The 234,540-nt window shown below is 40.8% G+C and overlaps 1 protein-coding gene and 1 non-coding gene across 2 annotated transcripts; both read left to right on the top strand.

The window, feature by feature from the left end:
* The first annotated feature begins 41,149 nt into the window (after positions 1-41,149).
* GAREM1 (GRB2 associated regulator of MAPK1 subtype 1) lies at positions 41,150-204,696 on the top strand. Its single transcript, XM_064481520.1, has 6 exons — positions 41,150-41,355; positions 101,489-101,629; positions 175,556-175,686; positions 187,278-188,450; positions 202,054-202,220; positions 203,584-204,696. The coding sequence occupies exons 1-6, from the start codon at positions 41,235-41,237 to the stop codon at positions 204,491-204,493; spliced, it is 2,643 nt and encodes an 880-aa protein (XP_064337590.1). The 5' UTR covers positions 41,150-41,234; the 3' UTR covers positions 204,494-204,696.
* On the top strand, positions 109,373-109,445 carry TRNAV-CAC (transfer RNA valine (anticodon CAC)). Its single transcript has one exon. It is a non-coding gene; the product is annotated as a tRNA-Val (tRNA).
* Positions 204,697-234,540: the final 29,844 nt, after the last annotated feature.

The following is a 234,540-nucleotide window of genomic DNA, read 5'->3' on the forward strand; positions in this document are numbered from 1 at the left end:
CTTCCTCAGCTCTTGCACATAACCCAATAATTTTTAAATGTTCACGTATCAAATTAGCTCTTTAGATTAAGCACATTATTGCTTATGAAAAAACCTCATAATCATTGTTCAGATTTTGCTTCATTTTCTTTTTTTTTAACATTTTTTATTGAGTTATAGTCATTTTACAGTGTTGTGTCAAATTCCAGTGTAGAGCACAATTTTTCAGTTATACATGAACATATGTATATTCATTGTCACATTTTTTTCTCTGTAAGAGATTTTGTTTCTTTAGTAAATATATAGAGATAAGTAAACAGTCGATTTTCCTTTTAATACTGTTTTATCAGAACAGTTAATTTTTAAAACCCATCTTCTCAAACCACACTTTAAAGTCAGGGTTAAAAATAACACAAAAGGAAAGCAAATTTACTTTTTAACTGATAAACTAAAATGAAACTGGACTCCTACAGCAACTAATAAAGCATGTCTTTTAACATTTGTAAATTCAGTAGATGTCACTTTAATACAATGTTGAAGTGTATATTGGTCCTCAGTTCATTAGTTTTAGTATGCCCTGTTAAAATATCTTACTTGCATTTTTGTATCTGCCAAGATGTCAGTTCTGACATGACTCTCTTCAGGCGAAATGTAGTTGGCCTTTCCTCATTTTTCGCTGACACAGAAAATGAACAATTTCTTAACATCATTTAGGATAATGCTATCTGAATCATAGCAAGTTCAAGTATAAATGAGGTGCACATGTTAAGTCATCTGCAGAAAGGTACAATTTTACAACTGGCTGAATTAGTTCAGGGCATGAAAAGTTAGCAGCCAGACTAAACAATTCCAGAAGCACATCTGACTGTAGAAAAATTTCCAAATACACAAAGACGACCAGCCTTTAATGTCCTCATTTCCACTTGCATATAACATTTGACTTTAATCTAATGTATATGCAAGTTGCTTCCTGAAATGTTAAGCATTAACTATAACGTACCCTTATCTAGAACACATTTGATGATCTGGGTTGGCCATTAAAATATTTAAATTGAGCGCTTAAGTACAGTTTAGAAAATTATATTCTCTACGTTTGAAATAACCATAAATAAAACTCTCTTTAAATTATTATGGAAGAATAATGCTAAGTGAAAAAAGCAGAATACAAAATTGAATCTACACTGTAATTGCAGCTATATTGAAATTGGTTGTGCAAGATTGAAGGAAAAAATGTGGAAAACATAAGTGACTGATTTGTCAGAGAGGTATATTGGAGGAGTGTCTTCTTAAAAATCCTATTCTTCTTATAAAATTGTACAATTTTCAAAAAGAATAAAATTATTTGAGGGAATAAGTTGTGTCCTCTTGGATGGAATGTTTGCTTATCATTGATGGTAATTTAAATTATCAAGACATAGGAGAGATAGCGTGAGTGTTAGAGAAACAGCTGCAATCTTCTTTCCTACAAAGAAATTTATTTTCAAAGCCCATGGTGTTACTGTAGATGTATTAATGCACATACTTCACACAGGCATTATTATTGCCATTCATCACTGATACTACAATTATCAAAAATACTAGTCTTTCAACCAGAAATAATCAGGGAATCATAATAAAGACAAATGAACTAAATTACTGATGAAGTTGAAAGTTGCAGTATTTTGATTAAACAGCCAGCAGGAATTGTCAGACTAATTAACTCAGGGTCAAGCTACTGCTGAACCAAGTGCCAGAACTATCAAAATCCAATACAGGCTATGCCCCGTTACTTCACTAAGACTACGTATTTGTACTTAAGAGTAATGATCTGATATGTTAAGAAAGTTCAGCTCAGTAAAATAACTGCTGTTGCAAACTATTTGTGCCAGGGCTGTTGTCAGCAAATCAGTCAAGTTCTGATAGTCAAGCTGGATCTTCTCAATTCTGAAAGCTAGAAATGCGTAGCATCTTTATAGGAACGTACAAATGGGCTTGGGAAGGGTCGATAGCTAATGTTCACATCCCTGACCATAGTGATAGAAGGTGAGAAGCTGGGATAACCTGGTGCCTCAGGAGTACCAGAGCATCCCTTCAGGAACTCGAGATGAAGCTGACAGAATATTAGCAGCGGTGCAGGGAGGAGGAGAATGGCCCCTGAAGAGGCACTGGCCGAAGGACTGAGCTCTTCTTCCCCAATTCATCCCTTATAAACTCTAACATGCATCCATAAAATTAAGATGATGAATACTAAAACCATTCTGGTCTAATTTGTCTCTTTCGTTTCTTGATTTCCTTCATTGCTTCCATTCCCTGTACTAAAATGTTAGTCCATCATACAGACATTTAGAGAGCTTAAAGTTACCAGCCCAGTTTGCTAGGTTTTAGTACAATGTCTTAACCTCTTAGAAACAGATATTAACTGCCCACATCCACCTCTCCGAAGAACTAACAAACAACTAAAGTAGATTTACTTACTTCAGTTTAAGTGAAAGATAGGATTAACTAGCAAATCAGATCAATATAACACACATTGTGTGTGTGTGTGTATATATATATATATGTGTGTATATATGGAATATTACTCAGCCATAAAAAAGAATGAAATAATGCCATTTGCAGCAACATGGATGGACTCAGATATTATCATATTAAGTGAAGTAAGTCAAATACTCTTTTTTTTATTGAAGTGTAGTTGACTTACAATGTTGTATTAGAAAAGTGATTCAGTTATCTATATATATTCTTTTTCAGGTTCTTTTCCATTACAGGTTATTATAAGATACTGAATATAGTTCCCTGTGCTATAGAATAGGTCCTTGTTGTTCACCTATTTTATACGTAGTAGTGTGTATCTGTTAATCCTATACTCCTAACTAATCCCCCACTTTGGTAACTATAAGTTTGTTTTCTATGTCTGTATGTCTATTTGTCTATAAGTTCATTTGTATCTTTCTTTTAGATTCCACATATAAGTGATATCATATAATATTGGTCTTTCTCTGTCTGACTTACTTCCCTAGCTTCACTTACTTTCATTCCCTCAAGGGTCCTCACTGGCCTCCCACCTCCAGGTTTTCCCTTTCCAGTGCTCCTTCTCGCCGATGCATTTTGTACTGCCTACCTCTCTGTGCCTTCATGCTTCCTCTATTCCCACTCTGCCCTCCCCTCCACCTCTCTGCATCAATTGACATGAATTCCTTTGTTACTCAGGGAGGGAAAAATTCATTTTTGAAGCCATCCTCAATCCCCTGAATCTCAATTTGGTAGCCCAAATGTTTGTTCTCAGAGTATTGATGTATGCCACTATTAGTCTCACCATCATATTAAATTGAAAATATCTGTTTAAAAGAAGTAGGTCTCCTCTTCTGGACTCTGAGGTATTTGAGGGCAAACACATCCTATTAATTTTTTATCCCTTATACTGCTCCTGGCACAAAGAATGCACACGATAAATGTTTAGCTGTGTTAACTGACAACATTATTGTAAAGGGACTTCAACATATGTTCACTGTTTCAACTGCTTGACACACATTTATCAAGTACCTACCAAGGGCTAGGTATGTGAAAAGCTACTCAACAGATCCCTTTATTCCCCACAGAAATGCCTTTTGCATGTAAAAATTTTGACCTTCACAAATTTTTAGCCCAAGACTATTTTATTGCAGTTAAAATAAGACTTAAAATATTCCCCTACAATCAGCTGTGCATTAGCCTGCACTAGCCTAATTAAAAAGCAAGAACTGTAACAGGAGACAGGAGATGGGCCATACAAAGATTGCAAAGAAATAAAAAGAACTAAGTCATACAATCAAGTGGAGACATTCTATATTACAGAGGTCAAGGGAAGATTGTCAAAGTGGGTTTTCCACTTGGGCCCTAGTTACAACACTGGAAATGTAGCATTTTTAAAACCACATGTAAATATCTCTTTCTCTTTACTTTATAAAGAAAAAAATCTTTTTAAGTAATGGAAAACAGAGTCCTTCATCAAGTTGTAGCCTTCAAATAAGCCAAGACCCCCAAAGTCTTACCACTGCACGTACCTTTGGTGGGTGTAAATAGGATCTCAGTACCTAAAACAGGCTTGTTCAAATGCTTATATGCAGAATGGTCCTGTGATTTTGTTACTTATAAAGCTGGTTGTTCTGGAGGATAAGAAGACTGAAGCCTACTTTTTAGTCAGATTAGAAAAAAACTGAGTGTCCCAGGACAAACACCTTCCTTTGCAGAAGAACCAGAGAATATGAAAGGGCTTAAAGCTTCATTTTAGGATTCAAAAATTAAATTAGTATTTATGATGAGAATCATGGCCATCATCTTTACATTTTAAAAAATTGACAGTACCCAGTGCAAAATAAGAGTTAAATTACTACAAGTTTAATTTTAGTCTTTCTATATTAAAAGGACAATCTAAGGGAATCTTGAAAAGGAAAGAGAGGTTCCCTCTTCCATACATTTGTTGTTATTCTATCCCTGAAAACCACAGCAAAAATCTTTAATCTACATATTACTATGAATATGCCAATCACCCTGCAGGTTGCACTGTTATGTGATATAGCTTTTCTTCATGCTGCATATTTGGAATATCACATTCCTTGGCATTTATCCCAGAGAAGTGAAAATTTATGTCATACACAAACCTGTACATGAATGTTCGTAGCAGTCTTACTTGTAATTTCTCAAAACTGAAAACAGTCAACATATCTCTCAGTAGGTGAATGGTTAAACAAATTGCAGTACATCCACACCATAGAATACTACACAGGGACTAAAAAAGGAATGTACTACTGATATACCCAACAACATGGATGGATCTCTTGAGTCAAAAAGTCAGGTCTCAAAAGGTCACCGACTGCCTGCTTCCATTCCTACAGCATTCTCAAAATGACAGAATTAAAAGGTGGGAAAGAGCTTTGTGGCTGCAGTGTTCAGGGATCATTGTGAGGGAGGGACCGGGAGGTGAGAAGGAGTATAAAGGGATAGCACGAGGGAGATCTCTGCGTTGATGGAACAGTTCTGTATTTGGATTGTGTGGTGGTTGCGTGACTCAGCATATGTGCTAAAAGGTGTCGAGCTACACACACACATTTTACCAATGTTGGTTTCCTTATTTTGTTGTTGTGCGATGGTTACCTAAAATATGGCCATCAGGAAAAACTGGAGGAAATTAGAAACTGGACCTCTCTGTACTATTTCTGCAATTTCCTGTGAATCAGTAATTTTTTTAATGGGGGGAAGTAGTTAAGTTTAGTTATTTATTTATTTTTAGAGGAGGTACTGGGGATTGAACGCAGGACCTTGTGTATGCTAAACATGCACTCTGCTGTGGAGCTATACTCTCCCCGCTATAATTATTTTAATATAAAAAGTTTTCTTTAAAACTTGAGTCAAAGATGCATGGTATGAACTTATGTTTAGTTTAATATAGATGTAGATGGTTACATATTTATAGATATGTGTATTGTCATAGGCTGAACTGACACCACACCCCAAACTCATACGTTGAAGTCTTTATCTCTAATACCTCAGAATGTGACTGTATTTTGAGACAGGGCTTTTCAAGACATAATTAAGGTAAGTGAGGTCATGTGTGTGGGGTCTAATCCAATATGGCCAATGTCCTTATAAGAAGAGGAGATTAGGACACAAATATACCCAGAAGGTAGACTATGTGAAGATACAGAGAGAAGAGAGCCATCTGCAAGCCAAGGAGAGAGGTCGCAGAAGAAACTAACCCTGCCAACCCCATGGTTTTGGATGTTCAGCCACCAGAGCCCTTAAGGGAAAATAAACTTCTGTCGTTTAAGGCACTTGGTCTGTGGTATTTTGTTATGGCAGCTCTAGCAAACTAATACCTGCATATGCACAGATTCAAGCATATACACAGTTATATATTTACATGTTCACACATATTTTCTTGTTCTGTCATCTGTGAAGACACAGAAACGATGACACCCCAGTAGTAATGAGTACATCTAGCACCCGGTGAAAAGAACCGTTCTTCAATAAAAAGAACCAAGCCACTTGGAGAAAAGGCTGCTTCCAGGACCGAGGCAGGTCCTTAACATTAATATACAAGATGATTCTGGAACGTCTTGTAACACTAGAAATTAAGGAAAGTGCAAACACACACATATACACACAGAGACAGACACACACACACACACACAATGATATGCCAAATGGGCACAGGAGCCAATGGAAAGAGCTCCAGATGTCCCAAGCCGGCGTAATTTGAGCAATAAAATAAAGTAGTAGGGGATTATAGTACAAAGTATAAAATTAAAATCTAAGAGTCCATACTGATGTAGATACAGTACCAGCTTTCCTGGTTCTCTAGCTTGCAGACAGCAGGTCGTGGGACTTCTCAGCCTCCATAATTGCATGAGCTAATTCCTATAATATATAAAAATGAAAGTTCTTCACACATAGAACTTTGCTGTGTGGCTGCTGAGATCCTTCCTTCCTTCCTTCCTTCCTTCCTTCCTTCCTTCCTTCCTTCCTTCCTTCCTTCCTTCTTCTTTCTTTAATAGCTTTTCTTAATCAGTAGGAAATTTACAAAGCTTAGATTTATTCAAATATAGGGAAAGATAGGTAAGATGTAGGGGTGGTTTAACACTTAATAATATATCATGATTATACACCTAGAGACCTTAAATCTGATATGATTCTACCCAGAAAGTTGCTTCAAGTGCTTGCAAAGGAGAAAACTATCTATATTCTAAGAAACTATGAGTAAGATGAATTGGAGTCAGAAGAGGTTAAAATTAGTAAAAACTAAACTCACAGAATTTTGCAATAATGCAGATGAAAAATCATCAGAACACCTAAAATATCTTGCTTGCTTTTGTATGTCTTTTTGTCTTTGACATTTACTGTATTATAATGACAGACCATATCTTCTAAATTTTCTTTTATCTCCTCATCTAAGTCTTGTCAAATCATTAAGATTTAGGGGTCTCTACAATAGGCAAATTATTGTGAATATTTATATGCAATAATACCCACTTAAACTAAACTTGATAAAGAGCACTTTCTTAAAAGAGAGTTAATTTGTATGTGGGGAAAGGATAAAAACTGTTCTGTGAGCTAAAGTATCATGTAACTAACTATCACATTGCAGGAAAACCAAACCATTACTTTTCTGTCTTCTCTGTCAGATTAGATTGTAAGCTTTTGACTGAAGGGCTAATGTCTCACACTGCTTTGTACCCACGTTCACACTTGGCCTGAGGTCTTACCTGGAGAGGGTTCTCCGTGCGCTGTTGTTGATTTTGCCTTACACAATAGTCATCATTTTCAAGGAGAAAATTCAAGAATGATGCTCTTAGTAACAACAACAACAAAATGGAGAGTATATGACTCAGCATTAAAGTGCTGGGGCCAGTTAATGCACCTTTGTTCTAAACAGTGGGATTTTTAATTGCCAATTAGAATAATTACCAACATTTAATAAAGACTGGTTACTATGGATGAGCCACTGTGTGTAAGTACTTTACATGCACGGTATTATCTCATTTAATCCTCCCAACAGGGCTTTACGTAGCTATTATCATTATCCTCATTTTCCAGACGAGGAAACAGGCTTACAGAAGTTAATTGTGAAATAATTAGTTAATTACACTTTATTAATGTCTTCTTTCCTGGTATTATAAAGCTTACAAGTTTATTTTAACTACAACTTCTATGTTCTTTTCTAAGAACTCAAAATGCCTTAAATTATCCAAGTTTGCCACTAAATATATATTGTTATTAAATTACTACTACTCCTCCTCGAAAAAATTAGATAGGATTTTTTCATTCAAAAGTAAAAATTAGTCAAGAACTATTAATTCAGTTGTCCTATTAAATACAATGCCATCATTTAATGCTTTAATAAACATGTATCTGTGTGTATCTTAAAACAAAATTTCTGCTTGTACAAAAGCATGATTAGTTTGAAACAAATGAACATGCTCTTCCTGATTTAGGTTATGGAGTTGTACAAACCTGAATAGTTATTTAATTGTATCTTCAATACGTTTATCAACCAAATAGTATTCACATCACGGATATGGATATCAAAGTGATGATTCTTTCCATACCAACGTGATGATACATCTGCACTCTGATCGTCTAGTTTATATTTGCCTTGCGGACAAAAAATACTCAGGATGCAGACAAGCAGGCAGCCCGGCCTCTGCAACCACCCTCAGTGGTGCCCCCTGAGGAATGTGAAAGAACAAGATACTGGCCCTAGGTAGTTCAAGTGTGTATCGAAGGAGTGAGTTCAATGAGCCCAGACCTTTGCACCTTCCCATGCATAGAAAAGTGCTAAATTCTTTAACTTGAAATGTCTGGTTTTCTTTAGTTAACAGTAATCTTGTAATGTTCTGACGACCTGGTCTTTGTTGTAAAGCTGCTACAGATCGGGCTCCTTTCCTGCCTCTTTGGAACAGGCCGTCCGAGTGATCTGGGAGGCTGTCATCCCGGGCTCGATGGGGTACGAATCCTCAGAAATGTCCACCAAATGAAACATAACTCTCAACTTTTAGGTTGTGTATTTATTTCAGTCAACAGTCTGAAACGTTATTTTTAAAGCCAAATATCCCTTCCTGGGGATTTAGTATCTAACAGTTGATAATTCCTTACTGTGTACTTGAGGCCCCTCAGGAAGACATACTGTGTAGACAGGAAACACATAATCTGAATAGGGTTGTAGATTTATGGACATAAAATAGAAGAAACAGGCATTTCCTGAAAAACCTCACATCTTCTAAAACTGTGCACTAAATATAACAATTTATATTTAAATTGGGAAAAAGTGGGATTAGGAGCAAAAAACCCAAAACTTTGTATTCAGAGAACTAATGGGATCAGTAGCAACCTTTTAAAAACATTACACAGTTGAAAAGACATACTAAATTTGTAACAAACAAAATGATGCTACAGGACACTACCTTAAGAAAAAGTGAGAGTAGCCTGATGGACGTGGGTATAAGGAAGGGTCGAGGCTGCAGTAAGTTGCAGAGACAAGGGTAAGTGGTGCAAAGTTCAGAGAGAATCCCTCTCAATAAGCACTTCCGAGACAGCGCAGGGCCAAGTGAGCAAGACGAAAACTTCGTGTGAAATTGCAAAACTGGGCTTCCCTATTGGTTTGCTGCTTTCAACTTTGTTATTTCATGTTTGGCTGCTGTTAATTGGGAATACAAAGCATTATGTGCCCAGCAAACCCATAAACCATGGCGACCTCAGTACTTTCCTGACACCATTTCCCTATTTATCCATCCCATATGAGCTAATTTGGCTAATTCTCTTTTCAGAAACACACATGATAGCAAAACAAACTGGACCTAAAGAGATTATCTTTGTTCCACTTCTATTCATCTCTAGACTAGGGAACAAATGATCCAGTATTGCAATTATTTAATAAATTTTAATCACTTTTAGATATTTAATTGAAGATTAAAACCTTATTATATGGAGTTATAGTTCGTTTCAGCCACAACATACTTTTCAATGTGAGGTCTGAAGGAACAAGATGGCCATTAGAGTATCTTATCTTGTCCTTGGGGTTTCTTGTGCTAAAATTCTTTCAGTGTCTGAAAAATATTCAGACACACAGATGTGTCCCCATTTTAACCCATAACTTCAAGTTTATCCAAGTAACTTTCGAACCCTAATTAAATTAGGTTTCTAACAAAAGGCTTTACCATTTTATTAGTCCTGTTATGTGCTGCGAAAGATAATTTTTATCCCACGTAAATTAAAATTTTACAAGAAACAAAAATAAAAGTGTTATATGGTTATTTTTAACTTTTTAATGTGTTTTCACACCTATTATTTTATGAGAAGCAACTACTCTCTAGAGAATCTGAAATACAAACCAGACTGAGTTCTGCTACAACTTCCTTTATAATTGGTCCTTGGCTCCTCAGGATAAAAATGATTTTTTCAATGCAAATGACTTTATTTGAATAATTCCATTCTCAGGCAAATTTTCTCACCTTCAAGTTACTTTAGGAGTCCACATCTAACCTTTACGAGATTCCTTGACCTTTTAAAGTTGTTTGTTTTTTAATGCCCCCAGACAGGTATACTTCTTTTCTACACTTTATTCTCTCCTTCTCTGGAAAGCCACTTCTCTGCTTCATTAAGCCTCCCTGTAATATCCAGAATTAAATCGCATACCTCATTTATTGTTGCGGTTGTGGATTGCTTTTTTTTGCTTTTTTTCATGCAGTGCTAGCAATGACTTTGAAAGGAATGACCGAAAGTTTTCATTATTCAATTTATTTTATTTTTTACTTCTAAATAATTGTGAAATAAGAAGTTGTTTAACCTAAAAAAGGAAGAAATCAAAGTGTTGGGGTAAGGAGGGGGCAATGATGGCTGTCTCCTAATAGTTGAAGGGCTTTGTCACATGAAGGAGGAAGATGCTTTTTTCTCAGGTTTTCCAAATAGAATCAGAACCTGATAGGATGTTATACAGAAGCACATTTCTAAGAGGCAGCAAATTACTCCCTCCCAGAAAAATACTTTACTTGGAGGATCCCTGAAATGAACAAGCTATTTCATTAAATGAGTTTATAAATCTGTACCGATATCAAGACTTCTGCGAGCCTTTGGCTGAAGACTGATTATAGCAAAACAGAACCTTGTGGAAGGTTAGAATGAAGCAGTGAGAATGAACAACCTGGATTCAAGTGCCAACTCTGCTGGAGACAATGGTATATTACGGTGGGCGAGATTTTTTTAGCTCTCTCTGCCTCAGTTTCCTCATCTATAAAATGGGAATGAAAATAGTGTCGGGGTTCCCTGACAACTTACATGCTTCATGTATTAGCTAAAAATATTGTTATTTTGTATGGTTTGCTTCTGTATTCTTTTAAATTCTTTGGAAATAAGAGAATAAAATTTAGGGTGGGCTATGATTCTGAAAACTCCCTCCTCCAGCTGTCCATACATGAAAATGCACAGGGTCCACAACGGCAGGGAACTTTTATTTGTTCACTGAAGATTCCCAAGCATTGTGAACCGCTAGCCTACAGCAGCTGCTCAATAAATATGTATTAAATAAATAAATAAAAATATCCAATTGTCTTACTTTTTGAAGAACAAATAAATGTATCTGGAATGATTATATCATGATAATTCCATTCAATCCTAAATGAAGGCCTTCTTTGTCATAAATAGGTCATTCGAAAAAATTCTCCAAAGTCAGGAAACATGTCTAATCTTTCTTTTTCTTATTTCTTTGAAATTCTGCACCAGAAATGATCCTTTAATAAGGCATCCATGACACTTTTCTGTTCTTGCTGTTTTAAACATCAAGATGATTAATTTGGTAGGGAGTGCAAATATTATGGGACACAAAACAGGTACAGAGCTGGCCCACACTAAAAAGGCTCGAGAATTTCTACTTAAATACAAAAGAGATTAGTCTATACTCTCAACCCTAAAAACCATGTGTCAGGTATCAAATGGTCAAGGAGTAACCTTTCTTTTTTAACATTTTTAATTGATTTATAATCATTTTACAATGTTGTGTCAAATTCCAGTGTAGAGCACAATTTTTCAGTTATACATGAACATATATATATTCATTGTCACATTTTTTTTCTCTGTGAGCTACCATAAGATCTTGTATATATTTCCCTGTGCAAGGAGTAATCTTTTTAAGTGCATTGATATTTTGGTAGATCCTGGCTTGGATCTAAGATGTGTGGTTTTCTACTGTGATTCCATGATTGAAATCTGTTCCAACTGAATTATGACTGTTCCCCAGATCCCTCTCAGGCCTCAAGTCACCCTACCCACTGTGCCAAAGGAATTATGCATTTCCAAGTAAAAATTACATAATTAGTTTGACACATCAGAAGTTAAATGTGTAAACTGTATGGTTTCTTCTATTGAATCTTTCAAAATTCAGATATACCACCACAAAATTAACATTTCACAGATGTCCGAACAATTATGTTAATAGAGTTTAACACTCAGATGTTTGTCCCTGAGCAAGGGTCAAGATGGGGGTTGGGGCAGCTTAAAAAATATCAGGAAACCATTCAAAAATATTTCTAATGCTTTGGCTAAATCCTGTGGTTTTCACTATTCAGGCATTATAGCATAATGGTTAAAGAACAGGCTTTTGGAATTTTAAAAAAGACGTAGGTTTACTTTTTCATTTACTATGACTTGGACCAATTATCTATGCTCTCTAGGTTTCAGTCTACTCATCTGTAAAAGGAAAATGTTAACCCCACCTTATAGAATTATTATGATAGTTAAATGAAACAATGTGTGTTCACAAAACATATTATTAATAATGGTACCAACCACTCATGACACTCATTAACGTATTCAAAAAATATTTAAGGAGGACCAAATATGTGCCAGGTACTGTTCTCCACCTTCGTGACAGTGACAGGGTATCCTCTGACTCTAGAAGGAAATAAACTTTTACATAAATGGCGCAATCAAGTATGCCAGGTTGTATGATGTAAGTCTAGAACGGGATCATTGAGAGGACAAAACTTTCATTCTATCCCAGGAGGCAGTGTCAGAAAGAGACTATTAGTCAGGGTCCCAGCAAGAGAAATGGTACACTCAAAGGCATAAATGGCAAGAGTTTACTGGAAGGACTGTTTACAGAGTTGTGTGTAGGATTAAGGGAGCCAACAGGGATAATGAAGCCCCTGAGGATGAACAAGAGTGGGAAGAAGTTAATACCCAGAGGCTGGAAGGGACGGGAAGGTTTGTTTCCTGATTCAAGTGAGAGCTGTAGCCATGGGAGCTATGGGGTTGTTTGGAAGAACAAAGCCATTGCCAAGACATAGCCCAGGAGATGGAAGCACGGGGAAGTGGAGGGGATAAACAGCCAGACTTCTCTGTCCTCCTGCCCTCCATTCTTTGCTGGTGCCTCTCATGGACCAACCTCAAGTACAAGCCAGTGCTCACGGGAGCATGATGATGAAGGAGCCTCCAACATCAGCCCCTGGGGCACAGAGCTGGGAGGGAAAGGGTGAGGAGCTGAGCTGGAGGGGCAGATGGAGACTGTCCTGCACACTGACACTTGATCTGAGCCTCAAAATGTTAGTAGGTGTGGCTCAGTTAACAGGGCACGTTAGTAGATAGCACAACAAAAACAAAACCACAGAGGTGTGAAAAATAAAACAAACATGTCATACTGATGGAACTGGAGTGTGGAGATGCAGGTCCGGAGATGGAGAAGTCAGATCATGGAGGACAAGGCATTTGGACCATACTCTTCATAAGCAATAACAGCCTGTGTCCCCAAATGACAAACAGAATCTACTGAGTGGTTGAGAACACATCTTATTAAGAAATAGATTCTGTGTCTATTTCCTTGTTTAAGACTCTTCCAAACCAAGGCTGCTAATACGAATCGCATATGTTATGGAGGACACTGTAACATTCCTAATTATTTTAGGGTAATGTATTTAGTTACACACTAAATTAACACTAACTGAAGTTGGAAGAGGTTCAGAAAGCAATTAAATATTGCTTGGAATAGAGTGGCAGAATGGGAAATGTTGTTCTCGCAATTCAGAATTCGTGTTGAATGACTGCGCTGAGTTAAACAGACATTTTTCTCCCTGAATTCCAGCAAGTAATTCAGCCTCCTTCATTTTTTCCAAATCACATGGAAATGAGAGAAAAGATGCTAATGTAAGTACATTTCCTTATTTAGATTTGCCCTTGCACTAGGTATTTAGACTAAAAGCCAAATTAATCTTATGGTGAAGCCTGCAAACTCTAAGTCACATATAATGAATCATCTGTTTTGCTTCTTTTCTCATCTTGTCCATGGAAATACCAGGGAGATACTCAGAAGCTTGTTCAAAGAGAAAATTGAAAAGTAATTATTAAAAAGTGCCCTTAAGCACAGTGCCTATTTTTTGGTCCTGTTTATATCTTTTGTGTAAAACAGAGAGAAAATACACTAATTCTCTTTGCATCCAAACACACATTTCATAAATTTTAAAACTTCTATTCAGAGTTTAAGGCCACAGAGCAGCATTTAGCCTTTCACTCCAGTTCCATTGGCTATTAAAACCTGACTTAAAGTTAAACTGATTTATGGATATTTCTATGAGTGTGTTATATGTTATAATTTAAGAGATTATCAAATTAAACTGACTACTTATTATTTTTTGGCCTGAGTCAGTTATAATTTTCTATCCAGTTTTAAGGTTTTAAAAACAACAGACCAGCTTAATTCAAAGGAAATATGTGATGCTATGAAAATTCTATTCGTTTAATGGATATATATTTTGGAATTGGGTAAAAGTAATTTTAAATTAATTTGCTGAATGTTAAAATAAGTGTGTGGTAATTTATTTACTCAGAGTTTTCTTGAGGGTTTGGCTGGAACCTGAGGAAAAATTAAGTTTCTATAGGTCTGTAATGACTGGAAGTTCAGAGGAAGATCTGCTCCCTCTTCGGAAGGAGACTTTCTACAGGGAAAAGAAGTAAAAATTAAAAATCAGAGGAAATAACTGCATCAGAGGGAGGAAGGGAAGATTTTACTCCAAAACGAGTATGATTTAGAAAAAGATCAGCTGCTCTGAAAACCCAAGAAAGAAGCAGACCATAGATGTTGAAGAACACATAGCTCATTTACTAAATATTAAAAGAGTTAAACCAACAGTCACAAAATCTTTATTATGTTTGAGACAAAAGGGATATTTCTATCCCATAAAGACTATTAAATCCATTGAGAGGCGTCAAATAAAGTCTCAAAACGATATGTTAAATTTTAAAACAAAGTTTGGACATAATGCTGTGAGAACACAGGAGTGTGCTGGGAGTGCTAGAAGGAAGTCTGCCAGGGAGCTGACACTTGAGCTGTCATGAAGGAGGAGTAGTTCACAAAGCAGAGGGTGAGTCAGCTATTGGTGCTTAAGAACCTCCCATGGGGGGATCTGTAAGTTCAGCGCGGCTGGAAGGCAGATCGCGTGGGGGAAAGTGGGGTCAGAACAGGCTGGAGAGTGGTGCTTACGTAGCAGGCCAAGGGATGTCAATGTCATTCCGTAGGTGACAGAGGGCCATGAGGGATTTCAGGGAGAGAAGGGGCTTGCTACAGTTCACCTCTCAGAAATACGACCTGGAGTAATACTGTGGCTTGATTAAAGGGGGTGAGCCAGGAAGCATCTCCATAAATTATACACAAGAATAATAAACAATATCATCTTGGGATAGTCACTATTAGCTGATCACTCTGGAGGAATAACTCTAAAGGTTTTTTTTTTTTTGTCTTATTTTAAAATTGAAGTTGATTAACAGTGTTGTGTTAGTTTCTGGTGTACAGCATAGTGATTCAGTTTTACACATATATTTATTTTACCAGTTTGGCTCTTGGAAAAAAATGTATAGTGGACTACCACACACTTAACCGAGGGGAAATTCCAGTTGTGTCTCTTGATATTGAATATACTGCTGAATGCATTCCTTTTAATATCCATCAAAGAGGAGAATCAGTTCAAATTGAACTGGGCTGGACAACAGATGGTGTTCACGGTCCTGTCCCACAGCTCTCCTGCTTTATCATGATAGGATCCAAGTGGACCTGGACCATCTGAACATTCCAGAGAATGTCACATTGGTCCATTATATTGTTGATATCATGTTAATGAGCAAGAATGGCCTGGTATGGTCGTTAACTATGTGTCAAGCTCACTGGGCTAAGGGATGTCCAGAAAGCTGGTAAAACTCTATTTCTGGGTGTGTCTGCGCCATTGTTTCTGTTAGATATTGGTATTTAAATTGATGAACTAAGTAAAGCTGATGGCTGTCCCATTGCTGGTGGGCATGATCTAATCTGCTGAGGGCTTGAATAGAATAAAAAGGCAAAGGAAGGGCAAACTCACTCTCTGTGCTTGAGCTGAGACACCCAGGACTCTGCATGTCTAGAGGTTCTGGTTCTCAAAGGGGATGTGTTCCACTAGGGCATATGTTAAGAGTCTCATTAAATTTAAAGCCACTGCTGGCACCTGGTCACTTTGGGATGCTTTGTGCCCGAAGTCCAGTAGGCACAAAAGTGGTTAACACACTGGGAAGGATAACTGACTCGAATCATCATAAGGATATAGGGTTGCTACTATATAATACTGGCAGAGAAGAATGTGTTTGCAACTCAAATGATCTTCTGTGGCAGTCGTCAGCTCAGCCTCAACAAGGGTTAGACAAAGTTGGTGAGCCTGAGAGCAGCCATGTTCCTGTCACCCCAACCTATGAAGCGTGTACTGGGGTGTCTGGAGAAAGATACTAGCTGACATCGACAGAATGAGTCATCTTGTTCATCTGATTATTGAGAGCCTCTTCCACAACGAATGGCCTCTGATGGGCATTTACACGGGACACAAATATCTTCATACTCCATCCATTCCAAGAAGCCAACCACATACCTCTCCTCACTTTCACATTGTGATCATATTCCAGGAGGGATCATTCCAAGTTCCTGAGTGTAAAAACTGCTCTTAAGTGAAGGCAGAATTACTTCTCAGGCCCTCTCTCCTCCCATGCAAAGTGGGCAGCCACACGCACAGCTCAAAGTTGAACACAGGGCTAGTGAGGTTGCGGAACAGCAGCCACCCACGTCTTCCTGGGGCCAGCATACCCAGCGGGTCCGCCCACAAACTGAGCCCACATCTTTTCTCTTCTGTTAACTCATCATAGAGAGAATTGAAGGAGAGAAGGAAAAGCAGGAGGAACAGGCATCGTGGGAGCCTGAGCCACTGTCTGCTCCAGCACTTTGTTGTGCTTGCTGGACTCCTTCAGTCTGGTTACATATAAACCAGGGGTTGGCAAACCACAGCCCGTGGGCCAGATCCAGCCCACTGCTTGTTTTGTAGCTTGCATTCTTTGCAGGCTAAGAATGGTTTTTACATTTTTGAAAGGTTGGGAAAAATCAAATTCAAAACAATATATCATGACACATAAAATGATGTAAAATTCAAATTTAAGCATCAAGAAATAGAGTTGAATTGGAACACAGCCATACTCATTCCCTTACATATTGCTTAGGGCCACTTTTGAGCTACTGCAGCTGAGCTGAATGGTTGCAACGGAAACCATATGGCTTACAAAGCCTAAAATATTTACTATCTGGCCCTTTATAGATAAATTTGCTGACCCCTGATATATACTACTTCCATTTTATAACGGAATGCACTGTGCACATCAATTTTATGGTTCGGTGAATCAGAAAGTACAAGTTTGGCAATTTGGATATCCTGTGGTCAAGAATTCAATCTGTTCCAAGACCAGCAGGCAGTTAGGATCTTCCTTTCTAATGAAAAGTTGTTGGCAGACTAGGACATAGTCTTATTCGAAAACTCTAGGGTGTCTGTTGTCATTTTCCTACTGGGGCTTGCCAGACATTGTACAGTATCTCCATCTTCCACTGACTGAAAGATCAGACCACTGGGTTTGCTTGGTCACGGGCTACCTGGAGCGGAGTGCCAGAACGGCAGCCTGCACTATTTCGGAGCAATTTCCTATTTCAGGTCCCACTAAACACTGCCAGCTTACGGAGTTGCCTAGTGAATGGGTTGGTACAGCATGCCTAATTGTGGTATATACTGCCTTAAAAAACCCAAAGAGGACCACGAAAGACAAGTGATAAAAGGTACAATAGCTTCTCTCTCACTTCAGAAGGGATGTCCCAACATGCTCAGACCACTGGCCCTCTAAATGTCACTGATATTACGGGGTCTTGAATTTTCACAGCGTTTTTCTCTCACTCTTTGGCAAGCACATGTCTTATCCCTTCCATAGGTGTTGATCCCTAAAAAACGTTCTGAACACCAAACTCCTACTCGGAGTGTGCTTCCTGGAGAACTCAACTTGTGACCCTCTGGGGCAAGGCTGAAATGTATACTGTGGTCCCTGCTATGTAAATGCAAGCTGTTTCTAATTTCATGCACTGAAGAAAATAGAAAAGAAGGTATTTTCATACCAGTGCCAGAGGATCTGTTGATTTGCTTCAGGAAAGATACCATACCTGGAACCACAGCGATGCTAGGTACCACCATGTGATTGAGTTTATAATAATTTGCTGTCATTCTCCATGGCCTTCTAGCTTTTGTCCCAGCTAACAGGTGACATATATGATTTGCAGTAGGAATCACAACCTCTGCATCTTTCAAGTCTATTAATGATAGCACTAATATCTGGAATTTTCTCAAAAGCCAATATTGCTTTAAGTTTACTAGCTTGAAAGGTCAATTCCAGGTTTTCCTCTATTCCTAACATAAAAGCCCTCACTCCATGGATCAGGGAATCAACATGGAGCTCCTGCCATTTATTAACTGTATATACTTCAGCTATATATTCTAAGATGAGAGGGGAACCACAGGATAGATCTACAGTACCACTGGACACACTATTAAACAAATTTGAGCCAAAACTCCATCTATCACTTAAATTCCATTAATTTCCATCTCACTGGAGGATCATGGCTGCATTTTGGGTCTCCAGTGATTAGTGATTAAGTTCAAATTTCTCAGGCTCACTCATGTCTGCCCAAATATTCCTATTTCTTGTCTGAAGATCTCATCTCTTCCCTACCATAAAATCTGAGTGTAAATTCTGTCATCATGGCCACAGGTCCCTCTGAGTAAGTCTCAGGAGAAGATTCACGATATATATGTATGTGTGGCCACATAGCAAGCTTCTTCTCATAAACTGGGTCCCTCTCAGATAATGAGTTCTGGGCGTATGAACTATCTTAGGTATAGGAAATTGGTAGCTGTTTGTCAAGACCTACAACAGTGACTCAGGGCAGATTTCTGACTCGCAGCCTTGGGATTTTCTGCCTGAGTATGTCAAGCAGCATCTGCCTATTTATTTCATTTCTAGGGACACTCCCTGATCTATTAGTCATTGTAACTAGTCCCTACAGTTCAAAACACTCTAAGTATTATTCTGTCCCTTTATTTTATTTCTGATAATTGTGCCTACCTTATCTCTGATGATTAAGCTCGACCATCTGGCCTCTCCTAACCCAGAGTCCCATTATTCCTAGTGATACCAGAGAACTCAGTTTGTGTAACCCCCCACTATCTCCTCTGGCCTGGGAGAACGGCCTCCACAGAGCAATTCAGAGATAGTGCTCCTCCTCAAAAATGCATTTCACAGTGACCCAGTGAAGGGTTCACCCCAGGGACGTGGCTAGGGAGCAGCGGATCCGTGTCAACATTCCCAGGTCCATGAGCCTTCAGACTCACTCCTTCCTCAACAGTATTCCAGAGAAGCTCTGACATTTTGACTTTGTTGTCTGTAGGGTATGGTTCAGCACAAACTTTAATAAACCAACCTAGACAATGATTATGCCACCTCTGGGTGCTCAGGACACGTTAAGGAAAAAAAAATCCTGGGTAAATAAATCTTTCTCTCTTGGTCCAGCATTTCTGTATATGTTCCGTAAGCGTCTGTTGATTAGAAAGTTTTTGTGTCTCTTCCAGTGAAGAGGCATTTTGCCTCTCCTTCCGTGTTATTTTAGAATCTAGCTCTCATTATGGGCTTAGAAGGAATGAGAAGAATTGGCATCAGTTTGTGAGTTTCCAGGTAATTTTAAGGACCAAAGTTTCCAGACCTGCCATGATGCTAATATGTCCCTACTCTTTGTTTCAAAGTTTTGTTTCTTACCCAATATTATAACTGTACCCTGGGCTTGGTCCTCAACAGTATCTGTCATGTAACTATAAGAAAGAGGCTGCTCTAAAGATGCCATGGGGGGATTTCTGTTTCTCCACACATATTCTTTATTGAATTTTCAAAGCTTTTAATTTCCCTTTTCCCCTACGTATGCTCTCCAGGGCCAGAAGAAGCCAAGTGACTCCACAATCTTTATACTCACGATTGTTGCTATAGCAACTATGTGCCACAGCCATTTACTGTCCTGCAGCCCTTATCTTCCACTAGTCTTCACCCTCTGCCACTACCACAATTGTAATAATTGGAAAATCATCAAGACACCACATCCTACTGATTATCCATATCCCATTTCTCCCTGGAAAAGTTTTTGTTCCTCCACTCCTCAAATTTTTAAGAAACCACTCCCAGAATCCTATTTTGAGGGTCCAGTTTCTTGGGTCAATTACGTAATAAAATTATAGTCAAAGTCCAGGCAGGAAACAGGTGGCATACACTAATTAGGATAATTCTAGGAGAATTTAATAAAGGAAAAATACACAAAGGTGAGGGGAAGATGGAGGAAAACTACAAGGGAAAACAGAACTTTGCCAGAAACTAAATGTAAGCTCTGGGCCCAAAAGCAAGAGGGGAGAGAGTAAGCTCCTGGGACTCAGGGTCATGCAGAGGGCCGCCTTGAGAGTAGCAGTGACATTATAAGCCCTTGTTCATTGGCTAATTGGAATATTTCCATTAAGGGACATTTTACTTCCTCAGGTATTTGGTTACTCTTAAGATGCAGTTTGCATAAAAAATAGCATAATGCTTGATTTTTTTTCTCTGTATTTACCGATTTTAAGAATATTAGACTGGTACCTTCTAAAGGTGACCATGAGTTTGTTCATGATGATTTACTTGATGTACGTCAATCCAGTTCAGATACTGATCTCAGACTGGCCAGGGAGAACCTACCCGGTTGGCTCCTGAGTCCTACTGAAACATTCCTGTTAGTCTTGGATTATGTCCTTGCTTTTTGGTATGACAAGATGTTCCAGGCTCATACTGTAAAATTCTTGCCCCCTAGACCTGTAATCACTTATTTCTTTAAGATACAATTCCTTCCTGTGGGAAGTTGTGCTCTAAGACCACAATCTGAGTGCTAAGGGTGCTGACTGCTGCTATGATTGCTACTGTTTCTCAGTCTTTTCAGAGGACAGAGTTAAAAAAACAAACAAAATGTATTTTTTTAAAGTTCCTATTGATAAGTCCTCTCAAAATCAAGACTATAGGGTTTTTACTTCACCTCTTTGATTTTACTTCTGTATTTCCTTTTCCTCACACCAAAAATCCAAGTAAACAAAGTAAGCCAGCATACTTCTGTGATTTTTCCCATGATATCCCATCAACAGAATAGCAAGAGCAATACTTCCCGGACACATTTAAAAGTATATGTTGAGGAATTCCAGAAATAACTTTTTGGGAAGCGTCTTCACTACGCTGAATATTCTGTCTAAGCAGGCTAATGCAAGAACATGATATAGGAGTTGTCAGACTGGATGTACCATAATTTATACCCAAAATGTGGCGACCCCAGAATAAGCAGGTTATATGTCGCTTAGGGGGGCCAAAGGCTTTAATCACATGTCTGTATGTGAAAATGTAAGTGCTAAGCAAGCAACTTGCAAATATTTTTAATAATAAATCCTTCCATTGAGAACTAACTATAATTTTTCTTTTCCAAATATATATTATTAATAAAACAAATCAGCTATATAATGTTTACGTCAAAAATACAAACATTGGTGTGATATTTCTTTTGTGTTCCTAATATATAATTCTAAACTACAAAGTTAAATTACTGCTAGAAAGGGCATTTTACTAAGTGGCAGGGGGAACATGACTGGCTGATCAGGCTGACGCAGGGAGAGCACTAACATGTCTCTTTATAGCTTACCCCAAACTTCAATGGTGAATATGATGTCAAAGGGGATGGTTATCAAGAGAAGAGGCAAGAACACTGCCCAAGCAGTCCCTGTCTGATGGGGTCCCCACAAGAGACAGGACTCCTTTCTACTAAAGGGATCTCTCTTCTACGATGAACAGTGAGGAGGCTAATGCAGAATTTACTTATTTTAATCCCAAGATTTGGATGAATTTTTCTATCATCTTGCAAGCTGATACCTGGTATGTATAGCCTACGAATTTCTTTTCCTGTCATTTAAGCCACTAGCTCGTGTCATTTTTTTTCCCAGTACTTTTTCCTACAGGACCAAAAGGTTCAGAAGTAATTTGCAAAGAAAAACATTCCCAGGCATGTGACTTACCTTGACAATATTTGTCTTCATTAGCCTCCTTGAAAGGCCATGTTTTCTTAACTTTATATCATGCTCTTTCCCCCACTCACTAAATTTGGTCTGAGTCTGTATTAAGGGCTACATTATTGTCTGCTCACTTCCAGAGAAACTGCTAAGCACTGAGAAAGAAAGCACTTAGCTGCTTTTAGTCATGATCAACAGTTTGCTCATAAGAGCCTAAAAGGATCAGACGAAGTGGAGGGGGAAGGATACAGAAAACCTCTAATAGATCACCACAGGACTTTAGAGTTTGTTTGTAATGGTGACTGACAGGTACGCTCATAACTGATGGTGCTGTAACTCTAGCTGGGGTGCAACTGTATGTATATTTAATGGACACTATCATTACGAAATTTATGTCACGTCCTGCTTTAATGCTCCTATAAACTGCTGCACAGGAATAGAAGGAAATGACATTTGTGTTCTCTCTAATCTCTGTCTGGGGCATTAGCCTCTGCCTGGGGAACGTCTCTACCCATTTGTCTCAGTATTGGTTTGGGAGTAGCACCGAGGTGGTATTAAACAAACAGGTATGAGCTAGGACATTTTAACCCACATAGACAAATCTAATTTATTGTCTTTGGATAATGTGCTTTTCTAATAATAATAGAAAAGGTAAAGGAGTAATAATAACAGTAGCGGCTATAAAAATAATAACCATCTAGCAGGTGGGCACTATCTTATTTAACCACTCGTGTAGGTATCTTCACCCTTGTTTCCCAGCTGAGGAAACGGTGGCCTGGGAAAATTGAGCAACCTGCCCAAGGTCACTCAGCTCGTAAGTAATTAGACGAAAGAGTCAAGTGCAGGCATATCAGGCCACAAAGACAACATATGGGAAGAAAATTCTTTATTGTCCTCATCATGTACATGAATGTTCACCATCAGCACTGAATTTGCTGTCAACTCTCTCATAGGTCATAAGCATTAACAGGGAGATTTGTAGCCCAAGCATCAACATCAAGGAATGCTCTGGACAACGGATGGGGTTGAGGGGGGTCATTCAGTATAATGAGGCATAATCCCTGTTTTTTAGGTGTTTGGACACTAAGAGGAGTACTCATTCTAGGAAGTGGACATGCCTCAAGTAAAAACAATGGTGTACATTCTGAAGTAAACAGTATGACCCTAAAATAAAAGACTCCAGTAGCAAATAAGTCATATTCTAATTTCAACATGATGTGTTTTCAGAGGCTGTGGGTGAGTGAAGTAAGACATATGTAGACTTCATTATGTGCTCACGTTGGTTCTGGGGGGTAAACTGGGGGTTAGTTCCAAATGCTTTACTTACTGAATCCCTGGCCTAGGATGACGGGCTTAACCTCTCTGCCCTTAGTTTTCTCATACATTAATATGGATTAATAAGACATACCTTGTAGGATTATTATGAAAACCGAAGGGAAAACGTCTTTAAATTTCCTTGGAATGGTCTAAAACATACTAGGCTTTCAACAAGTATTGGCACTTAATTTTTACTCTTTTAAAATCCAATTCAAGAAAGGCTTGCTAAGCATTCAATTATATGGTATGCAGTAACTGCAAAGCAGATTTAAAAAGTGAGTGAGAAATAATCCACCATCAGCTGGAAGGGGGACAGATGTGTAAGCAGCTACCTGCAACGTGACACTAAAAGTGCTATCTTAACAGAATGGACGAAATGGGGACACAAAGAAAGGAACGGTTCATTGTTTCTTCAGGATGTCAGAAATCTTCTGTGGAAATGGAAGAATTTCAAGCTATATTTGAATGTAGGGAAAGAAACGATATTGAATTTGCAAAGTTTTGAGTGTAGGCAAGGTTATGTAATATTGATCTGCATGACATCCATCCATCCATCTACTCATTCAAACATTCACTGAAAGCCTGCTGTGTGCCAGGTGCCATTACAACCTGCTGGGGTTATAAAAATGAGAAGGCATTGTTTTTCCTTCAAGGAACTCACAGTATAGTAATTGATAACAGATACTTTGCATCTTTATTCTGAAATTGCCTGTCATTTATTTTTTTGAAAAGTGTTAATAATACTTTATAATACTTAGACATACTTGTAAAAATGATCACTGAGGCCCGTAATTCAGATCGGTAATAAGGTACAATAGAAATTCTAGCACTGTTGCCATTTTTTCACAATACGTTACACCACAAAGGAAAAAAATGCTTTGTAAATTTCTATTATTGTTTTTTTTCTTTCACCCTCCACAAAGTTAAGATTTCAGTCCAGGTCAACTTCTGAGCTTCAACTGTATGCACTAAATATACAAACCTGCACAAGGTGCATCTGCCTTCAAAGAGTTTACATCTTGTCGAGGGTATGAAATCATCTCTCTGCAGAGATGATGGCAAAATTCCTCCCAAAGATTTATCATCTATGAAAACTTAGATGGAAGATAATAGAAAGCAAAGTAGAATTGATTAAATTGTTGTTTTAGACTACCTGCAGAATCATTTCTGTCCTAGTTTCTGCAGGCACACAAGAAAACCAAATTAAGTATTGGATTTATTGCCTGCTTTGGGCATCTTGACATGCTACTGTGTAAACTTACATCTCTGTTTCCTTGGAACTGTTGAACACAGGCATCTTGCATTTCTCACGGAGGAATTTTATACCAAAGAGACACAGGAGATTAAGGCAATAAACAAACTAGAGTGGCTTAAGTAGACCAGACATTCTTCCACCATAAGACAGCTCTCCTGTTTCTCAGATCAGATTTTTTTTTTGCAAATCCATTGTTTTAAGAGACATGCCTAAAACCAATGGCACAGAAACAGATAAATAAAACAGTAGAAGATATATTAGGCAAATAGCACCCAAAAGGAAGCTGTTGTAGGATATGAGTATCAGAGAAAATAGAGAGTAAGGCAAATAGAGATAAAGATGACAACATAGTAGAAAAAAGGAACCAGCCACCAAAAAGATATGGCAAGCATAAACCTTTATGAGCCTGACAACAAAACAAAACAACAAAACCAATGCAGTGGCAAGTAGAAATTGACAAATTCACTATCATAGGAGGCAATTTTAACAAATCTCTATCAGAAACAGACGTATCAAACAGGACAGAGAACATTTCAACAGTAAAATTAATAAATTAGCACAAATGGACGGGTATAACACTCTGCACTGAACACACAGAATACATATATACATCCTCATGTATATTTTCCAGTACACATGAAATATTTACATAAATTGATCATAAATGAGTCATAATAGAAGTTCAATAAATTTTGAAGAACTATCTACTAAACACATTTCCTCACACAAAGTTAGAAAGCAATAATTGGAAAAAAAACAAAAAGCTCCAAGTTTTAAATACATTCCTAATAAGTCATCAGTTAAAGAGGAATTCACAATAGAATCTACAAAATACTTAGACCCAAATGGTAACGAAGTGCTATATATCAAAACGTGTGGGGTAAAGTCAAAGTGGATCTTAGAGGGGAATTCAGGGCCTCTAGATAAATTTATTTTAAAAAAATGAAAGATTGAAAACAAGAAGTTAAGAAGAGTTAAACAAGAGTTAAAAAATCAGCTTGAGAGGTTAGAAAAAGAACAGAGTAAGCCTGAAGAGAGTGAAAGTAAAGCAAATTACAAATTAATAAAATAGAAAATTAAGAAAAAGTAAATCAACCAAGCCAAAAAACCCTAGTTCTCTCAAAACAACAACAGCAGCTAACAAATTCCTAACTCTCTAGGGAGATTATTAAGAATTCAAAACAACCTAAAATGTGTATCAATGGAGACTTACAGACTATTCATGCAATGAAATGTACAGGATGTAATAGTTAGAAAGAAGATTAGAGATTAATGACCAGCATGGATAAACCTTAAAAATATGTTTGGTCAAAAAAAGCAACTTGCAGAATATGCGTACATGTATCATTTATGCAAATGTCAAAATCACGCGAAGCAGGGCTATATTCTACTTATAGGCACACACACGTGTAGTAAAAATGTGGAAATGTTCATGGCGACAACAGAAACCAAAATCAAGGTAAAGGTCATCACAAGGGAAAGAGGGAACAAGGGAAATGGGATTGGGAATGGGGCCAGGGAGGGAGGCTTTTTCTGCATCTGCAACGTTTTTCTCTAAACACATCTGAAGTGAATAAAGCACAAAGCTACTATTTGCTTAAGCTGGGTGGTGGGTAGATGGGGAGTCGTTTTATTCTCCGTCTGTTTCTATGTGTTTGAAATAGTTCATGATGAAATTTTGAAAGTAAAACATCAGTTAAATTACTTAACCTTTTGTTTCTTTTTACTCTCCTATCTTTCTCCTCTCCTCTCCAGTCGTGACACAAAGGTCCCAGGTTTACCAGCTTATGTATCCATGGAGTTACACAAATATTAAAATATTCCACCCCTACTTGTACATCTGAAAAGCCTCAAATCCTCTTCAAGTTTCTCAAGAACTTTCCGGAAATATTTTGCCTCCTTATTCAAATCATTGCCACCAGCCTTTTGAGGGAGGCCTAGGCAGAACACCTAGCTCTATAGGTAGACCAGAAGGCCCCAAAACTACTTTAGGAAGAAAGGGACTTCAGATTATGATGAGTAAATGACCACCGGAGGTATCTTTCACTTCAACTACCAAAGCACCATCTCATTGATAATGAACTCTTTTTTTTTTTTCCTCTTTTAATCCACCCTACTCAAGGCAGGATGCAAGCAAATCCCCTGGGGTCATTGCCACTGATCCCGCTTCCACCCAGTCTGCTCTCTGACGCACACCTGCCCCACCGCCTTCAGTTCCCAGGCCCAACCCATGTCGAACTCAGCCTCGCAGATAAGTAAGGAAGGTAGAAGGTCCTCTTTCCCCATAGTTCACGTGAAACAAGGATTTCTTCCAAGTCAAGTGTGGAGTTTCAATCCAACTGGATGTGAGTCATCGAAAATATGACAAAAACCTACTACTAAACAATTCTTTGCAAATAGGCCAAATGAAACTTTCATATTTCTTGAAACAGTCATAAATTGTTGGTGTTGAGAATTAAAGTTATTTTACACTGTCTTTATAGACAAAGGTATTTAATGGCTATATTAATACACATAATGACAATAATTTTACTGTCTTCATTGCAGATGCCTTTCATTGCTTTCTTGAATCTTTGCTAAACATAAAATAAAGCAAAAAAATAAAAGTGCAGGCGCTATCCTTAAGCTACTATAAAAAGCTTTTTTAAAATTGAAGTATAATTGCTGTACAATATTATATACATCACAGGTGTACAATATATTGATTCACAATTTTTAAAGGTTATACTCCATTTATAGATATTATAAAATATTGGCTATATTCCCCATGTTGTACAATATATTGTGTAGCTTATTTTATACCTAATAGTTTGTACCTCTTACTGCCCTACCCATATATTGCCCCTCCCCTTTTCCCTCTCTCCACTGGCAACCCCTAGCTTGTTATTACCAATGAGATATCACCTCATACCTGTCAGAATGGTTATCATCAAAAAGGAAACAAATAACAAACATTGGCAAGAATATGGACAAAAAGGAACCCTCATACACACTGTTGTTGGGAATGTGTATTGGTTGCAGCCACTGTGCAAAACAGTAGGAAGCGCCTTAAAAAACTAAAAATAGAACTACCATATGATCCAGCAATTTCACTCCTGAGTATATATCAGAAAAAAAAAACCCAATAATTTGAAAAGATGCATGCACCCCAATTTTCTTAGCAGCATCATTTATTTACAATTGCCAAGATATGGAAGGAACCAAAGTGTCCAGCAACAGATGACTGGATAAAGAAGATGTGATATATATTATACATACACACACACACACACACACACACACAAGGGAAGACTACTCAGCCATATAGAAGAATAATTTTTTTGCTATTTGCAGCAACAAGAAGGACTTGGAGGGCATTATGCTACCTGAAATTAAGTCAGAGAAAGACAAGTATTGCATGGTACAACTTACATGTGGAACCTTAAAAAAAAACAACAACAAAATAGTGAACACAGCAAAATAGAGACGTGGACTCACAGATACAGAGAACAAACTAAAAAGCTTGCTTTTAGTCACTAGTTTAAGGCAATAGTGTGCAGTCTTTTTAGGCCACCAAAGGAGAAACAAAGGCACACGCAGAATGACTGTTAGGTACATTATCTGGATACAAAAGGACTACTTCGGCAGAATGGTGGCTGTTTGGCACATTACTTTATCAAACCCCAAACAAATTAGATTTCTGGAATTTCACCATGTTAAAAAAAAAGCTAGAAGAACAATTGTTTTTAAGATGACTTTTTACAGTAATCTGGGAAACTTAATGTTTTATAAACAAAATGTTAACCCAACCTCTCTCCGTAACATCCGGTGTTGTACAATGCAGCCCATGTTGTTGGACCAGTAAAAGTTTCCATTTGATACCAGCGGGACAATATGAAATGTCTGTACCTGAGTAATTCAAACGGAATATCTGTTGGCTTAAATTAGCTTCTATATATGTTTGAAGCAATATTCCCAGTGGTATATATTATAGATGGTTGGAATAAATACGGCAGGAGGTCTCGGAAACCAACAATGGACTTCTCAGGACACAGGGAAAACGCACGTCCCCGTATCCACTTTCATGACAAGAAAGGAAAACAACACTTATTAGCACAAATTTTATTTTACCTTATGGTTTTCCTTCCTTCTCTCGCTCCTTCCCTCGCTCCCTTCCACTCACAAACCCCCTCCTTCATCATCTTCCCTTGGGGTTTTCTGTTTATCCCTCCTTTACTGTTCCCATAGCCCCCAGGAACACAGTTCTTCCCCATTTCTGTAGTTCAGTCATCCCCAAGAGGCTCTTTTCTTGGCACCTGCAGCTCTCCATCACCTTTTCCCACATTCACCTTGCCTTCCCATTTTCCCATTTTCAGGTTTCTCTCTCAGTCCTACCCTATCTTTTACCTTCTCTGTCTCCTAATCAGAAAGGTAGTAGAGAACACATTGCCATCTTTACTTCCTGGGGAGCTTGAGATGGATTCACCCCAGAAGATGGGACTCCTATTTCCTTTGTCAATTTCCATTTTGTATGTTAACCATATAAATGTAAGCAAAGCAGAAAAACCCACAGTGGCCAACTGCACTCTTCTGTGCTTCATTAACCCTGAGAAAGGTGGTGTAAACTGCCCACTGAGGGGGTTCCCTGAAAATCAATGGCACCACCAAAACTCACACATGTATCAATGACACCCAAGAGCCTGTAGTTCACATAAAAGCAAATTAAATACACCAATGTATATCTTGGCATCAATGAGACTTACTCGTAAAAAGAACAGTATTAACTCTTTTTTCTGGATGGAGTTATGACTAACACGAAAAGGTCAACCGCTTTATTAAATGACTGCATCTTCCCTGTAGACGTGGGATTTACTTTTTGACATGGCATAAGCAACACCTAATTTAACAAAGTTCTGAAAGCACTAGGTATATTTCATTAGGATTTTATGTTTTTCATGAAACAATCCTTAAGAAAGTATTCTTGTTCTCTGCTTCTCCCTCCTTGGTTTGTTTGATCTGATCTGGTGACACTTTTTTAATGGCAGAACAACAGGACATAAGTTGATACACTCCCATTTGATTTAATGTCTTTGAGTACATACAAATAATGTTGGATGATTCTATACTAAAATAAAGTTTACAAAGCAACTTTCTAGACTCCGAAGCAATTTGGAAGTCAGTATTTTCTCCCACTATTAGAAATATAAAATGTTTAAATATTGAATAATGCATGCCCCAAAGAGTTTGATTACTCCCTTCTTGGGGAGTATTATTGTACTAAAAGATCCACCCTCAAACAAATACAAGGAGCAACTGAAAACTTTATTACCTTTCCTTACAGAGAGGAATGGATCATATAACCTAGACTAAATGAAACAGAAAAGCCCTTGGAAAAGACACATGGCACCGATACTTACACTGCCTAGCAATGGGATGGTATTTATTCCCTGAAAGATCTCCAAGGAGGAAAACCTGGCAATGTCTTTCCATACTCTATACAGAGATTGACCACTTTATGGTAGAATTCCTTCTTAAGCTTAATAGAAATCTTCAAATGTTATGCTATTACAAACACATTTCTGGGTTTAATATATGTGTGCATAAAACTCCTTTTCTGAGATTAGGTTAATTTATTTAGGGCAGTTTCTTCAAATTTAATTGGTGGGTAGGCATTTGAAGTCTCATTAAAAATAGCCAAGTGCATTTAAAAAAAGATTATACCAATTTACATTTCTATTCGCAAGATACGAAAAAGCCCATTTCATCATATCTTTGACATCCAAACTGCTCCTGATGTTTCAAAAAAAAATGCTTTGCATAGGAATAATCCACCAAGTTCCTAGCATTTAGGAGGGACTGGTGTTTTTGTCTTCCTTTCTTGAGATGTTTTGGAGAGTATAAAAACTGCTAGTATTGTTACCAAGGAGTCGTGGAGGGCTGAAGAGGGTGGTCTGCTTCCCAATTCTGCATCATTTGGATTGTGTGACCCTTCGTGAATTTCTATTTATTTAACAAATCTCTGTTTATCTATTACTATGTTCTAGGCTCTGTTTTAGACTCTGGAAGCAAAAATGATTAATACACATTGTTGCTCTCAGGGAGGTTACAGTCATAACTGAACTTTTTATCTAAATAGCAGAACTTAAAAAAGCAATTTGTATACTGGTCTATTGTAAATAATTCTAGAGAAAAGTCTTCTAAACTATCTCTGTTGTTAATGTTAGTTCTAAGTCATATTTCAACAAATATTTATCAGAACCTGTCATGTGCAAGGCATATGGGTACCTGGGAGATGGAAGGGGTACCTAAATACATGTGAGACATTAGGCATGCCTAGGGGCAGACAAATCTCCACGGGTCCCCAGGGTTTCTGCACATCTGTGAGCGGAGGTATTGACAGCTTTTGCTCTGGGCCGTCTTTTCAAGGATGTGTGCACATTGAACAGCCGTAGAAGGTAGAGATAACGTCTCCCTTTGGAGCAGAGGGCAGTTTCCTTGTGGGGAAAAGGTAGGTCAGGCTGGCTTGTTAAAGATTTGGTTTTCCGGTTGTCTGAGCCATCACACAAACTCACTGCGCAGGCAGCATCCACCTGGACCATTCTGAGCCACCCCATGGGACTCGGGGGACAAGGAGAACTGCTGTGAATGTGAAGTCCATGCTGCCTGATGAGCCAAGAGTAATAAATCCTTTGTCTCTGATCCAATAGTCTGCTGTGTTCTGCCAGCATCCATGACATTGTGGCAGGCTAATTTGTTAGCTCAAAAGCAGATAAAATCTTGATTGTGCCATCAAGAAATTTACTATTTAATAAGGAGTTTGAGAAAAGCACACAGATAACCATGATATATTATCACTGTGGTCACAGTTACCCAAAATTCTACAGAGAAGGGCAAAATTGTTTCTGACCAAGAGATGGCATCATGTAGGAAGTTAAAGGAAGGAACCTGTACGGGAAAAAGAAAATATTCAAAGAAAGATCACTCTATTCCTATTTCTCTGACCATTCTTTCTCAGTGTCTTCTGCTGGGCCCACCTCTGTTGTTGGAATCCCTCAAGGTTCTGTCATTGTCCCACTTCTCTTTGCCATCTCTGTCCTTTGGGAAATTTTATTCATTCCCATGGCTTCCACTACCAAATACGTATCCTTGTCCTTAATTTCTTTCCAAACTCCAGCTCCCTGCGTCCAACTGTCTACTTCACATCTGGATATTTTACAGGTGGCGCAGATTTAACACATCCAGAATTGAACCAATTCTCATCTTCCGACATATTCACGAGTCTCTCCCTTCCTGTAACCATTAAAGGAATCATCATTCCCAGGGCCTCAAGAAAGAGATCCACAAGGAATGCTCTATGCTAGGCAGGCATGTCGTCAGAGCAAAGAAAGTCAGTTTAACAGGATCAGTGTGAGGTGAATAATGTTGCTAGAGTCTGTCAAGTATTGAGACTGTCAGTAAAGACTGTCTTGATCTGGGCGTTGTCCTGTCTCTTCACAGTGACTTCGCTGTATCTCCACTCGACCTAGAACGGGTTGACTTGATAGTCTAATATTATTATTTCAATTTCAAAATTCTTGTTGGCTTCTCATCCTTGTTTTTGGACACGAACCATGTCCTACACATACTGGATTCTGTGCAGGTCTGGTTGGTGTCCAGGGGATTCATGATCATTTTTGGAGAGTTATTTTATCCCGCAGAGTGAATCAATAAACAGTTCTGAGGACTTTACCTCCTTAATAGATATCTTCTATCTGTTCACTTATTCTCCTCTCTAGAATACATTGTCCCGTTTCAACCCTTGATCACCTACCACCAGCTTCTCCGACTGCCTCCTCTTTGTCCTCTGTTTCTTTCTTTGAATCTATCGTTTATAATCTTTCCAAAACATCCTTTTCAAAAATTCAAACCTAACTAACAAATTCCTTGCTGAAGACCTGGAAGTAGCTTCCATAACTGACACCACAGATCACCTATTACAGGTCCTTTATGATAAAGTTCAGGTTCCTTCACAGGCAGACAAATCTCTCCTGTCTGAATCCTGTCTAACTCCCAGCCTCCTCTCAGCCACTCCAGAGCTCAAATCTCAAGATACAGCAAAACCAAACTGATTATAGTTCTTCCCACATAATAGGCTGCTTCTCGCCTCCATGCTGTTACTCAGACTGCTGCTCCTTTTCCCTGGGGATCACGTCTTTGTCCTCTCCCCGTGTCCCAGCGTGACTTGGCTGATTCGTTCTCTTGCATGCTTCTCTAGTTGGTCATCTCCTCCAAGAAGTCGCATCCAATTCCTTGCCAAGTAAGAGGCTCCCTTTGTAGTCTCAAAATACCATTACACATCTCTAACCTTTATCGCACTGGATTGTAATTACATTTATTTACTGTGTTTCTGGCTCTCTTACTAGATTAAGACGCTTGAGCACAAGCATTCATCTTTGCATCCCTATTGGCTTGAATAGTGCCTGGCAGGTAAGTGTTCAATAAATATTTATTGAATGAGTGGACAGATAGATGGATAGATAAATGAAGTGTGGGAGATGAGCTGTGAACATTTATATAGCAATTTAATCAAAGTACATTTAAAATTTTAATGAATGGAAAAGTGGACAGACTATAGTATGGTGCTGTTTTGAAAGGGCATTAGTTACCATAATAAACATATCAACAATAGGTTAGATCTGGCTGCTGTTCCAATAATTATTATAAATATTTTTTCTCCTTCTAAACTGCAATAAGTTAGACATATATGTAATAGATAAATTGGAATATAGTTAATATTTTCAAATTGACATATTTAGCCTTTTTTAAAAATGGTAAATACAAAGCATTTATACCTAGCACATATAAAGAGCAAAGTTTATATTACTATTACATATGTTTGTCCTTCTTCTCTTTCTCCTCCTGCTCTTTCTTTCTCTTCTCCTTTTTAGGGAGTTCATCCCCATTTATATCAATTCAAAAAAATATGACAAATGACTTGAATCCTTGGGAAAGACTGGACTGTGACTTGCAGGTGTTCAGGTATGACTCTGAAGCACGTGGTAAGGAAGGAAAATGACTACAGAGACTAGATGACATAGAATGACAAAATATTTGAAAATAGTAGGTAAGACTTTAAATTGTTGCTACAAATGCAATAGTGAAAAAAAGACATTTTAATCATCTGAGGTATAAAAATAAGGCAAGATAAATGTATTTCAAAACAGAATTTCGGTGAGAGTTTGGGAAGGAAAGCAGAGATTTCTTTTACAATTACAGAGTCAGAACAGGTACAGTGAGGAGACCTATCGTTAAGTCTGCACAATCATTTTAATGGTACCATCTCCCATCCACTATACTAGCTTGAACAGCTAGAGCCGAGTGGAACTCAATGGTCTCCCCACCACATGACTTCTGAGCGCCTATTCAAATGTAGTGTGATTTCAAGGGCAGATCAACTTAAGCTAGATATGTTTATCTCTCCATAGATTTAACGGTGAGGATGAAAAAAAAATTAAAGGTATTAATTTATCTATAATAATAAAGTCAAGAAATAGAAAAAATTACAAGCTCAGGAATTACAAATGTAGGTCTTGAACATAAGCACGAAAAGCATTATCTTCATAATTCATACATAAACATTCCCCTACTGCTTCTTATTTTGACATTCGGTGGCCTCTTACTGTACTGCACTATTTTTTTCTGGTAATTTTCTTGTTAAATTCGACCTCATGTCGTATTTAGTAATGGCTAACTATGCTCAATTTTTGTTACTTCTTAATACTTGTTTAAGTATTTTCAAAAGCTTTTGCTTAATTATGTAAAAAGAAAAGATAATGTGGATGCTTCAGTTTCCAAGCAGTGGAAGTAAAAATTCATACATTTTGGGGAAGTAAGTTGGCAATATGTATCAAAGCCCTTTAAAAAAGTTTATACTTTTCTAATACAGCAATTCTCCCTATAGGAATTTAAGGGAGGAAATCATGAATATGCCCAAAGATTTACCTATAAGAACAGTCATTAAGATGTTATTAATAATAGAAAAATTATAAGCAATAAAAATGTCGAATCATAAAGAGCTGGATAAACTATAGTATGTTCATATGTGGAATACTATACAGTCATTTCTAAAAAAACACAATTTGGAATACATAGCAACATGGTAGAATGAGTGGGAAAGGCAGGCTACAAAATTAGAGGCTGAACCAAAGATGAAGAGTCATACATTGTTAACTCAGGATGATGGGATTATAGGTCATTATTTTTCTTCATTTGATTTTCCATATTTTAAAAATTATATAAAATAGACATTTAAACACCAGTTGGGAAAGTTCTTAAATTTGTTTCTGAGGAGAGGGGGAAAGGCATAAACTCTTTAAGAAGTGGGTTTGAGAGTGGGTAGAAAATCTACTAGAGAAATTAAGTATGATCTAAGCAATTCTAAGTAAATTAAGGGGACACCCCAGCCTTCATAAGCCAAGACCTTGAATATGAGAGCAGTCATGGAAGAAAGATGCATTCAGTTTGGACCAGTGTAGCCGGGTGTCCAGAAGAGATGCCCAGCAGAAACACACTCTTTCTCTTTTCACTGCTTACTACAAAAGAGGGGTGGAAACATATGATGACCTTTCTTCAGCAGATTTGTCAGCAGGGAGCTAAAATCTCATTATCTTTCAAGGGAGAGACTTAGAAATGGAACTGCCTCTGACACTAAAACTCCTTTGAAGCTTTAAATCGTCAGAACACCACAACAAACTTGTATGTATCCTGTGAAGACTTTTGGCACCAAGAAATTTTTAATAATAACTATTATGTAAGCATCAATGAAAACAAAATGAAAGGTTTTCTACCTGTGCTTTGTGACATTAAATACGTTTATTAAGAAAATATAAATTATGTCATGAACCATATACTTTTCTAGGTAGAAAGAATCTTAGCTTATCTCCATAATTGATATAGGCAATTAAGCTTCTATTTCTTTAACTCATGTTAAATGTATGATTAAAAACAAGTTATTACTATATGCAAAATGAATAATTAGTGATTTGTTAGTAATTGTGTGTATTTTTTTTAGTAATTGTGCTTTATTTTAGTAAAGTACTTATTAAAATTACAGAATTGTATAGCTAAACTAGGAATCACCTAACTACTCCTTTGGAAAGCTTTGCACATAGTTTACAAAAGTACACAAGAGCCAGGACCACTATTCATTACCAGCAGCTTCTCAGACTAAAGTCATGTGCTTGCTTGGGAGGAAAAACACAATTTACAAAGAGCTATCTTCTTCATAAACCCAAACCTATAACCTGTAAAGTTACACACACACACACACACACACACACACACACCCCATGATGATCATTTTGGTAAATTCAATAATTAGATTATCATTTGCTTTTTATATTTTTGATTATTTTTGAATTTTAGAAGTTTCTACAACTTCAGCTATAATGTTCCCTGATCTGCTAAATTGCAAACAATTAATGCACAAAAAGAACTATTACTTAAAATGGTGATTTTTAACACCGTAGTTTGTGTTATGGACTGTGAAATAAAGTTAGTAGATCATTACTAATGTTAAAAAAATTAAACAGAAAAGAACGGATTAAAAGATCAAGATTCAATGTGCATTAGAAATATACAAAAAGTATTACTTTGGAAAATTTTTCTTTTGGAAAACTTTTCTTTTGATTACATATGTATGTGTATACAGGGTTGCAACATGATACGTATTTTTTAATGGGGATATGTTGTATATTATGACAAAAAAGCAAACGTGTCCTAAATCCAATTTGCAATTTGGGATATTTTTCCTTAATACGGATATTTTTCCATAATATTTCTATATTGACACTGTAATATATGTATTATTTGTTGATCTACGTAAGAAAGGCACATCTTATGTCAAAAGGAAGAAAGGAAGAGATGACAAAGTAAAACTCTGAATATGTTTTTAAATCCTTCCTAAAAGTACCTATATGGGATATGCTTCCTTATAGTCCTTCATTTATCCATTTATCCATCTCTTGATAGATAGATAGATAGATAAATAGGTAGATAGATAGATAGATGATAGAGTGACAGACAGATAAAGAAGTAGGTTGATTAATCTATCCATATAGAGAGAGCTCACTATGTGCCACATACTGGGGATGTAAATATAATAAAGCAAGCCCTTCTGCGGGTAAAGTCCTGGCAAAGGAGACCACAAATAAGCTAACAAACAACATGCTGACAGTCTTAGTAAGTGTTGTAACTGATGGTCTAGAGGTACAATTCTAGTTTGGTGACAAAATTGCAGAACTTGATTTCAATAAAATTTAAAATTTCAGATGAATGTAAAGAATTGGGGGCCAATCTAATAGTAACCACTGTTGTATGGAATCAGAACCTTAAAAATCTTGAAAATGTCTAGACCTGATGAATATTCACCATTCATAACCCAGAGAGGCAGTGTCCTATGAAATAATACAGAGTGAGAGCATGGCTCAGGCCACTGATTACTCAATCCAGCAAAGATTAAATGAGCACTTTCCAGGTGCCAGGCATGGGAGCAGGAGCTGGAGAAACAAAGGCAAGTAAGATCCATGTTCAGCGGCCACAGGTAATTGCGGTCTGGTAGGGAAAGCCAATGTGAAAGCAGACAATAAATCATAGTGCAATCAGCACAATTACAAGGGGTATTGCCAGGTATGATGGTGACACAGGGAGAGGAGGGGTCAGCTCTTCAGAGGTTTCACAGCATTTCACAGAAGAGAAAGACAGAAAGGCATTCCAAGCTGAGAAGCCCACCTCTTCAAGGGCCTGTATTAGCGCAGCACATTTGGGCAACTACACGAAGATACTACTACTAGATTCTAGGATGCCAGAAGGTAGTCAGTGAAAATCAGGCTGGAGAGGCAGATCCAGCCACATAAAGGAAGAGCCTTTTATCCACGCAGAGGGCTTTATACTTCATTCCATTGACAATGAGGATACAGATACTGTACACGGCTTCAGGCATAAAGTGATTCTTAAGTTAGCTCTGGTGACAGCATGGAAATTAGCTGAAAAGGAGACGAGCTTAGAGACCCAGAAAATCACCAGGGCTTATGAACTTTGATATCACACTTGACCGTTAGCATATTATGTGACCCAGGACATTCTGATAAGAGGAGAACCAACATGTAATATTTTTATCTTGGAAAGCTGATAATGCAGAGAATTCACGAGTTATGTGTGTGCAAACAGAAGTTTCACAGTCAGGAGGCTGTGAAGTGTCCCTCGTAGGAGTCCTGCAGTACTATGTGGCAGGTTCACTCCTGGGCTTACAGCATCATTAGGTCAGCGTATGGAGAGTCATCATGGCCACTGTGCAGACCTGCTGGGGAGCAGGCCTGGCTTACTGTGGACCAATAACCCCGCAGACTCAAGACTGGGCGAGTGAAGTCCCACAGCTTAGAGCAGGCATCTGGGTTTCCTGTCTGAGGAACGATGCTCTTTGCCCCTTGCCAGACATAGCTAGTCTTCCAAAATCGCATCATTTCCTCACAACTCCATGGACCTCTTTATCTCTTCCCTAATTCTGTCCCTTCAAAACCAGTACTTCTTTTAATAACCCATAGCGCTTCCTATGTGTCAGGCCCTGTTCTAAATGCTCAACATACATGATTACATTTTCATATTAACCCTCAGAAGTGAGAACGATTAGTATTATCTTAGTCTGACTGGGCTGCTATAACAGAATATTATAAACTAGGGGGATTATAAATAACAGAAATTTATTTCTCACAGTTCTGGAGGCTGGGAAGTCCAAGATCAAGACGCTGGCAGATTCGGTGTCCGGTGAGGGCCTGTTTTCTTGTTCATGACCTAATCATCTTCCAAAGGCACCACCTGGGAATTAGTTTTCAATAAGAATTGTGGGGGGAACATAAACATTCAGTCTATAGCAATTGTCCCCTTTTTTCAGAGGAGGAAACAGCAAGCTGCCCAAGATCTGAAATAGGAGCAGAGCTACCAATCAAACCCACATCATCTGAGGCTAGAGACAATATTTTTAATCACCACAAAATGCTGCCTCCCACAAATCTCAAATTAAAAAGGTGTTCACTAGAAACAAGAGACCAGCACACTGAATTTTGCTTTACAGAAGATTTTTCTTGGAGGTTCCTTTTTCACAAACTGCAAAGTCTTATGTAAGTTTTGCCCCTGTATCCAGTTGTTACGCTTTTATATACCTGGTTTGCATTGGCCCCCAAATCTTAAGAAACACACTTCCTCATACCATGTTTGGAAATGCAGTTCAGCCAGAACAAAAGATTACCCTTCTCAGTTGATTTTCTTTTTTCTGCAGTTTAACCAAAACTCTCTCTGTTTTACAAATGAGATCTTCCTCAAAGATCTTCTGCCAGGACAGGAGACTTATATAAGAATTTGTAGCTCATTAAAATTTCTTCCCTTTAATACTCAGATTAAAATGAAAACTTTTCTGTAAGGTCACCAATAAGAGCAAATCTAATTTAAGTTCTTTACTGGTTAAAAAAAAATGTACTGCTTAATCTTTTTACTTTTTTATCTTGTCTTTAGGTCATAAGTCACCAATTCTTTCGTGGGAGGGAAATACTTTTATTCCCTGAAGCTTTTAAAAGGATATAATAGTAGCAGAAAGTTATTTTTTTAAAAACCAATCTACTATATAAAGTTTCAGGACCTACTAATTGGTTGAAGGACCCCTGACTTATCTATTCTCAAATGTTTCTTTTATCATTTTTGGAGTCTGGGCTTTATTTCCGGAAATGACTGATTATTTGGATAGAAAAAAAAAAACAACTGGCAATTAGCTCCTTATAGTTTTTAAAAAGTCTTCTTTCTGTGAGCAAACTTAGAACTTTAAGGACTTGTGATTCTGAGTAGAATATACACTAAAATCTTTTCCATTTTTTCCCCCCAAGACTTCTCCAAAAACTTTACTGCAATGACACAAAGGTCAAAACTTTCAGCAAGAGCGTTGTGTAAGTTATCGCCGGTGCTTCAAAGTGAGAGGACACAGAAGTAGGAGCAGAAGAATCTCCGTGTTTTTCTTCGATTGCTATGGAGAGGGTTATTCACTGGCACAGACCTAAACCAGCCCATTGATAGGCAGCGGATGTTTTCAAGTCCCCTTGTGCAGGAGAAGCAGGTGCTTGTTCTGCCTTCTCATGCACTGAACACTGAATATGTGTGGGAAAATATAAAGTATTGACCTGTAACCCTTTCACCTAGCAACCATTCACCTCTGCTGGTGTACAGTAATGCTAAAAAAAAAAAAATCAGCACATAAAAAAGAGGTGCCTAAAGAAACAGAAATGCTCCAGCCACCTTTACATTCTGAGCTCCGTCTGCAGTGAGCAGGCCCTACTCAATACTCGGGGGGAAACAGACCGCCTGTCATGGAAAGCAGACTGTGGGGTTGAATCCCAGCCCGGTCTTCTACAAGTTGTGTAATCTTGCCAAACCACCAAACGTCATGGTAGGCATATCTAGAAATGGGGAATTATTCCAACCTTTAAAATTGGGAGAGAAATGAGTGAGGAGAGCATGCGACAACAGCTGGTCCCTGCCATCTCCCAGTAACCCTTGGCGTGTCTGTGGCTGCTGGTGGCCTCATCCCCCACAGTCTCCAGCAGCTTGTCCACACAATGACGGCACTAAACCGACGGTCACCCTCCCTTGTGTGGGTACTGATCATTCGTTACCTTTCTGCTTCTTGGTGCTTCGGCCTTTTTTATTCCGCCTAGCAGCCAACGTCTAGACTGGCGGACTAACTTCCAGCCGCGTTTTTCTAGAGTTGTAGGGCTGGCAGTTGGGGGTGCGGGGGCAAGCTAAGGAATGCTCCCCGCCTGCCTTTCCCCTTTTCGTCTGTCCGTGGCACTCTCAAGAGATGGGCACCGAATAGGTCTCTGCTGCGCCCTGTGGTGGCAACTCCAGTGCCAGGGTTGGGGGGTGGACGGGAGAGTGCCCGACACGACGGCTGAGAAAGAGCCTCGAGCTCGCTGCGTTCCTCCAGGGCGCCCTCCGGAGAGGCCCTGGGCAGCGAAGGAGTCCGGGCGGCGGTGGCGCCGGGCGAGGCTGCAGGGCGCCGGAGCGGTCGGACGGGGGAGCGAGAGCTAAAGCTTGCGGAGCGCGCCGAGCCGCCGGCGCCGCGGCCGGACCGTGGAGCCGACGCCGCGCCGAGACAGCCCGGCCGCTGGGGGCGGAGGCCGAGCGGGAGGCGGGGCGGGGCGAGGCGAGGCGGGGCGGGGCGGGGCGGGCGGCGCCGGGGAGGCGGGGGCGGGGGCGGTGTCTCCCGGAGCTGCGCAGGCGTTGCTCGCACCTTGTTGATTAGTCAGTGCTGGGAGCGCTGCTATGGCGTTTCTCAGACCCGCGGCTCCTCCTCACACGCTCGAGGCGGAGGGAAGGAGGGGTAAGAGGAGGAGGAGGCGAGCGGGCGGCCGCCGCAGCTGCAGACCCGGGGCCAGAGGAGGAGGCGGAGCGGGAGCCGCCGCAGCCACCCCGGCCGCCGCCGCCCGCCGCCGCGGGGCTGCTGCGAGTCCTGTCCGGGCTTGAGGGCGCGCGGGGCGCTCCAGCCATGCCCCGCAGCGGCAGCTGAGCCAGCCGCGGGCCCCCTCCCTCCCTCCGTCCCGGCCGCCGCGCCCCCCCCGTAGCTGCCCGCGGCCGGAGCGCCCGGCGCCCCCCGCGCGCCCCAGACCGCCAGCGCGAGCAGCGGCTGCCGCCGAGACGCGGGTGGTGCCGGCGGCGGCAGCGGCGGGAGCGCGGGGCCGGAGGAGGCGGGGAAGATGGACCCGGCGCCCTCGCTGGGCTGCAGCCTGAAGGATGTGAAGTGGAGCTCGGTGGCCGTTCCGCTCGACCTGCTGGTCAGCACTTACCGGCTGCCCCAGATCGCGCGGCTGGACAGCGGTGAGTCCCCGCCCGTGGACCGCAGTCTCAGCGCGGGTGTGCGCGCCTGTGCCCGGGAGGGTGGGACCGGGTGGGGAGTGGGCTGCCCGCCCCCCAGCGTTGGACTTGGCCCGAACGACTGCCGCAGCCCTGGCGCGTTGCTCTCAACTCCCCCCAGCAGCCGCTAGAGATGTGAAAATCAGAGCCCCTGCAGTATAATTAAAAAGGACGCAAAGAAAAAAAAAATCAACATAAGGGAAATCTCTGCAGATAGTAATCTTGGAGGCGAGCTGTCCCTCCCCACCCGCCTGCAAGAATTACTCAATCTGGGAAACCCTGATGAGTTATCTTAGGCAACTTTCTTACAGAATAATTGTGCTTTCGGTGGCATCTTTATTTTGGATGCTCTCCTCCCCCTCCCCCAGGAGAAGCAGCAGATTTTAGGGGGAAAGCTCCTGGGTGACCAACGAAAGGGATCACATTTCTCAGAGACCTTTTATTACAGCTTGTCTGTTTTGTTTAACTGAACTGAAAGTAACTTAGGGCTGTGTGTAGAAAATGTTTTCAGTAGAAGTGATGGTATGCTTAAGGTTAATTATTAGCTTAGCACATTTCTAGCCTGGAAAAAACTGAAGTCACCAAAACCTATATTGACTTGGAACCTGAGCTCAGAACTAAGAAATGTTTGTATTTCCTGAAATTGGACAAGCAGAAACCAGCCAAACATCTCCCAGCTGTTTGTTCTTCAGGGTGACATCTGCAAACAGATAGATGTGCATGCTGTCGAGCAAGTAGATACCTTTCAGTTTGAGAGTTGTCATGTATAAGGTGGCAATTTAGGTGTGTTTTGTCCCTTGTGTTTTCGTAACAACTTAAGTTGATTTTGGCTTCCTGCGATTTCAGACTGTACGCAGAAACAAATGTATTGCTCTGCTGTGAGGCTGCTGGAAGCACCTGGGCCCAGGCTGGCAGGCAGGCAGGCAGGCAGGCAGGCAGGCAGATAGAGCTGTGGCCACTCAGGCCAAGTCAGAAGAGCACTGAGCAGAAAGATGTCATCTCAAGTCACAAGGCCTTGGGTTACTCCTCCTTTTCTGGAGTCCAGGAGTGCGTAACATGAGATGTATAAATGTCCAAAGGCATTTTTGTTCTCTTTCTTATCTCTGGGGTGAGATTAGGCATTTGAAGTACTGATGTGAAAAATAAAGGCAGGAAAGTTCATGAAAGCTGGGAAACAGTCTTGCTGTGCTTACTAGCTTGTTTGATTGGTGGTGGTAGTGGTGGGCTTTGGGAATAAACTAGGAGTTTTAAAACTGGGAATGAAGTACACATGAATTCAGGGAGGGGCAGGTGTTGTGTTGAGGCATTTCTACTTAGAGTAGGGGTGTTTTAAATATGGATGTGTAGATCTGAATCAGAGAAAGAGTGTGTGTGTGTGTGTGTGTGTGTATGTGTGTGCAGTGTTTCGTTTACTGTGCAGAATTATGTGTAGTGGAATGTTATGAATCCTCACCTATTCCAACCTTCTCTCATCTCTGCACATGCCACTAAAACTTTTTAGCCAGGCAGCGAGCATGACGCATGAGGTGTGAAAGTCACCCAAAAGTTCCATTAAACTAAAAGTTTAAAGAGGCTGAATGTCAGTTGCAGACATAACTTTTAGCTTTATTATCCGCTCTCCTTTCTCCTCCATTCATAAAAAGGATCTGAATCAGCAGTGTACTCATCCCACACTTCTTTTTAAAATCAGGACGTGGGCAGCAAATCTTAACACTGTGTCCTTTCAAACTGTGGAATGGATTTTGATCACTCTGTGTCATTCCAATTCTTTATTGTAAATTTTCTCTTATTACTGCTTCAGAATCATAGTGGCATACACAAATTTGGAATCCTAGCCAAATACTGTTTTCTACCTTGCTTCTTTCACTTAATCCTATCTTATTAAAAAAAAAAAATTTAATAGCTGCATGATTTTCCATGGGATGATGGTTGTACCATGTATCTAGCCCTCTGCAGTGGACATCAGGCTGCTTATTTATTTGTTTATTTTGGGTTTTTTTGTTTGTTTGCTTACTATTTTTAAGTTGTAATAAAATGAATACTTTTGTACATAAATCTGTTTGTTTGGGTTAGGATATATTCCTTTCCTGCTAAATAAGCATGTGCATACTTTTTAAATCCTAGATATACATTGCCAGATTGCTTTAGAGACCAAAGGTTATACTCATTTATACGCAAATGAGAATTTTGGGAGTACCAGTTTCCCTACAGCCTTAAAATATTAAGTACCTTAAAAACAAGCAACCAAAAAAAAAAAAAAAAAACCTTTGCTATTTTGATGGAGGGGAAAGTGTTAGATTACCAGTTAAATTTGGATAGACCTTAAAAGAGTTGATCATAGATTCTGTGCTTATTTTTCACAGCAATGCTTGGAACACGTTAAGGACACACCACCCTATTTATAAATGCTATATGTGAAGTTTTCTCAGTTTTCGTGCAGTCCTCCTCCTGTGTGTGTCCTTTGCCGGTTTTAGTACTGCAGGTACATTTTACTCACGCACACCCTATACTTAAGCATGCAAGGTAGTCATTTGCCAAATCACTTGTTTTCAAAGAGGTTAGGAAGAAATTGAAAAACATGCCAATAGTTGACAGTATGCCAGGAGAAAACTATTGGCTAATTTTAAGCAATCATTAAAGACCATTAAACAACTAATTTCATAACTTGATTATTGAATGCCTACTATGTGCTGGTACATTTCTAGGTGCTTGATGTATATTGTCTTAAATCCTTAGCACCTCATTTTAAGGACTTTGGGAACCTGAGATTTAGAGAAATTGAGCGCCATACCTAGTAAATGGTGAACTGTGCTTTTCAGCCAACTTTCTGACTTTAAAGACAGACCTTTTATCTCAAACTGTACTACCTCCTCATTACTAAATGGGAGTAGGTTCAGAGTAGGTCTGACATCTGCTCTAAATAGCCCCATTGTCTCTCTGAGAGCTGGAGGACCGGAAAGTCAATATTTTTAAAACAGTGTAGACACCAAATTAAGTGCTGGCCTCATCCATCATATTTCAAAGACTTTCTGCTTCCCAAAGGAGTGGCCGAAAAGAGGTAAGGGGCAGAAGAGAAGAGAGTACAGAATCAGAGGAAGAAGGGAAAAAGTGGGGTCTGTGGGTTTGGGGTACGTAAGTGTGTCTGTTGAGATTACTCCTCAGGACACAGGCCGTACTTAACATACTAACTACGCAATAAGTAAAGAGCTTTCCAGTTCTTTGCATCATGCATGTCCCTCATGAAATAGCAGTCAGATAGACGCATTCAATATTCCATCCCCAGTGGTGACATTTGTCATCGTATGAGATAAATACAAAATTAGTGAGCCTTTCTGCCATTGCCTCATGAGTCTTTCTGGAGACTAAAAGAAAAGTACATCTAAGGTTCTCCTTAGGACTAAGATACATCTCATCAGCCGAGGTCTAACCCTAGTCCGCAGTGCAGTTAAGATCAGGTATGTAACCACATCGTCAATCTTCATAAACTGTTGGCTGTGGGAGCAGGTTGTGTTTATGACCAAGGAGAGGGTGGAGAGAGCGCTAATCCCTACCCCATCTCCAGCCCAGCCTCACTCAAAGCTGGGTAGATGGGGAAATTGTTCATCCTCTGTCTCTTCAGTGTTTTGTCTTGGAAGGGCTCGGAAGGGTTGTTCGAATGCAGTGTTCTTCCAACTTTTTGCTCTTGTAGCACCTAAAAGATTCTGTAAAAGCCTGCACCCTGAGCACTTTTTTAAGCTAACTGCTAATACGTTTCAACCTAACTTTAAATAGTTGCAAAGGGTATCATTTTTTCAGCATATTGTAAATACTGACTTTTTGAATTGTTACATCATTTTTTAAAAAAATTTATTTATTTATTTTAATTCCTTGAAGGGGTGAAGTAATTAAGTTTATTTATTTACTTAAGTTTTTTAGAGGAGATACTGGGGATTGAACCCAACACCCCATACATGCTAGGCATGCGCTCTGCCACTTGAGCTATACCCTCCCCGTTGTTACATCATTTAAAAAACTCTAGTAGGATCTATATTTGATTCCAGTGTCATTCATTTTTTAAAATGCATGAATAAGTTCTTAACAGTTAAAATTTTTGCACCTTTCCTTTTTCTCCTTAAATTCATATTTCCATTTCCCTTCCCCCACAGAATTCTGTCCCAGTGTAATATAGTTTTTGGTGTTTGTTTGATTCCCCTCTCTTCAGGAGAAGGAAGGATTTATTACTTGCAGCAAGTAAGAACACCGGAGATCTTTCCCAAAGCAGTGTCTCCCAATGTAATATAGTTTTGTGCTTGAAGGTGTCCACTGATCACTCTGTCATACTTTCTGTAACAAAAAACATAAATTGAAACCTAGTATTTTGTATTTCTTTTGGCCATAAGACTCTTTTTATTTAAAGATTTCAGGTTGTTTAAAACAAAGAACTGGAAATTACCTGTCTTAGAAAAGGAGTTACCCAAATGCTGGAGACTTACACCGCTCGACAGGCATCAGCATTTTTATTTGTTCCTTTGTTAGTCATCCTGCAATCTTTACACCCAAGGTAATGCAGATTAGAAAGATCTGGTGAAGGTGATGCAGACGCCTTGCTTTTGTAAAGTGGGAGAAGAACCTTCGTGAGGACAGTGTCTACTCCTCAGGGGATGGGTGTCCCTCCATCACAGTCATGGTCCCAGGCTGATCACTTTTTAGACAAGAAAATAATTGGAAGTTGTGGCTTTGGAAATTGACTCATTTATAGCTGTGGTGGTGAACCCCTTGAGAAATGTAGGCTTTGCTTCAAACATGTACCCCACTTCAAAGAATGCTGGTCTGGAGCAGTGAAAGATGAGTTTATGGTCCTGTTTGCTGAGAGGAAGAGGAAGACCAAGGCTGCATGAACCGCCCTGGAGAGAGAAATAAAGAAGGGAAGCCTTGGAGGCAGCTGGATAGATAGATGAGCAACAGCCCCTCCCCTCCAGCCCTGGGGAGGGATCGGAGCTGAATCGGAGCCCCAGGTGTGCTCAGACTGTGGGTGCTTTGGTACCTGTTTTCTGCTGAGGTGCTGCTCTGACTTCACCGTTTCAGTGCCTGGAGGGCTGACGGAGCAGAACTGGGGACACTGAGGTCGCAGTGAGGTTCCACGTGGCTGTTTGCAAATGTCAGAGGGGTTTCCAGATTCATGTTTTGTCTTTGAAATTAATCTGAGTTCCCCAAATCCCCTCCGTGACTGAGGCTACTTTAATATATGTATATTAAATATATATATTTATTACTTTTTTTCTAAAGTAACTTCATATAAGTCTTGTTCTAGGAAAATGTGCTGTGCTTATCTGTGGCTTTACTTCCCCTGGCACTCTAAATCTAAAGAGGGTACATATGCCCACGCGAGAGGGAGAGTAACGTAAAGGATGCTAGATTTGGAGCCTAGCAACCTCCCTTTACGTACATGTGTTGCCGTTTCATAGCCATGTGATCTTGGTCAGGTCTCTTAATCCCTTCGATGGCAGTTTTCTCATGCAGAAAAAAAAGTGTACATTATACTTGCCCTTGAATCTCATAGTTACTCATTAATTTGTTCAATAAGTAATATTTTTTAAGGTCCTACAATGCGTCAAGCCGTGTTGTAGGTGTTGGGACAGCAACACTTGACCAATCAGGCAAAAACCTCTGTATTCATGCAGCCTGTGTTCTTGTGTATCCACTTACTATGATAGTTAAATGCAATGATACATGTGAAATACATATACACTGCTAAGCAATATACATTTATAAGATTGGCACAAAGTGGAGGTTCAGATCAGTTGAAGGGGAGGCTTCAGAGTATATCATTTAGGCAACAGAAGTCCAGTGAATAATAAATAGATTTTATTATCCTTATACAGATAAAGAAACTGAGTGAAATGGTCTGGGTGACTTTAGTCCATTTCCTTCCTTGTATTCCGGGTAACTGACCTCATAATCCACAGATTATTAAAAGATGGTGTAAGGTCTTTATCAAACTAACTCACTCAAGATTGGATTTGGGAAAGATAGGAAGTTAGGGAATGAACTTTTAAGTTAATCCAGAATCACATGTGAGCTTGACCAAATGGTACCAAGACACTTGAATCTTTTTTTAGTATGTACTCATTGATGCTTTAATGGATGATAATTTTCGGAGCACCTTTAGTTATATAACTGTGAGCAGGAGAGGCGTGCCTAGTATGATGTTATACACAAGGTGGGCTGAGAAGAAAGCCTCTTGCATATTCCCTTGTATACTGTATACTTTTACTTTCCTCTGGTCTTCTCAGATTCTAGTTGGCCATGCCTAAAAATTATGAAACAAGAATAGGAGAGGACCTTGTGGAGGACGGTAGATGGTGATAAACATTCAGACCCACAAGACAAGATTTGGTCATGGCTCTTTGGATGCTCTTGCTTTTCAAGTAACATGGCAGTTTTGGAAGTCTTAAATGAGTATCCATATGACCAGTAAAAAAAAAAATCTCAAGATGCTCAGTTCATCAAAGGAAAACTGGTTTGAACCATTGTGATCGACTGCATCACAGTTTAAATAGAGAGGATTTTAGTTTCTTTACCTCATGTGGCCGCCTTACTGAAATAGCAAGTTCTAGTAGATCAGCTTGTAAACTCGTTTATTTTTGTTTGAGATTCCTGAGGTATCTGTCTTTTCACTTACTGAGCTACAGTTCTAGGAAGACTCGTAAACTCCCTCTCGTCTTCCGCAAGACTATCAATCTTAAGAACACCAGCTATTATATGCAACTTGAAAAATAACTTCTATTGCTGGTTTATGTATTATTTTGTCATACTTGACAAAATATAAAATACCTGCTAAGAAATTTTAAATCTGATGGGATTGATTCTTCTTTGAGATGACATTTCCACATGAAGATGCTCTCCCCACATCTCAACCCCCACCCCTATTCCCAGTTTCACAGGAATGCTGGAATTTCAGGTTAAAGGTATCTGAAATAATTTTTACTGTTTCCCAGCTTCTAGCACAATGCCTGGCACACAGGAGGCATTCAACAAGCTTTAATTAACGAATGAGCAAATCTCAGTATTAAAAATCTTAAGGTCCAAAATATCTTACTAAAGCTGTCTATCACCTCTGCAAGTCTGAAATAGAATTTCACTTTTGTTTCAATTGAAATAGACATTGTATTCTCAAATATATAAATTGGGACTAAGGTAGTAGGTCCTAAAATTAGGAGTGGGAGAAATAGAGACTAGTGGACCATCTTGATGAAATGATTCTTAGGATCATTAGTTATCAATGTTTAAAATAAATTATTTATAGACATTACAACTCATTTTTATTTTTGTTTTTGTTTTTAATAGAGGTACTGGGGATTGAACCCATGACCTCATATAATAACTGATTTTTAGATTTTTTTTACTTGCTTTTCTAGTTCTTTCATTCTGAAATTAAGATGCCTTCTTTACATATTACATGTAGCTATGTCGTTGAATTTTTAATCTTATATGACTAGAATGCCATAAATCTTTGGAGCTAGTCAACTCTTACTACCATAAAGAAAAGCCTGATTGGATAGCCAGCTTGCCATTTAACTGCCCATTGTCTCATCTTGTCAGGACACCGAGGATTTTACTTCTAAGCAAAGCAAGCCGCTTGGTGTAAATAGTGTTACAAAACTACAACTGCTAACTTGGTACAGTTGTCATCTTCCTAGAATAGCCCCAAGATTGACTTGACACCATAGTGTCTTAGTCCCAGACAATGGGTTTCCTTTTGTGCCATTGCAGGAGTATTACATAGTGGTAAAGGGAGAAGGAAGGAACAATGTTCCTGAGCCCTTTTCTAATTCCGTGGCTGAACTACTTTATACTCGGAGGGCAAGTCATTTTAACTGATTCTGCTAATTTTGTGAATATATATATTTTTATTGAAGTGTAGTCAGTTTACAATGCTGTGTCAATTTCCAGTGTACAGCATAATGCTTCAGTTATACATGAACATACATATATTTGCTTTCATATTCTTTTTCCCCATAAGTTACTACAAGATATCGAATGTAGTTCCCTGCACTATACAGCATAAACTTGTTTATCTATTTTATATTTATCAGTTAGTATCTGCAAATCTCTAACTCCCAGTTTATCCTCTCTCACCTGATTCTGCTAATTCTTAAACCTAAGTTGAAGTGTTTAAATACTATTTGAGCTTTGATGGCTTAAATGGTTGTTTAATAAATATCAAGTTACTGAGTTTAAAATGCAGTGTGACTTCTTATAGTTCTGGTGATGTTATTCAGGTTAACATTTAACATGTACAGTAAGTTATTGAAATTGGTCCTGGTTATAGCTTATAGAGGAATGTAATGGTGAGCAATGCTTCTGTGTGTATCCCTGTGAAGACTGAGAATAGTTTATGTTCTGTTATTTTTTTCCCACTCAGTACAGAAAAATTTCCTCAGTCAGGTTTTTGTTTTTGTGTTTGTTTTCCACGATGGCAGTTTTCTCAATGCTGGACTTTAAGATGTTAGAGATGAAAATTTGCTCTTGATAGTTCATATTAACATTTTTTTCCTCCCATCAGGAAACTAGATTCAAATGTCTGAAAGTAACATCAATCCGTTCAATAAAGGTTAATGAAATGCCAGAGGAAACCCACTTGAGTAACTCCAGGACATCATCCGTGCATACGCTATATTCTGATTGATACTCACTTTGAATTGCCACGCTTTTCCCTTAGCAGCAATGGGCAAGTAAGGGATGGCTGAATCAAAGAACGAACATCTATTCCATTGTCATTCCTGGTCCTCAGTAGCTTATGCCCTGAAATCTCCCATTTTGTTTCAGGTTAACATTTAAAGTAATGCACGACCCATTTTTACCTTGGACCACTGATACACAAAATCAAACACCAGACCTAAGTTCAAAACAATTTAATTAGTTATGCCTAGAAAGAGAGAGAGAGTGCTCTAGAAGGTTCAGATTACTTATTTAAAAATAAGTAACAGAAAGCTTTATTAAGATATTCTGCTGTTATTTTTTCTTGTTTATTTTAGTCCAGTCTGTGGTCTGTTAAGAGTTGGGGAGCCACTGGGAGTGTAGACAGGATCAAGAAAAAATTTTTCACAACCTCATCATGGCCAGGTACATCAGTTTAGGTTAATTTCAGTTGTACACAATAGGACCAAAAAAAAAAAATAGTGGCTTATACCCATGGAGATTTTTCTTTTTCATGTTAAAATAGCCTGAAGGAACATGGTCCAGGATGACAGGGCGAGTCCACAGAGTTAAGGACACCAGCTCTTCATGTCTTTCTGATCTCTCATCCTCAGCAGGTAGTTTTCACTTTATGGTTCTCAGTGGCTGCTGGAGCTCTACCCATCACGTCTGCATTCCAGACAGCAGGAAGGGCAAAAGGGTATGTCTTACCACCAGTCTTGAACTGCACTGCACTTATATCTCATTGGTCAGGACTTATATACTCCTATATGGGCAGGAAGCAAAGAACTGGAATCTTAACTGGGCACAAGGCCCAGGAATTTTTACTGTAGAATAGGGGAACATGGAATATTGGGAGCCACCTAGCAGCCTCTGCCACATGGATTTTTTGCTTTGATGCCTTTACTTTTTTTCTTCTGCCCAAAACGTACTAAAACAGTCATGCCTTGCCCCCTAATTCTTTAACATCTTGTTTGAGTTCTTCCTCAGCTAAGAAATGAGGAACTTCGTGCCCCAACTTCCTTTTCTCTCTTCATCCTGCTCTGTTTCTTTTGCCATAGAGGCTTGGTGGTTGTGTGTTTTTTAAACCTTACTGTTTTCTTCCCAGATATTATTATAGAGAATTTGGAAAATACAAACAGAAAATGACAGAAATGAATATCAGTGTTAATTCCAGAGGTTATATAACTTGTTATGTAATCATTATTAACATTTTCCTGTTATGCAGGTGTGGCATATAAATGGAGAATATATAGCACAGTGGGACCAACTATATATAAAACTTCTTTTAAAATTTTACATTATATCATGATGCTTTCTTTCAGTATTAGTATTCTTTGAAAATAAAATTGTCATGACTAAATGTGATTCTGTTATTACTAGTTAACCGTTATTTATTTGACCATTTTCTACTGGTTAGCCATTTAGTTGTTTTTTTAAAAAATATTTTTATTGTATTATTTAATTACTTTATTTTGGTGTGGGGGGAGGTAATTAGGTTTGTTTATTTTTGATGGAGGCACTGGGGATTGAACCCAGGACCTCATGCATGCTAAGCATGTGCTCTACCACTTAAGCTATACCCTCCTGCCCCTAGACATTTAGTTGTTTTGAGTGTCATGTTTTTGAGGACATCTTTAAACTTGTCAGTTTTCTACATCATTTCATTATTTTGGGTCCCTGGATATGAGATTAGTATGCAAATTTTATTATTTTTAGGTTGTTGATATGTATTTCTAAATTATATCCAGGAAAGTTTGTACCATTAGCAGTGAATGAGTAATATGATTGTGCATCATTGAATATCATAGATTTTTTTAGTCTTTGCTACTTTATATAAAATTGGTACTTTTCCTAATTTGTATTGCTTTGATGACTAATAGTTAGACATTCAATAATTTTATCATATTTGTGAATTTTATGAGTTCTGTGTTCAGTTTTTTGGTGGAGTTTTTTTTTTCAAAGCTCCTATAATAAAAATAAAATCCTAGTGTCCTTTATTCTTGGTTTTCTGCAGGATGTTTATATATAATTCCCAGGTTTCATGTGGGTTTAATCACTTTTTAAACTTCCTATTTTTTTTCTGCTAATGTTCATAAATAAATATGACCTCTATTTCTGAAATTGAGTAGCTGTGATTTACTTTTCTTCATCAAGCTGGATAGTGAATGATTTAAATGTTGACTGCTGCCTTGTGGCCAGTCCTCTGAAAGAAAAAGCCCCTTTCATTGTACAAAATTAAGTAATCTCATGAAAATCTTGGTAAAACCATGTTGTGTGTTCACAACTATAATTAAACATACAGTACTTGAGTTCAAGTCATGAAGAGTTCCCCACTGATATGTGATTGTTGGTAAATTCTTCTTCATTGCATGAAACTAAGCTGACAAACTAGGTTCATTGCTGTTTGGTTTTAAGGACTAAGAATAAATGGACAAGTTTATAAAAGTATTTCATTATTTTTGCATATAATCCATGGCAAACCCTGAAGTGCTGCATTTGGGGCAGTTAGAGTTTTCTACGCCATTTCCTATCCTCCCTCTTGTAAGAATTGTATTCCGGCAACTTGAGAGCCTCTTGAAGCTCAGAATCTGAGTGCAGATGTGAGAGAATAAATACTAGAGATTCACAGATAACTTCAATATGGGAGAGAAGCAAACATGATACTTTGAACGTCATTTCATTTCCTCTGTTGAATATCTGTGCAAACGTCGACTTCAATGTAACAGCTAAGCAGAAGGGAACCGGAGATAAGAGAAGGAAAGCCCATTTTAATTCTCTCTACATACAGGCAGTGATTGATGGGGGAATAAAATACATATCCTGTTGCCAACTTGGCACCTGAGGACTCTGTAAATAGTTGTAGGTGACAGTTCCTGAAAGTGCAGTGCAAGATGGCTTTAAGAGAATCTTTTAGTGTCAAAGAAGCAGCCTCAAATTAACTTTACAATGAATCAGGTAGGTTGGAAACTGTACTCGCCCCTCCCCCCAGTCTTTTTTTTTTTTTTTTCTTGAGTTGGGAAGGTGTCAGTCTGAGCGGGCTGTATACAGTTGAATACAGTAGCTGTCAGAGGGGTTTCATCCTAATAAGTGGAGACTAGAGGGGGAGGGGAGAGGGGAAGTTATAAATACTATTTATAGTCTATCTAGTCTTTTGAATTATCACAATGAAACAAAACTTCATTTCCCCAAATTAGAAACATCATGTATTCATTATTAAGAATGTGAATACAAAAAGAATAGGAAAATGAATGTATGTATATTCATGTACGACTGAAGCATTGTGCTGTACACCAGAAACTGACACAACATTGTAAACTGATTATACCTCAATTAAAAAAAAATTAAATTAAATTTAAGTTAAAGAATGTGAATACATAAAAATGTTTTAGAACTGAAGATAATCTGAAGTCCCACCACCCTGAGGTAATTTGGTGACTGTCCTTTTTCATGCATCCTTTATTCTTTCTCTTACACACACCTAGATGCTCATAATTTTACAGAAATGAAGCATTTTCACTCCCACTTTTTTTTCACTTTCTCCCTTCACATTGACCCCCATTCCTCCATTCCAACACTGCCTACCCACACAACCACTTCAATAATCCAGTAGATATTTCATATTCTCTCCATACTTATATAATCCTTTATCGACATTGGATGTACAGTCCTTTCTCAGTATCTGAGGTACTGGTTCTCAGTACCCTGCAGGTACCAAAATCCATAGATGCTCAAGTCCCTAATATAAAATGGTGTAGTACAGTAGCCTTCTGTATCTATGGATTCCGCATCCATGTATTCAACCAACCTTGATACAAAGACATATACTGAAACAGAATTCTGTCATTGCTTTCTAAAAATGGGATTATATGATACATACATGGATATTATATATACTTCTTGGCTCCTTGTTTATGTCATTCCTGGGAATCTTTCTAAATCATCTGGTATAAAACAGTTCATTCTTTTTAATAGCTATGTAATATTCCATGGTACAGATTTACTCATCCTTCTGTTGATTGATATTCAACTTGTTTCTAGTTATTGGCCTCTGTGAAGGTTTACTAAAGCTCCATGTACATATGTCATTCATTTGTTCATTGTTTCTATTACAAGTCTGTGGTTTCTATCACATATCTTTTATTACTTCTCTCCCATAACATTTGATGGCATTGTCTTCCTGATTCTCTTAATCTCAAATGCAAGGACCAAAATTGTCTTTTCAGAAGAAATGATTTAGGGAAAGTCCGTCTTCTATCCCAGTATGAGAGCCCAGTTCACAGAAGTGGAACTAATTAAACAGAAGTGCCAAAATGCTATCTAGAAAGTCAGTATCCATTCTCATTTCCCTCATTGATGTATGAGAATACCGTTTCTCCAAATCTGTGACAACCATTAGATATTATAACGTTTAAAAGAAATATTTTCCAGCCTAATGGATGCAAAATGAGCTCTTACTGCTATGTTAATTTGCATTTCCCTGAACATTAGTGATTTCGCACCCTTTTTATGTATCTGTTTATCATTTAGACTTGCTCTTCTACAAATTGAAAATACCTTTTGCTGGCTTTTCTGTTGTCAGCTTGTTCTTGCCAATTTCTGGATGCTGTTTGTATATTATAGAGATTTTTTTTCTTATTTGTATTTTATCTTGTCTGTTGACTTTGTTTATATTATGTGTATCCATTCAAGAGTTTAAATTTTTCACTTGGACAGATACGTCTCTTTTTCCTGTGTTTTGGCTCTTGGCTAAGAAAGATCTCCCTGACTCCTAGATTGTACATGCATTCTCTTAGATATTCTAAGAAGATTAAAGAAAAAAATTTTAAGTCTTTAGCCCATCTGGAATTAATTTTTGCACATGATGTAAGACTTTAATTTTCTTCTAGACTGCTACCGTGCCAACCCATTTATTCAGAAGTATGCTTACTAAATTAAACTGTCTTTGTCAAATTTATTTTTGTTCTTTAACAGTAGAAAAAAACACACTAAAGCCACACCTGTCTTTCAGGGATTACCTTGGGCTGTGATCTAAGAACATATATGGTTAATGAAATCCGAAAACAATCCTTTATTCCCCAAAGAAAAGGAGTAGTGGCTAGAGCTGTCCCTCACCTTGATTTACTCTTCTGTTCCAATTGCTGTGGGAGGCCTGAGATTTGTTTTTCTAAAGAAAATTTTAATTCATTTTAAAGCTAGTGCTACCCTGGTGAGTCTGGGAAATGATAGTAACTTGTTAAATGCCTTCTGGAAGCACAGTCCAGATGCTTTGCCAATAAGTTTTCTCCAGGGAAGAATTTGTTTTAAAATGATACTTTACTAAGCTGCTCTGTGAGTGAGTGAGTGAGTGAGTGTGTTTGTGTGTGTGTGTGTGTGTGTGTGTGTGTGTGTGTGTGTGTGCGCCCGCGTGCGTGCCTTTCAGAATGTCAGAAGCATTTGCAAGTTGCACTCAACTTTACCTAATTGAAAGTGTATTTACCCCATTATTTTTTGGACAGTTCCACACTATTCTTAATGTATATGTGTGTTTATTGCTTAAAAATCCCATAATGGCCCACATCTGTTCATTTTTAAAGGCTTAAATTTCTCTTAGTTTTCCTCCCTTCCCCCTCAAATCGTGGATGGCACTGTCTTCCTGATTCCCTTTAATTTCACACACAAGGAGCAAAATTAAATTTTTTTAGGAAAAACATAGGGAAATGTGGACCTGATATCTCTATGTCCAAGACTGTCTACCTAAAAAAAGGAGAAATATGTGAGAAGAGAACTCTTACAGAGATCATTCTTTGCGGCTTTTTCTCCTGTGTGACCTTTGTGCAGAACTACAACAAAAATCTCAGTCCTGCATTCCACGAGAAACTTTATGACGTTGGAGCAGGGGTATGTTTAAAAGTTTCATCACTTCTCGTTTTAGGAATGTCTTTCTAAGCCGTCTGAGAGCAGGGATCCTGTCTTCTCTTTTGATTGCACATTTCACGGGGTCTAGTAGGACCCCCAGATGTCTACCAGATGGATCAGAAATCTTGTCTGAATGACTTTGCCACAGAGCTCTCCAGATACTCCAACTTATCCCCAAAGTATTTGCAAGCTCTACCCTCAGGACACACACAGGTGTACACACACTGTTCTTCACCTTCTGACCTTTTACCAAGTTCTGGGTGTGGAAAGAAGTGATAAATACAGCAGCCACGCCTTCCTGCTTCAGCCCAAGGGTTTCAGAGTCTTTCCCAGTCTCCTGACTCCTCATTCTCTCAAGCCTAGAAGAGACTTACTGTAGGACTGTATGTCTTATTTTAGGACTTACTGAATTATTTACATACATTAGCCTCAGGAAAAGTAGGTGAAAAATATTCTGAGGCTGGGTGAAGCCAACTCAGCATTAAAGTTTTGCTGGTAGACCATTGATAATCTGGCTCTACTATTTAATCAGAAGCTGTTTAATTTGTCCTGGTATGTTATGAGAACACATTTCAAAAAAGAAAGAAATATATTTCACTGATTCTGAGGTACACGTTTGAATATCTGAGAAATCAGGATGCATCTTATTAATGATGTCTCATAGTTTCATCAGCAGTGTTTATTCTTTCTTGGCTGTTGTAAAGTAATGATTGCATTACAGGTGATGGCGCCCTAAATTATATGAACTATGGTAGTTTCACGGGGTTATCTTTCAGTTGGATAATTTAAAAGTGCAAAGTGTGCATGTAAAACAAGGACTTTCAGTGGATGTCCCAGTACGGGGTAGAAGATCATCTAAACTGACAATTAAGGAATATTCTCTGAACTACCCATTTCTAATTGAGAAAATATCAGGGTTACATTGAACACTTAACAGGTCAGGTGAGTTTCCCTGTTAGATATAACCGTGGCATAATTTTCCCTCACAACACATTTTCCAACTTAAAAAAAGAAAAACAACTTGATTTCTGTATCCCCCCAGTAGACTGACCTCTGTAGGGCAGAGACTGTCTTTCATGTTCCTCATTGTGTGTTTCCAGCACCCAGCAGTTTCCATACTGTGTCACCTTGGCAACAGGTAAGTGTTCAATAGAGCTTTGTTTAGTACTCTTCTTTGGCACAGTACACACACACTCACATCCACAGTGTAGTGGGTTGAGTGGTGGCTCCCCAGATGACGTGTCCGTGTCCACATCGCTGGAACCTGTTTGTTACCTTATTTGGAAAAGAAGGTTTTGCAGATGTAATTAACAGTTTTGAGGTGAGATTATCCTGGATTACCTGAGTGGGCTCTGAATCCACCGACAAGTATCATTGCGAGCAAAAGGCAGAGGGAGGTTTGAGACAGACAGAAGACGAGGGAGAGGTCCAAGTGATCGAGCCACAAGCCAAGCTTTACCTGAACCCGCCAGAAGCTGGAAGAGGCAGGGAACAGAATCTCCCCTAGGCTCTGCCAAGGAAGCACGGTCTTGCTGACAGCTTGATTTTAGACTTTTGGCCTCCAGAACTGTGAGAGAATAAATTTTTTGTTCTAAGCCACTCAATTTGTGGGAATTTATTACAGCAGCCAGAGGATACTACTACACACGTATGTACACATGCAGACATAAGGGTGCACGTACACATACACACACATTTTGCTAGCCTTTTGTTACAGCGGCAGATAATTTTTTAATGTTAAAAGTTGTAAATATAGAACCTCCTTTTCTGGATTTTTCACAGTAATAGAGTTTAGCCTGACGTACAAGATGGGGTAACTGGGATTGTGGAACGTGGTTCTCACAGTGCTGTTCACTGAACAGCTGTGGACCATGTGCCTTCATTGTCCCAAGTGCTGGGACCACGAAGGTGGAGAAATGCAGCCCTGATGCTCGAGCTCAGAGGCTCACTGGGTAGGCAGTTACTGAGAATTAACTGTCGTCATGTAATAAGCATGGAAATACTTCACCCCGGAGGTCAGAGCCCAGAGCTCTGGAGGCAAGTTTCGCAGAAAGAACGTTAATTGACCCCGGAGCTGGTCCTAGACGAGCGGGTAGGGTTGTGGTGGGTTTACAAGAGGGAGGGTGCTATTCCTGTCAGGTTAGGAACATCCTGAACCGAGGCCTTGCAGGGGGCGGTGGGAGGTGAGACCCGAGAGGCACTTGGAAGCAGAGCAGGAAGAGCTGTCACATGTCAAAGCTGGACCTTTATCCTGTGCTTAACTGGTGGCTCTCAGCCTTCCCGCGCCTCCTAGGACACACATAGCAGAGGGTGTTGCGACAGAGTCGGCTGCAGCAGAATCCACTCAGGCCCCACATTTTGGTGAACTTCACGAGCTACAGCAAGGTATCGCAGGCTACTTCCCCCAATTCTCAGACCAATAAGGAGTTTTTTCCTAATAACGTGTGAGCTACTCTCATCGGTAGCCGTCTCTGGAGGGGCTCGCTGTAGATCTTGGGCCACGTACACATCATTACCCAGCTGATGACACACGCCATCTCGTTCTGTCTCAGGAAAACCTGTTAGAGTTTGGGTGTGAGTCAGGTTTTCATAGAGGGACTTGAATCCACTCCAGCTTTTATTTTAAGAGAAAGTTATCTCACCAACTGAATAGTTCGCTGAATCCTAGTGTCGAGCAACTCATTCTACATCTGGCCGTGTCACCCTGTCACCCTTGCAGGTCGGCGTGTAGACGAAGGGCGCATCCGTGTTCCCGTGGCACCTGGCACAGTGCTGTGTACACAAGTGCCCCTCCGGCGTTTGTTAGCGTGAACAGTGGGAGCTTTCACTATGGGAAAGGCTCAGTCACTCAGATTTTAGAAGGATTGTTCTGGTGTCATTTTGGAAGGTCACTTAGAGCAGGAAAAATCTGGAGTTGTGGAATGACAATTTGGGGAAGCTGTAGGGATAACCAAGGAGGAAGATGGCCTCCAACCACAACTGGTTAAGTGGGGCTGTAAAGGAGGGGGTGACCCCTCAGGGATATTTTGAAGGTGAGATTTCCAGGGCTCATGATGGGATGCGTGGGAGATGAGGAAGAGAGATGCACTCCTGAGAGACTGCAGCTGCTGCTGTGGGTGCTGATGTCCCTGTCAGAGACGAGGACACAGAGGGAGGGGGAGGGCATAGCTGAGTGGTAGAGCGCGTGCCTGGCATGCACGAGGTCCTGGGTTCAATCCCCAGTACCCCCATTAAATAAATAAATAAGTAAATAAACTCAATTACCTGCCCCCCCAAAAAAAACCTTTAAAAAAAAAAAAGAAAATGTTAAAAAAAAACAAAACAAAACACAGATGGAGAAGCAGATCCCAGGCAGACTAGGTGAGGCCGTGGTAACAACTCCAAAATGCCAGTATTTGGAAAACAGCAGAGGCTTATTTCTTCCTTGTGCTCCATGTTCGTCGCCAGTTGGCTGAGGCTCAGCTCTGCGTCCTCATCCTCACTGCAGCCCGTGTTTGTACTTCCACACCTGCTGAGTGAGGCAGGAGAGAGAAGACAGCGCATCACACACGGACCCCTTAAAGCTTCTACTCAGAAGGGGTGCCCCACACGTCCCTGTTACTGTTCATGGCAAATCCACCGGCCACCCCCACCCGACTTCCAAGAGCGTGGAGATGTGCCGTCTTTCTGTAGTCAGGGAGTGTGACTCCAGTGACTTGTGCTAATCTGTGGATACGTTGCACTTGAGGTATTTACGTAAAGGAAATAACAGTTCAGAAGGAATTAGAAATCTTGGCTTGCATCTTGAGAGAGTTCAGGGCTAGAGAAATCATACTGGAAGATTTCGATGTAATGGTCATAAAACAGGCCACAGGAGGGACAGAACCTGGCTACTGATGGTGAAAGATCAAGGTTAATAAGTTTGTGGTTCCAAATATTGCCACCCCTAAGCTGCATTTTTTTTAACCAGTTTAACTTTTCAATAACTTTAAGTAACTGTTGGCATAGAGGTTGAATTAATCACTTAATTAAACAGAATTTCGCTTTCTCAGACTCCAAAGTCGCTGACTTGCATTTAGATTTTGCAGGAGGATTTCAGCCAATTTTCTGACCCAGCAGGGAGGAAAAAGTATTGCCAAGGATAGCCTCTAGAGTTTGCACTGAAGATCGGTTTTAAGTTGATTGATACTAAGATTGCTGAGTACTCAGAAAATTAGAATACTTTATAAAATTTTCTGATTGGTTGTGCCTCAGACAGAAGGTTATGGGCTTAATCTTGCTGTAATGTTATTCTTTTTATAGCTCCAGTTACTGGCAAAGGGAGGTAGTTAATAGCACTTTTCCCCATTGGCCAGGTAAATACATAAGGAGATATGCTTTTTCTTTTTTCCATTTTCTTAAAAGGGTCCTGTGCTCCTGTCTGCCTGACCTCCATTGAAGTCTACACCTAAGTTGCTCAACTTTTAAAACTTTTCAAGTAGACGTATGTAATTACCGCATATAAACTCTCCTCCCTTGAAGATGATGCACTTATCAGGAAAATGAAAAACAAACCTGGTTTGACGCATGTCACCATGATTTCTTTGAAGGGAATTCTGCGGAATTACAATCACGATGATGGTAAAAATGATGATTCTGGTCTTCACAGTTGGACAGGTATTCACTGAACTTCCACCTTTTGTTGACTGTATCATGAATGGTTACAAAATAAAAAAGCTAATAAACAACAAGGACCAACTGTAGAGCACAAGGAACTAGATTCAGTATCCTGTAATAACCTATAATGGAAAAGAATCTGAAAAAGTATATATGTGTATACAACTGAATCACTATACTGTACACCAGAAACTAACAACATTGTAAACCAATATAAATCTGTACTTTGATGAAGTAAATAGAAAAAAATTAAAAAGGAAGCTACACCTTTTTACCTTCTAGACACAGACGCAAAACTATTAAAAGCAACTGTTCTTTATTCCCCAAATAAGCAAAGCACTGGTGTTTACTCCTGGACGATAATGAATGTTTATTGAGAGTAATGATAGTGCTGGTTATTATTTGATACTTTATATACATTATTTCATTTAATTTTCACAGCAGCTCTTTGACTTAAGGCTGCTTACAAGGAACAAAAGGCTGAGAGAAAGGGAATCATTGCTCCAGGTCACACAGCTGGAAAGTCAGAAGCCAGCCCCGTTGGGTTCTAGAGCCCTGCCTCCCCTGCCTTGCCGGCTTCTCCCCAGTCTCGGGCCAACAGGAAGCTTTTTTTTCGCCACTCATATTGCACATTACAGAGTGAGAGACTCTTCTGTTGATCATCTTTACTAAAACTTGGACCACTAAGAGGCAGGGTACCAACGATAGGGCTGGTTGCTCTAATTGGAGTAAAGAGAACCACAGGGCCCCAGAGAACTGCTGGTAGAGGACGGAACTAAACTGGACCCTGGGAATTACCGACTGAGACAGGTTTTCTATTTCAAATGTTTGTTCTCTTTCTACTCCATCTCCCTCCAACAAGACAGACTCAGGGTAGAAGGTGACGTGGAAAAGCAAAATAAGAACTGCCTTCATTTTTCCTTCTTGGCATTTAAAATGCTTGTTCCTTAACTGCCTTCCATGGTCCATACTTACATATATATCTATTTCTGTACATGAGCCCACGTGTATAGTCAAGGCCTTCACTTACCTTGGGGTAAAACTTGATGAAACTCCAGCCTTTCCAGGGAGCCTCTGCTTCTGATACACATCTGTTGCCCAACGCAGGTTCGTGTGTCCAACACAGTGAGGCCAAACAATACCAAAACGTCAGAGTTTGGAACAGAGAAAGCTTTGTCGCAGGACCGAGTAAGGAGAATGAGCGGCTCACACCCAGAAAACCCCAGACTCCCCGAGGGGTTTCAGCTGAGCATCTTCATAGGCCCCATGATGGGGAGGTGTCCCAGGGTCTGTGGTCAGCTGGCACAATTCTCTGATTGGTTGATGGTGATCAATCCTTAGGCGCCAGAAGGTCCGCGGGCTAGGTGCTCATGAACATAAAGTAGTTAATGTCTTCCATTTGGTGGTGGTTTTAGCATCTAAAAAGCTCAGGAAATATGCATGGGGTACTATTATCTGGGTACTTCAGAGAGGGGCTACAGCAGAGACCCCTTTAGGGTCCTGCTCAGTTACAACTGCCCTCTTTTCTCAGATGCACCTCAGTCTTGAGAACAGGTGTTGGACAATAAGGGCAGGGATGTTTTGGACAGAGAGGTTAATTACAAGCTCAATGGAGAAACTTGGTTTCAGTCTCCAATCCTTTTTCATCCTTCCCCAGATCTTTCAGAGAATGGGACAGCTACTGCTCTGGCTACTTTCTGCTGAAAAGGGGCATAGTCCTACCTCGATCTGGGCGATGGACATCAAGTCGGAAATATTCCCGAGTTTGAAGTCCTGGATCCAAGTCTTGTATGATTAGGATCTCATTCACTGAGGACTTTAGGAGAATAAGCCTGAAAACCAGGCTAGATCTGGCACTTTGGGGGAGACTTGTAAGCAGGTAGCCAGTGGTCTGCCTTTATCTGAGTAGGTTTTAACTTTTGATGTGGTATTAGCATACATGTAATAGGAGCGCTTGACCATGACACGAATCTTTTTCTCCTAACACTTGATCTAAAGCAATTTTACTGTCTAAAAATTTACTAGTTAGAAGCAGAGACCTTGAGGTCATAAGGTTGCAGCTGCCATCCGCCAGCAGACACTGCTTTGAGAATGGCTGGTGGTGTCCCAAGTAGGACACAGAAAATTCAAGTTCTCAACAATACGGGAACATGGCTGAAATCACGTCCACAGTGGTCACCTAGTTTTGCCCTGGATGTCTGAACCACAGCTACTCTATTGAGACTTTCAAGTGCATTCCCCTCCTCAAGGCCAAAGCAGATGTACAATGCATGTCCAAAAGGCCTTAATACAGGCCACTTGGGTCAGTAAAGTTTAAGTTAAACTATGTATAAGCCAGAATGCCTTCCCCATACCTCAGTGTGGGCAGGTTTTCCCATCATCTCCCCTTTGGATTGCAAATCTTTTAATAGAAGGCATTGATAATCAAAATATCCATCCCTCGATGCTGGGGTGGTGGCTCCTGACGCAGGTTCAGATCATGGCCCCTTGGTGCTAGGCCTCCTTTATTTTGCCTAGTTATTCATGTTAGAGGAAAATTAATCAGATAACATGAACAGGCTCAGAGGTATGTTAATGAAGAAACACTTTATAGGCCATACATTTTCTCACTTATACCCAGTTGTCACACAAGCATTGTTCCTGTGCTTTTAGCAATAGACATAAAGCAAGAATTGTTATACATTATGAGTAGTTATACTCTGTGACAACTCTGTTAGAGATTTCTCTTTCTATCCTAAACACTGAGGGCAACAGTGTGGTTACAAGTAAAATAATAACTTTCAATATTGATAGGGAGACAAATGTTTTGTGAACAGCTCAATTGAAAAACATTGATTAAAAGCCAACAATATTCCAGACAAAATCAAAGAAACTACAGCCACATTCATCAGTCCACCCAGTCCCATGCAATCAGTCCCTTCTACCAACAAACAGTTCCATGAAATCAAGAGTTTTCATTAGACTTTTCAAATATTCTACCCAGCTCAGCAGCATGATCCAAAAAAACCCCTGCAATTGTCAAAAGTCCCCTCCATGAATCCTCTTGAGGATAAAGCAACCCTGCAGAGCATCAGCTTAACTGTCCGTGAATGACAAAAGACCCCAAAAAGGCAAAGCAAAAGATCCGACCACAATGTTCTTGACAAAGAAGCTTCATCAAGTTGTTGTGACATACAGCACCTCAAGATAAAAACCAGAACCACGACTGACAGCATTACACCAGGACACATCCAAACTTGAAGAACTTTACACAATTTCCAGAATGTCCACACCAGTGACATTTATCCATACTTTACAATCCAAGGAGGCTTATCACTCATGTGACAGTGCTTCCTGTGCCATTTAACATACCAACCAGTCCTAGTTAAATATTTTTCTGAGATGCCTCACGGGCCCTCTGAAGCACCCCAAAGTTAGCTGAAGTCAAAAGAACTTCTATTAAAGTTTGATAGGAAGTTGGTCAAAAATATAAAAAAGTTTCGCATAATCTGTTATCAGAAGCATTCTAAGTAAACGTGTTCTCTAACAGAGAGGAACCAAATCCAGTCCTGCACCAGGCTACTTTTAATAACAAAATTCATTTACCTAATTAAGGTTAATCTAATCTCAGCCCAATCGTGCACAGAACTCCTTTCTTAGAGCTCCCTTTCCATAAACTTTCTACAACTTGTATTCATATTTGTTTGTCCCTTATTTTTTTTCCCACCTAGAAACAACCAGCTCTAGGACCAAATCACTTTCTTTCCCTTAACAAATGCAATTCCTGTCCTCATACCCTTTTTCACTCAAAACGTATATCCTACTTTCCTGCTGTATACTGAAATGTTTCCTTCATTATTTTTAATAGTTTTAATTATGTATTTAAATTAGAATCCTCAACTCAGTTCTTAACCTCAGCTCTTGAAAATTTTAATTTCTAGTGAAAACCAAGAAGCAAGCCATCATGAACCCTCTTTTACATTAACATTCTGTAGATTGACAAACACAAACACCAACAGTAATATCTACATCATGTTTTCTACATGAAGATATCTCAATGTGGCATCAAGCATATTTAATAATAGCCCTCAACACCTTTAGGTTGTCACACGTAAGCCCCATTACTCAAAGACATCTCAACTGACCAGTGCAAGTACTCACACACACACACAAATGACAAACATGATCCTACAAATAAAAGATCAGACAAGGTGTAGCCCACAAATTCCACTTCCACTCCCAGAAGGAGGCCTCCAGAGTGGCCTGGGTCCTGAAAGAGAACGGACCCAGAGTGGTTCCCGGTGAGCCCAGAATGGCTCACTTCCCACAAGGGAAGGAGCCCAGGTGGAGTGGGTAGAATTTTCCCATCCTGTGCATGTGGGAGTGACTCACCCCAAAAGTGATACACACAGAAACACAAACAACAAATAAACTACAGTGGCAGAGAAGGCAATTGGAGGAGGAGATGTTAAAAATTCCAATTTCACTCCCAGACAGAAGCCTCCAAACAGATGGGCCCAGCTCTCGAAAGAGAATGGACCCAGAGTGGCTAGCAGTGAGCCCAGAGTGGCTCACTTCCCAGAAGGGAATGAGCCCAGAAGGAGCAGAGAGAATCCCCAGCCTGCACAAGCTGGAGCCACGTACCTCCAGGCGACACCGAATGTGGACCACAGCTTCAGTTGTTTCTTGGCTCCAAACAGTCTCCTTCCCTGGGTGGCCGATGCCTGTCAGGGAGAGTCCCTCCTGGTTCCCCCAGAGTGAAATGTGCTCCGGCAGCTCCCGGGGACCCAGGAAAAGGGCTGTCCCTGGCCAGCGTTGGCCTGCCGCAGGCACAGACTCCTAGGCTGGCAGTGCGAAAATTAATATCAAACGTAAGTTCACGTGCCTGACACAGAGGCCAAAAAATACCACAACATCAAGAGTTTGGAGCAGAGAAAGCTTTATTGCAGATCCGAGCAAGGAGAATGAGCAACTCACGCCCAGAAAACCCGGAACTCCCCCAAAGGGTTTCAGCTGAGCATTTTTAAAGGCCAAGTGAGGGAGGGGCGACCCAGGGTCTGATCAGCTGTGCACAATTCTCTGATTGGTTGATGGTGATAAACCCTTAGAAGGTCTAGGGGCTACATGCTCATGATCATCAAGTAGTTAATTTCTTCCACTTGGTGATGGTTTTAGCATCTGAAAAACGCAATAAATATGAATGAAGTACTATTATCTGGGTACTTCAGAGAGGAGCTAGAGCAGAGGTTACGTGGGAAGGGTCTGTCCCCTGGAAGGCGCCATAGGGTCCTACTCTTCACAAAGTCCACACTTGTAGTCAGATCCCTTTCCTTAACTGAGGAATAGTGTATTTTACGATTACAGTGTGACATAGCAAGTGCTTTGGAAACCAAGCAGAAGCAAGTAGGTTGGTGCCATCAGAAGTGACAAGAAAGAACACAAGAGATAGCATCAGGGCCTATGGTGACCGTTAGACTCCAGCACTAACAGATAATCTCCTCCCCACTACGTGCATCAGTCCTGGGAAGTATTTTGTGCATTGAGTAGAACAACTTCAGCAGCTATTCTCCCTTAACTTTTTGGAGATCTGATGAAAGCTGCAAATAGACATGCGTATACACAAAGTTTTCCACATAATTTCAAAGCGTTTGTTACCTTAGCACCTGTCACCTGAAGCCAAGGACTCAGAACGAATGTGTCCTGTCCCTGCACAGTTTGCGGACACTGCCCCACTCTGGGCAAATAGCCATGGAACGGAGAACAGTCATGATGGCGTTAAGAGTGGAAAGTCTGCCCCCCTCGTTGCAGTTTATTGGTGTATTTTAAAACCATCAATTGAGTAGACAACACTGGGATTTTATCCCGGTGGGAGAAAGGGAGGTGGCAGTGCCCTGGGGTGGGAAGTGGTAAAGAAGATTTCTCAGAAATGGAACTACGTACCATCACACAAATCGGATTTTGCTTTACTTGAGTTCCCCCACCGAAGAGCACTGAGTTTACCCAAGCAAACTGTGGCCTGGGACCAGGTCTGGCTTGGCTGCCTGTTTAGTGAATGAAGTTTCACCAGACAACAGCCACACCCTTTATTCACATGTTGTCTCTGGCTGCTTCTGCACTTGAAATTAGCAGAGTTGAGTCATCGGGCCACAGATGGTGTAGCCCACAAAGCCAGCAATTTTTACTTTCTGACACTTGGCAACCCTTGCCGTAAGCCTCCTGTTCTTACCCGGCTTCCTTTGACATCCGTGTCGTTTACTTACGTAGATGGAAGTAGAGATAGAAGTCTACAGAATCTGCAAAACTAACTCATGCAGACAGACCCGTCTCGTGTACACTCAGATTTAACAGTGGGTTTAATCACTGGTAGAGAACTCTGAAAACGGGCAAGAGAGATCTCCGAATAACTCTCTTTAGAAACGCAGTAGAGCGACTGTTGATTATTTGTATCCTTATCTCTTGCTGAAATGGCTTAATTTTCGTCCTAGGCTGGGTTCTCCAGTGCCTTCCCAGAGTATACTTAGTCAATACAAATTAAATTATTTAGTGTCACACCACATAGCATAGACGCAGGAAAGCAAAACCACCTCAGTAATCACACATAATGAATTTCAACAACATAGCATCTAAATTGCGTGTCTCTTGGATTACCCATAGTGCCTCTTTTCATTAGTGTCACTAAAAATTGCCTACAGAAATAAACATCGCAGTTGTGGAAACATGTCTTTGTTGGATAAAGCAAATGGAAAGAACAAACAAGAAGGCCCCTGCCCAGAAGAAATTTAAAACTTAGTACTTTATCTTTTAGTACTAGCATTATATAAATTTTTACATTATTCCAGTAGATTTGGATTGTTTGAGAAAGAGAACTGAATCTGTACCAATCTAGAGAGGTATTATTAATCGTTTATTGCTTTCCTGTAAAACAAATACGGCTTTCTAGACTTCACCACTGCACTGATGGAATATGATAAGAAAAGAAAAGGTTACATTAATGTGTTTGTTTCCTCTTTCTAAAACGCTTGCTTTTCTATAAAGCCAAAGAAAATTTTTTATGATATTAAAAGGACTGTATATCATAATACCAGTAGGGCTATGACTTAGAAACATATTTGGCTTATATAATAAGCTTTTAAATATGCAAAAGTGAATTTTGAAAATTGAGAATTAGTTGAATTGAGAATGTAGTTGAATACAACTAAGTTAGCTGATTCCTTATTAGAACTATAAATATTAAATTCCAACCAGAAAAAAAAAATTGTCTTAAATTTTATAATACGTATTCAGAGATTCTTTGGCTTAAAACGTGGAGGAGTAATTTGTGTAGTAAATGTAAATGAATTATCAGAAACCCACTCACAGCTTCCTACTGAATGTAAATTAGATGCTGATGGATGCTGTTAATCTGTATGAACCAGTTGTGACTGCTGTTTGTGCACGCTTCTAATAGGGGCAGCATACATAGTTTTTACAGCAGCAAAGTTGCATGTACTCAGTGCTCTGTGGGTCCAGTACAATCAGGGCCATTGATGGCTTGTGGCAGTTGAGCCCACTGGGATGATGTATATGGTAAACATCCCTTAATAAGATACGGATGCCCAGTTATCGTTGGGAGAATGTGCTTGGTCACACTCACCAGGGCTAGATTTTTCTGTTTTCATTCAACAGTTCACAGAGTTTCATCTTCCTAGTGTCTTGAAACTTTAACTCCCATGTGTCCTTACGTAGCTTATTTATAGGAATTGCAAGGGGATTTGGGAGAGTGTTGGTGGGAGCAGTAATAGTCGGGAAGTCTCATACAAGCCATACGGATGAGCGCGTGATTGTAGCAGTGTACAAAGTAGAGACGCAGCGCTGCTCCGTTCGTTGAATTCCTCCTGATTTTTGTGGGCTTTTCGGTTTGTTTGTTTCTTTTTATTTTTGCCTTTGAAACTGTTATTCTTTTGGTTCCCGGTCAGACATGGATCTCAACCCCAGTTCCCTCTCAACCCTGTGTGTGAATTTGGGAGATCAAGGAATTGAATTTATTTCCTATGTGGAAAATCCCAGTTCACCCAAGATAGTCCCAGTTTGCATCTCCTATCCCAGAATAATTATTAATCGTGCCCTCTTTCACTCTGAAGTGCCCTGGTTTGGACGATGAATTATATGGACATCCTATTTATAGCTGAAGTGAAGGTAATACCCCCACCCCCAGCCTTGTGGTGTGTGGTGATTATATGAAATAACGTGAAAATGAACAGCATGGTTCTTTTGGTTTACAAAAAATAAAATTTTTGTTACAGTAGGTAACCTTGGATTCTATAATAATGATGAACGATTTTATTCGTATATATCTTATACATACATAGATGGGGAAGTTGCTGTTTGAGAAATCGATAGAATATTTACGTGACTGTTTACTGTGCATCAGGAATCAACACTCTGCATTTAAAAGGAATAACTCGTACTGTATTTGTATCATCAGAGATGTCTACTGTGCAGCTCCGTGTATCATTGTTTCAGCGTCCCTGTCTGTTATTTCAATTAATTTGAAGGCGGTGGTACCCTTGTGGCAGAGCATCATTTAAAATTTAGAGCAATTCTTTTGATGAGCAACGTGCATTTTACCTCAGCGTTACGTTTCCTGGGATAACATGGTTTTGCAACTGAAATGATAATTTGCGAGAGTAATTTCTATCATGCTACTGTGATCTTACATTTCGTTGCTAGAAAAAAATGAATCTAGTTTAAGACCATATGATTTGATTCCGGGATTATTATATATGCTAATTCAATATTTGGGATTTACTGTAGGGGTTTTAAACTATTTTTAGAAAGTGGAAATAATTTGTTATGCTGTAGTAAAATGATTAATTGTGCATTAGAATCCTACAAAGCAAACTAAACATATTTATACATAGAACTTCGGCAATTTAAACTGAGAGTCTTTAGCTTCAGCCATTCAGCCTGACTTAGTCATCTTTCATTAGAAGATTTCTGGTTTGTATTCAAAAGCAAGAAATTATTCATGAATTCTAAATATTACCATATGCAATAATTTTGACAAGACTATACTGTTCCTTTTTCCTTCCTTCCTTCCTTCCTTTCCTTCCTTCCTTCCTTCCTTCCTTTTTTCTTCCTCTTTTCCTAATAATATGAGTGGTGCTTGGGGGAACATATACCTCCATCTGAAGAGGAGACTGCTGTTAGGCATGTCTGATGAACTATCTCACACATAGCCCATAGGTGACAAACTCTTTTCTGTTCCCAAAGGATGCTCAGAAAGATCTGTAACAGTTCTTCGGCCTTTATGTCTGTATGATCCTGAGTGAAAGCTACATCTTTTTTTAAAATTCTATAATTCACCCTTTTTACTGCTGAGTGTAGGTTTTCCCACCTGCATCCGTTAGTCTCTCTAGAGGATGACGCCCTTCTCCAGAATGAGGGGTAAGTGAGCAGGCGTGGGGTGCGGAGTGGAGGGACTAGGTGATGAGGTCAGGGGCTGGACGAGCTGAGCTTGAGTTGCTCAAGGGACATCAGCTGGAGATGTCGCCCAGGCCATTGCTTGCTCCCATCCCTGGGCACAGGTGTTCTGGGGCCACATACAGGCAATGGGTCCAGACTGATGGCTGGGAGGGGAGACAGAACACACTTCGAGGAGGACGTATTTCCTGTGCTAAACCTTGAAGGACAAGTAGGAATTAGCTAGTAAAAGAGGGCTGGTCTATTTTCCTTTACCTCTCAAACACCTCTTGCCCGATGTGACCTTCTGTTAATCTTTGACAGTTACACACTTTAAATGTCTGTTCTATAAGAACATATGCATTCAATATAGAATTTATTGAACTGGTCCACCTAGGAAAAGGAATATAGGGCATTTTCCCCTTGCTAGTGCTAGCTTAATTCATCACAGCCGGTTGGAAAGAATTGGGGTGGGACCTGGCATTCTTGGGTGGTTGAGGAGGGTCCCAGGGCAGCTTGGTTCATCTGCTTTTACTGTTTCCTTTTTGAAGCCAGAGAGGGCCTTCAGTCTTAGCCCAGGCCAAGCAGTTGACATACGTAGAAAGTAAGGCTCAGAGAGCCACTAGCATTTAACAAGCCTGGGGACATAAGCAGAGCAGGACTTGAGACCCCCTACCTCTGAGCCCCACGCTATTTGCACAGCCTTTTTAAAAACATTAACTAACAGCCTTATTAAGGAATAATTCACAAACCACCAAATTCACTCTTTTAAAGTGTACAAATCCATGGTCTTTGGTATATTCATGAAGTTGTCTAACTGTCACTACTATTTTTTTTGTGTATATATTTTTATTGAAGTATAGTCAGTTTACAATGTGTCAATTTCTTGTGTACAGCACAATGCTTCAGTCATATAGTGACATACATATATTCGTTTTCATACTCTTTTTAACCATAAGTTACTACAAGATACTGATATAGTTCCATGTGCTATACAGTATAAACTTGTAGTTTATTTTATATATAGTAGCTAGTATCTGCAAATCTCCATCTCCCAATTTATCCCTCCCCCTCCTTCCCCTGCCCACTCCAGAAACCATAAGTTTGTTTTCTATGTCTGTGAGTCTGTTCCTGTTTTGTAAATAAGTTCACTTGCCGTTTTTTGTTTCTTTTGGATTCCACATACAAATGATATCATATGATGTTTTTCTTTCTCTTCCTGGCTTATTTCACTTATAATGACATTGTCCTGGTCCATCCATGTTGCTGCAAATGGCATTTTATTTTTTATGGCTGAGTAGTATTCCATTGTATAAATATAATTTTTACTATCACCACTATTTTTATCGCCACCCAGAGAAACCTCGTACCCAGTAGCAGTCACTTCTCACCCCACCCTCTCCCAAGCTTCTGGGAACAACCAGTCTACTTTCTGTCTGTACAGCTTTGTCTGTCCTAGACATTTGTATACATGGAATCACACAGTATGTGGCCCTTTGTGTCTGGCTTCTTCACATAGCTTCATGTTTTGGAAGTTCATCCATGTTGTATCATGTGTCAGGACTGTAGTCCTTATTATGACTGAATAACAGTCCACTGTGTGGATCTGTCACTTTTATCCATTCATCAGTTGGTGGACATATAAATAAAACAGATAAACCACAAGGTCCTACTGCATAGCACAATATTCAATATCTTATAATAACCTATAATGGAAAAGAATATATATACGTACAATTAAATCACTATGCTGTATATTAGAAATTAATTACACAACACAACACAACATTGTAAATCAGCTGTACTTCAGTTAAGAAAAGAAACCATTGCTTAATCCAAGGGCACAAAGATTTACCCCTATCTGTTCTTGTTAGGGTTTTATAGTTTTAGCTCTTACATTTGGGTCTTTTGATCCATTTTTAGTTGATTTTTTCATAGATTACTTCTAAATGGTGGCTTATCTGTGTCTCCCAGCTGTTTTATCTTTAAAGTATTTCCGGTGTTTCAATCCACATGAAAAAATTATATGAAAAGTTTTAAGAAAAACACCAGTTTTCACTCTTCTGTGTCTTATGTTTAGTCATTTGGGGGAAATCTACTTACTGACATACAGTGATTAATTTCAACTTTTTTTAACCTAATACTATTGTGAGCTGAAGAAACACATGTTCTCTTTTACAGTAGCAAATACAAGCCAGTGTAGTACTGAAGACTCTTGCTCTGTTAACCTGAACAGTTGGTCTCTGTTCTAGAACAATATCTTCATTTTCTGAGAACATTTGTTTGGGATCTTTCAATGAAAGCATCTCTCTTCCCATCAGCCTCTTATCTGCACAATGAACAAAGCTACTGAGTAGAAGGCAAAAAAGCTTAAGACATGCAGGTGATTTGGAAACTGCCACATCCCATATGCTGTAAGTGCTAAAAATGTACTTCCATACCAAAAGTGGAGTTTGGGCAACTTCACGGTTTATTCTGCTCTTCCAATAATATGCTACAAAGTTTTCTTATAAAGTCATTTATTATTTTTATTTTTCATTAAAGCATGATTTTTTTTTTAGGTCTTTACTATGCTTAGTTCAGCATGCAGTGATAATGCTCTTTTTGTAAATACTATGTTTAAATTCAAGGGTGTTAATGTCACTTAAAATGTACCATATAATTCAAAGAGCTTCAACCACCCTGAAATATCATACATTGATTAAAAAGCTGAAAAGGAATTTTTATTCTGAATTCAGATAAATTGGTTTCTATTCTTTAGTTATTATTTTGATATACTTAGCTTTTCAGGTTTTTAAAAAAATCACTGTCATAAAGACCTTAGTTTCATACTTTACAGTGATGAATATAAAAACTGAAAATTATCTGTTAAATATTGTCATTGTTAGGATGTAAAGGGTACTGGGCATTATAGAAAACCATAAAATAGTTTACTTAGCAGTATTAAATAGAACAATAAAATTTCAGTACTGATTTTTATTTTTAAACAATAGATCAATAATGGTTTTCATGTAGCAGGTCAGTAATTTAGTTCAGTATTTGGCAAAGCCACTCGCAGCCGCTTCAGAGGGGTTTCTTCTGCAAAAAGAAATTAGTTTGCACCTGCCATGAAAGTGGACAGAAACAGGGTTCAGCCTCCTGGGGTTGCCCTCTGGGGCGAGTTTGTGAACTGCTTCCAGGGCTGTCACAGTGACCTTTGCAAGGAGCTTGGTAGGCTGCAGCGGGGACAGGAAGTTTGCTGTGTTTTGGAATGCAAGCAAAAATATTGGTACATTGTCTCTCGGGACGACTCTCCGAGCACTTTCCCTTCTGTGTGGGGTTGGGAGGGTGGGCTGCGTGTGGAGAGATTTGCCATATGGGTTGGCTTGTGTCCGAAGAAGGAACCCTTTCAGATTCGGATCTGATTACAGAGACGGAGAAATAAAACTGCAGTGGGGGCTGCTTTTGTTTCTGGAAATAAGGGAAGGCCTCTGTCTGTTGAAAAAATTGCCTGTGCCTGGGGGAGCAGTCATTCAATAGAGAACATGACCCAGAAGGAGTCCAGGTCAAGGTAACAGCTTTCCTCATCTGCTTCTTCCTTTTTTTTTTTTTGAAAAGCTGTATTTTCTTGATTGTCTATCATTGATTGAGTGTTTACTCTGTACCAAGTGGTGTGCTTTTCTCTAGTGGATTATTTAATCCTCACAGCAGCAGCACGGAGTTAAACTCTGTTATCCTCATCTTGCAAAGGATGGTAAATCAAGGTTGTCCGTGCAGTTGGGCTGCGGAGCCCAAATTCTTTTGTAAACTTCGGGAAGAATATTTTTTAATATTCTTAGTTGCAGTAGATACTGCTTTCCATGTATTTAAATACTTATTAACTGAGAACTTGCTTCTGCACCTCCAGTCTTCCTCAAAGGATCTTTTTCCCTTTCAAAGAATCCGTAGGAACTGGGGGCCCTAACCTTTCTTAAGTCTCTGAGGCAGCTTCTGCTAGTTATGATTACAGTTCTGTGTTTTATGGAATCTTACAAAATTATCCATTGTCAAAGGCACTATTATTTTATATATACATATGTGTGTGTATATATGTATATGTGTGTGTGTATATATATATATATATATATATATATATACATCTCTAAGAAAGGAAACGGATGCCAAATAAACTGTAACTGTGCTTTTTATCACCTAAAATTTTATTTTGTACTTTTTTCAAGTTGAATTATAGACAGTTCCAGTGTGTCAGTTTCTGGTATACAGCATAGTGTTTCAGTCATGTATTTTCTACTTGTTAAATAAGCTCTTTGAGACTTCCTTAGACATAGAGTTTCATTGTTGGGCCATGGAAACAAGAAAATATATGTGAAACAAATGAAGGTATTTCTCAGTCGTCTTTACATTCCGAGTGGAACTCCTCTGCATCGTGTTCCCACTCAGCCATAGATGTCCTTACTTTTCCACACAATGTGGTCCTCTGTGCGGTCAAGAGCATTGTTGAGACAGCACTTCCTAGAAATGCTCTACCATTTGTCTCCAGGGTTTTCTTCCAAACTGCAAGTTCTCACGGGTGTGCCCAGGACACGAGGATACATCACGGCCACCACTGAGCCAGCGTGACTGTAAGATGAAGCCTAATTTTGGAGACGCAATTATAGAATCAAAATACAATGTGGTCCTGCTAGAGGAAGAAACAAAATCAAAAGCCCAGATCTCTTAACTTCATCACCTTTAGTGGGGCTCATCTCTTTATCTCTTGACTGTTCTTGTGCAAATGATGAGTAATGATGACAAGAATACAGGCAATGTGCTATTTACAGTATTATGTGTGGCTGGTTGGTTAATTCACTCTGGACGGTTTGAACTAGGAGACAGCAACAGTTCTGGGATCTGAAGCTGAAATATGGCGTGGAGAGGTGCCAGAAGCCCACCGTAGTCACATGGAAGCTGTGTGAGCTTAAGCAAGTTACTTCTCCGCAGCCCCTTTTCTTCATCCAAAAAAATAAAAATAAAAGGATGATAGTTTCTACCTCAGAGTGTTTTGGTTTAATGAGTTAATTTCTATAAGGCCTTTAAAACATCGCCTTACATACTGGTAAGTGCTATTTATGTTAAGTAAATTAGTGAATAAACAAATAAATGACTGATATCATCAGGAGGTAGGGAGCAAGGTGTAAGCAGAGGCCAGCCAGTGGAGAGGAGAACGGAGCAGATGTGCAGAAACTGCACTGGGACCCATGCTGGCCCGGAGGACCTCCTTCCCTATTGGAGGAGCCTGACAGTGGAATCCCCTGGTCGGGGGGTGGGAGATGAGCTCCCATACATAGTACTTTCCCTGAGTGTAAATAAAGGTCATGGGGAGGGGGGCTGAGTGAGAGAAACAGCGAGAGAGAGAGAGAGAGAGAGAGAGAGAGAGAGAGAGAGAGAGAGAGAGAGAGAGAGAATGGAGGTTGACGGGTTGGTGGCTGATAGAGACAGTAGAAAGATGATCAGAAACAATGAATACCATGATTCTCTACCCAACATTGCCCTCACTCAATTGTCTCAACCACCCACCAGGAATAGTCTTACCAAAAATAGCCTCACCTTTTGGAGTTTAAAAAAATTATATGATTATTAAAGATAGCTTGGCCATTCTGTAACTTTGCAACTAAAGCATTTTAACTGCTTCCTCAGTATCTTTTGGTCCAGAAATGACCCAGGATAAGACCCAACCCACAGGTTGTAAACCTACTGAGCCCTCTTCAGTTGGAGAGGAGAAATTTTCTGAGACTTTCCTTTGAGACTTTTCAGCCTCATTCTCTCAGAAGTGAATTTACCTAAGCAATCAAAGTTTCTTCCTTTTACAAACAAAAAGGTTTTGCCCTTTGGGTTCTTGATGGACAAGCCAGTTCCATGCTTATCTGATGTCAGGTGGGGGCAGAACCAAGGCGCTTACTCTCACGTAATTCTGCCTTCTTCCTCCATGTTCTTTTGGGGGAAGAACTCAACTTCACTTCTTTACAACTCTTTCATGTTAAACAACAAAAGTTGTAACTGCAGGGGGAAGAAAGTTGGCTTTGGAATTCTGTCACCTGCCTTCCAGTGCCTGGCAAGCCTTCAAGCCTCAGTTTTGTTGTCTCTCAAATAGGGAGACTGGTGTATAGTTACTCCAGAGAGCTATTGCGAGAATCCGCTGCAATGTTGTAATGTAACCTCTTAGTTTTTCAAATAATAGTGCCAGCTCAATAAAGTCAATGAAACTTGGTCACAATTAGATATCCCACTTGTGTGTAAAGCAGAGGGGAGGATGGGACTAGGGATCAGTTGGGGCCCTTTTCCAAACAATATATACCCCCCAACCCCAACCCCAACCCCTCCAAGACTCCTTACTGAAATGAGCCACCCTTACTCCTGGCGGGGGGCAGGGAGGGGCAGAAGTCAAAGACATGGTGCTGCTTCTCTTTCCATCCTCTGACCCTGAGGCTCTGCTTGGGGGACACCATGCCCCCCAATTTGAGAAGCTTAACACTTATTTCGATGATAATTACTTTAAAGTCCTTTTTGGCAGCCGTATATGTATATGTATATGATTTTACGTGTGTGTGTGTGTGTGTATATATATATGTATATACACACACACACACCAGAGTCAGTTCCTGGTTTTCATATTTTGGTGTAATCTTTCCTGATAAGGATTTGACAAGCTTTAGTTCTTGACATACTTTTGTTCCAAGGTCCGGAAAAGATGGGGGGCCGTCTTATTTCTGACCCCCTCTTTCTCAGCGCTGTTGGTGGGACTGACAGCTCCCTGAGGGGGAAGAGTCAGTTTGATAAGGGATCCAGCTGCCTCTGGGGCAGGGGGGCCACGTGGGGGAGTGCTGGCTGTCATCATGGGAGTCAGGCACCCAGCCAAGGTGAGGAAAGTGTGAGGGCTTAGCGAGACCTTGTGGAAGGAAATTCATGGATTGAAGCCATAAATTCACGAGGCTGGTGGCCATCCCTAGGCTGCTAGCTTGCATGGGAGCCTAGGGTTAGACCAGAGCTAACAGACCTTCTCTGCCAGATGAAGCCGATTTCTTTTTGTCTCTTATTTAGTTGTATATTATAGGCCTTCTCCCTTCCTTATTTTTTGCTGTGAGTAGAAATGGCAGCTGAAGTTCATTCCTTTCCAAGTGATAAAGAAAGAATATAGAAATGGGGGTTGGGGGGCGCTGTACATGTTTAGTTGCTCACAGTTTTGGTGGGAGCAGTAGTTTGTTCAATAAATTGTTTTTATTCTAGGCTTTAAGAGTGCTGGGTTCTGGTTATTCTGAGCTATTGGACATTAGTTTGCCATTTTAAAGAGACCAATCCAATTGTTTTTGATGAAACATGAGGGTAATAAACACTACAAAACGTAAGCTCAGTAGTGGGAGAAGGAGGGTATAGCTCAGTGGTAGAGCACGTGCTTAGCATGCACGAGGTCCTGGATTCAATCCCCAGGACCCCCATTAAAAATAAATAAATAAACAAATCTAATTACCTCCCCAACCCCCAAAAAGGTGAGTTCAGTTTGCCTAGTTTAATGATGTGAAGAGCACAGGAACCAAATAGAAGCGCATTTCCAAAGAAGTTAAAACGGAAACATCGTGTAAAAACATCTGTTTGAACTTGTATTGGATTTTTGAGAAGGAAGTAGATACAGTGACTGAAGCTTTTGTCCCATTTTCTGGTGTTTGATAGCCCCCTAGTTTCTGTCTCATCTGTAGGTAAATTTGTCCCCATATCCGGAGATAGGATGGCCTTGACCTCAGGGACATTCGGCTTGGATCCTGTTTCAGGGTATGATCATCATCTGACGTTCATCATCCTCAATGCTCACTTTCTTCTTGACCTTGAATCGCTCTAGAAAGTCAGTTTCCACCAGCATCTCTGGTTGTGGAGTTTTAGACACCGAAGTGCTCGGGGTCACGTGTCGAAGGCTTGCAGACTGGAGTTGCTTTCTCCTCCTTCCTTTCCGTCTAGAACTCATGGCAGGCCGTTTTTAATCTCTCTACACATTTTCTCAAGCCCTTTCTCAAGTCCTCAGTGCCGTATGGCAGGACTCTGGAGCTAGAAGGAAGCCCTCAGATGGTCCCACCGTGTCCCCTTGGTAAGATGGAAGAGGGGGAGGCAAAGACTGAGGTTATGTACTTGTCTCCAGGTCGCTGGCTGAGTAATGGTCGAAGTGTAACTCAAGCCCGTGTCTCCCAGCGCTCTCTGGTGCTGTCTTAACCGTAACACGTTACTTTGGTTGGTTAAACTTGTTTGTTGCCTAGCTATCACTTTTGTCATTTTAATGATTCTGCATCATTATAATGGTTTAAAATCCACGTGTGAAGTGAAGAGCCATGTGATACAGTTACTTTCTCTCAACCCATATTTTAAGGGCTCCCTGTGTGCAGAGGGCAGAGTTGGGAGCTTATACGTGGCAGTTCTCAGTTAATTCCATGATAAACTTTAAAGTAGGTGAGGGAACTAGGATTTGAATCTGTTTCTCTGTCTTCAGAATCTCTGCCCTCTCAGTTTCTCACAATTACATATTCACCATAAATACCCCTCTCACACTTGAGGGTTTTTTTTCCATTTTCAATCAGATGATGTCTAATCAGAATAATGTTTTTTTCACTAAACTATGATCCTGCTTTGCTTTAATTTAGAAATAAAATTCAAGAGAAAAAAAACTCAGGAAGAACCCTTGGAATGAATAGGGTGATGCATGTGAACAGTCCTAATAATGAAGCTGTTTGAAGTTACAGAAATGACATCTAACTTTAGCAGCTCCATCAGCTCCATTAGTTGGATAAGAAAGGACTTTGATATTTGGCTACGAAAAGAGTCCTTGTTTTGACTCAAGCTGGATGTTCCAGCTGTTCATTTGAAGTGTTTCTTTTAGGTTAGAAAGATGTAGATAAATGTATGTCCTCTTATTGTAATAAGATTCTTGAGAATCTCTAGTTTTAAAACCCTGAAAGCTTTACGAACACACATCTAAATGAGTAGTAAACCAGAGCGGCAGCAGTTATGAGACTGTAAAGTTGTGCTGGTTCCATGTTCCGTGTTGTTCTGCTGTAGATTCTAGCAGTTAATATTTTATTTTAGTTATTACGTTTTTCAGCTCTAATGTTACCATTTGCTCCTTCTTTATACTTTCTCATTTGAGGGTGAGACTTTTTATCTATTTATTTCCTGAGTGTTCACTGTTACTTCTTAAACTGTAGTTTTAATAGCTGCTTCAAAGTCTTTGTCTCTGAAGTCCAGTATTTGAGTTGATGTCTTTCTTTTCCCTTCCAAGTTCATATTTTCATATTTTCATCTCAACTTGGAAGGGAAAAGACAGGGTTCTGGCCGTTTGTATGCCACATAATTTTGGTTTTGAAGTGGGACACATTGAGTGTTCTGCTATGGAACTCAAGGTCTTGAAGTCTCGTTTAAATTTTAAGCAGAAAATTGATTTTGGTTTTGCTTTGTGTTAGCAGGTATTGAACAGGTTAGGTTCAGGCTACAAGTTTCAGCTTGCATTTTGGGGCCGTGGTTCCCGTGTCAGTTCAGTTTGCACAGCCTTTGCAGTGCTAATTGGATCTGACTTCCTTGTGCCCCACCTCGTAGCCAGTCGGGGTCCGGGCATTGGTCTGTGCTGCAGTTCGTTCTCCAGGCATTTGGTGGGTTTTTGAAGGTCAGAACCACGTGCAGCTCGGATGTGAGCCCAGGAGTTCTGTCCAACTTTATGAAATTTCTTCTCTCTCGGGCTCCCTTCTCTTTGTGATCCTACTGGTATTTTCTGGCTCCTCAAGGCCCCTTTCCCAGGCCTCTAGCCAAGAAGTCAAAGCTCTAGTTTTTCCTCTCTGCCCTGTGCTTCCTGCAGTTGCATCTGTGTCAGGGTGATGTTGCCAGAGGACAGAGAGACAAAAAAGCAAGAGTGATTTGCCCATCTTCTTGGGACCACTTATCCCGATCAGAGAGGATTCCCCGCCTCAGTTTTAGGGACCTGCCCAGTTCCTGACACCGCTGCCACTGGACTGCTTGAAGACTCTGGTGTTTTGCTACGCTGGATTCTTATCCCTTTCCCTAGTCTGCCAGCTGCTTGCTTTTCAAAGTCCTCAGGTTCCTGCTCCACACATTCTGTCCAGGGCTTGCAGTTGCATTCACTGGAAAGACAGAGTGACATTCCTTACTCTATCTTATCTGGGATCCCAAAAGAACCTAGAAAGGCTGTGGCTCTCCTGAAGGTGCCAGCCAGGCTGAGGCCCCCTTGCTTTCAATGTATTTGCTTATTTGTTCAACCCTAGTGTGTATGTTGTGGGTGATGGGGATAGAGAGAGAAGAGAGGATTTCTGAACGGGCAGCCTGTGAGGAACAATTAGAGTACAGTGTTCGTGTACAGGTCTTTTATTCTTCAACATTACAGGATTGAGTCAAACACAGTTTTCAAAGCCACTAGGGTCCACATCTTCCATTCCATCAGCATGTTTATCTGCACCCTGCATTTGTGATAGTCAGATTCATTTGGTAAGACAACATTTTAAAGGTTGGATCTCACATTTTTAAGGTACCCTGAAATGCCAGCGTACTCTACCGTGGCTGTCTTTGGTCTGTGCTCTGGGTCTGAACACATGCAGAGTTGCGCTTCAACGTTAGTTGTTTCTTCCAGTTACCACTTGGAGTTCACTCAGCGACACTGTCGTCCATTCTCGTGGCGGTACTGCAGGACACACGGATATGTAGACGGTGTTCTAGGACTTGACTCGTGAGTCTGCCATGACAACTGACCTATTATGTGTTTGCTAACAGAAGAGGCCAAGGCTTCTTAGAACTGCCTCTGATATCCATCGTGTTTCAGAGTTCAAACAAAGGGACTGTGACCCGCTGTTGGAAACCAAATTATTACCATGTCATGTGCCTCTGTTTTCATGCTACTGGATTGTCTAGCACAGACCATGATTTCTGCTCTCGAATGTGTTCACCAATCTTTGTCATGTAGAAAGTGGCCAAGTATTTAGCTGTTTTTTGCTTTTTTCACATGTAATTTAGGCCAATAGCAATAAAGATGAAAGAATGTCATTCTTCCCCTGAACCAGGAAGGGGTAAGCTGGAATGGCCGTTCGTTCAGCATTAAATTTCACCTCTCATTGGATCAGTGCTTTTCCTTGAAGAAGTAAAGTGTCCTTTATCCTCATAGATTAACATGTTGTCAAGAACCCGGGCCGGAAACGCAGCCGACGAACTGAAGTGCTCTCTGGCTTCTGTCAGTTGAGATCACTTTTAGAACCTGGCAGTGCTGTGTTGTGAGACACAAAAATATCTTGGCAGCGCCAGAATTCAGAATGGCATGCAGCCTCTCCTTTTGAGGTGACCACGGCTACCTTTGCAGAAGGGATCTGTTTTGTTTGGAAAGGTGTAGGCTTGGTTATTGAGTGCTGGTAACAGTGATTCTGGGAGATGGCCATAATTATGCAGAATGGGGAAGTTGTTTTAGGAACTATTTATATTGGAGTCTCATGATAGAAATAATCCTTAGTGATAGGTTATTGGTGTCAGAGCCACTAAGATGATTTAGAATACCACTCGGGAGTTCTAAGAGGAGTAAATTTCTAATAGCTATTGTATAATGATAGTCTGAATTAACTTGTTACTGATATACGAAAAGCCTCACAGTGAATACAGATTTGAACTGCGACATCATTTCCCTTTATTCTTTGATGGAGATGACAAGTGTTAACATGGGCAATGGATTAGACAGCTCCAAAATTGACCTTGTCCTTGCTTCCCGTCAACTAATAAAAGGAAGTGATCACTGCAGTCTTCGTTTTTAGAGAGAGATCTTTTCAGGGAAAGGGACAGCACACAGAGAAACATAAAATTCATTCTGTAAATGCTTTTGAAAATGTAAACTTTTGCTAGAGCTTTGCAAATGATAAAGACAAACTCAAGCTGCTTATTTAGAAAAGAATACAGGAGTATCGTGAAATCCAAGGGCAAGAATGCAGCAAAGAATGAAGTGAGGAACTGCAAAGATGGCAAATGGTCTGATTGGCTTATCTGGGGTCATGTATCTAGCCTCGAGCCAGTCACCTGTGTCCCGGAAGTTGGGCGTGTAGTTCAAATGTTGCAACTGGGGTTCCTTCTCTGTGGGGAAAGAGTGACATTTAATGATGAAGGATTAAACTACAGAGAATCCCCCAAAGTGATCTATTACAATATCATATTTAAATTTGCCAGCTTATTATAATTAAAGCCTCTAATGATGTGTGGCCTTTAGGAAGGTTACACAGTTTATCAAACTTGCAAATATCGTAAGTTTTTCAACTATTTTCATTTACCAGCTGTCATGCTGTTCTAATAATTTTCCTCCAGGTGGCTGCTCTATCTCTTAAAGATCACCACATTTTTAATGGCATTATATATTTTTAAAGGGATGGCTTCCCTTACCCCTTACGTAATCCATCACCATTTTTAGAATGCTCTACAATATACTTTGCCTCCATATATAGTCATATTCTCTCATGCAATTTTTCTTAAATTGCACTGCACCCCTTTCCTTCCCTTTCTTCATGCTGTTGTATGTTGGAGCTTTTTTGAGACCTAAGAACTTTAACTTTCAAATTTAGAAACTATAGCTTTAATACATCAGTAAATGATGTGGCATTTTTGAAAGGTCACATTTTTTATGGTTGGAAGGAAAATAGGAAATATTTGTGAGTCATTTTAGTTGTCTCAGTGAGTTTAATGCCAGCTTTTCTTTCCAAGTTTAGATGCTTAATTTAAACCCAGAGTATCACTTATCTTCCACGTGCCTGACTTTAATTTTCGTGACATGACAGTATAATGATACAGTTGTTTGCAGTCGAAACTTGCCTGTGCGGTTGTGGGTGGTAAGCATGTTGCTCCTACCAGCTTTTCTGTTCGTGCTAGTGGTGTTACACCCAGACCACAGCTACCTTGGATGTCACCATTGTCCCCATTGGAGAAGTGAGCACTTGATTTGCAAATCTAACTACAGGAGGCAGGCGCTACTGGTCTCTCTCCAGCTCTGTCACGTCTTAACAGAGGCACCTTGGGCTAGTCATTTCACCTCTTTGAGCTGTCATTTTTCTCATCTATAAACTTGTGGACAAGAATTTATAGAGCTATTGACCTTTAGAGACAACACTTAACACAGTTCCTGGGAAAATCATCACTGCTCACTAAATGGTAGTTACTATTAATTTTTCGTAAATGAGCTGTGCTTCTTGCAGAATGTTAACTTCACCAATGCAAAGCTCCTATCCTAGTTAATTTGATACCCACTTTGTTGCTTTGCCGTGGCAACTGTATACGGCTCTCCTAAACTTGGAGCTCCCAGCAGCTATCGTGGGAAGCTGGGGCAATGAGGGCAATAATACAAACAAAAATAAGTGACAAACTCATCAGCTATTCAGGTCATATTAAATTGATTGAGTTGGTTAAGTTGTGACAGCTCTAAGGAGAATTACAAAGAGGAATTTCCATAGAATAAAGTAGGAACACATCTGAAGACTGAAACTCATGTGCAGCAGAAGGAAACTGAAAGAACAAGCCTGTAGACGATAAAGTGAATTATAAGTTGAGGCAAGAATTGCTGTCATGTGTGTATTTTTATTTAGATCCTGAGATTCACATTTTACTATCAGTAAAAGAATACAATTTGTAAGAGCAGTGAAATAATCCTGCTTTGCCCGTTGTTGGCCAGGCCATTAGTCAACATTTTATTTTCTCTTCGGACGCTAGGGCTAAAGAAAGACAACTGGAAAGGGTCCAGGGAAGAGCGATGGCAGGAACGAAAGGGCTATAAACAATAAGGCCCATGAGGAAAGGGTGAGGGAGTTGTGAGTCTTTAGTTTAAAGAGAAGTTCAAGAGGCCACTTAATAAGTCTTCGCATGTGTGAAGGGTTGTCATGAGAAGGACCCCGAGCGGTTGGTTGCTTCCTTTCTCACTAAGAACTGAAGAAAGGGAAATGGTTCCAGAGAGACGTGGTTAGATAAAAAGAATTACTTCTTGCGAAAGAGAGCAAGGCATGGAATCGTAGGCAGATTGGCTGGTCCGTGGGTCTTTGACTGGACCGGACAGCCTGGGCCCTTGACTGGCCCTTGTTCTTTTGAGGTTGGTTCCACGCATTCGCCAAACAACTAACGGACTTAAAATCTCGGTCACAGGAATATCTCGTATTTCTTGACTCTTTCATGCTTCTCTTCTTTTCTCTGCTCCGAACCACCAGACAGTACAGAGCACACAATGAATTCTTGTAGCCACGAAAAGACACTCTTAGACCTGGACAATCAGCAGGCTACCAAAGCCGAGACCCCCTTCTGCAATGTCTATCCTGTGTACTTGGAATCACTGTTTACCTAAGACAGTGATAAATCACATTTAAAAATAAAAAACTCTTGTCCGAGGGAAATCTCCACAGCCATTAATGGGGAAAGTCTCCAGATAAAACTTTGTGCCACCACGGCAGTTTAACGAGTTGGTTACGTCACTGTGTTTCCTATCACTAAATATGGAAACGTTTCTCTTTTCCTTTTTTTTTTTTTTTAAGTGGGAGTTGCTGAAGTTGATAGAGTTTAAAAGTGAAATATATAGAAAACCCTAAGCAGGTTTATAGTGGAGAATATATAAGTGAGTGGTAACTGATGTTTGCCAACCCGTTGGGGTGAAAATAGTGGAAGGGAGGGGCCGAGTGATGATTTGGTTGACACTTTCCTCAATCACAGACACTAAATTGAGACTGGGACAGAATTTTAAGTGCCTTTTTCTTGGGCCTTACTGTTGTGATCTTTCTTTAGAACAGCTCTGATATACCCTTTGGAAGGCTAGCCTGTGAGGACGTTGTCTGTGCCAAATTACAGCACAGAACAAGGGGCTGTTCTGTTTCATTTGCTGAGAATAGTGCTTAATAAGTACTATTTGACAACATGCTGAATTAAGAGAATGTTATAAGGATGTTTCACGAAGGAAAATGGGTAAAACATCTTATGTTCACAAGTTCTGTTTATGTGTTAAGTTGACAGCAGAATAAAGCCATGCATGAAGCTTTATTTTTAAAATTGTATTCAATATGTTTAAATATGTATTCTGAGAGAAAATGATTTTATCCAGTTCCAAATATACTCCATATCTCTATATTGTTAATGCCAGTTTTTTGCCTTGCTGGTTTGAAATATATCAGGCCCTGGTAAATTGATTTTATTTGAACCAAATTCATGCAATACTGATTTGTAGCCTGGGGCACATCCATGATTATTTCCTCTTTCTTGACCTTGACTTTGATCTTATCCTAGCATCTTAGTTTATAATCATAAGTAACTATGGTCTCTTTCCTAAAAATGGGATCCCAAGTAGAAATTACACTGTGTGTTCACATGTTTATACGTTATTGTATGTGCTAAATAAAGATCAGTGAGATTTAATGACCAAAGGGAGAAATCTTTAATAATATTTCTGTGTTGATTTCAGTGTCATAAGCTAAGTATTTATCTCAAGTTTAATGTAGCATAGATTTTAGCATATGAATGTTCTTCCATGGAACATTCAAATGTTCTATTTAGTAACAGGCAAATATAATCTATAGTCAAGTATGAGCTATGAAATAATTAACTCTTGTGTTGAAGTATAAAATCGTATAATAATTTGTGACTTTTTTTCTAGTTAAGCTTCTCACTTAAATATGCTTTAAAGACATGATAGAATTTAGATGATCCCTGATGCCCTTTGTAACTTGAGGATTTTGTGCTTCCTTGACATTGAGCTTGTGTCTGACTATACGAGGAAGTAGCAATCTGTGTTATACAGCTGTAGGCTCATAATAAACTAGTAACCTTATTTTAAGGAGATATTTGTATTTTGTCACTGGACTAGAGCCTGAAAAAAAAAAAACCTGAATTTTTGTGTATTCAAGTAATACCTACCTTTCTTTTCCTTACTTAGGATGTAGCACAATTCTAATGAGCAGAACAAGTGCTACAGTGGAAAAAAAAAAGAGAGAGAGAGAGAGAGAGAAGGGTGTAAGGATAAACAGAACAATTAGCTAGTGACTAGTGTGTGGTGCTAAAAGAAGCCCACAGTGTCAACTAATACTTTACCTTAAAGTTTATTTTATTACTTTCTGGCAATCGTGTGGCTTATGATTCACTTAATGCACTCATCAACATTCTCATTTAATCCTCGGAACAGCTTATGAAGTGCCGTTCTTTGCATTTCAATTAGAAAACTGCCTCCCAGATTACTGTACTTAACTGGGATCACACAGCCTGTGTTGGGCCGGGATTCAAACTCTGCACTCAGACTTCAGAACCAGCTATCTGTCTTCCTGTTCTTCACGGTAGTCACCTGGGCTGGGTTTGCTCTGAAACTACATTGAGGTGTACAATTCAGGTGCACTGCATGTGTGCTCCTGTGAGATCTGGGTAAATCATTTATAGAATGGGCGGTTCAGTTTTCCTTTTCATCTAGTGGAATGGGATTGCGTGGTTTAAGACTAAGAAGCCGGAAGTCCTCTGTTGCCGCTGATGGGGAACCTTGTGAACATTTCTTCAGATGTGAAATGAAGGCAGGTGGCGTTTAGGTTTTCCAAGCTTCCTTCTAGTTCTAAATTCTAAAGTTCTATGATTCCAAATTTAATTATGACTGTTTCATTCAGAGTTTTTTTTTAATTGCCTCATATGGTGAGCCCATCTTTTTACATTAACTTTCTACTAGCAGTCTATGCTGGGGGTCGATACGCTTTGAGTTTTACATTAGCAGAGGAACAGAATCCCAAATTCTGTTCTGTAAGAAATCATGTCACATGGTGAGACTCTCATTCTTTATTTAAAGAGTGAAAAATGACAGCAGAATGCCAATTACACAGAAGTTCATTCCGCAAATGTAAATAGAGCATTCGTATTAAGTACTTGGGCTGCCAAGACCTTGAGCTCCCAGCCTAACACGGAAGGTGGGCGCCCAAGTATGAAATGTCATTACAATTAGGAGGACCCTGGGCAGGATGTGTACAGAGTGCCAAGAGGGTGAGAGAAGGAGACAGTCCCCTCTGTGGGGTGGAAGGTGGAAGGAAGGCACCAGCAAGGACTTCACCAAGAAAGGGGTTTTCCCAGGTGGAGAAAGGATACCAGAGCATCCCAGGCGGATGGAAGCACGTACAGAGAAGCAGATCCCTTATGGAGTCTGCTCCAGAGAACCCTGGGTAGCTCCGTTTGTGTCCCGTGCTGGAGGATGACATGCTGGAAAGGTAACCTGAGTCAGGCTTGCATAGGTCTTATAGGGACTTGAGACTGTCCTCTAACATTAAGGTGGCACTGGAAGAAAGTAAGGAAGAACAGATCCCTTGCGAAGATGACAGGGGAGGCAGTGTTGGCCTCTGAAATTTCTAGCTTGAACAACTAAGGGGGAAGGGCATTCTAGGCAACAGGATGAAACCAATGGAGCCCTTCTTTGGTGCTCCCATGCCTCAGACCTTCCCAGAGTGCTTGCTGTGGCCAGGTCAGGAAGGGTTCCATGCTGTACTCTGTGGATTTGGGACTTTTTTTCTCTTAGCAGTGAAGAGCCATTGAAGATTTCCAAGCAGGGTAATAATGAGAGCAGATTTGCATTTGAAAGACTCTAATTGCAGCAAAATGGAAGCTAGGTTAACCGGCTGCCAGAATCTAGACAGAAACTCACCATATCCCTACCAAGAGCTGGTGGGAGCCTGTATTAAGCCGAGAACAGAGGAGATGTATAGAGAGGGATGGAGTGAAGAGAGACTGAGTTAGAAAAATGACAGTAACGTTAGCTAAGATTAATTGAGGGCTTACCATGTACCAGGTGCCTGGTGTAAGTGCTTTATGTTTACTCATCATTTAATCCTCACGACAGCCCCGGGAAGTAGACACTGTTGTTCGTATTGTCATCATCTGCATTTTGCAGACAAGAGGACTGAAAACACTGAGACATTCAATAACTTGCTGACTTACACAGCCAGTAAGTGGCAGTTTGGGGACGTGAACTGAATCCACACTGTTAATAACTACATTCCGTTGCGTCTGAATCAACAGGCATCCGTAAGACTTGAGAAGTTGGACGTAGGTGATGAGGGAGGAAGGGCCATTGGCAGTGACTGCTGGGCTGATGGGGAGGCTGAGGAAGGAGGAGCAGGGGCTTTTGGAGGAAAGATCATAATTCTGGGGTATATCAAGTTTTCAGGTTATCATGGTGCATTCAGCTGGTGATATCCAGAAGGCAGATGGATGTATAAATCTGGAGCTCAAGGATGGCCCGTGTTTGACAGTTCCATACAACTCTAAGTGCAGCTGGTATCAGGACAAACAAGCTGGCAAAGCTGAATATAATTTTAGCGACCCTTTCATTGCCCTCTATCTGAAGGACTCTGGGTTGAACTTTATGGCCTTTCTGTATCTCCCCGGAAGTGTTTATGAATATTTCTCTGCAACGATCCGTGCGGCAGAAATACTGGGGAGGGAACTCCAGCGTCAGCGTAAGTGGGAATGGTCTGAGGCACCCACGGCTGCTGGATCCTCTAATGTAGGGCAGCTCCAAGGCAGAAGACATTCCTGTTTATGAAACCAATGCAGTTAAGTACTGTGTCGCTGTCTTGCATCCAGCTTTGGATTCCATTCATTACAATTTAAATGGAAAGTGTCCTTTACAAACCTCCTAAAAGGTGTGTGGTTTCCTGGTGGTCCTTGGAATAGACAGGCGAGGGAGATGGTGGTTTAATCCCAGCCAGGGTGGCAGTTCAAGGTCAACATCATGAAATCCAAAGAGCAGAGGAGTCAACAGGAGCCAGTCAGCGCCCAGCAGTAGTCAGACGCATCCCAGGAGTAGAGATGCAAGGAGTTCAAAATGGGAGTGCACATTTCCCCCCTCCCCGTGTCAGTAGCCAGCACTTTCTTTTCAGAATAAAAAGGTTCTTTCCCCCTCTAATCTAGGGTTTTACTTTTAAGTCAATCAAAGGAGCATAGCAAAGAAATCTTGGGACCTAAGCATCATATATAGAGTAATAATTTTGAAACAACTTAAAGCTACGATGATTATATTCAGTTAGTTTTAAAAAGCCAAGTGAAATTGTTGGAAGTTATGCTAAACTTGATTCTTAAATGTAGAAGAATAAGTTTTGGCTGCATTCATTTCTCAATTAAATTTATCTGATCGTTGGAGTCTGTTTTTCTTCAGAGTTGCAGCCGTGTTCTACTTGAGAGGGTAAACGCGTAAGCAGAGCTTTGCTCTCACTTGGCCTTTCCACTCACCTTGGGCAAAAGGTGACAACTGGTTTCATATCCTAGCATCTCAAAGCATACGTTGATTTTTGATGACTTTTACCCATAAAGTCTCTTTGGAAGAGACACAAAGTTTATTCATAATATTCTTGATTTAAATTCTGTGTCTGCTCTGTGCTGCAATAACCAGCTTTCTTCCTGGGTTACTGTCTGTGGTAGGTGGGATTCTAAGAAGGCCCCCTTGATCGCCATCCCCTAGTGTTATACTCGATGGTGCTACGTTTTATGGCAAAGGGGAATTCTGCAGATGTAATTAAGCTCCCTAATCAGTTGACTTTGAGGTTGAGAGGTTAGCTTTGGTGGGCCCAACCTAATCAGGGCAAGCCACTTAAAACTGACATGTTTTCTCTGGCTGGTTATGAAAGAGGAGGTCAGAGATACTCAAAGCATGAGAGGGATTCTGCACAAGGAAGATTCTTGTCCCTAGATAAGGAGGGAGCCACAGGGCAAGGACCTGAGAGCAGCCTTTACAAGTCTAGAGTAAGTAGTCTCCAGCAAGAAAAAAACAACTGCAACGGAATTCTGCCAACAACACAAATGAGTGTAGATGAGGACCCCGAGCTTCAGGTGAGAACCCAGCCAGCCAGCCACTTGATTTCACCCTGAGTAAAGAACTCAGCCATGCCTTGCCAGATTTCTGACCTCTGTACAAGCTGCTAAGTGTGTGGTAGTTTGTTACGCAGCAATAGAAAACTAATACACTGTCCTTGCTCTGTTTCTCTACTAATGCTGATTATTGGTCTTCAGAGTTGCAGTGTTACCATCTCTCAAGCTTAGTGTGTTTTCCACCTGTTGCCCTCATAGCCATGACTACACTGAATTAAGTAGAATCCTATTTCTTTTCCCTCTTTTGTTTTTAAAACCCTGAGCCCAATCTTACTGGTTATGTCTTATTGTGATGCTGGGTATGGGTCCTAGCTCTTTGTGGGGAGATTGGAAGGGAGGGCCTCAATCTTTCCATGTTGTTAAAGTATTATGGTGCTTGAAGTGACGTGAGAATGTAATTTCTGTTCCTTTTCACTTTATTGACTTAACTCTTGGCAATGGTATAGCTACTGCTATAGAAGATGTTTCTCAGGTTATCCATTGGAGTGGGTCTGTCGTTCCCATTTCACTCATAGAAGAAGGCAAAAGCTCAGGACGTGGCTATCCCACAGCAGAGGTGGGATTGGGATGTAGAGCAGAAGGAGACGTGTGGGACGGGCTGGCGGGTGTTTATGGAACACAGCAACGAGGAGCACTTGACCTGACGTGGACATCAGTGTCCCACCAGTGCAGTCTGTAAGTATGCCAAGGAGAAGATACCTCATTTTGACCACCTGACTTGGGGGGGAAAGCACGCAGGCTGTCAGTTTTATTATATGTATGTGATTGCTCTATTTTAGTCTCCTTGGTTTTATTTGGTCCCTCTTCCTAGTATTTATTTCTCTTGCATCTCAAAAAAAAAAATACTGAAATGGAAGAAAATATTCTCCCTCTATCTTTTTATTACGTTAGTGGAATAACATTCTGGACCCTGGTCCCCTGGATAAAATGATTTCTTGATTTCTTAGGCCGCGAAGGGAGAATGGAATGGGTAGAAGGTTTTCCATCTTCGTTTTTAATGTCTCCATGTTATTTGGATAAATTTCTTTAATTAGGTTTGCCCTTGTCTGAAAAAAATTCAATATATTTATATATGCCTGACTATATTCCAACTGTATCTAGCTGGGCGAGTTTAGCACATTCTGAGTCATTTGGTCACGTTCACACAGTGACTCACTGATGGAGCTCGGTTGGGGGGGGGCCTGATTTATTGAACCAGACTGTGCTACACATTACTTGTTCATGTTTGTGAAAACCTTTCAAATGTTATTTAAATTGAACATAACTGAAACTTGGCGAATCGTGACCATTGATGTATAATTGCCAACATAATTTTGATCCATTCAAATTGGTTTTTAATTTTAAAAAGTGTATGTGTACATAATATAGTTGAGAACTCCTACAGCTGTATCTTGCCTTTCCTCAAGCCAACTAAATAGTCCATGTCTCAGATTACACATTCAGGAAATGGCCTTGTGTACGTACAGAGGATTCAGTGTCAAAGTGATTTTTTTTCTTGTTACTTTTTGCCTCGGAAATTTGTACTAATACTTTATCTGTAGACAATATGATTGGTTAGGGGATGTAAGTAGCCAATTTAATTGATGATGTCTTTCCAGCAATATCTGTAAACTCCTGGTTTGGGGGTAGTTATTTTTTAGATTTTTTTATGAAGAAAGGGTTTGTTTTTTTTTTTTTTTTTTTTTGGTTTGATTTGTTTTCCAGTTCTATTTTAAGAAGTTGCGCCCTACTTATCAGAGACACTATGTACTTCTTGTAAGTTTACGATATCTTTCTAGACCTGTCTATAAAATTTGGTCATTTGATTTTAAGTTTTTGACTGTTAATTTCCAGTATTTTAATTTGGTGTTTTTTTCACGTTGAACTTTTTTGTTACATGTATTTTAAAGTCATAGAGGTGAAGCATTGTCTAGCTTCTGCCTTCAGGGCAGCTCAGGAAAAACAAACTTCAGGTGTTACTTGCATTTTTCTCATTACCCCTCTTTTATGTGTACAGGGAATATTAAAATTCAGTGGTTTTGCATGTTGACATTGGACACAGCATTAGATTTTCAAGAATGGCATGTGTGTGTCTTTTGTTTCTTTTTTTCAAAATCTTGTTCTGTTTTCTTCTTAAGGCTATGCAGGATTTTTGGAAATCCACTCAAAGTGAGAAAATTCTAAAAACGGTCAAGTATATAATTCAAACGTTCTTCTAAGAATGTATCTTTTGGTGTAACTTATAGCAGTGAATTGCGTTTTTTAGTTTGATTCTTCAGTATTTTATATTTGTTTTATTTGTCCCGTACTGAAGCTCAAGGAACTCTAAACCACTATCGAAGCTAAAAATGACTGTGAAAATCCTGTGAGTCTGAAATAAAACTGTTGGATTTAACATGACATTTATACCTGGTGAAAATCACCCCTTTATTTTAATAGTTGATGTGAAGGATCAAATGTAAATCGTTACACTTTAGCCGGGCATTTTCTCATTAGACAGAGAAGCTGTGTTGTGTACCTGAGCTTGGCTGATAAAAGAAAGGGAACTCATTAAGGAAGGAAATAAATCAAAGTCGTATTTTTCACAAGCCTTCTATCTGCACAGGACTATCCTGAGCCCTTTATATATTTATCCTCATGCAATCATCCCAACTTCCTTTCAGTACTATTAGCATCATTTTAAATGCGAGAACACTGAGGCTCAAAGAAGCTGAGTAATTTACAGCCATGCAGTTAGTAAATATTAGAATCTCAATGCAAACTTAAATCTGGCTCCAGATCTTAGGCTGTTTTGAGATCCCACACCACCTTCCACCTGACATGTGGAGTCACTGTGCACTCATTTGAATTAGTGGAAGCAGAGAGCTGAGGGCGGGGAGTGGGGATCCTTGGATTGTGCCTGGTGCCTTTGCCTGCTCTCCCTTCTCTGAGCTTGATGTCCAGAAGAGCCTGAGATGCTGCCTGCCTGCTCCGATGCTTGGTCTCTGTGTGGGTTTTTTTGGTGTGAACATTGCCTTGCGGCTGTGTGGTAAATACACACGTCACACCTACCAGGGGCATCATCTTATGTTCAGTGTCCAACCCTGAAGGACATACGGGGTGTATCAGACTTAACAGAGAGAGGGTTATCTATGTACTGTCTTTTAATCGATTGCCAATGTTATTTTCCTGTAAAAACCTGAGCCCCCTTCCTCACCTGCCAGAAATGTGATTCCGTGATACGTCCACAGGCACTGTACAAAAAGACTTAGTATATTTCCAGTATTTGTAGAAATATTGATACTACAACTGCTTACCTGTTTTTCAAAAAATCACCTGGCATAGAATTCTTATCTTTTAAATACTAGGTACAGTCCAGAATTTCAGAGCATAAAATTTCAGATTTGACTTAAGCAGGCATACTTCTGTTTCATACAGCAGGAGTCTGTTATTCCTGGTAAATCTGCCGTTGCAAAGGGAGTCTTTTGTCCCAGGGTTCATCTGAAAAGAGGTAATAATATACCCTTAATCTCGCTCTCTTTTTAAAGCATCTTTCTCTTTTGTGTCATACATTCCTTTTCCTTAGATTTCACCATGAAGCTATTTGACTCCACTACCACTTAGTGCTTTGTCTAAATTAATCTCTATTTCCTTCTCTTCTTCTTGGGACTTCACAGTAAACCATAAAATGTAAAAACTCTTTCACTTGCTTTGAACTCAGCCTTTGGACCCTTGAACAGGGTTATTTATCAAAAGAAAGGATATTAGTGGAGATTTATGGGTGTTTAGTTAGGGTGGGATGAGATCAATAGAAGATACGTGAAAGAAAAAACAGCCTTTCTTAAATACTCTGCCTTCCTTGAGGGACTTAAATATTGAAGACGACCTTAGTGCCTAATTCGTACTTAGACGTACTTAATGTGAATGTTCACCAGTTTCTACCCAGGATTGTTCATTTAGAAAGCAATTGGTATATACCTATTCTGTGCCCGGTTATCTGATGGAATGCAAGCCAGAAGGGAAAGAGAGCTGATGAGCTAGTTGAGCAGACGAGGGTTCCTGGTGGTTTCATACCTGTGTGCTTCCGAGGAAAGACAGGTGCTGTGTGGACTTAGTGGCTTCTTAGCATTTGTTTTATCTTTCTAAACTTTTGATACTTTTAGTCAGTCAAGGAACTGATTGGTACTTTAGTCAATAAACCTTCCTGATTGGGTTGGCATATTATTATAGATTGTGCTTCACAGAATTAAGTTGCTTTCTTTGACATTCTTACTCGTTTTCAGAGAACAGGGAGCTCCTAATCGTGGGTTCTGCTAGAATTTCTACGATGCAGACTCATGGCCAAAATGAGATACAAGGGGAGGAGTTGAGAATCAGTTACTGGGTCTTGAGTCTTAGTAATGGTCCAATAGATGCATAACTCATTGGCCGTGGAGTGACTTCCTCTCCATGGCACTCAGCATGGGGTACCACTGAGGTACTTGACCCTGACATTAAAGTCTCCTGTTGATGCTAAGTTCTAGGAAAGTTGCTTCACCATTTTCTTCATGGGTTTTTTTTTTTTCTTGCTTTTGCCATTGATACAGAAACACATTATTTTTCTCTCCACATTAGGAATACTTGGCTATTACCAAGGACGAGGAGTGAGTGAGATATTGTGGATGTCTAGCAATCTCTGCCACTTTCTAAGTTAAAGGTGAATCATAACAACAACAACAGCAAAAAACCTGCTACAAGTTAATTGTGGTTAAGTCAACAGTCATGCTTGATGTAAAGCTTCCTATTAGCCTGAAATAATAACCTGTTTTTAAAAAGAAAAAGGTTTTATGTACAAGGAGAGGTCTGAGAAAATGGAGCTGCCCTTATTTCTTATTGCAAACTATAAAACAAAAAAAGGTGGGGGGGGAATACCTTCAATTTCATCTGGTAGTTAAATATATCCATTTGTGAGAGCTCGGTAATGAAAAATGACCATGTGGGTTTATTGATACCAAATGGGGAGAGGTGGTTTGTGCCACTGTATATTAATTAAGAAGCCCAGACTGCTGGCAACTGTGCAATCTTCAGCTTGTCCCAGGATCCCTCTGGGAATCAATATTCAGCCTGTGGCCAAGGAAGGAGCATAAAGGATGTGGGCAGTTTTCATGGGTAAGGCCAGGACAGGAAGTGGGAAATGTCACTTCCGCTGGCACACATCGGCTTAGCGCTCAATGGCATTGCACCACTTAGCTGCAAGGGGCATTGGAAAGAAGAGGGAACCTGCCTGGTAATCAGCCCCTGCCGTCAAAGGTATTTTTTAAAAATGTCTTAAGTTGTAAGAGAAATGCAGTAGTTTGAGTATTTTTTTAATTCTTATTTTTTATTGCAGTATAGTTGATTATAATAGTAATTTCATGTGTACAGCAAAGTGATTCAGTTATACATATACATACATATATTTATTTCAAATTCTTTTCCATTACAGCTCATTACAAGAAATTGAATATAGTTCCCTGTGCTATACAGCAGGTCTGAGTTTGAGTATTTAATTCAGTAGGTTTCATTTCTACATGGAAACGATTGCAAGGTCAAGTAAACACATAATGAAAATTAAGCAACACTATTTATTAATAATGAGGAAGCACACACATACAATGTTATCACTCGACCAGCTTTCCTTTGAACATTGGTAAAATAATACAGCAGTGCCCAACTGTTCAGTTAGATCTGTAGTAAGAGCAACACAGATATCATAGAACCTATGAATTTACCCATTGTTGGCTAGACTTAGCTCTGACATAAGGAACAGATTATGTCCATAACAGACCAAAACAAACAAGTTCAGTAAATCTCATTCTCATTTTACGTGGATTAACAAATCAAAGTATTCCAACAGAGCCATATTAGTCAGTCAACAGATATGTGAGGACCCACCGCAGATAGGGTTCTACCAGCGTCCTGAGAAGAAACCAAGCTAATCAGGGGTAAGAGCATACTTTTAAAAAAGAAAAATTAATCAATAATATAAGTAATATATATTTTTATGCAAAGTAGGGTCAGGGAGTCTAGGAGTTAAGGATTAAAAGTGTGCACCTTCTGTAGAGAAAACACCCCAAACCGTTGGCTGAGCCCGTTACTCTGATGTGAAATGCAGTACCGCAAACAATGAGACACAAATGTGGAAAATCAAAAACACTTTAATTTTCCAGCTGCCAAAATTTCCCAATAGAGAATTGTGTAACATCACACATTTGTTCTACATGACATGAGAATGGGCAAAAACAAACCAACAAGGGGATGTATCTGCTTTGTTCTCTGGACTCAGCCCAACCTTAATACGAAATTCATCAGCAGTTAGTTAACAGGTTTAATGTCAAAACGTTACCAGTTGTCATCTGAGTGCTCTCATACTTCGTCTTCATGTTTAAAAATTTAAAAAGCACTTAACATAGATTTGGATTCTACTGTGACAGACCTTCTATAACTACTTGAACTGATTCAGACACATTCTAAGTAATGCATGTATAAAAGGACTACCGTTATGCACTAACGCATACATTCAACTTTAGCGCATTTAATTACAGTCCAGACAAAGCTAAGATAGTTAAAAGCAGCGTAAAAAAAACGTAAGATTCAATGTTGGGATGGAATATTCTAAATAAAGATACATGTTATTATAGAATGCTTAAAAAGCAAAACAAAATAGGTGTTTGCCTGAGGGCGGGGACTGGGTGAGTGGGTGAAATGGGTGAAAAGGGGTCCAAAGGTATAAATTTCCAGTTATAAAATGAATAAGTCTTGGGAATGTAATATCCAGCATGGTGACTACAGTTAGTAATATAGTACTGCACGTGTGAAAGTAGCCAGGAGAGTGAATCTTGAAAGTTCTCATTACAAGAAAAAAAATTTGTAACTATGTATGGTCGGGTGATCATTTTGTGATATATCAGATGATAAATCAGATCATTGTGTTGTACTAATATAATGTTATGTCAGTTATGCTTCAATTAAAAAATAAACAACCATGAGGCAGTGAATCTGGGCTGTTTCACTGCATTGCTGTGGATGCTGGCAAGACTGGATGATTTAGAGAGGATCTCCTCCAAGAGCATTTATGGTCTTGAATAGCTGTTCCTTAACTCCATGTTTCTCAATCTTGATGAATGCAAAGACTAGTTTTAGAAGGGAAAAAAATGCTTATAATTCTCATAGTGTTCATTTTTTTTATTATGTCACTCAAATATATATGAACTCTAAAAAGTCAGTCTGAATTCCTTGTGCTCATAGCTCTAAAAGAAATTTATAATTTCACCATAGACTATAAGCTGAGCTGCAAAATGAGTACCACTTAAATGAGAAATATTGGGATTTATAGCAGGAAGACGTTCATGGAGGTAGCATTTGAGCTAGTCTTTCAGCAAGTAGGATGAGTAGTGAGGAAGTAGGAATTGGGAGATCAAGGCTCAGGCAAATGAAAGAGAAGGAGGGGAGAGCCCAGATGTGTGAAAATGCAGCGTGTAAGTGGAACAGAGAATGGGGTTCTTTGGGCTCTAATGTATGGTGTGGGAGACATAGGGCATAGAATCTTTGCAGCTAGATCATGGGGGCCTCGAATATTGGGCCAAGGAAGTAAAACCTCATTATGGATGGGAACCACTGATGCAGATATGAGCAGAAGAATAAGAGGAGCAGTGCTAAAGTTTTTATCTGCAGCAATATTTAAATCAATTGAAAGAGTGAAGAACGAAGATTGAAACCCCAGCTAAGAGGGTAAATCCATGAGAGCAGGTATTTGGTTCACTACTGCATTATCAAGTCCCAAAACTGGGCTGGTCCTTGTTACGTGTTTGTTGAATGAATGTGTAATGCCTGAATGACTGGTAAGGGATGTCCAGGGAGAAATGTGTAACATACAGTGTGGACTCTGAGCTCAGAATAGAAGTTAGTAACCGAATGCATGGATTTAGGAATTGTCCATCACTAAGTGGATCCTTGAGAGATGTATACAGTTGTAAAGGAGGGAGAAAAAGTGAACAGGCTAAGGGTGAGACCTTAATTAACTCCTGCAATTACCATTAACATAAAGGATGGAAAACTGAGAGCAGGAGAGACCAGAAAGGTGAATCAAGAGATCACGTTGCCCAGCAGACAAAGGAACAGTGTGTGTGCATGTCCAGGTGATAAATACTTATTTTAAATTTTAAGGTAGATTCTTTTTTTAAGCAGACTTACTTTAAAGGACTCATGGGTTTGTGCTCTCTTAACATTAAAAATTTTAACGGGTATGTGAGACAATGTTGAAGGGGATCAAGGTCAAACCAGGCAAATAATACATATCCCAGGACATGTGGGGGAAATTTCAGGATGGTATTAACATATTTTGGAATTTAACACTCTGTTCTTTCAGAGTTCTTGTTACTACATCTTTGAGCTAAATATATAATTTTTTTAGTATGTTATACATAGTACTTAAACAACAGGATAATTATATCACAAAAAATTGTTTACTCCATGACTTCATTTGAATAGTGTCTCCGGTAGTGACCTGCCCTAAGATATTTTAAGTAATTATATTAAGCTTTGCTTCTAGACAATTTTTGTAAAACTTATTTTGCCTCCAGCAGGCACTTGGTTCAGTTGTTTAAAAAAAATAAAAAAGACATAAGCTCAAAAATAGGCATTGGTTTCTTACAACTTTATGGCTTCAAAAAATCATTCTGAATCCTCTTGATAGACCGTTTACTACTTCAGCAAGCAGTAGGATTTAACATTAAATTTTCATTTTGATTAACTTGACTGCAATTGTTTCTTGGCTGCCTCTTTAGGGCCCACTGTGGAATAAAATTAAAACAGTTTTTATGATTTAGCAATTTAGTTGCAGAAAACGACATTTTTCTTTTTTCTCTGAATGGCACTGTGTATTCCCTCTGAGTTTCCTGCATACACCCCATGGCCTGGGTTTCTCCTTTCTCTCATCCATCTTTTGTAGAACCGCCAGATTAATTTTCCTAAAGCAGAGTTTTAGCCATTCTGTTTCCCAAAACTCCTCAGTGGCTCCCCATTGCCTCCCTCTAGTCTAAGCCCAACTCACTCTTCATAGAAGGATCAGCCCAAATGCTATATATTCCTGTTAAAATTTTGTTGATCTTTTCTGCTAAAGTCCCCATCTCCACTCTCCGTATCTTATTCCTCTTGCATAGCATTCGTTCATCTTGTCCTACCTTGCCTGAAACTACACGTGAACACACCTCACCCAGGAGAACGCAGAGACCAGGTCTTCTTTATATTTTTGCTCACTCCTCCACTGCTTTGCACGCAGAAGGTACTCAGTAAGTGTTTGTGGATCATCAAATTGTACACATTAAATATGTGACGTTCTTTGTATATCAGTTATACCTCAATAAAGCTGTGTTTCTTTAAAAAGGCAAAATAAACACATGCTTTGTTGGATAGATGAATGAGGAATATCTTACAATGACAAACTTGCATGTGGCCCTCCTTTCTTGTGTATTTCTGATCCCTTGTGTTTTTCCCCTAGCACTTTTCAACGTTGTGATTCACAATTTCATCACTCGTTTTTGTTAACGGTGCTGTCTTGTCTCCTTCCTGGCGGGTAGTAAGCGTCCTGGGGCAGGGGTGTGTGTTTTGTTTCCTGATGTAACCCAGGCACTCAGAGCAGCGCTTGTCATCCTGGTTGAGTGAATGAGTGAGACTTGAAGCTGAAGGTCAATTTCTCCGTTTCTTGGATTATTGTTGGTGGTTTTCAAGGCAAAGGACTGTGGTGTTGGAAGGGCAGGGGAGAGAGAGGGACGAGGAAGTCCGTTTTCTGCCACTTTCTAGCCATGCACCTTTGAGTAAGTTTCTTCCCTGCTCTGAAGGTCATTTCCTCACCTGTAGGAGGGTAATGGGACTGAAACTATAATATTTATTTAAGGATTGAGTTTTAGGGAGGAAAAGCTTCCAATAAAATTAATAGCTGACATTTCCTGATTGTTCCTCATAAAACATGGACAGGCTTGTGCTACACCTTCTCCATCGCCATCACTGCATCTCTTCACAGCCAATCTGTGAAGCAGGGACCCCCCCCCCCACCCAGTCCCAGTGAAGAGAGGATGGTTCCTGGCCAGGACCACACAGCCATGGGGGCAGAGCTTTAACTACACCAGGGCTGCTGGATTTCAGAGCCTGAGCTTCTAACTGCTGCCTCCTGTATATGTGCCCTTCCCACTCTTCTGCCTCCTGGTGCGGAGCATGTAGGGGGCTGTATAATTTCTCCTTTGGAGCCTCTGATCCAGATCTTTCCTGCCCTGATGTGCTTCAGAGATGCAAAGGGCTCATGAGTACCAGTGATCCCCTGGTGGTGTCTTAACCTGGTCCTCCCAAAGAGTGAAGGGCAGAAGCGGTTGAAAAATCCCCCCTGGGAATCAGACCCTCCCCCTCCTGCAAAGGAACCGTCCAGGCTTGTCTCTTTCGCCCACCTCAACCCCTCTCCCCAGATTAAGCTTTTAACTCTTTGTATTTCCTGTGACAAAGATAAAGTTCTCTTGCATTAAGACTGTTTTAAAGATCGTTGCCTTATTGGTTTGGAAGCAAATTAGATAACTTACGTTTGTAATAACTAGGTTGATCATGACAGTCTCCTCTGCTTTATTTATTGAAAAAGTACTGACACTTTTAAGAATGACTGTAAATGTCATTTCAGAACACATAGTGAACTCATTAATAGTTATTTTAATTATTGTGATATAATAAATGGCAAAAATAAGGAAGCCTTATTGTTTTCTGTATAAAGGAGTTAGTCTTTTCAGTGATTTTTTTTTTCGAGCATTTAAAATTACCAAACCGGGATTAATGGGATGGATTGTTTAAACATATAAAAAAAAGGCATCTTTTAAGTTTCAGACACTAGATTTCTCTTTTGAAATAGTTTGTCATTGGTTCAAATGCTGAAAAGTTACTTTAGAAAATATTTATATGAAAAATAATTTCACTTGTATGCATTAAAGCTTCAGTATTTTTAATTGATTGGCAAATTTGGTAGGAGGCCAGAGAGAACTGGCAAAGCAGATAAAATTTAAAAGGAGATACAGGTATTTAATCTCAAGTGCTAAACAGAGAGATGTTTATTATTTATTTTTGGTAGTTATATTGTAGTGATTAAGAGCATAAGCTTTGTAATCTGTCTGACCAAGGCCTGAATCTGCACTTTTCTGCTTTTTAAATCTGTGAGCTTAGAATAACGTTCTGAACCTTGATTTTTCTCACTTGTAAAGAAGGAAATACCTACTTCATAATGTTGATTGTATTACATGAAATAATATATGCAAAGCATTTAATTGGTGGCTAATGAATTGTTGGCATTTCATAAATGTTTGCTTTATTATCATTGAACTTTATAACCATTAAGATAGAAAGAGGTATTTGAAAGTCTCTTTGCAAATAAATGGGAAATGTTTTTATGGAATCCTGTGTACGGTCATCAGCTTGGTCTGGAATGCCTTTTTTATTGCTAATTCAGAAGTGAACTTTATCTTATCTTGGATAAACTATCAACTTCTGCATTAGTGAAGTTTTAACTAATGAAATTTTGTTGCAGAGAATGGAGTAAACAGATGCTAATTCTAAGCTTTTTATATAAAATTATGTTTTCTAGGAGAATGCATCGAAGGGCTGCGGGAACATGACTACCTTCTTATTCATTCATGCCGCCAGTGGACCACCATCACTGCCCACAGCTTGGAGGAGGGGCACTATGTCATTGGGCCAAAGATTGAGATTCCGGTACATTATGCAGGTAAAACTTCTCTCTAGGGGTAAGAAGAAACCAAAAAAGGGAACTTGGATATGCTCATTTTTTTCCTCCACAGCGAGAGAATAGGAATTGACTATAAACTAGAGAGTATAATGACTTAGAAAAAAAAGACTCAAACACTTTGTGTGTGGTTATTTTATCAGCGAAAGCTCTGATTCGTTTTGTCCTAGGCATTTCTAATTAATGCATCTAGTTCAGTGCGGATTCTTGCTAGATATTTATAAAATGAAAATTGTTATACACACAAAGGTCGCCTCTGTCGTCTTGGAATGATGGTCAATATGTGTAGCCAGCCTCTGGGCACAACTTGAGCTTTGCATTTGTGAGTGACATTGATGTCATGGTTTCACAAGATGCCATTTCACGAGCAACCCTCCTGGTTGGTTTTAAATGGATTGGATTGGAAGGTCAGATACCTGGACGCGTCCCTCTTTGCAAGGAGGCATTGAGAACACAGGCAGCTGAGATGATGTCTCTGCTTTAGTAAAATCAAAACAATAACTGCCTGCTTGCCTCACTTGGTGCTCCGTTCAGTTTAACAATGTCATTTAACTAACTTATTAAGCACTTCCTAAGTGCCAGCACTGATCTGAGAGTTCAGGATACATCCAGTGGTTTGAATACATTTTAAATAGTGGCAGCTTATGAATTTTTTTTAATTATAAAAAATTATAAAAAATTCACTTTAATTTTTATATATACACATATATATGTATATATACATTCTATACTTTGTCTAGTGCATATAGTTCATTATGTGAAGGATCTTGACTTTTTCTCTACTCTCGTTAATTTTTCAAAAGTCTGTAGCAGGACACTTCAACCTATGAACCGTAAATTGTGTAGCTCTAGACTGCCATCATGTTTCTGAGGGAGACCTCTACATTTCCCAGAGAGTTGTCTGTTTGGAAAAGGGACCTCGCTGTATTCCTCGTGTCCAGAACAGCAGCACGTGTCATATGTTCAATAAGTATTTAATTGGATGAATGAATGGTTTGGTCCGCCTTTAATTCCCAGGAGTCTCCTTTACTGGATGTAACCTAGAGATCACTAAGCTTTTCAAAATCCTTAGTCCAAAAAAATTACAAAGAAGTTCCCTTGCCTAAAATCCTGTCGTAGAATTCTCTTTCCTAGCTGTCAGAGTAGTCTTGATGGAAAAAGGGAGGACATATAGCTATGAAAGAAAGTAATATAGAAAGTATTAATGACTGTGAGCCTGAGGGCCAGGCCAGAGAGGCGGAGGATGAGACATACCCTCCTGCCAGCCCAGCCTCTCCCTCCAGTGGTCCCCATGGCAGGTGAGATCTGTGCTAGTTTTACCAGAATTGAATTTCTGGTTCCCGTCCTTTGTGGAAAATTGAAAAGGAAGTTCTAATATTGTGATTCATCAAATATCGATCTCACCGAATCTGCTGTGTTCTTCATTTCATAGATTGAATTTTAGTCTTTCCCCCAAACCCATCATGACTAGCTTGGTCTAGTCAGTCATCCTAAGGGCACGTTTTCACTTTATCCTGTCCTCAAATCTCTTTAGAGACTCCATATGCCACCTGTCTCCTGACTTATTGCTCAAAGCCCTCCCAGGGGCTGGTTCTCCAGACTTACCTTTTCTAACCTTCCACTCTAGCTAGATTAGTCACATCACTGTGTCCCGGACATCCTGGATGCTTCTCCATTTACGCTGTTCCCCAGCCAGAGTTGCCTTCCCTGGCTGTGCTTTTATCAGAGCCTGTCATTGCATCGGGAGGGTGCAGTGCAAGCATCCCCTGCTGTCCCTGTGTCTTCTTCTGATGTACTTGGCGCGTGTCCTCAGTCTTCATTCAGTTACCTTGTCCTGTATATACACATATCCTCACCTGCCAGCTGGACTATACACTCCTTAACAAGTGAGACCAGTTCTAAAAAAAAAAAAAAAAAAAAAAAAAAACACCTTTGTGAATCCTCTGGATTTGTACGTAAATGACAACAATTCTTTATGGCTGTAGATGCTCCACCTGGGACCTCAAACTTGGCTACACATTGGAATCACTTGGAGAGCTTTAAAAATGACTGACACATAGTTCCCATCTCCAGAGGCTCTGGTTTAATTGGTCTTGAGTGTGTGCTGAGCCCCAGGACTTTACTAGCTCCTCTTGTGGTTAAATTGTGTAGCCAAGATTGGGAATTCTTTGTTCTGGCATGGACAGTCACAGTGTCAGATGATAAGATTTTCCCAAACACCTGCAAGTATTTGCAAATGTTTTTATTGTTCTGAACACTTTTTTAACAGGCATTCAGCTTTCACTGGGATAAAAGATATGGTATGTTCGACAGATTACTGTTTATCTGCAAGAAAGATGATAGTACACTTAATTGGGAAACCAGGCAGTGTGTTGCAAATGATACCTTTTTTTTTTGTTTAAGTTAAATTGAGGTGCCAAGACTAAAAGGAAACATGAACACTAAAATCACACCATTTCATGTGAAAAGAAAGAAAATATATTAAAGGGAGAAAAAACTTGAAATATATCTGTCTTAGTTCAAGCTGCTATAGCAAAATACCATAGACTGGATCGATTGTAAACAACAGAAATTTATTTCTTTTGAAGTTCAAGATCAAAACGCCAGTAGATCCAGTGTCTGTTGAGAGCCCACATCCTGGTTTTTGCAGATGGTAGTTTTCTTGTGTCTTCACATAGCAGAGAGAGAGAGCAAGAGAGAGCAGTCATCCTTCTCAAGTCTGTCCTTATAAGGGCACTAATCTCATTCATGAGGGCCCCACCCTCATGACCTAATTACTTCTCAGAGGCTCCACCTCCAAATACCATCACATTGGGGATTTAGGCTTCCACATCTGATTTTGGGAAGACAGAAACATTCAGTCCATAGCAAGGACCCAGTGGTTTATGAGACATTTGATAAGTGTCTCAGGTGGGGAGGGTATAGGTCAGTGGTAAAGTGTGTGCTTAGCACGCACGAGGTCCTGGGTTCAGTCCCCAGTACCTCCATTAAAAAATAAATAAATAAGCCTCATTCTACCCCACTTCTCCCTGCTACCCGCCCCCCCCCCCAAAAAAAAAGAAAAGATAGTTTCAGAAAACAGCCTGGGGCATGCTTTATTTCAAAGAATTTATTACCAAGTCCAGCCTTTGGAAGAAAGAGAACCTAAAGTAAATTATGGAGACTAAAAATATCATTTACGTCTCTGGTTTCTTAGTGTTCTCATTTTAATTAGTAGAAGAAACCCTTATCCATGCATATGTTACTAATTTCATGTTAGAGTTTTATTTAGGTTGAGAGTCATCACTCATTCTTTGAAGAAAATTAATAATTAAATAAATCTCACATAGTAATAAAATCTGCCAGCTTTGTCATCAGCCTCGTTGGATTCCTGGTTCCACCATTTACTGTCTGTATTTGGGCAGGTTACTAAACCTCTCTGGCTCCTAGTTTCCTCATCTATAAAGTGGGGATAACTACAGTGCCTTTCTCTGCGGGTAGTTGTGAAGATTAAAAGAGGTGATGCCAGCGAAGCTCCTTTCTGAGTGCTCACCACTTACTAAGTGCTCCGTGAGCGTTAGTGGTGGTGACTATGGTCATGACAGCAGCAAAATGTTTCTAAAGATTTAACTCTTTATTTTGAAGTACAGATTAAAAATTGAAGAACATTTCTGCTCATTGAAAACAGGCTGAACACTGATACCCCTCCAAAATTGTTTTGGCTGCTGGGTTTTTTGTTTTTTTTTTTTTTTTTTTTGTCTGTTTGTTTTTAACTTTTTATTTCGAGGCTACAATAGTATAATATATTCCCTAATACTGTTTACCCATTTTTACCATCATTTTGCTGTTTGTTTTATTATTCTTTCCCTCTCTCTCTCTCTACACACACTCCCATGTTATTTATTGATTCTGAATTGTTTGAGAGCATGCGTCCCCCTTACACTTCATTATGTATTTCCTAAGAACGAGGATATCCTCTTATGTAGCCACAGAACTGTTAGCAAATTCAGGACATTTAATACTTTAATCTACAGCCCTTGTTCCAGTTTTATCAGTTGTCCCAGTAATGTCCTTCACTGCATTTTTTCCCTCCAGGCCAGCATCTGGTCTAGGACCACTTACTGCATTTCCCTATCATGTCTCTCTAAGTCTCCTTAAATCTGGGACAGTTCCTCAGCCTCTAGTGTTTTATGACACTTTTGAAGAGTATAGGCAAGTTGTTTTACAGAATAGCCCTCAGTGTGGGTTTCCCAGGCTCTTCAGGATTGGATTCAGATTATGCGCTCTGGGCTGGCTGTGTCCTTCTCAGGGAGTCACATCTGTGGGCACAGGTGTCCCTTTGCCCCTTGTCGGTGACGTTGGTTTGGGTCACTTGGTCAAGGTGTTTTCTGATTTCTCTGCTGTGTAATTACCATGTGCTGTGTGATTACTGGGAAATACGAAAGGTGATTCTTTGAGATTCTGTAGGTGTCCTGTTCCTACTCTAATGCCCCCTCCTTATTAAGTAGCTACTGATGATTCCTGTCTGATTCAGTGTTTACTTTGAAGGTAGCAAAATGGTGCATTTCTAACTTCACTCCACCATTCCTTCTTTTTTCTTTTTCTTTTTTTTTTTTAATTGAAGTACAGTCAGTTTACAATGTGTCATTTTCTGGTGTACAGCACAATGTTTCAGTCATGCATATACATACATATATTTTGTTTTCGTATTCTTTCATTAAAGGTTATTACAAGATATTGAACATAGTTGATTAAAAACAAACAAGTTTTTTCTATACAGCATCATTCCTTCTTATGTTTGTCATCATTCTGCTGGAAGGAAGAGCTTTTCCTTCTCTCCTATTTTTTATTTATTTACCTACCTATTACTATCAGCATGGAATTATGGATTCTTACTTCTTTCATGGAATTATAATATATTCCTGTCCTTTTTTATTTTGATTCTCAAATTGTCCGATATTTTGCCCTTTGGGTACAGGCTGGCCCACGTATCTTTATGACATGCCCCCTTCATTTTTTCAAGCATGTCCTTATTTTCTGGCATAGGCAGCAACCATTCTTCTCAGTCAGTGTACTGTTCCAGTCAGGGCCACTGCACTGTCCTGTTCCAGGCAGCACTCCTTACCTTGTGGTCTCTGTAAATGGAGCCCCTTGGAGTTGTGCAGTGCACAGCCTGGGCAGCCGTATACAGCTCTATTCACATAGATTCTGGAAAGCAGTATAACTCAGCATTTTTAGAAACATCAGAATCCAGAGTGCCTTTTTCGTATTCTTTATCAGAGATTTTCATGAAATTCCTCATGTGAAAAAAAATAATTTCATAAACTTTCCGGAAAAGAGAAATAAGACTTAAGTTCTTATCAGAATTACACTCTGATGGGATGATTATAAGAATCTCCTTATTCTGAATTCTGAAATTATGATATGTGCTTTGAGTAAAAAAATGACTTATTCTGACAGATTACGTTTTTTTATTTGAGATAAAAGAAGTCTTCTTGGTTTAACAAACAGTTGATTGCACGAATATGTTCAGTCAGCATCACATTATTTTGCTAACAGCAGAGAAACCGCTTAAGAAGAATTGGCATAGTGTTTAGAAAAGTGATTGCTGCTTTCACACCAGTTTTATTCAAAAGGCCTCACAGATAAATTTTATCTAAACTCTAACTTCCTGTTGCTACCAAAAGGGCAAAGATTTCCTAAGGAGCGTACAATATAGAACTCAGAATTTTTCTGCATTCTGCAAACTCAGGCCATCTAAATTACTACCTGGGACTTTATCAGACACTGCTAACTCACTCTGCACGCCTCCTGCCCCCTTAATTTATCCCGACTTATTAAACCAAAAAAAATCCATTGTTAAAAAATTAGAAAAAGGAACCCAGTGCAACTTAATTATAGCCACTAGTTTGTAAAGATGAATGATTTCCATTTTACAGTTAACAGTTCTGTTCATCAAATTCCTTTTGTCTCTGCAGCTCAGAGCAGTCGGTCAAGCTCACGCACATTGGTTACACTACTGTGCGGGTCTCAGGGTTTGTGCTGAACCCTTCTAGGGCCTTAAACCTAATTTGGTATTGACAGTTTAACATTCTACTCTTTAAAACGGATACCAACTTCAGACTCCACAAAAAGCTAGATATGCCATCGCCTCTGGAGTTTTATTTGCCCTTCTAAGCTCCAAGTTTCCAACCTATAAAATGAAGATTTGCGATAGAAAATGTCATGAAGAATCTCTGAGATCTAACTTAGGTCACTGACTCAACACTGTCCCTGTCACAAGATGAGTCCTGTCATAAGCTTAGCTCCTCCTTGTCACCTCTCCCATGAACACCAACCAGAAAATTCTCCACGGAGACACAGCTTTAAGAAACCAGTGGATCAGAGTGTGAGGTGTCTGCATACCCCTGGTCCACCATTTGGGGAAGTATGGAATTCTAACCGGGCTTGTGAAAATGTAAGTCATTCGATGGCACCTGTGGTTTCCTCACTGATGAACAGATTGCTACTTGAACATAAGCATCTGAGATAAACGCCAGCCACAGTTTGCCTTCTATTTTTAAATTCTTATCCTCCTGCAAATCCAGTGAATCTTTGACAAGCTAAATGATCTCAGCACTTCCCTCCTAGCTGCAAAATGTACAGAAGTAAGGAACCATGGAACCCAGGGTTGGTTAGAATTGCTTAGGAAATCAGCAAGTCCCTTACTCAGCAAGCACCTGGGTTTATACCAGCAGTGCCTGCTTTTTAAAATGTGGGATGTACAGTGTCTGTCTCTCGGGCAAAATTACAGTAATGTGGTATCTAGCAGAACCTTGAGTTGTAATTACTGAACAAAAGGAGATGTCGAAACAAGCTACTTTGATTCTCCGGGGTTGCGAGTTTAATTAGCATGGATCATCGGTTTACAGAAGTAACAACTTGTATAGAACATTTTGTGTACTTTCTCTATTACATGGGATAAAGCTTAGATGGTAAAATGGGGAGTAACCAAACTTTCTTTGAGAATGTCTAATAACCATTTTTCATAATTGAATCTTGAGGTCACAGCGGTAACTCAGATTTATTTAGTGCTTACTATTCTCCAGGCACTTTGCTAACTCGGCATGTTACTTTTATTTCTTCGTGTAACTTTCACAACAAACCCATGAGGCAGGTTCTATTATTGTCTGCATTTTTGCATGACTGCAAACCGAGGTTTAGGGATGTTCAGGATCCTGTAATAGGATGCAGCTAATAAGTGTGATTTGAACTCAGGATGTACAGCTCCAGAACCTGCTTCCCTTACTGCTGTTCTCTGGAAAGTGCTGGATGGCACTTCTTACAAGGAAGACATTCTGTCACCAAGAGGAGGGATGCGTTAGAATTAGCTGGTGCGCTGAGTGCAGCTTTTGCTGTTCTCTCCTTTCAGACACAGCTCCCCACTTGTATTCAGACTCCAGGGAAAAGCTAAGGAAACATCTATTTACCTTGACCTTTCCCCAACTCATAAGTCATCTGTGTCCGGGTGACATTCTCACCTCTGAGTAAATTACCAGGAAGAAGCAAGCCTCCAGGGGAGCCCCTTGGGTGTGGAGAGGACCCTGCATGGCATCCGGGAGGGCTGCTTATCCCAGTCTTGAGGTCTGGGGAAAGGGTCTTTTAAGTGTGACTGAGGAAACTGGTGATCTTCAAAAAGGCCATCTGAATGAATAAATGGGAGGGAAATTAGACTGCATAAGGGGGCTAAAAATGAGTAGAAGAGGGGGAGGGTATAGCTCAGTGGTAGAGCACATGCTTCACATGCACAAGGCCCTGGGTTCAATCCCCAGTACCTCCATCAAAAACAAATAAATGAACCTAATTACCCCCCAAAAAAAAATAAAGCTTAAAATTTTTTTAAGTTAAAAAAATAAGTGGAAGGTGAGACAGCAAGCAAGGATCAACTATTTTTGTCACAATGTATTAAAGAGAAACTAACAGAGGGGACACAGGAGTGAAAAGCTTCTAACATTCATTTTTTTAAGAACAAAGGAGTCGGAGGACTCTCGGCTAGGGGGAGTGACTCAGAAGAGAAGAGAGGGGAAAGCTAATTAAGTAATACAATAGCCTGGTGTCTGGGAAGTTGTCCCTGCCACCGTTTTCCTAGACAGGCATCAGTTACCCGCTCCCTCTCCACTTCTTTACTTCGTGATGTGATTGGTGTAGATACCGTACTGCAGAGTTTGTGGTCAGAGGTCAGGTGGATGTATCTTTCACACTTGGGTGTTCACCCAGATGGTTTAACTCAAAACAAGGGTGAAGAACTTACGTAAGCATCTACCTTTTTTTTTTTTTAATTCTAAGTTTTTATTGAGTCTCTTTACAATGTTAGTTTCAGGTGTACAGCAAAGCGATTCAGTTATACATACACATATATTTTTTTAAGATTCTTTTCCATTACCACTCATTACAAGAAATTGAATATATTTCCCTGTGCTCTACAGGAGGTCCTTGTTGTTTATCTATTTTATATACAGTCATGTGTGTCTGTAAGCATCTACCTTTGATGGAAGAATAACTTAGAGAATTGTCACCAGCCTTTGGGACAGTTTGCTAGTTTCACTTCTAAATGCTTAAGAATAGTAAGTAACCCAAGGAAATTTGCATATGAATGATATTTATGACGAGATGATTAGGGAATTACCTTAATTTTGTTAGCTGTTGTTGGGTGTGATACTAGTATTATAGTTATGAGGGAAAATTTTTTTAGAGACATACTGAATTTTGGGGGGAATATGAGTATTATTCATAAAATATTCCAAAAACAAGCAAACACAGACGATTATAGGGCAGACTGTTTAAGTTGTTCAGTTCAGATGAAGGGTAGATGGTGTTCATTTTCTGTATGTTTTGAAAATTTTTTAATAAAAAGGGAAAAAAATTGACTTTCTGAAGCAAGCAGCAGCAAAGGTAATCGTCATGTCTAACTCGTAAGCAACTCTTAACCGAACCACTTCTGCCTCAATCCTTGAATCCTGTTTATAGTCTTAAGTAATTTCTGTGGGGAGGAAAGTTCACCTTTCGTGGGGTCGCTCTGTTCCAGTGTCAAGTGTGGAAACAACCCCGTGAAAGGTGAACTCAGAAAGAAACGGTTCTGTTTTTGCGTAGGGGAACCATCCCAGGTTAGCGACTTCCTTTGGAGATGCAGTTGCTCCCAGCGGAGGCTGGTCCCCAGGGGCTGACCCAGTTGGTAGTAGTGATGTGTGTTTACAGGGGGAAGGAGGGGTGTGTGTGTGTGTGTGTGTGAGTGAGTGATTTGGGAAGAAAGGAAATTCTTTTTTATTAGTTTCTCCTTAAAATCAGAGCTTTATGGGCAATACGGAAGGGAGGAGAGCAAATCCAGCAGAAGGTTACTTGGCGTCACACTGTGTGGCTTTTCTTGGTCTATAGGTGCTCGTAAAATAACCTTAATAAAAATCTAAGAACCTCTCAACTGCTGTTTTCACATTTCTGCCTATTTACTCTCAGAATCCTTGCAAGTCATATACCTAATCTACACTAGGATCCAAAAAAAAAATAAAACAAAAACAGGGATGGCACTTGGGGTCCCAACCTCCAAGGCTGCTGTTTTCTGGGGGTTTTTTTTCCTACTTGTGTGTCAGTACTGGATGGAAAGTTGGTACGTGGAAGGGATAACTCCAGTTCAAGTCTGATTTAACCTATGAAATAATGTGATTGACATCAGGTGGAAAGTCTGAACAAGCTGCCTGTAACCACACTGTTAATGGGGTGTTTATAATATGGGTGGGGATGGGTTGGTCTCACTTCATAATTCGATTTCCATGTTGGATGGGTACCTCCGAGGGGTAGTGTGACCTTTTGAAAGGTTCTCTTTCAGCTTTTAGGAATTGCTTTGAGCTTTTTTCTTCTTTGCAGAAAACAAATTTAGTATGTTCCCAAATTGATCGCAGCACTGGTAAATCTTCCTGAAGTTGCTCCGCTCCAATTCTTAGAATTGGAGTCACCTACCTCTGTGACATGCTCCAGCGCAGTCGTGTGCTGGCCTCTTCTGTCAAACCACACACCCAGCTGGGTAGCTGTCAGGTGTACTTGAATACACAGGAAAACAACAAACCACGTGTACCGTGTGAACTTTTCTGACATTTAGGGCAAGAAGACAGATGATTCAAACACTTGCATGTGCGCTTTTCATAAGGCACACATTACCAAGGCCTCCGACCTGTTAGAACTGGTTCAGAAAATATCATGGGGTTTGTCCCTAAGAATCAGTCAGGCCAATGAGTGAGCGTGAGACAAAGCAGAGTCACAGAGCGCTTTTATCTTCTAGACGTTAAAAATCATTGTAGGTAAATGAAATGCAGCGGGCACACTGGCGTCTGAAATACCCCATCTCTCCCCCTGTGCCTTTTGCATCCCACGAGCTTAACACCCAGGGGCAACTGTGTTTTTCTGTACAACCCTTCACACCGCTTCATCCTCTCGGCTTTCTCCCTTGTGAGAATGAAGCCCATCGCCCTGGTGGGGATTTCAATCCTCTGTCCACCGCATGCCCTTTCCTCTCTGCCCCTCAAAGTCATTGTGTGCCCAGCCTCGTTGGTGCCATCTCCACAGCGCCTGCCAAAGCTGCTCCCCCTTCCAACCTGCTCTCACTGGGTCTCACCTGCTCTAAGGACCCAGGTGCCTGTTTGCCGCCTCCATCAGTCTTCAGTGCTGTTGTCAGGTCCTTTTTCCCCAGCCAGGGCTGCCATTTCACCACTGGCCAGGGCGTTTCAGAGGCGCTCCCCGAGTGGGTGCAGACTCTCTCGACCACAGGGCCCTTCTGAGCATCCATTCAATGAAGAAAACTGCTCGCTACCACATGACCCAGCAATTCCACTCCTGGGTATATATTTTAAAAATCCAAAAACACTAATTCAAAAAGACACATGCACCCCAGTGTTCATAGCAGCACTCTTTACAATAGCCAAGATATGGAAGCAACCTAAGTGTCCATCGACAGATGGCTGGATAAAGAAGACATGGTATATATATACAGTGGAATACTACTCAGCCATAAAAATGAAAGTTTGCCATTTGCAGCAACACAGATGGACTTGGAGGGCATTATGCTGAGTGAAACAAGTCAGACAGAGAAAGACAAATACTGTATGATATCACTTATATGTGGAATCTAAAGAAGACAGCAAGCTAGTAAATATAACAGAAAAGAAGCAGACTCACAGATACAGAGAACAAACTAGTGGTTACCAGTGGGGAGAGGGAAGGGGAGGGGAGCAGTATACGGGTAGGGGGTTAAGAGGTACAAACTGATAGGAATAAAATAAGCTACAAGGATATAGTGTACAATACGGGGATGTAGCCAATGTTTTATAATAACTATAAATGGAGTATAATCTTGAAAACTTATGAGTCACTATATTACACACCTGTAAGTTACATAATACTGTACAGCAACTATACTTCAGTAAATCAAAAAAGAAAAAAAAGAAGAAGAAGAAGCCAAGACTCTGGGATCTTAGCCAAGGTCCTACAGTCCATAGGTAGGAAAGTCGAGATTCAAACCCAGAGCCGTCCAACCAGGAGGCCTGCCCACTCGGCCTGCAGCCTGCGGCTGGGGCCAGACCGCAGAGTGCTGACGGGCCTTCTGGGTTTGGCTTGCACGCTGTGGGCAGTGGGCTGTCTCCCATGACACTGTGTTTGTGTTTTAGAGATAACCCTTTGGCTGCAGGTGGGGACGGCCCTTGGTGACTAACAAGTTGCCTAAGTCAGGTGGAAGTAGCAAATAATACATTGCATTGTTCCTGGGGCTGCTCCCCAGCCGGTCCGGGGCAGGCTGGGTGAATCACGAAGAGAAGGACATTATCTCAGGGATGAGAAAGCATTTTGATTGGGGCTGTAATTGTTCTTTCTGTCTTCACATCTTTCCTTTACCCTTCATGCTCGTCAGCCAAATACACACGTAGTGTTCTGTCCCCCTGGCTCTCCTCCGTCTGCTCATCTAGCAGGAAGGGCTCACAGATTCAAGAGCTTCTTATTCCTCCTCCCAGCCCGTGGGAGCACCGCACACGTAGGCCTTCTCTGTGCTCCCCAGGTGTAAACGGGCTGGGGAAAGAGCAGCCCTTTGAGCAGTAACCCCCTGTCTGGATTAACAGGTCAGACAACTAGGGAAACTTAAAGAATAAAGACATTTAAACTGAACTAGAGAATTCCTGGCCTGTGTAACTTCACTGCACCTGAGTCCCGCTCTCCCCCTGAACACACACACCTACGCACCATGTTACATGGCGAGTTGAGTCTTTTTTGTGAGGTTGTAGAAGGAAAACAGCTGGCGCGTTTTACCTGTTGCAGGAACCATTCGGAAATCGTATTCTCTTTGATGATGTGGATCTAGTGTGTTTCTATGTGACAACCGTCCAGCACGTTGCTGTGTAGAAAGACGGTGCCCACTAGTGCTGCTGGTGTCCAGTCACCCCCAGGCCGCCATCTCCGTGTTTGACCAGCCCGGCACTGCCATCATAGTGGCTCTGCGGTAACTCTAGACCTTGAATGACACGGGCTCCAAGACACTGAGGTGGGAGGAGCCACGCTGGGTCAGCTCTGTGATTCCCAGCAGACTCGAGTTCATTGCCTCCTTCCTGATGGCAAAAGCCAACAATGATGTGGAGTCAGGAACGAGATGAGGGTTCTTGCCTTCACCTCTACTCTTCTGTGGCTGTCTTAGTCCATACCGGTCACTATAACAAAGTACCACATATACTGGTTGGCTTGTGAATAGCAGAAACTTATTTCTCACAGTGGTGGACATGGAGAAGTCCAAGTTCATCGTGCCAGCATGGCCAGGTTCTGGGGAAAGCCCTCTTCTGGGTTGCAGGTGGCCGATTTCCTGCTGTGACCACTCGTGGTGGAAGCGGCTAGAGGGCTCTTTGGGGGGAGGGCTCTCTTGTAAGAGCAATAATCTCATTCATGAGGGTCCGTCCTCATGACCTAAGCACCTCCCTGAGATCCCACCTCTTAATACCGTCACATAGGGCTTTAGGATTTCAGCATACGAATCTGGGGTTGGGGGGGACACATTCAGTCCATAGAAGTGGCCTGACAAATTGAATTTTTCTCCCCAACTAGAGTACGTATTGCACCAAAATGACAGTAAAGAGAGGAAGTTCGTTGATCTGGCTCAACCTCTTAGGGGCTGTGTGATCATTCACATAACCTTCCTGTGCCTCAGTTTCATCACTTATAAAATGGGGAAATAATACCTAACTCATATCCTTGTAGGCGAAGTGCCTGCGGCGTGCGCTGGGTACCGTGGAAGTGTCCTGTGCTGCTGCTGCCGCTCCTGTGTGGCTGATGTAGTCAGACAAAGCAGGAAATGAGGTTGCAAGCACTGGGAAAGGAAGAGGAAGATACTGTATGATTCTCTCACTAGAAAATCCAAGTAAACCAACTGTACCGAAGATGATAATTAATACCAGAATTTCATGGTCAGAGAGGAGATTGGGTTATAAAAATCAATCATGTTCCCCAGTATAATGGAAATAACCAAGTGGAAAATGTAGTTTTTACAAAGGAGAACAGAGCAGCTTCCAGAACGCATTCTCGTTTCCCTTGCAAAGACCTTTGCTTGATCTAAATGAAGATAGTTAAGCCTTGAGATGTCGACACATCTATTATTCCGTTGGAAGACAAGTGATTCTTTGTTGGCGTGTGAAAACATGTTAAATGTTATGTATAGATTTGTTTTAATATTTAAAATGTTCCTCCTGCCTTTCCATGGAGGATCTTATTTACATATTCCCTCCAAAAATCTACTTTGAGATACCCTGATTAGTTTGTACCATACTTTTAATTTTAGTCACTTGTCTAAACGTGATGAGATTTTCTTAAAATCATTGTCCAGATTTTTTTTCAAATTCAACTAAGTATATGCAAACCCCTTGTTAGAGATTAAGGTTCCTCCAGCTTTGTTCTTTTTCTTCTGTATTGCTTTGGCAATTCTGGGTCTTTGGTGATTCCGTGCACCTCTGTGTTTATAGCAGCACTATATACACTAGCCAAGACATGAAAGCAACCTAAATGTCCATTGACAGATAACTGGATAAAGAAGTTGTGGTATATTTATATAATGGAATACTACTCAGTGATTAAAAAGGATAAAATAATGCCATTTGCAGCAACATGAATGGACTTGGAGATTATCATTCTAAGTGAAGTAAGCCAGAAAACTACTATATGATATCACTCTTATGTAGAATCTTAAAAAGAAAAGAAAAGAAAGAAAAAAGAGGACACTAATGAACTCATTTACAAAACAGAAACAGACTCGTAGACATAGTGAGCAATTTTATAGTTAGAGGGGAAAGGGGGTGGGAAGGGATAAATTTGGGAGTTTGAGATTGTGGCAGTTCTTGCTCTGGGATGGCCATGTGACGTCTCAACAAAATCTATTTGATCACTTTACGGGCAGGGTAGATATAAAGTGGGTTGAAGAGCCAGGCATGTACCATTGTTTTTAAAAATCTCCTCACTATTGGAATCGATTCCAAATCGCTGGATCTAACTTCCAACCATTGCCTTTAATCACATGTTTGCAGTTTGACTGCCTGTAGAGTGGCTGCATACCTAGCAGGACGTCACTCTAGCTACACGAGACCTAATTCGGGGAAGAAGTCACTCCAGTTGGCAGCTTTTGAATATGGTTTGGGTTTCGAAGGTGATTCCTTGACTCAGTTTCATGGGTCTGAATGCGTCATATGCAAAGTCCTGCAAAAGTCAGATGATCCTGTGAAAAACCCACATAGCTTGGGATTCGCAGTCCCACCAGTGTTAAGAATGTGACTTCCAGGTGTGCAGACTCAGGAAGCTGTGTGGGGTGGAATGAACTTTAGACTTGGAGTCAGAACTCACAGATCCTAGAGCTTGCCTCTGCAATTTGCATTACCAGCTCCGTAACCTCGAAAAACTGCTTTTATGCTTTCTCAGTTGCCAGATTTTTAAAATAGCAACCTTTGTGAATATTAAATATAATGAACATAGATACTTTGTGCACTTAAAGAACTATCCCTTTGCACAGCATTACTTTTAGTAGATCAGGATTTTCCTGGTCCATCTACTTAGCACCTTCTTTAGGAACAAGCGAGTGTCTTTTGTGCTTAGAATAAACGATACTGATCTTCAAGCCATTCTAAATGCCCTCACTTTAAACCTCGCTGTTGGAAGGGCTTTTTCTTCTTGTAAGTTTCATAGCCCTTCATTGAAACCATGTCTGGCACTTCAGTACCCATGGCCTTCCCAGGTATCTGCTACTTTATTGCGAGCTCTTCCAAATTAAATTGCAATTATTTAATTATTTAACGCAGTATTTATCTTTGCGTTCTTCACATGCCTTGAAGTGTGCCAGGTACACAGTATATGCTTGAATGGGTGAACAGTTGAATACATGATCAAATATTAAACTACTACCTGTCTTACTTACCATTTAAGAGTTGTTCTCAAAGGCACATATTATACAGAATAGTTTTTTTTTTAATTGAAGTATAATCAATTTACAGTTTACAACATTACAATGTTCTGGTGTCCAGCACAGTGATACAGTGATTCAATTTTATATATATATATATATTCCTTCTCTTATTCTTGTCCATTATAGGCTACTGTAAGGTACTGAATATAGTTCCCTGTGCTATACAGTAGGACCTTGTTGTTAATCTGTTTTATGTATAGTAGTTAGTATCTGCAAATCCCGAATTCCCAATTTATCCCTCCCTACCCCTTCCCCCTCCATAACCATAAGTTTGTTTTCTATGTCTGTGAGTCTATTTCTGTTTTGTAAATAAGTTGATCTGTGTCACTTTTTTAGATTCCACATACAAGTGATCTCATATGGTATTTTTCTTTCTCTTTCTGGCTTACTTCACTTAGTATGATACTCTCTAGTGTGGCAAATGGCATTGTTTTGTTCTTTTTATGGCTGAGTAGTATTCCACTGTATAAACATACAACTTCTTTATCCAGTCATCTGTCGATGAACATTTAGGTTGCTTCCATGTCTTGGCTGTTGTAAATAGTGCTGCTGTGAACATTGGGGTGCATGTATCTTTTTGAATTAGAGTTTCCTCCAGATATATGCCCAGGAGTGGGATTGTTGGATCATACAGTAAGTCTATTTTTAGTTTTTTAAGGAATCTCCGTACTGTTTCCCATAATGGCTGCACAGAATAATTTTCACTTTCAGAATCATTTAGGCATTTTCCTTTTGCCTTTCATCCTCTATTTTCCTCTCTTCTCTTATCACCTTGATATTTGATTTTTATATATAAAAGTATGTCTAAATGTATATTTTTTTTCCTCCAGAGGTACTGCTTAGAGTTAATACAGAGTTTACTAGCTTTTGTTGGAGCTGTATTGTTTTGCTTCAGTCTAAGGAAGGGTCTTGCATAAGGTGAGTAATTGATTATCAGTATCCATTTGGTTTAAGCTAGAGGTGAAGCAGTATTATATGGGCACATGCCATCAAGGAGAATATTACTTGCAAGGGAGGTAGAGAGTTAAGTCATGGAACCAAGAACACATAAAACTTGTATCTAAAAAAATCAACCTGCAAATTAAAGGAAGCACTCTGATCGTCCCGAGCAAGAAATGGAGTGGTAGGTCATGAATGAACACAACGTGTGACACTGGCCAACTGCCCAGTAGAGGCATTGTTGGCCATGTGACCTCACTCTGCCTTCAGCTGGCTGTCTCCTTTCTAACATCTACTTGAACGTTCCTCATGACTTTAAGGACCATGCTCGAGGCGTTTGATAAGAAATACGTAGCGTGAACACTAGGTTCACATTCCTTGGTGGAAGCTGAAGCATTTCGCATCTGAAAACTCGACCCGGTCTCATCATCCTTTATGAAAGCTGCTGAAATCTCACGCTAGGTTTTAAGCTTCAAAGCGCCAGGTCAGTGTGTTGGCAAAATGAAATCTGTTAAGTACATCCATTGTCAGTGAAAACACTAGGTGTCCGTAGTTTATTTAGGGTGGATACCAATGTGTTCATTTTGCCAGGAATTTTTGTCTGTAGCTTTATAAGGCCTTGAAGACAAATGTATGAAAATAATTGAACTTCCCATGAATGGACACTACTGAATCCAGTCTACATTAAAGCGTGTGATGGAAAATTACCAGGTTCATGTATCTCTGAGGTTGAAAACAATCAGGACGATGCATAGTGTGAACCTAGTGATCTTCTCATGGAAGGACGTGTGAGCAGCTGGAGTACACTGGGTGACAGCTTTTCCATTTTGGCACCCCCTTCCAGGTGCCTTATTTTCAGGTAGGTGGCTTCACTGGTAAGGATATGCCCTGAAGACCTGAAAAAATGCATTGTTGTCACTGTTTCTTATCAGAGTCTTCTTGGGAAAATGTGAAGGAAGAGAAAATAGAATAGTATTTTTAAAAATAATTTGACCAAACCAAAAAATGATATCAAGCAGAGTGTTACCCAAAGAGAGAAAGCTCTCTTTATGTTCTATACCATATCCCCTTGTTTCTGTGAGTGGAAGTGGGTGAGGGGCCTGGGGGCCTGTGTGTTCTGTGGTTCCCTGGAGAACTCAGTCAAGGGGAACAGGAAGCAATGCGTCCAGCACGAAGCACCCATTGCTGTCTCCTCTTGTCCCCCGAAAGAATGTGTTGCTCTGGACTTGAGTTCCGCATGATCTTGTTGACTGCATCCCCCCAGGATTCCATTGACTTTATCCCCCCAGGATTCCGTTGACTTTATCCCCCCAGGATTCCGTTGACTTTATCCCCCCAGGATTCCGTTGACTTTATGCATGTTCCATGGTTGGTGGTAGAAAGAAAGCCCCTCTACCCCCAATTGCAACCCAGTTTTCACCAAAGTGGATAATGTTTCCTTTTATTAAAATGTGTCCAAAAGGAGTTCAGTTTTGACATTATAAACGAGAAGCAGGGTATCTCCCAAGTCAGTAAAGCTGTTGTGTGTCCTCTCCAGCTAAGCTATTTGACTAGTCTTTCCTTCTCTAGTTAAAGATAAAAATTCTGATATGTAGCTACTGTATTTAGAGATACAGTATTAGTGCTTTTAACTCTTTCTACTGGATGCAGACTAGAGAGAATGATTCACACAGAAAAGCTTTATGAAGCATGTGTCTTCTGATAACTTCTGTGGAAAGGAATTGGCATCAGAACAGGGAGAGGAAGGGGTGAGGGTGAGAAGAGACAGAGCTGCCTGAGAGCTGCCGTGTCTGGATCTCTCTACTGGGAAAAAAAAAAAAAAAAACCCATACAGCACCCAGTTTTCTGCAGTAACAACCCACGTCCCGCTGTCTCCTCTGGAAGTCTTTGGGGGCTCCCTCTTCTGTGTTAACGCTTCTGACCTCTTGCCCCATTTCCTAGTAGAGCGAACCCAAGGCGAATCCAGTGGCCGTTCAGCTGACGGGGCCAGTTTAACCAGTATTCCCAGCTCTGTTGACATTGCAGCACACTGGAGAGCTTTGTGTGCTGTTCCTCCCCACGGTGGTGAGACAGAAGGCAGGTGTGGAGGCTTCACAGGGTGGAACTTGCCCCTTTCTGATGACTCACTGGGCGCCACTCTTTGGGTGTATGTCGGTCCCCCCCCTTGCTAGGAGGCTGCTTGACCTCAGGGGTATTGCTTCCAGGGCTCCACTCATACGACGGTATGTCTAAACCCCTGGAAGCCTTCCAAGTGGGTAATTGCTCTCTACCTTCTAAAATCAATGGATTGGGTGTGTCTGTTTCCTAGGCTGACTGATCCACATTGAGTTTCTCAGAAGCGAGAACCAGATTTGTTTCGTCAGAGGGTGGTGTGTGTCACATAGAGATCTTGGCTGTTGATTTAGAAGAAAGACTGTACTTCTTTTATGTGTACGCTTGTAATTCTGATCATTTGAAGAGTGTTTTAGGGGTTAAGATACAACCAGCTTCATTAGTACAGAATAATTTCATAGACAACAAATGCTGTTCCTTGTGTCTGTGCGTCATTAGGGACATGTATTTACGTACAGGTAACCCTGTGTCAATGCGCTGCACAGAGAGTGTGTCTTTTACAAATTAAAGGCTTTGGGGCAACCTTGTGTTGAGCAAGCCTACTGGCATCACTTTGCCAACAGCATCATTTTTAAATTGAGGTCTGTGCATTGTTTTTTAAGACGTAATGCTAATGTACATTTAATAGACTACGGTATAGTATAAACATAACTTTCATGTGTAATGGGGAGCCAAAAACTGCGTGTGACTCATTTTTTTGTGATGTTCACTTTATGGCAGTGGTCTGTTATCTCTGAAGTACGCGCGCGTGTGTGTGTGTGTGAACAGGCACAGAGAAATGCATGAAAAAGCCAGTCACTGCAGTGTCAATGTTGGCTACCTGTAGGTGGTGAGATTTCAACTGATTTAAAAAACAAACCAGCCCACCCTGCCTTTAACCCTATTTCTGCGTCTCACAGCTCCTCAACCAAATCTCTCTGCTCCTTAACCTCTCATTCGCTTACTTCATAACTCATTGTGGTCTGACTTTTGTCCTCATAACTTGACTGACAGAGCTTTTCCTGAGGGCCTTAGTGTATCCTGCTTTCTGTATCTCATGGGTGTTTCCCATTCCTTTCCTTGCTGGACCACATGTGAGGCCATTGTTTGTTTTTCTCCTTGACCCTGAGGACCTCTAGACTGCCAGGACATCACCACTCACTGCCGTCTCCTCTCCGAGTTCTGTCTCTCTGTGTCACCCTCCCCTCGGCACTCAGTGACACCCAGAGGACCATCCTCGGCTCACTCTTATCCCTCCCTGAGATACGTGTTTACCAGTGTCCCACTAAGCCCCGTGGAGCTCCCTCTAAACTTAACCACCCGCCCTTAAACCCGCTCTTCTTCCTGTATCCTGTTTGGTGGCTTTACCACCCAAGCCAGAAATCTGGGAGTCTTCCCACGACTTCATCCCCCACATCCTGTGATTAAAGGTTCACTGAGTCTATCTCCTCTGCATATCAAATGTGTCCCTTTTTTTTTTTAAACCAATCTACTGCCCTAATTGAAACCCTCTTCATTTTTCATTTATTATGGCCTTTCAACTGCCTGCAGTTTCATTCCCCTAAAATTTGCTACCCATATGGTAGCCAGGAAAGTCCTTGGTATTTAAGAAGCACAGTATTTTTAACTTACACACCTTATACCTTCGCTTTAAGTCCTCATGGATCCACAGGCCAACAAGAGAAAGTCAGTATGACACATGAAGGCACTGTCTGATTTAGGTCCTGCCTGTCCATTTCTGCGTTTGTGTGGGTCCCCACATCTGCCATGTCTTTCCTTTGGTCACTCTCTCCTCTCCACCTGGAATGCTCAGCCATTGCCTAGGAAGCCTCCTCAGATGCTTCCCTGGGCTTCTCTGCCTCTGACATCCCATGTCCACATTTATCACTGTCTTTTTCCCCCCAGCAGATCCTGAGTTCTCTGAGGGCAAGTACACATCTTCCTTTGTATCTGTAGTGCCTATCAGAGAATCTGACATGTAGTAAGATAATAAATATTTGGATTAACGATGTGCTTAAGCAGTTTGAATTGCTGATGGTAATGAGGATATATAAAGATTGTCAACAGCAGATAGTTTGAACATAATCTTAGTGTTAGTATTACCTTGGCTTCTATTACTGATAGCCAGCCTAAGTGCTAAAGCTGAAGAGAGTTGAGCTTGCCCGTTTTAAAGTGGCACACTCAGTATTTAAACTTCCCATACGAACTACTGTGTATAAAATAACAACAAGGTCCTACTGCATAGCATGGGGAACTATATTCATTACCTTGTAATGGCCTATAATGAAAAAGAATGTGAAAAGGAATATATATATGTATCAATGCATCACTATGATGCTGTATGCCAGAAATTAACACAACATTGTAAGTCGACTATACATCAATAAAAAAAGAATAAATACACAATCCCCAATAAATACATAAATAAAATATTCAAAAATATTTAAACTTCCCTTGTTATATGCATTGTACAAGATGTAATTTATTTTGAAATTTTAAATACAAGGCCGATAGAAATTTAGGAATCTTTAAAAGAGTGTGGCTTATAAATTGAGGGACATTGGCTTAAATAATTTTGCAAAACGTGATTGCAAATGGTGGGAGTCATGCCAATGGTAAAAATTAAGCTTACACTTTTATGAGCAGGTCGATATAAAAGTCACATTTAATTGTCACAAGGTAGTGTGTACACTATGGGGCAGTTGAAAGTTTTATAATTTTCTTCATCTAGAATATAGATATAAAGGCATACATATCAAATCTTGTCTTAACTTCTTTCTGGTGATGCTTATAGCAACTCACAGCTCAAAAGGAAGAGTTATCTTAATTCATCCCCCAGATTTCACAGTCGAAGGAAATGAAAAACACACACACCCATGTCCAGAGGGAGAGACATCAAAATGATGACTGTGTCAGAGTAATGTTAGAAGAATTCACCGATGTTATATTTAATTTATTTTTTTTTATTTACAAGGTGCCCCATGATGTGGTTTAATTAATCAGAAAAGAATTAAATACAAAGTCTTTGCTTTAAATAGTACCTGACTCAACCCCTACCTCCCCCTAAAAAGTCTTTGATAGTTTCAACTTAAAGTATTGTTTAATAGCAACCGTAGAATTATCATTCTCTCATTTTTAAAGACTCCATAGGATCTTGAGGCAGGTGTGTGTGTTTGTGTATTTAACTTGCAACAAAAAACATTATCAACAAAGTGTTTCTTAGAGCTAAAGTAGAAAGAAAGCATTACAGGTTATTAAGCTTTAAAAACCGCTCCACAAGGCTAATTTACGAACTATCTCTTCTCTAAAACATGCCAAGAAATTTATTTAACATATGCAGACTTCCAGTCATTTGGATCACCGTCCAAATTCACGATGTGAGCGTCATTCTGCATCTTTTAAAAAGAAGCATATGGGCCCTGAAATGTGAATCTACGTTGGGAATTGGTTTTGTCTTTCACTCACTCATTCTCAGGATGTCTGGTAACACGTAGCTGTGCCAGAATACAGTCATCCTTAGAGCTTCTGCGTGGGAAAGGCAGTAAGATAAAAGGAACCTTCGGATGCCAAAACTGGTCTGATCTGCCCTCACGGGGAGCAGTGGTGTGGGTGTACCATTCAGCTCAAACGCAGACCAGTTGTCCCCTTTCTAACAGGATGATTATTACGTTTCACGTTGACTTCCCAAAGCAGATTTTCCTTGGTTAGCGACGTTTAAATGAAAGTGATGCCTGTTGTTTGTTTCATTTCACTGTTATTTATAATTGATAGGGAACCAGGTTTCTCAGACTCCTGATCAAAACGCGGAGCCCACCTTTGAAAAGCCGCATTTTTATTGTCTGTGCATGCATAGAGTGGAAGGGGAGGGGAGAGGGAGGAGGAAAGGAGGAACATGAGAATGAATGGGTCAGTGTGGCCAGGAGTGAGCTGGAAAAGTAGCCAGGGCTGGGTCATGCAGGTCCCCGTCCACGCATTAAAATTAATACTTAACCCGCTTAGTACTTAGCACCAGGGTGTGGGAAAACTTTACGACCTTAATGTGTAAAAGATAGAATTTCCACGATCTAGAGGTTATCAGTAAGGCAGCGGAAACAGTGACTCGGAGTAGAAAAGGAGAACGATGTTTCTACCAGCTGAAGAAATATCGAGACCTCTCTTTCAATCCTACTCCATGGCATTTTTTGCCTGAGAGTCCATGAAAATTGCTTGACTGTCACCAACTGGTGACACATGCTAATGGATGGGAAGAGCCACGGATTCACAAAAGTTCTGTCAAGTTTTGAAATAATAGATAGCTCAGTTTTGATCATTGGTCCTCACTGGCAAGAGACATTCATTAGGCAATTTTCCCCCTGCGGAGGGCCAAGCACTGGTGATCCAGGCAGTGAAACTACTCTACGATACTGTAATTAATGGTGGATACACATCGTTACACATTGGTCCAAACCTATACAATGTACACCACCAAGAGTCAACCGGAAGGTGAGCTGTGGGACTATGAAAACGAATATATGTATGTATATGCATGACTGGGACATTGCGCTGTGCACCAGAAATTGACACATTGCAACTGACTGTCCTTCAATTTGAAAAAAAAAAAAAAGACAAGCTGTGGGCTCTGGGTGATTATGATGTGTCAGTGTGGGTCCATCAGTTGTATTAAATGTCCCACTCTGGTGAGGATGTTGATTATGGGGGAGGCTGTGTTTGCATGGGGGCAGGAGGCATTTCGGAAATCTCTGTACTTCTGAGTTTTGCTATGTACCTAAAACTGCTAGAGAAAAAAAAAACTTTAAAAAAAATAGATGGATTCGTCAGGAGTAGGAGATTATTTTTAGGAGTGAATACATCACATGTGTCATAGTCTTTGGGGCTTTTCCTTAATGCCCTTCTCCCCTCTATCCCTCAAGCCCCAGACAAATGTCACCTCCCACACAGAGCCTTGCCTGACTCCCTGGGCAGCTGGTAGCTGGCCCTTCTGTAAGCGAGCACACAGCCCTTCACCTTGTACTATCATTACCTTTCATGTGTGTCTCCCTGGCTTGCTGAGGATTGGGGCTAGACCCTGTTCCTCATCCTTAACATCCCTAAAACCTAGGAGGGTGCCCAGCTTGGAAATGCTTGATGAATAAAATGAAACAAAGCAAAATAAAATAAAAATTGGACTTTGGCAATGAGGAACTTATTGAGGTAATCTGGAATCTAGGTGAAGTGTAAGAAGTGTCTCCAAGGAGGAGTATACTTTCTGTAAATCACTAGCATTGGGGTTATCCCTAGATGTTATAAAGTTAAATATCTTAGGAGAAGAAAAAAGGCTTAGTCTGAGTCATAGGATCAAAATGTAAACTTAGCCTAAAATGACCAGTTTGTTGGCTCTGAATTTAGAGTAAGGAAAAGCCTGATATGCACATCAGCTGGCATTAGATGCATAAACGTATCTACTAAGCAGTGTTCATCCACCACGCAGAAATCAGTTGCTATGCATTATTGCTATGCGTTAAAAATTTTTTAACACTGTTCGAAAACAGTAGTGGGTCAGTTTTATTTTAGTTGAGGCTGTTTTCTTGGGCTTTACAGAGGAGAAAGGGGTTTCCATAGATATATTTGAAAAGAAAGTGAAGTGTTTACTGCTTTTATTGGGTGTGGGCTTTTGTTGTTGTTGTTAGTGCTGTTGGTTTTGCTTGACATGGATCAGATTTGAAACTCCGAATGGCGAGTTTATAAATTAAGAACAGTAATGCTGCTAGAGACGTAGGGGAGATTATCAGGTTGTTCACATAGATCCCCTCCTTGCCCATCCTTGTAGCCTAGCATTGATAACTCCTCTGAGTTAAAAACAAAAAACTTTTTAAATAAAAAGTCCTGTTAGCATTCAGAGAGTTTTTTTTAAAAAATATGCAGGGTGTTGTTCAGCATGATGCTCTTGACCCTAGTATGATGATAACTTGGTTTCTCAATCCTACATGTCACCTGTTGACAATAAAAGCTGTATTATCACTGAGAACCTAAATTCCACCCACTGGTTTTTCCAGAATATTTGTAGGACTGTCTCAACCACTAAGAGCTGCCAACCCACTTTTGGTATGTAGACCTCCCAGCTAGCCGGAAGCAAAATATAATTTAAATCACTCTTCTTTGTTGCATAACTGACGGTTGACTCCGGTACTTAGCTTTCATTAATGGCTTTAATCAAAGTTGATCTCGTATTATGAAGTAATGGTTAGACTTTCTTGTAAAAATGGATGAGGAAGATGATTTAAAAACTGCATTGAGGGGAGGAGGGTATAGCTCAAGGAGGGTATAGCTCATGCTTAGCATGCATGAGGTCCTGGGTCAATCCCCAGTACCGCCTCTAGAAAATAAACAAACAAACAAACAAATAAATAAATAAACCTAATTACTTCCACCCCCTCCCCCCCAAAAAAAAGAAAAGAAAGAAAAGAAATTAAAAACTGCATTGTCCCAGCTTCCTAGCCTCCATCCCTTTAAGTTTTTGAATTGGTGAATCTGAGTGAACAAGAATGTTTATTATACACAGATCCCTTCCTATAAATATATATTGGTGTCGTACATGATTTAAAGACTCTTCTCTTTCTTGCCTTCTCCTGGGGCGGCCCTTGCCATAACTTTACAGATTCATTTGTGCAGCAAATATTCTTTGCCAAGCACTGTACTGGTCGTTGAAGTGCAGGGAATTACAAGCCTGCCTGTGTGTCACCGTGTAAGTTAGCAAGTACTTCTCAAGAGGGAAACACAAGGCACTTTACCATCTAGAAGAGGCTCCAAACTAAACTAGGGTAGAGTGAGGAGACCAAGGTGGTGCTGCTGCTGGGTCACGGGCTGTGGAGAGGAGATGGTTGTTACAGGCAGGGTGAGAGAGCAGTGTGTTGCTGTGAAATAAAATTATGCATTTGAAACTACTGGAGCCAACAATTTGAAGAAGGGAGACTGGCGAGGTAGAGCTGAATTAGTAAACAGGAGTCAGGTCTGCGGGACCAAATATGGTTTACTAAGGGCTTTCGGCAACACCTAAGGAGTATTGTTTGAAGGGGTTCTGGAAATCTTCCACCACCTCCATAAATCCTCCTCTGCCTAACAGTGGAATTCCTCGCTTAACTTTTACTTATCCAATGCATGACCTCCAGGGGTTTAACTCATACTTAAAAAAGAAAAATCACGCTTCTTTTGCATTATTTTAATGGCATTGCTTTCCTTCTAAGACGAGCCTGAGGGAGTTAGGATTAGTGCTCAGAGGAAGGGCCTTTTGATGAGGTCCTGGTTGCAGAGGTGGTAAATAAGCAGAAAGCCTGAAATGAGCCTTGGGTGGGGTGAGGCAGGCAGGCCGGTGGGAGTGGAAACAAGTCAGGAAGTGTGTTGTCACTGTCCTTAGAGTTTTGACCAACCCCACCTCCTCATTTCCACTTCCCATTTCCCCATCACAGAATATAAAGGACATTTCCCTATAGTGTCATCACCTCCATATTTTTTGAACCAAAAATTGAGACCATGGTCTTATAAAAGAGTTTTGTATCTATCTAAATATCTGAGATATTTATAGAGTCTTTATTGGATTTACAGGCAATCTCCATGATATGTTTGTACAGTGAACAGAATATTTGAAATCAAGATGGTTCCTATTGTTCTAGTATAGCTGTGGGTGTAGAATGATGGCATTCCATGATGGTGTGAATGGCTAAATTTTTTCTGTTAAATAAACTAAAATATCTGTCATTGTCAGACTAGAACATCAAAGTTAAAGGCAGGTGGAACGATGTTTATTGTTTCCCAATAAAAATAAAACACACACAAACATATATATATGTATATATATATATGTGTGTGTGTATGTATTTGAAGGTTTTGGTTAACATTTTTAATTATGATTCTCCACCAACATTCTACATGAAGGCTAGGAATGTAAATTCCACCTCACTGCCCTTTGCCCATTTTTAAAAGTTCCTATAGGTGACTAAGGGCACAGGTTTTAAAGAGTCTTCAGTTTGAGTTTTTACTTTGCCCTTCAGTACTCTGATCTCATTAAGTTAACACTCTGGAAATCAGTTTCATCCTTAACTTAGTTCTTGTGCTCTTAAATATACCTGGTACGTGGTATATTCTCAGATTTTTCAACTCCGGTCTAATTTATCTTCATCTTGTGTACTGGTGTACTTTTTCCATGTTTTTTGTTTTTTTGTTTTTAACTGCTGTTAACATTTGCTTTATATTTATAAAGTAATTTTCTGTACATCAGTCCTATAAGCTAGATTAGAGAATTTTATCATGTATTTTGCTAACATTAATGTAGTCATGAGATGCAAAATGTTTTTGTTAACACTAGCACATCAGACTTTTATAAAATCCGTAAATATAGTTCTTGCTTATGGATTTTGCTTTTCCACCGCACTTGCTGTTTCTGTGTTGCATGCTCTGTGTGAGGGAAGGAAGGGCAGGGGTAAACACTTAGGCCAGGGCGCTGTTGAAATTGTTCTTTTCATGTATCAGAAAGATGACCTTGACCAGAGTATGCCTTGGAGTCAGATTGGTCAAGGGCTTCTCCTGTGGTATTTCGGAAAGTTCCAGGAAGTCACCTGAGCCTCTTCAAAACAACCCTCCCCAGTTGATGGCTGAAAATCTACAAAGGCTTTATCTCTTGTGAAAGTTCAGAATGTTCCAGGGTTCCTAGATTGAGTGAACTCTTGAAGCCTTTTCTAATTTCTGCATAAATTTTCAAATCCTTTATTGGAGCCTGATTTGTCAAGAATGAAGCTTGAGACATAAGCTTTCAGTGCTTGAATCAAAAGGACCTCCTACCAAGAGATGAAAATGTTGTTGAATCAAGGAAGTTCTAAAGGAATTTTATTTCTTTCAGTTTTACTGATTATAAATAACACATAGATGATCACTGATAATTCTAACCAAGATGGTTAACTATGTAAATATGACATTATATTTTTTTATAAAAAAAACAGTGGCAAGGTAATGTCCAGAAAGTAAATTTACCTTTACAAAGAAATGGAGCCATGATGAAGTTAATGGTTAGGCAATGGTTTTTGATTTCCTAAAAATAATTGGTGTTTTAAAGGTTTTCTGTGTTCTTAAGTAAGCGTTTCATGCTCCCCAAAAATTTCTTTCTCTTTTCTATAATTTGTGTTTACAACTGATGTATGACAAACAGAAAATCACACATTCCACTTGTTCATCACTGATAAGCTACATATATTTAGCAACTGAAGGCACATTATGGTTTCAAATATTATTTGTAATTTAAAGTACATTTAATTTAGGAATACAAGAGGAGTTAGATCCTTATTAACCCACTAAAATTCTTTAAAAAGCATTTACAAAGGATATGAAAAGGTCTTCTAGAAAACGGCATGCTCAGGAGAGATCATTTGGGTGCCTGAGGGTAAATGCACCAGAATGGAAAGGAAGTAGGAATAGTGAAGACTGATGCAAAGATGGGGAAATGAGAGACTGTATCCTGGGATGGGAATTCTGGGAGCTGGAACATCTGGTGTGGGAAATACTGAAGACCATAGCTACTTAGTCCAAATACTGAGGATCTGCATGTTTGATTGTTGTACCTCTGTCTCGTGCCTTCCCACCCTCCTTGCCAGACCAGCTGTGGTAGATGCTAGTAGCTATTGAAGGTGGCAGAAGTGGCTTATAAACTTTTATTCTTGTATGACTGCTTGACAGTAGTCATTGTGAAGCAACACATATATAGATGATGACATTTAAAATGGAGACACACTGATGTAAAGATGTGCACTGTGCCCAACCTTTTAATCATTAACCTGGCACATAGATCTTCAAAAGATGTTTGAGTGAATGGTTTCCATTCCAGTTCCTACCTGTCAACTTAACTTACTGATGCTGACTTTATATGAGATAATCATAATACATTTTATAAACTCTACTAGGAAATATAACCGCTTTACAAGCTTTTTTTTAATAATTGGCTTAAACAGGATATTGGGAAATTATCAAATACTCATGTAAAGTCTTTCATAGAGTGTCTTAATTCCATTTCCTGTTCATGGCATTGGGGAGGAGGATGGAATGTCAATAAATACTTTGAAAATAATTTTCCATCTAAAATCAAAACTTAAAGAGAGTTGGCTTATTCACCCAAATGAGTTGGTGGTTAATCACGCTATTAAAGTTAATACGATCTAGTTGTTCACAAGGAATATATTGGTTGGATTCTTCCTTCTTAATTTCATTGAAGGGAAACAAATATTTTAAAATATTTTAATTCTGGTATATCATTTTATTTTTGATTGATTTTTGCAGCCAAAATTTGCCTTCCTCATCATGCTTAACTGGCTCTAATATGAAAAACAGCCAGAATCCTTAGGCTTCTGCCAACAAAAAGTGAATGAGGAAGTAGGTCAGGTGTGTGTGTTGGAGCAGGAGCGTGTGCAGGAGGTAAGGAGCCAGTCTCCGATTTCAGAATTCTCTCTCTGTGATCCCTGAATTAGATCATCTGCGTATGAGTGGGTTCCTGTGCAGGGTGGTGGTGGTGGTGGTGGTGGTGATGACACGGTGGAAAGAAAAACTCATTCCTCTAAAAAGACCTGGCAGGACTGTGCTTGGGGTAAGGCTTGCATGGCAGGATCTAATGAGGAAAGATCAGAAGTCTGTCATCTGTGAGAATGTCAGCGTTTTAAAAAGAATATTAAGTGGAAATATATTTCCACCTAACTGGAAACGCTGCCGTCATAACAGTATTTTTGTTTGAGGCCTGACTCAAAGGGAGAACTCTGATTAAATGTACTGATTGGGCACCAATGTTTAGTATTTGCTCCTTCCCCAAACCCAGAAAACAAGAAGTGAAGGACCAAGTAGAGTAGAGACTCTTAAGAACAAACAGAAGAAGAGAGGACATGACGGAGAATGAAAGATACTAACAAGTCTCTAGAGTAAATTATGGAAGTTTCACCCATAATAATCGAATTTTCAGTAGACTGGAGCCATAGTGAGGATAAGACACCAGTATTAAGAACTGGAGTTCTGTGAAAGTCAGACCCCCACTATAACCCCCAGAACCCTCCCTCACTTGGCTTTGAGGCATCTGCTGGCCAGTGTAACAACTCGAGGCAGAAGGATTCTTTTTTTGGAAGGGGCCTGTAGATGCTAACATTTGGGGATTCCCTAATGATGCTCCCCCGCCAATCCACCTACAGTGAAATTAGCCAGCCCAGCTCATTCACATGCACAGAACTTCCCATCTGTCCCAGTTTTAGTGCCTCCCTCTTAGGTGAGGACAGGCCACCGAGGAGCATCAGACTTGCGGGGAGTGTCTGCAACAGGACTGTCCAGAGCAAACCGCACGGCAGAAAAGAGAATCTTGGCAGAAATGTCATTCAAGAATCAAAAGTGAAAAAGAGGCTCTCTGCCCCTCCGTGGGTCTGGCGCCATGGGCTCGCCCATGATGCATCCTGTGCAGTCACCGGGGCCCCACGCTTGGCAGATGCCCTGCTGTCACTGGTCTGAAATTCTTGATAATTTAGGGACAACGGGCTCCACATTTTCATTTTGCCCTCGACCCTACAAATTATGTAGCCAGACCTGCTTTTGATAGATACATTGTGTGAATTCTGGCCTGACTGAGGTTTGCTACTACTTCCTGTGACCCTGACCTTCCTAGTGGCCTGTTTTTATACCCAGGCATTCCTGTGGCCACAAGGATTGGAGTCAGTGCACATTCCTCCCAGCAGAGTTTGGAAGTTGTGTGTTTCATGAACCCCTAGAAAACTGTTCTAGTGTCTTTTATTAGTTCTTTGCCCTTTTAAAGAAGACATCTGACACCGAAAGATTGTATTTCGGGTTTTGTTTTTGTTTTTTTTATTTTTAATAGACTTTATTTTTTTAGACCAGCTTTAGGTTCACAGCACAATTGAGGGAAAGGTACCACGACTTCCCATAGACTTCCTGCCCCAACCCATGCATGGCCTCCCCTGCTATCAACACCCCCCACCAGAGTGGTCCATTTGTTACAACTGAGGAACCTGCGCAGACCCATCCTTATCACCCAAGTCCCTAGTTTACAGCAGAGCTCACTCTTGGTGTTGGCTTCAGTGTCTTCTGGCTGATACAGCAGACTACCACAGACTGGATGGCTTATAAGCAACAGAAATTTCCTTCTCCCAGTTTTGGAGGCTGGGAAGTCCAAGATCAAGGCACAGGCCTGTGTCCTCGCTGTGTGGAAGGGGAGGGAGCTCTGGTGTCTTTTATGTGGGCACTAATCCCACTCATTAGGGCTCCACCCTTAAGACCTGACCACCTCCCAAAAACCCTGTCTCCTGATATCATCACATTGAGGACTGGGTTTTGAACATGTGAATTGGGGGAGAGGGGCGGCGGGAAGACACAGATATTCATTCCATAGCAGTGTTGTATATTCTGGGGGTTTGACGACTTTGTAATGATGTGTATCCATCGTTCTAATGTCATCCTAAGAATCCTCTGTGCTCTGCCTCTTTGTGCCTCCCTGCCCCGGGCCCTGGTTACTTTTAATCCTGAGCTGTATACTGAGCAAGATGGTTTTCCTAGGAAAGGATATCAGGGCTGCACAACAGAGAGGTGAGAGGCTAAGTTCGTGGCACCATTTGGGTCCGTGGCACCATTTGGGGAGGGACTAAAATCGGGCCCTTCAGGGCCAATTCTGAGGCCTCAGTTGACTTCCTGTGGTGAGCAGCGCCCCCTGCAGGCAGTTCTTGTTTCCTGGCCGGTCACCACATGGCAGTTGGTGCCTCCCACCTGTGTTACTGTGGGGCCAGTCTGGGGAAAGCACGCATTTCTGATGCCCTCTGGAAGGGTCTCTTCTGCCCCCTTCCTCCACAGACTGACTGAACCCATTGAATCTGTAGATCTGTACGCTTCTGGCCCATGCGCATCCTCATGCTCAGCGGTGGGGGCTAAACTGAGTGCATCATGTTTACACAGAGGAGGGGACAGACAGTGCCAACTGAGAGACAGTGGCTTGTCACCATAAAGTGAGGAGGCCGATTTTCCTGTTTGGTTAGTAAATTCATTTTAAAGGCAGTTACCAAAGAGGAGCCTTAGAAATGTCTAGAACAGTAACAGTCACAGTAGTCTCTGTGCAGCCCTCAGAGTGATGTATCTGAAGTGCATTGCTAATTTGGATATATGCCTTCTGCCGTGTTTATTTAAAGTTTGTTAGTTATAGTTATGTCTTATTTATTCAATAAAATTATTTGAAATTGCAATATTCTAGAGATCACTGTTTAGTATAAGGAAATAGGCATGACTTGTGACTTAGATGAAATTTTTTCTTTCTCCCTCTCTCCCTTCTCCTCTCTCCTCCTTTCTTTCTTCCTCTCCTTTCTTTCCATTGTAGATAAAGCAGTTTTGTACAGGGTGGACGCTCCCGTGCAGGTACCATTACGTCCAGCATGCCTTAGAGTGCCAGGTGGAGCTGATGAAACCATCAGAGGCAGGCCCTCCCCCCCGTCTTCAGTGGCTCTTCTAGGTACCCGTTCAGGTCATGTGCCTGAGACCATGCTAGACACTGAAGATGCGGGGTTGAACAAGAGACAATCAGACAATGTCATCGGGGAGCCCACAGCCCAGGGAGGAAGGCACTAATCAGCTCCACGTTGAGATAAAGGCTATAAATGAAGAGGTCAAGGTGTCTTCAGAGTTGAAAAGGAAGAGCTAATTTGAGTTCAGGAAAAACATTTCTGAGGAAATGACTTGTGAGCTGAAACCTGAGCAATGCATTATGGGAAAAGAGTATGGCCAGCACAGGGAACAGAGTGTGCAAAGTCCTTGAGGCAAGAACAAGCTCTTTGCGTGAAAGGAACCCACAGAGGGTCCGTGTCCCTAGAGCTCAGAATGGAAGGAGTAAGGCAGCACGGCACTGAACTGCCAAGACAGGGAGGGACCACACAGCCAGGACCCAAAACTCCATTAAGGTTTTCATTTTAAAACCAGACATATAATGGAAGCCATTAATATGTGGGGAAAGGTTTAAAGAGCGAAACCGTAAGTCTTGGCTCTTCAATTATGGTCAGAATGATGGTTCTCTTTGGAGATAGTTTTCACACCTTACTGGAGAGTTTTGGCTCAGTCAGATAAACCTAGGTTCAAATTCTGGTTTTGCTCTTTGCCAGTCATATGGCCTGGGCCAAATGGCTTAATTCAGCGAGCCTCAGTTTCTTACTTGTAAAACTGGTTCGGTGAGACCGTATACCATAGTGGAGATTGAAAGATGTACGTAAGGCACTTGTACAGTATCTGCTGTCTAGGAAGTTTTCAATATTTGGTGGTGGTGGTAATAGTAGTCATCATCTTTGTTGTCATTATTATGTATTTGAGAAATATAAATAAGTATTAGTGAGCAGAAAAGCAGAGTAATAAATCATAACTAAACTATCTGGCCGTTAAGTAGGAAAGAAATGAAAAGAAGAGTATGTCCCAAGAATCAAAGAGAGGACCTCCCCAAGATTCCATTTTTGTTACTAGCTTTGCGATGGGAAAACTCAAACAGCCTAGCGGTAGAACTTGAATAATTTCACTCTTTTTTCCTCCTGGTCGCTTTTACTTTGCAGAGTCATAAAGTGAAACCGCTTGTAAGAGTTTAGAAAGCAAACGTGGGAGATGAATGTGAATGGTCGTTAGACGTGTTTGAAAATCCCTGATCTATAATAATCGGTGCATTTTGAATTAGTCATTTTCTCAAGGAAAAGTTTTTGGAAACTGTTACTTTTTTTTTTTTTTAAATAGGAAAGAATTGCTAACCTGACCTGCCCTGTGGTGATTCATTCTTTTCCCGTTTTCACTTCTTAAAACAAACCAAGAAGCCAGATGTTTAGTCGCCTAAGACGAAAGCCGTTTCCTTAGAAATCCTGAATGAAAGAAAAGTGCTTCTCTAGAATGGCAAGGTCTGCTTTGGGGTAATGATGACCTGACAAAATGTGGTTGTAAGACTGTTGCTTGTAGCAATAAAGAGCACTTAAAGATACGTTCATTTTCTAAAATAAGCCTTCTGTCCTAATAAGTGTGTATGGAATTTTCCTGTTCACTCTGCGGAGTGTTCTTTCTTCCAACAATTGTGTGAACTTAAATCATACTCAGTTTGGTAGGCTTATAATTTTTTGATTACTTCTGTTTGCTTGAAAAACCTCCATTTCTTGTACAGACTATTTCTTTACCTGCTAACACATTCTTCTCTGTTCTGTCTGTGAATTTAAATCAAACTTAAGGGTGTCAAGATAGTAGGGAAAAAGCCTTTCATTCCCCTATGTTTATAAATATCAGGATGAAACCAGTAGTTTTTAGTTGTCATTATTTAAAAAGATAAAAATGAAATAAGAAATTTCTGATGTGTTTATATGTTTGATGAATTTTTTCCTTCTAATCTTGTTTGGCTTTTCTTTGGGGGAGCAGGTAATCAGGTTTGTTTATTTATTTATTAAGCAAAGACACTGGGGATTGAACCCAGGACCTCATGCATGCCAAGCACACACTCTACCAATTAGCTATACCTTCCCCCTTTTCCTTCTATTTTTATTAGTGACTGAAACATTGAGTTGTAAAGCTCTGAAACATGACTGGAAAGCCAGTAATCTTGACCACTTTCCTTTCTGTTCTTGATTTCTTAAAGTAAAATTGATAAATAATTATCATAAACGGAAATCCAGATAAAAGAGCTATATCTAAACCGTATCTATTCCAAAGATGCAAAATAAGAAAATTTTACTTATTTATCCAAAGATACAATGCTAAGTGGCATTATTTTGTTCTTCCCCATAAACTTCTTGTTTTGAGAGTCTTTTTTTTTAAAGGAATTAGATACAGATTTGTAACAAAACCTTAGACTATGTCATCATTACACATGAGGTCTTCAATATGGATAATGATCTGGGATCTGTTGTCTCTTAAAAATTTTTTCTTCTATCTCTGACTCCAAATTTTCATTCTGTTAATGGCCTATAAACACACTTTAGTGTGGACTTTTCTGGAACAGACCCCAGTGACACAATGATCTCGGTGGTAAATTTATCATCAGGCAAACACAGTAGCTTCTTCTGTCACTCCCTCTTCACTTATCTTGCCCATAACTTCTGCTTTCTCACAAAACATTTATTTATACATGGTAAAGAGTAAAACACTGGAGGGAGGTCACAGGACTAGAATTCTAATGGCTGCTCTGCTCTGTGACCTCAAGCAAATCATTTAACCTCTCTGGGCCAAGTTTAACCAGTGAATTGAGGGAGTTGGCCTTTGCTATCTCTGTGGTCTCTTCTAGCCGGTTCTGGGATGATCAAAATGTCAATCCTGCTTTTGGGGAGGTTTAGAGAGAATTATAGCTTGTTTCTCTCTTAGCTACAATGTGTTATTAAAGTTTTAAACTTGCATTGTAGATAGAAAAGAAGCAAGTTTTTATGTGGAGATAAGCTTTTAGAGTTAACTTCGGACTCTCCCAGATGAAAACTAAATTCTTACAGCCATAGCTATCTCTTCTTTATCTTAATGTTCATTCAGTCATGTAACAAGTAGACCTGATGTGCTGGGTACCAGGCACTCTTTAGGCACTGAAGTAGAGTGTATTATATAATCCAGTTGTCTCAAACTTGGCCCATCTATATGTTCTAATGATTTTTTCATACTTTTAGACAAAGCTGTTCATGTTTAGAAGTGCACACAAAATCTATGAAACTCTTTCACAGAATCCTTTGCTAATGCTGCTTTGCTTATATTGTTAAACAGCCTTTTCACCACTAATAGGGATTTCAATATAGGGGACACAAAACTTAACCATGGAGTGGAAAAGGCACAAAGTCTGGTACTAAATTATTCTCTCCTTTTTTCTGCAATCTGATAATGCTAGTGCATTTGTGACTTTAGATTACACAAGATTATTTATACCTCCTGAATGTTATCTATGGTTTCTTTGGCTTCCCTAATATTCACCAGTTTCTCAGCATAGACCTCTGTAGAACATTATTTGTAATGATTCGTTTCTAAGTAGTCAATATAGTAACAACAGATTTTATGATCTTTCTTTTCCTTCCCCCTTATTCCCTCTGTTTCTTTTGTTCACAGGTTCCACTACCTCCTCTTCTTCCCTATATTAATTTCTTCCCAGCTCTCTAATGGTTCTTAATCAGAAAGATCCAGATTCCATTGACCAGTATTTCCACACACTCACAGAACAGCGTAGAATCGTTTCATGATCAAAAAGCACCTTAGCATCCACTTGCCAAGGTGGTGTGATTTCACTGTAGTCAAAGTGATTAAAAGATCATTTCTCTTTCCATGACTCATCTTTCTCTTATCCTTAACCTACTATCAAATCTTAGGTTGTTTCTAATGTACATTTACCTAATGTAACTCAAAAGTTAAAGCCTATAGGTAAAGAAGATCCTTGTATAATCAAAGGAAGAAATTCAGTAAGCTGTGACAGTTACTTGAGAACTTACCAAAGTGTGACAAATTCTCTTAGCCCTTATAGTTGGGCCAAGGTCAAAAAAGTTGGCCATACTTTTAACAAAAAAGCTATTATGTAAATAAATAGTGGTGCTCACAGGCCAGCTAGTAATTGAGGAGATACTTCTTTTATGTGGCAAAACTGTCACTAAGAAATAAAAGTAACATTTTAGGACTTCTGACCCCACATCCCTTACACTGAGAAAATATCTGACACACAACGAATATTTATTGGACAAAATGCTTTCGATTTCATTAGCCCCTGATTAGAATTTGTTTGTACGTTTATGTGAGGACATTTGAAAATATTAATTTAATGTAAATGGAATAAAAGTCAGTGAAAAAAGATGTGCCCATAAGTTTTCATTCTAAATGAAAAATCAATATAACTTTTCTTTCCATATTAACATCAGGCTCTTCTAAAAACTCAGTGCTCTGTCAGAAGCAACAGGTGACCTAGATGGCATATGGAAATGTATCATTGAAAGATTCACTGCGAGTTGGTCTCTTATTAATAAAAAAATTAATTGAACTCTTTTGTTATTTATATTCTAAGTCCCTTTGTGTTCTCAGTTTGTACCTCGTACATATTAGCAGCAGTTCTAGAAGGGAACTCCTCTATCCCATGGCCACAGCTGGGGTTTCTTCTTCTACAGACCCCAGGTCAGCCTAGAATTCTTTGTCCTCCATTCTTATTCTTCTAAACCTATTTTCCATGGAGATTCTTGCCTTCCCTCATAATCACAGATGCTCACAGATCTGGTCCTGGGGAAAGAGAAAGTTGATGTGCAGAAAGGAGGAAGGTTGACTCTGGCTCATACCAATCCTCACTAACCTACCCCTAGAACCTGCCTCCCTTCTCTTTCTCTTTCAATTTCTACCCCATCTCAGCTCCCTACCCCAGCCACCTCCCCCCATGGCCCCATTCAGCTTGTCTTCCCCAAACCCATGGGTCTGCTCCTCATCTGAAGCTGTGACCTCTTAGAGGCTGCATCCCAGACCTGCCTTACAGAGGATACTCCAAAAACCCTCCAACAGTGGAAGTGTTCTGCGCCCGCAGTGAGAAAGATAGGATTCCCCACTCTTAGGCCAGCACAAGAAGATGGGGTTCCTGCCACCCTAGATGGGCTTGGCCTGGCAAGCATTTTCCCAGTGTTCTATAGAACTCTTGGCCTTGTCTTAGTATTGTTATGTTTTAAATGAGATTTTCTGTGCTGATCTGGCAACTTCATCCCCAACTTTAATCTTGTTTCTCTGGGAAAATGTTGAATTTTTGAAGAACTGACTAGTAAGTGAACTTTTGGAAGACCATACATTTGTAAATTGGAGTCTGCCTGTTTTCTGATAAGGGTGTATCCTGCAGCTGCTCAGAAGGGCTCTGTTTGGGGTGGGGATTGAGAGGGAAAAGAGGGTGCTTGGTTTGACTTTAAACATTCAGAATGTTTAGCTCTAAAAGCATTTTCTAATCATTTTAATTTATTATTTTTCCATTTAAATTTGGGCATTTCAGACAAAACGTGTTTGCACAGAGAAACATCTATTTCAGACACATATAATTCCGTAAATCTACATATCAACAGCTGTGTACCTACCCTGAAGAAAAGATTCCCTTTCACAGGCATTTCTTTATGGCATGGAAACTAATATTTTAATCCATCTTTTCAAAGAATGTACTGAGAATTTTACTATAGGGTAGCTGGTTAGACTTGAACTGTGGTATCCAGTCACACTGAGCAACGTTTGAGGTTTTGTTGGGTTAGCGATGTTTTCTGTTTTAGAAAGAGGCCTGGAAAAAAGAAATACTTACATTTTCACTTTTCAAGATATTACCTAGAATATTTATTAACCGGGTTTCCAGGACATTGACTATTTAAGGTCATCCTTGAGCTAATTATCTCCACACTTCTCTTGGCTAAACTCAGCTAAATGAAGCATATATTCATGAACTTGATTGAATTGTGTGAAACTTGTGTTATGCAGGCCCTTCACTCCCTACTGTAAAGCTTTTCATGGAAAATGTCCGAACTTTTATTAATGTACTATTTATATCCGAGTTAAATTAGGGCCAAGAAGTGTAATTGTTGTTCTTCTGCTGGCATCAATAGTTTTACATAAGTCTTCTCTACTGATAAATTTGAGTCAGATTAATGAGTAATAAATATAAAGATAACCTTTTAAAACCACTGGAGAGCCAAGAAAGTGAATATGTAATTGTGATTAAAAGGGACATATGACTAAGGCACTCAAATGCATTTCATATGGTGCCTGCATCCTCCTTTCTAGTTTAACGTAACTGAATTCAAATTACTTCCTACTTACATTAAGACAGTATCATTGATTACTTTAAACTTTTTTTTTTTAACGATGTAAGGAAATCCAATAGTGTGCCAGAAAATTTAAAGTTGAGAAGACAGAAGTACCAAAAGTTTAACCAAAGGACTAAGAAATTAATAAGATACAGGTTTCTAGAAAAATGCTTGTGTCAACTTTCTTGCAAACAATTCTGCTAATGTTTGCTCTCTTTCTAGTTAGAAATAGGGATATCATTCAAAAGCAAAGTACATTAATCAAAAAGTAGGAACTTATCTAATAAATTGCAATTTTATTGAAACATCATGCTTTACATTCCTGATAGGCCATAAAACTTAATGTGGAACAGAAATACAAAACCTTGAGCAGTGGGGTTTCATGTGTATTTTGAAACCAGAAGGTCATCACTACAGTATGAACTTTGGTGTTTTTAAAACTCACGTTATCTTTTTATTGTATAAAGTAGAAATGAAAACTCTTCAATTTATAGTTTGCTAAATAAAGGACAAACTTTAAAACATGATTCACAACCTACAAGAGTTTTTAAAACCTCATTTAAAAACTCTTCAGATTTCTTAGAAGAGGTCTGTCTTATCTTTAGTTTGAAGCAGTAACAGTGGGGCTTCATGTAGAGTCAGCAATATTGACATCCACAAGTTTGAGTAGAAATACTTATCCTTCCTTATACCGAATTTAAATGTCATTGGGTCCATGTTTAGTATCTTAAAGACCCTGGCTCTATTTTTAAAGCAATTGGGACAAAAATGTACCAATATTAGCCCAAAATCCTAATCAGTGTAGTTCTATTGAGTTTGAACTCTTGTGGGTTATTTTATTCTTACTTTCCAAGCTGTTAAGTGGTTATATTACTTTCATAAATAGGCTTTTTAAAAGTCTTCATGTGTGTGTATATATATATATATATTTAGAGAGGAGAGAGACTGAATGACTCATTCTGAAAAGCAGAGGCGTTGGGGGGGGCAGTTTTAAACTTTTCAAATAGCTTTCTTTTCTCCTTTTCCGAAACTTGCCAGTTACTGTACATATAAAAAGCATTCCCTTTCTTTTAACTGCCTCTACTTGTTGCCAAGGTGTAAATCAGAGAGCCCAAGTTTTCTTTCTCCCACTTCATAAACAAGCCTTGGTTCTGCTTCAGACACTTGGAGCCCTGCCAGAGCTGTCCTGATGATGTCAGTTTACCAAGAATGTTCACATTTCTCAGGCTGTGTTCCACATTCCCTGGGCTCGAGCAAATGTCCTTTTAGAGCTCATTGAAGTTTTAGGGCTGGATTTTTAAAAGCATGCCTTGTTTTCAGTACTTTACACTACCTTTTCAAAATCAAGGATCCGTTTTTAACAGCAGGACAGTTTACAAGCCCACACAGTCCATTTTTGTATTTGCTGATTAAGGAAATACAGGATGACACAGTTTATCAGGTGGTGAAACCGTAAGATTTGCTAGTTGAGTAAATTTAAATTTCATTCATTTAGTACTCCCTCATTCAGCAACTATTTACATCTGTATTTATAATTTACTATGTATTTTAATATGTTTATGGATTTTGAAATGTTCACAGGTATCAGTGGTCTCCACCTGCAGTAAGAAAGACCTATGAAGGCATTTTTCAGTGTACAGAATTCTTAGATAGTTTGCAATACTTCTTAGGTCGTGGCCAGCTGATTGGAAATCATTATAGTGTAGCTGCTTATTTGTAATTATTTGATAAGAGATTTTTGGCCTCTAAGACATAAACATTAGAAAAACCTGAAAAATTTTAAACGTTATTTAGAGGAATGGCTGCATTCATTCGTTGATCTTTATATATACCCTGTCCTGGTAAACTTTATGGACAAGTTATGAGGACTCTAAAGAGTTTAGTCTTCCCAACATTTCAAATGTTTGTTTGTTTTTGTTTTTGTTTTCATTTGTTTTTTGTGAACAACAGTTTTACGAACTCTCAGAGAACAAAGGTTTAAAACAAAATGTATTCTGTTTTATATGTGCTACATTTGATCTCGTTAGCTCATGTAATCCAAAGCAATATCTAGAATTTTAGTTTTGAAATGATCCTGAAAGAACTAAAATTTTACAGGAAAGGCCTAGATGACTAAATGATTCTGGACAGTTTACACGCTAGGAAGTGGACTAAATATGATCAATTCTGTGAAACATATCTGTCCCCAGACACGATTCTTTGCAAACCCCGGACAGATGGTGTTTACGTTGGCATCTTACAGTTAGTGTTTATTAGTGACCTAATTGGCCTAAAATATAAAATACCAGTTGATAGCTATTTATATTATAAATATATTTGATTCTTTTTATATCCTCTTATTTGAGTTGGTAAATTACATGTTTACAAAGTGGAAAAGGGGATTTTCCTTAATATTAGTGCTTAAATTGAGCTCTGGTTGGCTTTCTGGGCTGATGTTGCCTGCTGCCTACTTTTCATTTCTTTGATGATAATGTGAGGTGTAGGTGGTTTTCCTGTAACCACCCAGTTTTGACTCATTCAAAATAATGGAACTTCTTGAGACAGATACACGAGGCCAAACCCTGGCCCTCTCTGCCTTTCTTTCTCATCGAGGGGTGTAATGTATCCTTTCGATAATTTCTAGAGCATTTCCTTGTGGCTTTTTACAAAAGTTTCAAAGCCAGTGTAAACTAGGCAAATTCAAATCTAGTTTGAATACAGAGATTTTTAAATCTCTATTTTAAGAAATAATTGCAGATTCCAAAAGTAGTTTTCAAATGAGCAAGGAGGCCTCAACCAATGTTTCCTTCCTGTGTTAGAACTCCTCGTCACGTTCTCTGGAATGTCAAGAGTGAATCTGCAGAGCTAGAAAGGAAGCTAAAGTCCAGCCAGGTCAGACTTCCTGATCTTACCTTCCCGGACATTAATTCATGGCAGTGACAGATGACAGCTAGTGAATTGCTCAAAGCATGTTTATATAATGGAATACAACAGAGGTCTTCAGACTAAGGAGACAGTTACCTGGCATGAAAGGACCCCCAAGATAAGGGTCTACTAGCCACAGTGTCTGTTGTGCCTTTTTAGAGATTATTCTTGTCTCTATGGACAGAAACTGTCTTATAAACCCTGTTGTACAACTTGTCCCTCGTTTTTTCCATTGCACACAATACATAAATATTTTTAACTGACATTGGTTTGGCCTTTCTGTGATTTTAGTTAAAGTCGTTGTTTATTTCGTGCCTCCTATGGCATTTCCTAAAAAACAGTCCCTTTCTTCTAGAAGTATCCTCAAATGGACCCTAACTCATCCTCTGTTATCCTGATGGTACAGCTGCCTCAGTTCACCTTTGAAAAGATTGTTTTTCTACATTTCGTTCCATTTCATATTTCTCTCGTCTCCTTGTTTCCAATACGAGCTCCCTTTTGTTTCTTTTGTCCACAAGCAGCCAACTGGGGTCCGGAGGGGATCTCATTCTGCAAGGACAAGAGGCCAATTCGTTGGCTACAGAGCAATGCTTTCCACAGGCCAGACGGCACTGTGTTCCTTGGTTGGTTGTTTTTAATGTTCTTGCTACTAAACTTTAATCTTTTGTTCTCTCAACGATTTTCTTTCTAACGGTCTTCAAGTCACTTTTTTGTTGTTGTTGTTGTACACACACTGCTAGAAATTTGGGGACACAATGTAAGCAGAGTTCCATAAATTAAAGGACTCAAACCTGGCTCTCATAGGGCCGGTTTACATGCAGACTTCTGCAGATTCTCTTTCCAAACAGAACTGTGGTGTGAACAAAGCTGAGACCAAGACTGAGCTGAAGCGAGATGGTGCTGACACCCGGTCTCCTCCCTTCTCCTTAAACCTGGTGATGACCTCCTTCCCTTTTGCAGGAAGCTCTTTCCAGACCTACTGCCTTCTGGAAGGCTTCTTCTCCGCTGCAGTTCAACGCTGCTTTATAAACATTCTTCTAATGTTAAGTTTGTGTTTGGGGAACCTTAGTAAAAGTTCTTGAATGATTCCACATCTCTTCACTTTTCAACATCTGAAACACACCAGGAGTAGTAAGTCAATCTTTTTTCTGATTCCTTTAACATTAATGCACTAAAAAAAAAAAAAAAAAAAGCAGAACTATAAACCATTTGTTCTCCTTACACCAAAGGAGAGTGCCCAAACCCTTTGGGTGTATTGGAATTTATTTTTACATGTGGTCTGAAGCAAAAAAACCATCAACCAGGGCTTGCAAACATTTTCATATAGTACGTTACCTCTAACAATATCTATCTATCATTTTATAAGAGGATTTGCTTTATCCTGTTGAAACATGTGCAGAATACTTTTAAAAATTCTCATAAAAGGATGGTCCAGTTTAGGAGTTTGTTTTGGTAGATCTAAGCCAATGAAAGTCAATGAATTTATTTTCCATGAGGGGACCCCTATCTAATTGCTACATTTAAAATCCTATACTCCCTTGACTTCGCTTCTTTCTCTGTTATGTTTAATCTATGCAATATGTTGATATTGATACAGGTTTCAACTTTTGATAAACATCGCCGTTTATGTGGGGACTCCCAGACTTTAACCCGAATCAGAGTTAAAATGAAACCAGCCCAGAGGGTACCATAAAGTAGACAATATAATCTTAGTAGAAAGCGCATCAGTGTTCAGACATGAGATAATTAACTGCTGCTCCCCTTGTCATCTGCTTTTGGCTCTCCGGACCCTTCCTCTGACCACCTGTGTCACTGGTACCATCATCTGATTCTGAGACTCAGATCAAGTTGCCCCCAGTGTCATTTTCATCAAGTTGGCCATGTGAATCCCAGCAGAAATTCATCGGTTACTTTTCACCCTTAGAGTCAAATAAACATTTGCTTGTTGAAGCAAATTTAACCAGAAACCGCCATTTCCTGTGCTCATTGCCAATTTCTCTGAACTAGCCTTGCCTTATCAAGGTTGTAGTGAGAAGACGTCCTGAAGGTTTTCCCGTTTTTCAGTCTACTTGAAGAACTCAGTATCGATTAAAATGGAATCAGTTTGTCCTTTATCTTTTTTCATATAATAATTGTGTTCTACTAGTTGATCATTGAACAATATTTCAAATGATCAGTTAAAAATTTTGGCAAATTTTATTGCTGTGTTAGATTTCAGCAATTAAATTCGATGAAATGTGATTGCTGGAGAAGACGGCCCATGTTACGGGTGTAATGCTGGATCCCTGACAGTGGTCTTCTAGCTCATATTTATTTCACTTATTTGTAGTCATTTTAACCTTTTCACAAATACCATGACTTTGCAATTAATCTGTGCCTGGATAATCGAGAGTTAACTGTACACTGTCCATGTATTTGATTTGCTCATACATGTTACTTGTCTGGTTTGCTTATAGGCTATAGACTGTTTTATTGTAGACTATTAACGAGCTCTCTGACTTGTCACTTTGTTTGTTATTACAAATTTGTGTCTACGTATATCCTTGTGTTTGATCATCTGGTAATGTTTTATTTTGAAAATGTTTTTGATATCAGAAATCCTTAAGCTTAATTTTTTACCCATAGAATTCAATTTCCAAAAATTATTCACTTAATTAGGCATCTCTAGATATAGTAAATTGCTGTTTAGTCAGCATAGTGAGTGGTTACTTTTTTCCCCGTTTGGCATGATTAGACGTAATTATTGATAATTTCTATGAAAAAGCCAGCAGTTACAGGATCACGTTTCAACCAGAATGTAGCCTGTTCAGTCTAAGTCCAGTTGGATATCTGCGTCCAAAAAGAGATCAAAATCCAAAAGAAACAGGCTGACAGGTGGGGTCTGGAGGTGGGATGGGGGAGGCAGCACAGCTGTGTGAGTACAATGCAGGGGTGATATTAATACCAGTTACCAAGCTGGGCATTTCCAAAACTTCCTCCAGGGTAGGATGTGAGAAGACCAAAGCAGGATGCACACAGATGCCTGGAGATCTGAGCCTTGGCAGAAACAGAACACAAGATGATACAAAGACTGTCAGTGTGACCAAGAGGGGATTGGAGAACCACCTGCCCTGGCCCCGCCCCAATGCTTGGGATGGAAGGGAACCAGGCACCAGCCCTGTGTATTCAGGCACTGGGCAGAAGAGCTCTGAGCGGGAGGTGCCTGTGAATGTCCTGGGCGGCTGCCCTCAGCAGGCTGCCAGGGAGTGGGCGGCTTGCTGACACTTGGCTGTGCATTCTAACTGCCAAGAGGGATCTAGACAGCACTAAAGATGGCAACCGCTGTTTCATATGACGATGATGTAAAGCTTGTTAAGCAAATGAAAATATGTTACACTTAAATATACAATAATCTGGAACATATGAGATTGATTATGTGAAGGACAGGTTTGGTTTGGTTTTCTTTTAACTAGCGTGTTTTAAAGTATGCTTGTAAAAAAATTCTGAAATTCATATGGAACCACAAAGGACTGTGCAAAAGCCAAATCGGGCTTGAGAAGGAAGAAGAAAGCTGGAGGGATGACAGCTCCTAATTTGAAAATACATTACAAGGCTGCAATAATTAAAACAGTATAGTACTGACATGAAGACAGGCATAGAGAGCCTAGAAATAAACCCACACATATACAATCAGTTGACCTTGGACAGGAGTGCCAAGAATACACAATGGAAAAAGGATAGTTTCTTCAACAGATGGTACTGGGAAAACTAGATATCTACATGCAAATAAATGAAATTGGACCTTATACTATATGTAAAACTCAACTCAAAGTGGATTAAAGACTCACATAGACCTGAAACTATGAAACTCCTAAAAAAAAAAAATGGAGGAAAATCTTCTGGACATTGGTCTTGGCAATGATTTCATGGATATGACACTAAAAAGACAGGCAACAAAGGCAAAAATAGATAAGTTAGATTGCTTCAAATTTAAAAGCTTCATCACAACAAAGGAAACCATCAACAGAGTGAAAAGGCAGTGTTTGGAATGTGGAGAAAGATTTGCAAACCATATATCAGATATGGGGTTAATTTCCAAAATATATGAAGGACAAGAAACTCCTACAACTCAATAGCAAAAAACCTGATTTAAAAATGGGCTAAAGACTTGAATAGGCATTTCTCCAAAGAAGAAATAACAAGTGTCCAAGAGGTATATGAATGTGAATATGACCCAATATCACTCACCATTAGAGAAAGACAAACCCAAACCACAGTAAGAAATCACCTCATACCTGCTAGAGTTGCTCTTATCAAGAAAATAATAGACAGCAAGTTTGGGTGAGGATGCAGGGAAATTGGAATCTTGTACATACTATTGGTGGGAACGCAAAATGGTAGAGCCACTATGGAAAACAGTATGGAGATTCCTCAGAAAATTAAAAGTAGAACTACCATATGATCCAGCAATCTCACTTCTGGGTTTTTATCCAAAAGAACTGAGGTCAGGATTTTGAAGAGATACTAGCATGCCAGTGTTCATTGCAATATTCACAATAGGCAAGATATGTAAATGTTCATCAGAAGATGAATGGATAAAGATAATGTGGTCATATATATATAAATACAATATAAAGAAATATTATTCAGCCTTTAAAAAGAAGGAAAGCCTGCAATATGCAGCAATATATATGCCCCAGGATTGCAGGAGGCGGCTCCTAACAAGTTGCTTCTCCCCTCTACCTTGCCCTGTCTTGCCACATCCCCATTCTACAGACACACAATGGAATATTACTCAGCTATAAAAAAGAGAAAGAATGCCCCAGTCACCCCAGTCTTCTCATTTCCTGCAGCCTGACCTGTGCGCACCTTGCAGGTCTCAGGTCAGAGTGACATCTCAGGAAGCCCTTTCGTTGGCCCCTTCAACAGGACCAGATCCCCCTGATGTCATAGAACTTTTTTTTTTAACAGCATTTATCCAAGCTGTAATTACCTATTTCTTTGAGTGATTGTTTAGTAACTGACTCCCCATCCCTGGAACTCTAAGAGGCTAAGATTGTCTGCATTCTTCACCATTCTATCCCCAGAGCCTAGCACAGCAGTTTGCCAAACTGAGGAGGAAAAGGATGCACCACAAGACCAATCAGATCAGTGTGGAGAGACCCTCGGCTCCATGGGGACCCAGCAGAAGTGACACTGGAGGGACAGGGAGCTGCTGCAGTTGGAAGGATACTGTCATTTCTGCCAAGGATTTTGAGTTGTATCCAGATGTCTTGGAGGAGCTGGTGAAGGATTTTAGCCAGGGCCATGATTATAGGATTAGGTTGCATTTTAGAGCGGTCACTCCAACACCAGTGTGGTGGATGGGTGAGGAGAATACAGAGCCAGACTGTAGTTCGATGCCGAGATGAAAATTGTTCAGAATTTAGGCAGCAGACATGAAGCAGAGGAAGCAGCTTTGAGAAATACTGGGATGGAAGGACTAATACTGTGTGATGAGGTGGAGGTGGAGCCATGTTGGGGTGATGAAGAGAATTTCCAGGTTCCTGCTTTGTATTAGTTTATGGACTGCAATTTTCATTCAGGAAGTTAAGAAACAGACGGTAAAGATCAGATTTAGAAAGTACTACAATGAAACGAGATTTGTGTATGTTAAATGCCTGTGAAGCATCCTTGAGGAATTGTCCAGTGGAGGCTTAAAGCGGACTGAACTCGACAGACACAGAGACACAGAAAGAGAGATTTCGGAAATGTGGGTGTGGATGCTGAAGGTGTGGATGGGTGGTCCAGACAGCAAACTTTCCCATAAGTTCAGCCCAAGCCCATTGTCTTTTGTAAAGAAATTTCAATCCAGAGATGCCAGTTTTTCTGCCTGTTTTGCCCAAATTACACAGCTGTGTAGCTTAGAATATACTGACTTGGGCTCTAGATATTTTATAAATTTCCTTTGCCCCAAAAGATAACTCATCAAGAATTTTTCTATTTTAGAAGTTCTTCTTAGAGGGCTACAGAGAAGCTCATATATACGCAAGTGTGATTTCTGCCCTCTGAGATCTCCCTGCAGCACTGGGACCGTGTTTTCACATAGTAGGGATGCAGGCATCATAGGAGGTGTGCCTCTTCAGCCATTCATCAGGGGCTGCAGGGCCAGCACTCACATCAGCAACCGGTGTGGAACCAAAGGAAGATATACAACAAAATTTTCATGGTTTAGTGTTAGAGAAAATCAAGAAGAGTGAAACCCAGTATATTAGGCTTCTCCAGAGAAAAAGAACCAACAGGATGTGTGTGTGTGTAAAATAGAGGGAGACTGGTTGATTGATTAATTTTAAGGAATTGGCTTACGCAGTTGTGGAGGTTGACATGTCCAAAATCTGTGGGTTAGAGACCCAGGAAGAGTTGCAGTTTGATCCCAAAGGCAGTCCATTGGCAGAATTCCCTTTTCCTCAGGGAACCTCAGTCTAATTTCTCAAGACCTTCAACTGATTGGATGAAGCCCACCCACATTATGAAGGCAATCTGCTTATTCAAAATCTATTAATTTAAATGTTGAGCCCACCCCAAAACATACCTTCACAGAAATATCTAGAATAATATTTGACCAAACATCTGGGAACCAAGTAGACACACACACACACAATTAACCATCATACCCAGCAAACTGCCCTTCTCTCTGCCTTAGCCTGCTCCAGGAGAGCTCTGAAGTGCTGCAGGTCTGTGAAAGGCAGCCTGATCATCTAGCGCTTGTATTTAAAGTGCCCAAAACATCCGAAATTTTGAGAGCCTTAAGGAACCAGAGGCTTTTATTATTTACATAAGTTTAAGAGCTTTGCTATTGCTTTAGAGGTATTTAAGCATCCTGGTTTCCTTGTTTTGTTTTGCAGTTCATGTTGCCTTTCGAAAGCTAAGTGCATGCACTCACACCCAGAAACCAGCATTTCATGTGGTTTTTTTTTTTTCCTACTCTACAGATGAGGAAACTGAAGCTCCAGTATTAGATTTCATGCCAAATTGATGCTGTTATGTGGCTGGGTTGGACCTGGGTCTTTTCATTTTAAATTGAGCCTTTCCCTCTCTCACTTCCCCTTGTTCCAAAAAAACCTTATTTCTAAAGGAAAAGGGAAGAGGAGAGAGAGAGAATATGAATGAATATGAGAATAAATACATATAGAACTCCTACCTGAATTCAGGACAGGAGAAGTAAAACATGTTACCAGATTATATGCTTTACATGATGCCTCTGAGACTGTGGCTATTTCAAGTTGGAGGAATTTAGGTTTGCAGTCCATTCCTTTCTAGTTCTGCCTTATGGGTGACTATATCTGTGGGCAAATAAGTGTTAAAACTCTAAAGAAACCACCTCCTTCGCTCTCTGGGTCGCCCTCCCTGCTGCCCCGTAGCATTTAAGAGTGTTTTCGCAGTCATCACATCTGCCAGGTTTGGTGCGTATGTTACGCCTCCTTCCAGTGTGTTTGGTTAGTTAGCTAATGTGTTTTGCAATTCAACCAAGGAAATTCAAAATACTGTCTCCAAGAAACTCAGTGAGGCTAGAAGTACCATCCAACTTGAGAGTGGTAGGCTGGCTGAGTTCTCTCTGGGTGATGATTGAGCAAACCACCCACTAATTTTCAGCTGGGAAAGGTTGGGGCACAAACTGAGTTTTCAGTAGAAAATAACGTCCTGTGAAGACATTCTCTAACCCTTGGAGGTATTCTCTGGCTGTCTAGCTCTTGGCCATTTTGAAGGCTCGTATCCCTACTCATTATCGGATTAGTGGTGAAGACTTGAGTTTTGAAAATGTGACTTTCTGCCTTAGATCAGCTAGATCTCAAAGGTCATGAGAGCAAAGCTTGTCCTTCTTCCCCGTGACTAACATAGATGAGAAGCAATGAACCTCAGGCGGTGATCTCACTCCTACGTGGGTAAGCTGACTAGTAGCACACAGACTACAGAATTCTCCTGCGTTACCACTTTCAAGCTTGTCTACCAGATGCTGATGTAGTGCAAAATGTGTATTCATTAGCCACACATATATATATATATAGTAACTTTTCAAAAAAAAAAAATTTCATTGTTAACATCATCTGCCTTGGTTGCGTTCATAGCCAAAGCTCCATTTGGTCTTGCACAACAACATTGCATAGGGCTGTGTGAGTCCCAGTTCTGGCACCTTTTGGAACTTTTTGCAGCTAGAAAACAGGCCATTAAAAATAAAGCATATGTTTTCCAGGGATTGATTTCCCAGAGACAGTACTAAAATATAATATATGTTTTTGCCTTGAATATAGAGGCAGTATTTCATGCCCAGTAGTTTTGAACTTCTCCCTAGATTATCTCATCGGATTTTCTTGATAAATCTCTGCAGTAGGTAGAACAGTGGTTTTATAAAATAAGTGGAAACAGAGGAAGAGCATTCACCTAGAGACCCCTGGTTTGCGCATTTTCAGCAATTATCATTTTCAGTCATCTATTTTGAGTCGGGGAACTGATTCTAGCTGGCTGTGTTACATACTTCTACTAATGTTACTTAATCCTCATAACAACCTGTGAAGTCGCTGGTAGGGTTCTCACTTTATAGATGAGGAAGGTACATTTCAGGGAAGTTAAATAATCTCTCCAAGGTCTTGCTGCCAGTCATGTAGGGCTCTTCTGATCTGAAGCCGATATTTTTTCTAGTCTTCAAGCTTTGCCTCTTTACAGTGTTCAGATTGATGTCATGAAGTTCTATGGCCATTTATGAACCTGTATTTGATTTTTAGCTCATCAGAGGATTTGAGTGAGGAATAGGTCGGAGCCAAATGTGCCTTGTTTGATCCATCTTATGGTTGCTATATGCTAACTTGAATGATGAAATGCTATAAATCCCTGTGTTTGCATGTTTTATGGCCATCAAGGTGTTTCAACTAAGAAGAAAGTATAATGTGAGGGGATTAAGATACTTAAATTCAACCAGTGTTTCTAGAGCACCAGCATTTGCTAGGTGCCGTGTGATTGGTGCTTGGATGGCATACTATTTAATATGATTTTTACAGCATTCCAGCAGCAATTAATTATTGCTAGTTTACAGAAAGGGAAACTTAGCTTCAAAAAGAATAAAATGCTTGGGGAAGGATACACAACTAATAAGGAGAGCTGGGGTCTTCTCACTTCACGTCCATTGCTCGTTGTCCCGTGTTCACGTTCACAGCTTCCAACACGCTCTGTTGCCACCGTGGTCACTCTGCTATCTCTAACCCACCATCAGCCCAACCCGTTCCTGTCCATTTGTACACCCTCACTTGTGAACCTCAGATAATTTAGGCGTCAGCCTAGGAAGCACTTCCTGAATTGTAACCACAGTCGTCTGTGGGAAATCATGCATCTAAAGAAGGTACCGGAGGATGCAGCCCTTAGCATCTGGCTGAGGAACCTGTGCATTTCAGAATTAATTTCACAGAAGGCAGTGGCATTATCTGTCTCTGAGAAATAAAGACAAGTGATGGAGACGTGTAGTCCAAATCAGGACAACTCACTACATCCGCAGTGGGTCTTTAAGGAGTCCAGAGGTAACTGAACATGGTAATTGTGTTGCTGTACTGGGAGGGTTTCACTGACATTTGTTTTGTTTTGCCTGAGCCCATAATTACAGAAATATTCTCCCATGGTGATTAGTCCCCAGTTCAAAATAGACTGTTTCATTAAAGGAAACTCCATGATGAGACCAGTGAGGACCAAGCTGTGTGCTTTAAGGATGGTAATTCCCTCTTTCCTTGCTGCCTGACCACGAGCACAGAGAGGATGTTGGTTGGAGCCTTCGTCTCAAGTCCTGCTTGAACTGTGAGAAAAGAGGAGGTCAAATTACATGGCCTTTACGGTCCCTGCCAGCGTTAACATTCTGTGATTCTTTGGAATATTTACCAAATGGAGTTTCAAAAATTGATTCTGCTTTCACACTGAGAGGGAAGAATGCCCACAACTGAATAAGAGATTAGAAGCTGTGGAGAGGAAATAGTTGTCTTGAGTGAGTTCTTTTATTGGAAATCAGCCTTGTACTCCTGGACAGGAAATTAAGTTCTCGCCTGGGTCATTAATCATTATGCCGATTTGAAAATTAGCAGCAGGCGGAGGGGATGGGTGGCTATATTTGAGGAGGAAGGAAGGAGTGGGCGCAGAGAGCGATCCTAAAAGCTCCCCTGGTGGGGTGGGCATTCGCTGGCAGAGATAGAGTGATATCAGCCACCCCTGGCTGGTACAGGTGTCCCTGGTATTTCTGTCAACTCTCCCGATGGCTCTCACCCATCTCCTACCCCAAACTGTTTCCCATATCTGCCAGGAGGAGGGAAATAGAAAGAATTATAGGATTTTTCACTGAGAAAAGGCAGGGAAGTATCAACTACACTTCAATAAAAATTTTCTTTAAAGATAATAAAATAATTCAATTATCTTTTTTTGAAAGGCAGAGAAGATGATCTAACAGGAGTTATATTTCCCTGTTTAGCTCAAGAGAGATGTTATAAAGGAGAAGGGAGACAAGACTGAGATAGCCTTAGTTCCTGTCAAAGTTACATTGATAATAGCCCCCCCCCCCCCAAAAAAAACACAGCAAAAATATAAGCAATAAGTTATGTCATGTTAGGACAGCCTGTGTCCTCCAAAACAGCTCCATCTTTTCCCGTCTCCCTCTTCCCAAGTGGAACCCCACTCAGAGGAAATTGTCTGCTGCCACGTAGAGCTCTCTTCTGTGTTACCTGGGCTAGAAAAGTGTCAGTACCATCCCGCTTTCACTTTGCCATCCTCCCCCCAACATGTCACTGTTTTGGGGTATTTTCACTTTTCTATGTAATTTTCCTTTAAGGTGAGAGGTTTGGGTAAATAAAAACTCGGCAGCAGGTTTGATTTCTACAAAAATAACAATTCTGACATCTCAGGGTGTCATCTGTCTCAAAGCTGTTCCCAGTGAGTCTAAATATACCACTGGGCTTTCTCATCATTCAGCAGAACTGCCTTGGAGATTTGCACCCCTGGGGGTCTGGTCTAAGCCATCTATAAAGCTCTCTCTCCTCTTACAGATTTTTCTGATGGGAAAGTGGCTGAATTAGGCTGGGAGCTGAAGCGTTTGGCTCGGTTACAGCTTGTGTGGGGCTTTGCTCTTTCTCTCTCTCCAGACACCTGCTTCTTTCTGACTGTCATTTCACAGTGTTCCTAACTGCTGGGTGTACAATATGGTCCTCAGCATCCCTGATGAATCCTGCCCTGAGTTGTCCTCCGAGCCCTGCAGGGGCCGGCCTGTGTGGTTGTGGCTCTCAGGCTTAGGGGGAACAGAAATAGACTTCCCCCTTCTCTCTACAGATCATACTCCAGCCTACAGAGATCGGAGTCTTTTCTGCAGACTAGTCACAGTTGCTCCCCACCCCCATTATTTACACTGGTGATGAGTACGTAGAAATAATTTCCAAAATTAAAAAAAAAAAAGGAAACTAACACCAGATGAGGTGTCATTGTCATCCCAGGAGGAGTATTTGGAGCAGCTAATGATGCCAAGGATAGGCTCTATTGCCATGAGCCAGCTGCCTGGCCACGGAAAGTCACACAGACATGCAGGATTTGGGGCTCCTCTGAATGAAGAGCAGGCTAGGTTCCCACTTTTTTGGAACTAGTATACCTAGCTGGAGATGTAACGTGAATTACTCAGGAACTCTTGAAGTTCTGACTTGGAAAAGTGGATCCCAGCAATGCCTGTAGGGCCTTGGGTCTCTCAGCCTGCACCCCCCGGAACCCAGCTCTTGAAGTCATAATGACTCGCAATGGTCAGAGCCCTGGTCTTTTCCATTTCTGCTCCTTGACTCTAACACCAGCAGGAACCGTCCTTGAAACTCTTCGTCCAGCTCTCCGTGACGGTCCTCTCTCCTGGCTTCTCCACTCCTTCTTTGTCTTCTTTGGCTCATCCCTGCTGTGTGAGCCTGAAGACTCAGTGCCTGTTTCTCCCCCCCCCCCCCGCAGCTCCGTCTCTCTGTCTCCATAGAAAACCCAATCTTCACAGCTTCCACTGTCCCCTCCCACAGGTGACTCTTTACTCTTGACCTCTCTCATCCCAAACTTCCTCAGCACGCTGAATACACTTCCACTTTATTTTATTAATATCTCAGCTTCCACTTAATGAAAGAAAAAAAAATTTCCCCCTAAACCGTGTGGTGTCTGTTTTTGTCATAGTCACTTCGGTCCTTGTCCCAAACCACCACATTGGTTGGACTTTTTCTTGTTTGTGCCACTGTTCCCAGGGAAGGGCTCAGGCAGACTTCCAGAGACACGTATGAGGGACGAGCGATAAGGGCTCAGAGAAGGTGGTTTCCATGTATGAAGCACTCAGTGCCAAGCACCACACTGGACTCTTTTTCTAGGCGTATTCCATGTGGTCCTCAAAGCCTACTGCCCAATCAGTGGGAGGGACCATGCTCAGCCCAGAGGTGGGACCTTTCCCCTCCTCCTCTCTGGCCACCCTAGGACCGACCCTGCACTTTAGGAAGAGGGAACGATTGTCAATCCAGGTTGCCTTGTGAGGGCAGCTCCCTTGGGGATTTTGTGGCTGGAGACTCGCGTGCCTTTCCTTCTAATTTGCTCCCCACTTTTTGGAGTTGCAATACTTGGTTCTGGAATGCCTTCCCTGCACCGTGAAACCTTGGCTCTGTCTGGGGGAGGAGTGAGAGATACTTGGCTAGTGTAGGCTTTGGCCCTGAGTCTAAAGGAGAAACAGAGAGACTGGGAGCCGGGAGGAGTTCACTGTGCCCTGACCAGGGACAGCTTGGGTCTGCCGTCCGGCACGCATTCATTCGTTGTGTCTGTCTGTACTGCAGAGGAGCGCAGGGCAGCAGGCTAAAAACACAGCCCCAGCTCTCACATGTGACTGGGAGAAACGCACTTTATACAGCTCCTTGTATAATTCTCACTTAATTGGAATTGTGATGAAGTGCTACGAACGTGTGGCGGGCAGCCCGAAGCCCTCGTCTGCCAGGGCCCTTGGCTGTGCTGTCTCCCGGCTCTATGCGTGAGGAGTCGCAGTGCAGGGTGGACACCGGGCAAGGTGCACGCCCCGTGGGCTGGAGGGATGTCCATCCAGGGCAGCAGTTTGTTCCGGTCCGTCCTCGGCTCACAGCCTGGCAGTAGGTCGAGTCCACCCACCTGTCTTCCCACCTGTCACCAAGCCCATGGGGCTCTCACTGTTGCTTGTCATTTCCATCCACGGCTCCGTGCTCAGGTGTTCTCAGCATCTCCATGGTTCTTCGCCTCCCTCTCCCACCTCCACATCCTCTAGTCACCCAAAGCCCAGCCCACGCTCAGGGTCTCCCCGGCGCCCCAGTTTCTCCTCTACCCCAACAGTACCTTTGTGATCACTCTCTCCTCTAATAGTTAATACCCATTCTGTTCAGAGTTGTTACGGGGTTCTCAGCCTCCATGTGAGCAGAAGCAACATCACCTGGAAACTCATTAGAAACAGTCTCAGTCCTCAACCCCACCCACTCATCTACCTCCTGCCCTCCTTTAGAATTAAATGCTGTGTTGCCTTATTTTCTTGTTTGATATTCCACGTATTAATATTTTACTTCCACAGTGAGATCGTAAATCCACTATTTTGCCCACATTCATCTTTTTACACAGTGTTAAGTTTAATATACACTTGGATACGTCCCTGAAAGCCATTATCAGTTTTCACCAATTTCCATATGACTAGGGATTTCAACTTGGTCGGCTTAGGAATCCGTGGTCCGCATAGAACAGTGGTAAATTGTTCACAGTCTCTGAAACCAGTTGAGAAGTTCTTATTGTATGGAGAGCATAACACAGGGAGGGCTGTTACCCCAACACCATTCTTTATGGGTTCAGTGTGGGAGAGAAATGTTCTTGAGATGATTAGAATTTTGCTACCCCCAAAATGAATGGTAATAGAATTGACGAGGGTGGAGGGGTGGAGACCTAGTATGACATCAGTTTGATGAGAAGGAAAGAAGGAGGCACAATTTTTTTGTGAGCGAAAGTGCTCGATTAGGTTGGAAGGTATTTCCCATTCACCTCAAAGGCTGGGATCTGGTTACGTCAGAATGTACCTCTGTGGGGACCTGTATGGAATTTTGAAGAGCGGGCTGGAAGGCAGCTGTTGTTTCAAGAAAGAATATTTTAATGTATTGATCAAACCCAATGCTTGACCTGTGAGACATTCACACTTTTGCCTTCTTTTCTTCTTTTTTTCCTTCCCTTCTTTCCTCCTTAGCTCTGTCCTTTATCCTTTCCTTCCTGGTACATTAAACAAGTGTTAAAAAAAAAAAAAAAAACCACTAGGGGTAGAGTTTTCTCTCTAAAAATAAAAGTGTGGGGGAAGAGTTTATTTTATCCTGGTTCATCCTGATAGTCCTTTACCCTCCCATCCTCCGCTATGCAACCATTTAAATGGATTTATTGTCCCTTTTCCTTCGAATATGTTTTTTACAGAAGTGCAGTGGTTTGTGTGCAAATATTTTAGATTTACATACGTTGTACTGTTTTAAATCTCTTGTTTCTTTTTTCCTTCCCACACAGCACTGTGTTTTTTATTTATTTATTTATTGAAGTTTAGTCAGTTTACAATGTTGTGTCAGTTTCTGGTGTGCAGCATAATGTTGCAGTCATACATATACATACATACATATACATACACATACATATATACATACATATACATAAAAGTTTCATATTCTTTTACATTATAGGTTATTACAAGTTATTGAATATAGTTCCTTGGGCTCTACAGAAGAAATTTGTTGTCTGTCTGTTTTATAAATGGTAGTTAGTATCTGCAGATCTCAAAGCACTGTGTTTTAAAGATCCGCTATGTTTTTAAAGTCCATTCTTGTTTTACGATGTGTTTGGATGCTCTCCCAAGGACGGGCAGCAGGAATCATGTTGCTGTGAGGATCCTCATGCATCCTCCTTACGCTCTTATTTGAACACTTTTGGAGGACAAGTGCCCAGGGGTGGAATTACTGGGCCTTAGAAATATGTAGAACTCATTTGACTATCTAGGGCCAGATCACCCTCGAAAATGGCTGCCCCAGCCTGACTCCCACCACAGTCCAACAGGATTCCTTGCCCACGTTAGGAACTGATCATTTTTGTCTAATAAGTGTGAAGTAATAGCTCTCAACTTGCATTTATGTGACTCCTCAGCTTCCTGCCGCGTGCTTACTAGTCTTTAGAGTAGCTCACTTAGTAAATTGTTCATCTTCTTGGCCCATAGTTGTGTGGGCGGTGGTGTCTCTTTTAGTGATTTGCAGGATTTCCTCAAATAATTCAGATTTAAATCTCTTTTCAGTTTTAGGCTTTGCACCATCATCTGTTCTGTCACTTCTCTGTCAACTTTTCCCACAATATCTTTTGTTGAACAGAAATCCTTAGTTTTGGTGTAATCTTTATTTGGCCCTATGGTTCCTGCTTCTGAAGTCCTTCCTTGTCTACAGGCGGTGTCAGATAAGGATTCATTTTTAGTGTTTCTCTGTACAGTGAGCCAGTTCTACCAACACCAATCGTTGATAAATACCATTTCCAGTGTCTGTGTCATGTAATGTAAAGATGTCTTCCATTTCCCTAATCCTCTCGAATTTCACTCATTCCTCAAAAATGTTTGCGTAAATCGAAATGACTCAGAAGGCTAGGAGAGTAAGCTGCTTCTCAGTGACTAGAAAGAATAACACTCAGGAAAACAATGTCAACACACCCTTAATTCTGGCCTTGGAAAGTTTCAGCTGGACTCCAGGTGGAAATAAGAGTGTAATTGCTGGAAGAAGCTATTTGTTGACATTATTTGTTCTACTTACAGGGAGTTGACCATATCAGCCAGTATAAATTCAGGTCCCATCCCACTATATCCTATAGTGATTAGGTTTATCAACCATCTAGTCATTTTAGATTTATGAATTATTTACAGAGCATGAAAAAGAAACATGCAACCCTACCTAAATTAGCCATGTCTTAAAAATTGGCTAGGCATTGGAAAAATTCAAGTGTACGTAAGTAAAAGACAAAGAAACATAGAGACTTCTAAGTATTTTTCTCCCCTGAAATCTTGAGTGCCTTAAATATCCTTAGCACTTTGCACACTGCCTCAGAGTAGGAAGTAAATAAATCATATTCTTTGAACTGTTGTATTAGTTTGGCTAATAGTTGAAATAGGGAGAGGGAAAAGAAACTCAGCCCTTATTCTTAATATTTATTGAATCCTGATGATACAGGAAAAAATGTGGGGCAAGAGGATGGCTGTGTCCCAGGTCTCGATTGAGCCCCTGGGACATGCCCCGCCAAGTGTGGGTCCTTGGCTTCGTGCAGGAAAGAATTCAAGAGTAAGCCACCGTTGAGTAAAGGTAGATTGATTCAGAGAGATACATACTCCATAGACAGAGTGCAGGCTGCTCCAGAAGGCAAGAGAAAGGCCACGAGGTGTGGGGGTTGTTAGCTTTTATGAGGTCGGTAGCTTCATATACTAACAAGTAGAAGGATTATTCCAATTACTTTTGGAGAAGGAACAGGTATTCCCAGGAATTGGGCCACTACCCACTATTTGACCTTTTATGGTTAGTCTTGGAACTGTCGTGGCACCTGTGGGAGTGCCATTTACCATGTTAATATACTGCAGTGGGCATATAATGAAACTCAAGGTCTACTGGGAGTCAAATCTCCCGCCATCTTGGATCCCAAGGTCTACTGGGAGTTGAATCTTCCACCGTCTTGGTGTTAACTGCTGTGTCTTGAATGGCTGTGCCCTGCCCACTTCCTTCCTGTCTCACTGACAATAAGAAAAACACTGTTGATCATCTTATTATTAATCGAGTGCACGCTGCTCTTTGCTGAGTATTCTTGTACACACACGGTTTAATTTAATCCTTGCAACAATCCTGTGGAGTAGGTGTCTGTTTCAAGTATTCCAATTCCTGTTTGTTTTCACTGATAACCTGTTTTCTTCGTTGTGAGATATCACCACCTTAGTACAGTGAATTTTCTATAAATAGTCTTGTTTACAAGGCTAAATATGGTTTTTATCCCTCTTCTAGGGGTCAAATATTAATGAAGACAGTGCTAAGCCTCTGTATCAAGAAGGGTATAATCTACCAATTTTCTGGTGATTGCATGTCTTATTTCATTGATAGATTTTTAGCCATCATTTCCATTCAGCATCTATATAGGTTCTTAAATGTTATAAATTCTTATAATAGCCTTCTAACATCCCTGGCACTTTAAAGGTTTGGGGATTTTATTTTTAATAAAATTCTAAAATCAGAAAAAGGAAAAAAAATCGAATGTCCTTTTAGTTCAGTTTCAGAAATCACAGTTGCTGACTCCTTATTGTTCTTTTTAAACTTTCCCCAGGGATTTAGGTTCATTCAAAGCCCGATCTGACATTAGAAACAAGAGTATTTTTATCTGAAATGTATCTCTATGCTCTGACAAAGTCACTCCCCTCTGTAAGAGTCCTTTTTCTCTCCAGCCTTGTTTATCCCATCAGACATTCCTGCCAGAAGAAGCCCTGTGTACATAACTGCCCTCGTTGGACGGAATATTTTCCTGAGCGCAGCCCTGCACTCGCACCACGGCTTGTTTAACATGGAACAGGCACAAACCTGAAAGTCACTGGAGAAGGCTCCGTAAGCTCCATCTGCGGTGGATAAAAGTGGAGGCCTTTGGATGAAAATGAAGCATTGGAGGCAGGGAGCCAGGGCAGGGGCATTTTGTCCCCAGAGACCAAAGCAAACGCGAGGAGGAAGAGTAGTTCTTTCTCGTGAGGGGGTGGCGGGGAAAACCTTCCGCTGGTTCTGGAGGGTCGGACCGAAGCGTGTATTTACCGTTTGAAAGCGTGCCCTTCGTGAAACACTTGCACAAAAATGGAGCCCCAGGTCTCAGGGCAACAGCCTGGCGATCGCTTCTCCTTATTTTTTTAATGAAAAGAAAAAGATTTAACAAGAATGAGGGGCTCTGGGTCATGCAGGGCTTTTTCCCTTTTAGTTTCCGTTTTTTACTGCGGTTTTGACTACATTCTAATAAGCGTGGGTCTCTCATCTGCAGTCACTGTGGTCACAAATATATTAGAGTGATTGTATTCTAAGCTTGAGACATTTTAATTGGAATTGCTCTTTATTGAGGAGAAGGTTCAGTAGGCAGCCTGTCTTAGAAACGATAGATACCATTTGCTAACTCCCATCCTCTGTGTTTCCCAGAACCGGGTCTCTACCTGCTCAGCAGTGCTCCACACAGACCCCCCCCCCATCTTCTGTATTTCTTTCTCCCCTCTGCTTGCCATCTACCCGACTACCAATTGTGCCCCTTTTTAAAGCTTCATCAAATAATGCTTTATAGTGGGTCCTCCTCTGCAGGAGTTTTGCCAGGGTTAATACAAGGAGTTAACACTTTTCTCCTAACCAGGAACACACTCAGAAGAACATCATGATTACACGCCTTTTCACTCTGACAAGTGTATCTTCGTCACGTCTGACTCCCCTCTGAAGTTCACTGAGCCCTTATCCTGTGCCACTCATCACGTTAAGCCCTTTATGTATGTTTAATCAGCCCAGGAGCTGATGCTGGGGTTATTGCCCTTGTATTGTGGAATTGGGAGACAGATGGAGGTGTAGAAGGTATGACTTGAGCAAAGTTGCACAGTCAGAGGGAGAGCCAGGATTTCAGCTCCAGAAGTTCATGCGCTTAACCATCGCGTGAAGACATAGAAGCAAAATGATAACCAATGAGTACGTGTCAAATCAGCGGGTCACAACCCTTGGGCTGAGCCATGAGAACAGAGCGTGCCTGGCTCCGGGGGGTGTCACGCCTTAGCTCTGCTCTTGTATCAAATGCAAGCCTTTAAGGGAGGGGTTGCCCTGCTGGTACGTGTGTATGTATGTATGTATGTATACATACACCCATACTATTTTTATTTTTTAGAGTAGTTTTAATTCCACAGCAAAATTAAGGGGAAGGTACAAAGATTTCCCATATACCCCCTGCCCCGACACGTACACAGCCTCACCCATCATGAACATTCCCCACCAGAGTGGTACCTTTGTGAAAACTGATGGACCGATGTTGACACATCATAGACTCATACACAATCTTTTCACTGCCCTCAAAATCCTCTGTGCTGTGCTTGTTCATCACTCCCTATCCACTAATCCCTGAAATCCACTGACCTTTTTCCTGTCTCCGTAGTTTTGCTTTTTTCCAGAATGTCATACAGTACGGAGCCTTTTCAGATTGGCTTCTTTCACTTAGGAATACGCATTCACGTTTCCTCTACGTCTTTGTACGGCTTGATTGCCTTGCTTTGGGTAGCTAAAAAATTTGGTGAAAATGTACCCCTAACCTTTTAAAGAAATGCAGTTTTAGGACCTACATGCTGTGTTTTTATTTTATGTCTTTGTTAGCTTTTCCATCTTCGGGTCCATGCGCTAAAGCCAAGGTGGGTTTATTTAGGTAGTTCGGTTTATTTATTTATTTAAATGGAGGTACTGGGGTTTGAACTCAGGAACTCATGCGTGCTAAGCATTCGCTCTGCCACTGCACTGTTCCCTCCCCCCTACATCAGACTTTTAAAAAACCATTCGTGTTTCTGTACATGGCGTTTTAATCACTTCAGTTTTGGCCTGAAGGTTCAAAACTCAATCCCTTATAATCAAGGCCCCCGCCTTTTTTTTTTTCCTAATGAAAACCACAGCTTGAGCAGCTGCTTGTATTATGGTCTGTCCTCCGTGGTCCCACTGGTGTGTGGGAGTTTACTGTTGGACGGTGGAAAAGGGAGCAAATGAGAATCCAAGAATGGGGTCATGTTTCAATAGAGGAATAATGATGGAATGTTAGAATCCTTGAGTGATCTCCTGGCCCTCCCCACACTTTGGACATGCAGTTTGGCTCTCTTTTTCCTTTTTAAATACTTCCATCAGGCATGGAAGAGAAGCATGTATCGTAAGAACCATAGTGTTGAAAACTCCTAGACCTCAACTTTGAACCTCTGCAGAATGACCTTCATTTTTGCCTGTAGTTGTAAAGTAACAACACAGCTTTAAAGTTTTGTGTTGTGTTCGTCCATATGTTGTCTGTCTGCATTGGGGTGGCCTTCCTTTCCTTTGTCTGGGTTGAAATTGTGTTTATCTGTGGGTAGTGTTTTTTTTTTCCTTGCATCAATTTCTGTGTCTCATTTTCTTTTTTCAATCTGTTTCCATATCTCCTTTTCCCCTCATTCTCTCTTCCCTGCTTCCCACGTTCTATGAACCTTTGTTTTCCTCTTCATTTTTTATCCTATATGACTTTTAAGTTCTCCAAATAAAAATCAAAGTTTTAGTTTTGTCCTTCTTAAGTTTTTATTTAGATAGCTAGGTCATTTTCTATTTCTCTAAAAGGATCTTACCTCAAATAAAATTGCTTTTTACTTACTACAACCTTAATTTTTTTTTTTTTAATAATGTGGGGTTTTGATCCTGAAAGGAGGCAGCTGCTTCATCCTGGCAACTAGTTCCAGTGCCAGAGATTAAAGGGAGGAACTGGGTTCTGTTTCCACTGAATGGGTGAATTATCAGTGACACCATGCACTTTCCCTGCATCAGTCACCCTAAGTTATCCTGAAGTGAAGTTTATCACATCATCCATTGCCGGGGTCACTTGGGGGATTAAATGAAACCATCTGAGTAGCCCTCCAAACCCCATCAAAGAAGAGTTCATGGCATATATAAATAGTAAATAATGCTTCTTCCTCCTGACTTTGAGAACTTTTTTCAGGAACATACAAGGCACGGTGAGCCCCTCACCCTGTGGACCTCTTCCTGAGGAGGGAGGTGTTGGCGGTTTGGGGAGGCAGCATAATAAAGGTGTGCTTGGGGATGAGAACACCTGAGTGACAATGCTGGACTTGCTGTTGACTTGCTGTGACAAAAGGCGTGTTCCCTAATCTCTGACAGCTTCAGTTTCCTCTTAGGTAAAGTCACCAGTCGTCCCCGCCCAGCACCGTGGCTGGCTGAGCGAGAGAGTGTGTGTGTGTGTGTGAAGGCCTTTGGAGTGAAAGCAGGCTGGCTGTGGAGTCACCCTGAGATGGCTCCGGTCCAGAGGCCAAGATGCCTCTTTTCTCTTTTGTCTTTCCGCATACTGTCGAGCCTCTTTCTTAAGAAGCCAGTCATTTGGTATGTGATGCTGTCTTCTGATTCTTCGTCAGCGCTGGCATTTAACATACTTTGGCCTTCAGAGTCAGGCAAGACCTACGGGTATCCATTACCATGTTTAGGCTGAATATATGTGGCCGGCCAGAAGTATGAGCAGCTCCAGGTATGTGCAGGTAGAAGGCTGTCAACTGTATGGGTCTTAAGTGAGCTTGCCCATAAGGCTTATGCTAAAAGCTGTAAACAGAGGCCTCCCGCTCAAAGTCATCGTTTCAGTTTAAGGGAGTAGGAAGCACTAAACTTCCCACCTAAATTTCTGGACCGTTTCCTGACTGGTATTTACCCAACTCACATAGCATCTCATCAGTCAGTACTGTTCCAAGCCCTTGCTCAGACCACAGCTACTCCCTCCTTTCTCTCAGAAACCCAAGGTAGTCTCTGGGTTACATGAGATTTTCATTTGAGGGAACCATTAAAGACCATTAATAACTGGATGTGTTTACATAAAAAGCCTGATTTCCTGCCTTTGGAAATCAGCATGTGTTGGAGCTGTGAGGTTCACCTTTTTATCAGTTTTCCAGTTCGTAACATTCCTGGCCATGTAAATATTTCATTTTGAGACTCTGGGAAAAAAATATTATATATATATATATTTCTCCTGCTCTACACGCCTATTCTTGAAATCAGGCATTTATTAAGTCTCTGGTAGGGACTCAAACTGAGCTGTCAGAGAAGAAGACGACATGATTCCTGCTGTCAGGATGCTTGTGGTCTAACTAAGAGAAAAATACAAAAACAAGTGAAATAAGTAGGGACTAGTTACACATTAAACTCTGGTAATAAACGCGAACAAAGATCAGCATGGGCGGAGGTTGTGAGGGAGAGCTTCATGGATGACACTGGACTTGAGCTGATACTTAAATTCATTCCCTCATTCAGCTGTTAGTTATTAAGTACCTCCTATGTGTCTTGCACAGTCTTGGGCACTGGGAATAAAAAGATGATTGACGTATCCTCAGCTCTTTTTTTTAAGAGAGTTTACTGTTTAGTTTACAAATAAGAACGATAAAATATACATGCTTGGATAAAAATCTGTAAATAGACAATGAGATCACTAAAGAGTGTGATCAGTTATACACCTAAGATAAGATTTTTTTACAGAGTAGGTGATGAGTGAATTGGTTTGGGGTGAATAGCTTGGCCAAACCTGGGAAGAGAGGAACGGTATTCCAGATCTTGAGTTTGGTATAAGAAGAGGTACCATTCACTGTGGCTGGATCTAGATGGGTTTTAGCGTGGTGAGAGGAAAGTGGAGGTCAGATCTTGGAGGGCCTGTGTATTCTCTATAACGTTAAATTTTATAGGGGGTGGAGGGCCACCTAAGTCCTTTAATCAGAGGGTGAAAGGGCATGCACCCCCAATCTGTTCTCCACTGCCTCCACCCTGCTCCACCCCAGAAGCTGCCTGGTAGGGCTAAATCAGCAGACTCTCATGCCCTTTGAGTCCCAGCAAAGTTCAGCCAGTGGATAGACAGCCCCAGCAGGACACGGGCAGGTCGAGGGAGGAAGCTGGTCAAGGTCTTTACATTCTCCAGCTTCCTCCCTTGAAGGATCACCAGGGAATGGCTACATCTTCCCTTCTCAAGACGACCTTATTTACATAACCTTCACCTTCCAGCAACTAGTCCCTCCCCTTGGCCCCACAGGCCTCCGGTGGTGACCTCTTCTCCGCTACTATCCCTAGTCTCTCACCGCGCTTCCCCAGCAGCCCACCCACACCATCGTCGGGAGTCCTGTTGTAAATAAATCCTCTGCAAATTATCCCCATTTAAAATATGATTAGAGTTTAATTTTAAGCAGTGATGGAAAGAATAGTTTCCTGGAATGGAAGTCAAGGGGCAAAGCGATCAACTGGTAAAACTGGCCAGGGAGAGAGATGATGTGGTTGGAATATGCAGTGGTGGTGGAGACGGGAAAGGGAATGGAGTTGACTCGACACCAGTTGGATGTGAGAGATTAGGGAAAGGGAGGAGTCGGGGTGGCCACCCAGGGTTCTGAACTTGGGTGGCTGCTTGATTCAAAAAGGAAAGGATGGGTTCAGTTTTGCATGAGTTGATTTTGAAATCTTTGTGGGAAAACTGTTGGAGATACGCTCCGGGTGTTGGGTAGACCAATGTGGAATTCAGGAGAGATGGCTGGAGGGAAGGCTGGTGTGCCATCAGCTCATAGCTAGCCCTTGAAACCAAGGGGATAGAGGAGGGCCCCCAGGAGAGCCGAGAAAGCAGGAGAAGGAAGACAGTCGTGCAAAGAACTTACACGGGCACTAGAAGGATTCAGAGTTTTGCACACACTGAGAAAAGAGCATGAGCACAGGTGAAGGAAAGAGAAGGAGTACTGATTACACAGGTGGTGGGGGAGTGTTTACAGAAGCTGAATGGAGCCAGATTACAGAGGGACCTGAAAGCTAAGGCAGAGGAGCCTGGGCTTGGTGGTTAGAAATTAAAGAGCTATTATACGTTCATTTTTTTATTCATTTCTTCTACACGTGTGTATTGGACACTTAGGTTCTTAAGTGAAATGAAAGCCATTCAGGTTGTATTTCAAGACAAGTAAAGTGATGGTAGAAGGGCAGAGATGGAGATAGCCTTAAAATCCGAAGCGGTAATACCATTGTGAAATGATAAGGGTCGAAACCAGAGTAGTAGCCGTGAGTGCTGAGGGCAAAGAAATCTCTAGGAAAGAGAGGGAAAGACTTAGGGAGAAATGAGTACAGGAGAAGAAAGATGAAGCTGGCCCGCTCCTTCCCATCGTTACATGTTAGCAAGCATGTTCAAATCCGAGACCTTTTTAGGTTCCTTCTCGTTTATGATGATTGTGCCTCATAAAATTTCTGATAGTTCTGAAGAAGCAACTGGATGCAATGAGAAATACAATTTTCCCATTTTTCAACAAATAGGGAAATCATTTGCATGGTGTGAGATGGCTTGGCTGATTACAGCATGTGTCCCAGCATGAAACAGTTTTGAATCCAGGTCTAGTTAAGTTCAAGGATGGAGTTTCAGAATTGAAAGCAAGGGTCTGACCACTTGTTTTGTGGAGATTGAGAAATAAATAGAAATATCCACAGATGGTTTGTGATGAAATTCATTATTTTTTGGTTGATGATTTCTTTCTGTTCTTTGGCTTTAATTCCTATCTGTCAGTTACATGTTTGGAGCCTTTGTGCTGAGATTTGTTCTTTCCCTGTCTTTTTGTCCCAATTCCACTCCCCTCCACCAAAAAAAAAAAAAAAAAAAAAAAAAATCATAATTTAGGAACTCACTAGAAGTGATGTCAGGAATCAGATTGTAGAATAAGAAATGCTGTGTTGTATTTCACATTTATGTTTTTATTTTTCAATTATGCTTAAGATGAATAGACATTTCAAAAATTGGTAATAAACTGAACAGAATGTGAACTATAAATTAATTATCATAAAATAATTATATCTACCTTTATAATAAAAATACAATTAAAATCTCAATGAGGTACTATTTTTCACCGATCAGATTGGCATTGATGATAGGAAAGAATTTGGCAATCAGGTGTTAGGGAGAGATATGAGGAAATACACTGGTCATGGGGGTATCACACGCTCTATGAAGGTGAGCTTGACAATATCTATCAAAGGTGAAAATGCACTTACCCTCTGGCCCAGCAATTCCACGTGTAGGCATTTTCCCGCCAACGTACTTGCATTAAGCACGCCAAGCCTTCGGTACAAGGATATGAACTTCAGCATCAATGTGTCTGCACAAGATTGGGATAAATCCGGATGCCCGGCAGTAGGGGACTGGTTAAATTAGTTTGCACAAGGTGGAATACTGTGTATCTCTTACAAAGAATGAGTCTGGTTTTTATGGAGTGATAAAAGAACTGTGTGGAATCCTACTGTTTTGAAAAGAGCGGCATTATGTGTGCAGACGGACTGTATCGGATACTATCTCTAGTGGATGTTCAAGAGAATTACAGTGCTGTGTCTGGGAGAAGAGCTAAGGATAAGATTGGAAAGGAGACTTAATTTTTACCCTATACTCTGTGGTACTATTTAATATTTAAGTGAATCTTTAAAACTCTTCACATCACTCAAGAAAAGGGAAGCTAAGTGGTTCACCAACACCAACCGCATCGGTGAAAGGTTCAGGTAAATGAGTTTCCATACATGGCTGGTGGAAGTGAACATTTCCATATGCTTTTTTAAAACTCAATATATTGGCTGGTGCAGTTCAAAATAACAAAATGCGTATCTTTTACCTGGCCTTCCGACTTTCACATTTCAATCCTGTAGAAATTCCAGCTGGCATGCATCCATAAAGTTGCAAATGCAAGAGCATCTGTAAAGTTAGATCTTGAGTGTTGGGTGTAGATTCCTGCCCAGGTTTATTTACTTCTTGAAAAAATGGCAACTGGTTTGTTGTTTCTGTCACTTGAGAATCCTCATTTCTTCCCATTCAGAAAAATGGCCCAAGTGATTTTAAGGTCCAGTTATTAGAACCATTTAGAACATATTTCGTTTGCACAACTGACTTGAAACCATCTAACTTAACGTTGGCGGGCTGTCTCTAAAAGGTTCAAGAGACGAAAAGTAAGAATTCCTTCCTTCATAAGCGCCTGCTTGGTGTCCTGGGTGACAGGACGCTGGGTACTAGGCGGAGTAACACAGTCACGGCCATGGCACTTTTAACATTCTGGGACTCTGAACCATTTTTGTTCATTTTAGCCATTTCGGAGTTGCTTTGACATTCTGCTGACGTTTTTGTTGCTTGCTTTCTTATGTTATAATTTTGTGCCGGTTTCTATGACGTTTTCCCACTCCCGGGAGAGGGAAGCGCCAGTGAAATGCCGTTGTTCATTTGAGTTATGGGCCCGCAGGTGGATACAAGAGGCCTGGGCTCTCGTTTTGTTTCATTTTATTTTATTTTATTTCCACACAAAGTCGGCCATGGTGCGGAAGGGAAGGAGAGCAGTGAAACCAGAGCCTTGGAAGGAGATTTACCCCAGCAGCCGCGATGGGGACAGGGAGGTAGGGATCGCGGGGAGACCACGTCTTCACCAGGAACGCAGAACTTACTTCCCACCGACCTTTGACCGCAGCTTCCCAGCCAGTCACAAACGGGACAGACTTGAACTTGACCGTCTCTGACTTGCTTTGTTATCTCTACACTTCTCAGCATTGCTTTCTCTTCTTAATTGGCAAAATTTGTTCTTATTTTCCATTTCTGACAAGTGAGATTTTCCCTCTAAAGGAGAGTGTGTGTTCCTGTAGACCCTTGAGCATCTTCTCGGTGCTGGAAACCTAGTCCCCTCAGCTAGGACCTCGGGCCTCTCAGCTGTGCGTAAGGCATCTTCTCTACCGAGGTACATCACCGTGGTTCTCTTGAGGGACACACACCGAAAAATGGGTATTTAATGGAAGACAGCTATTCCTTGCCAACATGTTGATTATGGAACGTAGAAGCACATCGTGAAAGCAGTGCAGTTATAGCACCAGACTCTGTTTTCACATATTGCCCTCAGTTTACGTTCAGCTGTGATCGATGATGATCATGGTGCTGGATTCGTTCCTGGGAGTTTCAGGGTCCTGCAGACAAAACAGCCCTCACAATGGAGATGTTGTATGAAATTATCAAAACTGTTGAAAGACAATGCAGTTTCCTCCCTCTCTGGGAACAGGGTTTTGACAGTAACATCCCAGAACAGATGTTTCGGCAATCTCCAAATGTTTTTATTTGGTGGCACAAAGACTCTGTTATTCATGAAACGGTCTGTTAAAAAATTAGTTCCTCCCTGTGGGGGTGGTGGGAATATGTGTTATGTAAATTGATTTCACATTTGGGCGGGTCACTGGCTCTTAACTCTTTAAGTTGGCTCCAAGATTTGACTCTGACAAATTGCGACTTCCAGGCGACGGCAGCCACAGAGAACAGAGCAACACAATAGCTCAGCATCGTTCCCAGAGCCCTGCAAGTTGACTCATCCCAGAGTGTCGTGTTCTTTTACAAAAGAATAGAGGCTAAGTAAAAATTCATAGAAATTTGGCCTCATGAAATCCAGTGAGAGGATGTGGGCGTGTCTGCTTTTCTTGCGTGTTATTTTCCTAATACAATCCCCGTCTGCAGCTTACACGTCTTGGTTTCAGACTTACATTTAAAGGGAAAGCTGCCGTTCTCAGATGAACATGGGGTCACCTGAGGCTGTGGTTTCTACCACCTTACAAAGGATGTCAGTGCAACTATTTAGGAGTGTTGGAATAGAAACAAGAAGACTGGTCATTCTCATTTCTCACGTCTTGTCTTCTCGCCAGTACCCTGGTCTGTGCTTTCCTCTTCTTCCCTCAGCACAGAGGTCAGCAAACTGTGGCCCTCGGGCCAGATCTGACCTGCTGCCTGTTTGTGTCAAGTTTGATTGGAACACAGCAGCTGTAATTCGTTTACGTATTGTCTGTAGCTGCCTCTGAACCCCACTGCCGGAGCTGAATGATTGTTAACAGAGACCACTTAGCCCATGAAACCAAAAATATTTACAGAACCAGTTTGCCAACCCCTTTAATAGGAAGTTGCATATGTACTGTGACCCAGTATTTAAAACATTGCATTAAGACATTTGATATATTTAGATTTTAAAGGTATTTGTGGGGTGTAAGAAATGTAAAATAATTATTTGGTTTTAGACCATTAAACATATGACAGGAAAATGTTTAAAATAATAACGTATGTTCACAAAGAAACACATAAACTAAAATCTTCCAGGACAATGTGAAGAAACTATATGGAAAAGAGGAGAGAGAAGTTAACGGACTGGATTGGATATTCAATAAACCGTTGAAAGAATGAATTGAAAGGCATCAATTTTTCTGATGTACAGCATGTTCAGACATGAAAACATTGGTCATATTTAGCTGCTGCTTGTGTGTGTGTGTGTGTGTGTGTGTGTGTGTGTGTGTGTGTGTGTGTGTTGTTTAACGCCTTTATTGTGGTCTGGTTCCTGTACAGTAAACTACACATATTTCAGATGTACAGTTTGATGAATTTTGACAGATGTGTACACCAATGAAATCATCTCCGCAATCAAGATAGCTAACATTTCCATCACTCCCCAAGAGGTGCAAATTTCCAGTTCCCAACTTATCCCTTCCCACCCCCTTCACCCTCTGGTAACCATAAGTTTGTTCTGTGCATCTGTGAGTCGGTTTCTGTTTTGTAGATAAGTTCTTTTGTGTCCTTTTTATTTTAGAGCTGCTAATTTAGTTCTTATTCTTTCATCTGGGTGTGTTAATTCTTCTCAGAATGGTTTCTTGTAAGTGCTCCCATGCATGTGTGATTCTGAAGTCTCCCTGTCCATGAGATGACAAACATGGGTGAGACTAGAAGGTTCGAATTTATTCAGCTTTACTACAGACACAAGGGCTATACCAAATGTGATTATTCATTTGGTCCCTATGCCAAAATATATTTGAGGCTGCTAATAGTAAAAGATCACAGACACAAGAGAAAAATAACTAGAGAATGCTTTAAGAACAAGCGCCCAAATTGAGAGAGAAGAAAAATGGAGTGAAGGGAATAGATGTGGTTTATATCAGGAAACCCAGGCTCTATTATTTGAACCAAAATATCAGTGATCATGACACACAGGGCAAGAAAAAGAACATATAAGAGTTCTAAAGCTCTTATTTCATGAGAGGAGACATCCTATTTTGTCTCTTTTGCATGATCTTTTTTAAGGACAGTAACAGTATCTGCAGCCAGTTTTAAGGGAACACAGAGATGTTCTGGACCCGCAGGAACACAGCAACCACTAGCCACACGGGCTTTTGAGCCCTTGTCATGAGGCTAGGGTGAAGGAAGGCATGCCGAAAGTGTAAAACACGTGGGATTTAAAAGACTTGATGTAAGAAAAAAATTAATTAATGATTCTTCTAATTCAGATGTATTGGTTTAGACAAAACGTATTATTAAAATTAATTTCACCTCTTTTTATTCTTTTAATGTGGCTATTAGAAAACATAGAATTGCATATGTGGTTTGCATGGTATTTCTGTGAGGCAGCACTGTTCGATAGGGTAATGTCTCATTTAATATGGAAATGTTAGGACTTGGTGGCACATCCTTGGCCTTCCTGGGTGTGTAGCTTTCAGGTAATCTGTTAGCTCGGAGATTGAACATCTACAGACCACTTAATGAGTGCTTGGCATACATACAGATTCCCCCTGTCTTGGGAAAATTTTTCTCAAATATTGATCAAAAATTTAAAATAAACTATTTCATACTCATGGAAAGAGACTCTATAGGCTTTCCTAAACTGTACTTGGTTTGATGATAGCTTGAATTGGTTCAGGTTCCAAATCTTCTAACAAATGAGAAAACATAAATCGCAATTACAGGTAGTTGGACATGTTGGCAAATATCTGATGTCTCTGTCAGATGGTTCTGGGTATTCCGACCAAATGGACCTATACATTTGAACTCTCAACGTTGACTGCTTTTGTTCCCTTGTATGTTACATCCCAATGCTGAAAGACCTGGAAGATAATTTCAACTGCTTATCTAATCTGTTCTTTGGGTGGCTTGGTTCCTGAAAACTATTTCTTGAAGTTCTGAACATTATTCATATTTGAATGATTGTTAGGCTCACCATTGCTTTCTTTCTCTGTTGAGTGAAAACATTCATCTATTGTTCAGAAACAAACTTTGTATACAGTAATGGAGTTCACATTTTATTTACATCTTTGAAAACCTGCAATTACTTCTGTGTTGCTTCATTGTTTGCCAATCCCAGGACTCAAGTAATTTTCTTGTATTCAGTAAACACTTATTAAGTACCTATTGCCTGCAAGGATTGTGCTTCCCTGAATTTAGACGTGTTGAATTTGGTGCTAATGGGACTTCTAAGTATAAATATCCAATATCCAGGCTCTTCAATATGTCTATAGAACTGAAAAGAAATGTTGACTATGTCAAATATATTTATTATATAATTATACAGACATTTGCGCAAGAAAATTTCAAATGTTTAACTTCACTGATCTTCAAAAAGATGCCAATTAATACAGGAAAGAGATACTATTTAACACGCATTGAATTTTAAAAATACTCAGTGATGGCAAGATTGTGTTCCAACTTAGCCTCTTGGTATAAATTGTATAAATTGATGTATAAATTGATTTAGGTATTTCGGGGAACTATATAGCGATGCATGGTAAACATAAAGAATTGTGTGGTACCCTTTGATTTAATAATCTCACTCTAGAAAATTTATCCCCAGAATGTGAACCAAACGACAAAAGAAAATCCCTTCATAGGCCAGCAGCCCTGTGAAGGGGCCCCACTTTATATTCCCAGTTCTCCTTTCTCAGGCTCTTTTAAAGCCAGTTCAGTCAGGCTTTGGCCCATCTATTCCACGGCTTGTATCAAAGTCCCCAATGAAATACAAGCTGCTTAATCCAGAGGTTCTCGGGTCTCATTCACAGTCCTGGAGGGAGCGACTGACATCACTCCCACTTCTTCTCCTTGAGGCACTTGAATCACCAGGCTTCTAGAATGTACCACTTCTGGGTTTCCCTCTTACTCCCCTGGCCAGTCCTCAGGCTCCCAGGACTCAAATCTGAGACCTCTTCTCAGTCTACATTGAAGCCTGTGGTCATCATCGTTCAAGTATCGTGGCTTTAAATATCATCCGTGTGCTGATGACTGCCAGATTTATTATTTCTGGCCAGCCCGTCCTCCTCGTCTCCACACTCATATGTCCATCTGAGAGCTTTCAGGGTATTTCCATTTGTATGTCTAATGGACGTCTCAGACTTCACCTGTCCAGACCCAGCTCCCAGTCTTACCTCCAGATCCAGTCCCTCCAGACCTGCCCATCTCACTTCATGGCAGCTCCTCTCCTTCATTTGCTCAGGCCAGAGTCTGGACATTTCCTCACGACTTCCACAGCCCTGCTGTCTCTTACTTGGATTGTTGCAGGGGCCTCCTAACTGGTGTCTATGCCTCTGTGCCTTGCACCTTTAGTGTGTTCTCCACATGGCAACCAGAGTGATTCTTCTGTGACATTGGTTAGATCACCTCTTCTCCACCCACACCCCCTGAGGGCCCCCCAGCCCACTCAGGCGAAGAGCCACCAGTTCTTCAAAGCTGTAAACAGTGCAAAGCCCCCATTATTTCTTTAAACTTTCTTTCTCTTTCTTCTTAGCTTTTACTCAGCCCACTCCAGCCACACTGGTGCCAAATACGCACCAACCCCTCCTCCTGAGGGTCTCTGTGTAGACTGCTGCCTGTGTTTAGAATTGTGAGAGCTCACGGCCCAGCCCTGTCAATGTCACCTCAGCCACGCCTCCTCCGGCTGCCCCGCCCTCCCCAACACCCGCGCTCTATTTTTAATAGCACTTCTCACCTTCTAACGTATACTCTACTCGTTTATTGTTCTTATCATTTGTCTCCTGCTGAAGGCCAGAGATTTTTAACTGGTCTATTTATTGATTCATCTCCAGCATCTGGAATAATGCCTCTACCTAATAGATGCGAATATATATATATGTTGAGAGCATAAATGAAAGTATGAAAGTTTCCCTATGACTGCCTGATCCCCATGGACGCGTGCAGAGATCTGCCTCATCATAGCTTTTCGTTCCTTTTCAGCTTCCTCTAGTGTTGTATTGTAAACAGCATTCAGAAAGTGACCACCCAGAAACAGTGTGTCGTGGACTTGGCTGTTCAGGGTCTTTTATTCCAAACTGAAAACAACTGCTCTAGAATGCAGCAGCGGTATCACAAATATTCAAGCAGCTTAATAGATCCTTGACATCTTTAGGAATTTGTTCTTCGGAAATCCCCCATATTATGGATACCGCGAGAGTATGGTCTACGCTCATGCATTTCATGCACAGCAATAAAAAGGCAAGAAGGAAGCCGCGTGCTGCTCCAGATGCTGCGTGGCTCACTCGTTGGAAGGGAGCTCGTCCCCTGGTCAGCCTCCTCTGCTCAGGCGCCACGCGTGGGTCGCGGCAACATCGCGAATTAGAGCAGCTCCCGAGCCATCAGCCTCGCCCGGGTATTCTTGAAACCAAGGGTACCTGTGACAGCTGAGGGTCCGCTACATTCTGTTATGTTTGCAAATTTTTTAAACACTAATTTTTAAAAAATCAACTCCCCCAGGTCACTCGACCTTGGTTTTTAGAATATAATATGTGAGGGCATTATTACAACTAAATGACAGCTTGACTTACCGTTAAAAACAAAATGTTATAAATGCTTATTTATAACAGATTAAGTTTTCACGTCCAGATCATGTCGTGAGTAAGCATCCATTCAATTCGATATTGAGCCTCTGGTGACAAAGTCTGAATGTAAGCGAAAAAAGAGGAAAAAAAATCTGCTTTCATTTTTAAGCTGATTCTTAAATATATATATCCTAGTTCAAGAAAACCTTTTGCCATGGTGACTTTTTTTTTTTTTTTTAATGATAACGCTCAGAAGCCTTTGACAAAGCAGAGTGGGAGTAAGGAAGGGGGATGCTGTCGCCATGGTGACAGCTGTCCAGTGTAAACATCTCACATCTCTTCCGTTTATCGTGTATTTTAGGGCAATTCAAGCTACTGGAACAAGACCGAGATATAAAGGAGCCAGTGCAATATTTCAACAGCGTGGAGGAGGTGGCTAAAGCATTTCCTGAACGCGTGTACGTCATGGAGGAAATAACATTCAATGTGAAGGTAGCTCTGAAAGAAACAAATATTTATCCTCACTAAAATGATTTAGCTTTCAGGTCATTGTGTACACAGTGAGGACTCATCTGTGCCAATTAGGAGGTTCCATCTTCCTAAAAGGTTGGTGTCAGTGGCCAGAAGTACTGTAAGAACTGTGCTGTAGCCGAGCTGACCCCCTACCCTCCAGCTTACTTAGTTAGCATTAGCTTTTGCTAGAATAACTGATAAGGCAGATCAAAAGGTGTTTTTTTTTTCTTTTTTCAAATTTGGATTTTATTCCCTAATATATAACAGTGTTTTGGCTAAATCCTCTGTGAGGCTAGATGCTCTAATTGTAGGAAAAAAGACATATGGTGAATCTAATACCAAATACGTGCATGCCCTGACATCAGCATATATTCATTCTAGTCTTTGTTCTAGTCCGTATCAGTGTACATAGGGACATGGATGTATCGACTTATTGATCCTTGTTCATCACAGAAAAGCTGAATTTTCTGGGCTGCGCTGGTTTTGCCTTCTTAAAGGGACAGTTCCGTCCCCTCCTATACAGTGAGCAGGCTCCTTGACTAGCCTTGCTGTTTAAGAGGGACTAACGAAAGAAGCAGTGCCACCAACCGGGTCCAACCTTGTTGCCCAGGAACCCATTGCGTTTTCTTCAGCCGTATCAACCATTACGCTGACACATTTGAGAAAGTGTTTACATTGAAAGGATTTTCTGTTTAAACCTCATTTCAGGAGGAAGTCCAATTGAGTCTCTGTTCTTGGAATATTTCAAGATTTAGGGGGCAGACACTGGTTTCTAGGACTCTATGTGAAAAACAGGCTGCACAGCATCTGGGCCCAAGAATGTGACAGTGTCTTCGTGGGTGGGTGTCTCCAGTGCACTCTCAGGGAGGGGGAACATGCCCAAGACATGTCCTTACTGCAGAAGGGATCTGCCCATTTAGCTGGCTAAGCTAAGTCATTCTTTCCTCCAGCTCTAAAACACAGCTGCCATAGTCTACTTCCTTTAGTTTTATTATTAAAATGAGTGAGAGTTTGTATTTTGTAAAATTCTTTATTAACCAAATTATGCTTGTGTTCAGAAATATTTATAATTTTTAACTCCTTTGGCGGTCCAGTCTGTGAGACTTGAGGATCACGCATATTCATTCACCTTGAAGACTTGTGAAAACGTACTCATTTGTAAACTTTTTAAGATTCGTTGGCCATAAATTAATCAAATCCTGTTTCATTAGTGTCTTGATATGATTTAAATCTCTCCTTAAAGCTTAACATTTAAAATTAACTAAATGAAAAAAAAAAGTTGTTTAAAAAGGAAAAGTTAATACGCTAAAAGTCTCCTGAAAACATTTCATGTGCTGGTAAATGACGAGGATTCAAGCATAAAAAATTTTTTTGTTATTTTTTTAATTTCCTGAAGTATTAAAATCTAACATTCAGTCTTTGGTGGCATATTGTTTACATAAAAGATTTTTTTAAAGATGCCTCTAGGAGCTTTTTTTTTATGAGTTTGTATTAAATCAGCAATGAATGAAAGAATAATATTGAAACCAATACATCTTGATAGTTTTTTTCTCACAGAATACTATGGTTGGCTATATTGATTAAAATGTCAATAACAGAGGTGCCATTTAAAAGTTTAACACAACAGTGTGAATGCACTCAACACTACTGACTTGTATACTTAAAAATGGTTAAGATGGTAAATTTTACGTTATATATATTTTACCACATTTTTTAAAAAGCAAAAAAAGGGAGGGCTTCAAAGGCACAGGTAAGTGTAGAAGCTTGTAGCATCCAGAGAGCTGGTCGGATTTGGGTTGAGTTCTGTGCTTTACATACATAAATATTTAATACCTCTAGTCTATTAGTCATAAAGTTTTAAGTTACCATCACATCCAGCTGCACTAATCATTGACATCATTCACTTTATTAAAAGAAGAATCAATAAAGAGACGTCAAGAAATTTACGTAAAGTAATAACACGAAGGTCCAAGTGCTTAGTGAATAAACACCCACGTATATAAATAAACTAAGGAGATTTTGGGGAAAGATGTCTGGATACTGCCTGGATTTTTTTTTTTAAATGTTGGATGCCATGGTCTTCTTTAAAAATTGATTGCAGTGTGCAGTCTATGCAGAGCTTAATTCGAGAGCTAATCAGGGACAAGAAAGTGCTATGTTTGGGTATTATGTCCCCTGGAGAGGGATAGAAACAATGAAAAACAGTACAACCTATTCACAAATATAGCTGCTATAAATATTTTTAAATGTCATGTGATGTGAAGTATTATAAATATAGTTATTATCCAGGAAGCAATTTTTTAAAAGCTAGGAGAATTCAAACCTCGTCGGAAAACTTCATCCTCTGCCTCCACTTCACATACAGCATAAATCAGACCTAGAGGCCAGACAACTAAAGCAATGACTTACATTTAAGAACGGGCATCCGACTGGTATCATGATAGTCAAAATACACAAGTGTGTACATATAGTCATATATATTTACAAGTGCAGAATGCAATGAAGCATGATAAGAGAATGGAGTAAAACAGAAGTACTGAAGGAACAAGAACTCTCATTTTGTTATTTTCCAAAAGTATAACAAAGTTTTACTCATCAAGAAAATGAAAAAAAAAAAAAAGGAAAAAAAAAAGAAGAAGAAAATGGAAGAATGCATGGGCAGGTAACCTCTCACTGATCATCTGTGTACATTTCCTCCAGTCCCTCCTAAGCTGATGGCATGTGATGTTTTTAGAACAGCGGTCACCTGCCTCTTTCACCACTTTTTCCCTCTATAATAGCATCCCCTTCTTGGTTTCCATGGTGAGAACTTTGTTTTGTTTACTTGCTTTTTAACTGTTATAGGCATTTCCTTAATTATCTCTTTAAGTTTTCTCAACAACTATCTATTCTCATGTTTACTTTCAAAGTCAGAAGATCTCTTAGTTCTGAGTTGGTCATTCCAACTGAAGGCTCATTCCTCTACCCTTTAAAAAAAAAAAAAAAAAAAGCTGCACCAATGATTTTCAGTATTCCGTCTTTCTTTAAACAAGCAGCCAGGGTCTAAGGGGCACCTCGGACTGCGTACTGTAGCTCAGGCTTTGGATTAGGAGCTGAGGTCAGACGTCAGCTCCAGGCATCAACTATGGCCATGGTCATGTCACATGACCCCTACACCCAGGTGTCTTCACCTGCAAAATGGGCAAAATGGGAGATGAGACCACATACCACATACGTTTGTCATGAGAGTTAAATGAAGTAATGCACTCACGTGCTTTGCAAACATCTAGTACAGGGACTGGCTAACTACGGTCTTGGGACAGGGCACCTATTTTGCAAATAAAGTTTTATTGGAACACAACCACCCCCTCCACTTAGTGTTGTCTGGGGCTGCTTCCAAGACACAGCGCAGAGTCCAGTGATTGGAACAGAGACCATATGGCCCGCAAGCCTGAAATGATTACTTTCTGGCCTTGTAAGAAAAAGTTTGCCAAACCTCTGATTCAAAACATAAAATCCAACCAAAAGAAAATTCCCAACACAGATTATTTCACTTACTCTTTAAAAAAAAATTTTTTTTTCCTAGCACAGATTATTTCACTTACTCTTTTTTTAGTACTTTGTACTCTGTGACTGAGTATTAATGGTACACTGCATATGTTGTTGTTGTTTCAAAACACCCTTTCACCTCAAATACTTTTTTGGAAACTTACTATACCAGTACCTAGTGAATTATTTTAAATGTCTTCCAGCCTTTTAAACCCAGCCCAGTCATGATGAGAAATTTTCCCACGCATATATTTTCCGCCATCAAAATGATGACAAACAAATTAAGTCTTAATGTAAGTTCTGCCTTTCCTGTGACATTTGTGGAAAGAGGTTGGGGGAAAGGCAGCCTTCTACTTGGCGCTGGGTGACTTGCAGCTCTCCTTAATGGGGAAGAGGCATCCTGACCTCAGTGCTGTTGCCCGGAACCCTTTCCACATTAAAATCACTGCTCTGGAGTCTCGGGGAGACCAGATGCGCTAATCTGGACACTATAACAGTGCTATTTTCATTTCAGTTAGTGAGGTCCAAGCTTTCAGCTCTTCCAGCTTAGATTGCCCCACAGGCAAAATGATAAGTTTGCATTGTCTTCACTGGGGAAAGTGCCCCACTCAGAAACTGTGAGATTTCAGTCAAATGTGGAGTGTAATCACGGCTTCATCCCGCACAGACCTCTTAAGAGCCATTACCCTGTGGGCTGGGGCGGAGCTCAGGTGACGGTCCTGTCACCTGCACATCAGCTCCAGATGACTGGGTTTGGTACCTGTTTTTGGCAGCGTCTTGCCACAGAGCTGCCTAGTGTAGGGGGAAGGATTTCAGGGTCTTTTTTTTTTTCATAAGGTAGAGAATCATAAGATTCAGAGATCTGGGGTGATGCTAAGCTTCTCAATACTGAGAAGCATGACCAAGAATAAAAATGATAAAACATTATAAATAATCTAGCAGGACTAGGAAAGTTACAGACTTTGAATTCTGCTAATCATCAGATTTTAGATCTGGAAAGGCCCTTTACGCATTGCCTCGCCCTACTTCTTCTTTTAACAAATAGGAAAACTAAGAAACAGATGTTAGCCGACTTCATGGATTCATACAGAACCACAAAACAACTTGGCTGCAAAGCCAGGTCACCTAATTCAATCCAGTCATCCCCTTACTCTGTCTCATTTTGTTTGTGGATCTGAGATAAGGCTCCCATTGCGATCAGAAGATCCTTTCACACTGACACCATGGCTTGCACAGTAAAATCATTTTCTTTTTTAAAAATCTAAATAAACGTGCTCAGTAATCACTGCCTACGTAGATCCTTCTGTCTGTTTTATTTCTGAAACGCTTAGGGTCTGACACACAGGATTTGGCAGCTTTTATGAGTATTATATGTGCTGATTTTTAGATCTTTTTTCATTCCAGAGTATGATGCCAATATTTAAAAAATAAAATCCTACAAGTTAACTTGATGTTTTCCATCAGCACCGGTGCCATTTCTAATTAGATAGCATGTGTAAAAACGAGCCCCTTCGAAAATGCTACTGTAACATATTAACGCAGAATTTTTTCAAGTATTAACAGAAACAAGATGAGTTCTTGCATTATTGCTTGAAGAAGTGGTAAAAATACAACGAAGTGGCTAAAATGCATCATTGAATAAATAAGCAGGGGTTCTGAAGTTTAATATGATTTGTGCAACTGGATGCTGGAACTCTGGATTTTTTCCAAAGCTTCCAACTTACTAAGAACCAGCCAGTTTCTCCCTCCGAGTCACAGATTTGAGGCCATCTGTGTGCCTTTTACCTTAACGCCTTAGTTCCCCCTTTTCAAGTGGCCATCTGAAAAAGTGCTGAAGAAATAAAGATCTTCCCCCTCTGCCAGCCAGTTAGACTGTATTTTATTTCCACAACCTAAAATAGTTACCATATTACGCCTATGACTTAGATTTCTTTCTTGCCTCATTTTAACAGGACACACTACGGACAAGGCCTTGAAAATGCATTAATGGAGAGAGTTTGGGCTGCTCTTGCTTCTAACTCTTGTCGTAATTATTTTACTCCCTGTTGTCTTTCTGATCCTGTTTGTCTTCTAAAACGCAAAAACAGCTTATGACCTGACTTTGTTCCGCAGCCATCCTGTGGTCGTCCTGTGAAGTAGCACAACATAGTGAGACTGAAACATTAGAGTTCTTGCAGAGTTTTGGGGTTGTTTTGTTTGAGGAGTGTAGTTCAGACACGATGGTCACATCATTCCTCATTGAAAATACCATCCCTACTTTCTGTCTTGACAATTGAGAAAAGGAATCCGCCTCCTGTGGCAAGTTTACAAGGGTGTCAGAGAGGTGGGTTTTTTCCCTGTGATTCTGCAGACTGGATAAAGATCATTTGCCATGACATTTTTTACCTCCTCTGGAGCCTTTAGGGTATGAGTAACTCTAGGTAGCCAGCTTTGGGGATAGCTGTGAATTGTAACAAAAATTCTGTCCAAAATGACTATAATTTCCTTTCGGTTTCCTAAAATAGATTTCTTTCTTTCTGCCATCTGAAAGAGAAGTACTTGCACAAAATTTAAAGTTAACCTCATCTCCTGAGACGTGTATGACTCTTAACTTTATAGAGAGGGATGCTGCGGACCTGAGAATTAGGTGTTTTACACTCCCATTTAAACTGCTCACTTGTTGCCTTTAAGTTTGTTAGAATACCTTCCTTACCAGTCTGTATTTCCAGTTTTAATTTCCACTTCTATTCCGCTGTGGGCTGGAAACTGCTAACCAAGGTGGGTCGTTTTGAGTTAAGGTCCTCAAAGCCTTCTCCATAAGCCCTAACTTCACATCTTCTTGGTGGCTCGGAGGCCTTTAGCTCACTGCCTTATTCTTGGCTAAGTTCCAGAAGGATCAGAAATCATTGATTATTATACAACCTGAATTTTGTCAAGAGGTAAGAATGAATTTTAAAAATGAAAAGTGAATGATTTTAGAGGCAGCCAATTTTTATTTGTATATTCCAGTTTTTTAAAAATGGCATCTCTTCCTTACCATGAGTCAGATGTCATTTATTTTCACAATTCAATCAGAATGATAAAATTGGATACAGTGGCGAGGCCAATTATTTCAGTGTTTGAAGACAGCCCAGTGCTTTTTTTGTCGTCTGAGGTTTCGAGACCTCCTCTGAAAAACTACCAGTTGGCAAGCCCTCTGCTGCGCCATCACAAATTAAATCATGGCCGTTGTCATCCTTGCCCTATTTCCTGTTTAAAAAAAATAAAACACTCAGGATTGACATTTATCTTAACTCTTCAAGGCCTTCCTTTCTCATTTTCTGCCATTTTCCTAAAGGAAAGAGAAAAATTGACGTTTGGGGGGAAGTGATCTAACAATCAAATATTGTCTAATTAATCAAATATCAATCAGATCAATCCTGCTTTTTTTCCCCCAAGAGTTGAAATTTTAATCTCTGTTACATGTTTGATCTTTAGAACAACTGTTCTTAGAAAATGGGTTGCCTGTTGCCAGAGACAGAAAGACAGAAGAGGAGAGAGAGAAGTGTGTGTGTGTGTGTGTGTGTGTGTGTGTGTGTAAATTTTACATCAGTGTTTTTAAATGTTGCTTGATCGTGGGGTATTAATTCTGAACGGTATTATGAATAGCAAAACCCTGATAGTTTCCTGGATTAGACCTATTAAAGTTGTTTAGATAACACGCTTTGAATGACTTCCTCTCAGGAAACATTGAAACTGGAAATGTTAACCAGGCACGCATACTCAGGCACTTAGAACGCATTGTTTCTTCTGCTATTAAAAAAAAAATCTTAAAGGAAAGAAATTATGCAAATAAATCACATCTGTAGAAACCAGAAGACTGTTTAGTTCAACTGCCAAAGGAAGAACGCTTATTTATGAAATTCTTTATCTGTCACTGACAATGACCACAAGACGGGTCAGTACGTTCGTCTCATAATCTATGCAGAGCTAATTGCTAGCGTGAATGATGACATCAGAGTTGGAATCGTGGAATCACAGATTGTACTCACATATGTTATGCATTTTGATGTATGGGAGTGGGAGTAACTTCCTTTAGAAGTACAGACATGCACGAAAATGTAGACAAAACTGTGGACTGCACCCAGAGAGTGACACTTAGTGAGGATAGTTCTGATCTGTTGAATCTGTGCCTGCACCATCTGACTCATGTCCCACAAACTGTGTGGACACCTTCTTTCAGTTCATTTGATGTGCGTTCCTCACCAGACCTGTAATTTCTTCATTCTGGAAGGTGTGTGTTTCTAAAGGTAAATAAGGAAAAGTATAGTGAGTACTGATGTAAAAGAGTTGGAAAGAGCCATTTCTTCTTGTTTTTCCTTCATGTTTGAGAAGCACTGTTGGCTCCCTCTATGTTCACTGGAAACAGCTTGTTGTATGAGTGAACTTGTGTGTGTTTCTCAAATCTCATGAGAACCCTTTCTCTCAACATCCCTGTCTCCATCTTGGTCCAAACAGATGAACTGCCAAGTTTGTTTTTGTTTTTTTTTTTTTACCAAGTTCCAGTAAAAAGGAAGTAGAGCAATGCATCTGAGCATTTTGGAGACCAGTTTATCCTAGAACAGTATATTTTGAATCATTTCAGTATGTTCCCTTCCTTTGGAATATAACTGTATTGATATTTCAGGCCCTATTCTGACATTAAGTTTTATTCTGGGATAACATCTTCAATAAAAACTTGAGCAGTTCCTCAGTACAGAAGGAAGGGCGATGCCTAGAGGTAGTGGTTTGGGCTTGAAAACAGTAGTGCATGAAAATAGAAAACAACATGAAAATGCAGAGATGTGAAAGGGAATATGAAACAGAATTACAAGAATTAAACTTTCAAGAATCATTGTTAATAAAGGTAATAATAACAATAATGGTCTCCATTTGTTGAGAGCTTACCACTGTGGGAAGTTGTTTGCATACGTCGGTTAAGCTTGAGAAGTAGCTGATGGTGTTCTCATTTTATCGATGAGGAAACTGAGTCTCAAAAAGGCAGAACACTTCGTCTGAGGTCACCTAACAGTAAACAAGATTGAGACTCAGCTCGTAGTTTAGTTATTAGTATTGTACCATTCGTAGTATTGTGCCAGTTAATTTCCAAAGGCCATGGTCCTTTTCATTCGTCTCTACCCGGTGTCAGCAAACCTTTTTCGTAAAGGGACAAAGAGTAAATAGTTTAGAGTTTGCCGGCCATACAGTCCCTCTGCACGTTACCATCGGAGAGTGAAGGCAGCCAGAGACCATGCGGAAAGGAATGGGCATAGCAGTGTCCTAATAAAACTTTATTTACAAAGTCAGAGGCGGGGCCAGCACGGACTGTAGGCAATAGTTTGCTGACCTCTGATCTATATTGTTATAAGCTTAACTAGATACTCACTGCAAGTAAAAGCCTTAGGGTTAAACCAAAAGTTAAAATTAATAGCCAATAAATCTTTTCTGAGGACCTTTGGTGACCAAAGTCAGGAGAATAAAATAACTGAAACCTTGAAAGTACTGGTCCCGTAGGAAAAGAAAGACAGCTATCCTATGTGCGAAGTATTGTCCTGTATAAATTATGTATTAGCTTAAAAAAGCCCTGCTCTATATTCTCCAAAACTGTGAAGGTCATGAAAAACAAAGAGAGGTCAAGAAACTCACAGAACAGAGAACTGGTTGCAGTGTGATATCCTGGTTTGGTCCCAGAACAGAAAAAAGACATTCGTGGAAAAAACTAGTGAAATCCAAATAAAGCTTGTCATGTGGTTAGTAGATTGTACCATGTTCATTTCTTAGCTTTGACCATGTGCCACGGTTTTGTAAGATGTTAACAGGAGAAGCTGAGTGAAGGGCATTACAGGTACTCTTTCCACTACCTTCACAACTCTTCTACAAATCTGAAATTATTCTAAATTAAAAAGTTAAATTGTATTTATTTATTATTTATTACTGAATTTAAATTCCCAAACTTATTCCGATGTAGAAGTCCAGGTGAATGCTGAGACTGAAACTAAACACAGTTAAGTTGAGGTCTTGTTGAAAAAAAATATAGTAACAATACTTACCTGAGTCACCTAAAATGGATTTTAAACCTTAGGAGCCCTGAACTGCCCTTAAATATTGTGCTGCCGTTTATGTACTGATAACGCCTCCTTCAGACAAATTCCCTTCACTACAGAGACGAGAGAACTGTTTGTTTTTTATAGCACTGATTTTGATTGACGAATTCCTTTTTCCAAAGATTAAAATTATATAGAGATGACCCAGAAGAGGTAAGAAATTATTTACAAGGATTGTTACCACCTAGTTCTGTAAATACATATGATGGTGACTACCCAGTAAGCCATCTGAACATTGTTAGTCACTTTACCCAAGATGCTTTTTTATTAACATAAAAAGAAAAAGTTCATCTCAAGCTTAATGTAAGCCTGATACTAAAACCAGGTAAAGATAACATAATAATAAAACTGTACATTACTCTCACCTGTGGCTAAGATACATAGATCATAGATAAATACTGTCAAGGAGAAACATGCCATATAGTTCTAAGTGCGCCATGATCAGGTAGAGATTATTTCAGGCATGTAAGGTTTTTTTTAATATTTGGGAACCTACTATTATAATATAAAATCTGTACCTCAATTTAAAATTAACACATAACTATCTTATTGGATACAGAAACCATTTGGTAAAAATAAAAAATTAATCTCTTCGTGGAAACTTTTAGAAAACTAGAATTGGAAAGACTAATATGATTTTAAAAATCCCATTTCAAGCCAACAAATTTCTCATAGTTGATATTAAAACACAGGTGATATTCACAATAAAATGTGAAACAAACACTCTCACCACCACCGCTCTGTTGTGGGAGAGAAAGGGTGAAAACTGAAAAAAATGAAAGTAAATTTTTCAATTGCATAAGATACGATCACCTAGGAAGCCAAAGAAAATCAACTGGAAAGAATTATTACAGTAAGATTACTGGACATAACAGAATAGCAACAAACTGAGTTCCACAACCACAGATAGAAATATGAGTAAGTGTAATATTGATGAAGTACCATGGGCAATAAATATTAGACCTTTCAAATACACATAGCTTTGTCCATGCAGTTCCACTTCTCAGTCTTTATCCTAAGGAAATAACTGAAGTGCAGAAAAGTTTGTTGCAGTACTATTATAATTGCTAAAAATTGGGAAATCCCATCTGTCTGACAATAAGGAACTGGTCAAATAAATTAAGGCATATCCATATAGAATGGAATACGTTAGGTCAGTATTACAATTGATGGAGTGTATACACAGGAAAATGGATACGTTATAGTGAAAAATTCAGCAATAAAATTCGGTGTGTTTATATATAGCTCTGAGATAGATTGATAGACTTTTTTTTCTATTGATATAAAATTGTTAACAGAGGTTATCTTCAGTGGTCAGATTGTATAGAATTTGTTTTGTTTTGTTTTAATATCTGTATTTTCTGCTATTTCTTCCAATGAATGTGAGTAGTTTGTATAATAAAATAAAAGAAGGGGGAGAAATAAGACATTTTTAAGCCCTTTGTCCCAGTTCCAGTTTTAGAAAAAATTGGAAATGTAATAAAATTACGTTAAAAAAAGAAGTAGAGTTTTAATAGTTAAAGAATTTTCTACAATGGTATTCATGAAAGTATTTTTATAACTGAAAAAGATGCAGTGATAATATTAATGTCCCCAAATAATTACCCATATGGTAGACTACATAGGAAAAGAAATTGGAAGGATGTTTATCAAATCATTAAGCGTTTCTATCTCTGAGTCAGGCTCATGGATATTATTTTATTTTTGTGTTTTTCTTCTGTATTTCCTAAAGTGTTACTAATGAATACAGAGCACCTTTTTCTTCAGGAAAAAAACATGTGTTTTTAAAAGTCTAAGCTAACATCATCTGGTTATCGTTAACCACATAAATATTATAAAAGAAATGGAGTGTCTAAATTTGGTATTAAAATAAAACAGCATTTTTCTTTGTGTGAATAAACAAAAGAAAACCACCCTAAAATTTGATCTGTTCTGTGGTAGGTTGCTTCAGGCGAATGCAATGAAGACACCGAAGTTTACAACATCACCCTATGTACAGGGGATGAACTCACACTAATGGGCCAGGCAGAAATCCTGTATGCAAAGACTTTCAAGGAGAAGTCACGACTCAACACCATCTTCAAAAAGATTGGGAAGCTCAATTCCATCAGCAAGCTGGGAAAAGGCAAAATGCCGTGCCTCATCTGCATGAACCACCGGACCAACGAGAGCGTCAGCCTCCCATTCCAGTGCAAGGGCCGGTTCAGCACGCGGAGCCCCCTGGAACTTCAGATGCAGGAGGGCGAGCACACCATCCGCAACATTGTGGAGAAAACCAGGCTTCCCGTGAATGTGACGGTGCCCAGCCCTCCACCGAGGAACCCGTACGACCTCCACTTCATCCGCGAGGGGCACCGCTACAAGTTTGTGAACATCCAGACCAAGACCGTGGTGGTCTGCTGTGTGCTGCGGAACAACAAGATCCTCCCCATGCACTTCCCTCTGCACTTGACCGTCCCCAAGTTTAGCCTCCCGGAACACCTGGTGAAGGGGGAAGTATGGCCCGAAACCCTGGTCCATCACTGGCTGGGTATCTGCCAAGAACAGTTCGACATCGATGAGTATTCACGGGCGGTCCGCGACGTGAAAACGGACTGGAACGAGGACTGTAAGAGTCCCAAGAAGGGCCGGTGCACTGGCCACAACCACGTGCCCAACTCCCTCAGCTACGCTCGCGACGAGCTCACCCAGTCCTTCCACCGGCTCTCGGTCTGTGTGTATGGCAACAATCTCCATGGCAACAGCGAGGTGAACCTCCACGGCTGCAGGGACCTGGGGGGAGAGTGGGCCCCCTTCCCTCATGACATCCTGCCCTATCAGGACTCGGGTGACAGCGGGAGCGACTACCTTTTCCCAGAAGCTAGTGAAGAATCAGTGGGCCTCCCGGGGAAGTCGGAGCTCCCTTATGAAGAGCTGTGGTTGGAGGAAGGCAAGCCCAGCCATCAGCCTCTCACGCGCTCCCTGAGCGAGAAGAGCAGGTGTGATCAGTTTAGAGGTTCTGCCCGGGCCAAGTGCGCAACTTCTCCCCTGCCTGTCCCCGGAACTCTGGGAGCAGCAATGAAGTCTTCAGAGATTGCCCTACCTCCACCTCCAGTGCCTCCCAAATCTGAAGCCGTAAGTCCTTTCTGTTTTTGAGTGATGTGCTGGTCCTTCTGGTCTTTCTGCCCAGTCACCTGCTAATTTCTTTTCTTTCTTAAAAAAAAGAAAAGCTCCCCAACAGACGATTCTCAGGATGAACAAATGTGTTTAATTTGCAGTGATACATAAATAGTAGTTTTCCTGTACGTTTGATAGGAAACTTTTGGAGGGTTCTTACTAGAAGAGGTTTGAACATGCTGCCTAGAGAATGGATAATAGGGGGAGAGTGCAGAAGGCGGAGCTGAGAAGAGGTATGAACACGGTGATGGAGGTATGAAACCAGGATGCTGTGAACCATAGCAGCTGGTCGCTGCAGATGGCGGGGGGGAAATGAGCCACTTCGGAACATGTTTTAGAGGTGGAACCAACAGTATTTACTGATAAATTGGATGTGGGTAGTGAAGGAAAGAGAGAAATCAGGAGGAACCCTTAGATTTGCAGCCTGAGCAGCAGAGTGGATGTTAGTGCCACTTACACGGATGGGGAATGACTGAGGAGTAGATTTATTTGGTGGGAGGGGGGTGCAAGAGACATGAGCATCATTTGTAACTCTCTCCTGTACCCTTGAAGTTACACGGAGATCAGAGCATTGTGGGTGTGCCCAAGTGCACGCCACACGCACACACACCACAGAGCAGAACTAGGTGCTAGCGTGGTTCCATTTACCTCCTTAAATATAATTCATTCAGAGCTCGGGGGAGCATCTATCAAATTTTAATGTAAAGTGATCCTACAGGACAGAAAGGGCCCTCTGTTTTGACCATGTCCTTTGATTGACAGGCACTCAGAACCTTCGCAGCTCAGTTTTGATCACTGGTTTCTTTATATCTGAAGGGAGAAAGCGTTCAAGGCATAGGGTGTGATTCTCTTTTTTTCTTCTACCTCCAGCAGAATCCTTAAAAATAAAATTACACAAACCCCAATAAATAGAAGAATTACCATCCAAACCCACCTGACTAAAGCACAGATTGGAGGGAAGGGGTCTCCCCATGGCCCTGTGCCCCCACCGGGTGGCCTGTCTGGAACCCTGGGGCTGTGCAGAGCCTTGTTTCAAAACCACGGAATTACTGGGCTAGATGCTAGAAAAGTCACCATCAATAACCCCTGGACTCTGGACCTTAGTACCTTTTTGTTTTATAGAGAAGGGAACAGATAAAAAGAGAGGACAACTGTACAGGTTAAAATGTGGGAGGGCTACAGAGGTCATGTGGCGGAGAAGGGGGAGTCAGAGGGGAAGGAAACCTCTAGCTGGGCGATGAATGAGGGAAGCCTTCATGGAGAGGATATTTTCAGATGAGCTGAGGGAATATACACGGACGGGAAGAGCGGAGAGAAAGAAGGGCATTGCAGACAGAAGGGCGTGAGCAAAGGCTGGGGCTGATGAGGAAGAGCCCAGAGTCCTGCTGGGCAAGTGGAACAGGGCTGACTAAGGAGAGTGAAGGGCAGTGGTGGCCTCCAGGCTGGAACCAGGTCATGGACAGCCGGGCAGCCCTCCGTGAAGGACAATCGTGGGTAGCTGTCCGTGCAGAGCCCTCACTGCTGCAAAGCTTTCCTGAGAGGAGACCTACCTCCAGTGTCTGTCCCACGACACAAAAACTCCCCAGAAGTTGCAGGTCTGGACTTTTCCCTGCTTTTTCCAGATTCTTCCAGGACCTTAAGACACAAGCCCAGAGAGCCCCGTACCTAGTAGGGGTCGTGGAATTTTGGGGGGAAGTCTTGGTGGAGTCAGAGTCCTTGGTTCTTCTATTCATGTCAGATGGTGTTCCCTCCCTCCTCCCAAAAATAGTAAAAGGTAAGGGGACACTCTTAGTAAGTACTGTAGGCAGTTTTAGGAAATGTCTCAACTCAGCTATGCGTTTGATACTGCTTGAAGCTTGGGGTACTTATCTTCAGTAAGAATATGACCACATGAGCTTTTCCTAGAGAACGTTGGTCGCACTGGCACACAGTGGGGACTCATTGACTCATCCCAGGTGGTCACACCCGGAGTCATTTATGTCACCCCGTCTTGAGGTAGGAAACTGGCAACACTTCTTTGCACTGTGGCTAATGAAAGATGAGTAAGAACATAAATATTAAGAGGCCCTGTCTTGACCTTGGTACTAAAAGAAAAATGTTAGAGTTAAATTTGAAACTAAAAGCAAATCTCACAGCGGCAGAAAAGGTTTTGGCCTCCTGTCGAAGCTGTAATTTCTTATGACGTAAGAGAACCTTCTCGGAGCGTGTTCAGTGTTTATAGAATGCTGTAGTCATAAGGACGTTGTATAAACACCTGAAATTACTTAATTTCCTTTTTTTAAGAATTAGGCATTTCAAATGAAGTCATATTTTTTTATTGGTTCTACGACCACGAAATGAATTTTCCGTTTTTAGCCTGTGCGTGGGATGCAGAGAACGTCATGATTGTTAGATGTGGCTTCAGCTCGTAATTTTCAAAAGGGAACTTTAATGGGGCATAAATTCAAGTGCTCCCACAGAACTAAACAGAACTGCTTCGGACAGTGACAGTGGGCGGGACCTGGGAGAGAGATGGGCCGCGTGTCTCACAGCTAGTCTGCCTCATAATTAAAGACAGAAGTAAGTTTTCAAGCAAGGCCACTTCCAAGTGAGATGTTACCTGGGAAGGTGACAACTCCTACCAGGTCTTCAGGAACAGAAGATGCTGGAGACGTGAAAAAAACCACGTCTTTCATAGCCAGGGAAGGAGAGCTGGTAATCAGAGAATGAACTCTGCTTTGCCACAGTCCATGGCCCAGTCGTGTTAAATTCTAGAGGGACAGTGACATCACTGCTGTGTCTGTCAGCCTGTCCCATTTTCTCCTCATTCTTTTCTTCTCTCCCTGATCCAGGGTTCTAAGTCAGAGCCAACATCTGTGCTCTTCCCCAGCAGATTGTGACGATCTTTGTTTCTTTCCGTAGGAAGTGAGACTAAATCTGTCTCCATCCACGATCGCATTTGTAGGGTTCCCAGCAGTGGGCTGCAGCCCCAGCGGCATCCCAGTATGCCTGTCTACCATCCTCCCCGCATCCTAAAATGGAAAACCAGGCTTTGGCGCTGAACAGAAAATTCTCAGTGGAGGAGTATCAGTTTAGCCCTGTTATTGTGCTCTGTCCCTAATGTGGCTATTTAGAATTATACTTAGTCCAGATCTTGGTAAAGAACATTTAATTTTTTTTTTTTAAATACAAAACCCTGCCACTCACCTTTCCCGAGTTTAAGAGGCCATCCCCTCCCTAACTGGAATGTCCCAGGGAGGAGGGAACGGCTCCTTTTTCCGGGCACGGAAAGGATGCAGCCACTTGTATCCTTTAAAAACTCACTGCAGAGGAGCCCAAGCTGGGGAGCCACCTAGCTCGCTAAGCGGTGACATTTTCATTCTGTAAAACTGCAGAGTGCCCTCAAATCAGAATAACCTGACGGTTTCTCTTAAGTGGGTTATCCTTTTTGGTCCATATGTTTATTCCAAACATATCCTCTGTTTCGTAACATTGTGGGCCTCATTCCATAATTGTAATTGTCTGCCAGTTGGCCGGTAATGTGTAAAATATTTACCCAGATACACTCTACAAGTGACAGTCTTCAAGAGCTGCCTTTTTGAGTATTTTTCCCCCTCTTTGGAAGATGCCATTCTGGAGAGCAATGATGAGAAGGCTTGGTACTGCATGAAATTCTGTAAGTAGAATGTTTGACTCCCAGACTACTCTGGGCTGTGCGCTGAATTACAAAGTCAGTATCAAAACCACAGGATCACAACTCTTCTAAAGCTATTGGTACAATAGTATCAAACCTGAGGATCCCAGAACCCAGGGATTAATTAATGTCCCCTGTCTTCAGTAACAGCAAAAAAAAAAAAAAAAAGGTTGGATGTTAACATTAGCAATTCCTGAGATTTGTGAAAAGAAAATCATAAACGGAGCTCTAGGTTGTAAACCACTGGTTTAAGCAAGTGTCAGCACAGTAGGGACGGAGAATTTGTTAGCCTTCGGGATGGACTGGGACGCCCCCTTGGGCATAGGAGAAGCAGGGTGTGAGGGCTGAGCTATCAGATGGATTAGCTAGAAGTCCACCGTGGATAAAGTGCCTGTAATGGAGGACTTTATGTTGCTGTTGTGGACGTTTGAGAACAATAAGATGTAAAGGGTGAATTTAATGCCAGATTCCAGGCTGGACCTAGTTCAGGAGGTGCTTGAAAAGACGGACTGAGCTGTACAGCAGTCAGGCAGGTGTCTGAATCTGCCTCAGACAGACTGAACAGCTGATGGGAAAATGGAAGGAAACACTGAGCATCCTGGGAGCCTGCCTTCCCCCTCTCCATGGAATGTAACTGGAAGCAGAGAGAGGCACTTCGCCACACTATGTGGTAGACAACTCGAAGCACAAAGCATCGCGTCTAAGAACCACGCGTGGATTTGCATCGTCACTCTGCCACTTGGTACCTTCCTACCTCGGGCAAAATATTTAACCTCCTGAATCAGTTCCCAGGGGAATGAATAACAGCGTCTTCACTGCATTATTGTCTTGTACAAAGTACTTGGCACCTTTCCCTGGCACTCGGGAAGCATTCAATAAATAGTAGCAGTAACTTAATATGGGATGGATTCTTTTTTTAGGGTCAGATAGAAAATAATTTTTTGGAAAATATTTCCTCTGTCCTTCCTTATTAACTAAGGCACCAGGCCTCTCCAAAGAGTCACGAAAGCTTATGGGGACAAGGACACTTGCCTGCACAGCCAGGCCAGCAGAGACCCCTGGCACCCAGGCAGGGGCCAGTCACCCCCACATTCCCAAAGTCCATGTGATAGTTTCCTTTGCTAGGTCTCTAGATATCCCAGAAACCTAACTGGGTTTCAAAATAACAAAACATTCTCTTCATGTGACTTCAAAAATATCTACTTGATAAGCAAGCTTATGTTATATTTGCTGTATATGCATGTATGCTATATATGTTATGGTTACCTCGCTGTGGAGCCAAATTTGTAATCATAAACCAAAAAAAAAAAAAAAAGGAGCTTAATACTTGGCAGCCTGTGGACCCCAGTAACACGTAATCCTTTCGTTGGGAGGTTGGGGGTTTTGCAGAACTACAGGGTACCTATAAAAAAGCCATATGTGGCTCGAAGCCTGCAAATACTGAAATTCCTAGGGAAAGCTGCAGAACTGTTAAAGCTGAGAAGTTGCCTTGGCTAATTCTGTTACGCAAGGCTAGGCTGGGTCGTGACACTGCCAGGTGCCACACCTGCATGTGGCCACCCTACAGAATGGGGGGCCCTCACAAGACTACCCAGGTTAAGAAAAAGCCATGAAAATATATTGTTTAAAAATGAAGAGAAGTGGCTCTAAGAACTGTTCTGCTCTGGATGTTTATTTTATTTTGTCTTTGGGCTTTCTCCTTCTATTGAATATTAATATTAGAGAAGGCCTTAAAGGGAGAGATTTTCCTAAATGAACTTGACATATTCATAGTCCAGTGTACGTACTAAAAAGATTAATCTGGAAGTGATTATTTACTTTTTCAAAATAATTGCTCTGCAAAAGGACTCACTCGGGATTCCACTAATTAATGAGATCTCCTAAGGCATCTGACATTTAATTCATTTTAATTACCACTTTTGAGGAGTAGTCTGTAAGCAAGCCATCCCAAGGTCTCCCATTTGTTAACTGAAATAAGAACTGAATTATTACTGTGTTTTTGGTAATTTTGGAAACTAATTGCCTTCAGTTTCATGTAGGTTATTTGTTTTTAAATGAAACCATCTAGGCCAGAAATTGTCTTCTCCTGTGTCCACTGAAAGTCTCAATGATTTGAATGTTAATGGAGTCATTGAAATAATTCTATGGGATTGCTCTGGCTCCAAATCTGCACTCTTAGGGTTAGCATTTGCACAAAGTGACCTTAATAGGAAGGTTATATACTATTTAAATGTATCTGTCATGCATTATACTCCTTGCTCAGAAAAGGTCTTTATTCTCTGCCCCAATGGCATATTCTTCCTTCGGAGTCCACGGAAGCACCCTGGAATCTAAACAAGTATTCTTTTCAGAACTGCATGCCCTTCTTGCCTCCGAGTAGCGGCCTCCTGTGCCCTCCGCCTTGACTCCCTCGCCCAAGGCCTGGAGGTTGGAGGCCATGTCAGCCCCAGGCCTGCCTTGGGTCCTTATCATCAGCTCAGACAATGGGAAAAAGGAACGTGCGCATCTGGGAATCAGGACTCCGACTGTAAATCACATCTGCCCTTGTGTAATTCATCAAATAGACCTTCATTTATTGCCATCTTGTCATTAGAAAACTTTAACTTCTACTGGGCTGAAAATATCGCTGATGGGTATGTGACAGGGTTGTGACCTCTTTGTATAAAAGCCTCTTTATAAATAAGATTTCTTTAGGCTGGAATGATTTTGTTATTGAGGAGAGGGAGTGTGGGAAGAAACGTAAAATACAGGGCAGAGGCCGTGCAGTGAAGGCAAAGTTACAAAGTTCAGGAAAGCATGGTTACAAAACTCCTTTCTTTGGAACACTGACACTATCTCGGAGTCAGCTTTTTTAGAGAAGGAAACTCATAGTAAAGGTGAGTCCAATCTCCAATCAAGCTCACCTTGTATATATGTTTTATGAATTGTCATCAACAGGGAAACAAAATAATCCTGAGTCTGCCCAAGGATGGCAGAATCCCTTAGTGTGATCTGAGACCCGAGATCTTCACCCACAGGCATGAGAGGGTAGACTTTAGACTGTAGACAAGGAAGTGGAAGGCCTCATTGGCAAGTATCTCCAGATCCACTGCCTTGTGTTTAAAAGTTGAGTAATCACTGCTATGAAATTGATTCCTCCTCCCCCCCCAAAAAAAACAGTTCAGCAAAGAACATATCATAGTAAGTATTCCGTTTACTTTTCTTAAGCTGTCTCTTTGGTCCAGTTAATGAAGTGGTGTGAAAGTGTCACTTCTTCCACAGAAGACAAGTAGGGGGTTCCAGGAAACTAAGGCTTTCCAAGAAATATTATACCAAAAGGCCCCCATTCCCACACTATGCTGTTTCATAAGTGCTCTGTGTGTCTTTTATTTGTTGTATTCATTTAATTCCTAGGAAGTGTCCGAGAAAGATAATGTCCCAGGAGAAAGAAAATGTTTCATATATATATAAAATATTCCAGTTGTATGTAATGTTTGGATTTTTGTCCTCCAAACATCAACATTTTACCCTGTTTTCAACCGTGCAATCATGAGCTTTGTACCTATGATTAAATTCTCATATGTTACCTTTAACATGTGGCTATTTAGGGGGCAGACCTTGTTTCCCATTTTCCACAAATTATTGGTCCTTCACTCCCTGCTCAGTTCCCTCCCAGCTAAACAGAGTCACAGCTGGGAGGAGTGGTGGGGAACACACGCTCAGATGCCTATTCCAGGGGTCAGGAAATCAAGTTACGCTTTCTGGCAAGGATTCTGAAAATGAAGAAAATAGCCCCATTCTATGGTGCGTGTGATTCTGACCACAGATGGGAGCTGGGTTTTGACTTTGTTGACCACCTTCACATTGAGACAGGAAGCTTCCCGCGGGGCGTGTCCATCTTGGCTTTAGCTGTGGGAGAATAAGCTACCAGGGATCACTTTGCTAGCTGTCCATGCCCAGTGCTGGCATGGCGAAGGCAGAGAGCAGTGGGAAAAATGTGTTCTCTCCTTTTTTTAAAATAAAGGAGAGCCCAGACCCCTGGGTCAGTGTGCCCTTGACCACCAGGTTACATGCCTGCGTGTACGTATCCAGGCACATTTTCAAATTTCTTCCCAGTTAAGAAGAAAGCCATGCCTCCTTCAATCCAGTGCCCCTTTCTAATCACTGCCTCCCCCTTCCCTCCCAGCCAGTATTCTTTTTTTTTTTTTCCTTAATTGAAGTACTGTCAGTTATAATGTGTCCATTTCTGGTATACAGCACATGTTCTTTTTCATTAAGGGTTATTACAAGATATGGAACATAGTTTCCTGTGCTACAGAGAAGAAACTTTTTTCAAATGTATTTTTGTATATAGTCCAACCAGTATTCTTGAAAAGAGTGGTGTGTCCTCGCTAACCCACCCTCACCTCCTGCTCTGGTTTTGGGTCCCTGGAATCTGCTTCCTTGGTGGGATCCGCGGGGACCAGCTGGCTGGCTCACATCTCCCGACCTGCCCTGACTCCCTGCCGCCCTGCCGTCTTCCCTCGCCGCTCCCCTAAGCCATCCTCCCCACCGCTCGCTTCTCTGACACTGCTGGAGCCTGTTCTGGGCTCTGAGTGGTGGATGCGGTCCCGTGTCTGTCTCCTCCGTGGCCTCCTCCTCTGCCCGCCCCTTCGGGGCTCTTCCCTTCTCATCGGGGATCTCAGTGCCGCCATGACTTCAGGCTCTGTCAGCAGAACATCAAGCCCAGACTTTCTCCAACACTGGACTCCTTGGTCTCTCCCAAGCGCTGTTCTTCCTTCTCAGTTTCTATCTGATAAACGGCACCAGGATTTATCTCATCCTCTAAGCCCCCAGACCAGGGGTCATCCTGGTGGACTTTTCATGCCCACGTACCGTTTGTCCACTCATAATTCCTTCTCTCTGGAGACTGTCTCAGTATAATTTCCTGTGGATTTGTTCTCCTCCTGCCACTTCAAATAAACTCTTGCTGCTCCCACTGACCCTCGCCCCAACTTCTGTTATTCCGTGACCGACTTTCATCTCACTCCCGTGTTTGTCCCCTTCCCTCCCAGCTAATGCCAGGAGCTACTCTTTCTCGCCTCTTCTACACAACACCAGCTCCATGAACACGCGATAGGCGCTCAGCATCTGACTGAACAAATCAGAAGCGAGGGGAATTCATGTCGTATGTAGGAAAAGGGAAAGCGAAGGCCATGTTCTTCAGACTTTCAGGGGCAGTGGAAATAGATGATCCCAGCCATTGGCCCCCAGGACAGAGACGTTTTACAGCCTAATTCAAACTCCCACTATTCAATTAAGTCAGCGTGTCAGATGGCAGTCACTTGAGTACGCCTCCCTAAGAATATGTCTCATAGACTGAAGTGACAGTTCCAGAAAGAGCAGAACTCACCCACTTTGGGGGGAGGGTATAGCTCAAGTGGTAGAGCACATGCTTAGCACGCATGAGGTCCTGGGTTCAATCCCCAGTACCTCCATTAAAAATAAATTTAAAAACCTAATTACCCCCCGCCAAAAAAAATAATGCAAAAATAAATAAAACGTTAAAAAAAGAACTCACCACTTCACCTCCAGCTGGCTTTCCTGTTAGCCTGGGTTAGCAGTCAGCTGTGTGAACACTGAGGAGAGGTGTCTTACTCCTGGGTAGCCATCAAATCTTGTCTTTGATAAGACTGAGTCATCGAGCAATTCTTTAGAAAAGAGGAAGGCTTGTGACGGGAAAGGATGAGAGTGTTGTGCTGGAGGTAAACCCACTGGAAAGGAAGGCTTTAGACCAGAGAACCGCTCGTGAAGCCAGGTGCTGGGTTCGGAAGGGAGTCCACGTGCCCTGCTGCCCTCTGAATCCGTGCTGTGGTCACTGACCCTGTCATAACCCAAGCTACTCATCACCAGAAATTACCTTCCAGTAGCCCAGGGTCGCCCATCGTCTGTGATGGGTGGTAACACCGACCTCAGAACTGGATGCCATCCCCTGACTTAGCACCAGCCCTGGAGGCTGATTCCTGATAGTCCAGGAGCCCCGCCCTCCCTGCGCTGCCAGTTGAAGTTCAGTCTTGAAGGCTGCACTGGGGAGGAAGAGAAGGGCATCCTCGTTTAGAACAGCCGTTACCCGGGGCGGGGTGCTGACAGCGAAGCCACGACAGTGCCCGGTTCAGAACTACCATCATCTCTTTCACTCTGACGCTGCGTCATGTGCAGCAGCGGCAGACTTGACGGTGGTCGTAGGTACCAGGTCTGCTGGCCCCTTTGCTCTTCTCAAGTGACACCAATATGAGGACGCATGCAGCCCAAATAACTTATCCTAACAGTTTCCACATAAAAATATAAAAGGCATTCTTATGGCATGTGTTTAAAAATAAAAGTGCCTTTTCATTGTATTTTTTGGTTTAACCTCTGATAACCTCCACCCGGCATTCTGTGTGACCTGTTTGAGCCAGAGAGGACAGCTCCCCGAGCTCTGCCACCCCCAGGGCACTGATAACAATGAGGGCAGTCCCTAGCATTTCTACTTTCGGGCTACTTGAATATACATGGAGAGTAAGTGAATTTCTGCCTTGTGTTAGCAGAGTTCAGAGCAGTGGCAGGTATACCAGTGGCTACTTCTGATGCTCCCAAACCCGACCCTGTAACGTTCAGGGCTGGGCTTTGGGAACCGACGGTTAAGAGGGGAACGGGCAGTAAGAACTAAAACCAAGAAAGACACGAGAAAGCACAAGATGTGTTCAGGTGACACTGAATCTGCCCCCATCGGATGGACCTGTGTGTTCATATAGAGGAGTGATGGGAGAAAGAACTAGAAAGATGGAATAAAATGGAATAACTCTAGCTGGAAGTCACTGGAAAGACTGCAGCGGGCCTCAGCCGGAGGCAGGAGAGGCTGGACTTCAGCCAGTAGTCAGAGGGGCCACTGGGGGTGGGGAGTAACGTGATGAAAGCCGCATGCTGAGACGTTTAGAAGGAATGTGCTGAAAACATAGCAACTTTAAAAAGTGAAACTGAATGTGAGGGAAAACTGGAAATAAGGCGATTGGCCATCCAGTATGTAAATTGCCTTTTATTGTCACATAACGTTTCTTTCAAGCCACAGCTCCGTTTCTCTGGGATAGAAATGTCCCAGGATGAATCGGGTCAGGAAGCAAAGAAAAGTGGAATGAGTAGAAGGGTGTAAGAGACAGGAAGTCAGGTGGCCCAGTAAACCCTCATGATGGGTAACTTCCAAATCCCAAAATGTGTAATTTTCTCCCTAAAATGCAGTGAACTATGGCTGCATTTGAGCAGCCACACATCTGCGGCAGCCGGTTGACAGGAACACGCGGAGAGGAGTCAGCGGGGCCATGGGCTGCGCTCACCACCAGGGCTGCCCTCACGCACCTGCCTCGTGGAACACAGGCTCTTTGCTTACCTGAATCCTTGTCGTGGGCAGGGTCCCTTTGAAGTCGGTTTCTGTTTTACTCTTGACTACCTTTTCTCCAAAAGGGGTTTCAAATAAGCCTAGTTCTTTGCCCTTCAAGTCCCACCCAAACTGCCCTCATCACAACGGAAGGAAACCTTTCTCCGGCCTTATATTAGCATCTCCTCAGTGACCGCATCCCATCTCCTAAGAGCTCTCGCTCATGCTCACACACATACAGACACACACACCTGTGTTCTTTATCTCCTTTCAGGAGTCATGTGGCCACCTCAGATGCTTCCCATATTTCAAACGCTATTTGGAGTTTGCTGGAAACACTCCCAGTCACAGAGCTCACCTCCCTGGTCCCTGTGACCTACACATGCTGCTTTTTACTGCTCTTCCTCACTCACCTTCTCTTACACGGGAAACCTTTGGGGAAGCTCTTTAGGACCGGCCAGCTATGGGAGGAGGAGGCAGAACCAGCTGTCGTTGACCTTGAGTCCCTGGGGTTATTAAGAAGAGGAAGAAACGACTTCCCAGAGGTCACATTCAACTACAAGTGGCTGCTTTTCTGTGTTCCGAGACCTGGGTCAGCCAATGGTCCTAACCTGAAATGCATGTTGTAATCGACATTTCAGCCTATTATAGCTGACATCTGGGTAAGCAGTCCCTAGTAAAATGTCGTATTTAATAACTAGTTCTGAAATTTAGAAATTCCTAAATCAAATCCAGTCTTAACCCTGTTTTCCTAACCCTGTTTTCCTTGTGCTCCACTCTAATCCAATATTGAGAAGTGACTGTTTATTTTTAAAGTTGAAAAGTTAACTGACAGACTCCTCATCTTCTCACGTTTTCCATGATTCCTGTTACTCTGAGCATAAACAGAACCAAGCACATCTATAAAAGTTACACCCATCCATCCTGGATTCTATACAGTCCCTGAGAAAGCAAAGAAACACGGTTGGCTTCTGACAATTCCCTGACAAGACACAATATGTGACTTACTTGGTAACCACTATATACTCCCAAAAGCCAAGGAGTGGAGTGACCCAGCCAGGACTTTTCAGTGTCTTGGTTGGTTCTCAGCTTCTTAAGAAAAGAAGACCCCAAAGTAGGGCAGGAGTCCCCTTTGGCCCACTTACAAGCCCTGTCTTCTTCATCCAAACCTCATCTACTCCGCCGCCACCACCATCTTTTAAAAAGCTCAAAAGGGGGAAAGCCTGCAGCTGTTGGAGAGGAAAACCTGCTGCTCTGAATATTTTGTTTTATCCTCAAGAGCTGCTCCAGATGAAAAACTGTGATCCAGCGCGTCACAGTAACCGGGGCGGTGGGTCCTCTGGGCGGGAGCATTGCCCCCAGCCCCAGGAAGAAATGCAGTTGGTGAGACTTTCAATGGCTTCCATTTCGCTTAGAAGTGGGGTTTGCTGGGTCACCTAGGGTCACGTGACTTTTAACATCTGGTCTCTGGAAAGTGAATCCGGCCTGGGAAGCCAGTTAGAGGCCAGGTGTGCAGCCGTTGAGACAGAAAGGTATTGAAGGCAAAGGTGAAAAAATAGGTGAGAACACAGTCTAAAAGCGGGCGAGGGTATTTTTGACAAAGTCAGAATTGGCTCTGTTTTTCCTTATGTATTTAAGGATAGGCTAGCTGAACCAAGTATAAACTTCCCCCTGCTGTCTGACACAGAGAACTACATTAAAATGTCCGCTTCATTAAAAAGAACCCTATTCTGAACGCCTGCCACGAATGGAAAACAAGCTGGGGTGATGGCAGACTGAGGACGTCACAGGTCACCTGTCTCCTCCCCGGTGTGAAGATAAAGGATGAGAGAGGTGGAGGCAGCCTCACATAAGGACTTTTTTGGATTTGGAGAGCTGCCTCATTGCACCATCTGCCGCCTGGTTTCTCAAACTGCAGTCGTTGACTGGCAGCATCCGCACCACCCAGTAGCTTGTTAGAACTGCAGAATCTCAGGCTCCACCCTGGGTCTGCTGAGTCAGAACCTGCCTGTAACAAGATCCCCAGGGAATTCGTGTGCACATTTACCTGTGAGAAGCCCTGAACCTGACTTCAGAAGGAGCGTTTACACTAGAGAAGGTCCACCATTCCCTAAGGTTTGCATCAAATCGAATTCAGTTTGAACAATGAAAAAACACACCTCCCCCAGAGAATGTAATCCTCTTATTAAGACCATGATTGCTTACGCCCTTATTTTCCTTGTTTCCTGCCTCCTCAGCGTGTCACTGACTCCTCACCGTACTGTCACATTACTTGTACATTTCAGCGGCAATTGCACAAACATCTTCTTTGAAAATCGCTCTGTCCCAGCACATCCGTGGTGGGTTTCATCTCTGGCAGCCTCGTGTTTCCTATCGTCCTTGTTTGCGCAGGTCTTCTCTCCCCTCTCCCCACCCCTGCTGGTGTCGCTGTAGGAGTAGCCACTTGACCCTCCAGGAGGGAGCTGGCCCCCGTGCGGTGTCCGTGTGTTGCTAACCCCGAGTGTTCTTTTCTGCGCCAGGTCAGGGAAGAATGCCGGCTCCTGAACGCCCCACCTGTTCCGCCCCGAAGCGCAAAGCCTCTGTCCACCAGCCCCTCCGTCCCTCCTCGCACAGCCAAGCCGGCGCGGCAGCAGACTCGCTCTCCCAGCCCCACCTTGTCCTACTATTCTTCAGGGCTGCACGACATGTAAGTCCTACCGCCAGAGCCCAGGTCACCACGGTTCCTCTTATCAGCCAGGTCCCCAGTTCTTGAGAACAGTGTCCAGGAGCCGTCACGTAGGCAGGGTGGTAGAAGAGGAAATTTTCTTTAAAAAAAAACAAAAAAAAACCTTTTTTTTAAAATAATTTTACTGGAAGAGCTTGATGTGTCCCTGTTGGTTTTGAGCTAGGATGGAAGCACCAGTGACCTAGGAAGATGCAGAATCTGAGGAATTCAGCAGTCAAGGCTAGCATCTGGTTCTCTCCACTTTGGCGTCACACAAGCAGATAGCACCTTCAAGGAGGAAGTGGAATTGCAGGGGTCCTGTGGGCTCTCACACTGAGTTTCCACCCAGTGCCAGGATCCCTTCCTGACCATCACTGTCAGGCAGTCTTCTGCTTCTGTCTGGGTCCTTCCATTGCCGTGAGCTCATTCCACGGTTGGCACACGCCAATAACTGTTTTTAGAAATCTTTCATTACATCCAGTTGAAATCTATCTCCTTGTAACTTTCAGCTATTTCTTATGTCTAGACAAGCAAACATAGGTCTACCCCGCTTCTCTTGGCCAGACTGTGAAAACGCGAGGTCAGCTAGAATGTAAGTCTTCTCTTCTCCAAAAGGGACAGCCTCAGTTCCACCAGCTGTCCCCCCTGTCACCCACCTCTGAGCACACTCCGTGGTCTCTGTTGCTCTTAAGATGTGGCCGCAGAGCTGAATTCACTACTCCGCGTATGATCATGACAGGTCAAAGTAGCTCTCCTTCACGTGTCCTTGTGTTCCCTGGACAGTTAAATCTTTATGCTGATGTTACGTAATTGTACAGAAACCAAGGCAAGCATAATTATTGTATTCAAAGCATTTCTTCCAGCCTCAGACTCTTGGCTGGTAATAGGGTCATCAGTGGCAGTAATGTAGTCCCGTCACTGCAGCGAGACACCATTTACTGCTGTCACTCCACCCTTGCCGGCTGCAGACATCACTCCTCATCCCCTGCGCCTGTTGGTGATAAGCCCAAACAGGGCTTAAGAATTTGCTTTTCAGGGAAAGGCAGAGAGGGTATAGCTCAACTGGCAGGGTGCATGCTTAGCATGCATCGAGGTTCTCGGCTCGATCCCCGGTACGTTCGTCAAGTAAATAAGTTAAACCTAATTACCTCCTAAAATAGATTTTTTTTCTTGTCTTAAAGATCCAGGCACCCACTAACAATGATGTTCTTGTTCGTTAAATTTATGTTGTTCCTATTTGCCATCTCTGCTGTAGCATGTTTAAACACTATGTTCATAACTATAATTACCTATTGAGATTTTATGTTTTCACTCATCTCCCTTTCTGTGTTTTGCTTTTGAGCAGCGTTACTAAAAGTGACACGAGCCCCCCCGAAAGTGCTCCCGTTTCCTGCTACCCGTGTCACCGAGTGAAGACGGATTCCGGGGACCCGAAGTCCCCGTTTGGAAGTCCGTCTGCGGAAGCGCTCTCGTCGCGCCTGTCGTGGCCCAACCATTACTCGGGGGCATCGGAGACCCAGACCAGAAGCGACTTCCTGCTGGAGCCCAGCAGGAGTTACAGTTACCCGCGGCAGAAGACGCCAGGCACACCAAAGAGAAACTGCCCAGCGCCCTTCGGGCGGGACGGCTGCGAGCTGGGGGCCAGCCCGCCCCGCGCCGCCGCCGCCGCCACCGCCGCCGCCGAGCGCAGCGGCAGCGTCCCGGGCTGCCCCAAGTCGGCCAGCTACTCCCTGGGGAGCACGGACGAGAAGACTGCCGCCGCCGGCCGGGCCAAGCAGAGCGTCTCCTGCCCTGCCTTACCCCCCAGGGCCCCGAAGCCGGTGGAAGAGAGAGCCGCCTCCGAACCTTGTCCTTTGCCTCTGAAAATCGATGGTGCTGAGGAAGAGCCCCAGTCTGGGTCCCCGGACCTCTCTGAGGACCCCTGCTTTGTCCCAAGGGGCCTGCAGGACCTCTTCTCCGTCTCCTACCCCTTCTCCTCCCCGCTGCACCTCCAGCTGGCCCCGCGGTCCTGCGGCGACGGCTCCCCGTGGCAGCCGCCCGCCGACCTGTCGGGACTGTCCATCGAGGAAGTGGCCAAGTCCCTGCGCTTCATCGGCTTGTCCGAAGACGTCATTTCCTTCTTCGTCACCGAAAAGATTGATGGGAATCTGCTGGTTCAGCTCACGGAAGAAATCCTCTCGGAGGATTTCAAACTGAGCAAACTGCAGGTGAAGAAAATCATGCAATTCATTAACGGCTGGAGGCCCAAAATATAGCCAAATCACCCCGGCTAGCAGTGAACAAAACTGAAAAGTGTGCGCGCTAGAGGGGGCGGACTGGGACCCAGGTTCCTGTTTTTTGCACTAAAAACCTTCTCTGTAAATAGGGATAAGAGAAAACTCTTACTATGCAGATTAACGTTTTTGAATGGTGAACAGGCTATTTTGTACATCAATAAAAATGCTGTACAGAACACTTACTTAGAGGTGTGCCTTGTACGTCACTCAACACTCAACAGCTGCTAAAAGACAAAAGGCATGTTCAGAGAAATAATTCTTACCCAAGAAAGTTTATGCGAGAAGGTGATATTTATTTACAAAATAGCCAAAGCTGAATGACATCAGAATCTTTAAAACAAACAAAAACAAAAAACAAAAAAACAACCACTTTTGAACAATTCCCTCCTTTGGGAGAATCGTCTTTAGATTATTAACTCTCTCCTGTGCTCTGTTGTTTGGATTGCTCAAATGCTAATGTTTGACTCTTGTGCCTGAAAATGTTAGTGATATGAAATGACACTTCAATGTTATGTGCTCAGTGGGGATCTTTTTATCAAAAGACATCTTCCAAAAGTCATGTGCTGGTAGAGGATCTGTGACATCCTTAGAAATAATACAGATCATGACCACAATAATTTACCTGTAACTGCTGCTAATTTTATTAAGCAGAGAAAAAAACAGAATATATACATGTATGTATATATCTATACACAATACAAACGTATATGTTTTAAACATCATTATGGGTCTGATATTTTAGGTAACATCTGTTCACTTTCAAATATCCATTGAGGTTTGGGGCTGGTAATTAACTAAGCTGACTCTTTTAGGAAGCGTGGACAGAATGATTCCAAAGATTCTCATAACCCTGTCCCTCGGAGCGCAGTTTTTCAGACTTTGTCATGGCAAACTTGGAACAAATCAGTACAGAGTCTGTAGTGAAGAATTAAATTTGATTTTAAACCTATTACAGGCTGAGTTTTGCATAGAATATCCCCATGCCGATGTCTGGGGAAATGACAGTTTCTGCCAAGTGATAATTCTCCTCTGGTTTAAGGGTCTTATTCTCCTGGTATCTGATGGTGAGGGGTCTGGAGAGCGGTTCTCAGAGCCTGTTAGGTGTTCACAACGTGCTTGGTGCTTCAGGAGAGCTCAGAAATCAGATGCACCCTCTTCTGTTACTAGCTGTGCTACATCTGTTGAGCAACTTTTAAAGTATCAATGAGAGTACTTGTTTAGTTCATAAACCTTTTCCTCCCTCTCTTCCAAAGAAAATACATGAATACTATACTTCATTCCAAGAATCCCAGGACCCAGTCTGACAGTTTTTGCCAAACATGATTAAATATTCCAAAATATAATAGCATCAACATTGTTCTTGACTTTTTAAAGGAATATAAATCTTAGACAAGTTTTAGTTCTCTGAGCAGGGTATCACCCATAGCTTTGCCTCCCCCTGTGGAGTCTGTCCCCACAATCCGGATGTACAGACAGCCAACCAGGTGTCAGCATGACTTGCAGGACTGACCCGTAGGTTATTATCTGTCCTTCCTGCTCACCAAAATAAATACCCAAATGTAAAGACAAGAACCACCAGTCTAGTTTTGCAGACCTGTTCGGTATGGCTTCATTTCTCAGCATTAAAGATATTTTTAATCCAGGTCATTGTTTAGAATTCAGGTGAATTGATACCTATTCTCATTTTCCATCTTAAATCTCTTTTTTTAAAGGCATTTTCCCCCAACGTATCTCCAAAAATGTAAATACTATACTCTAGGTTAGAAGTGCCCCCATAAACAGAGTACCCCATAAAACTTGTCCAAGTCGGGTACCTCTTCAAAAGTAACTGACAGATCTATGGAGAAGCTTCTGGTACTGGACTCCATGACTCGCATGCTAGGAAAGCATCCTTCTATGTGAGGGGCAACTCCCTTAGTAAAGTTAACCTCTCAGAACTTTCCTTTAAAATAAAAACAGATATGGTTGAAAAGTTGCAAGGTTTCTTTGGCGAAACTTTGCTGAATCCGGTTATGAATACTTAGCCCTTGGACACAATTCTCAAATTCCAGAGAGGAACAGGGTTGGCTTGAGTTTCCTATCAAGGTTGCCCCACATAAACAGCTGATTACTTTTATCTTTTTTCGTTTCGCTTTTTCTTTCATAAGAACTTGACACAAGGTCGTTTCTATTTTTTGTCTTGGCGTATGGATGTTGGGTTTATATTGGTGGCAGTGTGGGGACTCCTGAGGACAAGGACTATGGCCTTTCATTCACGTGCTCAGAATTTACTGAGCACCTTCTTTGCGCTGGGCACTAAGCTGGTACAACTTGCCAGTGCTGGAAAAAAAGACAGTTCCTCTTGGAACCATAATGTTTATATTTTAAATCACAGTTGTTGAGACTGGGGATGTGTAAGAGAGACGTGAAATCTTCTGGGCAGTTGGATGTTAAGTCGGAGAGTTAAGTGTGGACTTTCAGGAATCCACAGACGAAGAAATAGTATCCTCTATTAAAGGGATAAAAGAAACACCATAGACCATTAAAACTTGGAAAGTGTCAGAAGCAGGAAATATCTTTTAACGCCCAGTGGCTAGTGTTCTTTTTACTGATTGGAATTTTTTAAATTGGTAATAAATATCTTCTGGCATGTCTAAAGTCACACTGCACCCTGATCGATAGCGCAGGCGTAGTCAGAGAATCATGACGAGAAACACCAAATGGGGAGAGAGGGAACAGCCTTTCCCTTCTGAGAGCTGTGATTTTGCAGCAAAAAGTGGTGGATAGAGATCCCCGCAGGCAGAACCTTTTCTAACCAACCAGGCCATCTGGCAGCTTCCCTGCAGTCTGTACTGACCCCTGTGCTTGGGGGAAAGTGTCCAAACAGGACTTTTCTGGGTCCTTAAGTTCACGGCTAAAACCATGATGACCCCCATCAGAAAAAATCAGCAATAAACCAAACCAAGCAGCTGAAATGTAAAACGTGGGCCTGACTCACATTGGGAGCGAGAACTCAAACACTCAGATCAATTCCTTTTCAGAATCTCGTGAACGCCTGCAAGTTCTCTCTTTTAAGTTGAGCCGCTCAACTTTATGAACTGTGAAATTTACATTTAGACGCTTTGAACCCACATACACCATTCAAGCTTATGAAGTTGCAGCGAGCTGCCCATTCGACTAAATTGCAGTGTTTATTCTTGTCTCATGTAGAAATGAAACGACAATCTTACGGGGAAATATTATGACTGTCCATTCCAACTGTTTTCCAACATGTGTGTAAACGCCCTCTGCTCACATTCCAGAACCACCTACACATTGTCCACACGGCTCCTCCAGACGTTCAGCGGGGTGGGGTGGGGGGGGGTGGATCAACTGAGGGTCCTTCATTTTTCCAAACAGTTTGTGTAATGCATCGCTGCTCATCATGCCTAAAGAGTGTGAAATTAATGTTTTGAATAATAAACTGGAAAATGAGACAGTTCTCCCAAGACCCTTGGGAACAGTTAAAAGAAAATTCCAACTTCAGTCCACCAGAAAAGTGAAGTGTGCTGTTGGGCACACAAGACCTTCAAAAACTATGACCATTATATCAATTCCCACTCTTTTTCTAGCAGCAGGAAGGCACCAAGCTGCTAGGGCTAAGAAAAGTAAAATGCCCAGGATGCCAATGATGGACAGTAAGACTGTTATACTGTGGGCTTGTAACATGGTGGAATTCTTACGGCCACTTCTCATTGAATCACATCATTTCGTCTTCAAAACATGGTGTTTTAAAATGTGTCTCATTGTGAAAGCCAGAAACAAAGGGTAAACGTGATTCCTTTTAAAACTAGGTAACAAATATCTTCTGTCATTTTGCTGCTCTGTCGAATTTTTAGGCTATGAATTTTGTAATGAGCTTATCAGAGGACGAATTTCCTTCGTTTACAATCTCATGTCATAGGGCTCGGATCACCTCTCAGCTATAAACCCCTTCTCCCGCTTTCATATGAAGTTCCGTTTAAAATATTGTTTAAGCTAAGCCTAGAAATTGAACTCACGTAATCAAACATTTGGGAGTTTTCCTCAACTTCTATAAAGGTGGTATATTCTTTTCCAAGGATTTTGTAACCATCTTTACGGTCTCTTCGCTTGGAAAACTGGGGTGGTTCACTACCAGTTAACAGTTGCATTATTTCCAGAGCATTATCCATGGGCCCACTGTGTACCTCAAGATAAACATGGTATGTTACGTCTAAAAATAAAACTGTTGCTTTAAATGGCTCTGAAATGTCTATAAATAAAATGTTAAAAATTGCTCTTCTTGTAATCATTCCTCAGTGAGCAGGACCTAGTGCAGAGTTTTCTAGACCTTTTCTTTCCCATCCTCATGAAGAAGAAAATTTGTCTGAAGGACTGTGAAGACTGCAAAGCCACTCCATATTAACAAGAGAGTGAAGACCATGGCTATCACAAATGGAAGAAACTGGCATCCAGGTCACCTGATGGCATTCAAAGAGAATCTAGTGCCTGTGTGGTCAGCAGTTAGGACGAGAGGCAAATAGAGATGGACTATAGGTGAGCTTTAAAAAATTATATTAAGGGGAGGAGGGATAAATTACAAACTTGGGATTAAGAGATACACACTATTATATATAAAATAGATAAACAACAAGGACCTACTGTACAGCACAGGGAACTATAGTCAATATCTTGTAATAACTTATGATGGGAAAGAATCTGAAGGTATATATATAACTGAATCAGTTTGTTGTACGTCTGAAACTAACAATGTAAATCAACTACAATTAAATTTTTTTAATTTTAAATAATTACACGTGTTTGTATAGAGAAAAGAAAGATAACAGAAATTTGTATCTCTTTGGCTTATGTATAGTTTAATTGATGTAATTACAGTTAGCGTAACAGTGAGCAGAAGTGGCCGGGGGCACTAGAGCAAGCCACAAGCAAGCGTTCAGCACACTGCAGCAGCCACCTGTAAGTTTTACAGAGACATTGGCAAGTGGAGGTTCGTTAAGAGAGCTTTTATTGTATTCAAAATAGCATGAAATTGTTTCAAACCATCTTACTGAGGGCTTTGGGGGAGGGTTGAAGGGCTGGCTTATGTCTTCACTGTTATATCTTCAAAAGTAATGCTACTTGGGGTGCTACTGAGTGACCCTACGAATGCCATCAGGTTCCTGGTGGCCATCAGCCTTTGTGCCATCAAGATCAAGACCCTGCAGCCTGCAGGATAACAAGCAAAGAGAAGTCAAAAGAATGACAAATTAAATCTGTATTCATCATAAAATCTCTAAGGAGACTAAAAGAGATCAAGATATGAACTTGTTTATAGAGATCTCAGACTGAGTCTGCATCCATTGCCAATGAATAAATTTTTCTTCTAACAGTTTAATTAGGCCAGTGAGTTCGGTTTTTTAATGGGTATAAAGTGAACTAGAAAAGATCAGTGTGTTTCTGTAGGTTGACTCAGATATTGGCTCTAAGAGACACAGGCAATTGAGGAGTGGTAGATACGGTTGAGTGACCTCAGCTAAGAGTGATCTCAGGACCAGAGCCAGTGATGGGTAGAGATAAACGGTTTCTGTGTGCTCAGAAGCACAGCTGAGGAGATATTGTGCAGGACATAGGAAATACTATCCGTGGGCTGATGACGGAAGTTTAGAGCCAGAGGAAATGATCTGGTCCAATCCCCTAACTTTATAAGAATGAAATCCTTGGAGGGTAAATGATGACACCCCCCCCCCAGATTGCCTACAGTTTGTGACAGAACCAAAGCTAGAAACAAAATGTTTCCCCCTTTTTGTATTCATTCCACTACAACACTGTCTCCCAATTTCCTCAACTTTTAACTTTTAAAAATGACACTTACTGGTTTTCTTTAGCACATGGAAGACCCTACCCTGGTCCTCCAACTTTCTTTCTTTCTTCTGAGGCTAAAAATAGATGATCTTGAATTTACATTCCTAGTCAGTGTTAGCTGGAAAACAAAAGAAACCTCCCTTGCTTATAAAATGGAGACTCTGCGCATGTCTCCTGCTTTTTGATCAAGAGCGATGACTCAGTGGAGATACTGAGACGGTGTAAGATGAAAAAATGTTTAAAAACAAAAAATCCACACATAGCCTACACGGAATTCATCCCACCATATACAGGGTGGCTCCAGGAAGAATACAGACTACGGCACGTACGTGGAGAGGTAGGTGTAGTACTAAACATGGCCACAGAGGGTCGGGCTTTCCCAACCAGCTAATAACTGTCCACCGATTGCTCGTCAACTCGCTGATGAGTCCAGGATTAGTAGAGATAAATTTTAAATCCAGCCATGTTGGTGGTCTCTATATTCCATTAATCACTTTTCCACTTTCATTAGCTATCCAAAGGCATTTGAATCCTAAAATTAGATAAACAGATAGAAGTGGCTCAAAAAAGACAAGAAATTCAAAAGTGGGGCATGGTACAGTTTTTTCAAGCCATATTTCCACTAAGAAGAGGGGAGAGAGATTCTCAAATTGCAAAATTGACCTGTCAGATACCTTGCTCCTTCTGGGTCCTGAGTCTCTGGAATTTTGAAAGTCACTGGTGCAAATCAGAAGCTCTTGCATATAGAAAGTTGTACTTTTTTTTTTTTTTAATTCCATTGTTTGGTTTTGAGTAACAAAAATCCTCAGCCAAAACCAAAATTTATCAAGTATCATTACACTGCAGTTGACTTTCACGGGAGGGTGTATCTCAAGTGGTAGAGTGCATGCCTAGCATGCACGAGGCCCTGGGGTCAACCTCCAGCACCTCTATTAAAAAAGAATCATATCTATCAAAATTTATCAAATTGTACATCTGAAATATGTGGTTTACTGTACAGAAATTATACCACAATAAAGTTGTTTTAAAAAAATAATTAAATGAACTTAATTACCTCCACCCCTTCCCCCAAAAAAGCATTAAAAAAATAAATGAAGTTGACTTTCAAGTAAGGATTGAAAAAGTGCATTTCTCTCAATCCTTCTCCACCTTAACAATCAAACCATGAATATCCCTAATTGATCCTGGAAGGGAAAACAAAGAAAAGATGGATTCTGACAAAGAGAATGTCAAACTTCAGCTCTGGAGTAACCGTGTTTATGCTTCGTTCTCCGTGCTTTTTACTACTTCCAGTATAGCGGTTTTTGACAAAAGGGTCTCTTTTCAACCCAGCTTTTAAGGAGATGACTGACTTTCCGAATCCAGCAAACTATCAGTAATTTCAATTTAATTTCAGTTGAAATTTCAGTTTCAGAGTTTAGGTTGCCATCTTGAAATAGTACAATTACCAATTAAAGTTTTCATATAATCATACTTACCTGTTGTTATCAGATTTCAGTGATTCGTGGATCCCATGGGAAAATGGGGTTATTCTGAGAGTGGTCACCGGAACACTGTCCTTCACGTTGTAAAATGGTTGATTATCCTGGTTCCATGTTTCTGTTTATGTTACTCCCGTCCTACACAAGAAGGGCCCTCACTTTAAGTCCCTGTCTTCGTGACGACGGCAGACTTACGTTGGTTCTACACATGCATCCTATTTGTCCCGTCTGAAGTTGAAAAGTCTAACCATGTAAATTATCACTGAAGCAAAACCGGAAACCAGGATAGCCCCCATCTTGCAAGGTGAGGGACAGTGTTTGTGTGACCTGTGCTCCACTCTGAACAATCTCATTTTCCCACGGGATTCACTGATCACTGAAATACGATGAAAAGAGTTACGCGTGGTGCACACTGCGTACACCAGGTGTCTGGGGCACATTTGAAGGTAGTAAGGTCTCCCTGTATTCATCATCCTGGATGATGGAAAGATGTGGAAGTTACTCGTGCTGGCAGACGACCTGTGGGAAAACCACTTATTACAGTAACATAACGTACTGACATCCATGCTTTGGTTAATAATTGATAGCTCATTTGGAAGGTTCCAATAACTAACTTACCTTTCACAGATAACAACAGCAGAAGAACATTTTGAAATATGGAATGGGAAAATGAAGCACACATTTCCTTACTCGGTTAGCCATTAGGTACGTTATTATTTAACCCAGGCTGGCTTCTCTGTGAGAGGTGTGTTTGTTTTTTAGTTTGTTTTTGGGGTTTTTTTTGCCTTACCATATTGCCAATATTGGTCATTTTTAGAGCTTCCATCTCTGTCCATTGGCTCCGTCCCCTCCTGTCATTCAGTGTCAGTGTTAGGAAGAGGGTAAAGAAATCAGTAGTTGTTGCTAGAGATGAGCAGGTGATGCCGGCTTGCCCCCAGCAATCCCAACACCCTGCTTCCAGGCTGCGGGTTATCCCTCTGCAGACCCGGTGTCTCCTGTCCTAACTCAGCTGCAGGTCTCGGTGGTCCCTGAAATGAAGCGCCCCACCTGCCCTGCCCTCCACCCCCCGTCTGGGTTTCTTCTCCCACCTCTTCCCCTTACCTCTTGGATCTCCACCCAGACTTAGCCCAAATTTCACATTTCCCCAAACTCCCTTTTTGCTCCCTTTCTACCAGCCCATTCTGATGCCTGAAAACATTCTCTAACCTGATTTTCATAAACATGTTCTAACTCACAGCCTGAGCCGTCCAGGGGAACCGCCGTGGAGGGACTGGACGGATTCCTCAGGCAGATGGAAGGAGGAAGGGTGGCTGGTGTGCAGTTGTCTGGTTTGTTAATTGAAGTAATTTGCGGAACCGGCCTCCTGTCATTCTCAAGCAGTAAAAATTTGCCTTTCCCTTACTAGCTGCCTGAATGCTGAAGACATGGCTGAAAGTACTTTTCGTATCAATCAAATGTTGATCAGCTGGCCCGTCACCCTCTGGCATGCCCCTGACCGATTCCCAGGGTGTTTAGAAGACAGGGTGGCTCGTTTCCTCTGAGGTTGACAAACACCCAGTTATTCTCTGATTCTCAGCCCTGGCACCACACCCAGATGGTCATGGCCACCGGGTCACTTCCTGTTACCTGTCATGACCTGGAGCTCCCGGACACGGCTTCTGATTTGACAGCCGGTCCTGCAATCAGGCTCCTCTTGAGATGTACATACAGTCTTTTCTTGTCCTTCTGGAGAGGTTCTGTGTGCAGCTGCTCCATTGATGTGAGGGACAGAGGTGCTCACTTACAGTCCGGTATCCAGCAGGTGTATACCCTCACACCCACACCTCTGCCGCAGACAAACATCCTCTCGAAGACTCACAGTCTAAACCCATGAGGAGATGGACCCAATATGGAGCCACAGACCTCTGCATTGCTGAACCCTCAGCTGCACAGACGCACAGCGGGAGCTTGGAAATGCCACTCAGTCATACAGGTATGATTGGACTCCCACCCGGGCGTCCACCCTTTTCTTCAGGATACATCCTGAGGGAGAGTTTATTTTTCTAGTGACAAGTATTTAACACCTTTGGAGTCGGCCAGTCCTGAATCTGGGTCACAATTCTGCTCTCTATTATCAGTGTGACTGTGACATCATTCTCTTACCTATAAAATAAGAAGAATGACATCTGCCTCTGAGTGTGGTTATGGAAACTAAATGCACCGATATACATGAAGCTCTTAACAGACCACTGGGTTCAAAGAAAGACTTAATTCTTTCTTTGAACTAGAATTAAGCCCCTTTAAAAACGAGGGAAAATGTAGTGTGGGAATAACACCTATTCCTTCTAACCATCCATTCATTCAGCAAGTGCTTTAGGGAGCAGACATTCAGTTTTCTGCACTGACTGGGTACTAACGCTGCTCTAGGTGAATAAGACACAAGCTGATGGCTTACAGATAGTCCACACAATAATAAAGTCACTTATTGAGAACTTACTCTGTTCCATTCAATGAATACAGGAAGTCATTTGCACCACCGTCTCATTTAACTTACAGGGAAGTCGTAAGAGGTAGCTATGACTGCTATTCCCGTTTTGGTTTTTTTTTTTTCACATGTACAACCATTAATTACAATAAATATAATTTTTATTGTTAGTGGGCACACAAACACATGTGGATGGAAATATTTTGCAAACTGTAAAACCTTAACAAGTACTTCTTATCATCATTCACTAAGCAGGTAGGGGTGATACTGGGCAGAACGTAAAAGGCTCTGCTGTCAACCATTATTGTAACACGATTCATCCTTCTTTCATGTCAACATTCATATAAATGGATTAGAATTCATTGGATACAATGTCAGTCTTCTTACACTGGAGCAAATCTACTTACATTAGACTATGATTGCTCATTTCTATTGTCTCCAAACCGGATTATGAATTTTTTGAAAGCATGATGGGTGTGGCATTAAAGACAAAGCGCTGAATTATTCCTGTTTTTATACCTGAGGAAACTGAGTCTAAAAGGGCTGCAGATGGGGAAGGGTATAGGTCAAGTGGTAGAGCACACGCTTAGTATGCTGAAGGTCCTGAGTTCAATCCCCAGTACCTCCTCTAAAAATAAATAAACCTAATTACCTCCCCACTAAAGTAAAATAATTGAATAATACAATAATAAAAGTGCCACCTACTTGTGGCCCATTCTGGATTCAAATCCAAGGCCTTCTGACCCAGGGTCCGTGCTCTGATGCTGGGACACGTGCTCTGGGAGCTCACAGGGCAGAAGGTCACTGTGACTTGGAACCCCTGGACGACCTCCTGTAACTCTCTGGGATCACATCCTTATTCTTGCCTGTATTTTCAGTTGTCTCAAACCCCTCAAAATTTTTTTGAGAAATGCTTATTATACTGCACCTTCTGGAGATGCCTAGTGCACATTAGCATGTTAGAGGCTCTGAGAGATTTGCAATGAAAACCTGTTTGACTATTTAACCCGATATTTCTCCAACATTCCTCAGACCATGCTTTGGAAATGCTGGTGAGGGCTAGCACCTTGAGGTCATCTAGTTTCGTTCTTCATGGCCACGTGATTCACTAAGAGTTAAGCTGTTGCCAGGGTATAAGAACTATGGGGTCCGCACCCCATATGATAGTAAGTACAAGGCCGGTTTCCTGGACAGGCAACCTATGCAGTCACACAGCCCTAAGCACTCAATCCCATTACACCTCCCGGGCCATGAAGAGCTAATGAACCAACAAGGTTGGAACCTTTTAACCAGAAGGAAAGGGCTGGGATTTAGTTTCCTTTCCTGAGTCAAGAGCTGGGTCTTACTCCTCTGTGTGTCTCCTCCACTGACCCAGCACAGCGATGCTGGTCTAGCACGTGTTCAGTAACACCCGTTGGTTGTTGATAGGTGAGTGAGTTCCTGGGTTGGTTAGTGGATTTAACCTCTCCTTTCTTCTCTGATATTACAGCAGCCTTTTGCTCGTTCTCCTGGTCTCTGTCCCGTGAAGGCCTTCCCTGGCCCCGTCCTCAACACTGTCGGAACTGCGTGCCCACAGCTGGGTACCACAAGGGCCATTCTCCTCCAGAAGGTGATGTGGGGTCTAAGCTTCTCATTTTGTCCCGGAATTATAAGCTCTCACGTCTTATTTATCTTAGTCCTGGTCCCCCGAGATCCCCCCACCCCTCCCTCAGTCTGTCCCACCCTGGTCAGGTTCCATAAATATTTATGTTGTTGGACTGGTGAGTAGAAACTGAGTAACCATTCCAATTGTGCTTTTGCAAACAAACTCATCTTTAAGTAGAGAATATTTCGAAAAGACAATAAATGTTGCCAAAAGTTAAATGTCTTGAGATACTGGTATTTATCTAACCATTGAAGAAATCTCTTTTTTTATATTTACAACTGGAGCCTACATTTTGTCTTACAATTGACATCTTTATTTAGTATTCAGTCCAAGGAAATAATCTGTCAGAGTTTAAAAAAATCCAAGGCATCCAATTTTCCTAGCTCTTTTTAGTTTTTCCTTTATTTTCTCATTGAAGAAGTCTACAATTTAATGAATGTGTAATTCCCACTAAATTATAATGTGATTTACTTTTTATGGCTTGAAGCATTTGCCTCCATTAGGTTTCCTTATCTTCCTACGAGAACAACCAGATGCAGATTCATGGCAGATTCGTCTCAAAGCAGACAGAACATCAGAAGTTATTTTGAGCATCTCCTACAGGCTAGTTCAGAGAAGATCTCTTTACTAGTTCCTTTTCACAAAAGTTTTTAGAGAGCACAAGTCTAAAAAAAAAAAAAAGTACGCAGTATAGTGTTCTGTCTGAGATTTAGAGCAGACAGGCAAAGGTTAACAAAAATAGAAAGTTAACTCATTCCATTTTATTGAAAGCAATTTCCAAGTAGCTTATCTGTTATGAAGATAACTTCATCCAAGCATTTATTTAATAGTTAATTAGCAGCATCCCTTAAAAGATTTCTGCCGCCTGGAAAACACAAGGCCATAATCCCAGCTAATAATATCAACTGATGAACAAGGACACAGCACCTTCGTTTTCAGCTGATGATGTGGCAAAGATCATGAAATTCTGCAAAACTCAATCTAAAGTGAGGTATAAATCGCACAAATCCCAGCTAATGGATAATGAGATTCTGTTCTAATGTTGATAATGTGCAATGCAAGTGTTTCCTGTTTCTTAAATAGGGTATCTCTGACCATTTAAACAAGTCTTTAGCACCAAGCATCCACAGGCATGAGTATATTAAAAAAGCCATTTTGTGTATGCTGCTTGGAGGTAATGAGAAAACGCTTCTCGATGGGACACGCATAAGAGGAGACATCAATGTCTTATTAATAGGTAAGAGCATGCGGAGTTAATAGTGCATTGATAACTTATTTTTATTGTCCCCTCCTCACCACGCTTGTGTGACTCGGTGATGGAATATTAGCAAGAAAACAAAAAGCCAAACTAGCACAATTACTGTGTCATCATTTTCTTGTGTAAAAATGTGCTTGCCTTTTATTGAAAACATTTTTTATCCTTGAGAACATTATTTGACCTTTTCACAAATATCCCGTGTCCAATACATCAACCCCCGACCCCAAATTCTCCACATACCTCCGTACGACCCCTCCACTTATCTATCCCTAAACCTCAACTTTGATCAAAAATTCAACAAACATGTTAAAGAACCTGACTGTTGTTTTAATCTGACTCTAACCTAGGCTGTTCCCCCGACTTTCCATTTTACCCTTTGAGGAAAGGTCAAAGCTCATCGGGGATCTGAGCAAAGACTTCAGTGGGCCTTCACGTACAAACTGCCCATTGGCAGAGCTTTACCCACCACTGACTCTGTCCCTCTTGATGCCGGGCACCTGGGGGAGTCACAAATACATGGGACAACATATCTGCCTTTCTGTCTAGCTGTAGTGATGAGACAAATAAATTCACTGAACTTGCATTTATTAAATACTTACTCCATGCCAGGAACTGCCAGCCACAGGCAAAAACCAAAAACAAACAGAAAAATGGAAGACACATATTACTCAGCCATAAAAAAGAATGAAACAATGCCATTTGCAACCACATAGATGGACCTAGAGATGATCATATTAAGTGAAGCCAATCAAACAGAGAAAGATAAGTATCATATGATATCACTTAAATGCGGAATCTAAAAAAATAATTATGGAGACTGGGGTAGAGCTCAGTGGTAGAGTGCATGCTTAGTGTGCCTGAGGTCCTAAATTCAATCCCCAGCACCTCCATTAAAAATTTTTTAAAAATTAAAAAATAGAAATTATGATACAAATGAATTTATTTACAAACCGGAAATAGACTCACAGACATAGAAAACAAACTGTGGTTACCAAAGGGGAAAGAGTGGAGGGAGGGATAAATTAGGAGTTTGGGATTAACATATATACACTACTACATAAAAAATAGATAAACTACAAGGACCTGCTGTAGAGCACAGGGAACTATATTCAATATCTTGTAATAGCCTATAATGGAAAAGAATCTGAAAAAGAATAGATATGTATATGTATAACTGAATCACTTTTCTGTACACCTGAAACTAACACAACATCATAAATCAGCTGTACTTCAATTAAAAATGAATAAATGGAAGACACAAAGATTGTCCTCAAGATGCTTACGGGAGAAAACAAGAGGACAGACATGAAAAGAACTTGGTGCATCAGAGCATCGATGGCAGAAGTGTGAGCAGCATGTGTAGAGGGCAATGGTGGAGACGTTTCCAGGAGTAGGGTGTCAGCTTTCAACCCTTCCCTTGAGTGGGCATTTCAAGAACTCATTAGAAGACATTCCTGAAGCATACCTACCTCCAGGGTATTCCTCAGTATCTTCCACGTTCCATATGTAATTTATTCCAGTTCCCACCTAATTGTCACCCTCAAGAGACTTAACCAGACTTCCCAAAATAGCATAGCCACACCATCACTCTCTTATATTTAAGCTTATTTATAATCCTTTGATGAACATTTTTTTTCTTATGGTTTTCCTGACTGCCAGTAAACCCAAAGAAAGCTGGGACTTTGTTTTGTCCCCTGCTGTGTCCCCAGCACCTAGAACAGAGCCTGCCACCAGTAAGGTCCTCAGTAATATTTCTGAAGGGATGAATGGTCGGTGCACAGGATCTTCTCAGACTGGCCTCGTGGCCAAGCTGTATTCCCTTTCTTGAATTGTCATATTCTGCCCACTTTTCCCCCATCCACGATTGTTCCACAGGGAAGTCAGTTTTACAGAACACACATCACACCCTCCCTCAGGCCCCTCAGTGTGTCTGGACACCTTAGACAGGGTCACAGTGGGAACCAAGGCCCGTGACAATTGTGAACCTCTGTGCTACGTCTGTGTAAATAACCAAAGGTAATAATATGATTTTGAAGCAAGAAATAGTATAAAATATATTAGAAAATGAATTCTGGATGATAGCACTATTACCTTTTTGCCACAAGTTTATAGTCTTTTAGTTCAAATTTCAAGAGGGCTTGGAATTTGGGGTGATGTGTTCTGCTCACTGCCTAACACTGCATGTCAAACGGAAGGACTGCCAGTCTGCAAAGACGGAGGATGACACCATTGTATTTGACAGGCAAGTGAAAAACGTCCCCTGAATATAACTTAGACCTAGCTAGCAATTAATAAGAAGCCAAATGAGATATTGTCTCTGTTTTAAAGCTTCTTTCTAAAAAAACGATTCTTTGAAATGTGTTGTTATTTTTTTACCAGGCCTTTGATTATGCTGATCTATTTAATTCAATTCCACAAATATTAACTGAGTGCTTTCAAGCATGGTGGGCAGAGGGTAGAGGGGGTAGGTGAGTGACAGAGAGATGCGGGGGAGGCCAGGAATGTTATAAAGATGAATAGGAACCCCAAGAGTCCTACAACCCAGCCTCTTACCGTGTGTTCTAGAACATTCTTATATAAACATTCCACATTTTGAAAGAGCTTGCCCCTCTTCCCTTTGTGTTTTCGGTACTCAAAATGGGAAAGAAGTCAGAGAGAGCGCCCCTCCATCACAGAAGCAACTCTCGCAGGGCAGGCTCCCCTGCCCACAAAAGTGGCTCTGGTTTTCCCGGTCGCCTTGTCTGTAGAAAACTAGCAGAGCACCTGTTGCACTGAGCTCAGAAACAAAAAATGTCCTCTGCTGCTCTAGGAGAGAACACCCACAGAAGGCTGAAAATTAAAATAAAATAAACAAAGGACTGCAGATTGTTCAAATTAGGCTACACGAAAGCCAGAGGAACAGCCTGTCAATTAGCTGTTAAATAAGATTGCAGCTGCCCCTGACCTGGGATGTCGGATGACTGAATGACAAGTGTTAACAAACGCAGGAAAAGGTGCAAACCAAGCCACCGGGAAGCAAGGAGCGCAGAGCAATTGGATTTGAACAGAAGGAGAAAAACGGAATTTGGGGGTTGAGTGTCTTTTTAAAAGATCGCAGTAACGCCTATTTCTACAGATGTGCTTACTCCTTTTCTTTCTGGAAGATCTTTCAGGCTCTCATTCCATTTGCTATCAGAAAAGAAGGGATGAGGCTGCTGGTGAAATGATACAGATAAGAATCCTGGATGTTTTCCATAAATCTCAGAAAGCATTTGTCACTTGGTACATTGAGTTACAATACAATACATCAGCATTTTATCAGACTCTCCACCCAAATCCATGTCAATGAGATTAGTCCATTTACAAGCCTACCTTGGGTGTATTGTAACACGAAAGAACGATTCATTCTCTGCCATTTGGAAATGAATTACCTAGGTGGCAAATGGTGTCATTTTAAGAACCAAAACTTGCCCGTTTGAAACTATTTGTCGAACGAATGTAGGAATGAACAAAGGGATGGATGAGATGGGTTGTGTGGTTGCGTTCAGAGGCAGACATTGAAAATAACTGCAGAGCGGGGGAGGGTATAGCTCAAGTGGTAGAGCGCATGCCTAGCATCACACAAGGTGCTGGGTTCAATTCCCAGTATCTCCTCTAAAAAATAAAGAAACTTGATTACCTCCCCCCAACCCCCGAGAAGAAAAGAACACAAAATAAACAAAAACTAATAATAATGACTTATGGGAGTTACACTGCAGTGTTACAAAAAGGATCATATCCTCTGCAAACATAGACAGTTTTGCTGCTTCCTTTCCAGTCTGAACGCTGTTTATTTCTCTCCCTTGCCTGGTTGCTCTGGCTGTGACTTCTAGCGCTATGCTGAATAGGAGTGGCTGGAGTGAGCATCCTTGTCTTGTTCCCTGTGTTAGGGGAAAAACTTTCAACCCTTCACCCCTGAGTATGATGTTAGCTGTGGCCTTGTCATAACATAGCTTTCATTATGTTGAGGTTACTGTTAACGAGACCTTAATTTTACTGTCCAGGCCAGGGAAATGCATGTTTCATAGGCTATTCTGTTTTCTTCATATGTTTGTTAATGGTTCAGCCTCTGAACAGTTTCAGATTCATTGCAGTATATAGAATACGTATAAATCTAAATTAATTTTCCCTATCCTAATATCCAGTTACCACAATCATCTTTATTTGGGAATGACTCGGGAAGAATTTATACTGGGTTTATATTGTAGTAGAGTGGGGGGGGGGGCAGGAATTCCCAAATCCACCTGTCAGCCATATCCACCCAAGACTTCCCTTCAGGCTCCCAAAAACTCTACTGTAAGAAACAGCAAATAAGAAAGCATCACTTTGACAGAACTGAGTTAGTAGCTGATACTCACAGGGTTTCCCTGTGATGACACCGGACTGCAGCAGACAACTTGGACCTCCCAGCTGAAGTCTGCACCAAAAACCTGAGATAATGCCACTCGCTAGCCAGATATAGGGGCCAGCAACATAGTGATCTGCACCTTCAGACGTGTGTGCAGAGAAGCGACAGGCCTGGCAGGCCCTGAGTCCACCCAGCCAAGTGCGTGGAAGATGCTCAGACCTGGGAAAGGGAGGAAGAGAAGCAGCTGAGGACAGAATTACCCTCCAGTCGTCATACTGCATCCGTCCTGTCAGACGTTAATTTTATAATACATGAGCAATGGAATAGAATCCCCTGGGCAATTTATCTTCTTTTAACTCAGTACCATGGTGTTTTGGTTTTCATTACTTTCTAAAGTGTTTCAGATTTGATCAAACAATTTCATGTAAATATGTACATATTTATAAATTCTTACTGAGTCCTTTAGTCCTCCATGTGACCGCCAAATTGTCCAGTGCTGTTTTCTGTTCTAACACCCCTCCATGATGTATCAATGATGCATAAACCCCTGTATGATATTTAGTTAGGAAATTATTGTCTCCTTTATTTAAAATTCTCCGCAGGGAATATTATCTATCTGTCCATTTAGCCTTGTCCTCTTTTATTTTTCATGTTAAGATTTTATGATTTTCTTAAATGCTGTGTGCCCTGAGTTAATTCTCAGTAATTCAATATTTGCACAAACAAAAAAAATTTCATTATTATTGTATGTTTTAGCCTTGTGGCACACATACAATAATGAATCTTCTGTATTTATTTTATTGTATTTTTAAAAATTATTATTCATTATTATTTTATTTATTATTTAATGGAGGTACTGAGGATCAAACCCAGGACCTTGTGCATGCTAAGCATGCACTCTACCATTGAGCTATACCCTCCCTCCTATTATATATATACAATTAGGAAAACTTATTACCTCTGACAATTTTTGAAAGATTCTTTTGAATTTTCCAACAATTGACTGATAAAACCTACACAATTAAAACGTTTATTTCTTTATTTCCATTATTTATAATTATCTTTTCCTTGTTAACTATCATCAGAATTTTTAAATGGTAACTGAGGCTTTTTTCTGTCTAATCAGACTATCTCTACGGCTAAACTCAGCAACTCTTTTCATTTCTACAAATCTTAAAATATGTGATTTTTAAAGCCAGATGGAAAGAACAACATGGGATTAAGTGTAAGAAATTCAAGTGGCAGTCTTTTAATGAATTAGAAAATGATCTTGTCTTGTGGTGGCTCACAGCAAAAAAAAAATGTGACAATGAATATATGTATGTTCATGTATAACTGAAAAATTGTGCTCTACAGTGGAATTTGACACAATGCTGTAAAATGACTATAACTCAGTAGAAAAATGTTTAAAAAAGAAAAAGAAAATGATCTTGAAAGAATAACAATTTGGGGTACGAATCACCAACCTGGTGGAGCCATCAGCTACTTTCTTTTTACCTGAAGTCTTCCAGAATAATGCAGCCTGTGAATGAGGGTGAGGTTAAGAGTGCTGGGGTGGGAGGAAGGCAGAACTTGGTGGAAAGAGGGATTCTGACAGCCAGGGCTGATCGGGTCCAGCAGAAGGGTATGGAGCAGGAAGTCTCCCTCTCGACTGCCTCCCCGGTACCTGTGTGTGGTTTTTTGTTTTTTTTTTTTCTCTTTTACTGTACAATTGGATAAATCATTTTTAAGGGGTTTGTTTGTTTAAGTATAAATGACATATAAGGCTGTATTAGAAGCTTCTTCAAGTAGAAAAGAGGATAATTAGTGAGTCTACTTCCATGGTCAGCTGCTTAAGGAATGAAAACTGGCCTGAAGTGTAATTGTGTAAAACAGAATCGTACCCTTTTTTTTTGTTTGTTTTTGGTCATCCCAACAGCCATCACTTGTAGCAGGCACAAAATAGAGTGGGCATCCAATCCACAGAGATTTCCCAGCAGCCATTTCACCACCCCCCAGGCCACTAGGCTGGGCACCGAGCCAAACCGGGCCAAACAGGACTCCTCCCCACTGGCCACCAGAAAGCACCACATCCCGTCTGTGGCAGAGCTGTCAGGACCTGCGTCTGGCAGCACCTGCATCACATCCCCTTCACAGAGGAGCTGGGTTGGTAGAACGAAGCCAGCACACACACAGAGGTGGAAACGGGACAGCTGCGGATGAGGCTCGGCGGCACGCTTATTTCTGATTCCTGTCATGCCTGGAGCCACCTCCAGCCCCAGCCAGCCTTCGCAAAATCAGAATTTGCAAGCCAACAATGTCCCTGTTTGCTTAAACAAACTTGTCACTTCTCTTATCAGCCAAGGAATCCAGAATTATACAACCCAAAGTCAAGTGTCAACTCAGCTGTTTCTGGAGTTTATCTTTCTCACTTCTCTGCAATTCCATTGGGATGTCTGTGACTACATAGCAGTGATGGTGCTTCCTTAAAGCCAGCTGCAGTTTCCTTCTCATTTCTCAGACTCTGCCGGGTAGCGGTGTCTAAATGCCTGGGCTCTTGATTCGGAAGGTCCTGGACAAATTGTTACCAGAAAACTGATTCAATCCTTGGTGGCTGTCAAGCCAAAAGACATAGCCAAGCCGAAGATCGGGTGAAGGAAGGATTTATTACTTGCAGCAAGTAAGGAGAACACCAGGAATCTTTCCCAAAGCAGGGTCTCCCTGAGCAGCAGAACTGGGGAAGTTTTAAGGCGAAGGTATATGCATATTCATGAAGGAGGTTGGTCTGTGTATGCATATTCATGAAGGTGCTCAAGCAGAAAAGAATTCAGCATAGAATTGGGGCAAAGATTACCAGAGTCCACGCTTTAGTTGACTAAAGTCAGGAGGGTCAGAAAAGGTCAACACCATCATCTCTTAAGTTACAGTCATTCTGGGGTCTCAGCCTGAAGTTACCATTTTCGCCTGTATGGGCTTTAGTCCCTGCAGAGCTCTTGCTAGCTGAGGGATCAAAGCCTAGTGGTGACACCTGGAGGAAGCAGTCTGTTTCAGTGGGTTCTACTAATGGGGAGTCTATTTTGTGGGCTACTGGCAGGCTGGCATATCACAGAGTTTATGAAAGTCACTAGTCAGTGGACACTCATAGCATTATCTCAAGAAGACATTCCCATCTGTCACTTGGCGCCATCATTCTTTAACTTCTCCTTCCTCCCCTGTTCCTTCTTATATTGTTCTTACAAGTGATCCAAGAAATTATAACCAGAGGCAGCAGCAGCCAAAAGAAGACACAAATTGGAGGGAGACTAAAAAGGTTAAGAATAGAAAATAGATAAGTTTCCTGGGACTGTTAGCGTTTCCAAGGAAAGAAATGTGTTCAGTTCTTTTCTGATATTAACTACCTCTTTTAGAGTTACCTTAACATTAGCTTTGGAGCTTTTAGACTCTGAAAATTAATCCATGAACTACGGCCAAACTATGGAAGCCGAGAACACCGTCGTGAGTAGGGTGCCCCTGTGGCCAAGGTTTACAGATAAGCGAGTGTTTGCTGTATGTGGTGATAGTGCAGCTGTCAGTAATGCGTTCTTACACCATCCTGACAAGTCCATGTGCTCCTTACACGTGACAGTTTTCCAGGGCTCCACCTAAAAGGAAATGTTTCCTAATCGTTGATGCTTTGGGGGTGGGGGTGGGGAGGGGTACCACTTTTTATTAAGGTTTATGATGACTGAGTCATTCCCCAGAAACGGAACGCCTATGACCTAAAGCTACTCATCCAGAAAAGGTAAGTTCTTGAAGACTTTGGTTTTATTTGTTATACAATTATCAGAAAATGATGACAAAGAATTAAATCTTTTGATGGTGACCATTAGAGAGTCAACCTGAAAAGAACATGTAATATTTGCAAATACTTGGAAAAGGAAAAAAACAAAAACAAAACCCAGATATCTAATTCAACAGGTTATCTGAACTATACACACCTGTGGTAGTTATGTAAAAGATGTACAAATAAGATTCCTTTTTAAAAAATTCTCAGTTTAGATAGAATACAAACTTGTGGTTGCCAAGGGGGCGGGGGGTGGGAAGGGATAGACTGGGATTTCAAAATTGTAGAATAGATAAACAAGATTATACTGCATAGCACAGGGAAATATACACAAGATATTATGGTAGCTCACAGAGAAAAAAATGTGACAATGAATATATATATGTTCAGGTATAACTGAAAAATTGTGCTCTACACTGGAATTTGACAAACATTGTAAAATGATTATAAATTAATAAAAAATGTTAAAAAAAATTCTCGGTTTAGGAGGAGGGTAATAGCACCCTGTCCGTGCTTAGCATGTATGAGGTCCTGGGTTCAATCCCCAGGGCCTCTGCTAAAATAAATTATTTAATTTAATTTAATAAAAAAAAAAATTCTCAGCTTAGATGTCCAAATGTAGTGGCCGGAAACCTATAAGCAATTTAACCACTTACAAAGTTAAAAAGAAAAATATTGTCCTCTGCCTCTCCTTCCGCTCCTGCCAGTGCTTCTGTTTGTGTGGGGGTCCACATGCGTGGCTGGAAAGGGAGCAGGGAGAGGATCTCAAGATATTCTTGGACCCTGTTACGGCCACCAGCTCTGGAACAGAAGGGCTTCCTGAATTTCAGAACCTGGAACCCAGGCCTTAAGTGTTAGGGAGGCCAAGAGCCGTGAAAAGCAGAGATGAGGAAAGGCCTTAGGTCTGAAGCCTGGTCTGTGGATTTGGCAGGTCAAATAATAAGTTCCTCTCTCTCTCATCTCTCTCTCTCTCTCTCTCTGGGCAAAATAAAAATAAAGTGAAACACATTAAATTTAAAATTCTTTAAGAATCTCATAATTTTAAAGCTAGTGACCCACATGAACTGAAATCTGTGATTACGCTGTAACCCCAGGGTAGTGTCATTTTAGCTGGCTTCCAGAAATACCCCGTGTCCCTTGCCAGTCAAAACTGGTAGAAGCAAATGGCATCACAAACTTGCAATCACAGGCCTCCCATGTGGGACTTGACGGCCGTGCCGCACGGCGCCGTGGAACCACAGAATGATGGTTCTTCAGATGATCACATCCAATCCCCCCGTTTCATAGGGTTGAAACATTCCATTAAAGGGACCTCCTCTCTGCCCTCAACATTCTTGAACTCCACCCACCGGAGAAGTAGTAGGTTAATTATTACCTCAGGACTTGTATCTAAAATAACCACAGGGAACAGGGGCCATAGAAAAAGTAATTAAAGAAAAATGCCCTGCTGTGAGAATCATGGCAGGTACTGGATCATGACAGACTGGTTCCATTTCCCCTCTCACTTTAAAGAAAACTGGGTGTGGGCAGGGAGTTTTTATATCACTGAAGAAGAGGAAACATTTATGTAAACTCTTACGTGCTCCAGTTATAATCTTTGGAAACCACCATAAAACAAAAATCCATTTACTATTAAAAAGCCTAACGTCTGAGACTAACAAGTGCCAAAATTTGGACCCAGGATGGCTACATGATACCAATGAATGACGTTTTACTGAAGTGTAGACATACCTGCTCATTCCCTTGTTCTTACGATCTATGTTCATGTACGACATATGAGTAATTCGTATATAGGAAACTGGAGAGGTTCGTGTCTACTGGTTCTAGAATTAAAAATATAAAATTCTCAAAAATGTATCTCAACCTCCATTTGGGGATTCCTGATTATCAAGCAGTAACAGCTTGTCCATCACTTGGCGGTGTTAATCATCCAAGAACCACCCTGTGGGGCACTAATAACGTTTGCAACACAAATGGTCATGACCCTGCACCGAAAATAAGGGTGAGATCAGCTTTTGAAGGGCGGAATTTTCTTCACCGGGGTCTTTATTGCAAACCGCCATGAGCACGTGTTGCGGGGAGACGCACATATGCTGTTACAAAATACCTGCTTTAAACTAATGCCCCGATCCTACCCCTGCCAGTTGGGAGCTCCTCCTCCTGCTTTCTTACCCTCCCTTTCTATCTCCCCTTTGTATTTCCTCTTACAACAGTCGCAGCTGTAACTTACACAGTGGTTGTGATGGCCCAGGCATTGTTCTAAGCACTTTGCATATATTACGTAGTTTGCCCTTGCAACACTGTTAGGAGCTAAGTGTTGTTACTGCTCACTATAGAGATGAGGAGATTAAGGTTTAGAGAGATTAAGTAAGTGGGTGGCGGGTTGGAACCTGCAGTCTGGCTCCAGGGTCTACACTCTTAACCACCAGAGTGTGGAAAACAGCTTCTCTTTGGTCACTAAAGTGACTTACTTCCTACAACTTCCTTTTAGTAGACTGACCACACATCCAGGTTTGCCTGGGACAGGCAAATCCTGTAGTCATTAACAATTTGGGGGGGGGGGGGTCAGGAGAGGGAGGCAATTGGTTTATTTTTATTTATTTATTTTTAACAGAGGCACTGGGGATTGAACCCAGGACCTTGTGCATGCTAAGCATGCAGTCTACCACTGAGCTATACCCTCCCCCTCATCTAGAATCATTTTTGACAGCACTCTTTTCACCTTGAAAATTATCCTTTGTTTAGAGAATAAATGAGGTCACACTTATAATACTACTTCCTTTTCATAGCTACCATGTGTTGAATGCTCACTATGTTTATGCACCCAACAACTTACACTAATTATCTTATTAAACCTCATAAGAATTCCATGAGGTAGTGATTGTCCCATTTTATAGCTGAGGACACTGAGGCTCAGAGATGTTAGGAAACTTGGCCAAAATTACCAACTAGTACTTACTGAGGAAAGATTCAAATCCAGGTCTGTCTGACACAAAAGTTCACGGCCTTAATCACTACACCACCTTTGCCCTTATGAGAGGCAAGCATCCAAGAAAACTCATCTGAAATGTTACTAACTGGGTAAAGAAAAGTTTACCCTTACTGCTTGCATCCAGTTCAAGTAGGGCAGCTATTCTCAAAGGGTGGTCCACAGACCCCCTAGCAATCTCCAAGCTCCTTTCATGGGGCTCACTGAGATAAAAATATTTTCACATTCATACTAAGATATTATTTGCCTCTTTCTATGGTGACGTTTGAACTTACAGTGCAAAAGTATTGGTGAGCCTATGATGAGATGCTATTTCACACCCACTAGGATGATTTTAATTTTTTTTAAATGGAAAATAACATGTTTAGGGGAGGGTGTGGAGAAACTGTTACCCACATTTATTGCTGGTGGGAATATAAAATGATGTAGCTTCTATGCAAAGCAGTTTGGCGGTTCCTCAAAACGTTAAGCAGAGAATTACTATGTGACCCAGCAATTCTACTCCTAGTTATTTTCCCAAAAGAATTGAAAATAGGTATTCAAACAAAAACTTGTACATAGTAGCGCTATTCACAATAACCAAATGGTGGAAACTACCCAAATACCCATCAACTCTTGAATGGATAAACAAAGTGTGGTATATTCATTCAGTGGAATATTATTCAGCTTTGAAAAGGAATGATGTACTACAAAATAGATGAATCTTGAAAATCTCATCTTAAGTGAAAGAAGCCAGATATAACAGCCAGACATTATACAGAATGTCCATCATAGGCAAACCCCTCGGGACAGAAAGCAAATAAGTGATTGCCAGGGGCCAGTGGGTGGGGTGAGAAGGGTGGGCAATAACTGCTTAATGGATAGAGAATTTTCTTTTGGGGCTGATGAAAATGATCCAGCACTAGATGGTGGTGGTAATTATATAACATTGTGATGTCCTAAATGCCACTTTAAAATGATTAAAATCATGAGTTTTATACTTTTAAAATGTTTACCACAATTAAAAAAAATTAGAAAAAAAAAGTAATGATGGTTAGAACTGTGGATGTCAGCACAAATCAAGGTGGTGTTACCAAACTGTACGAGTAGGCATTGTAACCTTCACTGTCACATACTTGCAGTAAATAAATGAGTGAATAATTTTAAAGCCAGTTTTATTTATGAATATCCTTAGTGAAGCAGTAAACATTATTAACTTTATGAAATCTCAACCCTTGAGTATACATTTTTTTTACATTCTGTGTGATAAAAGGGAAAGTCCTAATAAAGCACTTCTACTGCGTAATGAAGTACGATTAACTTAAGGAAAAGCACCTGTGAGATGTTTGAGTTGTGAGATGAAGTGGCTGCTTTTTTCATAGAACACCATTTTTATTTTATTTGTTTTATATTTTTGTTTAGAACACTATTTTTACTTTAAAAAGAACAATCGAAGGATAAATAATGGTTATTCAGACTTAGCTATTCAGCAGATTTTTTTCAAAATTAAATGAAGACTATGATTTTATATACACATATAATGTAATATATAATATATATAAAGTTTGATGTTATAGATGATTTTTAGTGTGTCTGTATGGCTTTTATAGTGGCTGCTCTATATATTAACATTAGATACATGATTGTAAATTAATAGATTATTACAGTATATATAAATTACTCATAATTATATATATAATAATATGATACAACTCAATAGAGGAAATATAACCTCTTCAACACATAGTGCTGGAGCAATGGACATCCACAGCCAAAAATTTAACTTCAACCTAAACCTCATGCCTTTTATAAAAGTTAACTCAAAATGTATCACTGAGTTAAATACAAAACAAAAAATACCCCCAAAAAAATTTCTTAAAAGAGGAGGAAATATTCAGGATCTAGGGCTAGGCTCAGTTCTTAGACTTGACACCAAAAGCACAATCCATTAAAAGGAAAAATTGATAAATTGGACTTTATCAAAATTAAAAACTTTTGCTCTGCAAGAATACCCTTTTAAAAGAATGAAAAGACAACCTGTGGAGTTGGGAAATATGTTTCCAAACCACATATTCAGAAAAGGAATAGATTTAGAAATACACAAAGAAATCTCAAAACACAACAATATAAGAGCAAAAAAATCCATTTAGAGCACACATAAAAGATATAAAGAGACAGACCATTGAAAAGGACATACAGATAGCAAATAAGCACATGAAAAGGTGTTCAATATCATGAGTCATTAGGGATCTGCAATTAAAACCACAATGAGATATCATTATATACCTAATCAGAATGGCTAAAGTAAAAAACAGTGACAAGTGAAAGACGCCAATCTGGAAAGGTTACTTACTGGATGATTACAACTAAATGACATTCTGGAAAAGGCAAAATCATGGAGACAGTAAAAAGATTAGTGGTTGTGGGGCGGGGGGAGAACGGGCAGAGCAGAGGATTTTTAGGGCAGTAAAACTATTCTGCAGGACGCTGTTGTAGTAGATACATGTCATTATACATTTGTCAAAACCTACAGAATGGATGGGTGAACCCTAATATAGACTGTGGGCTTTCATTGATAATAACATATCAATGTAGATTCATCAGTTTAAACAGTAAAAAACAAATTTACCACTCGGGTGGTATGTTGATGGTTGATGGGGATGGAGAGGCTGTGTGTATGTGGGCACAAGGGATATTTGGGAAATCTCTCTAAGATCTGCTCAATTTTGCTGTGAACTAGAACTACTCTATACAATAGAGTCCATCACACACACACACACACACACACACACACACACACACACACACAAAATGACAACACCAAAAGTTAGCAAGGATGCAGAGAAACTGGATCACCACTGCTGGTGGGGATGCAAAATGGTACAGCCACACTGCAGATCAGTTTGGCGGTTTCTTAAAAAACAAAACATGCAACTACTATATAACCCAGGGCTATCCTGGTCATATATCTCAGAGAAATAAAGACTTAACGTTTATATGAAAACCTGTACCTGAATGTTTATAGCAGATTTGTCTGTAATAACCAAAATCTGGAAATAACCCAAATGTCCTGCAGCAAGTGAATGATGAAACAAACTATGTGCATGAATACCACAGAGTCCTATTCAGCTGTCAAAAAGGAACAAACTGTTGTACACACAACGAGAGCCTTTTTAAATGAGACCAGTGGTGATATTAACCAGCGTTATGTTTTGATACCGTATAATGAAATTTGCCAAAATTTTTAAAGCTACGTAACTCAGGGAACCAATATTTTCTAAATAACCCATGCACAAGATGACAAAATCATGCATAAGCATTAAGATCCATTCAAAATATAAGATAGACCAATGGATTTACTGGATGGAGTACCCAAATTCATTGATATGGTTTCAGACTCCAATTGAATCTAACGTTTAAGAAATTACCATTTGTCGACTTTTAACAAAGGATTCAAAAAGAAAATCCACAATCACTTGGAAAGCTATTCAGCTATGCCTCCCTTTCCAGCTATGTATCTGGGTAAGGTTAGATTTTCTTCATATTTTTCTACAAAAATAATATATCACAACAGGTTGAATGCAGACACATATGTGAGAATTCAGCTGTTTTCTATGAAGCCAGACATTAGAGATTTGCAAAAAATATAAAACAACACCCCCCTTATTGCTAAATTTTCTTTTGGTTTGGAAAACAGTTATTTTTCATTTAAAAATGGCATTTATAAGATGAATAGGTTTATTATTTTTAAATGATTGATAAAAACATAGTTTTACATTTTCTTTCTTTTTTTTTAGTGAGGGGAGGTATTGAGGGTTACTCATTGATTTATCCTTAGAGAAGGTACTGGGGACTGAACCCAGGACCTCATTCGTGGTGAGCATGTGCTCTACCACTTGAGCTATACTCTCCCCCTACACTTTCTTGGTTTGAATTTCTAATTCAGTAAGAATTGGTCAATGTAACATCCATAAACAAAAGCTCTCAGGGCCCTCAATAATTTCTAAGAGTTTTAAAGGCTCCTGAAACCCAAAACTCTGAGAACTGTTCTCGGAATTTAAAGTTTTCTTGTTCACTGTAGTTGCATGTTCTAACAAACTCTAAAGCAAACCCACATATCCAAGGACTTCTGTAAGAAAACAAGAGAGTGGCCACTTTTAGGGGGAGGAATACATGCCCCCAGGGAGAAAAGGGGTGGTCCTCTGCTCCTCCCTACATCAGGACAGGACAGCCTGGAAATGCTGAGATTCCACATGGAAGCTCGTTCCCACTGGCTGTTTCCAGTGAGAGTCTAGGGAATCACTTGAGAGGCCACTAAGCTTGGCCCCCAGAGAGAAAGATCAGTAATTTGGGAAGCTAGCCCTAGTTTTTGCTCTCCATCTTATAGACAATATTATGCTTCCAGAAGAATCTGAATTGCCTCCCCTCCTTTATATATTTTTATCTTTAATTCCCCTCCTTTAAAAACAAAAACACAAGCACCATTTCACCAATCAGACTTTTACCAAAATAATGATTTCCAGTATATCCAGCTATTTAGAGAAGACCCACGGAAAGAAGGATGAGGTGGTTGTAATATTTTGCAGGTGAAACCACGATGAAGACTCTTTCGTTTCTTTTGCCGGCCGTATTGCTGAGTTAATCTTCAAAGTGCATATTGCTAAAAGGGGGAAGGACAATTGATGACTTAATTTCTAAATTTAAAAACTGTCATTGAAATGAATCACAATAAAACAGTCTGATTTTTAAATGAAGTGCCATTTGCGGTCTCCTGGCATTCCTCCCAGCTGGCAGGCAGCCCCAGCCTCTGTCTCCAGGAAGATGCACTGGACTATCCAGTTATTCAGATGCTAAAACATTAGGGTGAACACACGTGTCAGCCTCAGAAAGAAGGTCATTCTGGCTTAAGATCTAAACGCGATCTGAAGGTTCTGCTATCAGTGAGTTAGCTGTAGAAATGCCTCAACTAAGGAAAATGTAAGTTGATTCCTTGCTCTTGGGAATGTGTTTAAACGACCCAGAGGCGAACAGTTATGTTGTGATATTACAGTGGGTGTGGGTGTGGGTGTGGGTGGCTGTTTCCACTTAATGGCCCTACCATGTCTAACAGTGCACTCCTTTATTAAATTAACTTCCTTCTCTTCTCTTAGTTTTATCATTTTCTTTAACTCCAATTTTAGCTCGCTAAGTCAGCCTTTGTAATAGCACTTACATCTTCCAGTTTCCAGGAATATCCTGGCAGTCCCATCCACCAGCTAACTGGTCCTCTCTTCCCTAACTACTCCTTCATCTTCCCTACCCCAGCCAGATATTAAATACAGTCCCCTGTGCTATACAGTAGGACCTTGTTGTTTATCTATTTTATATATAGTAGTGTATATCTGCAAATCCCAAACTTCCAGTTTATCCCTCCTCCCCTTCCCTCCTTGGTAACCACAGATTTGTTTTCTATGTCTGTGAGTCTATTTCTGTTTTGTGAGTAAGTTCATTGTGTCATTTTTTTAGATTCCACACATAAGTGACATCATATGGTATTTGTCTTTTTCTGTCTGGCTTACTTCACTTAGTACAATAATCTCCAGATCCTACCATGGTGCTGCAAATGGCATTATTTCGTTCTTTTTTATGGCTGAGTAGTGTTCCATTGTGTATATATACCACAAGATCTTTATCCAGTCATCTATGAATGGACATTTAGGTTGCTTCCATGCCTTGGCTATTGGGCATGGGTTTTTTTTGTTTGTTTATTCTCTCTCTCTTTTTTTTTTTTTTTGTTTTTTTTGGGGGGGGGGTGGTTATTAGTTTTATTTGTTTGTTTGTTTAATGATGGTACTGGGGATTGAACCCAGGACCCTGTGCATGCTAAGCATACGCTCTACTACTGAGCTATACACTCCCCCCAGGCATGTTTTTTCTTCAGTTTTGCTAGTAATTTTCAGAGACTCTATTTTGAATGAAATAGAACTGAAAGGATTTTTAAGTTTCACTTTTAAGTAATCAGATTTTATGCTGTTTTCTTCATGCTCTTTTGTGAGTGAGAATATGAATCTGCTTGTGGAACTGCACTCTGAGACTGGGGTATGCAGTGCACCCTGGGGCTCTCTGCTTAGTCCTGCCCTTCAGGATGAAGGCTTTCCTGTAGGACATGCCCTTCCCACACAGCCTGCTGCCTTGCTTAATCTTCTCCTCCCTCTCTGGGGA

This window comes from Camelus dromedarius, chromosome 32 (genome assembly GCF_036321535.1).
Source record: "Camelus dromedarius isolate mCamDro1 chromosome 32, mCamDro1.pat, whole genome shotgun sequence".
Classification (NCBI taxonomy): Eukaryota; Metazoa; Chordata; class Mammalia; order Artiodactyla; family Camelidae; genus Camelus; species Camelus dromedarius.

Bases quoted from the DNA above. Each gene is read 5' to 3' on its own strand.
- GAREM1 (XM_064481520.1), top strand. From the start codon at position 41,235: ATGGACCCGGCGCCCTCGCTGGGCTGCAGCCTGAAGGATGTGAAGTGG. The intron at 188,451-202,053 runs GTAAGTCCTTTC...TTTCTGCGCCAG, and splicing joins TGCCTCCCAAATCTGAAGCC to GTCAGGGAAGAATGCCGGCT. The intron at 202,221-203,583 runs GTAAGTCCTACC...GCTTTTGAGCAG, and splicing joins TCTTCAGGGCTGCACGACAT to CGTTACTAAAAGTGACACGA.